The sequence below is a fragment of the Mustelus asterias genome, unplaced genomic scaffold, assembly GCF_964213995.1.
Source record: "Mustelus asterias unplaced genomic scaffold, sMusAst1.hap1.1 HAP1_SCAFFOLD_285, whole genome shotgun sequence".
NCBI lineage: Eukaryota > Metazoa > Chordata > Chondrichthyes > Carcharhiniformes > Triakidae > Mustelus > Mustelus asterias.
Genome location: NW_027590250.1, coordinates 24,167 through 312,524, shown reverse-complemented (window position 1 = coordinate 312,524; position 288,358 = coordinate 24,167). Strand labels below are relative to the sequence as shown.

At 45.8% G+C, this 288,358-nt stretch overlaps 7 protein-coding genes and 1 non-coding gene across 12 annotated transcripts; 5 read left to right on the top strand and 3 right to left on the bottom strand.

Moving 5' to 3' along the window:
* Nucleotides 1-50,981: 50,981 nt before the first annotated feature.
* trnaq-uug (transfer RNA glutamine (anticodon UUG)) lies at nucleotides 50,982-51,053 on the bottom strand. Its single transcript has one exon. It is a non-coding gene; the product is annotated as a tRNA-Gln (tRNA).
* Nucleotides 51,054-105,664: 54,611 nt separating this feature from the next.
* Nucleotides 105,665-116,762, bottom strand: LOC144486074 (uncharacterized). Of its 2 annotated transcripts, none has more exons than XM_078204182.1 (2): nucleotides 116,698-116,762; nucleotides 105,665-109,009 (listed from the first exon to the last, which is right to left on the bottom strand). In XM_078204182.1, exon 2 carries the CDS (start codon nucleotides 108,898-108,900, stop codon nucleotides 107,947-107,949), a length of 954 nt encoding a protein of 317 aa, XP_078060308.1. In that variant the 5' UTR covers nucleotides 108,901-109,009; nucleotides 116,698-116,762; the 3' UTR covers nucleotides 105,665-107,946. The 2 variants fall into 2 exon arrangements, with proteins under 2 accessions (XP_078060308.1, XP_078060309.1); XM_078204183.1 differs by lacking the exon at nucleotides 116,698-116,762 and adding an exon at nucleotides 113,685-113,751.
* A 2,975-nt stretch (nucleotides 116,763-119,737) lies between these two features.
* LOC144486079 (uncharacterized) lies at nucleotides 119,738-120,850 on the top strand. Its single transcript, XM_078204192.1, has one exon. It carries the CDS (start codon nucleotides 119,738-119,740, stop codon nucleotides 120,848-120,850), a length of 1,113 nt encoding a protein of 370 aa, XP_078060318.1.
* Nucleotides 120,851-128,674: 7,824 nt separating this feature from the next.
* Nucleotides 128,675-270,678, top strand: LOC144486078 (uncharacterized). The gene is made up of 16 exons (XM_078204191.1): nucleotides 128,675-128,796; nucleotides 132,252-133,323; nucleotides 141,960-142,680; nucleotides 155,391-155,934; nucleotides 177,007-177,093; nucleotides 180,730-180,824; nucleotides 182,488-182,619; nucleotides 184,065-184,129; nucleotides 190,070-190,143; nucleotides 212,404-212,678; nucleotides 213,099-214,115; nucleotides 232,003-232,578; nucleotides 253,790-253,883; nucleotides 260,277-260,418; nucleotides 261,966-262,243; nucleotides 269,594-270,678. Exons 2-16 carry the CDS (start codon nucleotides 132,636-132,638, stop codon nucleotides 269,831-269,833), a joined length of 5,028 nt encoding a protein of 1,675 aa, XP_078060317.1. The 5' UTR covers nucleotides 128,675-128,796; nucleotides 132,252-132,635; the 3' UTR covers nucleotides 269,834-270,678.
* Nucleotides 164,227-203,866, bottom strand: LOC144486072 (uncharacterized). The gene is given in 4 exon segments (XM_078204178.1): nucleotides 164,227-164,846; nucleotides 189,260-189,678; nucleotides 192,367-192,375; nucleotides 202,706-203,866. Coding segments are annotated over 4 exon segments (1,767 nt in total). The 5' UTR covers nucleotides 203,509-203,866; the 3' UTR covers nucleotides 164,227-164,310.
* On the top strand, nucleotides 171,038-176,032 carry LOC144486073 (uncharacterized). 2 transcript variants are annotated; one of them, XM_078204181.1, is made up of 3 exons: nucleotides 171,038-171,182; nucleotides 174,025-175,633; nucleotides 175,719-176,032. In XM_078204181.1, the coding sequence occupies exons 2-3, from the start codon at nucleotides 174,208-174,210 to the stop codon at nucleotides 175,808-175,810; spliced, it is 1,518 nt and encodes a 505-aa protein (XP_078060307.1). In that variant the 5' UTR covers nucleotides 171,038-171,182; nucleotides 174,025-174,207; the 3' UTR covers nucleotides 175,811-176,032. The 2 variants fall into 2 exon arrangements, with proteins under 2 accessions (XP_078060307.1, XP_078060306.1); XM_078204180.1 differs by having other exon boundaries at nucleotides 171,126-171,182; nucleotides 174,025-176,032.
* LOC144486075 (uncharacterized) lies at nucleotides 192,372-195,900 on the top strand. The gene is made up of 2 exons (XM_078204184.1): nucleotides 192,372-192,460; nucleotides 194,411-195,900. The coding sequence occupies exon 2, from the start codon at nucleotides 194,768-194,770 to the stop codon at nucleotides 195,518-195,520; it is 753 nt and encodes a 250-aa protein (XP_078060310.1). The 5' UTR covers nucleotides 192,372-192,460; nucleotides 194,411-194,767; the 3' UTR covers nucleotides 195,521-195,900.
* On the top strand, nucleotides 256,671-261,495 carry LOC144486077 (uncharacterized). 3 transcript variants are annotated; one of them, XM_078204189.1, is made up of 2 exons: nucleotides 256,671-256,907; nucleotides 259,747-261,495. In XM_078204189.1, exon 2 carries the CDS (start codon nucleotides 260,522-260,524, stop codon nucleotides 261,053-261,055), a length of 534 nt encoding a protein of 177 aa, XP_078060315.1. In that variant the 5' UTR covers nucleotides 256,671-256,907; nucleotides 259,747-260,521; the 3' UTR covers nucleotides 261,056-261,495. The 3 variants fall into 3 exon arrangements, with proteins under 3 accessions (XP_078060315.1, XP_078060313.1, XP_078060316.1); XM_078204187.1 differs by having other exon boundaries at nucleotides 256,680-256,927; nucleotides 259,747-261,494; XM_078204190.1 differs by lacking the exon at nucleotides 256,671-256,907 and adding an exon at nucleotides 258,851-258,968 and having other exon boundaries at nucleotides 259,747-261,472.
* Nucleotides 270,679-288,358: the final 17,680 nt, after the last annotated feature.

The window sequence follows — 288,358 nt, the reverse complement described above, 5'->3', positions numbered from 1 at the left end:
TGCCAGGGTACAGGGATAGGGTCTGGGCAAAGGTGCTCTGTTGATTTGTGGGTTCAGTATGTCACGGTACAGGGATCGGGCCCGAGTAAAGGAGCTCTGATTTGTGGGGTCAGTATATCAGGGTATAGGGATTAGGTGTGGGTAAAGGTGCTCTGTTTATTAGTGGGGTCAGTCTGTCAGGGTAGAGGGAAAAGGCCTGGATAAAGGTGCTCTGTTGATTAATGGGGTCAGCATATCAGGGCACAGGGATAGAGCCTGGGGAAAGGTCCACAGTTTATTAGTGGGATCAGTATGTTAGGGGAGAGGGGTAGAGCCTGAGGAAATGTGCTCTGTTGAATACTGTGTTTAGTATGTCAGGGTTCAGGGATAGGGCCTGGGGAAAGGTGCTCTTGTTGGTCAGTGGGGTCAGTATGTCAGGGTACAGGACTAGGGCCTGGGAAAAGATGCTCTCATTAGTGGGGTTAGTATGTCAGGGTGCAGGGATAGGGCCTGGGTAAAGGGGCTTTGTTGATCAGTGGGGTCAGTATGTCAGGGCACATGGATAGGGCATGGGTAAAAGTGGTCTTTTGAATCGTTGGGTCAGTATGTCAGAGTACAGGACAAGTGCCTGGGAAAAGATGCTCTGATTAATGGTGTCAGTATGTCAGGGTACAGTGATAGGGCCTGGGGAATGTTGCTCTGATTTGTGGGGTCAGTATGTCAGTGTACAGGGATAGGGCCTGTGTAAAGGTGCTGTGTTGATTAGTGCGGTCAGTATGTCAGGGTACAGTGATCGGGCCCGGTTATAGGTGCTCTGTTGATTAATGGTGTCAGTATGTCAGGGCACAGCGATAGGGCCTGCAGAATGGTGCTCAGTTTATTTGTGGGGTCAGTATGTCAGGGGAGAGGGGTAGGTCCTGAGGAAATGTGCTCTGTTGAATACTGTGTTTAGTATGTCAGGGTTCAGGGATAGGGCCTGGGGGAAGGTGCTCCATTTATTACTGGGGTCAGTGTTTCAGGGGACAGGGATAGGGCCTGGGGAAAGGTGTTCTTGTTGGTCAGTGGGGTCAGTATGTCAGGGTACAGGACTCGGGCCTGGGAAAAGATGCTCTGATTAGTGGGGTCAGTATGTCAGGGTGCAGGGATAGGGTCTGGGTAAAGGGGCTCTGTTGATCAGTGGGGTCAGTCTGTCAGGGTACAGGGATAGGGCATGAGTGAAGGTGTTCTGTTGATTAATGGGGTCAGTACAGGGTACAGGGATAGGGCCTGCGCAAATGTGCTCTGTTGATTTGTGGGTTGAGTACGTCACGGTACAGGGATCGGGCCTGGGTAAAGGTGCTCTGATTATTGGTGTCAGTATGTCAGTGTACAGGGATGGGGCCTGGGTAAAGGTGCTCTGTTGATTAGTGGGTTCAGTATGTCAGGGACAGGGATAGGGCCTTGTAAAGGTGCTCTCTTGATTCGTGGGGTCAGTACATCAGGGTACAGGGATAGGGCATGGGGAATGTTGCTCTGATTAGTGGGTTCGGTATGTCAGGGAACAGGGATAGGACCTGGATAAAGGTTCTCGGTTGATTAGTGGGGTCAGCATGTCAGGGTAGAGGAATAGTGCGTGGGTAAAGGTGCTCTGTTGATTTGTGGGGTCAGTATGTCAGGGTATCGGGATTGTGCCTTGGTAAAGATGCTCTGTTTATTAGTGGGGTCAGTATGTCAGGGCACAGGGATAGGGCCTGCGTAAAGATACTCTGCTGATCGGCTGTGTCAGTATGTACAGGGATAGGACCTGGGAAAAGGTGCTCTGTTGATCCGTGAGGTCAGTATGTCAGGGTACAGGCATCGGGCCTGGGTAAAGGTGCTCTTTGGATAAGTGGGGTCAGTCTGTCAGGGTCCAGGGATCGGGCCTGGGGAATGTTGCTCTGATTAGTGGGGTTAGTCTGTCAGGGTACAGGGATAGGGCCTGGGTAAATGTGCTCTCATTAGTGGGGTCAGTATGTCAGGGTCCAGGGATAGGGCATGGGTAAAGGTGCTCTGTTAATTTGTGGGGTCAGTATATCAGGGTACAGGGATAGGGCCTGGGGAAAGGTGCTCTGTTGATTTGTGGTGTCAGTACGTTAGGGGATAGGGATAGGGCCTGGGTAAAGGGCCTCTGTTGATTAGTGGGGTCAGTATGCCAGGGTACAGTGATAGGGCCTGGGGAAAGGTGGCCTGTTCATTTGTGTGGTCAGTATGTCAGGGTATAGGGATTGGGTCTGGATAAAGTTGCTCTGTTTATGAGTGGGGTCAGTCTGTCAGGGTAGAGGGATAGGACCTACGTAAAGGTACTCTGTTGATGGGTGGTGTCAGTATGTTAGGGTACAGGGATAGGACCTGGGAAAAGTTGCTCTGTTGATTAGTGAGGTCAGGAGGTTAGGGCATAGGGATAGGGCCTGGGTAATGTTGCTCTGATTAGTGGGGTCAGTATGTCAGGCCTGGTAAAGGTGCTGTGTTGATTAATGCGGTCAGTATGTCAGGGTACTGGGATCGGGCCTGGGTAAAGGTGCTCAGTTTATTAGTGGGGTCAGTATGTCAGGGGAGAGGGGTAGGGCCTGAGGAAAGGTGCTCTGTTGAATACTGTGTTTAGCAGGTCAGGGTTCAGGGATAGGGCCTGGGGAAAGGTGCTTCTTTTGTTACTGGGGTCAGTGTATCAGGGTACAGGGATAGGGCCTGGGGAAAGGTGGTCTGTTGGTTAGTGGGGTCAGTATGTCTGGGTACAGGACTAGGGCCTGGGAAAAGATGCACTGATTAGTGGGGTCAGTGTGTTAGGGTGCAGGGATAGGGCCTGGGTAAAGGTGCTCTGTTGATTAGTGGGGTCAGCATTTCAGGGGACAGGGATCCGGCTTGGCTAAAAGGATGAGATGTGAAGGAATAGGTCCTATTAAAGATGAAGACGGGAGAGTCTGTACGGAACGAATAGAAATGGAAGAGAGGCTTAATGAGTATTTTGCCTCGGTTTTCACAGAGGAAAAGGACCTGGGTGGATGTAGTGCTGGCTTGCGGTGGACTGAAAAGATTGAGTGTGTGGACTTTAAGAAAGAGGTTGTGTTGGAATCTTTGAATGGCATCAAGATAGATAAGTCGCCGGGTCCGGATGGGATGTACCCCAGGTTACTGTGGGAGGCGAGGGAAGAGATTGCAGAGCCTCTGGCGATGATCTTTGCGTCGTCAATGGAGACGGGAGAGGTGCCGGAGGATTGGAGAATTGCGGATGTGGTTCCTATTTTCAAGAAGGGGAATAGGGATAGCCCAGGAAATCACCAACTGGTGAGTCGAACCTCAGTGGTTGGTAAGCTGATTGGGAAGATCCTGAGGGACAGGATTTATGAGCATTTAGAGAGGTTTGGTCTGCTCAAGAATACTCAGCACAGCTTTGTCAAAGGCAGATCGTGCCTTTAGAGTCTGGTGGAGTTCCTCGAAAATGTGACTAAACACATTGACGAGGGGAAAGCAGTAGATGTGGTTTATATAGATTTTAGCAAGGCATTTGAGAAGGTCCCCCATGCAAGGCTTCTAGAAAAAGTGAGAGGGCATGGGATCCAAGGTGCTGCTGCCCTGTGGATCCAGAACTGGCTTGCCCAAAGGAGGCAGAGAGTGTGTATAGATGGGTCTTTTTCTAAATGGAGGTCGGTCACCAGTGGTGTGCCCCAGGGATCTGTTCTGGGACCCTTGCTGTTTGTCATTTTCATAAATGACCTGGATGAAGAAGTGGAGGGATGGGTTGGTAAGTTTGCTGACAACCCGATGGTTGGTGGGGTTGTGGATAGTCTGGAGGGATGTCAGAAGTTACAGAGGGACATAGATAGGATGCAAGACTGGGCGGAGAAGTGGCAGATGGACTTCAACCCAGATAAATGCGTAGTGGTCCATTTTAGCAGGTCAAATGGGATGAAGGAGTACAATATTAAGGGAAAGACTCCAAGTACTATAGAGGATCAGAAGGACCTTGGGGTCCGGGCCCATAGGACTTTGAAATCGGCCCTGCAGGTGGAGGAGGTGGTTCAGAAGGCGTATGGTGTGCTGGCCTTGATCAAGCGAGGGATTGAATTTAGGAGTCCGGGGATAATGATGCAGCTATATAAGACTCTCGTCAGACCCCACTTGGAGTACTGTGCTCAGTTCTGGTCGCCTCATTACAGGAAGGATGTGGAAATGATTGAAAGGGTGCAGAGGAGATTTTCAAGGATGTTGCCTGGATTGAGTGGCATGCCTTATGAGGATAGGCTGAGGGAGCTCGGTCTTTTCTCCTTGGAGAGACGTAGGATGAGAGGAGACCTAGTAGAGGTATATAAGATGTTGAGAGGCATAGATCGGGTGGACTCTCAGAGGCTTTTTCCCAGGGTGGAAATGGCTGCTATGAGAGGACACAGGTTTAAGGTGCTGGGGGATAGGTAGAGGGGAAATGTTCGGGGGCCGTTTTTCACACAGAGGGTGGTGGGCGAGTGGAATCGGCTGCTGTCAGTGGTGGTGGAGGCAACTCAATAGGGACTTTTAAGAGACTCCCGGATGAGTAGATGGGACTTAATAGGATGGAGGGTTATAGGTAGGCCTTGAAGGTAGGGATATGTTCGGCACAACTTGTGGGGCCGAAGGGCCTGTTTGTGCTGTAGTTTTTCTATGTTTCTATGTTTCTAAATGTGCTGATTTGATTAGTGCGGTCAGTATGTCAGGGTACAGGGATTTGGCCTGGGTAAAGGTGCTCTGTTGATTAATGGGGTCAATAAGTCAGGGCACAGCGATCGGGCCTGGGGAAAGGTGCTCAGTTTATTCGTGGGATCAGTATGTCAAGGGAGAGGGGTAGGGCCTGAGGAAATGTGCTCTGTTGAATACTGTGTTTTGTATGTCAGGGTTCAGGGATAGGGCCTGGGGAAAGGTGCTCCGTTTGTTACTGGGGTCAGTGTATAGGGTATAGGGATAGGGCCTGGGGAAAGGTGCTCTGTTGATTCTTGGGGTCAGTATGTCAGGGTACAGGGACAGGGCCTGGGTAAAGGTGCTCTGTTGATTAATGGGGTCAGTATGTCAGGGTACAGGGATAGGGCGTGGGTAAAGGCACTCTGTTGATTCATGGTGTCAGTATGTCAGGGGCAGTGATAAGGCCTGCGGAAAGGTGCTCTTTGGATTTGTGGTGTCAGTATGTCACGTACAGGGAAAGGACCAGGGTAAAGGTGCTCTGTTGATTAGTTGGGTCATTATGTCAGAGGACAGGACTGGGGCCTGGGGAATGTTGCTCTGATTAGTGGGGTCAGTATGTCAGGGCATAGGGACAGGGCCTGGGGAAAGGTGCTGTGTTGATTCATGCAGTCAGTATGTCAGGGTACTGGGATCGGGCCTGGGAAAGGTGCTCTGTTGATTAAAGGGGTCAGTATGTCAGGGCACAGCGATAGTGCCTGGGGAAAGGTGCTCAGATTTTTCGTGGGGTCAGTATGTTAGGGGAGAGGGGGAGGGCCTGGGGAATGGTTCTCTGTTGAATACTGTCTTTAGCATGTCAGGGTACTGGGATAGGGCCTAGGTAAAAGTGCCCTGTTGATTAGTGTGGTCAGTCTGTCAGGTTCCAGGGATCGGGCGTGGGAAATGTTGCTCCGATTAGTGGGGTCAGTATGTCAGGGTCTAGGAATAGGGAGTGGGTAATGGTGCTCTGTTGATTAGTGGTGTCAGTACGTGAGGGGACAGGGATAGGGCCTGGGTAAAGGGGCTCTCTCGATTAGTGGGGTCAGTATGCCAGGGTACAGTGATAGGGCCTGGGGAAAGGTGGCCTGTTCATTTGTGTGGTCAGTATGTCAGGGTATAGGGATTGGGTCTGGATAAAGTTGCTCTGTTTATGAGTGGGGTCAGTCTGTCAGGGTAGAGGGATAGGACCTACGTAAAGGTACTCTGTTGATGGGTGGTGTCAGTATGTTAGGGTACAGGGATAGGACCTGGGAAAAGTTGCTCTGTTGATTAGCTGAGGAGGACACTGGGTTGCAGGGGAGTAGAATAGACAGTATTACAGTTGATAAGGAGGATGTGCAGGATATTCTGGAGGGTCTGAAAATAGATAAATCCCCTGGTCCGGATGGGATTTATCCAAGGATTCTCTGGGAGGCAAGAGAAGTGATTGCAGAGCCTCTGGCTCTGATCTTCAGGTCGTCGTTGGCCTCTGGTATAGTACCAGAAGATTGGAGGTTAGCGAATGTTGTCCCATTGTTTAAGAAGGGGAACAGAGACTTCCCCGGGAATTATAGACCGGTGAGTCTCACTTCTGTTGTCGGCAAGATGTTGGAAAAAATTATAAGGGATAGGATTTATAGTTATTTGGAGAGTAATGAATTGATAGGTGATAGTCAGCATGGTTTTGTGGCAGGTAGGTCGTGCCTTACTAACCTTATTGAGTTTTTTGAGAAAGTGACCAAGGAGGTGGATGGGGGCAAGGCAGTGGACGTGGTATATATGGATTTTAGTAAGGCGTTTGATAAGGTTCACCATGGTAGGCTTCTGCAGAAAATGCAGATGTATGGGATTGGGGGTGATCTAGGAAATTGGATCAGGAATTGGCTAGCGGATAGGAAACAGAGGGTGGTGGTTGATAGTAAATATTCATCATGGAGTGCGGTTACAAGTGGTGTACCTCAGGGATCTGTTTTGGGGCCACTGCTGTTTGTAATATTTATTAATGATCTGGATGAGGGTATAGTTGGGTGGATTAGCAAATTTGCTGATGACACCAAAGTCGGTGGTGTGGTAGACAGTGAGGAAGGGTGTCGTAGTTTGCAGGAAGACTTAGACAGGTTGCAAAGTTGGGCCGAGAGGTGGCGGATGGAGTTTAATGTGGAGAAGTGTGAGGTAATTCACTTTGGTAGGAATAACAGATGTGTTGAGTATAGGGCTAACGGGAGGACTTTGAATAGTGTGGAGGAGCAGAGGGATCTAGGTGTATGTGTGCATAGATCCCTGAAAGTTGGGAATCAAGTAGATAAGGTTGTTTAGAAGGCATATGGTGTCTTGGCGTTTATTGGTAGGGGGATTGAATTTAGGAGTCGTAGTGTTATGTTGCAACTGTACACAACTCTGGTGCGGCCGCACTTGGAGTACTGTGTGCAGTTCTGCTCCCCACATTACAGGAAGGATGTGGAGGCTTTGGAGAGGGTGCAGAGGAGGTTTACCAGGATGTTGCCTGGTATGGAGGGGAGATCCTATGAGGAGAGGCTGAGGGATTTGGGATTGTTTTCGCTGGAAAGGCGGCGGCTAAGAGGGGATCTTATTGAAACATATAAGATGATTAGAGGTTTAGATAGGGTGGATAGTGATAGCCTTTTTCCTCTGATGGAGAAATCCAGCACGAGGGGGCATGGCTTTAAATTGAGGGGGGGTAGTTATAGAACCGATGTCAGGGGTAGGTTCTTGACCCAGAGGGTGGTGAGGGATTGGAATGCCCTGCCAGCATCAGTAGTAAATGCGCCTAGTTTGGGGGCGTTTAAGAGATCCGTTGATAGGTTCATGGACGAAAAGAAATTGGTTTAGGTTGGAGGGTCACAGTTTTTTTTTTAACTGGTCGGTGCAACATCGTGGGCCGAAGGGCCTGTTCTGCGCTGTAATGTTCTATGTTCTATGTTCTATGATTAGTGAGGTCAGGAGGTTAGGGCATAGGGATAGGGCCTGGGGAATGTTGCTCTGATTAGTGGGGTCAGTATGTCAGGCCTGGTAAAGGTGCTGTGTTGATTAATGCGGTCAGTATGTCAGGGTACTGGGATCGGGCCTGGGTAAAGGTGCTCAGTTTATTAGTGGGGTCAGTATGTCAGGGGAGAGGGGTAGGGCCTGAGGAAAGGTGCTCTGTTGAATACTGTGTTTAGCAGGTCAGGGTTCAGGGATAGGGCCTGGGGAAAGGTGCTTCTTTTGTTACTGGGGTCAGTGTATCAGGGTACAGGGATAGGGCCTGGGGAAAGGTGGTCTGTTGGTTAGTGGGGTCAGTATGTCTGGGTACAGGACTAGGGCCTGGGAAAAGATGCACTGATTAGTGGGGTCAGTGTGTTAGGGTGCAGGGATAGGGCCTGGGTAAAGGTGCTCTGTTGATTAGTGGGGTCAGCATTTCAGGGGACAGGGATCCGGCTTGGCTAAAAGGATGAGATGTGAAGGAATAGGTCCTATTAAAGATGAAGACGGGAGAGTCTGTACGGAACGAATAGAAATGGAAGAGAGGCTTAATGAGTATTTTGCCTCGGTTTTCACAGAGGAAAAGGACCTGGGTGGATGTAGTGCTGGCTTGCGGTGGACTGAAAAGATTGAGTGTGTGGACTTTAAGAAAGAGGTTGTGTTGGAATCTTTGAATGGCATCAAGATAGATAAGTCGCCGGGTCCGGATGGGATGTACCCCAGGTTACTGTGGGAGGCGAGGGAAGAGATTGCAGAGCCTCTGGCGATGATCTTTGCGTCGTCAATGGAGACGGGAGAGGTGCCGGAGGATTGGAGAATTGCGGATGTGGTTCCTATTTTCAAGAAGGGGAATAGGGATAGCCCAGGAAATCACCAACTGGTGAGTCGAACCTCAGTGGTTGGTAAGCTGATTGGGAAGATCCTGAGGGACAGGATTTATGAGCATTTAGAGAGGTTTGGTCTGCTCAAGAATACTCAGCACAGCTTTGTCAAAGGCAGATCGTGCCTTTAGAGTCTGGTGGAGTTCCTCGAAAATGTGACTAAACACATTGACGAGGGGAAAGCGGTAGATGTGGTTTATATAGATTTTAGCAAGGCATTTGAGAAGGTCCCCCATGCAAGGCTTCTAGAAAAAGTGAGAGGGCATGGGATCCAAGGTGCTGCTGCCCTGTGGATCCAGAACTGGCTTGCCCAAAGGAGGCAGAGAGTGTGTATAGATGGGTCTTTTTCTAAATGGAGGTCGGTCACCAGTGGTGTGCCCCAGGGATCTGTTCTGGGACCCTTGCTGTTTGTCATTTTCATAAATGACCTGGATGAAGAAGTGGAGGGATGGGTTGGTAAGTTTGCTGACAACCCGATGGTTGGTGGGGTTGTGGATAGTCTGGAGGGATGTCAGAAGTTACAGAGGGACATAGATAGGATGCAAGACTGGGCGGAGAAGTGGCAGATGGACTTCAACCCAGATAAATGCGTAGTGGTCCATTTTAGCAGGTCAAATGGGATGAAGGAGTACAATATTAAGGGAAAGACTCCAAGTACTATAGAGGATCAGAAGGACCTTGGGGTCCGGGCCCATAGGACTTTGAAATCGGCCCTGCAGGTGGAGGAGGTGGTTCAGAAGGCGTATGGTGTGCTGGCCTTGATCATGCGAGGGATTGAATTTAGGAGTCCGGGGATAATGATGCAGCTATATAAGACTCTCGTCAGACCCCACTTGGAGTACTGTGCTCAGTTCTGGTCGCCTCATTACAGGAAGGATGTGGAAATGATTGAAAGGGTGCAGAGGAGATTTTCAAGGATGTTGCCTGGATTGAGTGGCATGCCTTATGAGGATAGGCTGAGGGAGCTCGGTCTTTTCTCCTTGGAGAGACGTAGGATGAGAGGAGACCTAGTAGAGGTATATAAGATGTTGAGAGGCATAGATCGGGTGGACTCTCAGAGGCTTTTTCCCAGGGTGGAAATGGCTGCTATGAGAGGACACAGGTTTAAGGTGCTGGGGGATAGGTAGAGGGGAAATGTTCGGGGGCCGTTTTTCACACAGAGGGTGGTGGGCGAGTGGAATCGGCTGCTGTCAGTGGTGGTGGAGGCAACTCAATAGGGACTTTTAAGAGACTCCCGGATGAGTAGATGGGACTTAATAGGATGGAGGGTTATAGGTAGGCCTTGAAGGTAGGGATATGTTCGGCACAACTTGTGGGGCCGAAGGGCCTGTTTGTGCTGTAGTTTTTCTATGTTTCTATGTTTCTAAATGTGCTGATTTGATTAGTGCGGTCAGTATGTCAGGGTACAGGGATTTGGCCTGGGTAAAGGTGCTCTGTTGATTAATGGGGTCAATAAGTCAGGGCACAGCGATCGGGCCTGGGGAAAGGTGCTCAGTTTATTCGTGGGATCAGTATGTCAAGGGAGAGGGGTAGGGCCTGAGGAAATGTGCTCTGTTGAATACTGTGTTTTGTATGTCAGGGTTCAGGGATAGGGCCTGGGGAAAGGTGCTCCGTTTGTTACTGGGGTCAGTGTATAGGGTATAGGGATAGGGCCTGGGGAAAGGTGCTCTGTTGATTCTTGGGGTCAGTATGTCAGGGTACAGGGACAGGGCCTGGGTAAAGGTGCTCTGTTGATTAATGGGGTCAGTATGTCAGGGTACAGGGATAGGGCGTGGGTAAAGGCACTCTGTTGATTCATGGTGTCAGTATGTCAGGGGCAGTGATAAGGCCTGCGGAAAGGTGCTCTTTGGATTTGTGGTGTCAGTATGTCACGTACAGGGAAAGGACCAGGGTAAAGGTGCTCTGTTGATTAGTTGGGTCATTATGTCAGAGGACAGGACTGGGGCCTGGGGAATGTTGCTCTGATTAGTGGGGTCAGTATGTCAGGGCATAGGGACAGGGCCTGGGGAAAGGTGCTGTGTTGATTCATGCAGTCAGTATGTCAGGGTACTGGGATCGGGCCTGGGAAAGGTGCTCTGTTGATTAAAGGGGTCAGTATGTCAGGGCACAGCGATAGTGCCTGGGGAAAGGTGCTCAGATTTTTCGTGGGGTCAGTATGTTAGGGGAGAGGGGGAGGGCCTGGGGAATGGTTCTCTGTTGAATACTGTCTTTAGCATGTCAGGGTACTGGGATAGGGCCTAGGTAAAAGTGCCCTGTTGATTAGTGTGGTCAGTCTGTCAGGTTCCAGGGATCGGGCGTGGGAAATGTTGCTCCGATTAGTGGGGTCAGTATGTCAGGGTCTAGGAATAGGGAGTGGGTAATGGTGCTCTGTTGATTAGTGGTGTCAGTACGTGAGGGGACAGGGATAGGGCCTGGGTAAAGGGGCTCTCTCGATTAGTGGGGTCAGTATGCCAGGGTACAGTGATAGGGCCTGGGGAAAGGTGGTCTGTTCATTTGTGTGGTCAGTATGTCAGGGTATAGGGATTGGGTCTGGGTAAAGGTGCTCTGTTCATTAGTGGGGTCAGTCTGTCAGGGTAGAGGGATAGGGCCTGAGAAAAGTTGCTCTGTTGATTAGTGAGGTCAGTATATCAGGGCACAGGGATAGGGCCTGGGTAAAGGCGCGCTGTTGATTTGTTGGGTCAGTATGTCAGGGTACAGGACTAGGGCCTGGGGAATGTTGCTCTGATTAGTGAGGTCAGTATGCCAGGGCAGAGGGTTAGGGCCTGGGTAAATGTGCTGTGTTGATTCATGCGGTCAGTATGTCAGGGTACTTTTATCGGGCCTGGGTAAAGGTGCTCTGTTGATTAAAGGGGTCAGTATGTCAGGGCACAGCGATAGGGCCTGGGGAAATTTGCTCTGTTGATTAGTGGGGTCAGCATGTCAGGGAACAGGGAGAGGGCATGGGTAAAGGTGCTCTTTTGATCAGTGGGGTCAGTATGTCAGGGCACAGCGATAGGGCCTGGGGAAATTTGCTCTGTTGATTAGTGGGGTCAGCATGTCAGGGAACAGGGAGAGGGCATGGGTAAAGGTGCTCTTTTGATTAGTGGGGTCAGTATGTCAGGGGACAAGATAGGGCCTGGGTAAAGGTGCTGTGTTGTTTAGTGCAGTCAGTGTGTCAGGGTACAGGGGTCGAGCCTGGGTAAAGGAGCTCTGTTGATTAGGGGGGTCAGTATGTCAGGGCGCAGCGATAGGGCCTGAGGAAAGGTGCTCAGTTCATTAGTGGGGTTAGGATGTTAGGGGAGAGGGGTAGGGCCTGAGGAAATGCGCTCTGTTGAATGCTGTATTGAGTATGTCAGGGTTCAGGGCTAGGGCCTGGGGAAAGGTGCTCCGCTTATTAATGGGGTCAATGTATCACGGTACAGGGATAGGGCCTGGGGAAAGGTGCTCTGTTTATTAGTGGGGTCAGTATGTCAGGGTACAGGGATAGGGCCAGGGTCAAGGTGCTCTGTTGAATTGTGAGGTCAGTATGTCAGGGGACAGGACTATGGCCTGGGAAAAGATGCTCTGTTTAATGGGGTCAGTATGTTAGGGTGCAGGGAAAGGGCCTGGGTAAAGGTGCTCTGTTGATTAGTGGGGTCAGCATGTCAAGGTAAAGGGATAGTGCGTGGGTAAAGGTTCTCTGTTGACTAGTGGTTTTCAGCATGTCAGGGTACAGGGATAGGGCCTGGGGAAAGGTGTTCTGTTGATTACTGGTGTCAGTATGTCAGGGTACAGTGATCGGGCCTGGGGAAAATTGGCCTGTTCATTTGTATGGTCAGTGTGTCAGGGTATAGGAATTGGGTCTGGGTAAAGGTGCTCTGTTGATTAGTGGGGTCAGTCTGTCAGGATAGAAAGATAAGGCCTGAGGAAAGGTACTCTGCTGATGGGTGGTGTCAGTATGTCAGGGTACTTGTATCGGGCCTGGGGAAAGGTGCTCTGTTGATTAAAGGAGTCAGTATATCAGGGTACAGGGATCGGAAATGGGTCAAGGTGCTCTTTTGATTAGTGAGGTCAGTATGTCAGGGGACAAGGATAGGGCCTGGGGAATGTTGCTCTGTTGATTACTGTGGTTAGTATGTCAGGGGAGAGGGGTAGGTCCTGAGGAAAGGTGCTCTGTTGAATACTGTGTTTAGTATGTCAGGGTTCAGGGATAGGGCCTGGGGAAAGGTGCTCCGTTTATTACTGGGACCAGTGTATCAGGGTACAGGGATAGGGCCTGGGGAAAGCTGCTCCGTTTATTAGTGGGGTCAGTATGTCAGGGGACAATGATAAGGCCTGGGGAAAGGGGCTCTGTGTCCAGGGATCGGGCCTGGGGAATGTTGCTCCGATTCGTGGGTTCAGTATGTCAGGGTACAGCGATAGGGACTGGGTAAATGTGCTCTGATTACTGGGGTCAATATGTCAGGGTCTAGGGATAGGGCATGGGTAAACGTGCTCTGTTGATGAGTGGGGTCAGTACGTGAGGGGACAGGGATAGGGCCTGGGTAAAGGTAGTCTGTTCATTTGCGTGGTCAGTATGTCAGGGTAGAGGGATGCGGTCTGGGTAAAGGTGCTCTGTTTATTCGTGGGGTCAGTCTGTCAGGGTAGAAGGATAGGGCCTATGTAAAGGTACTCTGCTGATGGGTGGTGTCAGTATGTCAGGGGACAGGGATAGGGCCTGGGGAAAGGTGCTCAGTTTATGAGTGGGAACACTATGTCAGGGGAGAGGGATAGGGTCTGAGGAAAGGTGCTCTGTTGAATACTGTGTTTAGTATGTCAGGGTTCAGGGATTGGGCATGGGTAATGGTTCTCTGTTGATTAGTGGGATCAGTATATCATGGGACAAGGATAAGGCCTGGGGAAAGTTGCTTTGTTGATTTGTGGGGTCAGTATGTCAGGGTACAGGGATAGGGCCTGGGTAAAGGTGCTCTGGTTATTAGTGGGGTCAGTACGTCAGGGTACAGGGATAGGACCTGGGAAAAAGGTGCTCGGTTGATTTGGGGGGTCAGTATGTCAGGGTACAGGGATTGGGCGTGGGTAAAGATGCTCTGACTTTGGGGTCAGTTTGTCAGGATCTAGGGACAGGGCGTTGGTAAAGGTGTTCTGTTGATTAGTGGGGTCAGTATGTCAGGCTAAAGGGATAGGGCCTGGGGAAAGGTGCTCAGTTGATTCGTGGGGTCAGTATGCCAGCATACAGTGATAGGGCCTGGGTAAAGGTGCTCTGTTTATTAGTGGGGTCAGTCTGTCAGGGTGGAGGGATAGGACCTCGGAAAAGGTGCTCTGTTCATTAGTGAGGTCAGTATGTCAGGGGACAGGGATCGGGCCTGGGGAAAGGTACTCTGTTGGCCAGTGGGGTCATTATGTCAGGGTACAGGAATAGGGCTGGGAAAAGATGCTCTGATTAGTGGGGTCAGTATGTCAGGGTACAGGGATGGGGCCTGGGTTAATGTGCTCTGTTGATGAGTGGGTTCTGGAGTCAGTATGTCAGGGATTAGTGGGATCTGGAGCGAAAGTGATCTGAAATGATGCAACAGAAACAGAGAGGGTGACCAGCGAAATAAAAATCCCTGATATTATCTATTGTGGAAGTCACATTTTCGGGATTCGACGCCACGGAGTGAATAACTTCTTATCTAATTCTTCATTAAATCAAAATACGCCTCACAGTGTCTGTTCAGGGAGAAACAACGTTGATCTTTCAGCTGGTTGAACTTGTATCAGACTGGAAAAGTCAGAGATGAAACATCAGCAATGAACTCTGAAGAAGAATCACATGGCAGACACACGGCAGACATTTATCACAAAAGGAGCTGACACATGTCTAATTCTGCCTCTTTCTAGTCCTTCTCCATTCAGACATTTCCACATCCGTCAGATGCGACTCACCTGAAAATGCAGCCTGTTCCTCGTTCCGCTGATGATGATACAGTAACTCCGTGCTGAACCCAGCAATTGGCTCCATAGCTCAGTGGGTAGAGGAGATTGGGTGTAATGTTGGAAAGTGACAAGATGTTCTCTTGTCCGTAAACGAGGAAAGAGCAAAGCATGTTTGAAAATGTGAGCTGATTTATCAGTGATGATGTTCAAAATGACTTGGGTGCTTTTATAAAAGGAACGCGGGACATTAGCGTGCAGGTGCAGCCGATAATTAGAAAGGCAAATGGAAGTTTGGTCTTTCATGCAAACAGATTGGAATACAGGAATAAGAACAAAACTTGCTACAGTTTTATGGGGTTTCACTGGGACCACATGTGGCACAGTGTGTGCAATGTTGATATCCACATTTAAAAAAGAATATCATTGCACTGGAACCGGTGCACTAAAGGTTCACCAGGTTCGTCTCTGGGATGAGAGAGTTCTCCTGGCTTGAAAGAGTTCTCCTGGGATGAGAGGTGAAGTAAATTGCGCTGAAATTACCTGAAGCTAAAAAACAGTGAGAGGATATCTCATTGAATCCTGCTGAATACGGAGACATCGTTTGCACTGGTCGGGAAACCTAAAACACGGGGGCCCAGTCTCAAGATGAGCTCCCCTCGGAGAACTGACACAAGAGCACTTACAGACATGACTCTTATTAGATTCTAATTCTTAACTTTCATAACATATTTGAAATAAATATATTGATGCATGTATTATGTATGGAATTAATATTTATTACAGAAATAATGTTGGTGACACCGGTTAACAGTAGAGACCACAACACTTGAGAAATATTTTTCGTTTTGCCCAAGGTCCCAGGCACTCTGTGACAATGAGTGCTGATGGGGAAAAAATAGAAAACTCTGTCAGGGTATTGGTGTGGAACCACCGACCTATCTGTTAATAGTCGAATGCGCTGACCAATTGCGCTTAACAGACTGACATAAACTGAGCCGACACTATATTAGAGTGTCAGCGAGTGCTGGATATAATCTAAAGTAATTTTATTTTGTATAAAACCAAATCCAGAACTTTAGCATTACCACACCATTTACAATTCTATTCAGTCAATTTGACTATTTCATCCACACAGTGTTGCTGTGAGTTAGTGGTTTCCCCGTTCTCCTAACATGGGAAAGGACTGTTTGAAATGGCCGACAGGGAGAAACTGTTTCCACTGAATGGGATCAGTAGCCAGAGGACTGGCACTGAAGATTCTCAAAGGCAGACTTGCATTTATATAGCGCCATTCCCGATTATTGGACGCCAAACGCGCTCATCAGCCAATGATAGGCAGTTATAATTGAAAATGAAAACTTGCCAACCAAACATTGAAGATGGCATTGATTTATCTGCAGTCAAATGCTCAACCACTGAGTTGTACCCCTCAGTTATCAGTTAAGGCTCCGGATCCAGCATGATACTGTTTTCTGAGTGAAGTGCAAGAGTTTAGTGTTTAATTCAGCGAGACATTTTCTTTTAATTTGACCAAAATTTGGATCCAGATCTTGGAGATATCTGTGTCAGTGGAAATAATAAAATCTACCCTATTGCCACCCAGATTTCATCTTGTGTCATAATCTTTACCATCAGCTCTTTGCAGCCTATTGCTCAACTTCACTATCTGTGTTTGTTCTTGGCCTGTTGTTCATGCGACATTTCCAATACGGACACAAATCTAGAAAACTCATTCCACTGATTGTGACAGAGCTGTTTTCGATCAGGTCTGTTAAACGGATTCTCAAAAAGATTAAATCTTAGTATATCGAAGCCGTGACTCTGAGAAGTCAGAATTCTAACCACTTGACCATCAGGATCTCATCTTCCTTCTTCTTCCAGATATTCATTACAGGAATGTGCACAGTGTCAATTACCCACAGTGACAATCTCATTTCAGTCCTATGCACGCTATTAAGCTTTAAAATTATTGATATTTCCACATGAGCTTCCAGCGTGACGAACGCAGAGCTGTGATCAGCTGATGTTGTTCAACAAATTTACAGCAGTAAGGTTTATAACAGGTCGATGCTAACATTGTTCTTTGAATGTAGTGAGTTATAGTGAAATTTAATGCAGGAGAAGGTAGCTTACTCATATTGACAGGAGAAACCAGCCGGGCAATGCAAATGTGAATTGCTGTGGGCAATGGAGGGGATTGTAGAATGGGTCTGGTTATTCTCCCTGCTGTTTAAATTGGCACAAGTACCAGTAATTTGAGCTTCTCTTAATTCCAGCGCTGCACGAGAGCAAAAAACGATCATTCCCTGACAGGGAATCGATCCCTCGTCAACCTGCGATAATTATTTCACCTCAGTGTCGATTTCATGCTGCAGCTGAGACCAATCAGTGCTCTCCTTAGCTGAAGGAGGGTTGGTGTTCCAGCTCAACATGGCATTTTGTCCGACAAACATGTCTTAGGTACTTTAAACATGTTGACGTTGATATATGAGGTTGGAATCCTTGCAACTATCTTCCTTGGTAGTCTCGTGGTTCGGTTTCAGCGCTTTTACCGCCGCAGCCCGGGTTCTTTTCCAATCAGCGAATAAAAATGCATTTCTCCGGCACGGGGTATGAATTAAGAGGAGGTGAAATAACTTCCTGATAGGAAACGAGAGTTTTTCAAAAACACGGAGAAAATATCCGTCCCTGAGCACAACCAGGTCAATTTCCCGCATCAATTTATATTGACATTGCCTCTGATGGTCCCTCCTGTCAAATTGGACAACCATACATTCTATTGCATTAAGTCTGAACCCCAAAAAAGTGTTCGATCGAAAGTATTTAATGAAGTTTAAAATAAATCAAAGGTTTTAACAAACGAACCCACGTCCTCCAAAAAGCTGCCAGCTTGCATGCAGAGCCTTAGGCCAGTGATCAACCTTACTGACATAAACATTTGTTGACAGATCTGGATTGCCATTCAACAGAATCAATGGAGTAGGATTGCATCACATGCCCCATTGAGCCTCCACTACCACTGAATAAGTTCAAGGTGGGTCCATAGAATAAGTACCGATTTCCAACCCGACCCAATAGCCCTTCATTCTCTCAGAGTCTCGAGATCTCTCCATCTCATCCGTCAAATGTCTCCATCGACTGAGAATCCATAGACATCTGGTTTATGGAGTTACACGGATTCACAAGCTTTTGAGTGAAGAAATGTCCCCTCACCTCAGTCCTAAATGGCTGACATTATCCGGAGAATGCGAACCGAGTTCCAGGCGCTTCAGCCTGGAAACAAACAGCCTCCAGTATGTAGATAAAAACACATTACTCTGAGTGCTGAAATCTGAACCAAAAAAGGAAACTGCTGGATAAAGGCTGCAGGTCTGACAGCAGCGGTGGAGCGAGAAGGGAACTACCGTTTCGCGTCTGGATGTATCTAACAATGAAACTTATCATAACAAACTGGTCTATTGTGTTTGTGAGCTGAAGTGAGGCAGTGTGTAAACTCATGATAGTCAGCTCATTGCAGCAGCTAATGTCAGCTACCTTGGCGGTCTAGTGGTTATGATTAAGTGTTTTCGCCTTTGCGGCCCGGAATTGATTTTCGGCCAGTTTTATCATAGTGGTTTGCACACTATCACAGTGAGTTTGTCAGCGTCTGTGACGTGAGAGACAAAGTTAATCTTCCAACAAAATGAGCTCGAAAATCGGAGATAAAACAGGTGGAAAACAAACCCTTGGCTATGATCGCGAGTGATTCCAGAATAAATGTGTTTTTTGTCATGTTCTAACTCGGTTTTGGTAAAACTCAGGGAAATAGTTACCGCACGTTTTTAAGAGGAAGAGTGGCTGATCGCTTATCTCGCCCATGCCAATGATTCCTGCTGTTACTGAATACTCCCAGGTTACGGCGACCTCTCCAAATAACAAGACTGTGTTCAAGCCGTAAACCATGTCCCCTCCCCATGTTAACTTTTTATCTTTTAGTTCTCCGAACAGCTTCACATTGGTTTACAATCTGTGAGGATTTACATCTATGATGTTTCTGCCTGAGAACGTGCACAGTAAGAGTTTTAATAACACCAGGTTAAAGTCCAACAGGTTTATTTGGTAGCAAATGCCATTAGCTTTCGGAGAGCTGCTCCCTCGTCAGATGAAGTGGAAATCTGCTCTCAAACAGGGCACAGAGACACAAAATCAAGTTACAACTTTTGTAACCAAACACAACTTTTGTAACCAAACCAAATAAACCTGTTGGATTTTAACCTGGTGTTGTTAAAACTCTTACTGTGTTTACCCCAGTCCAACGCCGGCATCTCCACATCATGAGAACTAGCAGCCAGCTGTGTGCCCTTGAGTACTGTCTCGCAGCTAGCAGTGTACAGGACTTTTTTGCTGAACTACGTCTTTTAACACTTTTACTGCAGATTGTTATTAGTGTGGCTACTTACCCCCTTTACGCTGTATCACTGTAACCTTTTCTCTTCTTTTCTCGTCAAGCACGGGCACAATGTGTATAAAGACGGCAAAGATTTATTAAGAAAAAATAAACGCTATGCCATAATAGGTTTGTGTTTTCAATATTCATAGAATCAGAGTGAAATTTGGTCAATTGTTTTGGACAACTTAAAAAAAAATCTTTAGCATGTTCCAGTATGTAAGATTAATGTCTGGCAGAGGAATTACGGAGTGCAATAAAAGTTTACGCACTCCCATTCTAAATGGGGTTAGTGTCTGATAACTGCACCAGATGTACAAATTACAGTTTGATATAACCCCAATTTCAATCTCCATGTTGCACCCCGCGTGCTGAATGAGGAACAAAGTTCCCGTAAAGTATTTGCTAATAAAACGGGCGAATGCACCAGCTGAACTCCTGTTGCAAACTTAAAATGCTGGTAATTTTGTTCAGTCGTCACACTTCAGCAACCGGTTCCCAAGCGCAGGCATTGAGTTACTGAGACTCACGACGTCAAACGCATGCAGTAGCTGTGGGTCGCCAGCATATGGGGATATTGTATCACTTCAACAGTACGACAGTGAAACAGATCATAGAAATCATGGAAACCCTACAGTGCAGAAGGAGGCCATTTGGCCCATCGAGTCTGCACCGACCACAATCCCACCCAGGCCCTACCCCCACATATTTACCTGCTAATCCCTCTAACCTACGCATTTTAGGACTCTAAGGGGCAATTTTTAACCTGGCCAATCAACCTAACCCGCACATCTTTGGACTGTGGGAGGAAACCGGAGCACCCGGAGGAAACCCACGCAGACACGAGGAGAATGTGCAAACTTCACACAGACAGTGACCCAAGCCGGGAATCGAACCCAGGCACCTGGAGCTGTGAAGCAGCAGTGCTAACCACTGTGCTACCGTGCCGCCCTGAGGAGATCTGAGGAGATTTTTTTTAGGGGAAATGAAAGCACTAACATCCATATCTATGGAAGTGGAAATCAAAGGGAAATATTGCCAGAGGGTTGTGAATTCATCACTTTCATTGATAGTTGCATTCCTACTGATGGAATTGAATGTTTGCAAGTAATGATTTCATTACATTCCATTCTCGTTGCTTTTATGAATTCACTGTTTTTATCACCAAGACTTTGGTAAATATTATTAATCATAGTTGTACAGATATGAAACTGTCCCTCAGATTTCCACAATTCAGCCATTTTTGTTCGAGGTCCCATCTCAAATCCAGTCCAGTTCTGCCTCGATTCTGGTCGACGTATATTACAAATGTGTTTGCGTATTTGAAATGTCCACCCTCGGACATTTAGTGCCCGAACTCATTCTGACACATAGAACAAAGAAAAGAACAAAGAAAATTACAGCACTGGAACAGGCCCTCCAAGCCTGCACCGACCATGCTGCCTAACTTAACTAAAGCCCCTCACCCTTCCGGGGACCATATCCCTCTCTTCCCATTCTATTCATGTATTTGTCAAGACGCCCCTTAAAAGCAACTACCGTATCCACTTCCACTACCTCCCCGGCAGCGAGTTCCTGGCACCTACCACCCTCTGTGTGAAAAAATCTGCCTCGTACATCTCCTTTAAACCCTGCCCCTCCCAACTTAAACCTGTGCCCCCTAGTAATTGACTCTCCCACCCGGGGAAAAAGCTTCTGACTATCCATTCTCTCCATGCCTCTCATAACCTTATAGACTTCTAACAGGTCGCCCCGCAACCTCTGTCGCTCCAGTGAGAACAAACCAAGTTTCTCCCACCTCTCTTCATAGCTAATGCCCTCCATACCAGGTAAATATTTTCTGTACTCTCTCCAAAGTATCCACATTCTTCTGGTAGTGTGGCGACCAGAATTGAACACAATATTCCAAGCGTGGCCTAATTAAAGTTATATAAAGCTGCAACATGACTTGCCAATTTTTAAACTCAATGCCCGGGCCGATGAAGGCAAGCATGCCATATGCCTTCTCGACTAGCTTCTCCACCTGCGTTGCCACATTCAGTGACCTGAGCGCTTGTACACCCAGATCCGTTTGCCTGTCAATATTCTTAAGGGTTCTGCAATTTACTGTATAATGTTGGAAATTCCATGGGAGTTTTCGAATGATTTACTGGCCACGTCTTTGCATTGTCACCAAATTGTACCAAAAGCATTGCCGAATGCTCGAATTGTCGAAAGGAATAGAACAATAGAAAACTCTACCTTCAAATCGTATTTGCTGAATTATAATCGGACATAAACGTTCCATTGGAAAACCTTATCGGTATAATATTAGAGGCAGAAATATTCAACTTAAAATTTCCAAGTGTAAAGTCATCAGGAGTGTGTATTGGGATCGGGCGGTGGTGGACGGTTTGGATTGGGTGGATGGTAAAGAGTGGGATGTTGGAGTGGATGGTGGGAGGTTTGTTGTTGATTAGAATGGTGGGAGTTTGGGGAAGGAGTTGTCTGAATGGTGGGGAGATGGAGTGGATGGTGGGAGGGGCGGTGTTGAGTGGGATGGTGGGGGTTTGTGGGAGGAGTTGGAGAGGATGGTGAATGTTGGGGAGTTGGAGCGGATGGCGGAGGTGTGATTTGGGTTGAATGGTGGGTGATTCCGGGAGGTGTTAAGGTGGATAGTGAAGGGTGGGGAGATGGAATGCATGGTGGGACTTGCGGGGTTGTCGTGGATGGTGGGAGTTTCGTGGAGGAGTTGGAGTGGATCGTGATGGATGCGTTGTTCGAGTGAATGATGGGACTTGTGGGGTTGGGTTGGATGGTGGGGGTTTGCGGGAGCAGTTGGGATGGATGGTGAAGTGTGGGGATGTGGAGTGGATGTTGGCAGGTGTGGGGTCCGGTTGGATGTTGGGAGTTTTGGGGATGAGTTGGGGTGGATGGTGAATTGTGGGGAATTGGAGTGGATGGTGTGTGGTTGGGTTGGATGGTACTAGTTTGGTGACGGGTTCGGGTAGATGGTGAAGGATGTGGAGCTGGAGGGGATGGTTGAAGGTGTGGGGTTAGGTTGGATGATGGGGGTGTGGTGGAGGAGTTGGGGGGGATGCTGAATTGTGAGGATTTGGAGTGGATGGTGGAAGGAGTGGGGTTGTCTTTGATGGTGGGAGTTTGGTGTAAGCGTTGGTGTGGATGGTGAAGAGTGTGGGGTTGGAGTGGATGGCGTGAGGTGTGAGTTGTGTTGGATTGTGGCTTTTGAGTGGAGAAGGTGAGGTGGATGGGGAAGGGTGGGGAGATGGACTCGGTAGTGTGGAGGGTGTGGAGTTGGAGTGCATGGTTGGATTTGTGCAATTGGGTTGGATGATGGCTGTTGAGTGGAGGAGTTGGGGTAGATAGAGAAGGGTGGGGAGTTGGAGTGAATGGCGGGAGGCCGTGGGGTTGCATTGGATGGTGGGTGTTTGGGGATGAGTTGGGGTGGGTGATGAAGGGTGGGGAGTTGGGGTCGATGGTGGAGGGCGTGGATTTGGCATGAATGGTGGATGGTGTCTGGATGGGTTGGCTGGTAGGAGATTTTGGCAGGTGTTGGGGTGGATGGTGAAGGGTGGGGAGTTCGAGTGGATGGTAGGAGGTGTGAGGTTGGGTTGGATGGCAGGAGTTTGGGGGATGAGTTGGGGTGCATGGCGACCAGCGAGGATTTATGTGGAGTTTGGGGGGTGTGTTAGTGTTTGGATGGCAATTGTTTGGGGGAGGAGCTGGGCTGGATGATGAAGCGTTGATGGGACTGAGGCCAAAACAGAGTTCTCTTTCTTTTGGAGCATGGAGGTAGGGTGGAGCTGGAGTAAAGTGCTGCATCCAGTGTCCCCCTCCCAAACGAAGATGAGAATCGATTCTAGAAATCAATGTGTCCAGTCCGTGCTGAATGCGAGGATTTACCTGACTGAAATCTAGATTAAAATGTTTGGACATTCTTTTTCAAATTTTAAATCCGTCTCCATTGCTTAATCTGCTTGATGAACGGAAAAGTGACCTCACTGCGAGATGGTTTTGTTCAGGTAAGCGAGCTATAATGAATGACTATCAGATCACTGTTTTAATGAACTGCACAATTCCAGTAAATGGAAGTTTCACTACATTCTTCAGATCCTCTCTGAATTGTGCCTGGGTCACGGCATAAATGCATGTGTTGGTGCAGCAACTCAGGAGTTGCAGCATAAATCCCAGTTCCTGCACAAATCCGGGCAAAAATGGACTAATTAATTTGATACGCTCCAATCGGCTACAAAAAGAATATATGAGGAACACTGACCATAACAAGATAAAATTTCCCGATATTGCAAACAGTATGATCATGGATTTCCTTCTCTTTTCTATCTCTGGGTCACTTTGACTTCCCCCACTCTTGTGGCTCTGAAGTCTCCTGCGGACTTTGCTCGACACTAAAATGTGTTTAACGGTTATAACATTGAGCAGCAGAATCAACAAGAAAGGAACAAATGGAGTTAAAATATAGTGTACAGTTTCTACTGCTGCCCACACTCCTGATTCTGTAACAGCAAAATGCACATAACAAAACCAAGGATTATTTGCGAAATAATATTTATCCCCACACATGAAGTACCAGAAAGTGTTCTTTACACTTAACACCACACTCACTGTTCCGAGAACCACAGCTGCCGTTTTCTCGGTGCAGTGTTTTATTTTCAGTTTCTGACAAGTAATGGCCACGAAACGATCAAAGGTGAAAGCGACAGTGAACCAGACAGAACAATCAGTGACTGCGTAAAGCAGGACAGCATGGATATTACACACTCTAATGTGAGCCATGAACAGAAATTGACGAGGAAATCGGATAGGAATTTGTCTCAATATGAGATCCATTTTAACGACCAGTAGATCTGCCGCTGACATGGAAATTAGGTAACGTGTGACACATTTGGAAAGCCCACACCTTCCTCGTGATAGGATAAGAATCGTCAGTAAGTTCACTGTAAGGAAGAGAGGCACAATTAATTCATATTCCAGACTGAGAACAGGGGCAGCGATCTATTAGGGTTCTGTGGAACATTTGCAGCTTTTTCTTAGAGTCCAACCTCAGAATAGAATGACTTCACCTGTAACCTCTCTTTCAGCTGGAGACAGAGGTTAAAGGAGTAAAACACCGCATTAATGTAGCAAGAAATACAATTAACCAACAGATGTAATCTATTTGCTGCCTTGTGCAGAATTTCCATTTGGGAGACATAATAGTTTTGGCTGAAATGCAACACAAACGTGTTTCTGGTGCTCGATACTGCTGTGTCTGTGCTAAAAACTGTCCATTTGTACATCTTGGATAAGTTGCTTTGGACTTGCTTGTGAATCGCGAAGCTGGGCTTTTTTTAGCTGATGTTAAACTATTTTGTCACTTCTACGGGAAGTGTCAAAGTGACAGTCGGGGATGGGGGGTGGGGGGTGGGGGAGTAACTGGCTGCTTGGTGTCTGGAGAAGAGCGGGGGGGTTTTCGGGGCAGGTGCGGAGGGCGGGGGTCGGAGCTTACTGGAGCAGCTAACAGTGCTTTCATAGTGGGCGGATTAAGTGACGGAGCTGCAAAAGAGCCTGACCATTCTTGCGAGTTTGTCCATGTGTGTGTATCTGTGTGTGTGTGTGTGTGTGTGTGTGTGTGTGTGTGCGAGCGCGCGTGCGTCCGTGTGTGCCTGTGTGTATGTCATAGAGTAATAGAGTCAAAGTCTTTTGCAGCACGGCCATTTGGCCGAATTTGTCCACGCTGCTCTGTTTTTACCATTAACCTGGTGCCAACTATCCCTCGACACCACTCTGACCCATGTAACTTTCTAAATGGTTTTTCACAGACAAAATTGTACCCGCCTCTACAACTACCTCTGGCAGTTTGTTCCAGACACTCACCGCCCTCTCTGAGAAAAACCGACCCTCTGGACCCTTTTGTATCTCTCCCCTCTCATCTTAATCTTATGCCCTCTCCTTTCAGACTCCCCTACATTTGGGAAAAGATGTCCACCATCGACACCATATATGCCCCTCATTATTTTAGAGACTTCTGTTAGATCACCCCTGGGCGGGACAGTGGCACAGTGGTTGGCATTGCTGCCTCATAGCGCCATGGACCTGGGTTTGATTCCCCGCTTGTGTCATTGTCTGTGTGGAGTTTGCACCTTCTCCCCGTGCCTGCGTGTGTTTCCTCTGGGCGCTCAGGTTTCCTCACATAGTTCAAAGATATGCAGGTTAAGTTGATTGGACATAGTAAATTGCCACTTAGCGTCAGGGGAACTAGCATGGTAAATGCTTGGGGTCACGGGGATAGGGGCTGGGTAAGATTGTGTTCGGTACGGACTCGATGGGCAAAATGGCCTCCTCCTGCACTGCAGCGATACTATAATATAAGACTCCTCTGCTCCAGGGAATGAAAGTCGCAGTCTATCCACCCTCTGTTAATAACACAAATCATCATGTCCCGGTAGCAACAGCCTATATCTTCTTCGCATTCTTTCCAACTTACTAATATGTTTTGTATAATAGAGTGACTATAATTGGACATAATATTACATGTGTGGCGTTACCAATGTTTCGTGCAACTTCACTGAGACGTCCCAACTTCTGCATTCAATTTTCTGACCAAGGAAACCAAGCATGCCGAATGCCTTCTTCATCACTCTGTCCACCTGTGATCCCACTTTCAAGGAGACATATAGCATGAGATATATTTGTTCTATAACTCTCTCAACGCCATACAATTTACTGGGTACATGCTGCACAGGTTCGATCTACGAAAATGCATCACCTCACATTTATCTAAATTAAACTCAATCTGCCATTCATCATCCCATTGGCCCAACTGTCTGTTCAAGAGCACGTGGCAATCCCAAATAACCTTCTACATTGTCAACTGTACTACCAATTTTGCTGTCTTCTGCAAACGTACTAACGAGGCCTTCTAAATTCTCATCCAAATCATTAATATAAATGACATCTGCCAGTGGACCCAGCATAGATCCATGTGGCACAGCGCTGGTCACAGCCGTCCAGTTTGAAAAACAATCTTGTACAATCACCCTCTGCCTTCTGTCTTCAAGTTAGTTTTGTATCCAATTGGCTACGTCACCCTGCATCCATTGAGATTAAACTTTATGCAACATCCTACCATGTGGTACCCTGCCAATTGCCTTGTTAAAATCCATATAGACATCATCGACTGCACTGCCCTCTTTCTCTATAATATGTGCACTCCTCAAGACATCACTATTTATTTGCCCAAGTTTACTGACATCCATGCCTTTCTCAGCAGCAAATACTGATGAGAAATATTCATTTAGGATCTCACCCATCTCTTGTGGATCCGCACATAGATGACCTTGTTGATCCGTAAGAGGCCCTATTATATACCGAGTCACTCTTTTGCACCTTGTGTGTTTGTAGAAGCTCTATGGATTCCCCTTGACGTTATCTGCCAAAGCAATCTCATGTCCCTTTTTTGCCCTCCTGATTTCTCTCTTAACTTTACCCCAACACCCTCTATACAATTCAAGGGATCCAGTTGATCCCAGCTGCCTATGCCTTCTGCTTCCTGACCCGGGCTTCAATATCCCGAGTCATCCAGGGTTCCCTATTTCGACCAGCCTTGCTCTTCACCCTAAAAGGGATGTGCTTACCCTGAACATTTGTTAACACACCGTTTAAAGACTTCCACTTACCAGACGTCAATTTGCCTGCCAATAGACTCCCCCAATCTAGAGACTGATTGTGCATGTGTGGGAGACGTTGTGTGTGAATGCGAGAGTGTGTGCCAGGTTTTTTTTAAATTGTACGTGTGCGAGAGATTGTTTGTGAGAGAGAGTGATTGCTTGGGAGTATATACGTATAATGTGAGAGAAATAGAGAGGGATTGTGTGTGACAGAGAGTTGTCGTGTGTGTTTTAGTGGTGGGAAGTTCGTTCACTTCCAGCATCAGATTTCATATAGCCTCACTGCCACGCACCAATACGCTCACACTTCAGTGTTTCCTCCCACAATCCGAAAGACGTGTTGGTTAGGTGTATTGGCCATGCTAAATTCTCCCTCAGTATACACAAACAGGCACCGAGTGTAGTGACTAGGGGACTTTCACAGTAACTTCATTGGAGTGTTAATGTAAGCCTACTTGTGACACTAATAAGTGAACTGAAAACTTAAATAAACTATTCCTCCTGAGATCTCAGACATCATAGCGAACATTGTACAGCTAACCCATTTCCCTTCGCATGATGCTTAGACGAATTTGAACGAATTGGGAACAGGGAAAGTTGTTGACCCTGACAATTGGCCAGTTTGAGATCTGGCGACCTGCACAGCAGATCAAGTCGCTCCTTCAGGCTATCTGTTAAGTTGCTGTGAAATAAAAGTGATGAAAGCTCATACATAAAGTCAACCATAAACATGTAGTAAGGATAAATGGAAAATGGTATCCGTGGGACATTGAGAGAAGCCAACATTACATCTCAAATAGTAGACAGCAGTTAGAAGGTAATGCAAAAATAGAACTTTTGCATTAAAGAGCGACACTGAAATTGCGTTATCAACGATCATTAAATAAAACAGTATAAGATTTCACAGACTGATAATACCGTTTCAAAACTGTCTCCATTGAAACAGCGCTCGCAGAAATTTCCATAATAAATTCACCCTGAGAGGACATGGCGGAAATGATATTTTGTTTCATTGTTTAGCACTGGGATGGTGCATTTGATAAGAACATTACTTTGACTCTCAGAGTTTACAGACATCACGTGTTGGAACATCATAATCATAAGGGGACATCTAAATGCGCTATTCAATCAGCAGTAGGATATCTATTGAACCCCCGATGCCCTGTGAACTCACGGGTACATCAGACCGATTATCTCGTATGAACACAATGGATTGTTTACAGGCCTAGTAACAGTTCAAATTTGATCACTACTTTTAATCCACAACTAAAGTGGAATCACAATACATCTCAACAACCATAAATGCGGGATCAGAATAATACAATCATCACATCTCCATATTCGCGTTTCATTGTCCTGACATGTTACATTGTTCACTTAAGCTCTTCCAGTCCCTTTATTGCTCAACAGACGGTGGACAATACAAGCCGAAACCAACGCCTGGTGAGTTGCTGCACTAACACAATCCTCCCATTACTCACTTATGCCCTCGACCTGAGGAATCACATTCCTCTCTGCTCCCAAATAAGTGCGGAATTAACAGATAGTCTAACCATATATTGTTAAAAATATATTTCTGAGCTAATTAAAGTATTGCTGGCATGGCAGAGGGACAACAGATAATTAGAAACATAAATTCAATTCGTTCTTTCTCAACTGGACATTTAAAATAATACGAATCGGGTAATCAAGGTGAGTCAGAAAATTGCCAGGCGATTTTGACATGCAGTGCGAATGGTGAGAAGCGAATTGGCCTGAAGCTTGACCCAGACTTCAATAATTCACAAATCAAATTATGAATTTAGCAACTCGTTTTTGAGAGGTAGCAACACCATGAAGGCCCACATTGATTATGTTGTCATGGGATCAGCCGAGAAGAAGGTTAACCCAGACTCAAACCGTTTCCTCTATTCTTTCTCAACAGATGTTCGCAAACCAGACCAGTTGAATTGGTCCATCGTTTCTTGCTTTCTTCCAGACTTTCATATCTTTAATCCCGGCAAAGCAACTGAAATAATCATCCCGAACAATGGTGATGATATCAAGAAAACTGACTGCATGCATTAAGATAGATCCAAATATCCATTGAACTGCCACTTTGCATAAACGGATAATCCTGCTCGAAATCAAGTTATAAAAGGAACAAGGAACAAAATGCTTATTCGTTTGTAGGATATGATTTGTCCTCACCTCATTGAGTCTTTGGATGTATAGACTGCTCAACACTCGTAGAAGTAGTGTGCTGTTCCAGACCATCTTTACTATGACTGATTGTGCACAACACGAATTGGCCAAATGGTTCTGCGAGGAGCTACAAACAGATCTGAGCAAGTTTCCCACTAACACACTGAAGGATCCATCAACATTTCCAACACCACATAGCATCTGCATATCGATAGCAATTCTGTGTTCATGCATCGATCAATACTGTCAGCTTGTTCACAAATGTACCACTCAAGGGAGTCAAAAACATTTGCCGGAATGGTGGTCTAATGATTAACTGAATCTTCATTAATTGAAATTAAGAATGTAGCAACTTGTTTGTGTGAGGTAGGGACACAATTGAGGCTCGAATAGACGGTGTTGCCAGAGGATCATTCCAGGCTCAGCTCCTGCAAAACAACTTTGTGGTTTAAACCTCCACCCATCAGAGCCTACTTGCCAACCAATCAACTCTATCTTCTCAAATAACCTAAAATGTTGTTCTCGTGTTAGAGTTGGTCATTTCTTTAAAGGTCTCTTGCAATGAGTAAGTCTAAAAAAATGTAGAACGTCTCTTTTTCAGCAGTAATCTGGAAATGAAATAATCATTTCTCTGGAACAGTGTTGTAGTTCCAGTTCTATCTTGCTATATAGATTTCGTAATGAGGAAGCAGAGCAGGAAAATGTGAAGTGCATTGGACATTGCTGCATATATCTGAGTTTATTTACGGTCTATCTGTCAGCGCTAGTTTTCACAGATCAGCAACATTAACAACATACAGCAAGGTTCAAAAGCTTCTTAACATACATTTTCCTGGTTCCTACTGTGATTCAGTCTGGAAAGCAATCTGCGTCTTCCCATGAAAGGGAACTGAAGGTTGAATATATTTTCTGTGATTATCTTCACATTTATTCAGATCTAAATCAAAATAACTGTAGCCATTCAGGCTGGCTGCTTCAAACTATTTGTGGAGCTGCGACCATTGCGCCTGCTCGCGATCAAATATTATATACATGTTCTGAGTGCATTAGCAGATACAGGCTATTAAGGTTAAACGGAATGCTGTCCATAACTGCATCTCATGGACCGGGTGATAAATGCAGTGAAATATAACTCACCAGTGACACCAACGGCAGCGAGGAGTGGATAGTAAATTGTTTGGATATCGTAAAGTACCCAAAGAATACGAAGATCAAGTGGAATAATCCATAACATGGTGAGAGTGCCTTTGAAATTCAATGATCGCTCTTTCTACTGGTAACTGCGCTCACTGAAATATTATGACACACAATGAAATCATTCCCTATTTATAGAGCGAGGAATGTCCCCAGCGAAACAATTAAAATATGTGCTGACTGACATTAATCACAATCGCTGAATACACGAGATAATTCAGCATTTCTTGCGAAATACATGTTTATTGAAAATGCTTTGCACTCATGTTGGACGATTGCCCCAATGCCATATGAATCCAAACAATTTTTGAAATGAAGAATAATGAATCGCACAGTTACTGATCTGAAGTGAAATAAAATCATAACTAATATCCCTGTTGATAAATGTCAGCCTACAATTTCAAACTTTCAATCCGTATATAAGTGTGACTTTACTGGAGATTTTGGGAATAATGTTGATCCATTAGTTGATACATGAGACATGCCAGAAGCAGGATGGTTGCAAATATTACACTACTGATATTCAGAAAAATCGAAACATAAACTCTCTAAAACAAGGCACTGAACCTCGCATTCATCATTGTTTTCAGGAGACTTCTTCGAAAGTAAACTAAGTCACCTCTCCAACCTGCTTTGCAAACACATCTCAATATTCTTTGTATTCTTGGTAATCAGTGGGGAAGTGCCATTTATACCATACTCAGCATCAAATTTTCTAAACCATACACTTCTCCTTTCAGAGTGTGTGGAAGAAATTATATCGATCCAGAGATATGTTAAATGGTTATCATTTGACTCTCCACTGTCGACTCGTTTATTATTTAATGTTTATTGATCAGTCACAAGCCTGCTTACTTTAACACTGCAACGAAGTTACTGTGAATATCCCGGAGTCGCCACATTGTGACGCCTGTTCGGGAACAGTGTGGGAGAGTTTAGCATGGTCAATGCACCGAACCAGTACGTCTTTCGGACTGTGGGAGGAAACCAGAGAACCCAGACGAAAACATACTGGCATGGACAGAACATGCAGTCTCCGCACAGACAGTGACCCAAGCCGGGAATTGACACCGGGTCCCTGGCTCAATAAGTCATCATTGCGAAATATCAGTCAAGCCTGCTTGTCTTCTGAGTAAACAAACGTTAGCAGCTTGTTTAACCGTTATCGCAATCCTAATACGTTCTTTATGCTACTTCAGTTTTGCTGGACAGTGATGAAACCTGGGCGAATGCCAGGAATGGATGAATTGTGTCACAACAAAATATTGCACACTTTCGGCTTGCATCCACCGGAGTTTAAAAGTGAAAGGGGCAACTTGATTGAAACTTTTAAGATTCTGAGAGCTCTTAATAGTGATGTGCAGCCAATGTTTCCGTTTGTAGGAGCATGTAGAACTAAAGATTCCTGTTACATAATGAGGACTCGTTCATGTAAGAGAGAAATGGGAAATTATTATTTCTCTCAGAAATTCTTGAGTCTTTGGAACTCTTCCTCAGAAGCCGTTGGAAGCAGAGTCTTTGTTTTTTTTTAAATGCTGAGCTACATCGTTAAGTGATTAAAAAGTCGTGAAAGGTTATGTAAAGTAAGGAGGGATGTGGCGTCGAAGATATTATCAAATCAGCTGCGGCCTTATTGAATGGTGGAGCAGGCTCGAGGGGTCGAGTAGCCTATCATTTCTCCTAATACGCTATGTTCCTGTGTTCAAAATTCCACAATAACATAATGTCATTTTATCAATTCAATCAATCTGTCCTGTATAAATAAAAACAAATCAATGCTTACAAGTGACACCAGTCAAGGAAGCATTGTAAAATGTGAGGAGAACCAACACAGAGCTTCAGAACTGCAAAGACTAGTGGCTGGAATGGGCGGATAGTTGGAACAATGACTGAATAATTATTTTGTTCAGTGACAGTTCTGCAGATCCCTGTGATCCACAGTGGGGACAATCGCAGGCTAAAGGGACGATCCTTTAAAACAGAGATGAGGAGGAATTTCTGCAACCAGAATGTGGTGAATCTGTGGAAGTGTGTGCCGCACAAGGCTGTCGAGGCCAGGTCACTGAGTATTTAAGACAGATAAAAGTTCTTGATTAATAAGGGGAAAAGGCAGGAGAATAGGGATGAGAAAACAAAATCTGCCATGATTGAATGGCGGAGCAGAAGATGGGCCGAGTGGCCTAATTCTGCTCCTATATCTTATGGTCTTATGGTCGCATGGACTATCCAACTCCCCCTCTTTCTGGAAGTAATTCCAGCTGGGGGGAAATGGAGGATTGTGAATATTGAATTCTTTAGGTCATTCCTATCATATAATCCCTCTATACGTTGTTGATCTGTTCAATTCTCACAAGCAGGGCGACGATTGAAGAGTAACAGTGCTCCATAAATGATCACACAGGTATTGAAAATTCCCTGCGCTATCTGAGATTTATTGATCACATGATCACTCCGTTTGAAGTCTGAGTCAATTTGTTAAGAAAATATTTATATTGCACTTTCAATATTCTCATCCAAACATTATATCTACAGTATGCAGTGCGTTTGTTGTGAAGGTTCTGCTGTCAAACAATAATCCAAATTGTGGATAATATTCTTTGGGGACGGACATTACGACATTAACCAACACGTCCACATTTTCATCACAGCCTCTCTCTCCCTTTCTGGCCTCTTATTCTGTTCTATCCCTGCAGTGATCAATTCTCTGTCCCAATCTCCAGGCACATTCTCCACCTCATGCATGTACTTCATTCATCCTTCTGTCCGCAAACGCCATTTCACTCATTCCGCCTTCACAGCTTCATCCCACGCTTAACTGTGGATGAGCCAGAAGTGCCGTCTTCTGAAAGCATGGGTCAATTCGGCAGCGTTTGTAATATTTTGATTCGGGCGACTCTGATGTGGTTAGAACATAGAACAGTACAGCACAGAACAGGCCCTTCGGCCCACGTTGTTGTGCTGAACTTTATCTGAAACCAAGATCAAGCTATCCCACTCCCTATCATCCTGGTGTGCTCCATGTGCCGATCCAATAACCGCTTAAATGTTCCTAAAGTGTCTGATTCCGCTATCACTGCAGGAAGTCCATTCCACACCACAACCACTCTCTGAGTAAAGATCCTACCTCGGACATCCTTCCTATATCTCCCACCATGAACCCTATAGTTATGCCCCCTTGGAATAGCTCCTTCCACCCGAGGACATAGTATTTGAACGTTCACTCTATCTATCCACTTCATCATTTTATAAACCTCTATTCAGTCTCCCCTCAACCTCCTCCGCACCAGAGAGAACAGCCCTCGCTCCCTCAACCTTTCCTCATAAGACCTACCCTCCAAACCAGGCAGCATCCTGGTGAATCTCCTTTGCACTCTTTCCAGCGCTTCCACATCCTTCTCATAGTGAGGTGACCAGAACTGCACACAATATTCCAAATGTGGTCTCACCAATGTCCTGTACAATTGCAGCATAACCCCACGGCTCTTAAACTCCAACCCCTGTTAATAAAACCTAATACACTATAGGCCTTCTTCACAGCTCTATCCACTTGAGTGGCAACCTTCAGAGATCTGTGGATATGGACCCCAAGATCTCTCAGTTCCTCCACAGTCTTCGGAACCCTACCTTTGACCCTGTAATCCACATTTAAATTAATCCTATCAAAATGAGTGACCTAACATTTATTAGGGTCAAACTCCATCTGTCATTTTTCAGCCCAGCTTTGCATCCTATCTATGTCTCTTTGCAGTCGACAACAGCCCTCCACCTCATCCACAGCTCCACCAATCTTGGTGTCATCAGCAAATTTACTGATCCACCCTTCAGACCCCTCCTCTCGGTCATTGATAAAAATCACAAATCACAAAAGAAGGGGAATAGGTGTAGCCCAGGTAGTTACCGACCGGTGAGTCCAACCTCAGTGGTTGGTAAACTGATGGAGAAGATCCTGAGGGACAGCATATATGAGCATTTAGAGAGGTTTAGTCTGTTCAAGAATACTCAGCATGGCTTTGTCAAGGGCAGATCGTGCCTTACGAGCCTGGTGGAGTTCTTCGGAAATGTGACTAAACACGTTGACGAAGGCAAGGCGGTAGAGGAGGTTCATATGGGTGTTAGCAAGGCGTTCGATAAGGTCCCCCATGCAAGGCTGCTAGACAAAGTGAGAGGGCATGGGATCCAAGGGGCTGCTGCCCGGTGGATACAGAACTGGCTGGCCCAAATGAGGCAGAGAGTGGGTATAGATGGGTCTTTTTCTAAATGGAGGTCGGTCACCAGTGGTGTGCCCCAGGGATCTGTTCTGGGACCCTTGCTGTTTGTCATTTTCATACATGACCTGGATGAGGAAGCGGAGGGATGGGTTGGTAATTTTCCCGACGACACGAAGGTTGGTGGGGTTGTGAATAGTCTGGAGGGATGTCAGAAGTTACAAAGGGACATAGATAGGATGCAAGACTGGGCGGAGAAGTGGCAGATGGACTTTAACCCAGATAAATGCGTCGTGGTCCATTTTGGTAGGTCAAATGGGATGAAGGAGTACAATATAAAGGGAAAGACTCTTAGTACGGTAGAGGATCAGAAGGACCTTGGGGTCCGGGTCCATAGGACTCTAAAATCGGCCCCGCAGGTGGAGGAGGTGGTTAAGAAGGTGTGTGGTGTGCTGGCCTTTATCAATCGAGTGATTGAGTTCAGGAGTCCGGGGATAATGATGCAGCTATATAAGACCTTCGTCAGGCCCCACTTGGAGTACTGTGCTCAGTTCTGGTCGCTTCGCTATAGGAAGGACGTGGAAAAGATTGAAAGGGTGCAGAAGAGATTTACAAGGATGTTGCCTGGATTGAGTGCAATGCCTTATGAGGATAGGCTCAGGGAGTTTGGTCTTTTCTCCTTGGAGAGACGAAGGATGAGAGGAGACCTAACAAAGTTGTGTAAGATGTTGAGAGGCATAGATCGGGTGGACTCTCAGAGGCGTTTTCCCAGGGTGGAAATGTCTGCTACGAGAGGACACAGTTTTAAGGTGCTGGGGGATAGGTACAGGGGAGATGTTAGAAAATCATAGAAATCATAGAAACCCCACAGTGCAGAAACAGGCCATTCGGCCCATCAAGTCTGCACCGACCACAATCCCACCCAGGCCCTACTCCCATGTCCCTACACAGATTACCCGCTAATCCCTCTAACCTATGCATTTCAGGACACTAAGGGGCAATTTTCTAGCATGGCCAATCAACCTAACCCGCACATCTTTGGACTGTGGAGGAAACCGGAGCACCCGGAGGAAACCCACGCAGACACGAGGAGAATGTGCAAACTCCACACAGACAGTGAGCCAAGCCGGGAATCGAACCCAGGCCCCTGGAGCTGTGAAACAGCAGTGCTAACCGCTGTGCTACCGTGCCGCCCAAGGGATAGGTTTTTCACACAGAGGGTGGTGGGCGAGTGGAATCGGCTGCCGTCAGTGGTGGTGGAGGCGAACTTAATAGGGTCTTTTAAGAGACTCCTGGATGTGTACATGGAGCTTAATAGGATGGAGGGTTATAGGTAGGTCGAGAAGGTAGGGATGTGTTCGGCACAACTTGTGGGCCGGAAGACCTGTTTGTTCTGTAGTTTTTCCATGTTTCTATGTTTCTAGGGCCAAGCACTGATCCCTGTGGCACTCCGCTAGCAACCTGCCTCCAGTCCGAAGATTTTCCATCCACCACCACCCTCTGTCTTCGATCAGATAGCCAGTTACCTATCCAATCGGCCAACTTTTCCTTCATCCCACACCTCCTTACTTTCATCATAAGCCGACCATGGGGGACCTTATCAAACGCCTTACTAAAATCCATGTATATGACATCAACTGCCCTACCTTCATCAACACATTTAGCAACCTCCTCAAAAAATTCAATCAAATTTGTGAGGCACGACTTGCCCTTCACGAGTCCGTGCTGACTATCCCGGATTAATCTGCATCTTTCTAAATGGTCGTAAATCCCATCCCTAAGGACATTTTCCATCAACTTATCATCCACCGAAGTAAGACTAACCGGCCTATAATTACCATGGTCATTTCTGTTCCCTTTCATAAACAGAGGAACAACATTCGCTACTCTCCAGTCCTCTGGCACCATCCCCGTGGACAGTGAGGACCCAAAGATCGATGCCATAGGCTCTGCAATCTCATCCCTTGCCTCCCAAAGGATCCTAGGATCTATTTCATCCGGCCCAGGGGAGTTATCGACCTTCAGTTTATCCAAAACTGCTAGTACATCCTCCCTCCGAACATCTACTTCCTCCATTCTTCTCTTCCTCAAAACCTTGGCTCCTCTCCTTGGTGAACACTGAAGTAAAGCATTCACTCATCACCTCTCCTATCTCTACTGACTCCGTGCACAAGTTCCCACTACTGTCCTTGACCGGCCCTAACCTCACCCGGGTCATTCTGTTATTCCTCACATAAGAGTAAAAAGCCTTGGTGTTTTCCTTGATCCGAGCCGCCAAGGACTTCTCATGCCCCCTCCTAGCTCTCCTAAGCCCTATTTTCAGCTCATTCCTTGCTAACTTTAAACCTCAATCGAGCCATCTGAACCTTGTTTCCTCATCCCTACATAAGCTTCCCTCTTCCTTTTTGCAAGACATTCCACCTCTTTTGTGAACCATGGCTCCCGCACTCGGCCATTTCCTCCCTGCCTGACAGGGGCATACCTATCAAGGACACACAGTATTTGTTCCTTGAAAAAGTTCCACTTTTCATTTGTGCCTTTCCCTGACAGTTTCTGTTCCCATCTTATGCCCCCTAATTCTTGCCTAATCGCATCATAATTACCTCTCCCCCAATTATAAACCTTGCCCTGCCGTTCATCCTGAGGAAGGAAATGCTGTGTTGTGGCAGTGCTGTTCAGATTGCACCGGTCATCATTGAGATGCCACAGCATTTTTCATTCAGGGACACCCGCTGGTGATCTGTAGAAGTAGTTTTCAGTCAAGAACTGAAAAACTACTGGAGGAATTGTGGCTCAAGCTGCTAAATGCAACTTTGGGCATTGATGGATTAGGCAGAGTGAAGTCTGACAGTTAGTTACTCTCGGAGGAAAGGTCTAATTAGGGGGCATTGTGGGTTAGTCCTGTATAGAGGGTGGTTAGATGGGTTACTGCAACTAGGATTCGGACAGAGAGCTATGGAATGGAGCCCTGTGGTTAACCATGGGACAGAGAAGTGTTAGATGCGGTATTGCAATTTTGCCTGGGGAAGGGACATTTGGTTTGTGTCAGTATTTATTGGCCTGGGGCAGAACTGTTGAAATTGGAGTGCTTACTTTATCTCGGAACAGGGTCTCCTAAGTTGATTCAGTGTCGTGCATTCAGGGCGAGGGACTGATGATGTGAGCAAGTCTAATTGAGTCAAGGGCCGAGGCAATTCAAGGGGCTGTGTGTTATCATCTCGTATGGGGAGCGACGAGGTGGCAAAGTGTGGGTCTATATTTGACAGAAATATGTGAGACTGCATAGTAGATTTCGGTGTCAGGATGGGATTGGCGAGATGAGACAGTGTGGTCCTGTCTAGAAAAATGTATCGTATTGTGAGACAGGCTGGTTAAATCGGGGACAGCGACATATCAGGCGAAACATTATGGATCAGATTGGGAAAGGGACTGATGAGACAGGAGAATGTTTATAAAACCAGGCCAGCTTCCCATGGGGTATTTCACATTGTGAAATGAAACAGACAGGTGGAGTAATGTGATTGATTCGAGAGCATTGACTAATGAATTGGGACAGTTTGGCTTTGACCGGTGAAGTTTGACAGTGTGGTGTGTTTTGGGGCAGGGTAAGTGAAGTTCTGCTGGTGAAACTTGGACTGGGGCAAGGCCTGGTGAGGAGTTACCGTGTGATTCAGTATGAGACAGGGAAAGACACCGTCAATGAATATCACCGTGTAATCTGCGAATTGTAATGTTATTGTTCAGTCCAGGATAAGGGCTGATAAGTTGGGGCAGTGACATTCAATCTGAGGAGTAGGAGAGGTTTGCAGTGAGGGGATATTTGCAGGAGGGTAGAGCTTGACAGGGGAGAGGTTGCAGTCGGTTAGTTTTCATGCACAAGTGATTATGTTTTCTCCTGAGACGGTATATTGAAACCTTGTTTTGACAATAAGAATGTATGCACTGTAAATCATGTCATCTGAATTTTCAAAACAGGAGTGTTAACAGGTGGGGCAACTACATGAATCCTGTTGCACTGGGGAGGTGTCGAAATGTTCTCTCTCTCTCTCTCTCTAGTGTAACTGCGCTGTTGTGTATGTAAACAGGATGACTGAGTGAAGCAGTTTCCACTTTCAGCTGGTGAGCATTATTTTCACAGAGTTTTGTTTTTGTCGCTGGACTTCCTGTTTATTCTCAATCCCTGTCATGCTGGGTTCCATATTCAAACATTCTCCAGATAAATAAATGAAATACTGCAGATATTGAACATCTGAATTAATTGGAATGCTTACTTTATCTCGGAACAGGGGCTACTAAGGTGATTCAGTGTGGTGCATTCAGGGCGAGGGACCGATGATGTGAGCAAGTCTAATTGAGTCAAGGGCCGAGGCAATTCAAGGGGCTGTGTGTTATCATCTAGTTCGGGGAGCGACGAGGTGGCAAAATGTGGGTCTATAATTGACAGAAATATGTGAGGTTGGATAGTAGGTTTCGGTGTCAGGATGGGATTAGTGAGATGGGACAGTGTGGTTCTGTCTCGAAAAATGTGTCGTATTGTGAGACAGGCTGGTTAAATCGGGGACAGCGACATATCAGGTGAAACATTATGGATCAGATAGGGAAAGGGACTGATGAGACGGGACAATGTTTATAAAACCAGGCCAGCTTCCCATGGGGTATTTCACATTGTGAAATGGAACAGACAGTTGGAGTAATGTGATTGATTCTAGAGCATTTGCCAATGAATTGGGACAGTTTAGCATTGACTGGTGAAGGACTTGCAGATAGTGAGGAACATTGTCAGAGGCTACAGAAGGATATAGATAGGCTGGAAATTTGGGCAAGGAAATGGCAGATGGAGTTCAATCCTGATAAATGCGAAGTGATGCATTTTGGTGGGAATAATGTAGGGAGGAGCTACACGATAAATGGAAGAACCATAAAGGGTGTAGAGACGCAGAGGGACCTGGGTGTGCAAGTCCACAGATCTTTGAAGGTGACGTCACAGGTGGAGAAGGTGGTGAAGAAGGCATATGGCATGCTTGCCTTTATAGGACGGGGCATAGAGTATAAAAGTTGGGGTCTGATGTTGCAGATGTATAGAACGTTGGTTCGGCCGCATTTGGAATACTGCGTCCAGTTCTGGTCGCCACACTACCAGAAGGACGTGGAGGCTTTGGAGAGAGTACAGAGGAGGTTTACCAGAATGTTGCCTGGTATGGAGGGGCTTGGTTATGAGGAGAGATTGGGGAAACTGGGGTTGTTCTCCTTGGAAAGACGGAGGATGAGGGGAGACTTAATAGAGGTGTATAAAATTATGAAAGGCATAGATAGGGTGAACGGTGGGAAGCTTTTCCCCGGGTCGGTGGTGACGTTCACGAGGGGTCATAGGTTCAAGGTGAAGGGGGGGAGGTTTAACACAGATATCAGAAGGACATATTTCACACAGAGGGTCGTGGGGGCCTGGAATGGGTTGCCGGGCAAGGTGGTGGAGGCGGACACACTGGGAACGTTTAAGACTTATCTAGACAGCTATATGAACGGAGTGGGAATGGAGGGATACAAAAGAGTGGTCTAGTTTGGACCAGGGAGCGGCGCGGGCTAATTGTTCCTGGTTTCTCGTTTCAAGGCTTCATTCTATGATCATCTTGCTGGTGCCAGTACAGAGTGAGACTGCGGATAGTTGGGAACCTGTCTCGGGGGCAGGGAATTCATATGGTGTTCGTGGAAGTGGAAATGACTAGGGTTGGGAAGCATTTTGTGATCAGGGCCATTGTGATCTCCTGGACTCGTTTCGATCGCCTCAGGGGGTCGGAGAGGAATTTCCCAGATTTTTTTTCCCCATATTGGCCCTGGGGTTTTTCACTCTGGGTTTTCGCCTCTCCCTGGAGATCACATGGTCTGGAATGGGGGGGTGGGGGTAAGTTAATAGGTTGTAATGAACAAAGCATCGTAGCTGTGAGGGACAGCTCGGTGGATAGGATATTGGTATGTAGATAGGCTGGAAAATTGGGCGGGGATCCTGGATTCAGGATTCAATCCTGGACCGGGGAGCGGCTCGGGCTTGGAGGGCCGAAGGGCCTGTTCCTGTTCTGTATTGTTCTTTGTTCTTTGTTCTTTGTTTACAGTGTGGTGTATTTTGGGGCAGGGTAAGTGGAGTTCCGCTGGTGAAACTTGGACTAGTGCAAGGCCTGGTGATGAGTTACCGTGTGATTCAGTGTGAGACAGGGAAGGACACTGTGAATGAATATCACCGTGTAATCTGCGAAGTGTGACATTATTGTTCAGTCCGGGATTGGGGCTGATAAATTGGGGCAGTGACGTTCAATCTGGGAATAGGAGAGATTGGCAGTGGGTGGATATTTGCAGGAGGGTAGAGCTTTACAGGGGAGAGTTTTGCAGTCGGTTAGTTTTCATGCACAAGTGATTATGCTTTCTCCTGAGACGGTATATTGAAACCCTGTCTTGACAATAAGAATGTATTAACTGCAAATAATGTCATCTGAACTTTTAAAACAGGAGTGTTAACAGGTGGGGAAACTACATGAATCCTGTTGCACTGGGGACTGCGCTGTTGTGTATGTAAACAGGATGACTGAGTGAAGCATTTTCCACTTTCAGCTGGTGAGCATTATTTTCACAGAGTTTGTTTTTGTCGCTGAATTTCCTGCTGATCTCAATCCCTGTCGTGATGGGTTTCATATTCACAACATTCTCCAGGTAAATAAGTGAAATATTGCAGATCTTGAACATCTGAAATAACAACAACAGAAAACACTACAAATGCTCAGAAGATCTGGTAATGCCTGTGGAGTTGGAGAATAAAAAAAAAATTTCTGATGTTGATCCTCCTCCATTCATAAGTGAAAATATTTTTTTCTTATTTATCCTGTCACCCATCTGACAGGCCACAATCAGATCATGTCAGGCCCCATTCCCCAGAGAAAACACATTCGGGCTATTGAATCGTTCCTTGATGGCATAGCCTGCCACACTATAGTGGACAAGTTTTGATAATGTTTCTGCTCAGTTTTGAACCCTCTGTTGGTGCCCACGACGCTACAGATATCCCGCGACACAAAGAGACCAATTCATTTTAAAGAACGAAAAGGGAAGATCTGTGATTGAGAGCAAGGCATGATTAACTCTCACAAGGAATGGCGAAGAAAGCAACTTTGAGCTGGCGATGGCAGATCCCGGGTGGTTTCGTGTTTCAGACTCAATGTTTTCAGGACCATGGCATGGGCTTGATGGGAGGTCACAAATAGGGAACTAAACAGAACATTTTTAATGAGAAATCTGTCTGTGTGTGACGGACCAGAAGAAAGGCAATAGCTAAAGTAATGATGGTAAGTTGATTGGCGAAGTCACTGTCTGCTTCCCTGTTGATCCATTGGTTAGGATTCGGAACTTTCATCACCGTAGCTTGGATTCAATCCCTGGCCAGAGAGTACCTATTTTGTATTGCTGTGTGAACTGACAAATTTAAAGTGAATTCCTCATTCAGTTAAACGAGATCTGGCAGCATCCAAGGAATGGGAAACAGAGTGAATCTTCCAGCTGGATGATGCTTCATCAGAGCTGGAAAAGTCAGATATAAAACAGATGGGAAATAAGTCCTTGTCTGTGTTGCGAAGATATTACGAGAGAGTCGATGGGCGAGAAGTTCTATTCCTAACCTGTTGCGTATTCTAGTAGTAGCGTGGCTGAGAAGTCTAGTGCACTAGATTTAGGTTGTAGTTTCGAAAGTAAGCGTGTGTTCACATCCCACCACTGCCCCAAGTTTCTTCTCCTTTAGCTGTTCAGTGATTGGCATTGTGGTAAGAACAAAAACCGATGGTGCGTGCTGATTTTAGGGTGAACTCGTCAGGCCGAATGTTCCTCTTTGTTGCTGTAACTATTCTATGATTTCGTATGAGTGACACTAACTCATTAACTCGTTGCCGTGCTGTCCAAGTGATTTTGGTAATGGATCTGATATCCATTGTTGTTTTCCGAGGAAGATTTGAATCCACTGGGATGCTCAGCTTCCATTCTCTTCAGTACTCCAGAATTCGTTCAATTAAATCAAAACCTTCCAAATATTCAGGCCCATTTTTCCTGCTTCAAATCCGCATTCCTTCATTTCTGTTCATCAACGAGAATTTACCAAAACTCCAGCCGGAAATTGATGAAAACTGAATCCAATTTGGTGACATCCTTGATTTATGGGTGTTTGCGATTCCTCGGGCCTTTGTCACTCTCGCTGTCTGCGTGTGTCCCTCTTTGTCCATCAATATGATTCAGTTTCCCGAAAGGGTGAACACATTGTTACCATCTGCATTCACTTATTTGATGAATCTTCATGGTAAATGGGACAGAAAATCACAAGATGTTTGAAAGTTGGGAGACAGATTATCACGTTCTCTTTTACTTTCGAGTGCATATTGCTTACTGACTCAGTGCCGGTATGTTACACAATGGAGGATTGTTGAAACGTTCACTGAGCAACATTTAAGCAGTAAGAAGTTTAACAACACCAGGTTAAAGTCCAACAGGTTTATTTGGTAGCAAAAGCCACACAAGCTTTCGAGGCTCTAAGCCCCTTCTTCAGGTGAGTGGGAATTCTGTTCACAAACAGAACTTATAAAGACACAGACTCAATTTACATGAATAATGGTTGGAATGCGAATACTTACAACTAATCCAGTCTTTAAGAAACAAAACAATGGGAGTGGAGAGAGCATCAAGACAGGCTAAAAAGATGTGTATTGTCTCCAGACAAGACAGCCAGTGAAACTCTGCAGGTCCACGCAACTGTGGGAGTTACAAATAGTGTGACATAAACCCAATATCCCGGTTGAGGCCGTCCTTGTGTGTGCGGAACTTGGCTATCAGTTTCTGCTCAGTGACTCTGCGCTGTCGTGTGTCGCGAAGGCCGCCTTGGAGAACGCTTACCCGAATATCAGAGGCCGAATGCCCGTGACCGCTGAAGTGCTCCCCAACAGGAAGAGAACAGTCTTGCCTGGTGATTGTCCAGCGGTGTTCATTCATCCGTTGTCGCAGCGTCTGCATAGTTTCCCCAATGTACCATGCCTCGGGACATCCTTTCTTGCAGCGTATCAGGTAGACAACGTTGGCCGAGTTGCAAGAGTATGTACCGTGTACCTGGTGGATGGTGTTCTCACGTGAGATGATGGCATCTGTGTCGATGATCCGGCACGTCTTGCAGAGGTTGCTGTGGCAGGGTTGTGTGGTGTCTTGGTCACTGTTCTCCTGAAGGCTGGGTAGTTTGCTGCGGACAATGGTCTGTAAAAGGATGTCCCGAGGCATGGTCCATTGGGGAAACTATGCAGACGCTGCGACAACGGATGAATGAACACCGCTCGACAATCACCAGGCAAGACTATTCTCTTCCTGTTGGGGAGCACTTCAGCGGTCACGGGCATTCGGCCTCTGATATTCGGGTAAGCGTTCTCCAAGGCGGCCTTCGCGACACACGACAGCGCAGAGTCGCTGAGCAGAAACTGATAGCCAAGTTCCGCACACACAAGGACGGCCTCAACCGGGATATTGGGTTTATGTCACACTATTTGTAACTCCCACAGTTGCGTGGACCTGCAGAGTTTCACTGGCTGTCTTGTCTGGAGACAATACACATCTTTTTAGCCTGTCTTGATGCTCTCTCCACTCCCATTGTTTTGTTTCTTAAAGACTGGATTAGTTGTAAGTATTCGCATTCCAACCATTATTCATGTAAATTGAGTCTGTGTCTTTATAAGTTCTGTTTGTGAACAGAATTCCCACTCACCTGAAGAAGGGGCTTAGAGCCTCGAAAGCTTGTGTGGCTTTTGCTACCAAATAAACCTGTTGGACTTTAACCTGGTGTTGTTAAACTTCTTACTGTGTTTACCCCAGTCCAACGCCGGCATCTCCACATCATAACATTTAAGCAGACAGCGGATTCACTTGGTGTGATGCTGAGTTCCAGTTCTACATATGCAGTCATACATTCAACTTATGTCAGTTACTGTTCACCCATTTCGTCACATAGTTTGTAATTATTGGACATTAAAACTGTGTAGAATGTTCCACATGTGTTCCCCGCAAAACCTTGTACAGCTGCAGCAACAATTCGTTATTCTTGTTCTCCAGTCTACCAGCAACAAAGGCAAAAATGTAATTCCCCTTCCTAAATGTTTGCTGCAACTCAACGCTAGCTTTGTGCATTCCATCTACAAATACACCTAGGATTCTTTGAATATCAGCACCAACGTTCCCACCTTTTCAAAAATGTTCTGCTCTTTCTATTTTTACGAAAAGGTGAATGCCTATTCACTTTCCAAAATTGAACCAGCCCTTGCCTGTGCATTAAAACTTGCCATATGGCCAGTTTCGCTGCCTTGTCCCTACAGGTCAGATGTGTTTTAAGCTGAAGCTCCAGCGACAACTCACGAGCCCAGCCTTACAAAACCAACCATCTAATCACTGAGCTATGGAACCAATTGCCATTAAGAGCGCAGAGTGAGTGCCTCATTATCAGTGAAGTGAGGAACAGGCTGGATTTTCAGGTGGGTGATGTTTGATAGATGTGGAAATGTGAGATGGGGAGCAGAGTTAAAAGATGCAACTTGATAGCGGCAGAGTGTGTCCGTTACTGTAACTGAAGAATGAATGCCATTGTATCCTTCTTTAGAGCTCAACTCTGAAATTTCCAGCTCTGGTACAAGTTCATCCAGCTAAAAGATTAACCGCCTTACACCCTTCACAGACACTGTGAGGCCTGTTTTCATTTAATGAAGAAATCAACAAAAAGTTATTCACTCCATGGCTGAGAATCAAATCTGCTACATGTCACTGAAGCCATACCACTATACCCCCACGGAAGCTGATGTGAGACATTGTAAATTAGATTATCATCAACACTGTACCTAATACTTCAACTGAAATAACATTCATGAAAGCTTTGTTACACTGACATTTTAACATCTTATGAACAATTGCATCAAAATGCGTTATTTCCGCCTCTGATCACATTATTTCACTTCCCGGGACTGAGCAATTTCCATCTTCAAAATGTGTTGCTCGGTTAACCGTTTTTCATCAGTCCCGGGCCCTGGCATTGAAACCATTGACTCTCAAACACTGAACCACCCGGGCTCCACTATCACCTGCTCGATTTTGCCTTGTCTATCATTCCTTGTGTCAGTTAATCCATCCTTTCTTACTCTTTATCCTGGATCCCCCTTCTGTTCTTTTATTTTACGGTGTGGTTCCTGACACTATAATCATAAAATGCTGGAAATACTCAGCAGATCAGTTAATGTTTAGTGACAAACGAGAATAATTCTGAAATTAAAAGCATTCTGAAAAGTCCCTGCCCGGTTTCGACGCTGAAACCTTTCATAGAACATAGAACAGTACAGCACAGAACAGGCCCTTCGGCCCACGATGTTGTGCCGAGCTTTATCTGAAACCAAGATCAAGCTATCCCACTCCCTATCATCCTGGTGTGCTCCATGTGCCTATCCAATAACCGCTTAAATGTTTCTAAAGTGTCTGACTCCACTATCACTGCAGGCAGTCCATTCCACACCACAACCACTCTCTGCGTAAAGAACCTACCTCTGATATCCGTCCTGTATCTCCCACCACGAACCCTATAGTTATGCCCCCTTGTAATAGCTCCATCCACCCGAGGAAATAGTCTTTGAACGTTCACTCTATCTATCCCCTTCATCATTTTATACACCTCTATTAAGTCTCCCCTCAGCCTCCTCCGCTCCAGAGAGAACAGCCCTAGCTCCCTCAACCTTTCCTCATATGACCTACCCTCCAAACCAGGCAGCATCCTGGTAAATCTCCTCTGCACTCCTTCCAGCGCTTCCACATCCTTCCTATAGTGAGGTGACCAGAACTGCACACAATATTCCAAATTCACGTGTGATTCGAATGTGATAACCGCCACACTACAGGAAAATGACGATATGCGAAATGGAAGCAGATCTGGCTTTCTGGAGGAGCAACTAAACTGGTTCTGCAAGCCCTTGAACTCCTCACATCAATTTACATTTGCATTGCTTCTGCTGGTTCCTTCTGTCACAATGAATAATTATGCATTCCAATACATCAAATGTTTGTGATCACATGTTCGGGCAAAGGTATTTCATTACGTTTAAAGTCAGCAGCATAACTGATAGAGGTGGGATTCGATCCCATTCCTCCACAGATACCGTTTCCCTCAATTCAATAGTTTAAATTTCTCAAGATCGCTGACAGTGCCAGAGGTGGTTGTCATCTCTGGCATTGCCAGTGAAGAGAGTAAATGGAGCAGCATTTAGTCAAATGTCCAACTGAACATCCTCCACCACTTCGTAAAATGTTGGCAGATCCCCAGACTCAACATAAATTCCCCACCCTATCTCGAAAGCCCTTAATTCCCTCAGATTCCAAAATACACTCTATCTCAGCCTTCAATGTCCTAATCATTGAGGATTCACAGATCGCTGGGCCAGAGAATTTCAAAGATTCACACACCTTTGATCGAATAAGTATCTCCTTGTCTCTATCCTAAATGGCTGAGACATGAGCAGGCATTTTGTAAAGTCTCATTCAAAATTTGAAGAAGTGCAAATATCACATGGCTGTGAGATAATGTAATCCCTTAATAGTTAACAACAAACGGGAATGAGACAACTTTTCCTCACACTGAGAGTTGACTGATTTTTAATAATAATAATGTTTTGCACTTTTCGAAAAGGTGAATGCAATAACCGCCACACTTCAGAAACAAATTACAGATGAAAGCGGCAGAATTTGATGTGTGCCAGTTACTTTCAGCGATAAATATCTGTTGTGTGTTACCTTGTGAATTTCTTAGGATCAGCAGAGGTGAGATTGGTGGGTCCTGAAATTTGGAAGTTACAGATGAACAGTTTGTGGGGCTATTTCGCCTCACTATCGATTTCATGTTACACATAACAGCAATAGCTATTGTTATTAGTTGAAAAATCATTTGTGTTCTAATTAAACATGTCAAGTCACATCTGATGAGAACATAAGTAAATGAAATTAAAAGGGAATGGTTTCATGGTTACGCCAGGATAATTATGTACCTATCTGGTTAGATAGAGGATTGATGGGAAGCGGACAGGAAAGGATTTGAACTTCAGTTGAAAAATCCCAAATCATCAGTGGGCCGGTTTTCAATCTTTTGTTTGTACTGGCAGACAGTCATTCAGCCTATGTTCCTTTCTGTGCTCTTGAAAGGAAAAATCCATTCCTTCCGCACACGTTCCTTTCCCCCAATGGCTGGGACTGTCTCTCCTCGTTGTTCCTGCCAGAAACAACACCGCTCACACTCTTTCATTCAAGATGAGCTATCAGACTTTAGATGGAAGGACCAAAAACCAAGTTAATTCTGGCAGCGGTGGGATTTAAACCCATGTCTCCGCTGAGATTGGAGCCTTAGACCGCTCGGCCTCGCGGACAGACGTTGTAATCATGTAATTTACTGATATAGTTACTGAAATAATTTAGAAGGAATGGAGATGGGAAGGGCCAGCAGAAATCTCCAACCTAATTTTTCATTGAATCTGGTCATCCTGAAATGTGTAACAAACAGAAATAGAACATAGAACATAGAACAGTACAGCACAGAACAGGCCCTTCGGCCCACGATGTTGTGCCGAGCTTTATCTGAAACCAAGATCAAGCTATCCCACTCCCTATCATCCTGGCGTGCTTCATGTGCCTATCCAATAACCGCTTAAATGTTCCTAAAGTGTCTGACTCCACTATCACTGCAGGCAGTCCATTCCATACCCAAACCACTCCCTGCGTAAAGAACCTACCTCTGATATCCTTCCTGTATCTCCCACCACGAACCCTATAGTTATGCCCCCTTGTAAGAGCTCCATCCACCCGAGGAAATAGTCTTTGAACGTTCACCCTATCTATCCCCTTCATCATTTTACAAACCTCTGTTAAGTCTCCCCTCAGCCTCCTCCGCTCCAGAGAGAACAGCCCTAGCTCCCTCAACCTTTCCTCATAAGACCTACCCTCCAAACCAGGCAGCATCCTGGCAAATCTCCTCTGCACTCTTTCCAGCGCTTCCACATCCTTTTTATAGTGAGGTGACCAGAACTGCACACAATATTCCAAATGTGGTCTCACCAAGGTCCTGTACAGTTGCAGCATAACCCCATGGCTCTTAAACTCCAACCCCCTGTTAATAAAAGCTAACACACTATAGGCCTCCTTCACAGCTCTATCCACTTGAGTGGCAACCTTTAGAGATCTGTGGATATGAACCCCAAGATCTCTCTGTTCCTCCACAGTCTTCAGAACCCTACCTTTGACCCTGTAATCAACATTTAAATTAGTCCTACCAAAATGAATCACCTCACATTTATAAATCATCTCCAGTTAGAAAAACAATGAGCTGCATTTCAGGGTCGGCACCATTTAAACTGTACTCAAACTCGTCTGGTTCCCAATCTCCTGCCAGAAATAACAACAAACCTTTCTGCTGAATTTGCTCGGGGTCTTTACTTCAGAATGGACAGGGCACAAGGCGAGACTGAGATTTCTATGCATTTCCAGGAAATAACTTATTTGGTTTCACGGTTTGGACGAGAGCAGCAAATCTTCATTTTCTGATCTGCAATCAAAAGAGCAGTATCCAACTCTAACCACCAAGTAAGCGTGTTTTACAATTTGCTTCATCCACGCTCCTTTTGTTATTGTAATTTTCACTCCAGACCACTTTCACCACAAACAAGATTCTCCTGCAAAATGGCATGTTCTGATTCACTACTAATGATGTATCCAGCCAATGACAACATGCCGCAAATACTCCTCGACTGTTATCACTTTCGCTTCCGAGGTTCAAACCGCACTGAAATATTTCGAAACGTTTTTCATTGAAGAGTGAGGGATAAGTTTCATAATTCAGTGCCAGTGTACATGGCAAAATCTGGCCCATTGCCATCCAGATTTTTCCTTATATCACCAGCTCTATTGGCAGCCTTTTGCAGCCCATTACTATCCTTCTCTTTCAGTGTCTTTCCATGAACATTTGCACTTGTGATATTTCCAATGAAGTAAACTTGAAAATATCACTCGACTGAATTTAATAGATCCGCTTCCGATCAGAGAGTAAATCGGATTATTTCTAACAGTTTTGCCAGAGCAGTAATTATTTTCCTGAGAGAGAATTGAACCCAAACCTCACTAGCAGAGTGCGGAACACAAACCAGTGGACTCCAGGGCAACTAGTGAACTTAGTTTCTCAAACCGATTGACCTCATATTCCTTTGCTCATTATTTTCATCTCAGATTTGTTTTACCATCGACAAGTTGCTCCTTCAAAATGTCCTGTTTGGATGGTGCATAAGTGCCTCCTTCAGCCAATGACAAGACGGATTTTGTTCGCTGCATCATGAAATTGACAGTGAGGTGAAATAGTCCCAAAAGATGCTGAAGTTTAGAAGAATGAGAGGAGATCTGACCGAGGCAATAAAATTCTAAAAGGGATTGATCGATTAAACGTAAACCATCCTGAACAAGAGGTCACAGGTATAGATTGAGAGGCGGAGGATTTAAAAGTGAGATGAGAAGGAAGTACTTCTCGCAGAGTGTGGTGAATTGGTGGAACTCGCTGCCCCATAGCACGGTGGAGTCTGAATCGCTGGATGATTTCAATAAGAAGATAGATATATTTCCAACTTAAAAAACTAATTAAAAGGATATGGAAAACAAGCGGGGATTTAAAGAGCAGAGAAAGATGAAATAAATAAAAAACATTGCTGATGCAGGCTTCTCTCGCCAGAGACTCAAAAAAGTGCAATGTAATAGAAGTTGAACTGGCTGACAAATTCCACCCCCCCACCCACCCCTCCCTCCCCCCCCCCCCCCCCCCCCACCCCCCACCGCAATTAATGCTTTGTAAGGAATTTAAACAAAAGTTCCTTCGACAAATCAATCCTCAGCAATGGCAAATAAGAGCAAGGATCCACCAAAATTTAGACGCGGTTTGTTGGGATCAGAGTGTTCACCATTAGACCAGAGAACCTACAACATAGCAGCCGGCTGCAAATCACTCAAAGCATTTGATTCACTTGCTGTTGCTGCCACATTGAATGAAAAAGGTCACATGCTTTGAGTGACCATTTGCATCAGGTGGCTCTGTTCCTGTTTCTGTGCTGTGATGGTGAGCACCCTGGACTCCGAATGCAGTAATCGGAGTTCAGAGCATGGTAAAAGATTGCTTTTTTTTGCTGAAGGAGATAATGGGTTTGCTGAAGGGAATTTAATTTTAAATTCTCAGAAAGTGGAAATTTCAGCAAATTACACCGCAATCACATTGCAGATGTTGCAGCGAATGACTCTCTTGGCGTCATTGCATCAGCCCCAGAGAACGATTGCTCAAGAATACAAAGCGCTGAGAGGCAGGGAAGCTACAGTGGGCACTGTGTCCACCTAGCGGTGTAATTCACTCTGTTATCTGTCTCAATTTAAACAAAAGTTAGGCGGTGAGAGGCCAGAGTGCGACACGTTACCCGTGGAATCAACAGCACTCTGACGGAAGACAGTCGACTTTTATCCCAAAACACACACACACACACACACCCCTACACACTCTCTCTCTCGCTCACACACACACACACACACACACACACACACGCGCTCACACACTTGCTCAATAATTGCCAGACTCCAGTCGAATTGTTATTATGTGACACCAACTGCTTTTTTTCAACAGAGGAGTTAAAGAACAGCGAAAAGATGAAAAACACTAACGTTGCAGGGATCTGGCGCCTGAGGCTCAGCAATGTGCATTGTAATAGCAGTTGAACTGGCTGACAAATTGTCCTCTCTGTTCTTGCTTTGTGAGAAATTGAAACGAAGCGCCCTTCAGCAAATCAATCATCTGCCTTTGCAAATTAAAGCAAGGCTCCGCCGAGATTTGAACTCGGATTGCTGGATTCAAAGTCCAGAGTGCTCACCATTACACCACGAAACCCAACTCACGGCAACCATCTGAAAATCGTCGCTCAATACTTGTGCCAATTTGAACAGCAGGGAGAAATATCAGTCCCGTTGCACAATCCCGTCAATTACCCACACCAATTCATATTTACATTGCCCTTGCTGGTTGCTCCTGTAAAAATGAGTACGCTACCTTCAACTGCATTAAATTTTACTGCAGCTGATCACATTCAAAGAGCAATGTTAGCATCGAACAGATATCAACCTTACTGTGGTAACTTGACTGAACAACATCAGCTGATCAGAGCTCTGCTTTCATCACACTGGAAGCCAATGTGAAAATATGAAGAATTTCAAATCTTAACAGACAGAAAGGAGTGTGTGACTTGTGGACAATTGGCGCTGTGCATATTCCTGTAATCAGTCTCTCGGAAAATCAGGCAGATGGGATCCTGGTGGTCTCGTGGTTAGGATTTGGCGCTTTCAGGGTCGCAGGCTGCGTTCGATATATTAAGACTTAATTATTTTTATAAACAAACCAGCAATACTTCCTGGTCCAAAGCAGCTCTGCCAGAATCGGTGGAGTGAGATTTGCATTTTTGCTTCCGACTTGGAAATGTCACACGTGCAATAGGTCAAGAACAAACACAAATAGTGAAAAACAGTGATATGATGCAAAACGCTGCCTATAGAGATGGTGATACAAGGTAAAATCTGGGTGGTAATGGGTCAGATTTAACCGTTTGCATTGACAGAAATAGCACTCATTTCTGGATAACATTCTCGGGCTAAATTACAAGAAAACCTCTCCATGAATGAAATACTAAACTATTTGACTTCGACTGATTGCAAGCAGTTTTCATTCAGAAAGCAGTAATTGTGAAATTTACAAAGCGGGATGGAGAAAGGCTCAGTTTGAGCGGTGACACTGCGGGAGGAATGGAGAGCTGGAGTACACTGAGAAAAGCAGCAAAGTTTAAAAATAACCGGAACCAACCAATGTTGCCCTTGACCGTTATTCCTTGTGTCAGTTAATCCACCCTGTCTTGCTCACTGTCACAGACCTTCCCTTTTATATTCTTTACTGAGTTATTTCCGCCTGAAATGCCGTAGAAAGCTCAATAGTTCAACTAATGTTTCGTGATAAACGAGAATAACTCTGTAATCTGAACCATTTTGAAACAAAGCCATCTGGAAATGTTTCTGCCTGGCTTCGAACCGTGGACTTTCTAGATGCAAGGCGAGCGTGATAACCAATACACTGCAGGAACATACCAACGTACGTACTTGATGCAGCTCCGATTTACTGGTAGAGCAACTAAACTCGTCCGGCAAGCCCGTCAGTTGCTCACTTTAACCAAAAGAGAAAACTCTGGAAAATCACATTATGTCTGGCAGCATCTGTAGAAGAGAAAAGAGTTGACGTTTCGGTCCGGATGACCCTTTGTCAAAGTTTTCTGTGACACATTTGCTTTCAGACTCCAGCATCCACTGTAATTTGCTTGTATCCAGTTGCTCACTCTCTGCTGGTTCCTCGAATCAAAATGAATGATGATTCATTCGACTGCATTACATTTTAGTAATCACATGTTCGACCAAAGCTGTTCATAACGTGTATAGTAATTTAAGTGAAAATCGAACAGTGGGAGAATGTGATCCCCCTCCTTCATAAATATCATATCCTAAATTTAGTGTCTTCGATTTCCCATCAAGGACACCAGCAGAAGTCATTGCTGTCAGAGCTGGTATTGGCAATGAACCAAATGAATGGAATTGGATGAGATCACATGTCCCATTGAGTCTCCTCCCCCACTTTAAATCAAATCCGAGCTCAACAACTGCCTCATTTCAGGAATCAATTCAGTTAAATTTGGTTCCACACAAACAGGGAGAGAAGAGAAGGAACAAAAACAAAAAAGGGGAATGGTTAGTTAGACTGAGAGAGGGAAGGACTGAGGCAGATCTACAGAGAGAAAAGAAAAAGAGCAAGAATGGGGTAGACACTGAACAGAACAGATACACTTCACTGTTCCATACCGTTTCAAGAAAAAAAAACTTGAAGGCATTGGAAAGAGCAAATGCTACGGCCCTGAAAAATATTCTGGCAATGGTGCTGAAGAATTGCGCTTCAGAATTTGCCGCAGCTTCAGCTAAGCTGTTCCTAAACTACAACACTGGCATCAACCGCCAATGCTACAACTTGCACAAGATTGCCCGGTTTACAAACATCAGGTCAAATCCAATGCCCCACATTACTACCAGTCTACTCTTGATCATCAGTAATGTGACGGAAGGGACAATAAACAATGGTATCAAGAGGCATTCCAATGCAAACTGGAGGAACATCCCCCGATGTCACGATTCGGATCTTACTGCATTCCAGACTTAACACTGAGTTCAACAACTTCAGAGCATCTCCTTTCCTCCATCTTCACCCCATTTCCATTTATTTTGTTTTATTTAATTTTATTCTATTTATTTTTATTAATTAATATTTTCTTTTGTATCTATATTTACTTTTTGAGTTCCATGTTTTGCACTGTTTATTTAAATCTCACTTTCCATCTTGTTGTCCCCTCTCCCTCCATCCCACTCGGGCCAAATCCTACATTTCCTTTGTTCTGCCATTAACACATTCTGATCTCTAAATGCGCAGCCTGCAGCACCCTTCTCAGCCATGGTCACCACCATTTAATTTGCCTTTTTGTTTTTCTTGATTGATATGTCACACCTTTGCCACCAACCCCTCACCCATATCCCTCACCATTACAGTATAAATCTCGTCCAAGTTTCTTTGTCTTCAGCTCTGACGAAGGTCATCCTGACTTTGAACGTTAGCTCTATTCTCTCTTCACAGAGGCTTTCAGACCTGTTGAGATTTTCCAGCATCTTCTGTTCTTGTTTCAGATTCCAGCATCTGCAGTAAATTTGTTTATATCAAGAGGCTCTTGTCAGACGGACTTGACCCTGGAATACAAAAAAACCCGCTAAAATTGAAAGAAATGCACCAAGTTACCATAGATCGGCGAGATTAAAACCATTGCAGGCAGTTTCCCTGGTGGTCAATGGTTAGGATTTGTTGTTTTCACCACTGTTCGATTCCCGGTCAGAAAATGAAGATTTCTTGTTTTCTTGCAGGACATGATGTAAGTGGAGCTCGAATTACTTCTTGATCGAAAGCATGAGTGATATTGCTGCCAGTTTCAAAAGCAGAGAGAAAAATCCGCCTCATTCCACAAGCTCGTCAATTACCCACGGCAATTTATACTTGCATTGCCTCCTTTGGTTCCTACAGTCAAAATGAATAATGATACATTCTTGTAGAATCCCGACAGTACAGAAGGACCATCGAGTCCGCACTGACAACAATCCAAACCACGCCCTATTCCCGGAGACCCGCATATTTACCCTGATAATCCCGCTGACCCGAGGGTCAATTTAGCATGGCCAAGCAAGCTAACTCACACATCTTTGGAAAGGAAACCGGAGCACACGGAGGAGACCCACGCAGACAACGTGCAAACTCCGCACAGGCAGTGACTTGAGGAATTTAACCTGAGCCAATGGCGCTGTGACGCATCATTGCTAACCACTGTGCCACCATGCCGTCCTTTTCTACTACATTTAATTTTACTGCAGTGTTAGTATCAACCTGTGATAAACCGTCTTGTGGTAATTCTGCTGAACAACATTAACTTATCACCGTTAATGGACCGTGGGTTGCAACCCCAAGTTGGGCGCCACTGTTTTTAAACTTTGCTGCTTTTCTGGGTGAAATCCAGCTCTGAATTTCTCCGGCAGCGTCACCACTCAAACTGACACCAGATGACAGTACAGCCGGTAAAACTTGAGAGCTATTTTTATTGACGCCCACGGACCCATTGCCAACCCGCAACTGTTTGCTTTTGAAGGATCATGGGAAGGAAAAAGCACAAGCTCCGTCCCTGGGTGGTCTGGATCCACCAACCTTTCGGTTAACAGTCGAACGCGCTGACCAATTGCACCACAGAGACTGACACAGCAGCTGTTAACGATATTCTAATCCAGGGTGTCAATGATCACAATTCTATTTCTGCGAAACCTGTTCCAGAACTACAGCATCACCGCACCATTTACAAGTCTACACAAGTCTCTTTGTTTCTTTCGATCCCGGAGTATTGCTGTGGTGTAGCGGTTATACCCTTTCTTCTATGAACGTGCAGCTAAAATGAATCCATGTCTCTGGCCAGAGGGAGGAATTCAACGGGAGGGAAGGGAACTGACCACCAGAAGACCAAGGATCCAATACTTTCCATTCGGAGATGCTTTAGGAGGGGCGAATTATCGCTCGACCAGCTAATATTCTGGGGACCGGCCAGGACAGCTGGTGGGATTTGAATACAATAGGAAAAATCTGGAATTGAGAATCCATTGATGACCGTGAAAGCATTTTCGATTGTTGAAGGAACCCATATGATTCACCAATGTATCTTAGGAAGGAAATCTGCTCTCCTGACCTGGTCTGGCCTACATGTGACTCCAGAGCCACAGCAGTATGGTTGCATCTCAACTAGGGTTGGGCAGTGAATGATGGCTAGCGACGGCCATGTTTAAGGAATGAACAAATGAAAAAGCCCGAATGTGCAAGTTTGAGAGAAGCTTTCTGAGCAGTGAGAGCTGGAAACGGTAACCAGTTCAAGATATTCTGTCAGATTTGAGTGTGTACAGAAGTGTAGAGGGGAAGGGAAAATGCAACACTGTGTAAAATACTGTATTCAGTTTATATTCAGCAATTAACGTGAATTATTGTTCTTTTCCTCACTCTGAGGTTAAAAGTATGTATAAATGTTTCCATCCGTTTTGGAACTGGGAACCTTTCGTGTGTCAGATGACTGTGATAAACACTACACTACAAAAACTATGCTCGACAACTGACTGGAGTGTCGAACCGTGCTGTCTGATTGTACTTCAGAGTCATGTATTCTCTGTTTCTGAAGTGTGGTGTTTAATAAATTCACCTAAAATGTTAATGGTTCCCTGTGTGAAATAGGACAACAGTGTTCAAACTTCCTCATCTCTCAGTGTGAGGAAAAGTTACCTCATTTCCGTTTGTTATTAAATAGTGACAGAAAACATTGTCTCTCAGCCTAACTGCAGTTGCATTTCCAAGTGTTAAATAATATTCTGCAAAATGCTCAGTTAAAGTAAAGTTTATTTATTAGTCACAAGTAAGGTTTATACTGCATTGAAGACACTGTTAAATTCCTTAGTCGCGAGACTCCGGCGCCTGTTGGGGTTAATGCACATAACCAGCACGTCTTTCAGGCTGTGAGAAGAAACCCACGCAGACACGGGGCGAACGCGCAAGCGCCACAGAGACAGTGACTAAAGCTGGGAATTGAGCCTGGGTCTTTAGCGCTGTGAGATAGCAGTGCTGACCACTGTACCACCGTGCCGCCCGAGACATGGAAAAAGAGAAAAAAAGGCGCAAATGTAATTTTATGATTCTAATGTGAGATGAATTTCTCTGCCGCATGAAAAATGGGTTTTGAGCCGAATTGTACTTCCGCAAGTCAGGTTCTGAAGTTAAATCAGATTGCACGGTTTGACCTTCAAGACCAGTCGCTTTTATCCTGAGCGAACTTTCAGTGTTGAAGGTGTTATCACATTCTATTCATATTTGTGCAGGTCCCAGGCAATAAACAGGGCAGAAACGTTATCAAAACTCACTGCTCTGAAGGTTCCGAATTCAAGTTTATTGTTAAATGTGAACTGAATTGGGTATCAATCAAAATATTGAATATTTAGTCTTCACTATTTCTGAGAAAACGCACACAAAGCCAGAGTGGGTTGATACTGAGCGGGACAGAAACACTTTACTATTCCGTATGATTTCAAGAAAAAAGAAGCTTGAAGGCATTGGAAAGAGCAAATGCTATGGCTCTGAAAAATAATCTGGCAATGGTGCTGAAGAATTGTGCTTCAGAACTTGCCAAAGCCTTAGCTAAGCTGTTCCTAAACTGCAACACTGCCATCTAGCCGCCAAAGCTAAAATTTGCCCAAGATTGCCCGGTGTCAGGTCAAATGCAACGCCACCAAGTACCACTAGTCTACTCTTGATCATCAGTAATATGATGGAAGGGGCAAGAAACAATGCTATGAAGAGGCACTCCAATGCAAACTGGAGGAATATCGCCCCGGTCTCCCGATTCGGTACTTACGGCGTTCCGGACTTACCATTGAGTTCAACAACTTCAGGGCATCTCCTGTCTGCCATCTTCACCCCATTTCCATTTATTTTGTTTAATTTCATTTCATCTTATTTATTTATTTTTATTATCCTATATCTTTATTTATGTATATTTATTTTTTAATTTCCCTTTTTTGCATTGTTTATTTAAAATCTTACTTTCCATCTTGTTGTCTCCTCTCCCTCCATCCTACTCGGGCCATCACTTACATTTCCTTTGTCCTGCCATTTACACATTCTGATCACTTAATGGGCAGCCAGCAGCACCCTTCTCAGCCATTGATCACCACCATTTAAATTCCCTTTGTTTTTTTCTATTTACATCTGACACCTTTGTCACCCACACCACACCCATATCCCTCAGCATTGCAGTATAAATCTCGTCCAAATGTATTTGTCTTCAGATTGGACGAAGAGTCATCCAGACGTTGAACGTTAGCTCTATTCTCTCTTCACAGGTGGTTACAGACCTGTTGCGATGTTCCCCCATTTTCTGTTCTTGTTTCAGATTCCAGCATCCGCAGTAAATTTGTTTATTTCAAAAGGCACTTGATAGTCCGACTTGCCCCTCGGATGCAAAAAAAAAACTGCTGAATTAGTAACAAAGCGCCAAGTGAGCATGGATAGGTCAGATAAAAATTCTTACAAGCAGTTTCTCTCGTGGTCGAATAGTTAGGACTTGGTGCTTTCACCGCAGCGGTTCGATTCCCAGACAGAAAATGAAGATTTATTGTTTTCGTGCAGCACATGATTAAAGTGCAGTTGGAATTACTTCCAAATCGAAAACATGAATGATATTGGTGCCAGTTTCACAGCAGAGAGAAAAATCCGTCCCATTCCACCATCCCGTCAATTAGCCACAGCACTTTATATTTGCATTGCCTCTTTTGGTTCCTCCAGTCAAAATGAGTAATGATATATTCTCATAGAATCCCTACAGTGCAGAAGGAGGCCTTTTGACCCATCGAGTCCGCACAGACAATAATCCCACCCACATCCTATTCCAGTAAACCCACTTATTTATCCTGCTAATCCCGCTGACACTAGGGTCAATTAAGCATGGCCAATCAACCTAACCAACATATCTGTGTGAAGGAAACCGGAGCACGCGGAGGAAAACCACGCAGACACGGGGAGAATGTGCAGACTCCGCACAGACAGTGGCCTGAGAAATTTAACCTGAGTCCCTGGCGCTGTGAGGCATCAGTGCTAACCACTGTACCACCGTGCCGCCCTTCTACTGCATTCAATTTTACTGCAATTTACTGCACTCAAAGAGCAGTGTTAGCATGAACCTGCGATAAACCGTCTTGTGGCAATCCTGCTGAGCTGCATTAATTCATCACCGTTGATGAATCGTGAGTTTGGGCGCCATTGTTTATAAACTTTGCTGTTTTTCTGGGTGAACATCAGCTCTGGTTTCTGAGTGAAAACTGCCTCCACTTCACTGGAGGTCGTAGAATTTATTGTTTAATTCAATTAAAGGTTTTCTTGTCATTGAGCCTGAGATTTGGACACAGACCTGAGAGGTATTTGTGTCAGTGAAAACAATAGAATCTACCCCATTAACAGCCAGATTTTACCCCGCATCACCATTTCTATCGTCAGCGCTTTGCAGCCTATCGCTCTCTTTTTATTGTTCTTTACATGTGACATTTCCAATTCAGACGCAAAAGAGGAAATCTCTCTGATACTGATTCCGACGGAACTGGTGCTGATCAGAAAGTAACGCAGGGTCGTTGCTCATCAAGAAATCTATATTCCCTGACCGGGAGTCGAAGCGGGGTCACGATCGTAAGAGCGCCGAATCCGAACCAGTAGACCATCAGGAAAGTTGATGCACGTTATTTAAGAAACTAATTTAGCCATGAACCATCTGCTTTTAATTTTTATTGCAGACGTTTTATTCGCCAAAACAATTTTCTCCTTTAAATTGTCATGTCTAGATCGAACACATGAACTGCTTCAGCCAATGAAAACAGCGATTCCTGTTCGCTGGAGCATGAAATCGACATTAAGGTGAAATAGTCCCGCAAGCTGCTCATGTGGCACTTTCAGTTTCCAAAACCCACCAAACTCATCATTGTGGCTTCTGTGAAACTTACAAGGTAACACACGGTAGGCATTCATCACGGAGAGCAACTGGCACAAGTCATTTATGAAACACTATCATGTCGCTTCTCTTCCTGTTTCTGTCTCTGCCTCTCATCCATCTCCCTCTGGCCGTCCAGCACCCAGGGCCAATTAGCTGCTTGATACAGACACAGGTAGTTCGTGAACCCGAGCTTCAGCTGGAAAGCAGGGGCAGGGAATGTAAGGCACAGGGCATTGAGAGGACATGGACTTTAGAGATGACAGTATAAAGAGACACAAATATCTTATCTTCCTGGTCCTCCCAGTCACTGATTACAAGAATGTACTCAATGCCAATTATCCACTTTCACCTTCTCCTTCCAGCCTTCAGCACGCAGTTAAGTTCCCAAGTGTTTGAATTCTTGCTACAGTTAATTAGGGTACTGTTGAGACCACATCTGGAATAGTGCGCGCAGTTTGAGTCTCCACATTTAAGACAGAATAAAACCAAAATAGTGAGAATGTTGGAAACTGAACCAGAAACAGTAAATGCTGCAAAATCATAACACGTCTTACAGCATCTTTGGAGAGAGGGTAAAGTCAACGTTTTGAGTCAGGACGACCCTTCGTCAGAGTAGGCTATGCATTTATGGGAGACAGTACAGTGAAGATTTACTAGATTTTCCTCTGCGTTGAGTTACCCTGTGATGACAGGCTGACGATATTAAAGTGAAATTCTCTGGAGTTTCGCAGAATGAGAGAAGATCTCAATGAAACCTACACAAGACTGACTGAGTGCAGCACTGCTGCTTCAGAGCGTCAGAGACCCAGCTTCAATTCCGGACTCGTGAGACTTTCTGTTTGGAGCTTGCACGTTTTCTCTTTGTCTGCGAGCATTTCCTTCTGGGTGCACCGCTTTCCTGCCCAAGATGTATGGGTTCGGTGGATTGGCCATGCTAAATTGCCTCACAGTCGTGGTGTGACGGGGATATTGTGGAGGTGGGATTGTTATCGGTATAGGCATGGTGTACCGAATGGCCTCCTTCTGCACTGCAGATTCTACGAGTTTGAAGGGTGGTTGCTGAGATAACATTTTCCTTGGTCCGGGAATCTAAAACACGGAACACAATCTCAGGATAAGGCGATGATTATTGAGGTCTGAGGTGAGGAGGAATTGCTTCACTCAAAGGGTAGCTAATCTTCAGAGTTCACGCCAGAGGCTTGTAAATGCTCCATCATTGAACACATTTCAGTCTGGGTTGGACAGATTTGTGATCTATCCAGCAATGACTGGGAACATGGAATATGGAATTGGAACAAATGTTGAGCCACAAATTAATGTTTCTATTCCAATTGTTAAGTCTCTTAGTATAATGGAAGCATATATACATTACTATATGCAATATGTTTGAAATCAAAAGACATTAAATAATGTAGGGAGCACCAGATAACAGCACAGCCGGTAACACTTGAGAGCTTTTTCTTATTGACGCCCACGGAACATTGCCAACTCGCAACTGTTTGCGCTTGGATGACGATGCGGAGAAAACAGCCAAAGGTCCGTCCCTGGGTGGCCTCGAACCACGAGCCTTTCGGTTAACAACCGAACGAGCTGACAATTTGCGCCAGAGAGCCTACGACAGGAGCTACCAGAGATATTCAAAACCAGGGTGTGAATGACCACAATTATATTTCTGCTAAACCTGTTCCAGATCTCCAACGTGACGGCACCGTTTACAACCCTAAACAAGTCTGTTTGGTTATTTTGATCCCGCAGTATTGCTGTGGTAGGAAGTTATTCCGTTTCTCCTATGAACGTGCATGTAAAATGAATCCATGTCTCTTATCACAGGGAGGAACTCAACGGGAGGGAAGTTAACTGACCACCAGAAGGCCAAGGATCCAATACTTTCCACTCAATCATCAATAACACCATTCACAGATGCACCTGTTTCCAAATATTGTGATCCATTTCCATCAGGATTTGTTCCAAGATTTAATATTTTCCTTGCTTTCTCCTCATTTTCAAATGAGATTCCCTTCAATATACAACATAAATGGAATTGCAAACCTGACGGATGAACAGTGGGAAACAAGTCACTGGGTAACACAAATCCATGGTGCTCATTTTCAGATTCACAACACTCAGCTTTTCAATCAAATGGAGGAATTTATCACTGAAAAGGTTTGGAAAGTTGGTGTGAATTCTGTTTGTGACTCACTCGGGTATTGTGTAAATGCTGCTCGAAGGTTCAGTGAGCGGGGTATAATCTGCCTTTGTTTTCCTGAGCCTGTGCTCGGTGTATTGGAAGGTTTGAACCGGGTTGGGTCTTGTGTCCCAGGGGTGTGCAGTAACCCGCTGATTGAAGTTGCAGTCGGCGCTCTCTGCTGGCAGCGGATGGGTGATTGGAGAATGCGGGGTAAAGTTCTGCTGCTTGTCCTTGCCTCACTCACTGTGGAGACGTGGATGAGAGAGTGTCATTGATGGGGTTGTTTCCCCGACTAAAATGTGGCTTCGACTATCTGTTAACGGAGGTGACGCTGTTGGAGCCATTAATAGTCTGACGCAATGCAGCAGCGAGCATTGCTCCAGTGTCTCAATTGGTTAGTGCACGGTACTTATACAGCAACGCAACCAGCAGGCGATGCCGAGGTTATGAGTTCGAGCTTCACATGGAGCAGATGCTTCAGGTGGGCCGTTGGCCCAGCGGTCTTATCGCTCGATCAGCCAATATTCTGGGACAGTCACGACAGCTGGTGAAATTTGAATACAATAAAGAAGATTGGAAATAAGAATCCACTGATGACCATGAACCACTGTCCATTGACCCATGATTCACTAATGTCCTTGAGGCGGGGGAAATCTGTTATTCTTAGCTGGCCTGGCCTACACGTGATTCCAGAACCACAACAAAGTGGTTCTCTCAACACGGGATGGGCAGTAAATGCCGGTCAGTGACGCTTATGCTCAACAAACCAACGAAAGAAAGAGCCGGAATGTGCAGGTTTGAGAGAAGCTTTCTGAACCGTCAGAGCTGGAAAAGGGAGTCAGTGAAAAATATTGGGTTTCAGTGTGCACAGAACGATAGAGGTATGAGGAAATTAAAATACTGTATTGAGTTAATTTTCGACAATAAATTATTGATCCTCACTCTGAGTTTAAAACAACGTACAGATGCATCTGCAGTCGCGACGTTCTGCTGACAGTGGGTGATTAGAGACTGCGGGGTAAAATCTGCTGCTTGTTTCTGTCTCACTCACTGTGAAGCCGGAGAAGAGAGAATCATTGTTGGTTTTGTTTCCCCGTTTGAAATGTGGCTTCGAGTGACTGTTATTAACGGAGGTGGTGCTGCAGGAGCCTTTAATAATCTGACACAAATCAGCAGCAATCAGCCGGAATGTGCAGGTTTGAGGGAGGCTTTCTGAACCCTCAGAGCGAGAATCAGTGAAAAATGTTTTGCTGGGTTTGAGTGCGTCCGGAACCGTGAAGGGAAGGGTAAATTTAACACAGCGTAAGATACAGTATTCAGTTAATATTCAACCTTAAACGTGAAGCACTGTTCTTTTCCTCACTCTGCTGTTAAAAGTACTTTCAAATGTTTCCGCCCGCTTTCGAACTGGGAATCTTTCGTCAGGTGAATGTGGTAACCAGTACACTACATAAACGACACGTTCCCTCCATTCTGGAAGCCTTGGATGAACCTGTGTCTGAGGTCACCATTGCAGATGTCAGAACATCTTTCTCGAAGGTCAACCCATGGAAAGCGGCTGGCCCGGATGGGGTAAGCATACCAGCACTCAGATCCTGCACAGATCAGCTCGCCGGGGTATTCGCAAACATCTTCAAGCGCTCTTTACAGCAAAGTGAGGTCCCTATCTGCTTCAAGAAGACGACCATTATCCGAGTACCAAAGAAAAGGCAAGCAGCGTGCCTTAATTAATATCGTCTGGTGGCTCTGACAGCCATCATTATGAAGTGTTTCAAAATGTTAGTCATGGCATAAATCAATTCCAGCCTCCAGGACTGCTTGGGTCCACTGCAGTTCGCTTATTGCTGCAACACGTCCACAGCAGATGCCATCTCCCTGGCCCTGCACTCAACCCTGGAACACCTAGATAACAAAGACACTTATGTCAGACTCCTATTTATTGACTACAGCTCAGCCTTACACGCCATTATTCCTACGAAACCCATCTCCAACCTCCGTGGTGTGGGCCTCGGCTCCTCCCTCTGCAACTGAATCCTGAACTTCCTAACTCACTGACCGCAATCAGTAAGGTAGACAACAACACCTCCTCCATGGTCATCCTCAACACCGGTGCCCAACAAGGTTGTGTTCTCAGCACCTACTAACTCCTGATACACCTATGACTGTGTTGCCAAGTTCCACTCCATCTCGATTGTCAAGTTTGCAGACGACACCACCACAGTGGATCGGATCGCAAACAATTATGAGAAAGAATACAGGAATAAGATAGAGAATCTGGTGAACTGGTGCAGTGACTATAATCTCTCCCTCAATGTTAACAAAACGAAGGAGATTGTCATCGACTTCAGGAAGCGTAGAGGAGAACATATCTCTGTCGACCTCAACGAGGACAAAGGAGAAAGGGCCGAAAGCTTCAGGCTTTTAGATGTCCAGATCATCAATAAACTGTCCTGGTCCCCCCGTGCCAGCACGATAGCTAAGAAAGCCTACCAACCCCTCTACTTTCTCAGAAGACGAAGGAAATTTGGCATGTCAACTACAACTCTCACCAACGTTAACAGATGCACCACATTATTTCTGGTTGTACCACGGCTTGGTGTAGCTGCTGCTCTGCCCAAGACCGCAAGAAACCAAAAAGGTCGTGAATGTAGCCCAATCCATCACGCAAACCAGTCTCCCATCCATTGACTTTGTCTACACTTCTCGCTACCTTGGCAAAGCAGCCAGCGGTGGACTCCACGCACCCCGAACATTCTCTCTTCCACCTTCTTCCATCGTGAAGAAGATACAAAAGTCTGAGATCAAGTACCGACCGACTCAAGAACAGCTTCTTCCTTGCTACCATCAGACTTTTGAATAGACTTACCTTGCATTAAGTTGATCTTTCTCTACACCCTAGCTATGACTGTGATACTACAATCTGCACTCTCTCGTTTCCTTCTCTATGAATGGCGTGATTTTTCTGCATAGTGTGCAAGAAACAATACTATTCGCTGCATGCTAATACATTTGACAATAATAAATCAGATCAAATCAAATCAAGTAGGAGGACACGGAGGTCGTCACCACCATCTAGAACAGAATATAAATAACTGAAGTGTATTTGTACCTTTCGTAATGAACATTTTTCAATGTCGGCAATATTTCTTTGACTGTGTTGAAGCAGCTCAGAGTGCAACATGATACATGTATAGAAACTTTCCATTATTTCACTTCGTGTGATGGCCACTTTGACATGTTTGTAATCTTCCAGATATTTTAGAAATAAAGTATATTTTTGCAAAAAACAAAAGCAATTTTGGATCGGGAATGTCAGGGCCCTCAAGGACAATCCCAACAGGGACAAAGCCGAATGGTGTGCTGCTATCATTGCCTGGGAGCTCAGGCGTTTCGGCATTGACATTACTGCCATCAGTGAGGCCCTTTGGGCAGGGCAAGGGCAGCTTCAGGAGCTGATTAGTGGTTATACTTTCTTCTGGAAAGCTAATACAAGAAGAAGTTCGCTGTTTCTATGGGGTTGGCCTTGACATCAAAAACCAACTACCTGACCACCACAGAGACTCCCTTTGCGGGATAAATTAATTCCTCATGAACCTTCGCATCAATGTAGCCCACAACCAGTTTGCTTGTTCCAATGCGAAAACATTGTGTTTTGTGCTATACAGTCAAAGCATACCGTTTATAGTGTAGAGAGGGAGAAAGGAAAGGTGTGGGTGCAGATTATAGTGTCATAGTCATAGCCCGGGTGAAGGGAAAAGTCAGCTTAATATACACTGACTCTATACAAATGTTAGGGGAATTGGCAATGATAAGAGAATGCTGTTACTTCAATGGGTGTGTTAGGGACGGATCCATTATTACCTCCATGGAAGTCAGTCTTTCTGCAGTGAAATATATTTTTTCTTTGGGTTATTCCCTGTACTTTTCCAAAACAAACTTAAACGATATACGCGTTCCCCAACACTCTTCCCCAACATTCACTCTCTGGGAAAACCAGGCTGCTCAGGGCATTGAGACTCCTGGGTGGTGCGTGTGCAGGTTGGGGTGGGGCGGGGTGATGGGGCGGGGGGGGGGGGAGGGAATGGGGAGACGGGTGGAGAGGGGAGGCGAGGGTGAATTAGTTTAATACACTGTTAGTTCCGATACATGTACATCTGATAGCACAGAGAGGTACTTTATTTAATGTTTCTTCCAGAGATGACACCGCTGACGAAGCCCAGGATAAATAGTTTCCTCTTAGTCATGTTTCGACAGAAAATGGGCAATTTATTTTTGGTGGTGACGGGGAAGGGTGTCTTTATTAACTATAGTAATGCAGACATTGATTCAACAGGATTATTCCCAGTGACATGCAGCTTTCGATTTCTCCCGCATCAAACTCCAATTAGCACAAATTCTGCCCCACACAAATTCATTTCAAAATACCTCCAAACTCATCTCACGACGGTGAATGACATGACGTGTAGATCTGTCCTTTCTTCCGGCTTCAACCATTGTAAGCTTTACCAATCAGATCAGCGGCTATTCACAAAGAGAAAGAGATCAGAAATAATTCTTAAAAATATCAGCCCTGAAATGGACAACTTTTCCAACACATTGCCTCCAGTCACTATGAAGCCATCCAGTGTCTATCCCCTATTGGTGACCACGTTGTCATAGTTAAAACCGTTTTGCATGTTTATAATTTCAGGTGGAATGATCAGAACATTGTGAGAACTTATTGCTTTTGAATGATTGGAATATTTCACTTTTGGAAGCGTTCATCACTGACATCTGACAGGATCTGCTTTTGTTATAGGAACCTGTGTTTCACGAGATAATGAAAGTCATCATCAAGGTTTTTTATTCATTTGCCAAAATCAAAATAAGTGAAGTTTGGAGCTGCCCTCTGTGCCTGTAGCAATCTACATCCTGAGATATTACTGTAGCTGGTGTGTTAGAGAGTCAATTTAAAAATAGAACAAAGTAGTTTGGCGAGTGAAACTGGGATTGTTCTTCTTTGAGTAAAGGAGAAGAAGACTTAATAGAGGTGTTCAAAATGCTGAGGGATTTTGACTGGGTAAATAGGGAGAAAGTAGTTCCCCTGATGGGTGGCTTTGTAACCAGATGTCACAGATTTAAGGCTATTGGTGAAAAGTCTGAATGTCGGGAGCTCGAATCTTTTAAAGGGGAATTGGCCGGAGCCATTGAAAAAAATGTAAGAATATGATGAATAACTGGGGAGTGGGAAAAAATGGATCTTTCTGCAAATAGCTGAAACGTCTATGATGGGCTGAATGTCTCCTCTTGCTCTGCTTGATTCAATGAAAAGTGGAGGTGTCACATTACCTTCAACGGAGCCACTCTGAGATGGGAAGCAGTAAGTGTTTGGAGGAGGAGGTAAAGTTGGGGTGTCAGAGATCCCAGAACATCCGACCTCCCCATCAATTGGTGGGTGATTTTCAGACTCGCTCCATCTGCGATTCTGCCTCACTCCAACATCCCGACAGTGGCCAGGATTTACCGCCATCAAAGCTCTGATATATTCTAAAGTTCCAGCCGATGGCCCTTGCTGCTTTACTCCTGCGATTGTGCCCAGTAACCAGCTTCATTGCACTTCAGCATGATTCCATGGAGTTTGAAACCTTACGCAGTCCAGCCGTCCCCACCAAATTCTGAAAACATCCTGGATAATTCACTTGTTCAATGCAAGTATCCTTCAATGTCAACATCATACCAGCTGTTTATCACTACTGTTTTACCTGTACCAGGAACATGTGGGCAACTTTTCAACCATTAGAATAAAGACTTCTACTGGAAGGAAATTAAGTATCAGAAATCACGTCTTCCCAGAAATTACATTGAAAATGCATTATTTTTCTTTCCTTTTCCTGCCAATTGTCCAATGAAAATGCCGACTGCTTCCAATGTCTGATTCCATGTTCCCGTGTCATTAAGGATTTTATCCAAAGTGTCCATTTGTGGTTGAGACTAAATGACCGCACTGAGAGGGGAAGAATCATAAACCCATAGAGTGCGGAAGAAGGCCATTCATCCCACTGAGCCTACACCGACAACAATCCTACCCAGGCACTATCCTGTAACCTTACGTATTTACCCTGCTGGTCTCCCTGATAATGAGGGGCAATTTAGCATGGCCAGTGCACCTAACGTGCACTGGCCATGCTAAATTGCCCCTCATTATCAGGGAGACCAGCAGGGTAAATACGTAAGGTTACAGGATAGTGCCTGGGTAGGATTGTTGTCGGTGTAGGCTCAGTGGGATGAATGGCCTTCTTCCGCACTCTATGGGTTTATGATTCTTCCCCTCTGGGAAGAATCACTGTGAGATTAACCTGGAGCACCCACCGCAGGCACAGGGAGATTGTGCAAACTCTGCAGAGACAGTGATCAAAGGTTGCGTTTTGATTAAGTTGATTGTGGGAGTCATGTGCGCAAGGGCAGGAGGGAAAAGTAACCAGTTACTGTCAGGTTCTGAAGGAAGCAAGATGCATCTCTCTCTCTCTGTCTCTCGCTCGCTCACTCTCCGGAGGCAGCTGTTTGGGACCTACAAGGAGAAATTGTCTCTCACTCTCGTTTTCTCCAGAGATGTTCTGGAGACTCGAGGACTGGCAGCCGGAGTACTAAAATACAAAGGACTGTTAGCAAGTACAAACAAATATGCCTGCCTGTTGCTAATTTATTTTGATGAGGATTTTAAGTTTATAAGAAGAATAATGCTTGAATTGAAACTAATAGATCGAGGTTAGCTGTTAAATATTGTGCCTTGTCATGTTTAAGTATATTAATTGGCAAAAGTTAAGCTAATTTATTTGATATGTTAAACTGTATTGATAAATAAAATTTGCTTTGATAAAAGCTACCTCTTGTCAACAGAATCACACCTGGAATGAAAAAAGTTGTCCTCACAGTAAAGGGTTCGAGTCAGGCTTCACAACACATTCTAGGTTTTCAGATCCAAACCGAAATACAGGTAATATCTCAAGCTGAGAGTTCACAATGTCTGAGCCGGGAAAATTGACTTAGAAATGAATAACTGCCTTCAGTTCTCTGAAAAAAAAATCTTTCGATGTAAAATTAACTGAAGCATTTATTTTTTGCATTTAAATGAAGAATGGACTAACACAAGACCCACCTACTCCCATCTTCATTGCAGAGTTAAGAACTGCTTCAGCGATATAGTTCCAAATGTTCTCAAATTCGCTGAAATAAAACTTAAAAGCTGTTCCCTTGTGAGGACCCCCACTTGATAAGCAAGACCACACACCTCTGCTGGCTGCTTCATTTACTCTTCACGCCTTCATTTTCTCTGAGCACAATAGAAATTTAGTTAGAACTTAAGCAACACGACAGATACAAACACCTTTGTCCAGCATGTGTCTAGCATGAGGTGCTTTCCAGGCACAGAAACAGCAAATAAACACAAATAAATCTATGCCTTATTTCTAATGTTTACCAATACAAATATGGATCCTCGACAATTATCTTCATTTTCCGAACAGTGAATTTGCCTGCATAATCGAAACGGCTGGACGGTCCAGTAGGATCGATGGCAAAGTGGAGGCCGCGTCCAGACTCCTGATGGAATCGCTGAAAGACATCAAGCGGCATGACGTCTTCAGCAACCCTGCAGCCCGAGCACCACGTGGATACACCTGGTCTTTTCCTCAGCAATTTGTGTCCTTTTGCTGTTGGTTTTCCACTGACAGACAGAAAGGGGACTTCGCTCCATCTGTACCCTCCCCCGCCCCCACAACACACACACAAACACACACAAACACTGGGTTTCTGTGAGCTTTGTTTTGCTGCTGGTTTGTCGAAAGAAAATGAAGCTGGAACTGGCTTCGTTAAGACACACATTCTGGGTTTGTATGCCTCCTCATTTTTTCCCTGCGGGTTATGAGTGATTTGGAAGCGGGCTGGAGGAGCCCCTGAGGCTGCTCTGCAGACTGACTGGAGGAGACTGAAGGAGCGGCCACACGAGCTCAGTCTTTAAGTGGCAAAAGCGCAAGCCGCCGGAAGAAGGAGTCCAGGAAAATACCTACCGGTCTGATTGGAGGGTCAAGCACCACGTGCGTGTGGGGGAGGGGGTAGACGGAGCACTGGGAAGAAGCTCTCGCTCTGATTGGAGTGTCAGGCACCACGACGGTCCATAGGAGGAGCTGATAGAGCACGGGGAAGAAACGGTCCTGATTGGAGGGTCAGAAGCACCAAAGTGTGGGGGAGGGACTGGCTGGAGCACGGGGCAGAACGGACATGATCTTCACGGCGCGGCAACTGCAAGTGAAATGCAGGGAACAGCACCAACCCTTGCATATGGCCTACTGTCACCTCACAAAAACCTTTGACACGTTAAAATGCGAGCGATTATGGAGCGTTCTCCTCCATTGTGACTCCTCCAAACATTTATCCCCTTCCTCCCCCTGCTCAAGGATGACCTGCCAACAGATCCACTACAGGCACAATTCAATTTCGCACTGGGATCCAGCAAGGGTGTGTCATCGCACCAACACTCTTCTCGATCTTGATGCAATGCAGCATCTCATCTTCACAAGCTCCATCCTGGAGTGCAGAAATACTACAGAACAAGCTGGAATTGCTTCAACTTCTGCCGCCTTCATGCCATATACAAGGGCATTCCATCCGCTCTCATTGAAATGCAGTATTGTGGCGATATTGTACCTTTAAGCAATGTATACTAATCTTGTTTCTCTGCAGGATGTTTTGTCAGCACCATGTTGTCTGTAACCGGTACACTTTATTGTTACTGAATGCCGTGTCCTCTCCAAACTAATGACTGGAATCCCATCAGGAAAAAAACGCGCTGAAAATTCTGGATGTCCAAACAATTTAGAACCCAGCAAAGGGGAACTGGGAAAATGATTAAGAAAGGAATAGATAATATGAATGGAAATGACTGTGGAAAATAGAGTTACAATGTAAAAGCTTCTTCAGGCATCTGAAAAAGAAGAGATTAGCTCAGACAAATGTGGGCAAAAGTGGTTGTGAGAATTCCACCTCGATTGGCTTTACATCTTCCAGATGGAGAATGGCTGCCTTTTTAAAGTCCTGCTTAAAGACCCTGAGGCTTTCCAGGAAGGTCTATGGACTAACAAAGGAGTCAGGACGACGTTACCTGCTGACCAAGAAGCGACTCCGTGATTTTCTAAGATCCGCCCTGCACTATTTGCCTTCAGGCAAAAGTTGATGCGGGAATCCAAAGACTGGAATCTGAAGGGATCATCAAACCATTCCAATTTGCGAAATGGACAGCACCGGTCGTCCGAGTTTTGAATCTGGATGAATAGTCTGCCTTTGTGGATGAACTGTTTCTTGCAGCAGGATAAATATCTGATCTGCAGCTCCAGGATTTATGGGCAAATTTGTCAGGAGATCTCTCGTTTTCAAAACTTGATGATTCACGTCCACTTGCAATTGCAGCTACTCAAGATTCCCAGAGATATTCAACAATTAATACTCATACAACCTTTACGGTACACCAGATTGCCATTTCGGTATCGTCTGCCTGCTCAATCTTCCAGTGAATGATGGAAAATATTTTACAAGGTCTGCCGCAGGTTGCTATTCCTTTTTATTCATTCGTCGGACATGGTCATCACTGGCTGGCCAGCAATTATTGCCCATCCCTGCTCTTCCTTGAACTGATTGTCTCACTCAGCCATTTCAGAGGGCAGTTGAGAGTCAAACACATTGTTGTGGCTCTGAGTCACATGTAGGCAAGACGGGTTAAGGCCGGCAGATTTCCTTCCCTCAACGACATGACTGAACCAAATGGGTACTTCCGACAATCAACAGTGGTTTCATGGTCATCAATAGATTCTTCATTCCTGATATGTTTTCTTCAATTCAAATTCTACTACCTGTCATGTGGGGATACATGGGTCCCCAGAACATTTGCTGAGTTTCTGGATTTAATAGTCTAGTGATAACTCCACTAGGCCATCGCCTTGCCCTGATGTCTGGATGACGAAATCATAACGGGAAAAACACAAACCGAACAGCTAGAGAAGCTTGAGGAAGTTCTAAGTTGATTTACCGAAGAAGAGAAAAATGTGTATTCCAGGTCCTCAAGTGATCTATCTGGGCGATAGAGCAGACAAGTCTGGTGCGGTACACTTGGAGGACAAGATGCGGGTGATCAAAGGCCCCCACCTCCATCCAGGATTTAAGAGCGTTTCTGGGTTTGGTAACCTACCACGGGAAATTTATACCCAACATTGCCTCCATCCTGGCTCCAATAAAACAGATACTCTGTGACTCTTTTTCCCTCTCTATGCCTGTCTCTCATCTATCTCTCTCTTTCTTCACATGTTCTGTATCTGTCTCTTCCCCTCCATGTCTATTTCTCTTTTTCTGCCGCCAGATGCCTAAATGTCTCGCTTCTCTCCATACGTGCTCTCTCTCTCTCTCTTTCTCTCTGACTGTATCTCTCTGGTTTATTTTCTCTGTCCGTTTGTCTTGATCCCATTCTGTCTGTCTCCTTCGCCCCCCTTTCTCTGTCTCTTTCACTTTCTGTGTGTCTCTTCCCACCTATTTCTGTCTCGTTCTCCTTCTCTTCCTATCATCTCTGTCTAACTCTCTAGCTGTCTGCCTCTGTCTCTCTCTCTCGCGCTCTCTCTCTCCCCTCTCGCTCTCAGTCTGTATGTCACCGCCTCCCCTCTCTGTGCCTCTCCCCTCTCTGTTTTGTAACGACCAGCCCCAGGTGAGTTCCTCACAGGTTGCTGATCTGGACGAGACCCCTCGATTTGTCACCATCCAACTGTGTTCCCCCCTCCCTCCCACCCGCCGCCAATTGACACAGAGCCGGGTGTGGAGGGATGATTGGCTCCATGTTTTGTTTTCAACCACCCTCCGTGCTGAGCATCAATTTTTAATATATCAAGGAGCCCTTTCCCTTCAAAACCTTTTCCAGACTCGGTAGTTATGTTAAAGCGGGAATCAATTTAATCAGGCTTTCTTGACTGAAGAAAGGGTGACATTTTACGAGATTTTTTCTAAGTATCCAGCTAGTCTGAGAATGGGAGAATTCCAGGTCCGTTTTTGGGGCCAGTTTTCACGCCCAATCTTATACACACTGTCTCTGAAATGATGGGTTAGTCAATTTCTAGCGAGAGAGGCTGTGGGCAGGGCTTAACTCGCCAGACAACCTGTAGAGGAAGGTAGTGCACATGTGCAAACCTCTGATGCTGCACATGTGCATTCGCAGTAGCAGGGGTCTGACAGCCACAACTAGCTCCTCCTCCCACCAGCAATCGCGGGGACCCGCTGCCTGAGATGCAGCCCCCGCTACCCCGCCGCTGCCCGGACCGATCAGGGCTCACATCCCTCCCCCACTGACCACAGGCAAGGTGGCAGCTGGCCCCCCTCCAACATTGGCCGGCCTCCATTGGCATCACCCCGAGCACTGCTCACAGAGGCAGTACTGCCCGGTTACATTGCCCTGGTGGCACGGTGGCACAGTGCTTAGCACTGCTGCCTCACAGCGCCAGGGATGCAGGTTCGATTCCCGGCTTGGTTCTCTGTCTGTGCAGAGTCTGCACGTTGTCCCCGTGTCTGCGTGGGATTCCTCTGGGTGCCCCGGTTTTCACTCAGTCCGAAAGGCGTGCTGGTTAGGTGGATTGGCCATGCTAAATTCTCCATCGGTGTACCTCAACAGGCACCAGAGTGTAGCGACTCGGGGATTTTCACAGTAACTTCATTGCAGTGTTGATGTAAGTGTGCATGTGACTAATAGATAAATAAAATAAAAAAGGGCTGGCATTGCCTAGTTGCGAGGGTGATACTGCCAGTCTGGCACTCCCTAGGGACACCCCAACCTTGCACTTGGCCTCCTCAGAAGGCCTCAATTGCCTCCGCTTCCACCCGAAAGGGCAACACGACTGTTCACCATTCACGTTGAGCAGGTAGGTGTTTTACTCAATGCAGAGAACCTCTCACGGGTGAGACCATGAAGTCAAGCGAGCCCAGATGTTTGAGCACCGGAGTTGCTAAACACATGGAAACCAACACTTCCATAAAATGAAATAAACTAATCAACCACTCGCCCATTTCCATTGAGAGACTGACCGGGCTGGAAATCCGGGTGTTGTAATTTCGCGACAGGCGCAAAAACGGGTGCCATTCACGTTATCCTCTTTATGCCCGATTTTACGTCATTTTTCCGCTGCAAAACAGGCGTAAAGAGGTCGTAAAATTCCAACCAGAGTGTTTATTTCTTCCTAAAAGTGTAAGAAGAAATGGTAAAACACATGCCTCTACATTCATACAAATTAGAAATGACAATCGTGTTTAATAGTAAGTAAATATAAATAAAATATATGGAACTGTCCTTGGTGAGGAGTAGATGCTGAGCGCTGTGACCGATAGAGGTTGTTGCCAGTAATTGACTCTTCAGCTGAAGTGTCCTGTTGTTCAGTAGAGAGATTCCAGATACTTTTCCAGCTGCAATTGTTCTGCTGGATGATTGACTTTCACAGTCAGAGAGGGAGCTTTAGATATTCCTGCAAAAGCTGGCCATTTTGTAGGGGTATTGCTCCAGTTACTGTATCGTTTTCAATGTGGCAAATTTCCAGCTGGTTTGCTCACAGGGCACACACAGACACAACACATACAGACTGACAGACTGTGAGGCAGCAGCCCTGGACAGCTCTCTGGGCTAGTTTTTAACACTTGTCTTTGTATATTCTAAGTGGAGACACAGGATGCACATTTTTGTCTCGGAAATTAACATCTAACGTTTCTGACATAAAATAGTTGTTATGTCCCTTTGTCAATACTGGGGATGGCAATCAGTCTTTGGATAGTTTTACAATTACTTGTTCAGTAAGCGCAGGGAGGTGTTCAGTGTTCAGAGAGAGACCCTGCAGCCATTGCTCTTTGTTTGGCTGTGCATGCTCAGCTCTTTTTGTTGTCTCTGTCCATTTTTAAAAGATTAAACGTAGTTCATTTGCAAAGTTGAAATGTTATTGTATATAACTGCAGCATTATTCTACATTATTGTGACTTTCTCTCCACCTCTCTCTCACTTACGTTCGCCCCCGCCCCCAAGCCTCCCCCATCTCTCCGTCTCTCTTTCTCTTCCCTGTGTCTATTTTCCCCACTATCTCTGCGCTTCTCTCTTTATGCCCCTGCTCTCCCTGCCCCATCTTTCCGTGTGCCACTATCTCTCTACCCCCTCTCTTCTGCCACTCTCACTCGACCCCAATCTCTCTTCCACACTAACTCTGCTCCATGCTGTCTCTGCCCCACGCTTTCACTGCCCCACCATCTCTCTGTACCTCTCTCACTCCCCCACGCTGTCAGTGCACTTCTCTCTCTGCCCAGTCTCCCTCTGCCCCCTCTCTCTCTCTCTGTCTCCTCACTCTCTGCGCCCTCTTTCTCTCACTGTACCCTCTCTCTATCTACCTCCTTGTCTGCCCCCTTTCCCTCTCTCTGCAACCCTCCCTGCCCTCTCTTCCTCCTCTCTCGCACTGCTCCTCTCGCTCTTACCTCACTCTCTCCCCTTCTCTCTCTCTCTCTAGGTGTCTAATCCTGTTGCTTTATTTCTATGCGAGGCCACATTGGATTTGGTACTGGGTAATGAACCAGGCCAGGTGTTAGATTTGGACGTAGGTGAGCACTTTGGTGACAGTGATCACAATCCGATTACGTTTACCTGAGCTATGGAAAAGGATAGGTATATACCAAAGGGCAAGAGTTATGGCGGGGGGAAAGGAAATTCTGATGCGAGTAGGCGAGATTTAGCTGGCATAGGTTGGGGAACGAAACTGCTGGGGATGGGCACAATTGAAATGTGGAACTTGTTCAAGGAACAGCAGCTACGCGTCCTTGATAAATATGTACCTGTCAGGCAGGGAGGAAGCAGACGTGTGAGGGAACCGTGGTTTACTAAGGAGGTTGAATCTCTTGTGAAGAGGAAGAAGGAGACTTATGTAAAGATGAGACGTGAAGGCTCAGTTAGGGAGCTTGAGAGTTACATGTTAGCCAGGAAGGACCTAAAGAAAGAGTTAAGAAGAGCCAGGAGGGGACATGAGAAGTCTTTGGCAGGTAGGATCAAACAAAACCTAAAGCTTTCTATAGGTATGTCAGGAGTAAAAGAATGACTAGGGTACGATTAGGGCCAGTCAAGGACAGGAGTGGGAAGTTGTGCGTGGAGTCTGAAGAGATAGGAGAGGCACTGAATGAATATTTTTCGTCAGTATTCACACTGGAGAGGGACAGTGTCGAGGGGAGTACTGAGATGCAGGCTGTTGGACTGGATGGGATTGATGTTCATAAGGAGGAGCTGTTAGCAATTCTGGAAAGGGTAAAAATAGGTAAGTCCCCTGGGCCGGATGGGATTTATCCTAGGATTCTCTGGGAGGCTAGAGAGGAGATTGCAGAGCCATTGGCTTTGATCTTTGGGTCGTCATTACCTACTGGAACAGTGCCAGAAGACTGGAGGATTGCAAATGCTGTCCCCTTGTTCAATAAGGGAAGTAGGGACAACCCTGGTAATTATAGACCGGTGAGCCTTACTTCTGTTGTGGGCAAAGTATTGGAAACGATTATAAGAGATAGGATTTATAATCACCTAGAAAGGAATAATTTGATTAGGGATAGTCAGCAGGGTTTTGTGAAGGGTAGGTCGTGCCTCACAAACCTTATTGAGTTCTTTGAGAAGGTGATCAAACAGGTGGATGAGGGTAAAGCGGTCGATGTGGTGCATATGGATTTCAGCAAAGCGTTTGATAAGGTTCCCCATGGTAAGCTTTTGCAGAAAATACGGACTCATGGGATTGAGAGTGATTTAGTGGTTTGGATCAGGAATTGGCTAGCTGGAAGAAAACAGAGGGTGGTGGTTGATGGGAAATATTCATCCTGGAGTTCAGTTACTAGTGGTGTACCGCAAAGATCTGTTTTTGGGCCACTGCTGTTTGTCATTTTTATTAATGACCTGGATGAGGGCATAGAAGGATGGGTTAGTAAATTTGCGGATGACACTAAAGTCGGTGGAGTTGTAGACAGTGCGGAGGGAAGTGGCAGGTTACAGAGGGACATAGATAAGCTGCAGAGCTGGGCTGAGAGGTTGCAAATGGAGTTTAATGCGGAAAAGTGCGAAGTGATTCACTTTGGAAGGGGTAACAGGAATACAGAGTACTGGGCTAATGGTAAGATACTTGGTCGTGTGGATGAACAGAGGGATCTGGGTGTCCATGTGTATAGATCCCTGAAAGTTGGCACCCAGGTTGATAGGGTTGTTAAGAAGGCGTACGGTGTGTTAGCTTTTATTGGTAGAGGGATTGAGTTTCGTAGCCAGGAGGTCATGTTGCAACTGTACAAAACTCTGGTGCGGCTGCACTTGGAGTATTGCGTACAGTTCTGGTCGCCGCATTATAGGAAGGATGTGGAAGTGTTGGAAAGGGTGCAGACGAGATTTACCAGGATGTTGCCTGGTATGGAGGGAAAATCGTATGAGAAAAGGCTGAGGGGCTTGAGGTTGTTTTCGTTGGAGAGAAGAAGGTTGAGAGGTGACTTAATAGAGGCATACAAGATGATCAGAGGATTAGATAGGGTGGATAGTGAGAGCCTTTTTCCTCGGATGGTGATGGCTAACGCTCGGGGACATAGCTTTAAATAGAGGGGTGATAGATATCGGACAGATGTTAGAGGTAGGTTCTTTACTCAGAGAGTAGTAAGGGCGTGGAATGCCCTGACTGCAGCAGTAGTGGACTCGTCAACATTAAGAGCATTCAAATGGTTATTGGATAAACATATGGATGATATTGGAATAGTGTAGGTTAGATGGGCTTTAGATTGGTTTCACTAGTCGGCGTAACATCAAGGGCCGAAGGGCCTGTGCTGCGCTGTAATGTTCTATGTTCTACGTTCTATGTCTCCCTCCCTCCCTCCCTCTCTCTCGCTGAGACTGATTCTGGAGCCTAATGACCCTCCTGCTCCCCTTCAATCCCCTGTCCCATTTTGACTCCAAATTGACAACGCGACAATTAACTCTTAACCCCAGGTGTTCATGTAGGTGCCCCCTGTGACCTCACTTCGCTTTGTTTACCTCATGCCATCTCTGTGACCTCACTTGTTCAGGCCACCCCCACCGGTGCACTGTGGGAATTGTAGAACCACTTTCCAAGAGGGTGATGTTTGGATGATTGCGGTCCAATCAGAGTGAAGCAGTGGGATAATGGGCAGCTGGAAGGGTGAATCGGAGAGGTGATGTATCATTGTCATTGTTTTGCTGTCAAGTCAGAGCAAGGTAGTTGGATATTGGACAGTTAACCAAGCCAATGATAAGGTCCAATTAATGTTGTTTATAGGGTATTCAACAAAGCTTTTGACAAGGACCCACATGGGGGAACTGATTGACAAGGTTGACGCACATGGAATCCAGGGAAACTTTGCAATGCAGATCGGAAACTGGCTTCGCAATCGTAAACAAAGTATCATCATAGAAGGCTGCTTGAGTGGCTGAAAGCTGGTGTCTCGTGGCGTACCACAAATATCAGTGCAGGGACACGTATTGTTTGTTATCTACACAAATGATCGGATGATAATGTAGAGGAATGATGAGCAAGATTGGGAGGGTCGTTAAGAGTAAAGAAGAAGGTTGTAGTTGTCAGGAAGATATAGATGTGTTGGTCAGACGGCAGAGCAGTGGCAGATGGTATTTCATCCTGACAAGTGCGAGCTGATGCACTTTGGGAGAAGAAACAAGACAAATGAGTATTTAATGAATGGCAGGACACGAGGAGGCTCAGAGAAACAGAGGGTTCTTGGGGTTGCTGGAGAAACTTAAAGTTGAGACTGCTTAAGCCATTATTGTGACTTTAAAACTGTTTAAACCATTTATTGTGAATTCAAAACTGTGCTGACAAGAAATGATGTGTATGTGACGTTGCACTCTGTGGTTAACCACAGACACTCGAGCCCTGATTCAGTGACAAGCTAGGGTGAGCCATGTCTCATTTTCGTGTTAAAATGCAAAGCAAGCAGGAATAGTCAGACAGCAAAGGAGAAGAATAGCCAGGTACCTCACCAGCAGATGGCCTGAAAGGGGGAAGTGAAACTATGAGGTATGAGTTGTTTACAACAAAATGTGATTGGGAGTTATTGATAACTGGCTATTGTCAAGGGGGCCCAATTGGCCAGAGCATGGAACTGCCTACGGCTTTATGCAAAACTACTGATGTTTCAATGTATAAAAACGTGCTGCCACCAAGCAAAATTTAAGAAACTATCGGGTTTCTTCCGAAGCACTTCGATTTAATAAACTGCAAGTTGAATCTCAAGTCTGATCTCCGAGTGGTGACTTTTCCCACAACAGGGTAATTATTCATTGAGCCTTGAAGGCAGCAGAGCAGATGAATGCGATATTTTGGAACGCATACGGACACTTGCTTTAAACAGTTGTGGCAGAGAGTAGAAGAGCAAGGAGGTAATGTTGGAGCTATACAGAACGCCGGTGAGGCCACAGCAGACGGACTGCATACAGTTCTTGTCATCCCACTATAGGAAGGATGTAATTCCACTAGTACAGAGGATATTCACCAAGCTTTTGCCGAGAATGGAGCATTTGAGCAATAAAGGGAGACTGGATACGCTTGGATTGTTATTTTGTTCTAGAACAGAGGTGGCCGAGGAGACATGATTGAGGTATATAAGATTATGAGGGGTATGGACATACTGAATGGGAAGCAGTTATTCCCCTTGGTTGACGATCAATCACATGGGAGCGTAGTTTTTGGGCAAGGGGCAGGGGATACAGAGGGGATTTTTAAATAATACTCAGCGGATGGTGAGAATCTGGAATGCACTGCCTGCGAAGGCAATGGAGGTGGGAAACCTTGCAACCTTCAAAAAGTATTTGGATGACAACTTGAAACATCATAACATTCAAGGATATGGGACAAGTGCTAGAGCATGTAAGTATTGCGACTTGAGTGGTAGTCATTGTGAGTGCAGACTTGATGGACCGAGGAGCCCTTTCTGCACTGCACAACTGTATGAATCAATGGAGATCCTGTCGTGTTTGTACCCTCCCCTTGCAGGAAATGTAAAATAAAATTGAAAATAATCTGTAAACTCTCAGTGATTCAGTTCTTCCCTTAATGACTTTGAGTTAAGGGATATTTCATCACATTCTTCAACTGCTCCCTGAACTTAGTCTGGGTGACCGCATAAATAAACGTGTTTGTGCAGCAACTCAGGAGCTGCAGCATGAAGCCCAATTCCAGAACAAAAATCTCACTGTATGGAGATGGATACCCCAACCAGAACATCTGGAAAGATAAAGAATCAATCATTAACGTTGACCATAACACGATGAAATTGGCTGAAATAACAAACAGTAAAATGATGGAGTTCCTTCGACTTTCCATTTCTGGGTCACTGAGACTCTCCCCATTGCAGTGAGCCCGGAGTCTCTTGCGGGCCCTGCTCGTCACTAAAATGTGTCTGATGGTGAGAACATTGAGCAGCAGAATCAGAACAAATGGGATACATGGGGTTAGAATATAATGGAGAAACACAAGTGCTCCCCAGACAGGAGAAAACTTGACATCAAATGAGCACTTACAAAACCAAGGGTCGTTCATCAATGCATACTGACGTTTTACCATAAAATACCAGAAAATATTCTTTAAGAAGCTCAGCGCAGTCACTGTCCCCAGAACCACAGACACCGTTTTCTCGCTGCAATATTTATTTTTCAACTTCTGGCAACAAATGGCCACAAATCGATCAAAGGTGAAAGTGACGGTGAACCAGACAGAACAGTCGGTGGCTGCATAAAGCAGGACGGCGTGGATATTACACACGGGGATGAATTTCAGGACACAAAACTGTTCATCAAAAACAATCGGAATGTGTCTCAATATCAGGTCGAGGATAATAACCAGTAGATCCGCCAATGACATGGCCACCAGGTAACGATTGACACATCTGGAGAGACCACAGTTTTTGCGAATGAGGATCACAATGGTGACTAAGTTCACTGTAAGGAAGGGAAATAAACAATGAAATCATGCATCGTGCTGCTGGCAAAATGACCAGTTTGAATAAGGTGTTATTGAGACGTGGTACTGCATTTTGTAATGTATTAAAGTAATCAGCCCTGATAGAACAAATGGGAACGTCTGTGACACAATGGGACGAATCATAGATGAAATAAATTCAGGGTGTGCGGAAAAATGTGTGGCAGGAATGACACAGGGAACCAGAGGTGATGGAGAGAGTCTAGAGTGACAGGGGATCCTGATGATTGTGGTGGGATGCAGGGATGATGCAGAACTCAGGAGTGATGGGGCATTGGGGTGACTGGGAGGAGCCATGGGTGATGGGCCTGTTAGGGACAGAGGAGAGATGTTGACAATTTATGTGTTTTCCAAATGATTTGAAACGATATTTAAATGCTTTTGATTTGGACGTGAAAGAGACTCCAGCATGGTATCTTGCTCCCTGGCGCCACGGTCCTGGATGTCTCTGAAAGGGCAGAAAGCATTCTGAATGGAGAGGGAGAACAGCCAGTTGTTGTGGTACATATTTGTACTGACGATATAGGTCGGGAGAGTTATGAGGTCCTGTAGCAGCAGTTTAGGGTGTTTAGTAGAAAGTTGAAAAGCAGTAGCTCTCGTGTTGTAATCTCAGTATTACTCCCTTTGCCACGTCCCAATGAGGCGAGAAATAGGAAGATTGTACAGCTCAACACGTGGCTGAACAGCTGGTGCAGGAGGTAGGTTACAGGTATCTGGACCATTGGGATCGCTTCTGGGGCAGGTGTGACCTCTACAAGAAGGATGGGGTGCATCTAAACTGGAAGGGCATAAATATTCTGGCCGGGAGGTTTGCTCGTGTCACACGGGAGGATTTAAATTAGTTTGGCAGGGGAGTGGGAAACAAAGCAAAGGTGAATTAACTGAAGGGGAACCAGAGAGTAGGGCCACTAAGACTCAGAAAAAGAGCAGACAGGGTGTGGTTGCAAATGAAAGAAGGTCTGATGGACTGAAGTGCATTTGTTTCAATGCGAGAAGTGTAGCAGGTAAAGCAGACGAACTTAGGGCTTGGATTAGTACTTGGAATTATGATGTTGTTGCTATTACAGAGACTTGGTTAAGGGAAGGACAGGATTGGCAGCTTAACATTGAGCAGATAGATGTTTCAGGCTGGTTAGATGGGGACGTCAAAGGGGTGGAACAGTTAAGAATTAAGGAGAAACTCACAGCTGTACGGCGGGAGGACAGCTGGGAGGCCCATGCAGCGAGGCAATCTGTGTAGAGCTCAGGAATAAGAAGGGTGTAGTCGCAATTTTGGGGATTTAATATAGGGCGCCCAACAGCCAGCGGGAGATAGAAGAACACATATGCAGGCAGAATTTGGCAAGGGTGTAAATGTAACACGGTTGTTGTGGTGGGAGATTTTAACACACCCTATATTGACTGGGACTCACTTAGTGCTCAGGGCGTGGGTGAGGCAGGGTTTGTAAGGAGCATCCAGGAAGGCTTCTTGAAACAACATGTAGATAGTCCAACTAGGAAAGGGGCCGGACTGGACCTTGTATTGGGAAGTGAGCCCGGCCAGATAGTCGACGTTTTAGTCGGGGAGCAGTTCGGGAACAGCGGCCACAATTCAGTAAGCTTTCAGATACTGATGGATCAAGATGAGTGCAGTCCTCAAGTTAAGGTGCTAAATTGGGGGAAGGCTAATTACAACAATATTAGGCAGGAACTGAAGAATGTAGATTGGGGGCCAAATCAACACTTGGCATGTGGGAGGCTTTCAAATGTAAGTTGATCGGCATTCAGGACTGGCACATACGTGTAAGGATGAAGGATAAGAATGGTAAGTTTTGGTAACTTTGGACAATGAGAGATATTGTGAGCCCAGTCAAAGAGAAAAAGTAAGCATTTGTCAAGGCTAGGAGGCTGGGAACACACGAAGCAAGTGTGCAATACAAGGAAAGTCGAACGAAACGTAAGCAAGGAGTAAGGAGGGCTAAAACGGATCACAGAAAATCATTGGACAGCAGGATTAAGGAAAATCCCAAGGCTTTTTATACATATATAAAGAGCAAGGGGGGTTGAAATGGAATGGGTTGTCCCACTCAAGGAGTGGGGAGAGAATCTGTGCGTTTCGCCAGAGGAAATGGGCGAGGTATTAAATGAGTACTTTGCGTCAGTATTCACCAAAGAGAAGGACTTGGTGGATGATGAGTCTGGGAAAGGGTGTGCAGTTAGTTTGAGTCATTTTGAGATTAAAAAGGAGAAAGTATTCGGGTTCTTGAGGAGCACTAATGTAGACAAGTCCCCAGGGCCTGATGGGATTTACCCCTGAATAATGAGAGAGGCAAAGGAGAAAATTGCTGGGGTCTTCAGAGAAATCTTTGTATCCTCACTGGCTACCGAGGAGCTAAACACAGCAAGAGTTTTAACAACACCAGGTTAAAGTCCAACAGGTTTATTTGGTAGCAAATGCCATTAGATTTCGAAGCGCTGCTCCTTCGTCAAATGGAGTGGATATCTGCTCTCAAACAGGGCATGCAGAGACACAAAATCAAGTTACAGAATACTGATTAGAAAGCGAATCCTTACAGCGAATCAGGTTTTAAAGATACAGACAATGTGAGTGGAGGGAGCATTAGGCACAGGTTAAAGAAATGTGTATTGTCTCCAGACCGGACAGTCAGTGAGATTCGGCAAGTCCAGGAGGCAAGCTGTGGGGGTTACAGGTAGTCTGACATGAACCCATGGTCCCGCCCTAAACTGGGATCTTGGGTTCATATCACACTTTCGGTAACTTCCACAGCTTGCCACCTGGACTTGCAGAATCTCAATGGCTGTCCTGTCTGGAGACAATACACATTTCTTTAACCTGTGTCTAATGCTCCCTCCACTCACATTGTCTGTATCTTTAAGACCTGATTAGCTGTAAAGATTCGCATTCTAATCAGTATTCTGTAACTTGATTTTGTGTCTCTGTATGCCCTGTTTGAGAGCAGATGTCCACTCCATCTGACAAAGGAGCAGCGCTCAGAAAGTGAAAGACATTTGTTACCAAATAAACCTGTTGGACTTTAACCTGGTGTTGTTAAAACTCTTACTGTGTTTACCCCAGTCCAACGCCGACATCACCACATCATGACTACCGGGGAGGTCCCAGGGGATTGGAGAATAGTCAATGTTGTTCCTTTGTTTGAGAAGGGTAGCAAGAATAATCCAGGTAATTACAGGCCTGTGAGCCTTGTGTCAGTTGTCGGGAACTTATTGGAGAGGATTCTTCGAGACAGGATTTACTCCCACATGGAAATAACTTGACGTATTAGCAAGAGACACCATAGTTTTGTGGTGGGGTGGTCGGGTCTCATTAACTTGATCGAGTTTTTCGAGGAAGTGCCGAAGATGATTGATGAGGGTAGGGCAGTGGATGTTGCGTACATGGGCTTCAGTAAGGCGTTTGACAAGGTCCCTCATGGCAGACTTGTGCAGAAGGTGAAGTCGCATGGGATCAGAGGTGACCTGGCAAGGTGGATGCAGAACTGGCTCGGTCATAGATGACATAGGGTAGTAGCAGTGGAAGGGTGCATTTCTGAATAGGGGGCTGTGACAGGCGGCGTTCGTCAGGAATCAGTGCTGGGACCTTTGATGTTCATAATATATATAAATGATTTGGAGGAAAGTGCAACTGGCTTGATTGTAAGTTTGCAGACGACACAAAGGTTGGTGGATGTGCGGGTAATGATGAGGACCATCAGATGATACAGTAGGATATACATCGGTTGGAGACTTGGGCAAAGAGATCGCAGATGGGGTTTAAGCCGGACAAATGTCAGACAATGCATTTTGGCAGGTCTAATACAGATAGGAAATATACAGTAAATGGCAAAATCCTTCAGAGAATTGATAGGCAGAGGGATGTGTGTGGACAGGTACACAGGTCACTGAAAGTGGCAAGACAGGCGGAGAAAGTAGTCAAGAAGGCATACGGCATGCTTGCCTTCATCGGCTGGTGCATTGAGTTTAAAAATTGGCAAGTCGTGTTGCAGCTTTATAGAACCTTAATTAGGCCGCACTTGGAATTGAGTGTTCAATTCTGGTCGCCACACTACCAGAATGATGTGAAGGCTTTTGAGAGGGTACAGAAAAGATTTACCAGGATGTTGCCTGGTACGGAGGGAATCAGCTATGAGGTGAGGTTGGAAAAACTTGGTTTGTTCTCACTGGAACGACGGAGGTTGAGGGGTGACCTGATAAAAGTCTATAAGATTATGAGGGGCATAGACAGAGTGGATAGTCAGAAGCTTTTTCCCAGCGTGGAAATGTCAATTACTCTGGGGCATAGGGTTAAGGGTTAAAGGAGATATATGAGGCACGTTCTTGACACAGAGGGTGGTGGGTGCTTGGAACCCGCTGCCGGGGCAGGTAGTGGAAGCAGATATGATAGTGGCTTTTAAGGGGCGTCTTGAAAAATACATGAATAGGATGGGAATGGAGGGATATGGTCCCTGGAAAGGAAGGGAGTTTTCGTTCTGTCGGGCAGCATGGTCAGTGCAGGCTTGGAGGGCCAAAGGGCCTGTTCCTGTGCTGTAATTTTCTTTGTAATTTTTTCTTTGATTTATTCACTGCAACAAGATGCAATTGTGAGAAGAAGTATTTAAACCCTCCAGGGGAGTGATTTCTGAGAACTGTCAAAAAGCAGGCTTTCATAGGATAAACATTTACTTATTACAAAACGTAAAAAATGGAACAATCACTTATTCCTGAACCCCACAGACACGCACATAAGAAAAGATGGTTTCCAGAAAATTACCATGCACTTAAATTATTAGAAATGCAGAACAGAAAAGATCATGGGGGCTCTTGTTCAAAAAGATTTCTAAGTGTCAAATTCACTGAAACACTGGAGCAAATCCTCCTGGTGTTTTCAGTGGGAGTTTCAAAAGGAATCGGCCCCACTCTGTGCACTACAGAGAGCCCAAATGTGCTTCATGCTGAAATCTGTATTCCCGCCGGTGGGGCCGCCAGTATTATACTGAGTAGGCCATTGCACATGCGTCGATCTGTCAGTGCCGATATTGGCCCATGTGAAGAAGCCCGCCCTGCCGGCCTCCCAGTCGCTGTCCAGCTCGATACTTAAGAATAGCAGTGCGGGTGCTGAAAATTTGGAATGAAAACAGAAAATGCAGGAAAAGCACAGGAGCTCTTACAGCATCTGTGCAGAGTGAAACTGAGTTAACGTTCCAAATCCGTCTGACCTGGTTCTTCTAGATAGAATTGGTCGTGGGTTTGGACGGTGCTGTGAAAGGATCTTTTGGTGAATTACTGCAATGCATCTTGAAGCTAGTACACAGGGCGGCTGCTGAGTTTCATCCTCTTTTAGCCATTCTGTTACTTGTCTGCTCTTGTTTTTTTTGTATATGTGGAGGTCGCTGCGCTTACGGAACGTACTGAATGAACTGTATTGTCTTCCTCCTGTCCTTTTCCATGTTTATATCTGGGCAAATCATCAAGCTGTACTGGTTTGAGGGTGTGTTGTGTTATTCGTAAAAATGCCAAAACTTCAATGAAAATATATTTAAGGAATAACATTAGAGGGGAGGTTCCCCGTGTTGCTGAATACATGTCCGACTGAGACTGACTAACACAGGCGTTCAGTGGACAGGCACAGACCAAGTTACAAAGACATGCGTCAGAGCTGCAAAACCTCCTCTCCAATATGGATACCACACCGGGAAGTAAATGTAAGAACTTCCCACATCATTCTATTGCTTCTGAGCTTCTTTGAGCTGGCAACTTTGACCATGTGGATGTGAATATCACAGACAGGTGGGAGAACGAAATTCATTTCAAACAGGGAATTGGACAAATCCTGAAGGGGAAGGATTTGCAGGAAACTGGTGAGTGGACAGAAGAACGGGATTAGTTGCAGCAGTAAAACCAAGAATGAGAATATTAGCACGGAGATGATGATTTATTCAACGGATGGGCTGGGCTGAGGCAGAAGTGGGGATGTCTGATATTATTGACGTGGCTGAGGACAGGATTTGGGATGGAGAGAATATGGGGTTGCAAATCCAGTCAGGGTCAAAGGGAGATAGTAGGTTGTAAGCAGCCTTTGATAGCAACAAGACAGGGGCGTGGAGCCGCGGGATATGAAATGAATGAGTGACTGGAGCTGAAGAGAATGGATTCATTCTTTCCAAAAAGTAAATAGCCAGAAAAATGATGCAGTCCGACACAGTTAGGATAAATAACTGGATAGAGAAACTTACCAGGGACACCAACAATAGCCAGGACGGGATAATATCCCTCTTGAATACGTATCAGTATATCGTTGATCTTGTAACCCAATGGTCTCTGAACGTCAATGGACTCGACAAAGTTCAAGAGGAAATCGCCATCGAATGTTGGAAGATTCCAATCTATTGTTCTCAGATTCTGATCCATTGTTGTAACATTCCAATCTATTCTCAGATTCTGATCTCTCCTTCCCCTATCATTCGAGCTGTGAGTGCCAGAGTTTATGCTCCCATTGAAAGGAATCCCTTATTAACAGAAGAGGGAAACCCTCCAGTGACACAGTTGGGATCCATGGAGGCTGTCATTTGTTACACTCACTAAACAAACACGTTCAGTTAACTCCTTTCAATCCAAAACGTTTTGTATCACAATCAAGTCAAACATTTACTCAGTGTGGGTTGGATGTATGAGGTTGACTGAGGACTGGAATGGTGGAAATATCAGACATACTGACCGTAATATTTCAATCCTCCTTGGATATGGGAGTGGTGCCAGAGAACGGGAGAGCTATAAATGTTCCATGTTTAGAAAAGGAGAAAGGGATAAACCATTGAACCAACAGAGCAGTCAAGGTGAAATGAGCGGGGGAAAAAGGGGTTTTCCAGTGTAAAGTGTTGTCCCTGACCGAATGTTGCAGACTGACACATTCCAGAGTCCAGGACTCCGTGCTGAGGGATGCACTATAGCTTGGGGCGTCCATCACAGATGTGCAAAGGGGTAAGGTTGCTGTGTAAGTCCTTTCAGCCATCGTGATTTGAGGGAGGGCGGGGGGAAACGTAAAGAACATCTCGGGCCTTATGATTCAGATAGAATGTACACGGTTCATGTTACATGTGTCATAATTAACAGAAGCAATCAGAATGCAACTTGATTTTTGTAGACCACTCGAATATTCGTGCACTTTGTGCGATGGCCATTTTGTTGAGAATGTTCTTTCATATTGTAACCCCCTGCTGACAACTATATGCTCTGACCAGCTGAGTTAAGTAAAGCTGTACCTGGGATGTGCTTGATGTGATAAGGGTCGACTATGTAAATGTTTAATTAACAGGATCCTGAGTTCTTAGTGGTTGGTGTTGAGCTAGGCTAAATTTCCTATTTACCAATAAATGTCAGTACAGGCGTGAATGAAAAGGATTAGTGTATGCACTGCAATCTAGAGTAATAACTTATTAATAATAACGCGGTGCCTCCTAAAATGTACGTAAACCTTATAATAAGAAAAGGTTCGGGACAACCATGCAAAAGGAATAACAAAAATAAATTTATTTTCTTGCATTGTTGCGTCTCATAAAACAGGTAAAGAATCCCAAACTAAAGATTTTTCAATTAAACAGTTCAACCCTGAGAAATGTTCAAAATATTACCAAGCGCTTGGATTTATAAACGTTGGGGCCCATACGTTGGTGCACATATGAAGAAAACACACCCTCAACAACACACTGCTGATACCGTTCAGTGTCTGATAGTATAGCCTCCAGTTACTCACGCAACCACCACACACACAGTCCAGAAGGGTCTGCGAGCGGGAAGATGATGCAGCAGGAAAACAAAATGCAGCAAGCTGTCCGTGCAGTGACACAGGTCCAGTGCGCTGAAGTCTGTCCTCCTCGGCAGTGGTACTTACCAAGTTAGCTTCAGCTAATCCTCGTTCTCTCCGTCTTCTCAGTGAAAACTACGCCCGGCAGTTTCTAGCAGAAACGTCCACGCTTGACAGTACAAGACGATGCTTTACAGTTTTTCTCAACAGTAATGAAAATAACAAACAGGACTAAACCTTGCTGCCTTTCACTTCAAACTGGAAAAACGAGTTACTAAACTGCGACAAACACGAGCTTTAACTGCACAGTCATATTTGTGCCCATACTGTAAAGCATGTTAATCTACAAATATTATTTGCCTCGACGTTAAAACTGAGTTTTTATCGCATGGGAACTGCTCCTCTTCCCCACGGTGTGTCTCCCCACTGCAGCTTCCTCTGCCTCCCGCCATTTTTCCCTTCCCCTAAGTAATCTGATTGACTTAAAGTTCAGCTCTCTAGAAAACGGATTGGCTGAGCTTACATCACTCAGACAAACAGTATCTGTTCACGATATTTGGCCCAGTAAACAGGATATTGAAACTCACAAGAAAACAAAGAACAATGGTAAATGTCTTTTTCATTAAATTTACCCATATTTCAAGAAAACACACTCTTTTCATTTTTCTTTCATTTATCCTTTTTCCAGGCCCCTACATTCTCCCCCCACCAAAAGACATCAAGCCCCCATGCTGGGCTATATGACAGAGAACCCAGTTAACCAATTACACCATGTACTTTAAACTGGCCCTCATAGTGTGATGATTGGTATAATAGGGGGCGAAAAGAATGGTACCTTACTCATACATGACAAGCACTGAGCAAAGGAGTTACACCATCATGCATGACAACTATTGCAGTGTTCAGGAAAATGCATATTGGGTGGCGTAGCTGAGTGAACACTTGTATGTCCTACTACGACAGACTTTGCACACGGCTCTCCCAGCTTTGTATAATGTAAACGGTCTGCTGGCTTTCTCTCTCTCTGTGATCTCCTTATCTCTGTCCTGGATTTGCTATGTTGGACGTGTCTGTAGTGTAAGTGCCCTCAACAGAACTTTCTTGTTCTACTTCCCTTTGCCCAGTTACTACCTCTTCTATCACAACAGTTCGCCCTTCTAAAGATTCTGAGCTCGTTGCAACTTCGGGCACTTCTGTAGCATTTGTGGAGGGATTGGACTCCGTGGGCATGACATCCTGTTCCGTTTGTTCACAGATTTCCTCAGGATTGTCAATGATCAAGTCCTCTGGGTAATGTCCATACTCTGACTCTGAAGAGTTTTGATCTCCCAGGGGCACATCAGCTGCGGAGTCACCTTTGTGAACCTCAGGAGTTTGATTCCTTTCTTTTGCTTTTCTGTGCCTGAGGGCTCTTGAGAGGGAGTAGGCTTTGGGTCAAACTCAGTGCTCAATTGGACCTCTTGTCCCAGGGGCAAAATATGGTTGCGGTGCATGACCTGAATGGGTGCCAAACCATCTGCAGGCTTTAGACGATAAACAGGAAGATCAGACATTTGACTCTCAGCCACATAAGGATTTGCACTCCACCGATCAACAAGCTTCTGTTTCCCTTTCAAGCCAAGGTTTCGAATGAGGACTCTATCCCCAGGCTCCAAGCAATGGTTGCGCACTCTCTGGTCATACCTCTCTTTGTTACTTTGGTTCATTTTAGCGGAAGTGGCTTGGGCGAACTGATAGGCTGCTTGCAGCTCTTTCTTCATCTTAGATGCATACTGCAAGTGGGAAGTTGTTGAGGTCCGATCCGCTGACACGCCAAAGCAAACGTCCACAGGAAGTCTGTCTTCCCTCCCAAACATTACAAAGTAGGGTGAATACCCGGTAGCTTCATTTGGGGTGCAGTTGTACGCGTGGACCAGATGTGCAATGTGCTAACTCCATTTGGACTTTTGACTGGGCTCAAGAGTTCCTAGCATGTTCAACAGGGTTCTATTGAACCTCTCTGGTTAAGGGTCACCTTGTGGGTGGTATGGTGAAGTTCTTGATTTCCTCACGCCCAACATGGTCAACATCTCCTTCACCAACTGGCTTTCAAAATCCCGACCCTGGTCTGAATGTATGCGAGTTGGTCGGCCGTCGTGAATGAAGTATTTCTCCCATCGAGTTCTGGCAACCGTTATGGCTCTCTGATCCTTGGTTGGGAATGCTTGTGCATACCGAGTGAAGTGGTCAATGACTACCAACACATTGCATACGTTGCGGGGATCAGGTTCTATGGAGAGAAAGTCAATGCATACAAGATCCATAGGGCCTGAACTTTGGATGTGGGAAAGTGGTGCTGCTCTCTGTGGCAGAGTCTTTCTCTTAATGCAGCGTTCACATGTCTTGCAGTATGTCTCTCCATCTAGCTTCATGCGGGGCCAGAAGAATCTGTCACAGACGAGTGCATAGGTCTTGCCAAATCCCAGAAGTCCATTGTTGTCATGCAGTGACTTCAGAACAATACTGTGGAACTGCTTGGGGAGCACAAGCTGTTGCCGTAAGCATTGATCAGACTTTTCGACTGTTCTGTAAAGCAGGCCCTGCTCGATGGACAGCTTCTCCCACTCTCGTTTCAGAAGTGTAAGATCAGGATGGCTTGTCTGTATTTGACTTGCCGTTGCCTTCTGATTGACAGCTAGCCATACTTCTCCTATACACGGGTCACTTTTCTGAGCAGCTTGAAGCTCTGCTGGACTGAAAGTGGGCAGCTGATCAGCTACTACTGCAGCAGTATGACAGAAAGCTTTGGGAACTGCAGACACATGAGCTCCTATGTGTCCTATCACACATGGATAGGAGTGTCCTGCTCGTGCGCTACTCGACACAGTCTGACAGAGAGCCCGCACTCCTGGAACGGCGATTTCTGGCCATTCATCATCTGGCTTTTATTAACAGGGGGTTGGAGTTTAAGAGCCGTGGGGTTATGCTGCAACTGTACAGGACCTTGGTGAGACCACATTTGGAATATTGTGTGCAGTTCTGGTCACCTCACTATGAGAAGGATGTGGAAGAGCTGGAAAGAGTGCAGAGGAGATTTACCAGGATGCTGCCTGGTTTGGAGGGTAGGTCATATGAGGAAAGGTTGAGGGAGCTAGGGCTGTTCTCTCTGGAGCGGAGGAGGCTGAGGGGAGACTTAATAGAGGTGTATAAAATGATGAAGGGGATAGATAGAGTGAACGTTCAAAGACTACTTCCTCGGGTGGATGGAGCTATTACAAGGGGGCATAACTATAGGGTTCGTGGTGGGAGATACAGGACGGATATCAGAGGTAGGTTCTTTACGCAGAGAGTGGTTGGGGTGTGGAATGGACTGCCTGCAGTGATAGTGGAGTCAGACACTTTAGAAACATTTAAGCGGTTATTGGATAGGCACATGGAGCACACCAGGATGATAGGGAGTGGGATAGCTTGATCTTGGTTTCAGATAAAGCTCGGCACAACATCGTGGGCCGAAGGGCCTGTTCTGTGCTGTACTGTTCTATGTTCTATGTTCTATCTATGGTGTCATGCTGTCATGTGGACGTCGAGAGAACGAGTCTGCGTCAAGGTTATGCCGGCCTGGTCTATACTTAAGGTTAAAATTGTAGGTGGACAGTGCTGAGAGCCAGCGATGACCAGTGGCATCTAATTTAGCTGACGTTGTGACGTATTAAGAGGTTTAGCAACACCAGGTTAAAGTCCAACAGGTTTATTTGGTAGCAAAAGCCACACAAGCTTTCAGAGCCCCAAGCCCCTTCTTCAGGTGAGTGGGAATTCTGTTGTGACGTTTGTCAGGGGATTGTTGTCCGTTCTGACTTGTATGGCAGCTCCGTAAAGATAATCATGTAGTTTATCCACAATAGCCCACTTGAGAGCTGAAATCTCCAGTTTGTGCGTTGGATAGTTTATCTCAGATGGCGAGAGACTTCTGCTGATGAATGCAACTGGGCATAGACCATCATCCTGCTCTTGGTATAAGACACCACCTAGTCCATCCAGGCTAGCATCCACGTGCAGAAAGTAAGGCTTCTGTGGATCTGCGAACACCAATACAGGGGCTTTGGTGAGCCGGGTCTTGAGTCCTTGGAAAGCATGTTCACATTTCTCACTCCACCGAGAGCCAAAGGGTTCAGAAGGCTTGAAGTAAGTCTTGTCAGGTGAGTTTGCAGTCTGACTCCCCTTGGAGCGGGAGCGGGGAGGATATCCTTGAAGGAGTCCGTTGAGGAAACGGCAGAGTTTGGAGAAGTCCCTGACAAAGCGGTGATAGTAGCCACAAAATCCAAGGAAGAATCTGAGCTCTGTCACAGTTTGGGGTCTCGGCCAAGAGACAACAGCCTCTATCTTGGATGGGTCCGTCGCTATTCTGTCTTGCGACACTACATGTACGACGTAGGTGACAGAAGTCCTGCCAAACTGGCACTTGTCAAGCGACAGTTTCAGACCTTCTTCTTGTAGCCAGTCGAGCACTTTGATCAACCACTCCTCGTGTTCTTCGAGGGTTCGTCCAAACACAATGAGGTCATCCAGGTACACCAACACCTCCAGAAAGTTCATGTCGCTGACAGTACGTTCCCTGACTCTCTGAAAAGTGGCTGGTGCTCCTGAAATTCCCTGAGGCATGTGTTCGAACTGATAAAAGCCCAACAGGCAGAAAAAAGCGGTCTTCTCCTTGTCAGCCTCACTTATGGGTATTTGATAGTATCCGCTCCTCAGGTCGAGGACTGTGAACCATTTACTCGCAGACAAGCAGTGAAGAGCGTCTTCTATCCTTGGGATATTGTACTGGTCTGGTATTGTTCGAAGGTTAAGGGTTCGGTAGCTCACGCACATTCGTACCTTCCTGGACTTCTTGCATACGACTCCTATCGGCGATGCGTCGGGACTGCGCGATTCAGAGACGATGCCAAGGCTCCGTAGTTCCTGTAGGTGCTGGCGCACATCCTCGAAGTCAGCAGGTGACAAGCAACGTGACCTCTCTCGGAAGGGCCTTGCATCCTTCAGTCTTATTTCATGTGGTGCTTTTAGAACAACCTACATCCCACTCGTGCTGTGAGAAGACCTACTTCCTCTCCATCATTTTCTCACAGAGACGCCTTTTTGCCTCCTCTGGCATAGGAGACGCTCCGAAATCAAAAGATGAAGGAGTCAGTTCGATTGCAGCTTCATCTGCACACGGTGTCCTCGGCAGAGGAACAGGAGCTACTGGAAAAATGTGGGCGAGTGGCGTCCCACATTTCAAGGAGATTGCTCTGGATGACAGGTTCTTCACAGTCACAGTAATGCATCTGCTGGAAACAACTGATACAGGATGAACCTCAGGCCTCACCCACAACTCTTCAGAGGAAAAAGTGTCATTAGGCTGATCTGTCAGTGCTAGCTGGTCTGTGAAATCACCAGGAAACTTTGGGAGGCCAGTGATGATTGGCTTGTGCTGGGTCAACCACAGAGTACTATGCTTGTCTACCCCTTCTGTGGCTTCAGACTGGGTGAGTGTCTCATAGGTTTCTCGGAGGACGGGGTGTATGGTCAAAGTACCCAAGAAGCGTTCTCCTGCCTGTTCTTTACAGGACTCCACCAACTCTCTCACCAGCCGTGTATTTGTCCCCACTAGCATGGCAATGTTCTCATCTTTCACAGGGTTAGGACATACTAAGGCGACAGTGTCAACTGCCTGCGGCACTCCGGTTACAGCAGCAGGGAACTCGAGTTGCATGGACAGGTAGCCATCATATGGGTATTGGTGAGAGCTTAAAACCCATATTTCCCGGTCTTCAAGTGGCTGGAGAGGTAAATGTTTCAGGTAGGTGTCATAGAAGTTGCGATACAAAATGGTTACTTAGGAGCCACTGTCAAGCAAAGCTCTTGCATCAACTCCTTCTATTTGCACAGGTACATCAGAGATGGACCCCACTAATCCTGCAGGTAACTGTTTTGAGCCTTGCTTTGCTGGGGATGGACATTGGGTGGAACGTATTTCACATGAAACAAAGCACCATTCCTTCACCTGGCTCCTGGGAAGGTTCCCTGCTGTCAGCTTGCTTTGATCAGTTTCTGATTCACTTTCCTCAGATCCTCGGGTGCTTTGCACTCTCTCCTTGTATGCCCGTCTTGCCCACACCTGTAGCAAAGAATTCCTGCCGGCAGTGGTTTGGATATTTTCACTCGGGGCGACGCGTCCCGAACAGCAGCTTCTGGCGCTTGCTGTACGAACCCAGTCCTTGCTGTCGTACTTTCAGATGTAGGGGTAACTGGAATGGCGCTCAACAGTCTGGCCACCTGAGAAGTCAGTTCCCTTATCACATTTCGTAGGCTGTTCAACTCAGACGTAACTGAGGACTGTGGTACAGTGGTGGTGGCTGCGGTAGCAGTAGCTTTCACCCCTTCTCTGGCGCTAATCCAATTTTCTTCCTCTCTTACCTCCCGCATCAGCTGGGAGAAGGAAGGGGGTTTGTCCAGGGTGTGGCTCATCCTTACACGCAGAGCAACCATGTCTCGAGTGAGTGCACCCTTGACTAGCTGTTCCATCCGAGCTCGATTCATGTCTGCAGCCGTAATTCCTCCCATGAGAAGAGCACGATGGAGACGTTTGTCAAGTCGATATAGAAAAGCAGAGTTTTTCTCCTTCATTCTGGTATGTGTGTCTGAACTTGGCCAAGATGTCGTCTCCACTCTTTGTGGTGCCATAAGCTGTGTCCAGAGCAGATAAATAATCGATGGCCGTAGCAGTGGGAGTGCTAACTTTCAAAAATCGGACGATGTCAGCAGCAGGCCCTTTTAAACTCTCCACTCTCCGCTGTCTCTTGGCGGCGTCAGTGCATTGCCACTCACTGATCATCTGGGTAGCCTGCTCCATCCAGGCATCGTATTCTTCTTCACCTGGGGGTACAGGTTTCAGTCCTAAAAACAGTCTCAGTTTTCTGTAGCTAGGCCCATCGGTAGACACTTGGTTGCACTTGTCCACTAGTTTGCCAATAGCAGTCACTAAATCCATGTTCACATCCGCTTTGGGAGCTTGATTTTCTGATGCTATGGCCTGAAAATCCTCCATTGACTTGCCTTCCTGTTGCAGTAATGACAACAGCTTTGTATGGAAAGCGTCCTCTTCATCCTGTGTGTCCAAGCTTTCTAGCGTTTGCACAGCCCATGGCCCAGCTTCTCCTTCAATACCTACATCTGGAGATACAGTGTCTGGGGTTAAATCAATGCTAGTCTCCACTAGTATGAACAACTGTGTGCCAGTAGAATCCCCACGGCAACCACAAATCTTGGTGCGACCAAAGACTTTCACTGTGTCTAAGACTCCAGCAATGGTCTCCTCACTAGTATCTATTGGCACATTGCTCAATAATACGCCATGAGAAAGACTGATATTCTTTTGGCGGCTCCAGTCAGCAGCCTGAGAAAAATCCATTGTCTTAAGTGAGCTACGAACACTGAAAAAACCTTTTTTTTGCTGTTGTAATTACTGAGTTAACTGTTACTGACTGACGAAAAGAAGTAAGAAAAAAAATATTTGACCTGTCTGGTAAACAGGAAATATCTCAGCGGTGCCTCCAAAAATGTAACCCCCTGCTGACAACTATATGCTCTGACCAGCTGAGTTACGTAAAGCTGTACCTGGGATGTGCTTGATGTTATAAGGGGCTACTATGTAAATATTCAATTAACAGGATCCTGAGTTCTTAGCGGTTGGTGTTGAGCTAGGCTAAATTTCCTATTTACCAATAAATGTCAGTACAGGCGTGAATGAAAAGGATTAGTGTATGCAGTTGCAATCTAGAGTAATAACCTATTAATAATAGCGCGGTGCCTCCTAAACTGGTAAGTATGTAAACCTTATAATAAGAAAAGGTTCGGGACAACCATGCAAAAGGAATAACAAAAATAAATTTATTTTCTTGCATTGTTGCATCTCATAAAACAGGTAAAGAGTCCTGAACTAAAGATTTTTCAATTAAACAGTTTCAACCCTGAGAAATGTTCAAAATATTACCAAGCGCTTGGATTTATAAACGTTGGGGCCCATACGTTGGTGCACATATGAAGAAAACACGCCCTCAACAACACACTGCTGATACCGTTCAGTGTCTGATAGTATAGTCTCCAGTTACTCACGCAACCACCACACACACAGTCCAGAAGGGTCTGCGAGCGGGAAGATGATGCAGCAGGAAAACAAAATGCAGCAAGCTGTCCGTGTAGTGACGAAGGTCCAGTGCGCTGAAGTCTGTCCTCCTCGGCAGTGCTACTTACCAAGTTAGCTTCAGCTAATCCTCGTTCTCTCCTTCTTCTAAGTGAAAACTACGCCCGGCGTTTATAGCTGACTGTCCCTCACCGGCAGTTTCTGGCAGAAACGTCCACGCTTGAGAGTACAAGATGATGCGCTTTACACTTTTTCTCAACTGTAATGAAAATAACAAACAGGACTAAACCTTGCTGCCTTTCACTTCAAACTGGAAAAAAAATGAGTTACTAAACTACGACAAACACGAGCTTTAGCTGCACAGTCATATTTGTGCCCCACTGTGAAGTATGTTAGTCTACAAATATTATTTGCCTCGACGTTAAAACTGAGTTTTTACCGCATGGAAACAGCTCCTCTTCCCCACGTGTGTCTCCCCACTGCAGCTTCCTCTGCCTCCCGCCATTTTTCCCTCCCCCGAAATAATCTGATTGGCTTAAAGTGCAGCTCTGTAGCAAACGGATTGGCTTAGCTTACATCACTCAAACAAACAGTATCTGTTCACGGTATTTGGCCCAGTAAACAGGATATTGAAACTCACTCGAAAACAAAGAACAATGGAAAATGTCTTTTTCATTAAATTTACCCATATTTCAAGAAGACATACTCTTTTCATTTTTCTTTCATTTATCCTTTTTTTTCAGGCCCCTGCAATTTCATCCAGTAATACTGCAGTGTTCTGTCTGTTTCAGTGATTGTGATTGATGAACAGATATCAAACAGGACATTTCTCCTGCTCTTCTTGGAAGCAATGGCCATGTGATGCATCACGTCCACCTGAGAGGGAAGACGGTGTCCTCGATTTAACAGGTCACTGAGAGGCTGGCAGCTCTGACGGTGCAGCATTTCCTGAGCACTGCACTGTCTCCTCGGTAAGATCCCGGAGTGTTGTTCCTGACGGACTTCCTGTGTCCTGTGGAACGGAAAGAATCTCTGACCCGACTGGGGACGGAATCCTCAAAATTCCAGGAGATCGCGACCGCTCACTAACCCAATCCGGAAAAAAAAATTGAAATAAAAACAATAAAATTAAAAATAAACTTCACGGTGCCCCGTAGAAACAGGAGGACAACGAATTTAGCTTCTCGAATCAAATTTCACTTGAAAAGAGCAACTCTTTTACTTTTATTCCGGCTTTTACAGATTCCATATGCCCCAAAACGCTTTCTAACTGCCGGAAGCTCATTCCCAGTGTAGTCACTGCTGTTATGTTAGAAACTTTATTAACGCAGAGAGCAGTGGGAATGTTTAATTATCTGTCAGAAAGGACTGTCATTCTGACCCTAGAGTAAAGGAATTTCCGGGTTACTTCGATCTTGTCACAAACAGTAACCAAATGGAGACCTCTTTCTCTTTCTCTCTCTCTGTCTCTCTCTCTCTCTCTTTATGCTACACTGAGGACCGACGTTGATTAGTAGCACTGTGCTGAACGTCTTATCCATACTACCCAGTGACATTGGAATACATTGATTGATAAAATTCAATCTGAAAGACTGCTGCGCCACTCTTCACATCTTCCAGACTTTTCCATTAGATTGGTCAATGATTTTGCCTGACAAAGTACCGCAGTAGTTTCCATTACCTCTGCAGTATTACCGATCGGGAAACGCGCCAACTCTTACCACCTGTCATGAAGTGGATTGGAAGAGTTTCCAAGCTGATCATCAACCTGTGAATCGGAAAAGGATCACACTTTCTGCAGACATAAGACCCTGAAGTGGGATTGGAACCCCAAGCTTCTGGTCCAGAAGACATGGTTCTGTGTCGATGCTTCGATAATTCACATAGACGCTCTTGTCCTGAATAAAATGTGGTTTGTCGTGGAGTCCCGACGCACAGATATTCCCCGTACTCCAGCCGTCACCTGTAACAGCGGTGAAGTGGCGGATCTAAAGTTTCGTTCACAGATGTCATGGAACGCCATCTACTGGAATCTTATACCATAAGACCATAAGACCGAGGAGCAGAATTAGGCCCATCGAGTCTGCTCCGCCATTCAATCATGGCGGATATTTTTCTCATCCCCATTCTCCTGCCTTTTCCGCATAACCCCTGATCCCCTTATTAATCAATAACCTATCTTTCTCTGCCTTTAAGACCTCAATGACGTGGCCTCCACAGCCTTCTGCGGCAAAGAGTTCCGCAGATTCACGACTATCTGGCTGAAGAAATTCCTCCTCATCTCTGTTTTAAAGGATCGTCCCTTTAGCCTGATGTGCTGCCCTCTGGTTCTAGGTTTTCCTACTACAGGAATCATCCTCTCCACGTCCACTCTACCCAGGCCTCGCAGAATCTTATAAGTTTCAATAAGATCCCCCCTCATTCTTCTGAACTCCAACGAGTACAGACTCAGAGTCCTCAACCGTTACTCATACGACAAGCTCTTCATTCCAGGGATCACTCTTGTGAACCTCCTCTGGACCCTTTCCAAGGCCAGCACGTCCTGGATATAAATTGTCCCATTGGTTGGATATAAATTGTCCCATTGGTAAGACACAGCATGGGTCCATGAAGGGCAGGTCATGTTTGACTAATTTGGCGGAATACTTTGAGAACATTACATGCACAGTGGACAATGGGGAACCTGTGGATGTGGTGTATCTGGATTTTCAGAAGGCGTTTGACAAGGTGCCGCACCAATGACTGCTGCATAAGATCAAGGTGCAAGGTGTTACGGGCAATGTATTACCTTGGATAGAGGATTGGTTAATGAACAGAAAGCAAAGAGTGGGTGTAAATGGGTGTTTTTCTTTTTGGTGATCAGTGACTCGTGGTGTGCCTCAGGGATCAGTATTGGGAGAGCAATTGTTGACGATTTATATCGATGACTTGGAGTTGGGGACCAAGTGTAGTGTCAAAATTCGCAGATAATTTTAAGATGAGTGGCAGGGCAAAGTTGGCAAAGAACGCTGAAAACCTGCAAAGGGATATAGATCGTCTAAGTGAATGGGCGAGGGTCTGGCAGATGGAGTACAATGTTGGTAAATGTGAGGTGATCCATTTTGGTAGGAATAATAGCAAAATGGACTATTATTTAAATGGTAAGAAAATGCAGTGTGCTGCTCTACAAAGGGACCTGGCTGTCCTTGTGCAGGAATCTCAAGGAGTTGGTTTGCAGGTGCAGTAGGTAATTAAGAAGGCAAATTGAATTCTGTCCTTCATTGCTAGAGGGATGGATTTAAAAAGAGCGAGGTTATGTTGCAGCTGTATTGGGTGCTGGTGAGGCCACATCTGGAGTAGTGTGTAGAGTTTTGGTCTCCGTACTTGTGAAAGGATATACTGGCACTGGAAGGGGGTGCAGATGAGATTCACTAGGTGGATCCCAGAGTTGAGAGGGTTGGCTTAAGAGGAGAGACTGATAGACTGGGGCTATACTCATTGGAATTCAGAAGAATGAGGGGAGATCTTTCAGAAACATATAAGATTAATAAGGGAATACATAAGATAGAAGCAGGGAAGTTGTTTCCACTGGCGTGTGAAACTAGAACTAGGGGGCATGGCCTCAAAATAAGGGGGAGCAGATTTAGGATTGAGTTGAGGAGGAACTTCTTCACACAAAGGGTTGTGAATCTGTGGAACTCAATGAAAAAGAACCTGCATTAGATGCAAGGGTCCACCCTGATACAAATCAGTTCTTAAGTAGTTCCTCTCTATTTCTAGACTCAGAAATGTCTGCAATAAAATGAAAGCCCAATACTGATGCCGCTGGAAATCTGAATTAAAAAGAGCTAATATTGGAAATATTCAGCAGGTAAGGCAGTAGCTGGGGTGAGAAAGACAGAATGAATGATCCAGGGTGAACTATGTGGAATAAAAATGGTGCCAAATGTAATGTAACCTCAGAAATAGGAGAAGTGGATTAGAACACAGGAAAAATAATTTCTGACTATTAAAGATATTGCGGGAAGCTGGTCAGCCAGCAGCGCATCGTTACAAGTGGGAACCTTCTTTCGACACATTTGGCAGAACTAATAATGAAATACTGAACACAGGTGAAATACACCCATTATTAGAGACAGAGGAAGTTAGACAATGACAGAGAGGTGATCAGGGAGAGCAGAGGTGAAACAGAGCAATGAATGCACATGGAGTCAGATCCACAGTAAAGGAGTCAGACCAGCCCTAAAGACATGGAACCTCTCACAGATAACAAAGCTCAGCACTAACAACTCTCAATTGTAGATGAATGGTCAGAAACACTCATCTATGAAACAATTTCACTGTTTAAAATTTAAACTCTTCTGTTGGGACCTGCAGCTGGAAAGATATCAGAAACACTGGAGTCAGAGAAAAGTCTCCCAGTTGAGGAAATACCTGGGGAGTGGGGGTGATGTCACTGTGGAATTGTGGGTGTGTGATGAGATCACAAGGAGGTACACAGAACATCTGGGTCTGTGCAAACCAGTGATCACCACACATTATGGAGGATGTGAGACTCCTTGAGAGGGTGCAGAGGAGATTGACCTGAATGGTTCCAGGGATGAGGGATTATGGTTACAATGTTAGGCTCGAGAAACTGGCGTTATTCTCCTTGGAGCAAAGGAGATTGAGGGGAGATTTGACAGAGGTGTACAAATTTATGACAGGTATAGATAACGTAGATAAGGTTTAACTATTCCCATTATCCGATTACAGGACACAGATTGAGGATTTTGAAAATGATCTACCAAGGGGATATGAGGAAGAAATTTTCCACAGTGAGTGGTAATGACCTGGAACCCGATACTTCCACTCAAAGACCGATAACATCCAGATGCTGTAATCAAATGGTGCTATCAGATATTGATGTCTTTTCGACAAATCCTCTTCTAATATACTGTAAACGAAGTTTACAAATCCCAGCACTGACAGTGCAGAAATGCAATTCAGAAGAGACAAACGTTTTTCTTGGTTTTAGTTTGCTGTATGCAAATTCTCCCCTTCTAATGCCTTGTAAAAGGAGTTTCCAAAATCCATCACCGTCAGTCCGGGATGGAAATTCACCATCTTCTCTTCAAATTCACCATATTCTCTTCTGCTGACAGGGAGCACTGCCCACATGCCCTTCTGCACTTTGCCCAGTGAAAGATGGTGGTCAATAACCTGGGTCTGTGACCAGGACACGCTTCACATCTCATGCCTTGTTCACTGCTAAGGTGGGACTGGTAGCAGACCTGCAGATCTTTAGACAAATGGGGAAGGACATCCCATGAGACAGTGGGATCTGGAGAGCAGGGTTTAACATAAGAACTAGGAGCAGGAGTAGGCCATCTGGCCCCTCGAACATGCTCTGCTATTCAATAAGATCATGGCTGAGCTTTTCATGGACTCAACTCCACTTACTCGCCTGCCCACCATGAGCCTTGCTTGCTTTACTGTTCAAAAATTTATCTATCCTTGTCTTAAAAACATTCACTGAGGTAGTCTCAACTGCTTCACTGGGCAGGGAATTACGCAGATTCACAACCCTTCGTGTGAAGAAGTTCCTCCTCAACTCAATCCTAAATCTGCTCCCCCTTATTTTGAGGCTATGCCCCCCCTAGTTCTAGTTTCATCTGTCAGTGGAAACAACTTTGCTGCTTCTATGTTATCTATTCCCTTCATAATTTTATATGTTTCTATAAGATCTCCCCTCATTCTTCTGAATTCCAATGAGTATAGCCCCAGTCTACTCAGTCTCTCCTCATAAGCCAATCCTCTCAACTCTGGAATCAACCAAGTGAACCTCCTCTGTACCCCCTCCAGTGCCAGTATATCCTTTCTCAAGTAAGGAGACCAAAACTGTACACACTACTCCAGATGTGGCCTCACCAGCACCTTATACAGCTGCAACATAACCTCGCTGTTTTTAAACTCCATTCCTCTCACAATGAAGGACAAAATTCCATTTGCCGCCTTAATTACCTGCTGCATCTGCAAACCAACTTTTTGTGATTAATGCACAAGGACATCCAGGTCCCTCTGCACAGCAGCATGCTGCAATTCTTTACCATTTAAATAATAGTCCATTTTGCTGCTATTCCTACCAAAATGGATGACCTCACAATTACCAACATTGTACTCCATCTGCCAGACCCTTGCTCATTCACTTAGACTAGCTATATCCCTTTGCAGACTTTCAGTGTCCTTTGCACACTTTGCTCTGCCACCCATCTTAATGTCATCTGTGAATTTTGACACACTATACTTGGTCCCCAACTTCAAATCATCTATGTAAATTGGAAACAATTGCGGTCCCAACACTGATCCCTGAAGCACACCACTAGTCACTGATCACCAACCAGAATAACACCCATTTACCCCCACCCTTTGCTTTCTCTTAGTTAACCAATCCTCTATCCATGCTAATACATTACCTGTAACACTGTGCACCTTTATCTTATGTAGCAGTCTTTGGTGCTGCACCTTGTCAAATGCTTTCTGAAAATCCAGATACACCACATCCACAAGTTCCCCATTGTCCACTGTCCACGTAATGTTCTCAAAGAATTCCACCAAATTAGTCAAACACGACCTGCCCTTCATGAACCCATGCTGCATCTTATCGATGGTACAATTTATATCCAGATGTCTCACTATTTCTTCCTTGATGATAGATTCAAGCATTTTCCCTACTACAGAAGTTAAGTTAACTGGCCTATAGTTACCTGCCTTTTGTCTACCTGCTTTTTTAAACAGTAGCGTCACATTTGCTGTTTTCCAATCTGCGGGAACCACCCCAGAGTCCAGCAAATTTTGGTAAATTACCACTAGTGCATTTGCCATATCTTTAAGTCATTTATTTCCCTTTCTTTCCTTTTCATAGATCATAGAACCCTACAGTGCAGAAAGAGGCCATTCGGCCCATCGAGTCTGCACCGACCACAATCCCACCCAGGCCCTACCCCCATATCCCTACATATTTTACCCACTAATCCCTCTAACCTACTCATCTCAGGACACTAAGGGGCAATTTTAGCACAGCCAATCAACCTAACCCGCACATCTTTGGACTGTGGGAGGAAACCGGAGCACCCGGAGGAAACCCACGCAGACACGAGGAGAATGTGCAAACTCCACACAGACAGTGACCCGAGTGGGAATCGAACCCAGGTCCCTGGAGCTGTGAAGCCGCAGTGCTAACCACTGTGCTACCGTGCCGCCCTACCGTTTCCTTTTCTGCCACCAGAGCGCCTCATCTTTCCTTTTCTGCCACCAGAGCGCCTCATCGATAAGACACTGGGACTCAGAGGGTTGATGCAGTTTGGTGGACAAGTTGTCTCCATTCTGAACAATGGGGAACAAGCTCCTCCCACTCATTGACAACTTTGCCCCCTACAAAGATGGCAGCCATGCATAAGCCCTGTTGCACACTATCCCCGTTGCACATTGGCCCCAATAAAGATGGCCGCTAACCCGGACCGATCACTCGGAGCTGGAGACCCACTCAGTGCAGCTGGAAGACCCTGGAAGCTCTTTTTCGGGGATTACACAACATGTTTAGGAAACATCTCCGCCCGGTAGCTGGATCCATCGCTCCCTCACATCCACTATTTTCTGCTAGCGATTGTGGATCAAAATAACAATCACCTCTCCAACCGCCATTCACCACACTGCGCATGCTTCACTCCCAGCCCAGCCCCGCCCCTCATTCACTCCCATTGGTTGGAGGACCAGCCGCTCCCGCTCGGTCCTCCAGTCCCGCCCCTCTGCCTCTATTGGTCCAGAGCTGCCGTCAATCAGCCGGGCATTGTGACAGTTTAGATTGAGGGAGGGGCCACAGACTCAGGCTGACTTGAAGATTATTGGCAGCATTTTCTGTTTGGGAATTAGAGCTGGGGATGGATGGTCAGTTCCCCTCTGTCCGGGTCATTACAGTAAGAAGTCTAACAACACTAGGTTAAAGTCCAACAGGTTTATTTGGTAGCAAAAGCCACTAGCTTTCGGAACCGGCTGTTCCTTCATCAGGTGGGTTTCCCCAGGACACTCATTATCACTGCAACTTTATAGGAGAAAGTCCCCGCTTCAATCCCCACTGCAAACTTTGTGTTTAAAATTGTTACTGAGGAAGAATTAATAGAGAGTTTCATGTTGAACAGGGTGACAGTTACTGTTGCCTTATTCTTTAAAAACTCCTTTACCTTTAAACAGGTAACGGTAAGTGACAGAAAACTGATCCACAGTGACCCAAAAACTAGACCTGGGTTTGATTCCCGGCTTGGGTCATTGTGTGGAGTTTGCATGTTCTGCCCATGTTTAAATGGGTTTCCTCCGGGTGCTCCAGTTTCCTCCCACAGTCCAAAAGAGGTGCTGGTTAGGTTCATTAGGCATGCTAAATTGCCCCTCAGTGTCACAGGATGCATAGATTAGAGGGATTAGTGGGGTAGGTATGTGGGGTTATGCGGACAGAGCCTGGGTGGGATTGTTGTCGGTGTAGACTCGATGGGCCAAATGGCCTCCTTCTGCACTGCAGGGATTCTATGATTCCAGATACTGCAGAAACTGCACATACTTAGAGTGTGGGTGGAAATGGGAGCAATGGAGAAAACCCACGCAGAAATGGAGAAAACTTCAAAACAGAGTGAATCTCTTCCCAAACTCAAAGCAGGTGAATAGCCTCTCCCCAGTGTGAACTTACTGGTGCACAGTGAGTTGAGATGATCTCCTGAACCCAGTCTCACAGGAAAAGCAACTGAATGGTCTCATCAGTGTGAACATGTTGTCCAAAGCTTTTGCAACACTTCCCACAGGCTGGGCACTTTTAAGGTCTCTCCCCAGTGTGAAACGTGGGTGTTTGCAGGGTGGATCCTGTTAGGGTCCTGGACTAAAACCCCTAAATTACATTAGGAAGCCAGACCAGACCCCAACAACATTTCTATGTTGGCATAAATGTGAGGTTAGAATGTTTCATTCCAGGAGTAATTTCACTGACTTGGGGATCTTTTATAGTAAAACAAACTTTATTTAATATCACAGTTCAAAGATAACTCTAACAAATGAAGCAGTTATTAACAGTTGAACAACATTTAAAAATGAAACAACTTTAATTTCTAACCTTTCATTGTTTCAGTTCCTCTTAAGAGATGTAAATGACACTTTAAATACAGTTAGCAACCATATGTATACTTGCTAGGGTGGCATGTCAGCATTGCTCACAGTGCCAGGGAGCCAGGATCAATTGTGGCCTTGGATGAATATGTGGAGTTTGCACGTTCTCCGTGTCTGCGTGGGTTTTCTCCATTGCTCCCATTTCCACCCACACTCTAAGTATGTGCAGGTTTGGTAGATTGACCCAGTAAAGTTTTTCCTCAGTGTCACGGGGATGAGAAAGGTAAATATGTGGGGCTATGGGGATAGGGCTTGGGTGGAATTGTTGTCGGTGCAGGCTCGATGGTCTGAATGGCGTCCTTCTGCACTGTAGGGATTCTTCACTGAGTCTAGACAGTCTTGAAGCTTTTAGAGAGAAAACAAGCCTCAGATCAGTTTGTAGAAACCCTCCAACAGTTCCTTGCCAGAACTGCAAAAGCTTCTTTCTTGCTGCACAGACCCACACTATCCCATGACCCTGTAACAATACTAGTCAGAAATCCAAGGGGAGCTTCTTATATAAACAAAAGCTCATTAGCTCTATCAAAGAAACAAATTTCTAGCTAAAATGAGTTATTAACTTGCTTTCAGAACCCTTGAGCCTGTAGAATAAAGCTGAATTTTTAAACATTCTCTCTAAACATAAAAACAATGTATGTAATATATATGTATATAATAAGTATATATACATACATATCCATCGCAACATTCTCATCACACTTCCCATACTTGAAGCTTATAAATGGCGTCTCCCCGGTGTAAATTCGCTGTTGTGCAGAAAGCTGGGACGACAGTGAAGCCGTTCCCACACACACAGCAGATGAGTGCGTCAATCAGTTTCCAGCTCTGATGTGGAACTGAATATCTCCTCAGTCTCCACATTTCCCTGGTTTCTCACTGTGGTTGTGGATGGTGGTTTGCTTCCATGGACAAAATTCTCTGCTGTTCAGGTTATGATAAATTGTGCTGAGGTTTACAGCATGGAAACAGGCCCTTCGGCCCAACTTGTCCATGACACCCCTTTTTTTAACCCCCAAACTAGTCCCAATTGCCCACATCCCTCTATACTCATCTTACTCATGTAACTATCTAAACGTTTTTGAAATACAAAATTGTACCCGCCTCTACTACTACCTCTGGCAGCTTGTTCCAGACATTCACCGCCCTCTGTGAAAGAAATTGCCCCTCTGGACACTTTTGTCTCTCTCCCCTCTCCCCTTAAACCTATGTGCTCTAGTTTTAGACTCCCCTATCTTTGGGAAAATATATTGACTATCTAGCTGATCTATGCCCCTCATTATTTTATAGACCTCTATAAGGTCACCCCTCAGCCTCTACGCTCCAGAGAAAAAAGTCCCAGTCTATCCAGCCTCTCCTTATAACTCAAACCGTCAAATCCCGGTAACATCCTAATAAATTTTTTCTGCACTCTTTCTAGTTTAATAATATCCTTTCGATAATAGGGTGACCAGAATTGCACACAGTATTCCAAGTGTGGCCTTACCAATGTCTTGTACAACTTCAACAAAACATTCCAACTCCTGTATTCAATGTTCTGACCGATGAAACCAAGCATGCCGAATGCCTTCTTCACCACTCTGTCCACCTGTGACTCCACTTTCAAGGAGCTATGAACATGTATCCCGAGATCTCTTTGTTCTGTAACTCTCCCCAGTGGCCGACCATTAACTGAGTAAGTCCTGCCCTGGCTCAATCTACCAAAATGCATCACCTCGCATTTATCTAAATTAATCTCCATCTGCCACTCGTCAGCCCACTGGCCCAATTGATCAAGATCCCTTTGCAATCCTAGATAACCTTCTTCACTGTCCACTGTACCACCAATCTTGGTGTCATCTGCAAGCTTACTAAACATGCCGACTAAATTCTCATCCACAATATTAATATAAATGACAAATAACAGTGGGCCCAGCACTGATCCCTGAGGCACACCACTGGTCACAGGCCTCCAGTTTGAAAAACAACTCTCTACAACCACCCTCTGTCTTCTGTCATTAAGCCAATTTTGTATCCATTTGGCTACCTCACCCTGGATCCCATGAGATTTAATCTTATGCAACAACCTACCATGTGGTACCTTGAACTAATGTTTTGTGTGAGCTTCCTGAACCCAAATCCTCCCCTTCTAAGACCAACTATATTAACATCTGTAACAGAGCTGGAGTTATTTTTCAATTCCACCAACAGACCCAAATGAACATGGTTCAGTTTGAATATGATTAACAGCAAAATCCAATCACAATAGTTACTTGTGAGTTCGCTGGTGTCTCAGGAGATTGGATGAGGTAGTGAATCCCGTCCCACACTGGGAGCAAGTGAACTGCCTCTCCCCAGTGTGGATTCGCTGGTGTGTCCGCAGATGGGATGACTGACTGAATCTCTTCCCACATTGAGAACAAGTGAAAGGCCTCTCCCCAGTGTGAATTCGCTGATGTGCCAATAGATTGAATGACTGACTGAATCCCTTTCCACACACAGAGCAGGTGAATGGCTTCTCCCCAGTGTGAACTTGCTGGTGTATCAGCAGCTTGGCTGAACGAGTGAATCCCTTCCCACATTGGGAGCAGATAAAAGGCCTATCCCCAGTGTGAACTCGTTGGTGTATCAGCAGGTCAGATGACTGAGTGAATCCCCTCCCACATACAGAACAAGTGAACGGCCTCTCCCCAGTGTGAACTCGCTGGTGTATTAGCAGGTGAGATTGGTTAGCGAATTCCTTCCCACACTGGGAGCAGGTGAACGGCTTTTCCCCAGTGTGAATTTGCTGGTGTCTCAACAAATTGGCTGAATGAGCGAATCCCTTCCCACACTGAGAACAAGTGAATGGCTTCTCCCCAGTGTGAACTCGCTGGTGTATCCGCAGGTTGTACGAGTGAGAAAATTGCTTCCCACACTGGGAGCAGGTGAACGGTTTCTCCCCAGTGTGAACTCGCTGGTGTATTGCTAGGTTGGATGGCCAATTGAATCCCTTCCCGCACAGGGAGCAAGTGAATGGTCTCTTCCCAGCATGACTGCATCGATGGGTTTCCAGCAGGGATGGGCAATTGAATCCCTTCCCACAATCCTCACACTTCCATGCCATCTCCCTGTTGTGACGACAATTATGTTCCGAAAGACTTGATGATTGGTTAAAGTCTTGTCCACACATAGAACACGTGTACAGTTTCTCTCCACTGTGAACGGTGCTTTTTTCTTCCATGTTCAAAATACAACGATATTCAGGTTATAATAAATTGACCAACTCCATCAAGTTCTGATATCATGTTTGGTTTCAGTTTCCAAACTACAAATCCTCCTCTTCTGAAACCCTGTGAAATTGATTTAAAACAGAAAAAAGGGAGTGAGAGAGAACCCACAAAAACACAAAAGCAGGTTGTGAAATTGAGCTGAATGAATCTGGGAATTTGCGGGGTCGACACTAGGAAAATTGCTGGTTTTTCATCAAAACCCAACTGGTTCACCAATATCCTTCAGGGAAGGAAACCTGACACCCAGTCTGGATCAACACAAGACTGTGGACACTCTTGGAGGAGACAGAGAAAAATAGGAGAGATCGGGGGTGAAGGAGAGGGATTTTATACATCTATAACTCAACAGATCTTTGACAGAATCTCCCAAGACCTCAACCTCCACTACCAAAGACCAGGGTAGCAGGTAAAAGTACACCCCATCAACTCCAAGTTCCCCTCCAACTCACACATCATCCTGACTTATCTGACATCCTGTACTCAAAGAACAGAAACTTTTTTTATAAATACTGGGAAGACTGAAACCATTGTCTTCAGTCCGAACTACAAACTCCATTCCCTCGCCAACAACTTCCTGGCAACTATCTGAGGCTGAACCAGGCTGTTCGCAACTGTGGTGAAATATTTCACCCCAATTTGAGCTTCCAACCACATATCCACATCATGATTAAGACCGCCTATTTCCAAGGAGACACAGGTTCAAGGCGAGAGGGAGAAAGTTTCAGGGAGAGAGTGGTGGGTGGCTGGAATGCGCTACCAGAGGAGGTGGTGGAAATAGGCACATTAGCAACATTTAGGAGGCATCTGGATGGGTGCATGCATCGGGAGGGAATAGAGGGATAAGTACTGAGTAAGGGCAAAAGATGTTTTCTTAAATTAAGGCATCATAGAACCATAGAAAATTACAGCTCAGAAACTGGCCCTTGGCCCTTCTTGTCTGTGCCGAACCATTTTATGCCTAGTCCCACTGACCTGCACTTGGACCATATCCCTCCACACCCCTCTCATCCATGAACCCGTCCAACTTTTTCTTAAATGGTAAAAGTGACCCCGCATTTACCACTTTATCTGGCAGCTCATTCCACACTCCCACCACTCTCTGCGTGAAGAAGCCCCCCCTAATATTCCCTTTAAACTTTTCTCCTTTCACCCTTAACCCATGCCCTCTGGTTTTTTTCTCCCCTAGCCTCAGCGGAAAAAGCCTGCTTGCATTCACTCTATCTATACCCATCAAAATCTTTTACACCACTATCAAATCTCCCCTCAATCTTCTACGCTCCAGGGAATAAAGTCCCAACCTATTCAATCTCTCTCTGTAACTCAGCTTCTCAAGTCCCAGCAACATCCTTGTGAACCTTCTCTGCACTCTTTCAATCTTATTTACATCCTTCCTGTAACTAGGTGACCAAAACTGTACACAATACTCCAAATTCGGCCTCACCAATGCCTTATAGAACCATAGAAAATTACAGCTTAGAAACAGGCCTTTTGGCCCTTCTTGTCTGTGCCGAACCATTTTATGCCTAGTCCCACTGACCTGCACTTGGACCATATCCCTCCACACCCCTCTCATCCATGAACCCGTCCAACTTTTTCTTAAATGGTAAAAGTGACCCCGCATTTACCACTTTATCTCGCAGCTCATTCCACACTCCCACCACTCTCTGCGTGAAGAAGCCCCCCCTAATATTCCCTTTAAACTTTTCTCCTTTCACCCTTAACCCATGCCCTCTGGTTTTTTTCTCCCCTAGCCTCAGCGGAAAAAGCCTGCTTGCATTCACTCTATCTATACCCATCAAAATCTTATACACCTCTATCAAATCTCCCCTCAATCTTCTACACTCCAGGGAATAAAGTCCCAACCTATTCAATCTCTCTCTGTAACTCAGCTTCTCAAGTCCCGGCAACATCCTTGTGAACCTTCTCTGCACTCTTTCAATCTTATTTACATCCTTCCTGTAACTAGGTGACCAGAACTGTACACAATACTCCAAATTCGGCCTCACCAATGCCTTATATAACCTTACCATAACACTCCAACTTTTATACTCGATACTCCGATTTATAAAGGCCAATGTACCAAAGGCACTCTTTACGACCCTATCCACCTGTGACGTCACTTTTAGGGAATTCTGTACCTGTATTCCCAGATCCCTCTGTTCAACTGCACTCTTCAGAGTCCTACCATTTACCCTGTATGTTCTACTTTGATTTGTCCTTCCAAAGTGCAATATCTCACACTTGTCTGCGTTAAATTCCATTTGCCATTTTTCAGCCCATTTTTCTAGTTGGTCCAAATACCTCTGCAAGCTTTGAAAACCTTCCTCACTGTCCACTACACCTCAATCTTTGTATCATCAGCAAACTTGCTGATCCAATTGACCACATTATCATCCAGATCATTGATATAGATGACAAACAACAATGAACCCAACACCGATCCCTGCGGCACACCACTAGTCACAGGCCTCCACTCAGAGAAGCAATCCTCCACAAGCACTCTCTGGATTCTTCCATTGAGCCAGTGTCTTATCCAATTTACTACCTCCCCATGTATACCTAGCGACTGAACCTTCCTAACTAACCTTCCATGAGGGACCTTGTCAAAGGCCTTGCTGAAATCCAGGTAGACAACATCCACCGCCTTCCCTTCATCCACTTTCCTGGTAACCTCTTCGAAAAACTCTAATAGATTGGTCAAACATGACCTACCACGCACAAAGCCATGTTGACTCTCCCTAATAAGTCCCTGTCTATCCAAATATTTGTAGATCCTATCCCGTATCACACCTTCCAATAACTTGCCCACCACCGACGTCAAACTTACTGGCCGATAGTTTCCCGGATTTCTTTTGGAACCTTTTTTAAACAACGGAACAACATGAGCCACCCTCCAATCATCCGGCACCTCCCCCGTGAATACTGACATTTTAAATATGTCTGCCAGGACCCCTGCAAGTTCAACACTAGCTTCCCTCAAGGTCCGTGGGAATACCCTGTCCGGTCCTGGGGATTTATCCACTCTGATTTGCCTCAAGACAGCGAGCACCTCCTCCCTTTTAATCTGTAACGGTTCCATGGCCTCCCTACCAGTTTGCCCTATTTCCGTAGACTCCATGCCCGTTTCCTCAGTAAATACGGATGCAAAAAAACCATTTAGTATCTCCCCCATCTCTTTTGGTTCCATACACAGTGTACCACTCTGGTCTTCAAGAGGACCAATTTTATCCCTCACTATCCTTTTGCTCCTAACATACCTATAGAAGCTCTTTGGATTTTCCTTCACTCTGTCTGCCAAAGCAACCTCATGTCTTCTTTTAGCCCTCCTGATTTCCCTCTTAAGTAGCTTCTTGCACTTTTTATACTCCTCGAGCATCTGATCTGTTCCTTGCTGCCTGTACATTTCATACAACTCTCTCTTCCTCTTAATCAGTGTTACAATCTCCCTCGAGAACCAAGGTTCCTTATTCCTATTTACTTTGCCTTTAATCCTGACAGGAACATACAAACTCTGCACTCTCAAAATTTCTCCTTTGAAGGCCTCCCACTTTCCAATTACATCCTTACCAGAGAACAGCCTGTGCCAATCCACACTTCCCAGATCCCTTCTCATTTCATCAAATTTGGCCTTTTTCCAGTTCAGAACTTCAACTCGAGGACCAGATCTATCCTTATCCACGATCAGGTTGAAACTAATGGCATTATGATCACTGGATCCAAAGTATTCCCTCACACTCACATCCATCACCTGCCCTAACTCATTTCCCAATAGGAGATCCAATATCGCATCCTCTCTAGTTGGCACCTCTATATACGGATGTAGAAAATTCTCCTGAACACATTTTACAAACTCTACCCCGTCTAAACCTTTAACAGTATGCGAGTCCCAATCTATATGTGGAAAATTAAAATCCCCTACTATCACAACTTTGTGTTTCTTGCAGTTGTCAGCTATCTCTCCGCTGATTTGCTCCTCCAATTCTCGCTGACTATTGGGTGGTCTATAATACAAGCCCATTAATGTGGTCATACCTTTCCTGTTTCTCAGCTCCACCCATAGGGCCTTTGTAGACAAGCTCCCTAATCTATCCTGCCTGAGTACCGCTGTAACATTTTCCCTGACCAACAATGCCACCCCCCCACCTTTTATCCCTCTGCCTCTATCCCGCCTGAAACATTGGAACCCTGGAACATTGAGCTGCCAGTCCTGCCCCTCCTGTAGCCAAGTTTCACTGATGGCTATAATGTCATATTTCCACGTGTCTATCCACGCCTTCAGCTCATCTGCCTTCCCCACAATACTCCTGGCATTGAAATAGACACACCTCAAAAAATTATTTCCACCACACTCTACCCTTCCATTTGTGATTTTGCTTGAACTAACCTGTCTTTTTACCCCTGCTCCACTATCTGCTCTGGCACTCTGGTTCCCACCCCCTGCAAATCTAGTTTAAACACTCCCCAATAACACTAGCAAATCTCCCTGCAAGTATATTGGTCCCCTTGTAGTTTAGGTGTAACCCGTCTCTCTTGTACAGGTCCCACCTGCCCCAAAAGAGGTCCCAATGATCCAAGAATTGGAAACCCTGCCCCCTGCACCAGTTCCTCAGCCACGTGTTTATCCGCCCAAGCATCCTACTCCTGCCCTCACTGGCATGTGGCTCAGGTAGCAATCCTGAGATTACTACCCTCGGGGTCCTGCTTTTTAACTTCCTTCCAAGCTCTTTGTACTCACTCTTTAGGACCTCCTCACTCTTCCTTCCCACGTCATTAGTACCGACGTGTACCACGACATCTGGCTGATCACCTTCCCACTTTAGAATGCTGTGCACGCGATCAGAGACATCGCTGACCTTGGCACCTGGGAGGCAACAAACCATGCGGGAGTCTCTGTCCCGACCACAGAACCTCCGGTCTGTACCTCTGACCATTGAGTCCCCTATCACTACTGCTCTCCTCTTCTTCATCCCACCCTTTTGCGCTGTAGAACCAGACGCAGTATCAGAGTTCCGGCTGTCGCAGCTTGTCCCAGGTAAAGCATCTCCCACAACAGTATCCAATTCAGTATACCTGTTGTGGAGGGATATGGCCACAGGGGAACCCTGCTCTGCCTGTCCTTTCACACTGCCATTTCCTCTCCTTACAGTAACCCAATTACCTGTGCTCTGCTGCTTAGGTGTAACTATCTCCCTAAAGCTACTGTCTATAAACTTCTCATTCTCCCGAATTAGATGGAGGTCATCAAGCTCCTTCTCCAGTTCCCTAACACGCTTTGCTAGCAGCTGCAGCTGAATGCATCTTTTGCAGGTGCTGTCGTCAGGGATACCGGAGGTCTCCCTGATCTCCCACATCCTGCAAGAGGGGCATTCCAACATCCTGCCTGGCATTTTTTTTTAGTCTGGGGAAAAACAAGAATAAACTTTCTGGGAAAGAAAAAACTTACTCTCGCCTCTGCCTGTTCTCGCCGAAGCCTGTTTTGAGCCAAAGCCCTTCAGCTCTCACTCTGCCCCCTGCTCACTCCACTGCCCGCTCAAAGGTGCGGCCTACTTTTAAACCCTCCAAAACCTTCCCAGGCTGCTGCTATATAACCTTACCATAACACTCCAACTTTTATACTCGATACTCCGATTTATAAAGGCACTCTTTACGACCCTATCCACCTGTGACGTCACTTTTAGGGAATTCTGTACCTGTATTCCCAGATCCCTCTGTTCAACTGCACTCTTCAGAGTCCTACCATTTACCCTGTATGTTCTACTTTGATTTGTCCTTCCAAAGTGCAATATCTCACACTTGTCTGCGTTAAATTCCATTTGCCATTTTTCAGCCCATTTTCCTAGTCTGGTCATGGTCAGCACAGGCTTGGAGGGCCAAAGGGCCTGTTCCTGTCTGTACTTTTGTCTGTTCTTGCACCTCAGTGACATCACCTGACTCCACCCCCCCCCCACCCAATCTCAGCTGATTTTTTTAAAAATTAAGGCATCATGGTCAGCACAGGATGAAAGTGAGGAGTGTGGGATAGAGGGAAAGTTGGCCGATTGGATAGGTAACTGGCTGTTTGATCGGAGACAGAGGGTGGTAGTGGATGGAAAATTTTTGGACTGGAGGCAGGTTGCTAGTGGAGTGCCACAGGGATCAGTGCTTGGTCCTTTGCTCTTTGTGATTTTTATTAATGACTTAGAGGAGGGGGCTGAAGGGTGGATCAGTAGATTTGCTGATGACACCAAGATTGGTGGAGTAGTGGATGAGGTGGAGGGCTGTTGTAGGCTGCAAAGAGATATTGATAGGATGCAAAGCTGGGCTGAAAAATGGGAAATGGAGTTTAACCCTGATAAATGTGAGGTGATTCATTTTGGTAGGACTAATTTAAATGTGGATTACAGGGTCAAAGGTAGGGTTCTGAAGACTGTGGATGAACAGAGAGATCTTGGGGTCCAGATCCACAGATCTCTGAAGGTTGCCACTCAAGTGGATAGAGCTGTGAAGAAGGCCTATAGTGTGTTAGCTTTTATTAACAGGGGGTTGGCGTTTAAGAGCAGTGGGGTTATGCAGCAACTGTACAGGACCTTAGTGAGACCACATTTGGAATATTGTGTGCAGTTCTGGTCACCTCACTATAAGAAGGATGTGGAAGCGCTGGAAAGAGTGCAGAGGAGATTTACCAGGATGCTGCCTGTTTGGAGGGTAGGTCTTATGAGGAAAGGTTGAGGGAGCTAGGGCTGTTCTCTCTGGAGCGGAGGAGGCTGAGGGGAGACTTAATAGAGGTTTATAAAATGATGAAGGGGATAGATAGTGAACGTTCAAAGACTATTTCCTCGGGTGAATGGAGCTATTACAAGGGGGCATAACTATAGGGTTCGTGGTGGGAGATATAGGAAGGATATCAGAGGTAGGTTCTTTACACAGAGAGTGGTTGGGGTGTGGAATGGACTGCCTGCAGTGATAGTGGAGTCAGACACTTTAGGAACATTTAAGCGGTTATTGGATAGGCACATGGAGCACACCAGGATGATAGGGAGCGGGATAGCTTGATCTTGGTTTCAGATAAAGCTCGGCACAACATCGTGGGCCGATGGGCCTGTTCTGTGCTGTACTGTTCTGTGTTCCAAGTCTGAGGTCACGTACCAACCGACTCGAAAACAGCTTCTTCTCTGCTGCTGTCAGTCTTTTGAATGGACTTACCTTGCATTAAGTTGATCTTTCTCTACACTCTCGCTGTGACTCTAACACTACATTCTGCACTCTCTCATTTCCTTCTCTATGAACGGTATGTTTTGTCTGTGTAGTGCGCAAGAAACAATACTTTTCACTGTATGTTAATACATGTGACAATAAATCAAATCAAACCCTCACCCATTCCATTGTGACGTCTGGAATCTCTTAACTCTCCCTCATTGCGCATGCGCCCGGCCGCACACTGTCCCCAGTAAATACAGTAATAAGTCTCACAACATCAGGTTAAAGTCCTGGTGTTCTGAGCCAAATATTTTGCTACCAAATAACCCTGTTGGACTTTAACCTGCTGTTGTGAGACTTCTTACTGTGTTTATCTCCAGTCCAACGCCGGCATCTCCACATCAGTAAATATGGCGGCTGTTTACACGGGCCTGTCCCGGGGAAAAGCCTGAGCAGCTTCCGCCGCTACAAACGCCGCATCGGAGCTTCGGCCCGCACGGGATGTTTGTGAGGCCTCTAAACCTACCCGCCGGCTCCATCCCTCCCTCACGACCCTTCCCACGGTATCTCACCGGCTGAGAATTTCCACAACCGCCTCGATCGTGAGTTCTCATCGGCACTGCGCATGTTCTCAGTCACAACAGGAGTGTTCGCGCCTAGACCCGCCCCTCGTTCACTCCGATTGGCTGGAGGACCAGCCTCTCCTGCTCGGTCCTCCAGCCCCGCCCACTCTTTCTATTGGTCCAGAGCCGCCGTCAATCACTCCCCGGGTGAGCTGGAGCATGCGCACTGCCGATGCTAGGCTCAGGCTGCAAAGCCGCAGGAGCAAAGCCTCAGATTGAAATCAATGGGTTGTAAAACAGGAAGTCAGGGTTCCAGTCAACAACAACTTCTATTTATTTAAAATCCTTAACATCAGAAATCATCCCAGTGCACTTCACAGGAACATCCAGATACATCAGGATATATTAGCACAGATGACCAAAAGATTGGACAAGTGGTGAGTTTTAAAGAGTCTTAAGGGATTTGATTTATTATTGTCACATTTGATTGATTTGATTTATTATTGTCACAAGTATTACTATGAAGTTGAAAAGTATTGTTCTTGTGCTGGACAGACAGAAACATACCGTTCATAGAATGCATAGGGGAGAAGGAAAGGAGAGTGTACAGAATGTAGTGTTACAGTCATAGCTGGGGGTGTATAAGATAGGTCCATTCAGAAGTCTGATGACAGCAAAGAAGAAGCTGTGAAAGTAGAGGCGTTGGTGGGCTTTCTTAACTATAGCATCAGCGTGGCGGGACCAGGACAGGCTGTTGGTGATTTGGACACCTAGAAACTTGAAGCTGTCGACCATTTCCACTTCATCTCCATTGATGTAGACAGGGGCGTGTCCTCCACTCGGCTTCTTGAAGTCAACGACTATCTCCTTCCTTTTGACATTGAGGGAGAGATTATTGTCGCCGCACCAGTTCACCAGCTTCTCTCTCACTTTCCTGTACTCTGTCTCATCATTGTTTGAGATCCAATCCACTATGATGGTGTCATCAGCAAACTTGGAAATTGAGTTGGAAGGGAATTTGTCCACACAGTCGTAGGTGTATAAGGAGCATATTAAAGGGCTGAGGACACAGCCTTGTGGGGCACCTGTGTGAAGATGATTGTGGAGAAGATGTTGTTGCCTATTTTTACTGATTGTGGTCTGTGGGTTACGAAGTCTAGGATCCAGTCACAGAGGGAGGAGCTGAGCCCCAGGCCACACAGTTTGGAGATGAGTTCTGTCAGAATAATGTTAATGAATAGGAACCTGACATAAGTGTCTTTGTTATTCAGGTATTCCAGGTGTTGAGTGTAGGGCCAAGGAGATAGTTAGTGTCTGCTATGGACCTGTTGCGGCGATGGGCAGAAATGTCCTCCATTTAAATATTGACAAGACTGAGCCCATTTCCTTCAGTCCCCTCGACAAACTCCAGTCCCTAGCCATCAACTCCATCCCAGTCCCTGCCAAATGTCTGAGACTGAAACAGGAGGTTTGCAGTCATGGTGAAATATTTCACCCCAGATGATCTTCCAAACTGATCCACATCAGCACCAAAATCACCTATTTTCACCTCAGTAACATCGCCCAATTACACGTTAGCCTCAGTTTATCCACTGCAAAAACCGTAGTGGATCCAGGCAATCTGGGAGGTCGAAATTAATTTTGAGCCATGACTCACCTTTTGAAGCACTTCATACTGATGGATGTCAGAGCCACTGGGCGATAGTCATTAAGGCACGCTGCCTGGCTTTTCTTTGGTATCGGGATGATGTTTGCCTTCTTGAAGCAGATAAGGACACCAGATTGGTGTAAAAAGAGGTTAAAGATGTCTATGAATACCCCTGTGAGCTGGTCTACACAAGATCTGAGCCCTCGTCCAGATAGTCCATCCGGGTAGTCACTTGCCATGGGTTGACTTTTGAGACGGCTGTTCTGATGTCAGCAGTGGTGAGCTCGAATACAGGTTCGTCGGAGCTTCCGGGATGGAGGGCGTGCTCTCACTGACCTCTTGCTCAAAATGGGCATAGAATATGTTGAGCGCATTGGAGGCAGTGATTTTACCTGCCTGGAGGGGGTTGTTTAATGTTGAAAGCCAGCTGGGAGTGTGTTTGAATAACTTGGTCTAGAGGTAACAAAGGAATGGATGATGGTTTTTGCAGTGGATAAACTGAGGCTAACGTGTAATTGGGCGATGTTACTGAGGTGAAAATAGGTGATTTTGGTGCTGATGTGGATCAGTTTGGAAGATCATCTGGGGTGAAATATTTCACCATGACTGCAAACCTCCTGTTTCAGTCTCAGACATTTGGCAGGGACTGGGATGGAGTTGATGGCTAGGGACTGGAGTTTGTCGAGGGGACTGAAGGAAATGGGCTCAGTCTTGTCAATATTTAAATGGAGGACATTTCTGCTCATCTAATCTTGGATGTCAGACAAGTTCGGATGGTGTGAGCTCAGAGGGGAACTTACAGGTAATGGTTTTGAAATACTCCTGCTGCCCTGGACAATCCAGATGGTGGAGGTTGAGGGCTTAGGAGGTTCAGTTCTAGGTCTATAAAAATGCCTCCCATTTGCCCCCCTCTCTCCCTGTCTCTTTCTGTCTGTTTTGCTTTCTCTCACTGTCTCTCTTGTGACATAGATTTCTCTAGCCCAGAGGGTTCCATCAGTGAATATATTTAAGGCTGAGATGATGAGATGTGTGTTGAATGGCAGAGCAGCCTCGACAGGCCAAATGGCCTACTCCTGCTCCTATTTCTTGTGTAGACTCAGACCGGAGGCAGGCTTTCTTCCCTGAAGGACATTAGTGACCATTTCATTTCTGACAAAAGATCAAACAGATTTCATGGTCACTTTTTCCTGGTGCCAGCCCCACAATTTACCAGATTCATTCAGCTCAATTTCACAACCTGCCTTTGTGAGTTCTTTCTCATCCCGTTTTCTGTTTAAAATCAATTTCACAGATTATCTGAAGCGGAGGATTTCCAATCAGAAAACTCAAACCAAACATCACATCAGGATCAGATTGGAGTCACCCAATTTATTGTAAGCTGAATATTTGTGAGTTTTGAACATGGAAGGAAAAAGCACCATTCACAGTGGGGAGAAACAGTGGGAATGTGGGGAGGGATTCAGATCCCCATCGGAACTGGAAACTCATTGGCCCAGACACACTGGGGAGAGGTCATTCACTTGCTCCAAGTGTGGGAAGGGATTCTCTCACTCATCCAGCCTGCTGCAACACCAGCGAGTTCACACTGGAGAGAGACCTTTCAATTGTTCCAACTGTGGGAAGGGATTCGCTCAGTCAGGCAACCTGCTGAGACACCAGCAAGTTCACACTGGGAAGAGACCATTCACTTGCTCAGAGTGTGGGAAAGGATTTGCTCGGTCCTCTGACTTGATGGCGCACCAGCGAGTTCACACTGACGAGAGACCATTTAAATGTCCAGACTGTGGGAAGTGCTATAAAAGTTCCCGGGACCTGATACTCCATCAACGTGCTCACAGTGAGGAGAGGCCATTCAGATGCTCTCATTGTGGGACTGGGTTGAAACAATCATCTCAACTCATTGAACACCAGTGTACTCACACCGGGGAGAGGCCATTCACCTGCTCTGTGTGTGGGCATGGGTTCAGTCGGTCATCTAACCTGCGGACACACCAGCGAATTCACACTGGGGAGAGACCTTTCACCTGTTCTGAGTGTGGAAAGGGATTCACTCAATTATCCACTCTGCTGAATCACCAGAGTGTTCACAATGAGAAGAGACCATTTCAATGTCCAGACTGCAGGAAGTGCTACAAAAGTTCCCGACAACTGCTCCACCATCAACGAGTTCACACTGAGGAGAGACCTTTTAAATGCCCAGACTGTGAGAAGTGCTTTAAAAGTTCTGGGGAACAGATGCGCCATCAACGTGTTCACACTGACGAGAAACCATTCAGGTGCTCTCACTGTGACACTGGGTTCAAGACATCATCTGACCTCACTGTACATCAGCGAGTTCACACTGGGGAGAAACCATTCACCTGTTCCCAGTGTGGGAAGGGATTCACTCAGTCATCCTCCCTGCTGACACACCAGCGAGTTCACACCAGGGAAAGGCCGTTCACCTGCCCCAAGTGTGGGAAGAGATTCACTCAGTCATCCAACCTTCTGAGACACCAGCGAATTCACAAGTAATTTCAATAAATTAGCTTTGTGTTAACAGTGTTTAATCTTTTAACTCCTTTAACATATGTTATTTCCTTCTGAAGGGTTCTCACGCTCCCCTGTCTCTTCCATCCTCACCTCCAAGTGTGAGGAGCTCATGGAGCTTCTTTGTAAGATTGGGACAATCTGATCAGCTGCCTCTGCTGCTTCCCTCCCTTCCACTAGCCCACTGGGACAAACCGTGTTTAAAGTTCCATCTTGCCCAAGCCCAGAACTTACAGCTTTCTCCAGTTTCTTTCCTATCTCCCTTCATGCCCTCTGCATCTTGTCCATGGGAACCACCTTGTGCTCCATCAACCCTATTCTCACTAAACTGCTGATCATCCACCTTCCCCACATTAGGTGATATTGTTGACTGTTCTCTCTTTTCTCTCTCACTGTCCCTCTCACTTTCAAATCTACTGTCATCACCAATCCTAAAAAAACACTCAAATCCCACAGTCTTTGCCAACTACTACCCCATCTCCAACCTCTCTTTCCTCTCCAAAGCCCCTGAACTAGGTGTCCCCCAAGTGTTTATCCTTTGCCCCTCCTGTTTCTCATCTACATGCCGCCACTGGGTGACATAATACAGATAGACTGTTGTCTATCTTCTTCCTACTCAGCTTCTCTGGGCGGTGAACCGGGCAGCTGAAAGCTGATATTTATTAACCTTTTCTGGACACAGCCCCTTGTACATGATCAATGGTGTTCCTGAACTCTGGTTCACATGATCAGTCTCTGATTGATTTAATTCCATCTACAGGTCCAGACAGAGGGCGATCGAAGGGGTCTTCAACCTGACTGTCTGCCCCCTCTACCGCAGCTATATTCATGGCCAGGTGTCCCTGGAAAGGAAGCATGCAGTGTCCGAGGGCACCACTGAAGCCTTCCATGCCCACTGGGCACTGCAGGGACTGGGGTGTGTTATTGACCCCTTTAATCACATTTTAATTTGATGTTTTAAGTTTCCTTTCCGCTTTGTTTTTTGTTTCGGGCGGTTCCCCTCCTTTTAGGGAGCTGCCCCTTTTGAGTTGTCCCTAAGTTAGAAACATAGAAAAACTACAGCACAAAAACAGGCCCTTCGGCCCCACAAGTTGTGCCGAACATATCCCTACCTTTTAGGCCTACCTATAACTCTCCATCATATTAAGTCCCATGTACTCATCCAGGAGTCTCTTAAAAGACCCTATTGAGTTTGCCTCCACCACCACTGACAGCAGCCGATTCCACTCGCCCACCACCCTCTGTGTGAAAAACTTCCCCCTAACATTTCCCCTGTACCTACCCCCCAGCACCTTAAACCTGTGTCCTCTCAGAGCAGCCATAAGTTCAGCTGATTTTGTTTATTTGGTTGGACACAAGAAAGATGTCCCTGATTAGGTTCTTTACCCAGAGGGTGGTGAGGGATTGGAATGCCCTGCCAGCATCAGTAGTAAATGCGCCTAGTTTGGGGGCGTTTAAGAGATCCGTAGATAGGTTCATGGACGAAAAGAAATTGGTTTAGGTTGGAGGGTCACAGTTTTTTTTTTTAACTGGTCGGTGCAACATCGTGGGCCGAAGGGCCTGTTCTGCGCTGTAATGTTCTATGTTCTATGTTCTATGATTGATGTCGGTGGTGTTGAATCAGTTTCTGATTGGTTTCTTCATGGTGATGGTCATCTACCGATCATTTCCTGCAACCTCCCGACTGGCCCTCTAATGTATCAGTTACTTTCGGAGTTTGCCCCACGTTATAACCTTTCCTGTCATTTTATTAAATTTTATGGCTTCGTACTGAGATAATGGGGGCCTAAAGATATCTTCTTTGTCACTTATTTGAGAAAAGCAAGCTTATGGTGTCAAATCCCAATGGTTAACATTTGGGTTCATTGTCTCAAATGTCTAATTGATGTGTAGAAATCCTGTAGAGTTCTCATTGGGGCAGGTGACTATCAGTATATTTTGGTTAAAGAAAGTGCTTGCTGGTTTTTGTAGTGGTTGCCAGAGCTTGGAACACAGTTAATTAAAAGGACACAAAGTGACACACAGCCTTAAACTAATACAGAAATTACAAAGTTACTTCAGATCTGAAATCCAAAGATAGTGGGCATCAAATCAGTGTGTAAAAGGTGAGATAGCAGGAAACACAAATACAGTATGATACATTCAATTGATAAATGTTCAAAACTAATGAGTCAGAATAACTACTGTGTTATGAAAACTGGAGAACTGAAATCTTTAATTTTTCAAACCAAATATGGTGATATAGTGTGAAGGAAAGTAACTGCTTCTTTTAAGATATTACAAGTTAAAAGGATACATTAATTTACGACACAGTGCTGAAGGTTTGAAACTTCACAGCTGGTTTCTTCACACAATATGGCCTCTAATTCAAGTATAACTGTTATTGTCAATGGCTGAGGGGTTAACAGTTCCAGACCTCAGCTCATCCAGAGTTGATGGGATCCACAGGACTCTGTAATTAAAGTATAAAAGTGAAGCTTTACACCGGCCTCGGGTCATGTGATGTATTTCACTTGTCAAATAAGAATGCAGTTACAGACAAAGCCAGTAACATGATACTAATATATTACAATTCAGCAGAATATCACAGCAGATTAGAATATCATAGAAGCCCTACAGTGCAGAAAGAGGCCATTTGGCCCATCGAGTCTGCACCGACCACAATCCCACACAAGCCCTACCCCCTTATCCCTACATATTTACCCGCTAATCCCTCTAACCTACGCATCTCAGGACACTAAGGGGCAATTTTAGCATGGCCAATCAACCTAACCCGCACATCTTTAGACTCTGGGAGGAAACTGGAGCACCCGGAGGAAACCCTCGCAGACACGAGGAGAATGTGCAAACTCCACACAGACAGCGACCCAAGCTGGGAATCGAACCCAGGTCCCTGGAGCTGTGAAGCAGCAGTGCTAATCACTGTGCCATCGTGATTAATAAGCTTCAATTACTTGATTATTACACATAACTAAGCTACAAACTATTAAATATGACCATTCCTACAGTCGAACAGTCCAGTCAAGCAGCAGGCTGACACAGTCATACTTTGAATCATATCTTACTGCCAATGTCTCACAGGAACAAGGAGCAGGATTCGGCTATTTGGCCCCTTGAGTCTGCTCCACCATTTAATCAGATCAGGGCTGATCTGATAGTAACTTTAAATCTGCATCCTGCCTACCCCCAATAATCTATCGCCAACTTGCTTGCCAAGAATCTATCTACATCTGCCTTAAAAATCTTCAAAGACTCTGCTTCCACCGCCTTTTCAGAAGAGTGTTCCAGAGACTCTGAAAGAACATATTTCACCTCATCTCCGTTTTAAATGGGTGAACCCTTATTTTTAAACAGGGACCTCTAGCTCTAGATTCTCACACAAGAGGAAACATCCTTTCCACATCAACCTGTCAAGACCCTTCTTGTTTCTTCTATGTTTCGATCAAATTGATCTTACTCTTCTAAACTCCAGCAGACACAAACCTAGCCTGTCCAAGCTTTACCCATAATCCACACATTTCTGGCATTAGTCTGGTCAATCGACTGCTTCCAATGTATTTACATCCTTGCTTAAACAAGATGACCAATCCTGTACACCGTACTCCAGATGTGGTCTCACTGGTGCTCTGGATAACTGAAGCATAACCTCCATATTTATGTAATCAATTCCCCTCACAATAAATGATAGCTTTCCTAATTACTTGCTTTACCTGCTTACCAGCTTTTTGTGATTCATGCAAAGAACAAAGAACAGCACAGGAACAGGCCCTTCGGCCATCGCTAATCACACTGTCCTCTCTAGACCAACCGCTTATATCCCTCTATTCCCACCTGTTCATGTGTCTATCCAGATGAGACTTAAATGTCACTAACGTATCTGCCTCGACCACCTCACTTGGCAGTGCATTCCAGGCCCCCACCACCCTCTGTGTAAAAACCTTCCCCCGCACATCTCCACTGAACCTTTCCCCCTTATCTTGAACTTGTGCTGCCTTGTAATTGTCATTTCTTCCCTGGCAAAAAGCTCCCAAGTGTTCACCCTATCCACACCCCTCATAATTTTATAAACTTCTATCAGGTCGCGCCTCAGCCTCCGTCTTTCCAGGGAGAACAATCCCAGTTTATTCAATCTCTACAACACTCAGATCCCTCTGCATCTCAGAGCTCTACAATCTCTCACCATTTAGATAATCTGCTTCCCTTTTATTCTTCCTGCCAGAATATGCTGTCCTACCAGCAGTTCAGACCTGAGTAGAGGGAGCAGCACAGAGGTGGACAGTGCAAGTGAGTCATCCTGGGAGTCCTCAACTTGAAATTCTTTTTTATTCATTCGTGGGAAATGGGCATTGCTGGATGGCCAGCATTTATGGCCCAGTCCTTGTTGCCCTTAAACTGAGTGACTTGCGAGGCCATTTCAGAGGGAGTCACATGTAGGCCAGACCGGGTAAGGATAGCAGATTTCCTTCCCTAAAGGGCCATAGTGAGCCAGACGGGTTTTTTATGATAATCAACAATGGTTTTATGGTCATCAGTAAATTCTTAATTCCAGATTATTTTTATTGAATTCAAATTCCACCAACTGATGTGGCAGGATTCGAAACCCGGTCCCCAAATCATTAGCTGAGTTTCTGGATTAATAGTTCAGCAATAATACCACCAGTCATCACCTCCCCTAGTTCAACATGGAGTGTAGGAGAACAAGTCAGGAGCAGCACTGGGCACCCTAAACCTGAGATTCCAATCTGGTGACTCTATAATACAGGACTGTAAACACACTAAACAGCAGAAGCAGCATGTTCCAGGCAGGGCCAAGCGATCCCACAAACAACGGATCAGATCAGAGCTGCAGTCCCCCCACATCCAGTCGTGAATGGTGGGGGACAATTAAACAAATCACAGAGAGAGAAAGCTCCACAAACATCACCATCCTGAATGACTGGGGAAAGAAGTGGATCAATGCAAACAACTGTGATTTGTGTTTGGTGATCGCGGATGTGTTACTGATGCCTTCCATGGATTCCAAGGCCAGGAAAGACACTCTGGAAGGTGTGGGGAGCTGGGACTTGCCCAGGAGAGTAACTGAAGGTATAAAAACTGAAATAATCTAGAACTAGAAAGGAGAAAAGGCCACAAAAATGCAGCAATTAGTAACAAGACATTGATTAATCTTTTCTTATCCTGGAGAAATGAAGGTCCCAGCTTTGTGTCTTAAATAATATTAGTTAATTTGACATTTATCCGGAGTAATAAACTCCAGCCCAGTTATAGCGATCACACACATCAGCGAAAACACACCCCAACTGTCAGAATGAACATTGTTCAGTCGTGGATGTGATTAACAGCAGCAATAACAGCAGAATCCAATTCCTCCAGACATTTGTCAATTTGCTGGTGAGTTAGAAGATGGGTTGACTGAGTGAATCCCATCTCACACTCAGAGAAGGTGAACGGTCTCTCTCCATTGTGAGTGTGTTGGTGTCTCAGCAGGTGGGGTGAGTGAGAAAATCCCTTCCCACACTCAGAGCAAGTGAACGGTTTTTCCCTGGTGTGAATGTGCTGGTGTGTTCGCAGGTTGGATGAGCGAGTGAATCCCTTTCCACAGTCAGAGCAGGTGAATGGTCTCTCCCCGGAGTGAACTTGCTGGTGCCTCAGCAGAATACTTGAGGTCTTAAAGCTCTTCTCACATTCAGAACATTTGAAAGGTTTCTTATCTGAGTGAACAAGTTGGTGTGATCTGAGGCTGGTTAAATAAATGAATCCTTTTCCACACAAGGAGCAGGTGAATGACCTCTCCCCAGTGTGAACTCGCTGATGTTTCTGGAGGCTGGATAACTGAATGAATCCCTTCCCACACACTGTACATCTGAATGGCCTCTCCTCATTGTGAACTCGCTGGTGTATCAGCAGATCACTTGTGGTTTTATAACTCTTCTCACATTCGGAACATTTGAAAGGTCTGTTATCAGTGTGAACCAGTCGGTGTGCAGCGAGGTGGGTTGATCGTGTGAATCCCTTCCCACACACAGAGCAGGTGAACGGCCTTTCCCCAGTGTGAGTGCGTTCGTGTTCAATGAGGTTCTGTGATCGTTTAAACAGCTTCCCACAGTGACAGCAACTGAACTGTCTCGCAATGTGAACAACCTGGTGCTTGACCAGGTCCTCAGAGCTTTTAGAGTTGTTATCGCTGTCAGAGTGGTTAAAAAGCCTCTCTTCAATGTGAACTTGCTGGTGGGTCAGCAGGTGGGATGACTGAATGAATCCCTTCCCACACACGGAGCAGGTGAATGGCCTCTCCCCAGTGTGACTGCGGCGATGTATTTCCAGCAGCGATGGGTAACTGAATCCCTTCCCACAGTCCCCACATTTCCATGGTTTCTCCATGGTACAGGTGTCCTTGTGTCCGTCTAGGTTAAACAATCTGTTCAAGCCTTGCCCACACAAAGAACGTGTGTATTATTTCTCAGTAAGAGAATCAAGAGTCATGGGGATCAGGCAGGAACGTGGAGTTCAGGATTATATCAGATCAGTGAATAGTGGAGCAAACTCAATGGGCCCAATGGCCTAATTCTGCTCCAAGATCTTCTCATCCTTTGACTCTGCTGTGAATAGTGAGATTTTTTTAAAATCAGGCTGTGTAACTGGTTAAAGCTCTTTCCTAAGTCAGTTTACTGGAACACTCTCACTCGGGTGTGTGTGTAAGTCTTGGTGCTTTTCCAGTCACACTGATGTTTGAAATCTTTCCGCACCGCCAAAACAGAAAAACATTTCTCCTTCCACATTTAAAGGTCGATGATATTCAGGTTCTGATGAATTGAGTGACTCTGTCAGCTCTTGATGTGATGTTTGGTTTCAGTTTCCCATCTGCAATTCATCACCCTTGTGGACCTTGTAAAAGACATTGACAGAGTCAGTATCATTGTCAGCACAGGATAGAAAGTCAGAACAGACAATTCTCGTTTCCATGGAATATTATTTCAAATCTTGTTTCCCCAATCTTGTGGTCCAATCAAACTTCCATCTCAACTAAACCAGAACTTTGTTTCCAGTGTCTATGAGACACTCTGTACCCTGAGTTGTGGAGTTTTCGAGTGTTCCAGTCGACACTGCACGGTTCTTCTGCAGGACCACACAAGCATGGACAAGACCACGGAAGAGAGGCCAACAACCTAGTTACCCCATGCAGATCTACAAATCACTGTTTTAACCAGCCCCAAGAGCAGGTCCAGGAAAAGATCCTCTGACCTCCCAAGCCTTCTCCACATGGGCAGCCAATGATTAGGAGCGTGGGGAAGAATAGAAGTGGAACTAAAAGTGGAGAAGCAGCTCCTTCAGGGACTGCAACCTCTCACACTGAATATGTACATGGTTCATGGACCCCTGCAAACATCAGCTGCAGGCTGGGAGTGGGTGAAACTGTTTAGACACCTGTTGCCCAGTTTGGTGGGAGGCATGGTGGCACAGTGGTTAGACCTGGCTTCAGTTCCCGGATTGGGTCACTCTCTGTGTAGAGTTTGCACATCATCCCTCTGTCTGTGTGGGTTTCCTCCGGGTGCTCAGGGTTCCTCCCACAGTCCGAAAGACGTGCTGGTTAGGTGCATTGGCCATGTTAAATTCTCTCTGTGTACCTGAATAGGCGCCGGAGTGTGGCGACTAGGGGATTTTCGCAGTAATTTCATTGTAGTGTCAATGTAAACCTACTTCTGACACGAATCAATAATTGGAAGTCTGATGTGCTGGAAACTAGGATCCGGTGGGAACTGTAAAACCTAAGCCCCGCCCTCACTGTTGCGTCACGAAGACCCTGGCGCATGCGCCTCTCGTTGATCCAAGATGGCGGCCGTTAACCTGGACTTGGGCCTCGGGCAGAAAAAGATCCGGAGCTGCAAACACGGAAGCGCAGAGTCTCAATCGGGGTTTGAGGCGCCCACCAGGTGTTTAGAAACTTTCTCTATCCAGAGCCGGCTCCATCGCTCCCTCAGAGTTTCCGCTTCCTTCCCCGTGGCAAAGAGACAAAAAGAGAGACTCACCCCATCGCCATGACTGACAGTGCGCATGCTCCAGTACTGGGCGATACTGCGGCTGCGCGGTAACTTCCTCTGGTGTATATAGGGGGCATTCACCACCGCGGCGAATGCTGGGTAAACGCTCCGTCATTGAAAGTCGTTATTATTGACTGGTCATTTTTTTGTTGTGATGTGGAGATTGGAAGGAGGGTTGAAAAAGCTGTGCACAGATCCTTCATTCATCAGAAAGAACAGAAGTGGGAACTGGTGGATAATTTTGATTTATTATTGTCACATGTTATGGTTTACAATGAAAATTATTATTTCTTGCACACTGTACAGACAAAGCATTCCATTCATAGAGCAGATAGGAGAGAAGGGAAGAAAAGGGTGCAGAATGTAGTGTTACAGTCATATCTAGGGTGTAGCAAAAGATCAACTTAATATAAGGCAGCTCCATTCAAAAGTCTGATGGCAGCAGGGATTAAGCTGTTTTTGAGTCAGTTGGTACGTGATCTCAGACTTTTGTATCTTTTTCCCGATGGAAGAAGGTGGAAGAGAGGGTGTATGGGGTTCTTTTTTGATTTTATTTATTATTGTCACGTGGATTAGTATACAGTGAAAAGTATTATTTCTTGTGCACTATACATGCAAAGCATACTGTACATAGGTAAGGAAAGGAGAGAGTGCAGAATGTAGTGTTACAGTCACAGTTAGAGTGTAGAGAAAGATCAACTTAATGAGAAGTAGGTCTATTCAAAAGTCTGATGGCAGCAAGGAAGAAGGTGTTCTTAAGTCAGTTGGTAGATGATCTCAGACTTTTGTACCTTTTTCTTGATGGAAGAAGGTGGAAGAGAGTATGTCTGGGGTGTGTGGCATCCTTTATTATGTTGGCTGCTTTTCCGAGGCAGCGGGAAGTGTAGACAGAGTGAATGGATGGGAGGCTGGTTTGCGTAATGGACTGGGCAAATGCCCCAAAGTTTTCCACAAACAGCAGCAATGACAGCAAAATCCAACCCCTCCAGTCAAATGTAAACTCGGAAGCTGGTGTGACTGAGTGAAGTATTTATTTGAGTAGCTGTCAGGATTGTTTTCTCATGGATATTCCAAGTCATTTTTAAAATCATTCAATGGATTCGAGTCGTTGGCTAGACTCGCATTTATTGCCCTTGAAAAGGCGGTGGTGAGCTGTCTTCTTGAATCACTGCAATCCATGTGGTGTAGGTACATCCATAGTGCTGTTAGGGAGGGAATTCCAGGATTTTGATCCAATGACAGTGAAGGAAAAGTGACATATTTCCAAGTCAAGATGCTGAGTGGTTTGGAGGGGGACTTCTTGGTGGTGCTTTTCCCATCTGTCCACTGTCCTTGTCCTCCTAGATTGTAGCGGTCATGGGTTTTGTTTCCTTGTTTTCCTTTCATCTGTGGAATTTGCTACCCCAAAGTGCGGTGGATGCTGGGCAGTGAGTAATTTAAGGAGGAGTTGGACAGATTTTTAAATGGTTATGGGTTGAAAGGTTATGGGGAGAAGGCAGGAAAATGGGGATGAGGAGCATATCAGCCAGGATTGAATGGCAGAGCGGACTTGAGGGGCGGAATGGCCTAATTCTGCTCCTATATCTTATGAATGTATGAACTTGCAGGTTTCATACAGATTTGCAAAAAAATAAAAAATTATTTGAAAGTGGACATTACTGAGAAGACCCAGGTATCTGTCCTGAATTACTATCACAGACAGCGATATGTTACCAATCACCAATTGTCCTTTGTGATGGTGAAACTTGGCCTTCTTCTTGAACCTCTGCAGTCCATATAGTAAAGGTGCTCCCATAATGCAAGAGTATTAGAATTTTAACCCAGTCACATTGAAGGGACAGTGATATTTGTCCAAGTCAGGGAGTTGTGTGGTTTTCCCACGTCCCAGCTGCTTTGGTACTTCCAGGTGGGGAAGATTGTGGGTTGAGGAGATTCTGCCAAAATCCTGGTTGAGTTGCTGGTGTATAAAGTCTCTCTCCTGTAGCAGGATCCCTCTTTTTAACTCCACTGGGCTTATTTTAGGTTGGGTTCTCCGTCACCCAAACCCCACCAAGGCCCGAGTGATTCTCTCTCTTGCCGATGGAACAATGACCACCTTGTGTCTACTTCACTAGAGTAGCGCTCCCAAGAGAGAGAAAAGGAAACTGCTGCCTATCCACTACCTGGCAGCCTTTCCTGAGTGGGCGGTTTCGAAGCGCCCAGGGTACCCTCAGTTCTAGACTCCGGAATTATGGTAAGGAATATTTATATTGTGACTTGGTCAGAGATCATTGGTGAGAAATTGAAAAGATCAAAACGGACTCCAACGGAAGTCAAAGATATATATATACATATATATATTAAAACATCAAGGTCAAAGGTCACCAAACACCAGGAAAACAACACACACTGCCTTATGCTCTATGAGACTATAACTATGGAAGGAAATACTAAAACGGACACCTCGGAATTCTTACTTTATACAAGTTTACCAGTGTCTTAAACTATGAAAGGTGCATGCAAAAGCCCCCCCCCCACTTTCCCCAAAACCTCATCCACTATGATGATCTCGGGAACTTCGCGAATTACCAGGGGATACTCACAATCCTAGTTTAAATTGCTCAGTGGGCTTCAGGCTGCGTACTGGAGACGACCGAGTGGAGAGTGCTGTCATGCTGGTCCGAAGAGAAAAGAGAGGGAGCAGAGCTTGCTTGTCCCTTTTTAAAACCTGAAGCAGTGATTCTCTCACACAAAACAGTTTCTGATCATTGATAGTTTCGATTGACTGGGACAAAAGGCTGTAACTGTCGGGACTGCCCTTAATTGATATTGTAATGTCTCTTAAATGTTCTCTGAGTCATCCTGATTGGAATCCCATCAGCGAGATGAGTCATTGATGTTGTCTGTGGATGGAATGATCTGTTTTCATTGTCTTTGCTGTTGGGCCATTTACTCCTTGTCTGCTGGCCATGGTTTCTCCTTTGTTTCCTGTTGATTAGATTATCCCAGCCTCTTGCATATTCATGTGGCCTGACAACCAGTCGGCCATTTTCCTTATCTCTGGGTTTTTTTAATCATGGAGGATTTGCCCGAAAAACTTACACTCCGAAACCCTCCGCACGACCTTTTCCCCTTTGCGCATAAAGGCTGAATTCTTGTTGTAGGCTCTGAAGAGGTGGAGGGTTCCTTTCCCTCAGTGCATTGGTGAACAGTTTGAGGCTTTGTCACAATCCAGCAGCTTTCATATCCACTATTTCCTAGTCCCAATTCCACAGTTTACCAGATTAGTTCAGCTGAATTTCGTATTTTGTGTTTTAATGGCTTGTCTCTCATGTTTCCCTCTTTCTGTTTTCACTTCATTTTTCAAGGGATTAGAAGGTGAGGAATTACAGACAATTGTAAATCAAGAATCACATCAGAGTGTCTCAATTCATCAGGATCTGAACATCATCAGCCTTTCAACATGGAAAAAAGAAGCACCATTCACAGAGGGGAGAAACCATACACGTGTTCTGTGTGTGGACAAGACTTCAACCAATCATCTGGCCTGTAGAGTCACAAGCGCAGTCACACCAGGGAGAGACCGTATAAATGTGGAGACTGTGGGAAAGGATTCAATTATCCAGTTGACCTGGAAAATCACTAACACATTCACACTGGAGAGAGAACTTTTACCTGCTCTGAATGTGGACAGCTGGCCTGTTGATACATCAGTGCATTCACAGCAGGGAGAGGCAGTTCACCTGCTCTGAATGTGGAAAAGGATTTACTCAGTCATCGGCCCTGCTGATACAGCGACACATTCACACAGGGGAGAGGCCTTTCACTTGCTCCGTGTGAGTGAAGGGATTCACAGATTTCTCTGCCCTGCAGAGACACCAGCGAGTTCACACCGACAAGAGTTTAAATGCACTGAGTGTGGAAAGAGTTTTAAAACTCCACGCACACTGCAGGAGCACCAGTACATTCACACCGGTTCCACACCGTTCAGCTGCTCCCACTGCCAGAAGGGGTTCAGGACATCATTCCACCTTGTGGCACATGAGCGCATTCACACTGGAGAGAGGCCATTCACCTGCTCTGAATGTGGGAAGGGATTTAACCGATCATCCAACCTGCAGAAACACCAACGAGTTCACAGTGAAGAGAGACCGTTTAAATGCGCAGACTGCGGGAAAGGCTATAAAAGTTCTGAGGAACTGCGTCACCATCAACGTGTTCACTCTGACGAGAGACCATTCACATGTTCTCACTGCGGGACTGGCTTCAGGCGATCAGGCGACCTCACTGTACACCAGCGAATTCACACTGGGGAGAGGCCGTTCACCTGCCCTGTGTGTGGGAAGAGATTCACTTGTTTATCTTCTCTCACTTCACACCAACTTGTTCACACAAATGAGAGACCGTTCAGATGTTCTGACTGTGAGAAGAGCTTTAAAAGCAGAAAACTTCTGCTCGCACACCAGCGAAATCACTCTGAGGACAAACCGTTCACCTGCACTGAGTGTGGGAAAGGATTCACCCGGTCATCCATTCTGCTGAGACACCAACAAGTTCACAGTGAGGAGAAGCCGTTCACTTGTTCAATGTGTGGAAAGGGATTCACCCAGTCATACAACCTGGTGAGACACCAGCGAGTTCACCAGTGATCACAGGGGTGTGATTCTGCTGTTATTGCTGCTGTTAATTACATCCCAACTAAATAATGTTTATACTGATAGTTGGAGTTTTTCTGATGTAAATCAGCCCTGTTGGACTTGTAGAATACCCCACAGCATCTCTCATTCATGTGTCAATAAATCTTCACGCCTGCAGACCTTGTTTTAAATTTAAATCACTCAGAAACTGTATTGAACTAAAGATGAATAATAAACAGATGACAGTCCAATCCACCCCTGTGTGAATGTGCCGATGTATCAGAAGGCCGATGACTAAAGTCTGTTTTGTAACTTCAGGATAAAGATTTGAAAGCTCTGAATGTTGGTCCTCTCATATGTAGGCTGGAGCTATTTGATAGGCAGGATGTTCATAGCTGTAAACTTGTCAGATGTCGAAAGAATTACTATTGGAGTAAACTCACCCATTTATAACCTCAGACTCTGGTCCCTATTGTAATGAACAAGTAACACAGTGGAACAGCGGGATAAATATGTGGGGCTACTGGGATAGGGCCTGGGTAAGATGCTCTGTTGGAGAGTCGGTGCAGACTCGATGAGCCCTGTACCCATGTGCATTTACCCTGCTAACCTACACATCTTTGGACGCTAACGGATAATTTAACATGGCCAATCCACCTGACCTGCACATCTTTGGAATGTAGGAGGAAACGGAAGCACCCAGAGGAAACTCAGACACAGGGAGAACGTACACAGAAACCCACTGCTGTCAGGCAGCAGTGCCAACCACTGTTCCACCGTGCAGCCCTTCATCTGCTGCTGAATCCCACATCCACACATTACTGCCAGACTTGACAATTTCAACACATTCCTGACTGGTCTCCCGCATTCTGTAATTTTGAGATAATCCAAAATGTCCCCATGTCTTGCAGACGCTTCCTCCATCTCCACAACCCCCTCTTCCAATTCTGGACCTCTGTGCAGCCCCTCTGCAATTCCTGCAGCATTGCTGGCCTGCGGACTAATGTATGGTTCAATTCCCATTCCAGCTGAGGTCGGTGTCGGAGCTGTCTCCTCACCCTGCCCAAGAGTGGATGGTAACGGCAGCCTGCTACTGACACAAACTGCCAGGAAAACAGCTCTGGATGACACGTCAGCAGACATTTGGGGTTCCAAATGCTTGAAAAATGTTAACCTGTGTGAAATTGAGGTGTATTCCAGACTAATTTAAATATAGGATGAGTGTCATTGCTTATTTAGTCACTGCTATAAACAGCGGAATTCTCACTTTGTAAACCTCAGCTTGAAGGAATAAAGTGAATAAATTGGGATATTAACTTTTATCATTATCCATCTGAAGCCAATGGACTCCTTTTTCCCCGTCCTGATATGACACTGAATCTTCTTAGGTTTGAAGAAGAAACTTAACCTCAGAGCACTGGGTGGTACAGTGGCACAGTGGTTAGCACTGCTGCCTCACAGCACCAGGGATTTGGATTTGATTCCCGGCTTGGGTCACTGTGTGGAGTTTGCACATTTTCCCCGTGTCTGTGGATTTCCTCCAGGTGCTCCGGTTTCCTCCCACAGTCCAAAAGATGTGCTGGTTAGGGTGCATTGGCCAAACTGAATTCTCCCTCAGTGTACCCGAACAGGTGCCGGAGTGTGGCGACTCGGGGATTTTCACAGTAACTTCATTACAGTGTGAATGTAAACCTTATTGTGACTCATAAATAAACTTTACTACTGGCCTCAGTACCCGAGACCTGGCAGGATGGCAAGAATGGCCCGGGGCTCCAGTGAGGTGTACTGGAGGGGCTGGAGTGGGCAACAGGTGACACTGGGAGGAGCAGCAGCTGGGAGGCCTACAGCGACCTCTGGTGGACAGGAGGGGATGATGTGGAGATGCCAGCGTTGGACTGGGGTGAACACGGTAAGAGGTCTCACAGGTTAAAGTCCAACAGGTTTATTTGGTAGCAAATACCATTATGGTTAGGTGCATTGGCCATGCTGAATTCTCCCTCAGTGTACCCGAACAGGTGTACCCGACTCAGGAGAAACCTGACAGTTTAAAAATGATGTGGAGATGCCGGCGTTGGACTGGGGTAAACACAGTAAGAAGTCTCACAACACCAGGTTAAAGTCCAAGAGGTTTATTTGGTAGCAAATACCATATTGGTATTTGCTACCAAATAAACCTGTTGGACTTTAACCTGGTGTTGTGAGACTTCTTACAAGAGGGGAAACAGCAGCAGTGCAGTCTGCGCAAAAGCTTCCCCAGTTCAGCTGATCAGAGAGACTGGGAACCTCTTCAAATGTAAACTTCAGCTTCTCACATTCACCCCCATTCATCCCTCTCTCCCTCCATCCACCTCACTCTCCCTCCCTTCTCCATCCCTCCCTCTCACCATCCATCCCTTTCTCCCTCCTCCCATCCCTGTAAGTTTCAGGGCAATCCTCCATATTTTAAAAGGACTCAGGAGAAACCTGACAGTTTAAAAGTGATGTGGAGATGCCAGCATTGGACTGGGGTGAACCCAGTAAGAAGTCTCACAACACCAGGTTCAAGTCCAACAGGTTTATTTGGTAGCAAATACCATAAGCTTTTGGAGCGCTGCTCCTTCGTCAGATGGAGTGGAAATGTGCTCTCAAACAGCGCACAGAGACACAAAATCAAGTTACAGAATACTAATTAGAATGCGAATCCCTACAACCAACCAGGTCTTAAAGGTACAGACAATGTGGGTGGAGGGAGCATTAAACACAGGTTAAAGAGATGTGTATTGTCTCCAGACAGAACAGCTAGTGAGATTCTGCAAGTCCAGGGGGCAAGCTGTGGGGGTTACTGATAATGTGACATAAATCCAACATCCCGGTTTAGGCCATCCTCATGTGTGCGGAACTTGGCTATCAGTTTCTGCTCAGCGACTCTGCGCTGTCGTGTGTCGTGAGGCCGCCTTGGAGAACGCTTACCTGAAGATCCAAGACTGAATGCCCGTGACTGCTGAAGTGCTCCCCCACAGGAAGAGAACAGTCTTGCCTGATGATTGTCGAGCGGTGTTCATTCATCCGTTGTCGTAGCAGTTTAAAAGTGGCCAACTCTGGCTGCTGGCTGATAAAAACCCCCAGAAGGCTCGGCAGGACAAACATAACCTGTCGGTGGGCTGTGCGAAGAGAAAGAAAGGTGTGAGGTCCCTGAATATGCAAGTGGCCAAAAAGGCAGATCCACCAGTGATCGAATCATCAGAAGGACAAAGGACAGTAAACAGACCAGCAGGGAGTCCATGGCCACAGAAATCGGCCCATCCACAGAAGACATTGAAATAATGACCCACAGGGGGTCAAGGCAGTTCCAGCCTTTTGTGTGTGGACTTGACTAAATTAAACTGAAACTGCCGGTGATTGAAAGCCCCATTGTCCTTGAAAATCACCTACGGGGGCAGGGAAGGTGTTTTTGTTAAATTGAGCTGAGAGTCAAACAAGCAGAACCAAGCTCTCTTCCAGAATCACAAGCAGTGACACAGACAAGCAGGACCAAGCTCTCTTCCAGAATCGCAAGCAGGGACACAGACAAGCAGAACCAAGCTCTCTTCCAGAATCGCAAGCAGTGACACAGACAAGCAGGACCGAGCTCTCTTCCGTTTCGACCCTGCACTAAGACATTCGAGCCGACCACAAAGGAACCCCTTTTAGAATTGTGAGTATCCCAGCCAACCTTGTGAAGCTCCCGAGGATAGGATAGAGGTTGAGGCAAGGGGAGGGGTGGTGTATTGTAATTTTAAAGTTCAGTAATACGTTGTACCCATTAGCATTTCTCCCATAGTGTAGTATGAAGTATAAGTTTTATTCATGTGTGGTGGGGTATTGAAGAGGTTGATTTTATTGTTAAATAAATCACTGTAAGTTTTGAAACTCATTTGGAGTCCATCTTGCCTCTTGTTCTCTCATCAGTGCACTCTGACGAGGTCACAGTTTCAATATCCCTTACCATAAATCCGGAGTCTGGAACCGAGGGTGATCTGAGTGATTCGAACCCGCTCACTCAAGGGAGACTGCTGGTCAGGAGATAAAAGGGACAGAGTCTCTCTGTTCTCTCTCTTGGAGACCTACTCGAGTGGAGTGGGTGCAGGGTGGCCATTGTCCCACCAACAAGGGAGAGAATCACTCAGGCCTTGGTGGGGGTTTTGGGATGGCTGTGTGATATAAGTATCAGGTTACCGGTCAGCTATAAACGGTGAGCCTGGTTCAGCGCTCTCTCCTGTGGACTTGCCCCAGTGCAGCATTCCCCAGCCTTTGAAATTTCAAGGCCTGTAAGAGAGAGACACTCACAGCTATCGGCAGACCCTCAAACATCGGCCTGTAAGTGGAGTAACAAGGAAGATCCCGCTACATCCCTCCCTCCAATAAGAACCATTCACTGAGCACAGCAGTTTCAGCCTCATTCCCACAGTCTGTATTCCAGCCTTTATCACATCCACTCTGCTCCCAGATATTTTACACCATTAGATATTACAATTCAAACTTTATAATCTCTACAATTTACTATTTGTTCAAGGAGATGAGGGCGGCATGGTGGCACAGCGGTTAGCACTACTGCCTCACAGCGCCAGGGACCTGAGTTCAATTCCTGGCTTGGGTCACTGTCTGTGCAGAGTCTGCACATTCTCCCTGTGTCTGCGTGGGTTTCCTCTGGGTGCTCCGGTTTCCTCCCACAGTCCAAAGATGTGCTGCTTAGGTTGACTGGCCATGCAAAATTGACCCGTGTTAGGAGGATTAGCAGGTTAAATATGTGGTGTTACGGGGATAGGGCCTGGGTGGGATTGTGGTTGGTGCAGACTCGATGGGCTGAATGGCCTCCTTCTGCACTGTAAGATTCTACGATTCTATGAGTTCACAAAATTAAAGTTAAAAGTTAAATTTATTTATTAGTCACAAGTAAGGCTTACATTAACACTGCAATGAAGTTACTGTGAAATTCCCCGAGTCGCCACACTCCAGCACCTGTTTGGGTCAATGCACCTAAATAGCGCATCTTTCAGACGGTGGGAGGAAACTGGAGCACCCGGAGGGAACCCACACAGACACGGAGAGAACGTGCAGACTCCACACAGACAGTGACCCAAGCTGGGAATTGAACCCGGGTCCCTGGCACTGTGAGGCAGCAGTGCAGACAGACAGTCAAGAAATCATCAATTCCACTCCCACCCAGAGCGATGGGGATATATTTAGAGTAACAGTTTTAACAACACCAGGTTAAAGTCCAACAGGTTTATTTGATAGCAAATACCATTAGCTTTTGGAGCGCTGCTCCTTCGTCAGATGGAGTGGAAATCTGCTCTCAAACAGTGCACAGAGACACAAAATCAAGTTACAGAATACTGATTAGAATGCAAATCTCTACAGCCAACCAGTTCTTAAAGATACAGACAATGTGAGTGGAGGGAGCATTAAGCACAGGTTAAAGAGATGTGTATTGTCTCCAGACAGGACAGCCAGCAAGTCCAGGAGGCAAGTTGTGGGGGTTACTGATAGTGTGACATAAAGCCAACATCCCGGCTTAGGCCGTCCTCATGTGTGCGGAAGTTGGCTATCAGTTTCTGCTCAGCGACTCTGCGCTGTCGTGTGTCGTGAAGGCCGCCTTGGAGAACGCTTACCCGAAGATCAGAGGCTGAATGCCCATGATGCACTTCAGCGGTCACGGGCATTTGTCAGGAGAGAAAAGTGCTGACGTGTCGAGTCCAGATGACCCTTTGTCAAAGACTGACCTCTGAAGAATTGAGAGAGGGAGGTGGAAAAGGACAAAATGAAAGATCTGCAAAATGACAAAATGTTTCACGGCCCAAGACCAAAACGAGTGGTAATGGGACAAGTAAAGACACAAAAGATGTTCTGGATGAGGTGTGAATAGCTGGTGAGCGATAGTCTGAATGTAAAGTAAACAAGTGGGAAATGAGGTGAAAAAAGCAGCAACGAAACACAGAACACAATGGGGGCAGAGATTGTGGTGTAAAATTGTTGAGCTCAGTTTTGTTCTGAAGGCTGTAAAGTGTCTCTTTCAGTTGCGGGAAATAATATTATATTTCCCAGTTCCGATGACAGGTCACATTGAGTCTGTTTCTCTCTCCACAGAGGCTGCCTGACTTGTTGAGTATTCATGATGTGGAGATGCCGGCGTTGGACTGGGGTAAACACAGTAAGAAGTTTAACAACACCAGGTTAAAGTCCAACAGGTTTATTTGGTAGCAAAAGCCACACAAGCTTTCGAGGCTCTGAGCCCCTTCTTCAGGTGAGTGGGAATTCTGTTCACAAACAGAACTTATAAGACACAGACTCAATTTACATGAATAATGGTTGGGATGCGAATACTTACAACTAATCCAGTCTTTAAGAAACAAAACAATGGGAGTGGAGAGAGCATCAAGACAGAATACACAGGCTCAAACTTCCTCCTGTCTCAAACATCTGTGAGTAAAACACTTTCTTTTCAACCCCCTTTCCATTTATTTTCTCAAATTCTGGGGAAAATTGGGGAGTTGCAGCAACTGAAGGGAAAGGAAGTGAATCCAGGGAGGGTGCAGACTCTGGAAAGGTTGGCCCAGGTTTCTCTCTCTCTTAAACCAGAAAATGATCCATTTCTGCCCACTGTTTGCTGTTAGCCAATCTTCTATCCACGCCAATATGTTATCCCCGCAGCATGAATTTTTATTTGCTGCAATAACCTTTCATGTGGCACCTCATCAAATGTCTTCTGGAAATCTAAGTACAGCGCATCCACCAGTTTCCCTTTATCCAATTCCCGATGGGGAATTTTATAAAATTGAACAACACATCAACTATCTGACTCTGTTAAGACCCGAGAATGAAGCCCAGCAGGACCCGAGGACAAGTCAGGGAATTCCCTGGGAATTGTGCTTTTTCAGAGTTCATCCCACACTTCTGTTTTCTGATTTCCAGCTGTTTCTGAGTTTGAACTGTATCCTCTATTGTGAACACCGAGGCAAAATACTTGTTCAATTCATCTCCCAGCTCCTTATTTTTCATTATCAATTCCTGGACTCACTTTCTATTAGACAGTTAAGAAATGAGGTGGAGCAAGTGACTGAAGTGTCAGTCAGGGAGCACTATTGGGAGCACCAATAGTTTCAAAATAGTTCTGGAAAAAAATAGGACAGATCCACAGGTCAAGGCCCTAAACTGGAGCAGGGCCACTTTTGTGGGCATTAGGCAGGATCTAGCAGATGTCGATTAGGTGAATTTGTTTGAAGGGAAAGGAATGACTGGCAAATGGGAGGTTTTAAAAGTGTGATATCAAGAATCCAGGGGCAGTATATTCCTGTTAAGATGAAGGGAAAGAATGGTAAATTTAGGGATCTCTGGCAGACAAGGGACATTGAGGCTCTGGTGAGGTAAAAGAAGGAAGTATACATTGGGTTTAGGCAATCGGGGACAATTGAATCACTCTGACTATAAAAAGTGTAAGAAAATACTGAAGAGGGAAATCAGGAGGACAAAAAGAGGGTCTGATATGGATCTGGCAGGTAAGATTAAAGAAAATTCCAAGAGGTTCTTTTGCTGTATTAAGAGTAAAAGGGTGGCTCGAGAGAGAATAGATCCCCTTAAAAATCAGTATGGCCATCTGTGTGTGGAGCCACAGGAGATGGGTGAGATTTTTAATGAATACTTCTCCTCTGTGTTTACTGCGGAGAGCACCATGGGTGCGAAAGAAATAAGGGAACCAAGTGGTGATGTCTTGGGCACACGCATGTTACTTGGGAAGGAGGTATCTGCAGCCTTATAAAAGCAAATTACTGCGGATGCTGGAATCTGAAACCAAGAGAGAAAATGGTGTTTCTTGTCTAAATGACCCTTTGTCAAAGCTCTGAAACATCAGTTCTTTTCTCTCCATACAGGTGCTGCCAGACCTGCTGAGAATGGGGAGAGAGTGTGTGGGATGGAGACTTACAGCTTTTGGGGAATGAGAGAGGAAAGAATGTTCCATAGAAATTGTCTGTTCTGAATTTCTATCCTGTACTGACACTGATGACTTTTGGAAACTCATTTTACAGGATATTGAAAGAGGAATCACAGGCCGAAATCTCAAATGTCACGTCTCGATCTGACAGAGTCATATTCCTTGGGACCTCAATATCATCGGACTTTGAATCCAGAAGGAGAAATAATTGTCCAGTCTGTCGATTTGAAAAGAATTGAAATGTCAGTGTGAGTGAAAAAGTATCAACACTCTGACACACTTGAGTGAGAGTGTTCCAATGCACTGACTAAAGAGCTTTAACCAGTTACACAGTCTGAATAAATATCACACCATTCACAGCGGGTCGAGACTGTAATCTTGTTCTGTGTGTGGACGAAGTTTCAACTAATTGTCCACCCAAGAGAGAGGCAAGGACACCTGCATCATGGAGAAACCATGGAAATGTGTGGACTGTGGGAAGGGATACAGAGCCCCATCAGAGCTGGAAGTTCATCGGCGCAGCCACACTGGGGAGAGGCCATTCACCTGCTCTCAGTGTGAGAAGGGATTTAATCAGTTATCCAGCTTACGGACACACCAGCGAGTTCACACTGGGGAGAGGCCATTCACCTGCTCTCAGTGTGGGAAGGGATTTACTCGGTTATCCCACCTGCGGACACACCAGCGAGTTCACACTGGGGAGAGGCCATTCACCTGCTCTCAGTGTGGGAAGGGATTCACTCAGTTATCCAGTCTGCAGAGACACCAGCGAGTTCACACTGGGGAGAGGCCGTTCACCTGCTCTCAGTGTGGGAAGGGATTCATTGAGTTATCCAGCCTGCAGAGACACCAGCGAGTTCACACTGGGGAGAGGCCGTTCATCTGCTCTCAGTGTGGGAAGGGATTCACTCAGTTATCCAGCCTGCAGACACACCAGCGAGTTCACACTGGGGAGAGGCCATTCACCTGCTCTCAGTGTGGGGAGGGATTCACTTGGTCATCCAACCTGCAGTCACACCAGCGAGTTCACACTGGGGAGAGACCATTTACCTGCTCTCAATGTGGGGAGGGATTCACTCGATCATCCCACCTGCAGAGACACCAGCGAGTTCACACTGGGGAGAGACCGTTCACCTGCTCTCAGTGTGGGAAGGGATTCATTCGGTCATCCCACCTGAGGATACACCAGCGAGTTCACACTGGGGAGAGGCCGTTCACCTGCTCTCAGTGTGGGAAGGGATTCAGAGTTTCATCCCAGCTGCTGAGACATCAACAAGTTCACGAGTGATTCCCGGGGTAGGATTCTGCTGTTATTGTTTCTGCTCTCAGTTGCATCCAGGACTGTATTTTGTTCATTCTCACAGTTGGTCAATGGGAAGGGTCAGAGGGTTTCTTTGTGCTCGACTGGCTGGTCTCAGCCTCCAGTGGGCTGATGCTCTTTGAGTCTTTTTGTGAATACCTGGTTTCAAATGTCACAAGGATCACAGAGTGACAGGGTGTGAGGAAGTTTCGAGATATTTAGTCAGAAGAAAACAGAGGTTGGCAGTGCAAAGGTACATTTCTGAATGGAGGGCTGTGACAAGTGACATTCCTCAGCGATCAGTGCTGGGACTTTTGATGTTTGTAATATATATAAATGATTTGGAGGAAAATGTAACTGGTTTGATTGGTAAGTTTGTGGACGGCACAAAGGTTGGTGGAATTGCGGATAGCGATGGGGACCGGCAGAGGATACAGCAGGATATAGATCAGTTGGAGACTTGGGCGAAGAGATGGCAGATGAAGTTTAATCTGGATAAATGTGAGGTAATGCATTTTGGAAGGTCTAATACAGATGGGAAATATACAGTAAATGGCAGAACCCTTCAGAGTATTGATAGGCAGAGGGATCTGGGTGTACAGGTACACAGGTCATTGAAAGTGGCAATGCAGGTGGGGAAGATAGTCAAGAAGGCATACGGCATGCTTGCCTTCATCGGCCGGGGCATTGAGTTTAAAAATTGGCAAGTCATGTTGCAGCTTTATAGAACCTGAGTTAAACCGCACTTGGAATCTAGTGTTCAATTCTGGTCACCACACTACCAGAAGGATGTGGAGGCTTTGGAGAGGGTACGGAAAATATTTACCAGGATGTTGCCTGGTGTGGAGGGCATTAGCTATGAGGAGAAGTTGGAGAAACGTGGTTTGTTCTCACTGGAACAACGGAGGTTGAGGAGGGCAACCTGATAGAAGTCTACAAGATTATGAGGGGCATGGACAGAGTGGATAATCTGAAGCTTTTTCCCAGGGTGGAAGAGTCAATTACCAGGGGCATAGGTTTAAGGTGTGAGGGGCAAGGTTTAAAGGAGATGTACGAGGCAGGTTTTTTACACTGAGGGTGGTGGGTGCCTGGAACTCGTTGCCGGGGAAGGTAGTGGAAGCAGATACGATAGTGACTTTAAGATGTGTCTTGACATTGCTCCACCAATGACCCTCCCCCCATCATAAAGTCGAAAGCGGAGCTGTTCATTGATAACTGCAGTACTCATGGCTGAGAATGATACCAGGGATGAGGATTTTGTTTTATTCTTTCAGGGGATGTGAATGTGACTGGCAAGGCCAACATTCATTGCGCATCACTGATTGCTCTTGTAAAGAAAATGAGCCACTTTCTTGAATTGCTGCAATCCATCTGGTGTAGGTATACCCACAACGCTGTTAGGGAGTTCCAGGAATTTGATGCAGTGACAGAGAAGGAATGGTGATTGATTTTCAAGTCAGAATGGTGTGTGATGTGGAGTACAATTTACAGATGGTGGCATTCCCATACGCTGGCTGCACTTGTTTTTCAAGTGGTAGAAGTTAGGGTTTGGAACATTGAAGAAGGGAAAGGGTTAATGTTTTTTGTACTCAATGTATTTTGTGCCTAAAAGGTTGAACTTTGTACCTGGAATGTATCACAAACATAGCCCTTCCTTGTGGCGAGCCTCCTTTTTGTTTATATTGCTCCTGGTAGTAATATAAGCCATTTGTTCATGTCTTTCAGCTTTTACTTTTAGTATAAGCTATTTGTTCATGGTTCCCTTGCTTGTTTATATCATTCTGATAAAACAGACAGTTAAATATAGATGTTAGGGGATAAGTCTTTCTTTCTCGTAGGCTTGTGTATGATTTAAACAAAGGAAGCAAATGGTAGAGTGTGAGAATGGCCATTTGAAGGAGGACTCCCACTGGGACAGTTGCACTCAGTCACTCAGTCACTTCAAAGGAAACGCTGCGGGAAGAGCAGGGGACCAGAGGTGACACCTTGGCTTCGACTACCAGGAGAATTGTGCTTTATGACCCAAGGATACCAGATGGTCTCTAACCATGATCCAGAGACTATCAGAAGCTGTTAAAGGAACTATAATTTATGATCAAGGACTGTTAACTGGACTTTGCTTCATGACTTGTATTGGGAACCCTGATGTATAAATATCCATGCTTCTTGTGTTCAGAGAGAACTTTGGCTTCCGCTTTCAAGGGGTCAAGTTCTCCCATAAGCTTATGAGAATAAAGCATGACTGTATTTTGACTCATACCAGCCTATAGAGGTATATTTTCCGACTTCAAACATGCTGTGAAAACAGCCTTGGTGATTTCTTGCAGTGCATCTAATATGTGGGATGCACTGCCACCATTGTGGGCTAATGGTGGAGAGTGAATGTTTAAGGTGGTATTTGAGATGCTGATCAGGCGGGCTACTTTGTCCTGGATAGGATCTACAAAATTGTTGCAGATACACTCATCCAGGTAGGGAATATTCCACCTTACTCCTGATTTATACCTTGTGAATCATGGCAAGCCTTTGGGGAGTCATTAAGTGAGTAACCTGCCACAAAACTCCCAACCTCTGATCTGCTCTTGTAACCACAGTATTTAAATGACTGGTCAATGGTAACCCCAAAGTTATTGCTGGTGGGACATTCACTGATGGTAATGCCATTGAATATCAAGGGAAGATGGTTAGATTTTCTTGCTGGAAATAGATATTTCCTGATAATTATGTGGTGTCAGTATGAATTGACAATCAGCTCTAACCTGAATGTTGTCCTGGTCCTGCGCTGCATGCGGGCAGCTTCAGTATTCAGAGTTGTGAATGGTAATATACACTGCAATCATCAGTGAACATCCCCGTTTCCGACCCTACGGTGGGGAGACGGTAATTAATGAAGCAGCTGAAAATGATGAGGCCCAGGAGACATGAGGAACAACAAAATATATTTATATCGCGCCTTGAAATAATAAAACATCCAAGGAGCATTGTAAAATAAAGTATGATATTGAGCCACAAAGAAGATATTAGGTTAGATGACCAAAAGTTTGGTCAAAGTGGTAGATTTTAAGGGGTGTGTTAAATGAGTTAAGCGAGGTGGAGAGTTGGAGACGTGTAGGGATGGTATTCCAGAGGTTGGAGCCTAAGCAACTGAAGGTAGAGCTTGCACTGGTGAAGCAAGGTCAGGGACAAACTAAAGACCAGAATTAGAGCAGTGTAATATATTGAGGGTTGTGGGGCTTATAGGAGATTATAGATATTGGGACAGGCAAGGTCATGGAGTGATTTGAAACCAAGGATGAGAATTTTAATATTAAGTTGTTGCTTTACTGGGTGGATCATCGTGCACAAGGGTGATAGTGGAACAACACTTAATGTGAGTTTAAACATGGCCAGCAGAGTTTTAGATGAACCCTGCAGTGACCCTTGCAGTGATGACTGACCTCCAACAACCACAGCCATCCTCGTCTGTACCTGGTACATCCCCAACCGGTGGAGAGTTCCCCCCCGAATCCCACCGACTCCAACCCTTAAAAGGTGAAGGGGGAAAAGTTTGTGCGGAACCGTTAGAAATGGCGGAGCTGCTTAATGAATACTTTACCTCGGTATTCACGGTGGAAAGGGATCTGGGTGGTTGTACTGCTGGTTTGCGGTGGACAGAAAGGATCGAGCATGTGGACATAAAGAAAGAGGATGTGTTGGAACTATTGAATGGCATCAAGGTTGGTAAGTCGCCGGGACCGGATGGGATGTACCCCAGGTTACTGTGGGAGGCGAGGGAGGAGATTGCGGAGCCTTTGGCGATGATCTTTGCATCGTCGATGGAGACAGGAGAGGTTCCGGAGGATTGGAGGATTGCAGATGTGGTCCCTATATTCAAGAAAGGGAACAGGGACAGCCCGGGAAATTACCGACCGGTGAGTCTAACCTCAGTGGTTGGTAAGTTGATGGAGAGGATCCTGAGAGACAGGATTTATGATCATCTAGAGAAGTTTAGTATGATCAAAAGTAGTCAGCACGGCTTTGTCAAGGGCAGGTCGTGCCTTACGAGCCTGGTTGAGTTCTTTGAAAATGTGACCAAACACATTGACGAAGGAAGAGCGGTGGATGTGGTCTATATGGACTTCAGCAAGGCGTTCGATAAGGTCCCCCATGCAAGACTTCTTGAGAAAGTGAGAGGGCATGGGATCCAAGGGGCTGTTGCCTTGTGGATCCAGAACTGGCTTGCCTGCAGAAGGCAGAGAGTGGCTGTGGAGGGGTCTTTCTCTGCATGGAGGTCAGTGACCAGTGGAGTGCCCCAGGGATCTGTTCTGGGACCCTTGCTGTTTGTCATTTTCATAAATGACCTGGATGAGGAAGTGGAGGGATGGGTTGGTAAGTTTGCTGACGACACCAAGGTAGGTGGTGTTGTGGATAGTTTGGAGGGATGTCAGAAGTTGCAGCGAGACATAGATAGAATGCAAGACTGGGCGGAGAAGTGGCAGATGGACTTCAACCCGGATAAGTGTGTGGTGATCCATTTTGGCAGAACCAATGGGATGAAGCAGCAGTATAAAATGAAGGGTACCATTCTTAGCAGTGTAGAGGATCAGAAGGACCTTGGGGTCCGGGTCCATAGGACTCTTAAATCGGCCTCACAGGTGGAGGATGCGGTCAAGAAGGCGTACGGCGTACTGGCCTTCATTAATCGAGGGATTGAGTTTAGGAGTCGGGAGATAATGCTGCAGCTTTATAGGACCCTGGTTAGACCCCACTTGGAGTACTGCGCGCAGTTCTGGTCACCTCATTACAGGAAAGATGTTGAAGCCATTGAAAGGGTGCAGAGGAGATTTACAAGGATGTTGCCTGGATTGGGGGGCATGCCTTATGAGGATAGGTTGAGGGAGCTTGGTCTCTTCTCCCTGGAGAGACGAAGGATGAGAGGTGACCTGATAGAGGTTTACAAGATGTTGAGAGGTCTGGATAGGGTAGACTCTCAGAGGCTATTTCCAAGGGCTGAAATGGTTGCTACGAGAGGACACAGGTTTAAGGTGCTGGGGGGTAGGTACAGAGGAGATGTCAGGGGTAAGTTTTTCACTCAGAGGGTGGTGGGTGAGTGGAATTGGCTGACGTCGGTGGTGGTGGAGGCAAACTCGTTGGGGTCTTTTAAGAGACTTCTGGATGAGTACATGGGATTTAATGGGATTGAGGGCTATAGATAGGCCTAGAGGTGGGGATGTGATCGGCGCAACTTGTGGGCCGAAGGGCCTGTTTGTGCTGTGGCTTTCTATGTTCTATGTTCTATGTAACCCTGCGTCGGTCCCTTTCTGCCAAACTCAGTCAAATGATGTCTTGATGGATTTTCTTTGTTCTTTTTTTTGTTTTTTTTTGTTTTCTTTGAGAAAACAAAATTTTCTTTGTTCTTCGTTCTGTTTGGAACATCCCAAATGCCCATCCAATTTCCTTTGTAATTGTTTATTGTCTCCACTTCCTCCACCCTCGTAGGCAGCGAGTTTCAGGTCATTACCATTCGCTGCATCAGAATATTCTTCCTCACATCTCCCCTCCCCGCTTGCATCTCTGACCCGAAACAAGAAATCTGTGTCCCCCTCGTCCTTGTCCCTTCAGCTAATGGGAACAGCTTTTCTTTGTCCACCTTATCTAAACCTGTCAGAATCTTGTCCACCTCTATCAAATCTCCCCTCAACCTCCTTTGCTCCAAGGAGAACAACACCAGCCTGACATTGACAATAAAGAACAAATGAACAGAATATGTTCCTGTCTAAAATCAAATGGGAATGTTTAATTTCTGTTTTAAAGATATTGTGAATATATTGTCCTGGACAATAAAGGAATCAGCTATAACTGAGCAAGAAGAAAACAGTTTCAATGTGGAATTGAGTGGAATATTCTCTCTGGATTTAAACAATGGAGGAACTACAAACATGGAAGAAAATAAATTTCAAAATGTGAACTCTGTACAGACTGTTTTCAAAATAGAACTTGAAAATTCACAAATGAACAGCAATGAAGACTCTCCTTTTGCAGGAGGAACTTTGGACTATAATTATTGTAAGAAGAAAACCGTCAGAAAAGACTGCAAGCAGTAATTTCCATCTTCAGTGGACTGAGATTCCTGGACATGGAACCCAGCAGTGTGCTGTTACCAAGCTGGACTTGTGAATGTGAAGTAGACAATGGAGGGATTATTGTGTCTATTGCAGGTTATAAGATAGATCAACACAGGAAAACAGTGGATTTAGGAACAGGAGGAGGCCATGTGGCCCTTCGAGCCTGCTCCACCATTCAATAAGATCATGGCTGTTGTTAAGATATACAGCATGTTGTATATTGTAATATTCTAAATGGGATATTATGAAGGTGATACATTTTCATTTCTTCCTGTTTTTGTTACAAAAATCTAATTTCATAATTCCTATGTTTTAGAAATAAGAATTAGTTGCAAGAATTGCTTTTAAAAAATGGAAAACCTGTGTTGAGAATCTGACAAAAACACCCTCAGGGAATTCGCAGTCACAAAGCATGGCCCATGTTGGTTTAAGAAGTCAAAACTCGAGAAGTAAGAACTGTAAAAAGTCAGCTGGATCTTTTAGCTGGAGACATTGGGTCTGACAATTATTGTACTGTTTTTGTTAGGTTCATTCTTCATGCAAACCTCAGGAAAAAAGGTTTAGTTTTGAAGCTAAATATCTGTCAGATATTCCACCTGGTCTCTGTTACCATGGAGATATGTGATTCAGGGTGGAGCCTTGGTTAGAATTAGACCATAAAATATAGGAGCAGAATTAGGCTATTTGGCTCATCGAATCTGCTGTGTCATTCGATCATGGCTGATAAATCTCAATCCCATTCTCCTGCCTTTTCCCCGGAACCTTTGAGTCCTTTCCAATCAATGACCTGGTTCCAGCGGACAGTCTGCAGTCAGCTTGGAAGCCACCAGTTCTGGGACCAGGAGCTGTGAACCAGCTGTGGAACTAGAAGCCTAGAGGACCGTTGGAAACCAGGGGTGTTTCCAACATTTAAATGCCTCAGCAAGAATGCAGTGAAGCCCATGTTTAGACTGAGGAGTCCACAGTTTGAGAGCTTAAAGGAAAATTGGAGGCTTGTTTAGTGAAAAGATAATGGATGGACTCCCATAAACTCTTGGCCTCTTTTTAGGTCAAACCGAATAAACAAACTCAAATTAAGTCAGGACAAAGTAAAAGGGGCAGCTCCCCAAAAGGAGGGGGAACAGCCCGAACAAAAATCAAAGTACAAAGGAAACTTAAAAACATCAAATTAAAATGTGATTATCAGGGTCGATAACGCACCCCAACCCCTGCGGTGCCCAGCGGGCACGGAAGGCATCAACCGCGCCCGTGGACACCGCATGCTCCCTCTCCAGGGACACCTGGCTGTGAATGTACCCGCAGTAGAGGGGCAGACAGTCAGGATGGACGGCCTCCTCGATCGCCCGCTGCCTGGGGAGAATATCTGGTGTACTGGGGAGAATTAAAGTGAATTGTGGAGAGCTTTGACATACCTTTGGGATGGTCCTAGGACCAGAAGTGAATGAAACTTCAAGCTATCATTAAGTATAAAGAAACTCTTGGGGTGAAGTAAAAAAATAGAACTCGGTTTATATCATAAATCTTTATTGAGTGTAGTATTCAATTTGTAGTGTTGTCTTTTTAAATTTTATTTAAACATACAGTAAAGTTTGTTTTTGTTTAAAAATGTGGAATCTTGTGATGTAATTCTTTCAGTTAATCACTGGGTGTTCGAATTTCTCTGCAAACGTTAACAGTCCTGACCGGGATCGCAAAAATTCACACAAACAGTGTTTCAAAACAAATTGAAGAAAAAGATGGTTTTTCTTCAACCCAAATGTTACACATGAAGAAACCCTCTTCTGGTATCTCCAATAATTTGTTGCTTTGAGCAATTCTTTTCATGGAACAATCAGATAATTGATGACTGAAAATGGAACTAATTGTATCCCTTTAAAGCAGGAGGGCGATCGCCCGGCACAGAGGGGAATTGGGGATTTCTCCCATAGACCAATTGACAGGGACTCTACCCTCCAACCACCTGAAGTGAATTCTTTACATGAATCATCCGTGCCAGTGCAGTTATCAACTTGCAGTTTGGCTGATCAGAAAATGCTTTGTTGCTGATTTTCCTTGTGTTAGGAAGTGACAGTGCCAAGGCCAGATCTTGTTTCCTCCTTGATCGGGATGTAACCCGTGTCCACATCGCCACTTCATTCTTCCACTGGTTGTATGGTTCAGACTCCGAGAGCATCAGCAGGTAATCAGACCCTGACAATTCCCACTGCCTTTCAGTCATTTCTCACAAAAGCTGCTGGGATTGGAAGCTTCCGTCTGAAATATACTTTCTTTTAGTTTCCAACCTTCACCATTAGACAAGCATTTTCTGTTACCTTGTTATAATCCTGACAGCCTTGGGGTGGAGTCAATCTTTATTTGGGACAGATTTGTTCACAGAATCAAACATTACAGGTTCAACTCTGACTCCAAGCTATATTAGTGAGTCCCACTTTTTACCTGCTCATTATAACTATCTAATCAGTGCCCTCCATCTGAATAAACTTAACCTTAACTTATTGATATAATTAACAGCCACAGTCAGAGCATCCAAAAGATCACTAATCGGTGTGACTGCCACGGTGTGTCAGCAGTTTGGGTGAACAAGTGAATCCTTTCCCACACACTGAGCAGGTGAATGGTCTCAGTTTGGAAACGAAGGGAAAATAAAATTTCAGGCAGAAGCTTCCAATCTGGTAGGTTTTATGATAAATCGCTGAAAGTGAGTGGGAATTATCAGGGTCTCTCCCCAGTGTGAATTCCCTGATGTTTCAGTAGGTCAGATGATGTTTTGAACCTCTTTGCAGTGAGAGTGCCTGAACGGGGTCTCCTCAGTGTGAATGCGCTGGTCGACCCTGAGGCAGGCTCAGGTTTTAAAGCAGCTCCCACAGTCAGAGCATTTAACAGGTTTCTTATTGGGGGAGGTGCCTCAGTATTCCAGCAGACTGGATGATTCACTGAGTCACTTTCCACACACACATCAGATGAATGGCCTTTCCCCAGTGTGTAATCCTTTGTGTCTCAGCAGACTAGATAATTGAGTGAATCCCTTCCCACACTCGGAGCAGATGAATGGCCTCGGCCCAGTGTGAATGCGTTGGTGTGTCAGCGGGAGGGATGAGTGAGTGAATCCCTTCCCACGCTCTGAGCAGGGGAACAGTCCCTCACCCGTGTGAAATCGCTGGTGGTTCTGCAGGGTAGATGACTGAGTGAATCCCTTTCCACACACACAACAGGTGAATGGTCTCTCCCCATTGTGAACCCGCTGATGTGTCAGCAGGGCAGATGAATCGCTGAATTTCTTCCCACACTCAGAGCAGGTGAATGGCCTCTCCCTGATGTGAAGTCGCTGGTGATTCCTCAGGGTGGATGAATCACGAAATCCCCTTCCAAACTCAGAGCAGGTGAACGGTGTCTCCACAGTGTGGCTGCATCGAAGGGATTCCAGCTTCGAGGGGCAATTGAATCCCTTCCCACAGTCCCTCCACTTCCATGGTCTGAGTGTCTTTGTACATCTCCAAGTTCAGATGAAGGTTTGATCCCGTGGATAACACATACATGGTCTCTCCTCACTGTGAATCCTTCAATCTTTTCCAGGCTGTGTAACTGGTTAAAGCTCTTTCCACAGTCAGTTCACTGGAATACTCTCACTCGAGTGAATGTGTCTCAGTGATTTTCCAGTCACACTGATGTTTAAATAGTTTGAAGGAACAGACAAAAATTTCCCATTCTAGTTTCAAATGCCGATGGTATTCAGATCCTGAATAATTGTGTGACTCTGTCAGATCCTAACGTCATGTTTGTTGAGATTTGTGTCTGTAAACTCTCCCCTTCTAATAGCCTGTGAAAGAAATTCACAAAAATCATTGCTGTCAGTACAGGATAAAAACTCAGAACAGACAATTCTAGTTTCTGTGGAACATTCTTTCCTCTCATTCTTGAAAATGTGTAAATCTCCATCCCAAACACTCTCCCTCCATTCTCACTTTGCTGGACCTGAAATAGACATTGTCCTGAGGGTGCTGATTCATCCTCATCGACAGATCCGTGCTGACTGTTTCATGTACAGGACACATATTCCCGAAATCTTCACACAGGCTTGTGTCTAAACATATAAAAAATTTGCATATTTAGTGAACTAAAAATGTATGCAATATTCAGAACTCTATTACATGATTAGAGATACAGATGGGTGCGGAAGAACTTGACTTAGGGAGCAAGGAATCATGTTCTGGAACTCACTGACGATGAGAGTGGTGGAAGTGGAGACGACCAGTGATTTCAAAATAAAATTGGTCGGGCACTTGAAGGAATGAAACGTACTGGGGAACAGGGATATCGAGGAAAAATGGCACTGAGTGAATTCCCCGACAGAGACTTGGCACGGACTCAAGTTGCTGAATTGATTTATCTTGTGCTCTGATGACTCTTTGACTGGAAAATATACAGAGTAGTTACAATACTATTCTGGAATTAAACAAAATCAACTGTAATACAAATACATAAATAATAGTCTTATCATGCACCATATAGTAAGAAGTCTCACAACACCAAGTTAAAGTCCAACAGGTTTATTTGGAATCACAAGCTTTCAGAGCGCTGCCCCTTCATCAGGTGAGAAGGAGCAGCACTCTGAAAGCTCGTGATTCCAAATAAACGCGTTGGACTTTAACCAGGTGTTGTGAGACTTCTTACTGTGCCCACCCCAGTCCAACACCGGCATCTCCACATCATATGCACCATATAACAACACCAGACATATCAATGTTGTTATGATCCTCATGGTCACCTTATAATAAACACATTCCCACAAATCACAATAGAATAAACTAAAAGACAATGTTTCATTTAAAAAAAAGTTACTTTAAAAATTAATCTAAAATTAACATCACTGAATCATGCATTAAGAAACAGTATTTGAATAGACAAGATAAATTACACTTTAAAAAGCTCAGGCAATAAAAACAGGTTCCACAAAATCACAAACATTTCCCCCTCAGTATATTTGGCTCTAATTCCAGTTCCAGAGAATTTCTCTGTCTCTGTATTTCCCAGGGGGAGAAAGAAAGTGTTTTCCTCACAGATGTTGTCCAGAGGAGGAGGTTTGAGTCTGTGTGTGAAGTTTGAGTCTGTGGTGAAGCTACAAACAGAAGCTGTTCTGTTTCAGATCAAACTGCGGGACTTGGAAGAAAATGATGGGAAGAGATTTTGCAAAGTCCCCTCCCCCACTCCCTCAGCTGGCAGCCCAGCGCGCAGGCGCAGAGAGCGCTGCTGAGCCGAGCTGTCCGGAGCAGGCGCAGAGAGCGCTGCTGAGCCGAGCTGTCCGGAGCAGGCGCAGTGCGGCTGCCGCCAGCGGTCGCTCTCGATCTCTTTTTGGAGCAGCAGCCGCAGAGAGAGGGGGGAGGGGGAGATCACCGAGCGGCTTCTCGCTCTGGCCGGAGCCGTCAGCCAGTTGCCTGGAAACCTTGGCTGGATCTGGTGCAGGGGGAAGGGAACAATGGGTGGGGGCGGGGCTCCCGTGGACGCGCGCCCGGGCCTGCGCACTGGAACCACAGGACGTCACATGGGAACAGACTTATTCCTATTGGCTAATTCAGGCGATGTTCCATTGTGCCGTCACAATGCGGAAGTGGGCCAATGATTGAATCTTCCTCCTCTCGGCAACACCTGGGAGGAAATCAATGTTTCCCCCTTTCCATTTCTTTTCTCATTCTGGGGGAAATTGGGGACTTGCAGCAACTGAAGGGTAAGGAAGTGAATCCAGTCTGTATATTCCACACATTTTTAGTCCAGTTATATCAGCTCTCTGGGTCCAGGACAGGAAGCAGTGAGCATGGATCTGTCAATCAGCACCTTCAGGAGAATTGGGAGGGTGAATATTAGATACAGCAGAGTGAGAATGGAGGGAGAGTGTGTGGGATGGAGATTCACAGCTTTTGGGGATTGAGAGAGAAAGAATGTTCCATAGAAACTGGAATTGTCTGTTCTGAATTTCGATCCTGTACTGACACTGATGACTTGTGTCAACTTGTTTTGCAGGATATTGAAAGAGGAATCACAGGCTAAAATCTCAAACGTCACGTCTAGATCTGGCAGAGTCATATTCCCTGGGACCTGAATAGCATCGGCCATTGAATCTGGAAGATTTGAAAAGATTTCAAACATCAATCTGACTGAAAAAGCACCAACACACTTCCACATTCAAGTGAGAGTGTTCCAGTGCACTGACTGAAGAGCTTTAACCAGTTACACAGCCTGAATAAATACCACACCATTCACAGCGGGGAGACACTGTACACGTGTTCTGTGTGTGGACAAGGCTTCAACTGATTGGCCACCCAAGGGAGAGGCAAGGACACCTGCACCATGGAGAAACCATGGAAATGTGCGGACTGTGGGAAGAGATACAGAGCCCCCTCTCTGCTGGATGCTCATCGGCGCAACCACACTGGGGAGAGGCCATTCATCTGCTCTGAGTGTGGGGAGGGATTCATTCGGTTCCCCCACCTGCAGACACACAAGCGAGTTCACACTGGAGAGAGACCATTCACCTGCTCTCAGTGTGGAAAGGGATTCACTGTGTCATCCACTTTGCAGAGACACCAGCGAATTCACACTGGGGAGAGGCCGTTCACCTGCCCTCAGTGTGGGAAGGGATTCAACCAGTTATCCAATCTATGGACACACCAGCGAATTCACACTGGGGAGAGGCCATTCACCTGCTCTCAGTGTGGGAAGGGATTTACTCGGTCATCCGACCTGCAGGCACATCAGCGCGTTCACACTGGGGAGAGACCGTTCACCTGCTCTCAGTGTGGAAAGGGATTCTCTGTCTCATCCACTTTGCAGAGACACCAGCGAATTCACAATGGGGAGAGGCCGTTCACCTGCTCTCAGTGTGGGAAGAGATTCGCTCGGTCATCTGACCTGCGGATACACCAGCGAGTTCACACTGGGGAGAGGCCGTTCACCTGTTCTCAGTGTGGGAAGGGATTCATTCGGTCATCCGTCCTGCGGACACACGAGCGAGTTCACACTGGAGAGAGGCCATTTACCTGCTCTCAGTGTGGGAAGGGTTTCGCTCGTTCATCCAACCTGCAGAGACACCAGCGAGTTCACATGGGGAGAGGCCATTCACCTGCTCTCAGTGTGGGAAGGGATTCACTCAGTTATCCCACCTGCTGAGACATCAGCGAGGTTACACTGGGGAGAAACCGTCCACCTGCTCAGTGTATAAAAAGGGTTCAGAATTTCATCCCAGCTGCTGTGGCACCAACAAGTTCACAGAGGTTGGATTCTGCTGTTATTGTTTCTGCTCTCAATTACATCCAGGACTGCATTTTGTTCATTCTCACAGTTGGTCAATGGGGAGGGTCGGGGGGTTTCTTTCTGCTGGACTGGCCGGTCTCATGACTTTGCCTCCAGTGGGCTGATGCTCTTTGAGACTTGTTGCGAATACCTCGTTTCAAATTTCACACGGATCACAGAGTGACCGGGTGTGAGGAAATTCAGAGATACTTAGTCAGCATTTCTGTTTGAAACCTCCCCAAATGCCCATCCAATTTCCTTTGTAATTGTTTATTGTCTCCACTTCCTCCACCCTCATAGGCAGCGAGTTCCAGGTCATTACCGTTCACTGCATCAAAATATTCTTCCTCACATCCCCCGCTGCATCTCTGACCCAAAACCATAAATCTGTGTCCCCCTCGTCCTTGTTCCATCAACTAATGAGAACAGCTTTTCTTTGTCCACCTTATCTAAACCTGTCAGAATCTTGTCCACCTCTATCAAATCTCCCTTCAACCTCCTTTGCTCCAAGGAGAACAACCCCAGCTTGACATTGACAATAAAGAACAAACTAACAGAATATGTTAATACCTGAAATCAAATGGGAATGTTTAATTTCTGTTTTAAAGATATTGTGAATATATTGTCTTGGACAATAAAGAAATTGGAATAACTCAACTTGGGAGTGGTTGAATGAAATATATCAATCTGGTATCCACCTACAGTCCAGTGAAAGTCTGGAATGTGTAGCTGGAAATCCCTCCCTAACAGCACTGTGGGTGTACTTACACCTCAGGCATTGTAGCAGTTCAGGAAGGCAGCGTTGGGGTTGACCATGGCCGAGGCAGCTACATACAGCCACATGTTCTGTTATAATTGAAGGACTGCAGATTGAATGTGAGGCATTGTGGGACTGGACTATCTTGACCACATTCCTGTGACTGCTCAGTTTCTGCAATCACGGACCATTAAAGCTGCTTAGCAGGGCCCCAACAGAGGACCTGGTGAGAATATTTATTCAGAATGAGTTAGAATTAAACTTATCCCAGGACCGGCTAGTGTTCAGCGGCTGAGATTCCTGAATCTGTGAAGAGGAGGTCTGACCAATCAACAAACAGTGGCAGATAGTTGGTTAAGAAGTTAAAAAGCGTTCTCAGGCATTGTTTAAATTATTTTATCCCAAATTTGTGATAAGAACTGTGAGGGACTTGTGACCCGTTAGTCGGTGCAGTAACGGTATTCTCCAAATAGCACTGGACTGAAAAGCAGACCTCAGAGTAGATTCTAATGGTTATAAACTGACCCAAGCATGGCCAGTGAAAAAAATCAAAGCTCGAGTGAGGACTGGACAGGTCTCTTACCTGCTGTTTGGAAACTAAGAACAAGAAACTTATCGATAAAATTATTAGAGAATACAGCTAACGTTTCAAGTCTGGAAGACACTTCATAACAGCTCTTATGAAGGGTCATCCATACCTGAAACATTGGCTCCATTCTCTCTCCACAGATGCTGTCAGACCTGCTGAGCTTTTCCAGCATTTTCTGTTGTTGTTTCAGATTCCAGCATCCACAGTATTTAACTTTTATGATAAAATGATTCGGTCTGATTGGAATCCCCACCACCTTCCTGCAAAACAGAGGGAGTGGTGGCAAAAGGGGAAAAAGGATAAGGATGATAAAGTCTGGGTTCTGATTCTCTGAGCCCATGTAGAATCAACAAAATGAGTGAAGCAGTTTATAAAGAACAGAAGTTATCCATCCCTAACAAAAACTGATCAAATAAAAATAATTAGGTTGTGGAATATAACAAAAAAATTAAGAGATGACGATTACAATCTAGTTTGTTTTGATTTTTATACTTGTGTAAAGTGGTATTATTGAGGGCCAAATTTTTTCTGCTCACTCCCCATCCCTTCAGGTTCTGTAGAAAAGTTAACCCTTTCAGCAGACAGTTCATTTGTTTTCAAATCATCTGAAAACTCATGTCTATTTTAGTTTATAATTGAAGATTTATGGGAATTGGCTAAGATAGGCTTTCGGCACTTTTAAAGTATAAAAAAGTGGTCTTGGGAAGGCAATTTGGTAGAGAGAGGTGGAGGGAGAGATGTTTACAGAGAGGTGTTGAGAGCTGTTGGTTTTACAAGTTATCCACGTTTTTGGAGCGGTCACTTCATGTCCTGGTCTGAGAGGGATGGAGAGAAGTCTGTTCAATTGTTAAAGTTAAACTTTCTCTATTAACTGTTAATCGACACTCTGTTTTTTATCTTTCTGACTTGATACATTTTTAATGATTAATAAACTTTCTGAATTCACCATTTAAAGTGTTCTTTCTTGCCACATGGTCAAGACACTGGAACCTGGTGTGATTTACGATGAGGGAGGTTTTTGTAAACAAGAGAACCCCCATAAATCTTAGTTCAAATAAATCAAAGTTCTTACAAATGGAATGCAATCTTTTATTACGAGAGAAATTGACCGCAGAAGTAAAGATATTATGCTTCAGTTATACAGGGCGTTGCTGAGACTGCATCTTGAATACGTGCAGTTTTGTCTCCTATTTAAGAAATGATACAAATGCATTGAAAGTGGTTCAGAGGAGGTTTAATCGATTGCTTCCCAATTCTTGACCCTCACAGGATATATTTTGTCCGATTTTTCTTGTCTTCATCTCTGACAAAGAGTAATCCTGACTCAAAATGTTGTCTCTATTCTCTCTACAGATGCTGTCAGACTTGCTGAGATTGTCCAGCATTTTCTGTTTTTGTTTCAGATTCCAAAAACAGCAGAATTTTGCCTTTATACTGATTCTTGTTCGATAAGGGCATCAAAAGTATCAGGTATAGCACGAGAACGCAACACAAAAAGATCAGCCATGATCTAAATAAACGGTGGAGCAGACTCAAAGGGCCAAATGGCCAATTTCTGCTCCGATGTCGAATGTTGGTCACAAATTCCTGAGAATTGTGAAACAAGGCTGGAAGATTCGCCTTGCTTGTGTTAGTGGGAAAATGTCCAGGAGAACCATCACTGTGAAGGACAGTTCTGGGATTAAAGGTTGTCAGACTGGAAAAGGAAAACAATGGAAATAAACCCTTGAGGAGTGAAAAATCACTTTGGGCTGGTTTTTGGAGAAAGAGTGTCAACATTCCAAGGCAGAGTAAAATATATCCATTGAGTGGATATTTAATGGTGTTCAGAGTAAAAGGGCAAAGTTTAATTTTACAGTTTAAGGACTATGTTCCCTTCAAAAAAGTGTTTAATCATTGTTGCCTCCAGTTTGTTGGAGTAAACATCAGAAAACTTGAAGTTTTGTCATGTGAATCTTTAATTTGTTTACTGGGTTCAGAATTCATTTTTAAAAATTGTTGATCGTCAGAGATGCTAACAGTTCATTTAAAGCCACACGTTTTGACTTCCCATTTGAGCCTGTGGCACCTTTCTGTCTCTCTATTGCTCGTGTCAATGACAGCCAGGCGACGGAGCTGAGGGCTGAATTTAGCTGAGAATAATGGGGCCTGCGCCCCAGTTGGGAAACTGCCCTGGGCGTCGCACTAATGGAGAGACAGGAAAGTGTTGGAGGACTGAGTGGGAAATGGGCCTCCAACCAATTGTTATATCAGTCACTCAGAACTAAAGAGAAACCTGTCTCTTTAAATACAGATACAGGGAAGAGGCTGCACTGAAATCTGCTCTTCAAACCTGCACAAAAGCAGGAGGCTGAGATTGACAGGCTGCGGGAGGAGTCCATTCAGCCCATCGTGCCCCTGCTATCTCTTTGAAAGGACTCTGATTCATCCAACTGCTCTGTTCTTTCCTGCTCTGTGCTTTTGCTACCAAATAAACCTGTTGGACTTTAACCTGGTGTTGTTAAACTTCTTACTCTGTTCTTTCCCCACAGCCCTGCAAATTCTTCCCTTTCAAGTCTTTACCCTTTGGAAAGATTCGCTTGAATCTGCTTTCAGGCAGATCAGAACAACTCGCTGTGTCAAACAATAAAATAAAATCTCATCTCCCCCTCTGGCTCCTTTGGCAATTACCTTAGAGGGATTCACTTTCTGTTAAAGAGCCTGCCAACCCCTCTCACCCACTTTCCCTAAAGTGCATCAATTTCATCAGGAAAAATCCAGAACAGTCAAATATTTTTACTGATAAAAGTTTATCAATGAAACAGAACATGGTTAAAACAAACAGAAAATGACTTGAGGATCAAAGACAACCAGAGTAAAAGGATGTTCACAATGTTCTGGACACAAATGGTTTCTCTTTATCTGTTCCCTGACCTCTTTGTGGTAAAGGCAGAATTCTCTGGATAGTAAATTTAAAAAGAAGTTTATTGAATGAAAAAGGTTCACTGAACAACTGAACACAGTGGCATAGTGGTTACTGCTGCCTTACAGCGTCCTGGCTTGGGTCCCTGTCTGTGTGGAGTCTGCACATTCTCCCCATGTCTGCATGGGTTTCCTCCGTGTCCTCCGGTTTCCTCCCACAGCCCAATGATGTGCAGGTTAGGTGGATTGGCCATGCTAAATTCTCATTCAGTGTACCTGAACAGGCGCCAGAGTGTGGCAACTCGGGGAATTTCACAGTAACTTCATTGCAGCGTGAATGTAAGCTTCTTTGTGACTGATAAATAAACTTTAAGACATTGACTTTCACAGCTTCATGCGGGTGATCAGTCTGTAGAAGAGTAACCCTCTCTGGCTCCTTCTTTGACAGGAATTTCCTTGGAACTCAGCCTTTGGAGTCTTCAGAATTTGGTTCACAAGGAAAACCTTCAGAACCTCTACTTTTATCCCCAAAGTGACCGTTACCACACGTCAGAGTTGGGCCTGTTGGAACATGACAATTGGTCAATTTGGTCTCCAGATTAATTGAATTGGATCCTCAATTACTGACACCACTTTCTCTCATTATCTTAGACAGGAATACAAGAGAACTGGTTCATGCTATCCCTTTATCTGATTCTATACAATCCCCTTATTCGCACATTTCAAATGTTGAGGCTAATCAGAGCTTGAAGATCTCTCTCGCCAGTACACTACGCCAGCTGCGGCACAGTGGCACAGTGATTAGCATTGCTGCCTCACAGCGCCAGGGATCTGGTTTTGATTCTCAGCTTGGGTCACTGTCCATGTGGTGTCTGCATGTTCTTCCCGTGTCTGCGTGGTGTTCCTCCGGGTGCTCCGGTTTCCTCCCACAGTCTGAAAGATGTGCTGGTTAGGGTGCATTGGCCGTGCTAAATTCTCCCTCAGTGTAACCCGAACAGGCGCCGGAGTGTGGTGACGAGGGGATTTTCACAGTCACTTCATTGCAGTGTTAATGTGAGCCTACTTGTGACACAAATAAATAAACTTTAAAAATTTATCTTCATTTCACATTCGTTACATACACAGCAATTAAGCTTTTACATTTTAACAGCAAATAAAAACTCAGTCTTTTACTATAACGACTGATTCATTAATTGTAACTCAATTAAGTGTCACTGCTTATTCAATCACCATGATGCCCCCTCCGTGGCCAATTCCTGAACACCCCCCCCCGTGCACATCCATCCCCCTTGGCAGAGATTCACCCCCCCCCCAACCGATCACCCTCCCCCATGCAAAGCTCCCCCCTTGGCGTCCACCCTTCTTGCATAAGCCCCCAGTCATTATAAATACCCCTCCACTAAGCCCCACCCCCACCCATCCCCTTGGCACTGCCCATGGTACACTTATGGTGCTCAACTGGGCACTGCCAGGTTGCCAGGAGGGTACTGAATGTGGCGTTGCTCAATGGGCACTGCCCCTGACCACCATGGTGGCTTCAATGGCCTCCGATCCCACACACACAGCCCCCCCACACAACACACCCAGTGTGGCCCAAGCACCTGGTCCCTGCTGGTGAAGACCAGTAGTGATTCTCGGCGATGTGACGTCTCGCCAGCGAGGGGGGGAAGCAGCCATGCTGAACCCACCAATCACATTGTAATGTAGGCAACTCTATGCAAATAGCCTTCACTCCCTTTCTGGGAATGAAGCCGGCAAAACACAGGCCGGGAAGATAGCAATCCTTTAGTCTCGCACGCTATCTTCCTGGCTCACCGGTCTAATCGAGCGGCGAGTCGAGCCGGTAAGATCGCCCCCTGTATCTTTCTTTCACACTCAGACTGAACAATCAGCCTTATTCTTGAGGCAGATTTCACAGAATATAATGTCCTCTCGCTGATCAAAATGAAAGAAGAAACTCTTAGTTTAAACAATTCCTGCTCGCTGCACAGATTCCACAAGCATTGAGGTGAATACAGTGTGGTAACAACAAAATGACAATACAGTTCAGTAACAACAAAACAAACTTTTTTAAACGTCATCTTTTTTTGTTATACTCCTCAACCTAATTATTTTAATTTGATCAGTTTTTGTTAGGGATGGGTAACTTCTGTTCTTTATAAACTGGTTCACTCATTTTGTTAATTCTACATGGGCTCGGAGAATCAGAACCCAGACTTTATCATCCTTATCCTTTTTCTCCCTTTACCACCACTCCCTCTGTTTTGCGGGAGGGTCGTGGGGATTCCAATCAGAACTAATCATTTTATCATAAAAGTGAAATATTGCGGATGCTGGAATCTGAAACAAAAACAGAAAATGATGGAAAGTCTCAACAGGTCTGACAGCATCTGTGGAGAGAGAATAGAGCGGCTGGAAGATCTCAGCAGGTCTGGCAGCATCTTTGGAGAGAGAATAGAGCCAATGTTTTGAGTCTGGATGAGCTTCTTACAAAGTGTCATCCAGAATCGAAACGTTGGCTCTATTCTCTAATCATTTTATCTGTAAGCTTCTTGTTCTTAGTTTCCAAATGACAGGTAAGAGACCTGTCTGGTCCCCACTCAAGCTTTGATTTTTCACTGGCCATGCTTGGGTAGGATTATAACTGTTAGAATCTACTCTCAGAGATCTGGTTTTGAGTCCAGTGCTACTTGGAGTATACCGTCACTTCACCAAATATCGGGTCACAAGTCCCTCACAGTTCTTATCACAAATTGACGATAGGTTAAGCAATGGTTCAGAACGCTTTTTAACTTCTTAACCAACTACCTAGTACTGTTTGTTGATTGGTCAGACCCCCTTTTTACAGATTCAGGAATCTCAGCTGCTGAACACCAGCCGGTCCTGGAATAAGTTTAATTCTAACTCATTCTGAGTAAATATTCTCACCAGGTCCTCTGTTGGGGCCCTGCTAAGCAGCTTTAATGGTCCGTGATTGCAGAAACTGAGCAGTCACAGGAATGTGGTCAAGATAGTCCAGTCCCACAATGCCTTACATTCAATCTGCAGTCCTTCAATTATAACAGAATATGTGGCTGTATGGAGCTGCCTCGGCCATGGTCAACCCCAACACTGCCTTCTTGAACTGCTACAATGCCTGAGGTGTAAGTACACCCACAGTGCTGTTAGGGAGGGAGACTGTCGGTGGATACCAGATTGATATATTCCATTCAACCACACCCAAGGTGAGTTATTCCAATTCCTTTATTGTCCAGGACAATATATTCACAATATCTTTAAAACAGAAATTAAACATTCCCATTTGATTTCAGGTATTAACATATTCTGTTGGTTTGTTCTTTATTGTCAATGTCAGGCTGGGGTTGTTCCCCTTGGAGCAAAGGAGGTTGAGGTGAGATTTGATAGAGGTGGACAAAATTCTGACAGGTTTAGATAAGGTGGACAAAGAAAAGCTGTTCCCATTAGCTGATGGGACAAGGATGAGGGGGGTCACAGATTTATGGTTTTGGGTCAGAGAGGAAGGGGGGATGTGAGGAAGAATATTTTGATGCAGCGAATGGTAATGACCTGGAACTCGCTGCCTACGAGGGTGGAGGAAGTGGAGACAATAAACAATTACAAAGGAAATTGGATGGGCATTTGGGGCGTTTCAAACAGAAATGCTGACTAAATATCTCTGAACTTCCTCACACCCTGCCACTCTGTGATCCCTGTGAAATCTGAAACCAAGTATTCGCAACAAGACGCACAGAGCATCAGCCCACTGTAGGCAAAGCCATGAGACCGGCCAGTCCAGCAGAAAGAAACCCTCTGACCCTCCCCATTGACCAACTGTGAGAATGAATAAAATGCAGTCCTGGATGTAATTGAGAGCAGAAACAATAACAGCAGAATCCAACCCCTGGAATCACTCGTGAACTTGTTGGTGTCTCAGCAGGTGGGATGAAACTCTGAATCCCTTCCCACACTGAGAGCAGGTGAACGGCCTCTCCCCAGTGTGAACTCGCTGGTGTGTCCGCAGGCTGGATAATTGACTGAACCCCTTCTCACACTGAGAGCAGGTGAACGGTCTCTCCCCAGTGTGAACTCGCTGGTGCGTCTGCAGGTTAGATAATTGACTGAACCCCTTCCCACACTGAGGGCAGGTGAACGGCCTCTCCCCAGTGTGAACTCGCTGGTGTGTCTGCAGGGTGGATAACCGAGTGAATCCCTCCCCACACTGAGAGCAGGTGAACGGTCTCTCCCCAGTGTGAACACGCAGGTGCATCTGCAGGCTGGATAATCGACTGAAACCCTTCCCACACTGAGAGCAGGTGAACGGTCTCTCCCCAGTGTGAACTCGCTGGTGTGTCCGCAGGTTGGATAACTGAGTGAATCACTTCCCACACTGAGAGCAGGTGAACGGCCTCTCCCCAGTGTGGCTGCGCCGATGAGCTTCCAGCTCTGATGGGACTCTGTATCTCTTTCCACAATCCGCACATTTCCATGGTTTCTCCATGGTGCAGGTGTCCTTTCCTCTCTCATGGGTGGCCAATCAGTTGAAGCCTTGTCCACGCACAGAACACGAGTACCGTCTCTCCCTGCTGTGAATGGTGTGATATTTATTCAGGCTGTGTGACTGGTTAAAGCTCTTTAGTCAGTGCACTGGAACACTCTCACTCGAGTGTGGCAGTGTGTTGGTGCTTTTCCAGTCACACTGATGTTTGAAATCTTTTCAAATCGACAGACCGGACAACCATTTCTCCTTCTGGATTCAAAGTCCGATGATATTCAGCTCCCAAGGAATATGACCCTGTCAGATCTGACGTGACGTTTGAGATTTCGGGCTGTGATTCCTCTTTCAATATCCTGTAAAATGAGGTTACAAAAGTCATCAGTGTCAGTACAGGATAGAAATTCAGGGCAGGATTCTATATAAAAATGAAACTGGATGGGCACTTGAAGGAAATAAACTTTCAGGAGAATGGGGATATAGGGTGGGAATGGGACTGGAATGCAACCACATCCAAATTCCTCGTGCGCATTAAGGCCCCAAGTTCGTCTGTTTTACCTGCTACGCTCCTTGCATTGAAGTATAAGCACTCCAGACCCCCAGGCTCAGTGAGGTCGTCCTCCCCCAGAGTGCTCCTCTTCTTTGCCAGCCTTGTCCCAGCCCCAAGCTCGTCCCCAGCCACCACACTTATAGACCTAATAGTTTGATCCCCACCCCCCTGCCATACTAGTTTAAACCCCCCCGAACTGCATTAGCAAAGCTCCCAGCCAGGATATTTGTGCCCTTCCAACTTAGTTGTGACCCCTCCCTCTTGTACAGGTGCCATCCTCTCCTGAAAACCTCCCATGTCTGGAGACAATACACATCTTTTTAGCCTGTCTTGATGCTCTCTCCACTCCCATTGTTTTGTTTCTTAAAGACTGGATTAGTTGTAAGTATTCGCATTCCAACCATTATTCATGTAAATTGAGTCTGTGTCTTTATAAGTTCTGTTTGTGAACAGAATTCCCACTCACCTGAAGAAGGGGCTTAGAGCCTCGAAAGCTTGTGTGGCTTTTGCTACCAAATAAACCTGTTGGACTTTAACCTGGTGTTGTTAAACTTCTTACTGTGTTTACCCCAGTCCAACGCCGGCATCTCCACATCATGACTGGAATGTTATACAGAGAGTCAGCATGGAATCGAGTTACCGAATGGATTCCTTCTGTGCTGTAATGACTTTATGACTGGAAGTGTACAACATCGCTACAGCATTATATTACAATGCAAGAAATAATAATAAATGTATTTTATTACAGAAACATAAATAATATATCTAATCTGGGTACCATATAATAACACTAGACATATCTCTGTCCTATATTACTTTACTGTCTCCTTAAATGTCAGCCATCTCCTGGGGAAAGCTGCCCTTTAATGTGAACATGAGGAAAAAGACCATCCTTTTCGACAGACAAATAAATGTGTCAAGCTGAGGGAGCAAAGGATGTTTACCAGGCTGATTCAGGGAATCGCGGGACTGATGTGGAACCTTTGGATTGGAACCTTTGTAGGTCAAATAGTTCGGATGGGGCAGTTTTTGTGCAGTGTGTGCAGGAGGGTTTCCTGACACAATATGTGGATAGGCCGACAAGAGGTGGGGCCACATTGGATTTGGTACTGGGAAATGAACTGGGCCAAGTGTTAGATTTGGTTGTGGGAGAGCACTTCGGAGATAGTGACCACAATTTGGTGTCTTTTGTTATTGCAATGGAGAGGGATAGGGCCGTACGGCAGGGCAAGATTTACAAGTGGGGGAGAGGTAATTATGATGCGATTAGGCAAGAATTAGAGGACATAAGATGGGAACAGAAACTGTCAAGGAAAGGCACTAATGAAAAGTGGGACTTTTTCAAGGAACAAATACTGGGTGTCCTTGATAGGTATGTCCCTGTCGGGCAGGGAGGAAATGGCCGAGTGAGGGAACCATGGTTCACAAAAGAGGTGGAATGTGAAAAGGAAGAGGGAAGCTTATGTAGGGATGAGGAAACAAGGTTCAGATGGCTTGATTGAGGGTTACAAGTTAGCAAGGAATGAGCTGAAAAAGGGGCTGAGGAGAGCTAGGAGGGGACATGAGAAGTCCTTGGCGGGTCGGATCAAGGAAAACCCCAAGGCTTTTTACTCTTATGTGAGGAATAAAAGAATGACCAGGGTGAGGTTAGGGCCGGTCAAGGACAGTAGTGGGAACTTGTGTATGGAGTCAGTAGAGATAGGCGAGGTGATGAATGAATACTTTTCTTCAGTGTTCACCAAGGAGAGGGGCCATGTTTTTGAGGAAGAAAAGGTGTTACAGGCTAATAGGCTGGAGGAAATAGTTGTTCGGAGGGAGGATGTACTGGCAGTTTTGAATAAACTGAAGGTCGATAAGTCCCCTGGGCCTGATGAAATATATTCTAGGATTCTTTGGGAAGCAAGGGATGAGATTGCAGAGCCTTTGGCTTTGATCTTTGGGTCCTCACTGTCCAAGGGGATGGTGCCAGAGGACTGGAGAGTGGCGAATGTTGTTCCTCTGTTTAAGAAAGGGAATAGAAATGACCCTGGTAATTATAGACCGGTTAGTCTTACTTCGGTGGTTGGTAAATTGATGTAAAAGGTCCTTAGGGATGGGATTTACGACCATTTAGAAAGATGCGGATTAATCCGGGATAGTCAGCACGGATTCGTGAAGGGCAAGTCGTGCCTCACAAATTTGATTGAATTTTTTGAGGAGGTAACTAAGTGCGTTGATGAAGGTAGGGCAGTTGATGTCAGAAACATGGATTTTAGTAAGGCGTTTGATAAGGTCCCCCATGGTCGGCTTATGATGAAAGTAAGGAGGTGTGGGATAGAGGGAAAGTTGGCCAATTGGATAGATAACTGGCTGTCTGATAGAAGGCAGAGGGTGGTGGTGGATGGAAAATTTTCGGACTGGAGGCAGGTTGCTAGCGGAGTGCCACAGGGATCAGTCCTTGGTTCTCTGCCCTTTGTGATTTTTATTAATGACTTAGAGGAGGGGGCTGAAGGATGGATCAGTAAATTTGCTGATGACACCAAGATTGGTGGAGGAGTGGATGAGGTGGAGGGCTGTTGTAGGCTGCAAAGAGATATAGATAGGATGTAAAGCTGGGCTGAAAAATGGCAAATGGAGTTCAACCCTGATAAATGTGAGGTGATTCATTTTGGTAGGACTAATTTAAATGTGGATTACAGGGTCAAAGGTAGGGTTCTGAAGACTGTGGAGGAACAGAGAGATCTTGGGGTCCATATCCACAGATCTCTAAAGGTTGCCACTCAAGTGGATAGAGCTGTGAAGAAGGCCTATGGTGTGTTGGCTTTTATTAACAGGGGGTTGGAGTTTAGGAGCCGTGGGGTTATGCTGCAACTGTACAGGACCTTGGTGAGACCACATTTGGAATATTGTGTGCAGTTCTGGTCACAATGATGTGGAAGCACTGGAAAGAGTGCAGAGGAGATTTACCAGGATGCTGCCTGGTTTGGAGGGTAGGTCTTATGAGGAAAGGTTGAGGGAGCGAGGGCTGTTCTCTCTGGAGCGGAGGAGGCTGCGGGGAGACTTAATAGAGGTTTATAAAATGATGAAGGGGATAGATAGAGTGAACATTCAAAGACTATTTCCTCGGGTGGATGGAGCTATTACAAGGGGGCATAACTTTGGGTTCATGGTGGGAGATATAGGAAGGATATCAGAGGTAGGTTCTTTACGCAGAGAGTGGTTGGGGTGTGGAATGGAGTGCCTGCAGTGATAGTGGAGTCAGACACTTTAGGAACATTTAAGCGGTTATTGGATAGGCACATGGAGCACACCAGGATGATAGGGGGTGGGATAGCTTGATCTTGGTTTCAGATAAAGCTCGGCACAACATCGTGGGCCGAAGGGCCTGTTCTGTGCTGTACTGTTCTATGTTCTATGTAGGAGGAGAGATTGACTAGGTTAGAATTGTTTTCGTTGGAGTTCAGATGAATGAGGGGGAATCTCAAAGAGACTGATAAAATTCTAACAGGTCGAGACAGGATAGATGCAGGGAGGATATTCGCGATGGAGTCCAGAACTGGGGGTCACAGTCTGAGGATTCAGGGCAGACCATTTAGGACGGAGGTGAGGAGACATTTCTTCACCCAAAGAGTATTGACCCTGTGGAATTTATTACCACAGGAAGTAGTTGGTGCCAAAACATTGAATGTATTCAAGAGGCGGCTGGATAAAGCACTTGGAGCGAATGGGATCACAGGTTATGGGGAAAAAGCAGGATTAGGCTATTGAGTTGGATGATCAGCCATGATTGTAATGAATGGCGGAGCAGGCTCGAAGGGCCAAATGGCCTCCTCCTGCTCCTATCTTCTATGTTTCTATATCAATGTCTTTAAGAGAGAGAGAGACCTGGGCCAACCTTTCCAGAGTCTGCAGCCTCCCTGGATTCACTTCCTTTCCCTTCAGTTGCTGCAAGTCCCCAATTTCCCCCAGAATGAGAAAAGAAATGGAAAGGGGAGAAAAGAAAGTGTTTTACTCACAGATGTTGGCCTCTTTTAGGTCAAAACAAATAAACAAACTCAAGTTAAATCAGGACAAAGTAAAAGGGGCAGCTCCCCAAAAGGAGGGGGAACAGTCTGAACAGAAATCAAAGTACAAAGGAAACTGAAAAACATCAAATTAAAATGTGATTATTAGGGTCAATAATGCACCCCAACCCCTGCGGTGCCCAACGGGCACGGAAGGCGTCAACCGCGCCCGTGGGCACCACATGCTCCCTCTCCAGGGACACCCGGCCGCGAACGTAGCCGCGGTAGAGGGGCAGACAGTCAGGATGGACGGCCCCCTCGATCGCCCGCTGCCTGGACCGGTAAATGGCGCGTTTCACCAGGCCCAGGAGCAGGTTCACGAGGAGGTCGCCATTCCGACCCTCCCCTCTCCGCACCGGGTGTCCGTAGATCAGGAGCGTGGGACTGAAGTGCAAACAAAACATCAATAAAAGGTTCTTCAGGAAAACAAAAAGGGAGTGCAGCCTAAGACACAAAACATAGACATGGTCCACGGACTCCACAAGGCCACAGAAGGGGCAGTCTTCGGAGCCCGTGAACCAGTGAATCCTACGGTTGTGCGGAACTGCTGCATGCATCACCCTCCACCCCAGGTCCCCGACGTAATTGGGGGAGATCCCTCCGTAGAGAGACCTCCAGCGGGGACCTCCGCCGCCCGGCGGCAACAAGGCCCGCCAAGGTGTATCCGGGCGACAGGCGAGGCGGTGGTCGTGGAAGGTGTGCAGCAGCAGCCCGCACAGGAAACGCCTCCGCGCGGTAGAAAAAGGCACGGAGGACATTTCCGCGAGGCGGCTCAGGCTGTGGGGCACCTCACCCAGGGAGGGGGGCTGAGGTTTTGGGCCAATGTGGAATTCCGCCCGAACAGGGGAACGCTCGGGCGGGATCCCACCGCACGCCTGCGCCGCCTCGACATTGCGTGCAGTTTCGGGGCCGAGCACGACCGTCCTAAGGTCGAGGATGGCTTTGGTCGCGTGCCGGACGGATGTCCCCGCGTGCTCAGCCAGCACGCGGGGACTCATCCAGCCCGCCCCTCCGCCATCGAGCACGTCCCCGATTCTGGTCACCCCGGCGTCCACAACCCTCCTCTCCGCCAGCCACCTGAAGTTATACGGCTGGAGGAGTGGATTCCTGAGCAGCGGCTCTCGCACGAGAGCCGCTACTCCTGACGAGGGAGAGCTGCGTCGCGAGGCGACCGTGTTCCAGACAGTGAGGAGGTCCTGGTAAAAGACGGTGGCTGAGCCAGGATGGGGCCGTTAACCTGGGCCTGTTCCCGGGAGGGAGGGAGGGAGAAGCCCCGCAGCTGCAAACCAGGGAGCTGACAATGATTCTGAAGGGTTTGCAGATCCACAAAGTGTTTCCAAATCCTCCCAGCCACCGCCTAACGCTGACTCCGCTTCTCCGGGACAAACAAGCGCCAAGGACAGCAATGACACTGCGCATGCTCCACATCACAATGCCCCGGGGACTGATTGACGGCCGCTTCGGACCAATAGGAAGAGGGGGCGGGGCTGGAGGACCGAGGAAGAGAAGCTGGTCCTCCAACCAATCGGAGTGAATGAGGGGCGGGGCTGAGGTGTCCCCATAAACGCACGGGAAGAGGTTCGCATGCGCAGTTATGTTACAGTCCGGAGCATGCGCAGTAAGCAACGGCGTTTGCCGCACGCAGTGTGGGTGATAGCAATCGGAGAGAAGTTCCTCTGTCTCATCAGCAGGCGGTAAGGATGCGGAAACATAGAGGGAGCAATGGAACCGGCGGATGGACGTAGAGGGTTCCTAAATACCTGGTCAAGGCCTCAAATCTCGAAAATGAGCCCGTCGGTCTGTGTTTGCAGCTTCCGGTCTTTTTCCCGAGACGAGGCTCAGGTTAACGGCCGCCATCTTGATTCAGCAGGGAGGAGAGCGCATGCGCAGTGTCTTGGTGACGCAACAGTGAGTGGGCGGGGCTTCATGTTTCTGCTTCCCCTCCAGGTCCTCGCTCCCGGTCCTATTGCACAATGAACAACAGGTTTCTAAACAGCTTCACCCACCCTCAGGCTGCAGCTGCTGTTTGCAGCCTCGATGAGTCCATGGGCCATGTACATATTCAGTGTGAGAGTTGCAAACTCTGTATAGTTACCGAAAGCGGTTACACAGCTTTTGGTTACACTTCAGCCCCAGGCTCCTCATGTTTACATAGAAACATGATGTGGAGATGCCGGCGTTGGACTGGGGTGAACACAGTAAGAAGTCTCACAACACCAGGTTAAAGTCCAACAGGCTTATTTGGTAGCAAATACAAAATAAACCTGTTGGACTTTAACCTGGTGCTGTGAGACTTCTTACATAGAAACATACATAGAAAATAAAAGCTGGGAGTCGGCCGTTTGGCCCTTCGAGCGTGCTCCGCCATTCATTGTCATGGCTGATTATCAAATTCAATACGCTGATCCCTGTCACCCCAAGAGATTTATCTAATTGAAATCAGGCTCTACTTCCACTTTTGAAGAACGTGAATCCAAAGATTCATGACCCTCTGAGAGAAAAACATCTCATCTCTGTTTTCAATGGGCAATGCTGTTTTTTAAAACAGCGACTCCCTCGATTCTCCCCTGAGAGTAAACATCCTCTCCAGATCCAAAACAGAAAATGCTGGAAAATCTCAGCAGGTCAGGCAGCACCTTTTCTCCCCCTTTGCTTCGCCTTTCCCCTTTTTTCTCAATTTTTCCTCCCTCCAATCCACCCCCCCCCCCCCCCCCCAAACATCCATCAAAACTTCTTCAGCTTCTCTGCTGTTTGGCCATTCACACTTCTATACTCTCTATGGACTGCCATTAGCATCCTTTCCCCTGGTTCCTGTGGCTTGGACCCATCTTTCATCCCCTCACAGTGTAAACATCTCCCACTTTCTATGCCTTTTTTATGCTTTGACGAAAGGTCATCTGGACTCGAAGCTTCAGCTCTTTTCTCTCCCCCACAGATGCTACCAGACCTGCTGAGATTTTCCAGCATTTTCTCTTTTGGTTTCAGATTCCAGCATCCGCAGTAATTTGCTTTAACCCTTCTCTCCATATCCATCCTGTCAAGAGTTTTCAGAATCTTGAAGGTTTAAATTAAGTTGCCTCTTACTCTTTTGAAGTCGAGCAGAAGCTAAACTCAAGCAGAGACTGTCTCACTGCTCCTCATCAGACAATCCACCTATTCCAGGTATTAATCTACTAAACCTTCTATGAACTGCTTCTCGTAAAGCAGTTAAGGAATAATATGCACTCATATTTTTCCTGAAATAAGGAAACCAATAATGTACACACTGCTCCAGATATGTCTAACCAATGCCCTATGCAACTGAAACATAACTTCCCTGCTTTTACTCAATTCCCCTCACAATAAATAATAGTTTTCTGAATTACTTGTACCTGAGACAATATTGCGATTTTCTATCGTGATGGATTTTGGATACTTTTTCTTAAACAGGGGGTTAGAAAGGGAGGATTTACACACAATAAGCTCAAACCAAGAGAAAAATGTTGTCTCTTCTGATATGGGCTTTCTGAATGGGATAAGTAGGTAGATGGGAATGGAATGTTTCCACTTGTTGGTGTTTCCAATACTGGGAACCATGAACAGACAACAGAGACGAATAAATCAAACAGGAGGAGATATTTATTTCTTGTTAGAATATGGAACTCACTGCGACTGGAAGTGGTTGAGACAAATACTTTAGATGCTTTAAAAAGGAAACCAGATGAGAACATGAGAGAAAAAGAATTAAAAAGTTGAGCTGAAAAGCTGAGTTGAGGTGAGCAGAATGAGAGGAGATTTGTGTGGATTAGAAATTCCAGTACAGATCAGCGCAGGGGTGGGGTGGCGGCGGAGGCAGTGGCACAGTGGAACTATCACTGGACTAGCAACCCAGAGACCCAGGATAATGTTCTGGGGACCGAGGTTCGAATCCCATCACAGCAGATGGTGAAATTTAAATTCAATTAAAAGTCTGATGATGACCATGAAACCATTGTTGATTGTCGTAAAAACCCATCTGGTTCACTGATGTCCTTTAAGGATGGAAATCTGCCGTCCTTAACTGGTCTGGCCTACATGTAACCCACAGCAATGTGGTTGACTCTCAAATGCCCTGTGAAATGGAGGGCAGTTGGGGATGGGCAATAAATGCTGTCCCAGTTGGTGACGCCCACACCCCGTTAAAAATGAATTTAAAAATTAGACTGGTCTGTTTGTGTTTTGTGTATCTCATGTATTCATAGAATCTCTACAGTGCAGAACGAGGCCTTTCAGACCACCCCACCCAGGCTATTCCCGTAACCCCACATATTTACCCCGCTAATCTCCCTAACTTACATATCTTGGGACAGAAAGGGGCAACCACCTAACCTGAACATCTTTGGAGAGTGGGAGGGAACCGGAGCACCCGGAGGAAACCCACACAGACATGAGGAGAATGTGCAAACTCCATACAGACAGGTAACCAAGGCCACAATCGAACCCAGGTCCCTGGTGCTGTGAGGCAGGAGTACTAACCACTGTGCCATCCATGTAATTCTTTGTAAACTGATTTTGCAGGAAATTGAAGAGAAGGATCTGCAGTCTGGATGATCGAATCTCACGTCTGACAGAGTCAATCGGTTCATCGGGATCTGAAAATTTGTGCATCTGAAGGGATTTAATTGACCATCTCAGCAGGAAGCTGGTGAGAATCCGTTCATCTGCTCCTCCTGTGGGGAGGGATTGATACAGCTGGAAAACATGCTGACACGACAGCGAGCTCGCAATAGTGAGAGTTCATTCACCTGCTCCATGTGTGGGAAGAAATTCATGTGTTCGTCCAACCTGCTGGCTCACCAACTCGATCACATTGATGAGAAGCCTCTTCAAAGCTCTGATTCTGGGGACAGTGTCGAGACCTCTGAGGAACAGGCCCAACACCAGCTCCTTCACACTGACAAGAGACCGTTCAGCTGCTCCCACTGCGGGAAGAGGTTCAGCCAGTCCTCCCGCCTTGCAGAGCACCAGCTCCTTCACACACACGAGAGACCGTTCAGCTGCTCTCACTGTGGGGAGTCGTTCAGCGACTCAGTGCATCTCACTGAGCACCAACAAGTTCACACCAAGGACAGGCCATTCAGCTGCTCCCAGTGTGGGAAGAGATTCACTCAGTCCTCCCACTGCACCGTTCACCAACTGGTTCATTTTCAGAAGAGACATTTTAAATGCTTTAAATGTGAGAAGACCTTCAAAAGAAGGATTAGTCTGCTGAGACACCAGGGCACTCACACTGGGGAGAAGCCGTACCCCTGTTCTGTTTGTGGGAAGAGATTCGCTCATTCATCTCATCTTCTGACACACAAGCGAGTTCACACTGGGGAGAGGCCTTTCCTCTGCTCCCTGTGTGGGAAGAGATTCACTCGATTTTCACGCCTTTTGACACACAAGAGTATTCACACTGGAGGGAAACCATTCACCTCCTCAATGTGTAGAAAGGAAGAAGTTCAATCAACTGACCAGCTGACACACCAGCAAGTTCACACTGGGGAGAAGCTGTTCACCTGCTCGGTGTGTGGGAAGGAATTCACTCGGTCTTACTATCTTCTGAGGCACCGGCGAGTTCACACTGGGAAGAGGCCATTCCTCTGCTCCATGTGTGGGAAGAGGTTTCCTCGTTCATCCCAGCTTGTGATACACGAGCGTGTTCACACAGGGGAGAGGCCTTACGCTTGCCCTGTGTGCGGGAAAGCATTTGCTTCTTTACAACACCTGCTGAGACATCGGCCTGTTCACACCGGGGAGAGGGCGTTCATCTGCTCCAAGTGTGGGAAGGCTTTCACGGAGTCATCCAGCCTCCGGACACACCGCCGCACTCACACAGGGGAGAAGCCGTTCTCCTGCTCCATTTGTGGCAAGAGATTCACTCAGTCGTCTGGCCTGCTGAGACACCAATACATTCACACAGGGGAGAGGCCGTTCACCTGCTCTGTGTGTGGGAAGGGATTCATTGATTCATCCTGCCTGCAGAGACACCAGCGAGTTCACACCGGGGAGAGACCGTTCACCTGCTCTGTGTGTGGGAAGGGATACACTCAGGTATCCAGCCTGCAGAGACACCAGCGAGTTCACACTGCGACAGAACCGTTCACCGGCTCCCTGTGTGGGAAGGGATTCACTGATCCATCCCGTCTGCAGAGACACCAGCGAGTTCACACCGGGGAGAGACCGTTCACCTGCTCTGTGTGTGGGAAGGGATACACTCAGGTATCCAGCCTGCAGAGACACCAGCGAGTTCACACTGGGGCAAAACCGTTCAACTGCTCCATGTGTGGGAAGGGATTTACTCAGTATTACAGCCTGCTGAAACATAGACGACTTCATGTGTGATCGGCAACGTTGGATTCTGTTGTTTCTGCACCCTGAGATAAACAATAACAATTGGATGAATAGGGGAGGCAGCGGCACAGTGGAATTATCACTGGACTCAGGGTAAGGCTCTGGGGACCCAGGTTCAAATCCCACCACAGGCAATGGTGAAATTTGAATTCAATTAAAATCTTCAATTAAAAGTCTAATGACAAACCTTAACCATTGTTGATCGTCGTCAAAACCACTCTGGTTCAGTCATGTCCTTTAAGAAAGGAACCCTGCTGTCCTTACCTGGTCTGGCCTACATGTGACTCCAGACCCACAGCAATGTGGTTGACTCTCAAATGCCTTCTGAAATGGAGGCAGTTAGAGATGGGAAAGAAATGCTGGCCCAGCCAGTGACGCCTATATCCAGTAAAAATGAATTTTTAAAAAGATCCTCAGTATCTCGGTAACCTCCTCCAGCCCCACAACACTCTGTGTAAATACAAGTTGTTGATGATTATGCCCTGAGATAGAAAATGTGAAACCGATTCCCCTCGTCCACCAACACAGCAACTTCTTCATAAAAATTGAAGCACATGGGATTGGGGCGAATGTATTGAGATTGAAAACTTGTTGGCAGACAGGAAATAGAGTAAGATTAAACAGGTCTTTTTCCAACTGGCAGGCAGTGATTATTGGGGTAATGCAGGATCAGTGCTGAGACCCCAGCCAGTCACCTGCCATGGGTCTTCTGTTTTTTCCCCCCGTTTACAATGTATCATTTTTAAATTGTTGCTTCTTAATATTCTAATTTAAAACCATGGATAAGCTCAAACCACTTTTGGATAACCTGTGACTCCCTGATCAAGAATCTTACCGACCACTGCATGCTATTCTGGTCACCGTGTTATAAAAAAGATATCTCTGCACTGGAGAAGCGTACAGAGATGATTTTTAATGATGATATCAGAAACGTAGAAAGCAGCTCACCACCACCTTCTCAAGGTCAATCAGAGGTTAGCAATAAATGCTGGCCAAGCTCGCGATGTCCACATCCCATAAATGATTTTTAAACTGTGTGTTTGGTTATCTATCAGGAAAGGATTGACACGCTCACGCTTTCTTGAAAAATTAAGGCTGAGGGGGAACCTAATAGAGGGCTTCAAAATTATAAAAGGTTTTGAAATAATGTTTCCTCTTGTGCAGAAGGGCAAAACTGGAGACCATCAATACAAGACAGTCGCCAAGAAACCCAATAGGAAATCCAAGATAAATTTCTCCACCCAAAGAATGGTGAGAATATGGAAATCATGACCACAGGGAGTGAAATGAACAGTATCGATGTCTTTCAGGGGAAGCTCAACAAGTATTTGTGTAACTCATTCAGGATTTATTTCAAAAAAACTAAGAACAATAAGGTGACAGGAGATATTTTGAGGCATCTGAGAGTCTGTGTGTGTGTGTGAGGGTGTCTGTGAGTGTGTGTGTGTGAGGGTGTCTGTGAGTGTGTGTGTGAGGGTGTCTGTGAGTGTGTGTGAGGGTGTCTGTGAGTGTGTGTGTGAGGGTGTCTGTGAGTGTCTGTGTTACTTCTCATTGGTTTCACACCAACCTTCCTCTTTCTGAGCAGACATTCTGGCCCCTGATAAACCCATTGAGTGATTTGAATGGTACAATTCAGAGATTCTTCATCCAGGGTGAAACCACAGGCTGACTGTGTGCTGTGTAAAACCAGACATCTACACAACCTAATCCCACCTCTCCTGGAACAACGTGAAGTGACTACAATTTTCCAGATTGATTTCTTTGCTCTCAATATTCTTTCAGATAGTTCATAAATTCCATGAGTACGTTATCTTTTAACACCCCTATGGTGTCCAGTTTAAATACTTTCCTCAGTCTGACCAACATATAGCAATGGGATTGCTGCTATTACAGGGATCCATTCTGTAAATCTGATTCCTGGCTCTCTGGAGTAATGCATTGATCCAGACCTTCCCACTCAACACCAATCCATATCCCCATCTGAGTTCCAGATTTTAATATGATTTCTCAAAACACAGGCAGCAAAGTGGCACAGTGATCAGCAGTGCCAGGGACCCGAGTTCAATTCTGGCCTCAGGTGTTACAAGGAAGCTTACATTAACACTGCAATGAAGTTACTGTGAAAATCCCCTAGTCGTCACGCTTGGCGCCTGTTCAGGTGCACTGAAGGAGAATTTAGCACGGCCAATGCAGCTAAGCAGCATGTCTTTCGGACTGTGGGAGGAAACCTGAGCACCCAGAGGAAACCCATGCAGCTACAGAGAGAACGTGCAAACTCCACACAGTCACCCAAGACTGGAATTGAACCGGATCCCTGGCACTCTGAGGTAGCAGTGCTAACCACTGTGCCACAGCTCTCTGTGTGGAGTTTGCACGTTCTCCCTGTGTCTGCATGAGGTTGCTCAGAGTGCTCCAATTTCATCCCACACTCCCAAGATGTGCAGGTTAGGTGGATTGGCCATGGCAAATTGCCTCTTAGTGTATGGGTTGGGGGAATTAATGGGGTAAATACATGTCACACAAAATCCTTCTTCATCTCAAACTATAAATCTCTGTCCCCACAGACTTCCTCCTTCCTAAAGTAAAGTTTATTTATAAGTCACAAGTAAGGCTTACATTAACACTGCAATGAAGTTACTGTGAAATTCCCCTAATTGCCACCATCCGGCGCCTGTTCGGGTCAATGCACCTAATCAGCATGTCTTTCAGACTGTGGGAGGAAACTGGAGCACCTGGAGGAAACTCATGCAGGCCTATTGATACGATTCTCTGCCCACTGAGGTGGTGGAGGCTACCTCGCTGAATATGTTTAAAGCGCGGATGGATGGATTCCTGATCGGTAAGGGAATTAAGGGTTATGGGGATCAGGCGGGTAAGTGGTACTGATCCACGTCAGATCAGCCATGACCTTATTGAATGGCGGGGCAGGCTCGAGGGGCTAGATGGCCTACTCCTGCTCCTATTTCTTATGTTCTTATGTTCTTATGATTGATTGTAACACTATCCTCCACCTTCTTTTTCCCCAGTTCTCCTCCCCTGAAGGTGCTGACTCTCGGGATCAGTTTCACACTCACCTGCTGCCTTCCCCAATATCACCCAAGTGTCTAAATCTTTCCACCTGAAGTTAACAAACTGTTTTGTAAAGGGGACATCCCAATCCAATCCAGTGACTCCCCACATGTACTTTGTGTCAGGGTGGGGTCACTGCGCCCCCCACTCCCACTTTCCATCACAGTCCCAGGAGTTTAGAGACTGGGCTCCGGATGAGCAATGGCGGCCGCAGCTCCCATAATCGCCCACGATGGAGAAACCACTCTATCCACCACGCGGGCGGGCCACATTGGACTGCGCATGTCCAGAGGAGAGGGGAAGCTGCGCATGTGCAAAGAGAGCTCACCTCCTGACCTTCATGCTGAAGTGTTGACCAATGGAAAGAGTTGGAGGACCGGAAGGACTCTGGTCCTCCAGTCAATCAGAGCGCGGGCGTTTTGTGAATGAACATGGAGATGCAGTCAGACAAAATCTTCCTGCTGTCTCTAATATCTGTGAGTAAAACACTTTATTTTCTCCCCCTTTCAATTTATTTTCTCCCCCTTTCAATTTATTTTCTCATTCTGGGGAACATTGGGGACTTGCAGTAACTGAAGGGAAAGGAAGTGAATTCAGTCTGTACATTCCACACATTTTTACTCCAGTAATGTAGACATTTATCTGTCTGGCAGCCAGCATGGAGATTTTCAGCTCTCTGTGGCCGGGACAGGAAGCAGTGAGCATGGATCTGTCAATCAGCCTCAATCAGCACCTTCAGGAGAATTGGGAGGGTGAATATTAGATACAACAAGAGTGAGAATGGAGGGAGAGTGTGTGGAGATTCACAGCTTTTGGGAAATGAGGGAGGAAAGAATGTTCCACAGAAAGTAGAATTGTCTGTTCTGAATTTCTATCTTGTATTGACAGTGATGACTTTAATAAATTCCTTTTACAGAATATCAGAAGGTGAGGATTTACAGACAGTAATCTCAAAGCAAATGTCACATCAATATCTGACAGAGTCATTCAATTCATCATGTCCTGAACATCATCAGCCTTTGTACCTAGAAGGAGAAATATTTCTCTGTTCTTTTTGCTTCTGGAGATTTTAAACATCAGCGTGACTGGGAATTTACCAAGTCTCACGCACACACCTGAGTGAGAGTGTTCCAGTGCACTGACTGTGGAAAGAGCTTTAACCAGTGACACAGTCTGAAAAAAACATTGCGGCATTCACAGTGGGGAGAGACTGTACCCGTGTTCTGTGTGAGATTTAACTGATTGTTTAACCTGGAGAGTCACAAGGACACCCGAACCATAGAGAAACCGTGGAAATGTGGGGACTGTGGGAAGGGATTCAGGTTCCCATCTGAGCTGGAAATTCATCGATGCAGTCACACTGGGGAGAGACCGTTCACCTGCTGTGTGTGTGGGAAGGGATTCTATGATTCATCCAACCTGCAAACACACCAACGAATTCACACAGGGAAGAGACCATTCACCTGTTCTGATTGTGGCACCGGATTTACTCAGTTATGTCATCTGCAGACACACCAGCAAATTCACACTGCGGAGAGACCATTTACCTGTCCTGTGTGTGGGAAGGGATTCACTGACTTATCCAGCCTGCGGATACACCAGCGAGTACATTCCGGGGAGAGGCCGTTCAATTGTCTTGTGTGTGGGGAAGGATTCACTTGGTTATCCAGCATGCGCAGACACAGAGTCACTCACAGCAATGAGAGACCCTATAAATGCTCTGAATGTGGGAGCGACTTCAAAAGCTCTCAGGTTCTGATGTCCCACCAGCGCATTCACACTGAGGAGAGACCGTTCAGTTGCTCTCACTGCTCAAAGAGATTTAGAATGTCATCCTATCTGCGGGTACACCAGCGAGTTCACACTGGGGAGAAACAATTCACTTGCTCTGCCTGTGGAAAGGGATTCACTCAGTTAACCAATCTGCAGAGACACCAGCGAGTTCATACCGGGGAGAGGCCATTCACCTGCACCGTATGTGGGAACGGGTTCACTCAGTCATCCCACCTGCAGACACACCAACGAGTTCACAAGTGATCACAGGGGTTGAATTCTGCTGTTATTGCTGCTGTTAATCACATCCGGGACTGGGCTCATTGGCAGGCTCTTTAACAGAAAGTGAGTTCCTCTAAGGTAATTGGCAAAAGAGCCAGAGGGGGAGATGAGACTTTATTTTTGACACAGCGATGTTAGAAAATGGGGTTCAGGGAGTCAATTAGCCCTTTCTCCCCTTTTCCCAAACTGTGAAATGATTGCCAGTGATAACCCTTATTGGTGACAGTGGTTAGATTTTATTCAGTATCAATAAGAGCTGACACAGTCTAATGTCTGAGCAGTCGTATCAAAGTGCAGCAGCATTACCATTACACTCTGGGTAGAAGCAGCATCTCCACGGAAATGCTCCCTGCTCTGCCCCAGATGCCATGGCACCAGTCAATGCAATATGTAAAACCTCGACAAATCTCTGTGCTCGGGGAGTCCCTTCTTATACTTTTTTACATCACAAAGTCTATGGAGACTGATTTAACCCAATCATTGCCCAGCTAACATTGAACAGACCAATTACAAAACCAAATAGTGCAAAGGGACAAGAGGGACATGAGTCTCTGGAAGGTGTTGAAGATAATTTTCTGCAGCAGTGTGTTTCTGCTCCAATGAGAGGGCAGGCACTGCTGGACCTGGTTCTGGGGAATGAGTTGGCCCAAGTGGATCAAATATCAGTGGGAGAGCATTGAGGGGAGAGTGACCATTGTATCATAAGGTTCAGGTTGGCCATGGAAAAGGACAAGGAACGATCCAGAACGGGGATCATTAATCGAGGGAAAGCCTCACCTTCGATGGGATAAGAATGGATCTGAGTCGAGTGAGTTGGAATCAAATGTTGGCAGAAAAGCTGATGGCTGAACAATGGGCCACCTTTAAGGAAAATCTATTGCGGGCAATGTCAGGGTATATTCCCTTAAAGGGGAAGGTTGGAGAACTAAATCCAGGGAACCAAATCGTCAAACCTGGAGAGTTACAAGGCCGTCCATACCCTGACGATATGGTGGAAATGTGGGGATTGTAGGAAAGGATTCCATGCCCCCTGTGAACTGGAAACCCATCGACCCAGGCACAGCAGAAAGAGGCGTCCATCTGCTCTGTGTGTGGGAAGGGATTCATTGATTCATCCACTCTGCAGCAACACCAGCGAGTTCACACTGGGGAGAGGCCACTCACCTGCTCTGTGTGTGGGAAGGGATTCATTGATTCATCCACTCTGCAGCAACACCAGCGAGTTCACACTGGGGAGAGGCCATTCACCTGCTCTTGAGTGTGGGACGAGATTCAGTAATTCCTCCATTCTGCTGATATACCAACAAGTTCACACTGGGGAGAGGCCGTTCACTTGTTCTGAGTGTAGGAAGGGACTCAATGACTCATCAACCCTGCTGATACACCAGCGCATTCACACAGGAGAGAGGCCATTCCCCTACTCTGAAGGGATTCACTCAGTTATCCAATCTGCTGAGACACCAGTGCACTCCCCACCAATGAGAAAACATTTAAATGCTCTGATTGTGGGAGTTGCTTCAGAAACTTTGCCGACCTGAAGATCCACCAGTGCATTCACACTGGGGAGAGACCGTTCTGCTGCTCTCGCTGCACAAGGAGGTTTCGAACATCATCCAAGCGACTGAGCCATTGGCGAGTTCACACTGGGGAGAGGCCTTTCACCCACCCTGTGTGTGAACATATAGAACAGTACAGCACAGAACAGGCCTTTGGGCCCACGATGTTGTGCCGAGCTTTATCCGAAACCAAGATCAAGCTATCCCACTCCCTATCATCCTGGTGTGCTCCATGTGCCTATCTAATAACCACTTAAATGTTCCTAAAGTGTCTGACTCCACTATCACTGCAGGCAGTCCATTCCACACCCCAACCACTCTCTGCGTAAAGAACCTACCTCTGATATCCTTCCTGTATCTCCCACCACGAACCCTATAGTTATGCCCCCTTGTAATAGCTCCATCCACCCGAGGAAATAGTCTTTGAATGTTCACTCTATCTATCCCCTTCATCATTTTATACACCTCTATTAAGTCTCCCCCTCAGCCTCTTCCGCTCCAGAGAGAACAGCCCCACCTCCCTCAACCTTTCCTCATAAGACCTACCCTCCAAACCAGGCAGCATCCTGGTAAATTTCCTCTGCACTCTTTCCAGCGCTTCCACATCCTTCTTATAGTGAGCTGACCAGAACTGCACACAATATTCCAAATGTGGTCTCACCAAGGTCCGTGCGGCATAACCCCACGGCTCTTAAACTCCAACCCCCTGTTAATAAAAGCTAATGTGTGGATGGGATTCACTTGGTCATTGGAGCTGCTGGGACACCAGAGCAGTCACACTGATTGGAGCCTTTCTTGATGCTCTGACTGTGGGTGTTAATTGTATCGATTAAGGTGAACTACATGGAGGTTATTGATTGGATCTATAAAGGGACAGTTAGTGACGGTGCCTGGAGTTAGGAGGTATACACCTGTAATGTTTCACTCCGTGAATAAATCTACACCAAATAAAGATTGACTCCACCCTAAGGCTGTCAGGATTATCACAGTCATTGCAGCGCAGGTTTCTTTCCTCAACTCCAGTAGATGTTCCGACAGTTTCAGGATCCACTTCTTGTTGGGAAGCAGCATCTCAGTAAGTTTCCCTTTGGATCATCGATTATCCTCACCCGCTCTGTCGCGGGGTAATTTGAAATGGCCAATTATGTTTTAACTTAAACAATGTAAAACTCACAAGGCAGGTATCTCTGTATAAAGATGTAACATTTATTTTAAAACAAACAAACAAACAAACAAGCAGCTGCCCGGAGACCAACAAAGGGTTAAGTAGCTCCAGAGCGGCAAAAACCACTCCGATGGTTCTGACGTACAATCAAAAACAGATCAATAGATTTTCTTATCAATAATTCCTGCCTTATATTAGCTTAAAATCAATTACATTTAGTATACACACATCAATATAAATCTCTATCAAGTACCCCAGCCAACCACATTCTGCCAGTCAGCATAATGATATCTCGTTATCCATTCAATGCCAGATACTAACACCCATCTTGGCTGAACTCATCCCTATTGCTAAGTAACTATAACCGCTCATCATAGAGGTCAAAGTGAATGTTCCCACCAGCTCATTGCCAAACTGAATAGACACGTGTTCCTGCGTCCAGGTACATATCTATTCTATGTCCAGACAATGAATATCTCTTTTCATAAAGTTTCAATGTGTGTTCCCTCATAAGAAACTTTCTGATATAAATTCTGCTAACTAAAGGCATCCCAGGCCTTTGGCTCTGAACTTTTAGCTCATACCATCATCCTTTGCAGCATCTTTGCTTTTGGGTGATGTGAGCAATACTTAGAACATTTTCAAAATACATTTCAAAATATCAGCATATGTTTTCAAATTGTAATTGTTTAATCTTCTTACTGCATACACATAGGTATAGTCTATTCCCCTGTGAGCTATCAACTAGTTTCTTGGATTGAGTGGACGTGGAGAGGATGTTTCCAAGAGTGAGAGCGACTAGAACTCGAGGGCACAATCTCAGAGTGAAGGGACGTTCCTTTAAAACTAAGATGAGAAGGAATTTCTTCAGTCAGAGAGTGGTGAATCTGTGGAATTCATTGCCACATAGGGCTGTGGAGGCCGGGTCATTGAGTGTCTTTAAGACAGAGATAGATAGGTTCTTGATCAATAAGGAGATCAAGGGTTACAGGGAGAAGGTAGGAGAATGGGGATGAGAATCATATCAGCCATGATTGAATGGTGGAGCAGACCCGATGGGGCAAACGGCCTATTTCTGCTCCTATATCTTATGGTCTTATTTAACTCTTTATTACTATTCTGTCTGAAAATCTTATTAGCTGGTTAGGAATCCCCCCTCTACCCGCTCCCTGTGAGGAGGCCGGATGTGGATTATTACCAAAAGTCTGATTGTCGTTGGGGGATCTGGTGGGTGGAAGCAGAACCTGGAGTTGGGCAGTGGGTGTTACCGTACTGGTATTGAGGCTCCTGGGTGGTCACACTGTGTTCCCCTTCTCCATGGGATGCCACCTGCGTGGGTTCATGGTGGGCACTGGAAATTTCCAGCGTACAGTTTAGTGTGGTGTTACATCCCCCTCCCTACAGGGTGTGGGCGGACAACATTCCTCCCTTTCTCCCGACACCCCACAAACAAGATTCCCGGAGAGAGGGATCCACTCTGAGTTATAGTCAGTACATTTAATCAATGCAGTAGATTGTGTGGACATAAAAGATTCTCCAGCTCTCCATTCACCTGGATCCACCTTGTGGATAAATGTTATGAAGTATTATTTCTCCCGAGCCTTCAATTGTCCCAATCCAAAATTCCTTTAAGCTTTGGTCCATCTTCATTGTCTTAAAGTCCGTTTGTCTATGGAGGTCTGTGTCAGTGCCTTGATCATTTCAAAATGTTTTCTTACTCTTCAGGCCATGTTAACCATTGCACGCCGTGTATTCTGAGGGAGTCTGCATCAGTGTCCTGTACACCCTGTCCGACTGGTAACTACTGTGAGGAGGCTGAGGGACCACTCCCACCTCTTTCCTGTGCTATTTCTCATCTCTACCCAGTCTGATCCTTCGTGTTGCTATTTCAAGCTAAGGACATCTCTCACGACTGTACTAATATCATCCTTCATTAACAGAGCTACCCCACCTCCTTTTTTCAGCTTCCTATCTTTTCAAAGTGTCAAATACTCTGCAATATTTAGTTCCCAGCCTTGGTCAGTCTGTAACCATTGTTAGGATACCAGGCCGGAACTCCAAGTTATATTAGGAAGCCAGACGAGACACCAACATTTATCTCTTTGGGAAAAATGTGAGGAGAGGAGATTTTGCTCCAGGAGTGATGAGAAAATAGGGATTTTTTAATACTAAAATAAACTTTATTCACAACTGTTTAAATACAACACTAACGTAAATAATTAACAGCTGAACAATACTTAAAACGAAAGGAAACAATTTAATTTCTAACTTAGCAACATCCATTCAGAGGTTCAAATCCCACTTTAAATACAGTTAACAAGCACAGATCATACAGTCTTCGAGGTTTACAGCATGGAAACAGTGTCTTCTGCTCAACCTGTCCATGGCGCCCTTATTTTTTTAACCACCAAGCTAGTCCTAATTTCCCACGTTTGGCCCATATCTCTCTATACCCATCTTACGCATGTAACTGTCTACAACGTTTTTTGAAAGACAACATTGTGCCCGCCTCTACTACTACCTCTGGCAGCTTGTTCCAGACACTCACCACCCTCTGTGTGAAAAGATTGCCCCTCTGGACCCTTTTTATCTCCCCTCCCACCTTAAACCTATGCCCTCTAGTTTTAGACTCCCCTGCCTTTGGGAAAAGATGTTGACTGTCTAGCTGATCCATGCCCCTCATTATTTTATAGACTTCCATAAGATCACTGCTCAGCCTCCTACGCCCCAGAGAAAAAAGTCCCAGTCTATCCAACCTCTCCTTATAACTCAAACTACCAAGTCCTGGTAGCATCCTAGTAAATCTTTTCTGCACTCTTTCTAGTTTAATAATATCCTATCTATAATAGGTTGATCTGAACTGTACACAGCATTCAAAGTGTGGTCTTACCCAATGTCTTCTACAACTTCAGTAAGATGTCCCAACTCCTGGACTTAATGTTCTGACCAATGAAACCAAGCATTCTGAATACCTTCTTCACCACCCTGTCCACCTGTGACTCCACTTTCAAGGAGCTATGAACCTGTACCTCTAGATCTCTTTGTTCCATAACTCTCCCCAATGCCCTACCGTTAACTGAGTAAGCCCTGCCCTGGTTTGATCACCTCACATTTATCTAAATTAAACTCCATCTGCCATTCATCAGCCCACTGGCCCATTTGATCAAGATCCCATTGCAATCCTAGAAACCTTCTTCACTGTCCATTATGCTACCATAATACTGGCTACAATACATGCCGAAAATCTAGGAGCTTTCAGAGAGAAAGGGAGTTTCAGAGCAGCTTCCAGAAGTTCGCGTCTTCAACCAGAACTCCAGCTAAACTCCAAACCTCGCCTCACTCCTCCCATTAACCCCATCATCACAAGACCCAGCATTCCTAAACCCACATTCCAATCCTTTTAGCAAAACCCCAGGGCACCTCCTTTTAACATACACAAGTCCATTGAGATAAACAACTGCATGGCTGAAATGAGTAATTATCCTGCTGGTGGTCCCCTGAGAAGCATTCTTCCGCGAAATAGCACTGCTTGTAGAATAAACCAGAAGTTTTAAACATTCTCCCAGAATAGATTAAAAGAAAATATATGTCAGTATATATTGAACACATTCATTGCCCACCCCTGAAAAACAATGAACCAACAATATGAATACTCACAGAATACTGCAAGACCTGGACAGAGCAGACATGGGGAAGATGTTTCCATTAGTAAGAAAGACTGGGATCTGAGGGCACAGCCTCAGAATAAAGGGACAACCCTTTAGGACCAAGATGAGGAAGAATTTCTTCAGCCAGAGGGTGGTGAATCGATGGAATTCATTGCCACAGATGGCTGTGGAGGCCAGGTCATTGACTGGATTTAAGACGGAGATAGATAGTTCTTGATTGGTAAGGGGATCAAAGGTTACAGGGAAAAGGTGGGAGAATGGGGTTCAGATACTTATCAGCCATGATTGAATGGTGAACAGTCCTGATGGGCCAAATGGCCTAATTCTGCTCATATATCTTATGGTATAAAACTTGGCCGCGTTAGTGAAGAATGATTGAAGACAAATTGCTCGACACCCAGGTCTGTTCCAATCATCAAAATGGTCTTTATTTTACAGCGGGCGGGGAGCAAGTCGCTGGTCTCACCATGCAACCTCTACCCTGAACATAGAAAATCACACATTCTTATCCATTTATTGCAGCCCATTCTGGCTGGTTCCAAACTAATCACAATATGAATCGATTAGAGACATATCCAATCAAGCTAACAATTAGGCATCATGTGGCTGTGTGATCAGCTCATGGACAGCTCTGGACCATCTCATCATGTGGACCAGACACCTTAGAACAACTGACCTTGTGACATCACAATGACTCACTATACTCAGGACTTTCTGATCTCCACCACATCCCAGCCTATTCCGTTAGCAGTCGGTTACTCAGTGCAGCTGCCTGTGTGCTGATAAGAGGGGCCCTGCTGAGCAGCTTTAATGGTCCGTGATTGCAGAAACTGAGCAGTCACAGGAATGTGGTCAAGATAGTCCAGTCCCATAATGCCTCACATTCCATCTGCAGTCCTTCAATTATAACAGAATATGTGGCTGTCTGTAGCTGCCTCGGTCATGGTCAACCCCAACCCCAAGGGTGCCTTCTTGAACTGCTGCAATGCCTGAGGTGTACGTACACCCACAGTGCTGTTAGGGAGGGATTTCCAGCTACAATTCCAGAGTTTCACTAAACTGTAGGTGGATATCAGATTGATATATTCCATTCAACCACACCCAAGGTGAGTTATTCCAATTCCTTTATTGTCCAGGACAATATGTTCACAATATCTTTAAAACAGAAATTAAACATTCCCATTTGATTTCAGGGATTAACATATTCTGTTAGTTTGTTCTTTATTGTCAATGTCAGGCTGGGGTTGTTTCCCTTGGAGCAAAGGAGGTTGAGGGGAGATTTGATAGAGGTGGACAAGATTCTGACAGGTTTAGATAAGGTGGACAAAGAAAAGCTGTTCCCATCAGCTGATGGGACAAGGACGAGGGGGACACAGATTGAAGGTTTGGGTCAGAGATGCAGGGGGAGATGTGAGGAAGAATATTTTGATGCAGTGAATGGTAATGACCTGGAACTCGCTGCCTACGAGGGTGGAGGAAGTGGAGACAATAAACAATTACAAAGGAAATGAGATGGGCATTTGGGGGGTTTCAAACAGAAATGCTGTCTAAATATCTCTGAACTTCCTCACACCCTGTCACTCTGTGATCCTTGTGAAATTTGAAACCAGGTATTCGCAACAAGACTCAAAGAGCATCAGCCCACTGGAGGCAAAGTTGTGAGACCGGCCAGTCCAGCAGAAAGAAACCCTCCGACCCTCCCCATTGACCAACTGTGAGAATGAACAAAATGCAGTCCTGGATGTAATTGAGAGCAGAAACAATAACAGCAGAATCCAACCCCTGGAATCACTCATGAACCTGTTGGTGTCTCAGCAGCAAGAATGAAACTCTGAATCCCTTCCCACACTGAGAGCAGGTAAATGGCCTCTCCCCAGTGTGAACTCGCTGGTGTCTCCACCAGCTGGATGACCGAGCAAATCCCTTCCCACACTGAGAGCAGGTGAATGGTTTCTCTCCAGTGTGAATTCGCTGGTGTGTCTGCAGATCGGATAACTGAGTGAATCCCTTCCCACACAGGGAGCAGATGAATGGCCTCTCCCCAGTGTGAACTCGCTGGTGCCTCCGCAGGTTGGATGACTCACTAAATCCCTCCCCACACACAGAGCAGATGAATGGCTTCTCCCCAGTGTGACCTCGTTGGTGTCTCTGCAGGTTGGATGACTGAGTGAATCCCTCCCCACACTGATAGCAGATGAATGGCCTCTCCCCAGTGTGAATGCGCTGGTGTGTCTGCAGAGTAGATAACCGAGTGAATCCCTTCCCACACTGAGAGCAGGTGAACGGCCTCTCCCCACTGTGAACTCGCCGGTGTCTCTGCAGGCTGGATGACAGAGTGAATCCCTTCCCACACTGAGAGCAGATGAATGGCCTCTCCCCAGTGTGGCTGCGCCGATGAGCATCCAGCAGAGATGGGGATCTGTAACTCTTCCCACAGTCTGCACATTTCCATGGTTTCTCCATGGTACAGGTGTCCTTGCCTCTGTCTTGTTTGGACAATCAGTTAAAGCCTCGTCCACACACAATATGAGTATAGTCTCTCCCCACTGTGAATGGTGTGATATTTATTCAGGCGGTGTAACTGGTTAAAGCCCTTTAGTCAGTGCACTGGAACACTCTCACTCGAGTGTGGCAGTGTGTTGCTGCTTTTCCAGTCACACATACATTTGAAATCTATTCAAATCGACAGATCAGACAATTATTTCTCCTGCTAGATTCAAAGGCCAATGATATTCAGATCCCAAGGAACATGACTCTGTCGGATCTAGACGTGACGGCTGAGATTTCGGTCTGTGACTCCTCTTTCAATATCCTGCAAAATGAGTTTGCAAAAGTCATCAGTGTCAGTACAGGATAGAAATTCAGAACAGACAATTCTAGTTTCTATGGAACATTCTTTCCTCTCTCATTCCCCAAAAGCTGTCAATCTCCATCCCACACACTCTCCCTCCATTCTCACTCTGCTGTATCTAATATTCACCCTCCCAATTCTCCTGAAGGTGCTGATTGAGGCTGATTGACAGATCCATGCTCACTGCTTCCTGTCCTGGACACAGAGACCATAACAAATAGGAGCTGCAGTCGGCCATTTGGCCCATCGAGCCTTTTAAACCATTCAATGAGATAATTCGTTTATCTACCTCAGCATCATTCTCCCCACACTAAACGCATATCCGTTGATACTTTCAATATCTAGAAACCAATCAATCTCTCCCCTGAAAATACTTGATGACTGAGGCTCCACTGTCCTCAACAGTTGAGAATTCCAAAGCTTCACCACATCCTTGAGTGAAGAAATCCCCCCACATCTGAGCTTTTGCTCCATCTTCTTGTCTGTTCCCCATAACCATTAATGCCCGTCAGTGAAAAATCAGTCCAACTCATCCTCGAATATATTCAATGATCCTCAGCCTCCACTGGTCCCTGTGGAAGACAAATCCAAAAGACTTACAACCCTCTGAGGGAAGAAATGTCTGGAAATATATAACGTAGCTACAGTTCCATATTACAAGTCTATGGATTCTATTTAAAAATGAAACTGGATGGGCACTTGAAGGAAACAAACTTTCAGGAGAATGGGGATACAGAGTGGGAATGGGACTGGAACGTTATGCAGAATGTCAGCATGGACGTGAGTTACCGAATGGACTCCTTCTGTGCTGTAATGACTCGATGACTGGAAATGTATAAGATAGCTACAGCATTATGTTACAAGACAAGAAATAACAGTAAATGCACTTTTTTACAGAAACATAAATAATATATCTAATCTGTACCATATAACAACACTAGGCATATCTCTGTCCTGTATCAATTTACTGTCCCCTTAAATGTCAGCCATCCCCTGGGGAAAGATGCCCTTTAATTGTGAACATTAGGAAAGAGACCATCCTTTTCGCCAGACAAATAAATGTGTCAAACTGAGGGAGCAAAGAATGTTTACCAGGCTGATTCAGGGAATCGCGGGACTGATATATGAGGAGAGACTGACGAAGTTAGGATTGTTTTCATTGGAGTTCAGATGAATGAGGGGGGATCTCACAGAGACTTATAAAATTCTAACAGGTCTAGACAGGATAGATGCAGGGAGGATGTTTCTGATGGTGGGGGAGTCCAGAACCGGGGGTCACAGTCTGAGGATTCAGGGTAGACCATTTAGGACGGAGGTGAGGAGACATTGCTTCACCCAAAGAGTGGTGAGCCTCTGGAATTCATGACCGCAGGAAGAAATTGATGCCAAAACATTGAATGTATTCAAAAGCAGCTAGATATAGCACTTGGGGTGAATGGGATCAAAGGTTATGGGGAGAAAGCAGGATTAGACTATTGAGTTGGATGATCATCCATGATCTTAATGAATGGCAGAGCAGGCTCGAAGGGCCAAATGGCCTCCTGCTCCTATCTTCTATGTTTCTCTTAAATTTCTTTAAGAGAGAGAGAGTCCTGGGCCAACCTTTCCTGAGTCTGCACTCTCCCTGGATTCACTTCCTTTCCCTTCAGTTGTTGCAAGTCTCCAATTTCCCCCAGAAAGAGAAAAGAAAGTGTTTTACTCACAGATGTTGGCCTCTTTTAGGTTGCAACAGGAGGAAGTTTGAGTCTGTCTGAAGCTCAATCTTCATTCACACAAAGCCCGCGCTCTGATTGGCTGGAGGACCAGGGTCCTTCCGGTCCTCCAAGTCTTCCCATTGGCCGGAGCTGGTGAGCGGAAGTGAATCAGATGTGCGCATGTGCGGGTTCTGGGGGAATGTACGGGTGTGGGGTGGGGCCCGGGACAAAGCCGGCGCACTGACCATTGTCTGTCCGGGTCTTCCAGCCTTTCCCATTGAACAACAGCTCAGCGCGGCTGGAGGGCAAAGTGCCGCCCACCCCCACGTGGGGCTCCGCCCTTCAATGTCTGTCTGCGGGGGATTGACCAATGGGAACTCTGGAGGACCGGAAGTACTCGCGTCCTCCAGCCAATCAGAGCTTCCCCATTGTCTGAATGCGGAAGTGGACAATGAGCTTGTTCAGCTGTTCATTCCTGTTCAGCAAAGCGGCTGCTGCTCTCTCTCTGAATGAAGATTGAGCTTCAGACAGGCTCAAACTTCCTCCTGTCGTCAACATCTGTGAGTAAAACACTTTCTGTTCTCAGCCTTTCCATTTATTTTCTCATTCTGGGAGAAATTGTTGACTTGCAGCAACTGATCACGAGAAATAAAAGCAGGAGTGGCCACCAGGCCCTTGAAGCCTGTCCCGCCATTCAATCCGATCATGGCTGATTTATGCAGGTTTCAACTCCTTTCCTGTGCCATTTCCCCATAGCCCTCTATTCCCCGATCTATCAAATATTTATCCACCTCCACTTTAAATACTTCTAACGATCCAACCTCCACTACCCTTTGGGGCAGAGAATTCCAGAGCTTCATCATCCTCTGTGAGAAGAAATTTCTGCACACCTCCGTTTTAAATGACTGACCCTTTATTTTGTTTGAGACTCTCCCACTCGTGAAAATATCTCACCATCTACCCTGTCAAGCCCTCTCAGGATCTTATATGTTTCAATCACTCCTTTGTCTTCAAAACTTCAAGGAACACAGACCTTGACAATTTACTCCCTCGTGATAGGACAACCCTCCTATCCCAGGAATTAGTCTGGTGAATTTCCTTTGGACTCTGTCCAATATTAATATATCCTTGTTTAGATAAGGGGATCAAAACTGTATGCACTATTCCAGGTGAGGCATCACCAACACACTGTACAGTTGCAACAAAACCTCCTTGTTTTTAAACTCCAACCCCTTTGCAATAAAAGCCAAAATGCCATTTTCCTTCTTACCTCATGTGGGACCTGCCTGCTAGCTTTTTGTGATTCATGCACAAGAACACCAAGATCCCTCTGTACTTCACTCACCGGCAGCCTCTTTCCATTTAGACAATCTCCCTGTTGATTCCTCCTACTGAAATACATGACCTCACACTTCCCCACTTTAAACTCCATTTGCCAGCTTTAGAAGACAGAGGGGTGACTTTATTGCATCTTCCCCAACGCTCGACTTATCTTTCCCAGGCCCTATCCCTGTAGCCCTACATTTTTACCCCACTAATCCACCTAATCTACATCTATTGGGACACAAAGGGGCAATTTAGCATGGCCAATCAATCTAACCCGCACATCTTTGGACTGTGGGAAGAACCTGGAGAACTCAGAAATCCACACAGACATGGAGAGAATGTGCATACTCCACACAGACTGTCACCCAAGGCCGGGATTGAACCCGGGTCCCTGGCACTGTGAGGCAGCAGTGCTAACCACTGTGCTGCCGTGGAGCCCTTTTAAAATAAACTACAGATTTCTCTCGATCTACTTATATCTTCTTATATCCTCAAACAAATCAAGCAAATTTGTCAAACATAATTTATCTTTCATAGAACCATGTTGACGAGGTTTGATTCTATTCAGCTTTCCTCAATGATTAGCTATTTGCTCTTTGATTATTGACTCCAGCGTCTTGCCAATAATAGATATTAAATTAACTGGCCTATAGTTCCCTGCCTTCTGCCTTTCTCCCTTTTTGACCAAGGGAGTCACATTGGCTGATTGCCAATCTTCTGATCTCTCCCGGAATCTAGCAAGTTGCGAAAAATTTCAACAAAATTCTCCACTATCTCTTCAGCAACCTCCATTCAAAAGCTAGCGTGCAGTTCATTGGGTCCTGGTGACTTGTCCGCCCTTAGCCACTGAAGGGAAAGGAAGTGAGTTCAGTCTATATAATCCATACATTTTTGGTCCAGTCATATATACATATATCTGTCTGGCATCCTGCATGGAGATTTCCAGCTCTATGTGTCCAGGACAGGAAGCAGTGAGCATGGATCTGCCAATCAGCGCCTTCAGGAGAATTGGGAGGGTGAATATTAGATACAGCAGAGTGAGAATGGAGGGAGAATGTGTGGGGTGGAGATTTACAGCATTTGGGGAATGAGAGAGAAAAGAATGTTCCTTAGAAACTTGATTTGTCTGTTCGGAATTTCTATCCTGTACTGACACTGATGACTTTTGTAAACTCCTTTTACAGGATATTAGAAGGTGAGAATTTACAGACAGAAATCTCAAACCAAACATCACATCAACATCTGACAGAATCACTCAATTCATCGGGACCTCAATATCACTGACCTTTGAATCTAGAAGGGGAAATGTTTCTCTGTTCTGTCAGCTTCTGAAGATTTTAAGTATCTGTGTGACTGGAAAAGCACCAAGACACACACACACCTGAGTAAGAGTGCTCCAGTGCACTGAGTGTGGAAAGAGCTTTAACCAGTAACACAGCTTGAAAATACATCGCAGCATTCACAGCGGGGAGAGATTGTACCCGTGTTCTGTGTGAGATTTAACTGATTGTTTAAACTACAGAGTCACAAGGACCCGAACCATGGGGAAACCGTGGAAATGTGGGGACTGTGGGAAGGGGTACATGTGCCCATCTCGGCTGGAAATTCATCGACGCAGTCACACTGGGGAGAGGCCCTTCAGCTGCTGTGTGTGTGGAAAGGGATTCACTCAGTCATCTGAACTGCAGACACACCAACTAGTTCACACTGGGGAGAGGCCATTCACCTGCTCTGTGTGTGGGAAGGGATTCACTCAGTCATCCAGCCTGCAGAAACACCAGCGAGTTCACACTGGGAAGAAGCCATTCACCTGCTGCGTGTGTGGAAAGAGATTCAGTCAGTTATCCAACCAGCAGAAACACCAGCGAGTTCACACCGGAGAGAGGCCGTTCACCTGCCCTCAGTGTGAGAAAGGATTCTCCAACTCTTCCAGCCTGCAGACACACCAGCGAGTTCACACTGGGGAGAGACCATTCACCTGCCCGAAGTGTGGGAAGGGATTTACTGCCTCATCCAGTCTGCAGACACACCAGCGAGTTCACACCGGAGAGAGGCCGTTCACCTGCCCGAAGTGTGAGAAGGGATTCACTAACTCATCCACCCTGCAGATACACCAGCGAGTTCACACTGGGAAGAGGCCGTTCACCTGCTCTCAGTGTGGGAAGGCATTCACTCGGTTATCCAACCTAGGGACACACCAGCGAGTTCACACTGGGGAGAGACCGTTCACCTGCTCTGTGTGGGAAGGGATTCAAAGTTTCATCCCACCTGCTGAGACACCAACAAGTTCATGAGTGATTCCAGGGGTTGGATTCTGCTGTTATTGTTTCCGCTCTCAATTACATCCAGGACTACATTTTGTTCATTCTCACAGTTGGTCAATGGGGAGGGTCGGAGGGTTTCTTTCTGCTGGACTGGCCGGTCTCACAACTTTGCCTCCAGTGGCTGGTGCTCGGTAGTTAAGAGATATTTAGTCAGCATTTCTGTTTGAAAGCCCCCAATGCTCATCCAATTTCCTTTGTAATTGTTTATTGTCTCCAGTTCCTCCACCCTCATAGGCAGCGAGTTCCAGGTCATCACCATTCACAGCAGAAATCAAATAGGAATGTTTAATTTCTGTTTTAAAGATATTGTAAATATATTGTCCTGGCCAATAAAGAAATTGCAATAACTCACCTTGGGTGTGGTTGAATGGAATATATCAATCTGATATCCACCTACAGTCCAGTGAATGTCTGGAATGTGTAGCTGGAAATCCCTCCCTAACAGCACTGTGGGTGTACTTACACCTCAGGCATTGTAACAGTTCAGGAAGGCAGTGTTGGGGTTGACCATGGCCGAGGCAGCTACAGACAGCCACATATTCTGTTATGATTGAAGGACAGCAGATTGAATGTGAGGCTGGACTATTGATGCGCGTTATCACACACGAGGCTTGAGATGCTCAGGAAATAAAGGCTTTTATTTGCTGTAACAATGAAGCTACTAATTATATACACGATCCCAGACTGAGGGGTCCCAGACAGAGCAGAGACCTTTACACCTCTCCCAGGAGGCGGAGCCTGACTGGGATGTACCACAATAACTATAATACAAGGTGTAACAGCCCAACCCTAACCCCAACAGCAACAAGTAGAACAACCCATCCCTAACCCAACAGCAACATATATACATACTTGTAGTACTGGCCAGACCCTGGCTCAGTACTATCTAGTGGGAACCAACGATGGTTCACCATATTCACCCCTCCTTTGAAGACAAAGGCCGGCGGGGTACAAAAAACAGAATAATTTGTCATCAGTCTATAAGTTCAGACGGTCAGGGGGACCGCACCGTCGTTGTGACCTCCTCAATACCGGCGATGACACCGGAGTCGGCACTCGCGGTGACGTTCTCCCCAAGGCGATGTCCAACTGTTCCTCCACAGTCTCACGGGCCGGTTGACCCCGAGGTGATGGTAAGCCATGGAGTTCCGACACGCCCTGCAGTGGCGACCATCCTCTGGACTCAGGCAAGCTGAATGTCCATCATAGACTTGTCAAGTCTATGAGGCTTGGCCTGGTCCGGGATGATCGACGCCACCGTTGGTTCATGAGCGCCACTGCAGGCGGCTGAGATTGACGAGGATGACCACTGCTGGTCGTTCGCGGTCGGTGCCGACCAACATGGCCGCTCCCATAGGTCGCACGTGGGTGATGGCGCCAAACTCAGCGACCCCTGGTGGTCACACCTCTCCGACTCCGTCGACCGTAATGGCGTCGTCCTGGCCTCGCACGTGGACGAAACCCTCGACGATGCCGACGACGAAGAACCGGGCTCTGAGGAATCGCAGGCCGCACTGCTGTTCCGAGAAGCAGATTTAGATCGGCACACTTTCGAATAGTGCCCCTTCTTACCGCAGGCGGAGCACAACACAGCTCTAGCGGGACACCATTGCCGAGTATGCTTCGCTCCCCCACAGAAGTAACACCGCGGGCCGCCCGGAGCTGCTGCCGTCGTCTGGCCCGAGTGTGAGCACGCCATCACGCAGCTTTTTGAACCCGAGGGACGAGGAGGGATCAGCGACTGCTACTGCCACGTTGTCTCCACGTGGTCTTCAGGATACAATACTAGGCTTTTGGAGGCCGTCTCCAACATATCCGCTAGTTCTATTGCCTGGGTGAGGTCAAGATTACCTTTCTCCAGTAGTCTGAGTTGGATGTAAGATGATCCGACTCCCGCCACAAACGCATCTCGAGCGAGGTCGTTCATATTCTGATCCGCCGACACTGCTTTGCAGTTACAGCCGCTGGCTAGCTGTAGGAGCTCGTTCGCGTATTCTTCCGTCGTTTCGCCGGACTGCCGTCGTCGAGTGGCTAAGAGGTAACGAGCGTGCATTTCGTTGGGCGGTTTAATATAACGCTTCTGAAGAAGCTCGAGGGCCTTTGTGTAGTCGGTGGCCGCACGGATCGCGAGGTAGACGGTGTCGCTTACCCTCGCATGGAGGACCCGGAGTCTGTCATCATCTGTGGTGACCGCTGCGGAGGCTGCCAGGTAGTCCTCAAAACATTTCAACCAGTGGTCGAAGGTGTTAGAGGCGCCCGCCACACGTGAATCCAGTGTAAGGCGTTCAGGCTTCAGTATCTGCTCCATACTCTCTATATCGGGTTTTTTTTCGACGAGAGTTTATTTACAGCAAATAAAATTGATGCGCGTTATCACACACGAGGCTTGAGATGCTCAGGAAATAAAGGCTTTTATTTGCTGTAACAATGAAGCTACTAATTATATACACGATCCCAGACTGAGGGGTCCCAGACAGAGCAGAGACCTTTATACCTCTCCCAGGAGGCGGAGCCCGACTGGGATGTACCACAATAACTATAATACAAGGTGTAACAGCCCAACCCTAACCCCAACAGCAACAAGTAGAACAACCCATCCCTAACCCCCAACAGCAACATATATACATACTTGTAGTACTGGCCAGACCCTGGCTCAGTACTATCTAGTGGGAACAAACGATGGTTCACCACAACTATCTTGACCACATTCCTGTGACTGCTCAGTTTCTGCAATCACGGACCATTAAAGCTGCTTAGCAGGGCCCCAACAGAGGACCTGGTGAGAATATTTACTCAGAATGAGTTAGAATTAAACTTATTCCAGGACCGGCTGGTGTTCAGCGGCTGAGATACCCGAATCTGTAAAAAGGGGGTCTAACCAATCAACAAACGATGATAGGTAGTTGGTTCAAAGCGTTCTCAGGCATTATTTAAATTATTTTATCATATATTTGTGACCTGATAGTCGGTGAAGTGACGGTATTCTCCAAGTAGCACTGGATTGAAAAGCGGACCTCTGAGAGTAGATTCTAATGGTTATAATCCTACCCAAGCATGGCCAGCGAAAAACCAGAGCTCGAGTGGGGACCGGACAGGTCTCTTACCTGCCATTTGGAAACTAAGAACAAGAAACTTATCGATACAATGATAAGAGAATAGAGCCAACATTTTGCGTCTGGATTACACTTCAGAAGAGCTCTTATGAAAGGTCATCCATACTCGAAACATTGGCTCTATTCTCTCTCCACAGATGCTGTCAGACCTGCTGAGACTTTCCAGCATTTTCTGTTTTTGTTTCAGATTCCAGAATCCGCAGTATTTCACTTTGATGATAAAATGATTAGTTCTGATTGGAATCCCCACGACCCTCCCGCAAAACAGAGGGAGTGGTGGTAAAAGGAGAAAAAGGATAAGGATGATAAAGTCTGGGTTCTGATTCTCATGTAGAACTAACAAAACGAGTGAATCAGTTTATAAAGAACAGAAGTGACCCACCCCAAACAAAAACTGATCAAATTAAAATTATTCGGTTGAGGAAGAAAACAAAAAGAATAATAGATGAAGTTTAAAATTAAGATTGTTTTGTTGTTAGAGATTTTTTAAATTATGTAAAGTGATGTAATTGTGGGCCAAGTTTTTTCTGCTCACTCCCCACCCCTTTAGGTTCTGTAGAAAAGTTCACCCTTTCAGCAGACAGTTCATTTGTTTTTAAATCGCCCGGAAACATATGTCTATTTTGCTTTATGATTGAGGATTTATGGGTAACAGTTAAATGTGGAAATTTTAAGCATAGCCACCAAGACCATATTCGCTTGCGGTGTGACCCCAAGTCAGGAAGTTTCAGAGTCAACAACTGTTACTGAGAACATGGCAGAGGGTCATGCTGCTGTGGATGTTCACCAGGAAATGGTTCCAGCTTTGTCAGTTGACTCTGCTGTGGGAGTGGAAGAGGAATGTTCATGTACAGATTCTCAAACTACCTCTTCACCTCCCATTCCAGAAACACCATGACAAGATTTACCAGTGCTATTGTACAGGTCGCAATGCAACCACAAAGCTCCTGACAGACTTCCGTACTGTTAAAGACATTACTTTGTTGTATTTCTGTCCTGATGGGGGATTGAAATTTAAGGGGAGAAGAAGTGTTACAGAGTGTTCTTCTCAACCTCTCTCCCTTCTGAGCACGTGCGGGCTTTGGGCGGGCTTTCAGTCTGCAAGTCCAGGCTGGTTCCAATGCTCCTGTTTCCTTTTGTTTGCCAATGATTTTTAAACTTTGTTATTTATTTATATGAAGAACATCCTGCTTTTAACAATGCATTTGACTACCTTATTTGTGGACTGAAGTTCCCACAATTGTAAAGCAGGAGATTAGTTAAATGGACAGCCTGAATTGAGAGACAATTAAAGAATAAATGATTCATTAATACAGATGTTAGGCTGGAAATGTAAATTTGAACACAAAAGTTTATAACGTTTAGAATTATAAACATATAAAGAATGGTTAAAATGCTGTGGGGATTATAAGATGTTCCCTTTGGAGGCCAACAGAACAGAAAAAAACAGGTAACAAGATGTGTTGGGGCGACAAGGTGCCACAGTGGTTCACACTGCTGCCTCACAGCGCCAGGGACTTGGGTTCGATTCCCTGCTTGGGTGACTGTGCAGAGTCTGCAACTTCTCCCAATGTCTGCATGGGTTTCCTCCGGGTGCTCCAGTTTCTTCCCATCGTCCAAAAGACGTGCGGGTTAGGTGGATTGGCTATGCTAAATTCTCCCTCAGTGTACCCGAACAGATGTCGGAGTGTTGCGACGAGGGGGATTTTCCCAGTAACTTCATTGCAGTGTTAATGTCAGCCTACTTGTGACACTAATAAATAAACTTTAAAACATTGTTAACTTTGAGTGGAGGGAATGAATCAGCTCCTGTTCAAGATGTCTCAACATTGAATGACTGATGTTAACCAATCATTGGTCAACACTCAGGCTCCCCCAAGTTAAGAGATATTGTTTGAGAGAAAGAATGGTCTTAAAATTCAGACAATGTGCAACTCGCTAAAAACCAAACCAGTTTCATTCTTGACAAGTTATAGACCAATTGGCTAATTCCCAACAATTGGCTGAGCTGGGCTTTCTACATTTTGAAAGTATAAAAAAGGGGATTCAAGAAACCAATTTGGCAAAAGTTTTTAAAAGTTCAAGGTGTTTTTAAGTTTATTTATTAGTGTCACACATCGGCTTACATTCACACTGCAATGAAGTTACTCTGAAAATCCCCTAGTCGCCACACTGGTGCCTGTTCGGGTAAACTGAGGGAGAATTTAGCGTGCTCAATGTACCGAGCCAGCAAGTCCTTTGGACTTTGGGAGAAAACCCACACAGACAGGGGGAGAATGTGCAGACTCTGCACAGACAGTGACCCAAGGCGGAACTCAAACCCGGGTCTCTGGCACTGTGAGGCACAGTGAGAAGTCTCATAACACCAGGTTAAAGTCCAACAGGTTTATTTGGTAGCAAATACCATAAGCTTTCGGAGCACAGCTCCTTCGTCAGATGGAGTGAATATCTGTTCTCAAACAGTGCAAACAGACACAGAAATCAAATTACAGAATACTGATTAGAATGCAAATCTCTACAGCCAGCCAGGTCTTAAAGGTACAGACAATGTGGGTGGAGGGAGCATTCAACACAGGTTAAAGAGATGTGTATTGTCTCCAGACAGAACAGCTAGTGAGATTCTACAAGACCAGGGGGCAAGCTATGGGGGTTACTGATAATGTGACATAAATCCAACATCCTGGTTTAGGCCGTCCTCATGTGTGCGGAACTTGGCTATCAGTTTCTGCTCAGCGACTCTGCGCTGTCGTGTGTCGTGAAGGCGGCCTTGGAGAACGCTTACCTGAAGATCCAAGGCTGAATGCCCGTGAATGCTGAAGACTGTGAGGCAGCAGTGCTAACCACTGTGTCCTACAGAGAGGTGTTGGGAGCTGTTGATTTTACAAGTTATCCGTGTTTTCAGAGCCACCACTTCATGTCCTGGTCTGAGATGGATGGAGAGAAGTTAAAGTTAAGCTTTCTCCTTTACTGTTGATCGATACTTTGCTTTTTTATCTTTCTGACTTGTTACATTTTTAATGGTGAATAAACTTTCTGAATTCACCATTTAAAGTGTTCTTTCTTGCCATATGGTTGAGTCACTGGAACCTGGGTGAGTTATGATTAGGGAGGTTGTTGTAAACAAGTGAACCCATAAATCTTAGTTCGAACAAATCAAAATTCTTACATATGGAATGCAATCCTTTATTCTGAGAGAAATTAAACATTGAAGTAAAGACGTTATGCTTCAGTTATACAGGGCGTTGCTGAAACTGCATCTTGAATTGTGGCTGCAGTTTTTGTCTCCTATTAAACAAAGGATTGTAGAATCCCTACAGTACAGACAGAGGCCGTTCTGTCCATCGAGTCTGTACCAAACACCATCCCATCCAGGCCCTATTCCCATAACCACATGCATTTAGTCCAGCCAGTCCGCCTGACACTAAAGGTCAATTTAGCACGGCCAAATCAACCTAACCCACACATCTTTGGACGATGGGAGGAAACCGGCGCACCCGGAGGAAACCCACGCAGACACGGGGAGAATGTGCAAACTCCACACAGACAGTGACCCGGGCTGGAATTGAACCTGGGTCCCTGGCGTTGTGAGGCAGCAGTGCTAACCACTGTGCTGTCCCATTTTATAAATACCATGGAAGCAGTTCAGAGGAGATTTACCAGATTGATTCCCAATCCAGTAGTGTGAAATATTAACTCTGTTTCTCTCTCCATAAATGTTGCATTTTTGCAGTCCTGTCTGTATTTATTTCAGATCGACCTGTAGTGGTAGGAAAAACACTATTTACTATTCAGGATAAATAAATGTCCTTCATCAGCTTTTGTGGATCATTTCAGTGGAAATGTGCTCTCCCAGGTTCAAAGAGCATCAGCCCACTGGAAACAAAGTTGTGAGACCGGCCAGTCCAGCAGAAAGAAACCCTCCGACCCTCCCACTTCACCAACTGTCAGAATGAACATGGTTCAGTCCTGGATGTGATTAATAGCAGCATCCAACCCCTGTCATCATTTGTGAGCTCGCTGGTGTCTCCGCAGGCTGGATGACTGAGTGAATCCCTTCCCACACAAACAGCAGGTGAACGGTCTCTCCCCAGTGTGAACTCGCTGGTGTTCCTGAAGGTTGGATGATGTTCTAAATCTCTTTGTGCAGTGAGAGCAACTGAACGGTCTCTCCTCAGTGTGAATGCGCTGGTGGATAACCAGATCCCGAGAACTTTTGAAACCACTGCCACAGTCAGAGCATTTAAAGGGTCTCTCCTGGGTGTGAGTGAGATTGTGACTCAGCAGGCTGGATGAATGAGTGAATCCCTTCCCACACACAGAGCAGGTGAACGGTCTCTCCCTGGTGTGAATTCGCTGGTGCTCCCGCAGGTGGGATGATGTTCTAAATGTCTTTGTGCAGTGAGAGCAGCTGAACGGTCTCTCCCCAGTGTGAATCCGCTGGTGGATCATCAGTTCCCGAGAGCTTTTGAAACTACTTCCACAGTCAGAGCATTTAAAGGGTTTCTCACTGCTGTGAGTGACTTTGTGTTTCGACAGGTTGGATAACTGCATAAATCCTTTCCCACACACCAAGCAGGTGAATGGTCTCTCTCCAGTGTGAACGCGCTGGTGTCTCTGCAGATCGGGTAAATGAGCGAATCCGTTCCCACACTCAAAGCAGATGAATGCTCTTTCTCCAGTGTGAACCAGCCGATGTCGCTGCAGATGATATAACCGAGTGAATCCCTTCCCACACACACAACAGGTGTGCGGCTTCTCTCCAGTGTGAATACGTTGATGAATTTGCAGCTCAGAGGGGGTTTTGCAACCCTTCCCACAGTCCCCACATTTCCACGGTTTCTCCATGGTGCAGGTGTCCTTGTGTTGCTCCAGGTTTGACCATCAGTTGAAGTCTCACACGGAACAATATTATGGTGCCCTGCTGTGATGGTGCAATATTATTCCAGGCTGTGTAACTGGGAGGCTCTTTCCACAGTCACTGCACGGGAAAATCTCAGTTGATTTTGTGTGTGTGTGTGTGTGTGTGTGTGTGTGTGTGTGTGTGTGTGTGTCAGTCCTGTTCCAGTCACAATGATGTTTAAAGACTGCTAAAGCCGACAGAACAGAGAAACATTTTTCCTTCTGGATTCAAAGACCCAAGATATTCAGGTCCCGATGAATTGAGTGACTCTGTCAGATGTTGATGTGATGTTTGGTTTCTGTAAAATCTGTCTGTAAAATCCTCAACTTCTGATATCCTGTAAAAGGAGTTTACAAAGGTTATCACTGTCAGTACAGGATAGAAATTCAGAACAGGCAATTCTAGTTTCTATGGAACATTATTTCCTCTCTCATTCCCCAAGAGCTGCAAATCTCCATCCCACACACTCTCCCTCCATTCTCACTCTGCTGTATCTAATATTCACCCTCCCAATTCTCCTGTCGGTGCTGATTGATAGATCTATGCTCACTGCTTCCTGTCCTGGACACAGAGAGCTGGAAATCTCCATGCAGGCTGCCAGACAGATATATGTCTATCTGACTGGACTAACAATGTGTGGAACATACCGACTGGATTCACTTCCTTTCCCTTCAGTTGCTGCAACTCCCCAATTTCCCCCAGAATGAGAAAAGAAATGGAAAGGGGGAGAAAAGAAAGTGTTTTACTCACAGATGTTGGCCTCTTTTAAGGTCAAACCAAATAAACAAACTCAAGTTAAATCAGGACAAAGTAAAAGGGGCAGCTCCCCAAAAGGAGGGGGAGCAGCCCGAACAAAAATCAAAGTACAAAGGAAACTTAAAAACATCAAATCATAATGTGATTATCAGGGTCAATAATGCACCCCAACCCCTGCAGTGCCCAACGGGGGCGGAAGGCATCAAGCGCACCCATGGACATCGCATGTTCCCTCTCCAGGGACACCTGGCCGCGAACGTAGCCACGGTAGAGGGGAAGACAGTCAGGGTGGATGGCCCCCTCGATCGCCTGCTGCCTGGACCGATAAATGGCGCGCTTTGCCAGGCCCAGGAGCAGGTTCACAAGGAGGTCGCCATCCCGACCCGCCCCTCTCTGTGTGGGTTTCCTCCGGGTGCTCCAGTTTCCTCCCACAGTCCAAAGATGTGCGGGTTAGGTTGATTGGCTATGCTAAAAAAATTGCCCCTTAGTGTCCTGGGATGCGTAGATTAGAGGGATTAGCGGGTAAAATATGTAGGGATATGGGGGTAGGGCCTGGGTGGGATTGTGGTCGGTGCAGACTCGATGGGCCGAGTGGCCTCTTTCTGTGCTGTAGGGTTTCTATGATTCTATTGTCCCTCTGAAGACAGAGGTTCTGAACCAGCCCCTGAAACCACGCCCATTGTGACCCACCATCGACAGCAGCGCATGCGCTCTCCTTCCCCGCTGAAACAAGATGGCGGCCGATAACCGGGGCCTGTTCCCGAGATAAAAGCCTCGGAGCTGTAAACCCAGGACCTGCAGGGTCTATTCGGGCCGTGCGGCCTACAGCGGGTGTTTGTGAAGCCTCCGCTCGCTCCCTCCCTACCCCAACTCCCGGCTCCATTTCTCCCGCAGCCCCACCGACTCACCCGTTGAAAAAAGCATCTCCCGCATTCATGGGGCTCTGGGCAAAGTGACATTGCGCACGCTCCAGATATAGCACCGCGCCTGCGCAATAGGCTCCTGTGGAATGAATAGGACACGTTCACACCCGCAGGGGCACCTGGGAATTAATGGCGTCATTGTCAATCAAAGACAATAATAGAAAATTATCTTGTGCAATTAAGATCAGTTAATTTTTAAAAATGCATTCCTCGGAATTTGTGCGCTGCCATTCTCTATTTCTAAAAATAATTTAAACTAGTGCTCTCCTGTGGGAATACCCCGAATTTTTAAAACTTTTCCCACTGGTTTCCTCTCCGAGAACCATAGAACCATAGAAAATTACAGCTCAGAAACAGGCCTTTTGGCCCTTCTTGTCTGTGCCGAACCATTTTATGCCTAGTCCCACTGACCTGCACTTGGAAAAATACCCGAAGCAATAATCATGCTCTTCGACCAACCAGCCTTCCTCTCTCTGCTCTCCTGAAGGTGCTCATACTGGTTGGGTAAATCCCACAGAGACTGGTTTCTTGCACTTTCTTTCTCCTGATGCTGACTATTCTGTTTTATGGAATGATACATCACAGATGGAAACCACTTGGCACATCCTGCCCAGTCGGGCTGTCTTTAAGATCTGTCCAATTAATCCCACAGCCCTGCTGGCAGAGTGAGAACAACATCTATTTATACTGCAGCAATGCAGGAGGTGAATGGAAAATGTTTTCCAGTTGCATTTCTCTCAGACACACTCACCCCTAGAAAGATAAATTGGCCTGTGTGCTAAGAACAAAGAAAATTGCAGCACAGGAACAGGCCCTTCGGCCCTCCAAGCCTGCACCAACCATACTGCCCGACTGAACTAAAACCCACTACCCTTCCAGGGACCATATCCCTCTATTCCCATCTCATTCATGTACTTGTCAAGACGCCGCTTAAAAGTCAAGACCGTATCTGCTTCCATTACTTCCCCCGGCAATGAATACCAGGCACCCACCACTCTCTGTGTAAAACATCTGCCTCGTACATCTCTTTTAAACTTTACCCCACCTTAAACCTATTCCCCACAGTAATTGACTCTTCCACCTGGGAAAAAGCTTCTGACAATCCACTCTTTCCATGCCTCTCATAATCTTGTAGACTTCTATCAGGTCTCCCCTCAACCTCCATCGCTCAAGTGAGAACAAACCAAATTTCTCCAACCTCTCCTCATAGCTAATGCCATCCATACCAGGCAACATCCTGGTAAATCTTTTCTGGACCCTCTCCAAAGCCTTCCTTCTGGTAGTGTGGCGACCAGATTTGAACACTATATTCCAAGTGCGGCCTAACTAAGGTTCTATAAAGCTGCAACATGACTTGCCAATTTTTAAACTCAATCCCCCAGCCGATGAAGGTAAGCATGCCGTATACCTTCTTGACGACCTTCTCCACCTGCATTGCCACTTTCAGTAATCTGTGTACCTGTACACCCAGATCCCTCTGCCTATCAATATTGTTAAAGGTTCTGCCATTTACTGTATATTTCCTATCTGTATTAGACCTTCCAATCTGCATTACCTCACATTTGTCCGGATTAAACTCCATCTGCCATCACTCCACCCAAGTCTCCAACTGGTCTATATCCTGCTGTATCCTCTGATGGTCCTCATCGCTATCCGCAAATCCACCAACCTTTGTGTCGTCCGCAAACGTACCTATCAATCCAGTTACATTTTCCTCCAAATCATTTATATATATTATATATATCCTGTGTGAATTCGCTGTTGTGTCCAAAGACTGGATGGCCCAGCAAAATCCTTCCCACACAAGGAGCAGGTGAACAATCTCTCCCCAGTGTGAACTCGCTGATGTGCACTGAGGTTGGATGAACATGAGAACCCCTTTCCACAGGTGGAGCAGCTGAACGGCCTCTCCTCAATGTGAATTTGCTGGTGTAACAGCAGGTGGGATGAGATAGTGAATCCTTTCCCAAACACAGAACAGATGGCCTCTCTCCAGTGTGACTGAGTCTATGGTTTTCCAGCAAGTACAGATAATTGAATCCTTTATCACAATCATCACATTTCCATGGTTTCTCCATTTTCCCAGCCCCAATGTGACCGTGTCGATGGGTTTCCAATTGAATCCTTTACCACAATCCTCACATTTCCACGGTTTGTCCATGGTGCTGGTGTCCTTCTGTCTCTCCAGGTTGGATGATTAGTTGAAGCCTCATCCACATACAGACCATGGTGTGATGTTTTTCAGGCTATGTAACTGGTTAAAGCTCTAGCCACAGTCAGTTCACTGGAGCGCTCTCACTTGGGTGTGTGTGTGTCTCAGTTCTTTTTCTGTCACATTGAATTTCGAAATTTTCTTCCACTGACAAAACAGGGAATGATTTATCCCTCCACTGTCAAAAGCAATCATATTTAGGTCATGATGAATCGAATGGCTCTGTCAGACTTTGATGTGAAGTTTAGTTTGAGTTTCCTGTCTGTGAATCTTCCTCTTCTAGTTCCCTGCACAACGAGTTTTTAAAAACTGCTTCAGAACAGACAATTTCAGTTTCCACGAAACATTTCTCTGTCTCATTTATCTTGAGCTGTAATCCCCATCTCACACACTCTCTCTTGTCCCTGAGCTGAAATCAAACTCATTGCCCCATCTCCACTCTGAGCCCAGCTCCCTCTCCCTCCAGCTGGATTCAGTCCTGCAGGCCATGTGCAGATTGAGAGTACAATCAAGGAGTCAATTATTTTCCTTCCAAGTCAGGGGACGTGCAGCCCCACTGACTCTGTTGTTACCACAATGGGCACACGTGCTCTGCTCACCAATGAAACACCATAATGACCATTAACATCGGCCTGTTCCTTGGAAAAGCTCCATTTTATTTGTGCCACAACAGCAGCGGAATTACCTCCTGCACAGGAACAAAGGTATCATCAGTCACAGAAAATAATTGCAGCTGGTGTTTCAAACCTCATTTTACCATTTGCTCCCAGACATTCTCAATTCAATTTTGAAATGCAAACTGAAATCTGGCAAAGTGGGGTAAATTAAACACATTTCAATGGTCATTTTCAGAATGACTATTTCCGAGAATTAATTCCCAAGTCAGTCAATTAAAATTCTCATCAGCAATGTCGGCGGCACAGTGGTTAGCACTGCTGCCTCACAGCTCCAGGGACCTGGGTTCGATTCCCAACTTGGGTCACTGTCCGTGTGGAGTCTGCCCGTTTTCCCCATGTCTGCGTGGGTTTTGTCCAGATGCTCCGGTTTCCTCCCATCGTCCAAAGATATGCCAGTTAGGTGCATTGGCCATGCTAAATTGCCCCTTAGTGTCCTGGGATGAGTAGGTTAGAGGGATTAGCAGGTTACATATGTGGGGTTCTGGGAATACGGCCGAGGTGGGATTGTTGTCAGTGCAGACTCGACGGGCCGAATAACCTCCGTCAGCACTGTAGGGATCCTATGAAATACATTGGGAGAATTGTTGTTTCAATGGGTATTTTCACAAATGCTATAAAATGATTTTTCAAAACAAATTAATATTTTCTTCAACAGATCATTAATAAATAAAAAGTATTTAATAAAACAACCACCCAGTGTGGGGTTCAGGATTCTAACTCAGGGTTTCTGAGCTCCAGGAACCACTAACTGAACCAGCCGGGAATTGTCTCCACAAAACTTCCCCAACTCCCTCCCGGGAAAAAGCTGCAAACCCGGGAGCTGCAGCTTTTTACTGGGGGTGTTGGGGCCTCCAGCGGGTGTTTGTGAATCCTCCCCGCCCACCTCCCAGGGTTTCCTTCCTTCCCAGAGATCAGAGTCCTCATTGATTTGAGGCCAAAGTGTAACCTCTTATTTATTGTCCCCCTCCCCCATCCTCTGATGTGAACCATCCTCCAGTGGCTGAGCCAGGATGGGGCCGTTAACCTGGGCCTGTTCCCGGGAGGGAGGGAGGGAGAAGCCCCGCAGCTGCAAACCAGGGAGCTGACAATGATTCTGAAGGGTTTGCGGATCCACAAAGTGTTTCCAAATCCTCCCAGCCACCGCCTAACGCTGACTCCGCTTCTCCGGGACAAACAAGCGCCAAGGACAGCAATGACACTGCGCATGCTCCACATCACAATGCCCGGGCACTGATTGACGGCAGCTCCGGACCAATAGGAAGAGGGGGCGGGGCTGGAGGACTGCGCGGGAGCGGCTGGTCCTCCGACCAATCAGAGTGAATGAGGGGCGGGACCTGAAGCATGCGCAGTGCGGGTAATGGCGACGGACAGACGGATGGTTTTAACTTGGAAGCGAGATCAATACGAGGTAGGGGGCGGCGCGCGGGGAATGATAAATGTGGCGGGTGGAGAGGCTTTGTAAACATCTGCAAACCCATACCCCGGAAATGAACTTCCCGGTCCCCCCCTTTGTACCAAATGGAGCGGCAGCTTGTAGTGTTAGACCCGGGCTGACTGCCGCCATTGAGGCTGCATGTGGGAGGTCGGCAGGGATTGTGATCGGAGAGTGAAGCCCTGACGTCGCAATGGAATGGGTGACAGTGTGACGTCACAATGGAATGGGTGGGAGTGTGACGTCACAATGGAATGGGTGAGAGTGTGACGTCACAATGGAATGGGTGAGGGTTCCAGATGAGCTGAGACTGGGCTGGAGTCGGGCGATGGCACTGACATGTGGCCCGGTGGCACAGTGGTTAGTGCAGCTGCCTAACAGCACCAGGGACCCGGGTTCAATTCCAGCCTCGGGTCGCTGTCTGTGCAGAGTTTCTACATTCCCCCCGTGTCTGTGTGGGTTTCCTCCGGGTGTTCCCGTTTCCTTCCACAGTCCAAAGATGTGCCGGTTAGACGGATTGGCCATGATAAATTGCCACTTGGTATCAGGGGGATTAACAGGTAAATATGTGGATAGGGCCTGGATGGGATTGTTGTCAGTGCAGGGTCGATGGGCTGAATGGCCTCCTTCTACACTGTATTTTATTATTCATTATTATTAATTAATTACTATTCATGCTTCTATGAATGAAGGTGGTCTTGATGATGATGTGACATGTGGCTGGAAGCTCATCTTGGGATGAACTATTTCACCCTGGTTGTGAACAGCCTGGTTCAGCCTCAGACAGTTGCCAGGAGGAGAGATAAAGTTGTTGGTGAGGGAGTGGAGTTTGTAGTGGGGACTGAACACAATGGGTTCAGTCTTCCCAGTATTTATATGAAATAGATTTCTGTTGTTTCAGTACTGGATGTCAGACAAGTCAGGATGGTGTGTGGGTTGGAGAGGAACTTGGAGCTGATGGTGTTCACAGGGTTTGGAAATTCTGTCAAAGTTCCTGTTGAGTTGTCGATGTATAAAATCTCTCTCCTCACCTCCGGCCTCTCCTACTTGTCTCTGTTTCCACTCAGAGTGTGAAGATGCCGGCATTGGACTGGGGTAAGCACAGTAAGTAATCTCACAACACCAGGTTAAAATCCAACAGGTTAATTGAGTAGCATAAGCCACAGGCTTTCGGAGCGCTGCCCCTTCATCAGGTGAGTGGGAGTCTGTTCACAAACAGGGCATATAAAGACACAAACTCAATTTACAAGATAATGGTTGGAATGCGAATTTACAGGTAATCAAGTCTTAAAGGCACAGACAATGTGAGTGGAGAGAGGGTTAAGCACAGGTTAAAGTGATGTGTATTGTGTCCAGCCAGGACAGTTGGTGAGATTTTGCAAGCCCAGGCAAGTCGTGGGGGTTACAGATAGTGTGACATGAACCCAAGATCCCGGTTGAGGCCGTCCTCATGTGTGATTGACAGATCCATGCTCACTGCTCCTGTCCTGGACGCAGAGAGCTGAAAATTTCCATGCAGGCTGCCAGACAGATAAATGTCTACATTACTGGAGTAAAAATGTGTGGTATATACAGACCAAATTCACTTCATTCCCTTCATTTGCTGCAAGTCCCCAATTTCCCCCAGAATGAGAAAAGAAATGGAAAGGGGGAAACATTGATTTCCTCCCAGATGTTGCCCAGAGGCGGAAGTTTCACTCTGAAGCTCATTGGCCAACGTCTGCATTGTGACGTCACGATAGAGCCGTGCCTGAATCAGCCAATACGAATCTCTCTGCTCCGCGGTGATGTCTCCGGATTCCAGTGCTCAGGCCCGGGTGCGCGGACCCGGGAGCCCCGCCCCCACCCATTGTTCCCCTCCCCCTGCACCACATCGAGCCAAGGTTTCCAGGCAACCGGCTGACGGCTCCGGCTGGAGCGAGAAGCCGCTCGGTGAGCTCCCCCTCCCCCCGGCCCGGGACTGTGCATGTGCGAGGGAGAGGGGAAGCTGCGCATGTGTGGGGGAGAACCCACCCTCTGATCTTCATGCTGAGGTGTTGACCAATGGGAAGAGTTGGAGGACCGGAAGGACTCTGGTCTTCCAGCTAATCTGAGCGCGGGCTTTGTGTGAATGAAGATTGATCTTCAGACAGACTCAAACTTCCTACCCTTAAAAGAGGCCAACATTTGTGAGTGAAACACTTTCTTTTCAACCCCCTTTCCATTTCTTTTCTCATTCTGGGGGAAATTGGGGACTTGCAGCAACTGAAGGGAAAGGAAGTGAACCCAGGGAGGGTGCAGACTCTGGAAAGGTTGGCCCAGGTCTCTCTCTCTTTTCAGCTTTTCGGGAATGAGAGAGGAAAGAATGTTCCACCGAAATTGTCTGTTCTGAATTTCTGTCCTGTACTGACACTGATGACTTTTGTAAACTCATTTTACAGGACATTGAAAGAGGAATCACAGGCTGAAATCTCAAACGTCACGTCTAGATCTGATAGAGTCACATTCCTTGGGAGCTGAATATCATCGGACTTTGAATCCAGAAGGAGAAATGATTGTCCAGTCTGTCGATTTGAAAAGATTTGAAATGTCAGTGTGAGTGAAAAAGCATCAACACACTGCCACACTCGAGTGAGAGTGTTCCAATGCACTGACTAAAGAGCTTTAACCAGTTACACAGTCTGAATAAATATCACACCATTCACAGCAGGTACAGACTGTAATCTTGTTCTGTGTGTGGACGAAGTTTCAACTAATTGTCCACTCAAGAGAGCGGTAAGGACACCTGCACCATGGAGAAACCATGGAAATGTGCGGACTGTGGGAAGGGATACGGAACCCCATCAGAGCTGGAAACTCATCGGCGCAGCCACACTGGAGAGAGGCCGTTCATCTGCTCTCCGTGTGGGAAGGGATTCAGTCAGGTTTCCAACCTGCAGAGACACCAGCGAGTTCACACTGGAGAGAGGCCATTCACCTGCTCTCAGTGTGGGGAGGGATTCACTCAGTCATCTCACCTGCAGAGACACCAGCGAGTTCACACTGGAGAGAGGCCATTTACCTGCTCTCAGTGTGGGAAGGGATTCACTCGGTTATCAAGCCTGCAGATACACCAGCGAGTTCACACTGGAGAGAGGCCGTTCACCTGCTCTCAGTGTGAGAAGGAATTCACTTATTTATCCAGCCTGCAGTCACACCAGCGAGTTCACACTGGGGAGAGGCCATACACCTGCTCGCAGTGTGGGAAGGGATTCACTCAGTCATCCCACCTGCAGACACACCAGCGAATTCACACTGGAGAGAGGCCATTCACCTGCTCTCAATGTGGGAAGGGATTCACTCATTTATCCAGCCTGCTGATACACCAGCGTGTTCACACTGGGGAGAGGCCGTTCACCTGCTCTCAGTGTGGGAAGGGATTCACTCATTTATCCAGCCTGCGGACACACCAGCGAGTTCACACTGGGGAGAGGCCGTTCACCTGCCTTCAGTGTGGGGAGGGATTCACTCGGTCATCCCACCTGCAGACACACCAGCGAGTTCACACTGGGGAGAGGCCATTTACCTGCTCTCAGTGTGGGAAGGGATTCATTCAGTTATCCAGCCTACAGAGACACCAGCGAGTTCACACTGGGGAGAGGCCATTCACCTGCTCTCAGTGTGGGAAGGGATTCACTCGGGTATCCAACCTGCGGGCACACCAGCGAGTTCACACTGGGGAGAGGCCATTCACCTGCTCTCAGTGTGGGGAAGGATTCACTCAGTCATCCAGCCTGCTGACACACCAGCGAGTTCACACTGGGGAGAGGCCATTCACCTGCTCTCAATGTGGGAAGGGATTTACTCAGTTATCCAACCTGCAGACACACCAGCGAGTTCACACTGGGGAGAGGCCGTTCACCTGCTCTCAGTGTGGGAAGGGATTCACTCGGTCATCCGACCTGCAGGCACACCAGCGAGTTCACACTGGGGAGAGACCCCCATTCACCTGCTCTCAGTGCGGGAAGGGATTCACTCGGCCATCCAATCTGCAGAGACACCAGCAAGTTCACACTGGGGAGAGACCGTTCACCTGCTCTCAGTGTAGAAAGGGATTCACTCTGTCATCCCACCTGCAGACACACCAGCGAGTTCACACTGGGGAGAAACCCCCATTCACCTGCTCTCAGTGTGGGAAGGGATTCATTCGGTCATCCAATCTGCAGACACACCAGCGAGTTCACACTGGGGAGAGGCCATTCACCTGCTCTCAGTGTGGAAACGGATTCACTCAGTTATCCAGCCTGCAGTCACACCAGCGAGTTCACACTGGGGAGAGGCCGTTCACCTGCTCTCAGTGTGGGAAGGGATTCACTCGGTCATCCGACCTGCGGGCACACCAGCGAGTTCACACTGGAGAGAGGCCATTCATCTGCTCTCAGTGTGAGCAGGGATTCACTCAGTCATCCAGCCTGCGGGCACACCAGCGAGTTCACACTGGGGAGAGGCCGTTTACCTGCTGTGTGTGTGGGAAGGGATTCACTCAGCTATCCAACCTGCAAACACACAAGCGAGTTCACACAGGGGAGACGCCGTTCACCTGCTCTCAGTGTGGGCAAGAATTCACTCAGTTATCCAACCTGCAGAGACACCAGCGAGTTCACACTGGGGAGAGGCCGTTCACCTGCTCTGTATGTGGGAAGGGATTCAGAGTTTCATCCGAGCTGCTGAGACACCAGCAAGTTCACGAGTGATTCCAGGGGTTGGATTCTGCTGTTATTGTTTCTGCTCTCAGTTACATCCAGGACTGCATTTTGTTCATTCTCACAGTTGGTCAATGGGGAGGGTCAGAGGGTTTCTTTGTGCTGGACTCAGCCTCCAGTGGGCTGATGCTCTTTGAGTCTTTTTGCGAATAGCTGGTTTCAAATGTCACAAGGATCACAGAGTGACAGGGTGTTAGGAAGTTTAGAGATATTTAGTCAGAAGAAAACAGAGGTTGGCAGTGCAAAGGTACATTTCTGAATGGAGGGCTGTGACAAGTGACATTCCTCAGGGATCAGTGCTGGGACTTTTGCTGTTTGTAATATATATAAATGATTTGGAGGAAAATGTAACTGGTTTGATTGGTAAGATTGTGGACGACACAAAGGTTGGTGGAATTGCGGATAGCGATGGGGACCGGCAGAGGATACAGCAGGATATAGAGCAGTTGGAGACTTGGGCGGAGAGATGGCAGATGAAGTTTAATCCGGACAAATGTGAGGTAATGCATTTTGGAAGGCCTAATACAGATGGGAAATATACAGTAAATGGCAGAACCCTTAAGAGTATTCATAGGCAGAGGGATCTGGGTGTACAGGTACACAGGTCATTGAAAGTGGCAATGCAGGTGGAGAAGGTCGTCAAGAAGGCATACGGCATGCTTGCCTTCATTGGCCGGGACATGCACGGTAGCACAGTGGTTAGCACTGCTGCTTCACAGCTCCAGGGTTCCGGGTTCGATTCCCGGCTCGGGTCGCTGTCTGTGTGGAGTTTGCACATTCTCCTCGTGTCTGCGTGGGTTTCCTCCGGGTGCTCCGGTTTCCACCCACACTCCAAAGATGTGCGGGTTAGATTTATTGGCCAGGTTAAGAAAATTGCCCCTTAGAGTCCTGGGATGTGTAGGTTAGAGGGATTAGCGGGTAAAATATGTGGGGGTAGGGCCTGGGTGGGATTGTGGTCGGTGCAGACTCGATGGGCCGAATGGCCTCCTTCTGCACTGTAGGGTTTCTATGATTTCTATGATTGAGTTTAAAAATTGGCAAGTCATGTTGCAGCTTTATCGAACCTTAGTTAGGCCGCACTTGGAACCTCGTGTTCAATTCTGGTCACCACACTACCAGAAGGATGTGGAGGCTTTGGAGAGGGTACGGAAAATATTTACCAGGATGTTGCCTGGTGTGGAGGGCATTAGCTATGAGGAGAGGTTGGAGAAACTTGGTTTGTTCTCACTGGAGCGATGGAGGTTGAAGAGGGCGACCTGATAGAAGTCTACAAGATTATGAGGGTCATGGACAGAGTGGATAATCAGAAGCTTTTTCCCAGGGTGGAAGAGTCAATTACTAGGGAGACAGGTTTAAGGTGCGAGGGGCAAGGTTTAAAGGAGATGTACGAGGCAGGTTTTTTACACAGAGGGTGGTGGGTGCCTGGAACTTGTTGCCGGGGGAGGTAGTGGAAGCAGATACGATAGTGACTTTTAAGATGTGTCTTGACAAATATATGAATAGCATAGGAATAGAGGGATATGATCCCCGGAAGGGGAGGGGGTTTTAGTTCAGACGGGCAGCATGGTTGCTGCAGGCTTGGAGGGCCAAAGGGCTTGTTTCTGTGCTGTAATTTTCTTTGTTCTGTTTGGAACATCCCAGATGTCCATCCAATTTCCTTTTTAATTGTTTATTTTCTCCACTTCCTCCACCCTCGTAGGCAGCGAGTTTCAGGTCATTACCATTCGCTGCATCAGAATATTCTTCCTCACATCTCCCCCCCCGCCCCGTCCCTTGCATCTCTGACCCAAAACAAGAAATCTGTGTCCCCCTCGTCCTTGTCCCATCAGCTAATAGGAACAGCTTTTCTTTGTCCACCTTATCTAAACCTGTCAGAATCTTGTCTACCTCTATCAAATCTCCCCTCAACCTCCTTTGCTCCAAGGAGAACAACCCCAGCCTGACATCGACAATAAAGAACAAACTAACAGAATATGTTACTGTCTGAAATCAAATGGGAATGTTTAACTTCTGTTTTAAAGATATTGTGAATATATTGTCCTGGACAATAAAGGAATTGGAATTACTCACCTTGGGTGTGGTTGAATGAAATATATCAATCTGATATCCACCTACAGTCTAGTGAAAGTCTGGAATATGTACAAAGAACAATACAGCACAGGAACAGGCCCTTCGGCCCTCCAAGCCTGCACCGATCATGCGCTCCTAACTAGACCATCCGTTTGTATCCTCTATTCCCAGTCTGTTCATGTGGCTATCTAGATAAGTCTTAAATGATCCTAGCGTGTCTGCCTCAACCACCTTGCTTGGTAGAACATTCCAGGCCCCCACCACCCTCTGTGTAAAATACGTCCCCCTGCATATCTGTATTGAACCTTGCCCCCCTTACCTTGAACTTGTGACCCCTTGTGTTTGTCATTTCTGACCTGGGAAAAAGCTTCCAACTGTTCACCCTATCTGTGCCCTTCATAATTTTATAAACTTTTATTAGGCCGCCCCTCAACCTCTGTCTTTCCAGGGAGAACAACCCTAGTTTACTCAATCTCTCCTCATAGCTAATACCCTCCATACCAGGCAACATCCTGGTAAACCTTTTCTGCACACTCTCCAAAGCCTCCACGTCCTTCTGGTAGTGTGGCGACTGGAACTGGACGCAGTGTTCCAAATGTGGCCGAACCAATGTTCTATATAACTGCAACATCATATGCCAACTTTTATACTCTATGCCCCATCCAATAATAGCAAGCATGCCATATGCCTTCTTCACCTCCCTTTCCACCTGTGTTGCCACCTTTAAGGTTCTGTGGACTTGCACATCCAGATCCCTCTGCGTGTCTATACTCCTGATGGTTCTGCCATTTATTGTATAGCTCCCCCTGCATTAGATCTACTAAAATGCATCACTTCGCATTTATCTCGATTAAATTCCATCTGCCATTTCTCCGCCCAATTTTCCAGCCTATCTACATCCTGATGTATTCTCTGACAATGTTCATCACTATCCGCAACTCCAGCAATCTTTGTGTCGTCCGCAAACTTACTAATCAGACCAGCGACATCTTTTTCCAAATCATTTATATATATCACAAACAGCAGAGGTCCCAGTACACGGCCCTGTGGAACACCACTAGTCACAGACCTCCAATCAGAAAAAGACCCCTCCACTGCTACCCTCTGTCTTCTATGGCCAAGCCAGTTCTGTACCCATCTCGCTAGTTTGCCTTTGATCCCGTGAGATTTAACCTTTTGCACCAGCCTGCCATGAGGGACCTTGTCAAATGCTTTACTAAAATCCATGCAGACGACATCCACGGCCCTTCCCTCGTCAGTCATTTTTGTCACCTCCTCAAAAATCTCAACCGAATTTGTGAGGCATGACTTCCCTCGCACAAAACCATGTTGTCTATCGCTCATGAGATTATTCAGTTCTAAATGTGTACAGATCCTATCTCTAAGAATCTTCTCCAACAACTTCCCCATCACGGACGTCAAGCTCACTGGCCTATAATTACCCGGGTTATCCTTGCTACCCTTCTTAAATAACGGGACCCCATTTGCTATTCTCCAATCCTCTGGGACCTCACCTGTGTCCAATGAAGAAACAAAGATTTCTGTTAGAGGCCCAGCAATTTCATCTCTTGTCTCTCTCAGTAACTGGAAGTCCCTTCCTCACAGCACTGTGGGTGTACGTACACCTCAGGCATTGCAGCAGTTCAAGAAGGCACCCTTGGGGTTGACCATGGCCAAGGCAGCTACATACAGCCACATATTGTGTTATAATTGAAGGACTGCAGATTGAATGTGAGGCATTGTGGGACTGGACTATCTTGACCATATTCCTGTGACTGCCCGGAAATTCATGTGTCTATTTTAGTTTATAATTGAGGATTTCTGGGAATAAGTTAATTGTGGAAATATTAAGCATAGCCTGGAGGAATTTGGAATAACTGAGAGTTTTATCCCCAGGTAAAGAACAAAGATTTTGCTGGTGGTAATGTGTTTGGGATTTTAAATCACCAAAGACAAGATGTTGCCTCTAAAATCAGTCATTGTAGGTTAGCTTAAAAAAGGTGAAGTTATCATGAAGGATCTTGTATCTTATTTTAATCAGGGAGTTGTGAGCTTGTAGTGCTCTGTCGCTTTAAGAAGCTACAGCTGCGAGAGAGAATGCTGAGGATTCATTGTTTGAAATTTACGAGCTGTGAGAATCTGTGTTTTGTTTGTTTTATGTGGATGTTTGTAGATGTGTTTTATCATTGTTTTGGGCTACATTTGTTCAGGTTTATCTTTCTGGAGAATTAACCTTACCTTGAGTCTTTAATTAAAGGCATTTCTGGAAGTTTAAAAACAGGATCACAAGAACGCTTAAGTAATTCATCCTGCTGATTGTTGTTGTAAAGCACATGTTAAGTTTCTCTGTTTGTGTGTGGATGATATTTGTGGGATGAACGCTTCAAGCTTTGAGGTTTTCTGTCTGTGATTTAAATCAAACAGATTTTTAAAAAAGGAAGTGTGATCAATAAAACCTTTTTTTGTTCAGAAGTTATGAACCTGGAGCCATATTTACTGGCCAGAGACAGGTTTCCAGGATATTTTACTAAACATGTGGGAATTTTAATCCGGATACAATTCACCCTTGTGAGAATGAGAGTTTTAATTTGTAATGGTTATTTAAAATTTGACACATGTGAAATGATTCTGACCAATCCTGTGTTGGATTGATCTTGGGTTAAACTTCCTGTCAGGTCCAAAGATTTATTCCTAACGCAAGTAACACAAAGAAAAGGTAAATTCTGGAATTGGATACTGAAGAAAAGAGTTTAAAAAGAGAGAGTATTAAATAGAAATGTTCCCAGACCATGTGGTCATTAGATTAAAACAAAGGAAGAGTGCTGACGTCCATTTGAGAACTTTTAATCCGCCCCATTTCTAACTAAGGAAGTCTATGTACAAAGAAAGCCCAAGAAAGACCCCCCCAAGGGGGGGTCTGGAAAGCATCATGATGGGGGCACCTGTCCATGAGATGATCACAAAGCCCCATAATGCCCAGATACTAATTTTATTGAACCTATAATGTATGTAATCTATCACCATTCTGATTTGGATTGTGTCCAGCCGGGATGCGCTGAGTAGCTGTATAAGAATTGATGATATTCTTTGTTGGGTGGAGTTGCACATGGTCAGCCCCTGTGGCTTCTCCCCGCTGGCGTAACTCAATAAACTGTTTGTCGATTGAATCAGGCACAACACACTGGGTACATTCCCACTTCATCCTTGGGAGTGGCCTGATAGGCCGTGGTCCAGACTAAATGTGGCCTTTGAGGGGCCTTTCATGAATCACATGTGTTTGGTCGTTGTAAATGTGCATTCAAAATGGTTGGAAGCACAGATCATGAGTAATATTCCAGCTCCTGTGACAATAGAGAAGCTCTGTCAAATTTTCACAAGCCCTGGGTTACCAGATTGGCTTGTTTCAGATAACGACACTCTGTTAACAAGTGAGGTGTTTCAGGAATTCCTGTAAAGGAATGGTCTACGCCGTGTGCGTACTGCACGGTAGCACAGTGGTTAGCACTGCTGCTTCACAGCTCCAGGGACCTGGGTTCGATTCCTGGCTTGGGTCACTGTCTGTGTGGAGTTTGCACATTCTCCTAATGTCTGCGTGGGTTTCCTCCGGGTGTTCCGGTTTCCTCCCACAGTCCAAAGATGTGCGGGTTAGGTTGATTGGCTGTGCTAAAAATTGCCCCTTAGTGTCCTGAGATGCATAGATTAGAGGGATTAGTTGGGTAAATATGTAGGGATATGGGAGTAGGCCCTGGGTGGGATTGTGGTCAGTGCAGACTCGATGGGCCGAATGGCCTCTTTCTGTACTGTAGGGTTTCTATTTCTATTTCATTTCACTGTTTCATCTGGCTACAAATGGTCTTCATGATGTGGAGATGCCGGCGTTGGACTGGGGTAAACACAGTAAGAAGTTTAACAACACCAGGTTAAAGTCCACCAGGTTTATTTGTTCGCAAATGCATTTGTTAGCTCGTGGCATTTGCTAACAAATAAACCTGTTGGACTTTAACCTGGTGTTGTTAAACTTCTTACTGTACAAATGGTCTCACAGAAAAAGCTGTTCAAACTCTGAAGGAGGGATTGAAGAGAATGGCAGGCGATACTTTAAGAACAAGCTCTCAAGATTTTTGTTCCAGTTTCACATCACACCACAATCCACAACCGGACTCTCTCCTGTGGAATATTTAGGTAGAAGGTTGAATTCTCATCTGGATCTGCTTCATCCAGATCTCAGAGCAAAAGTGAGCAGGAAACAAGAGAAGCAGAAGGAGGGACACGACTACCGCGCCAAAGAGAGGCAGTTCAAACCGGGTGATCAGGTTTACATCAGAAACTTTGGGAGTAACTAAAGGTGGTTACCGGGAATAATTTTAAACCAAAGTGGTCCAGTATCTTGGGTGGTGAGACTGTAAAACGGAAGAGTTGTTCGCAGACACCAAGACCATATTCACTTGCGGTGTGACCCCGAGTCAGGAACAGTTTCAGAGTCAGCAACCATTACTGAGAACATGGCAGAGGGTCATGCTGCTGTGGATGTTCACCAGGAAATGGTTCCAGCTTTGCCAGTTGACTCTGCTGTGGGAGTGGAAGAGGAATGTTCATGTACAGATTCTCAAACTACCTCTTCACCTCCCATTCCAGAAACACAATTACAAGATTTACCAGTGGTATTGTACAGGTCGCAATGAAACCACAAAGCTCCTGACAGACTTCCGTATTGTTAAAGACATTACTTTGTTGTATTTCTGTCCTGATGGGGGATTGAAATTTAAGGGGAGGAGAAGTGTTACAGAGTGTTCTTCTCAACCTCTCTCCCTTCTGAGCACGTGCGGGCTTTGGGCGGGGTTTCAGTCTGCAAGTCCAGGCTGGTTCCAATGCTCCTGTTTCCTTTTGTTTGCCAATGATTTTTAAACTTTGTTATTTATTTATATAAATAACATTCTGCTTTTAACAATGCATTTGACTACCTTATTTGTGGACTGAAGTTCCCAATTTGTAAAGCAGGAGATTAGTTAAATGGACAGCCTGAATTGAGAGACAATTAAAGAATAAATGATTCATTAATACAGATGTTAGGCTGGAAATGTAAATTTGAACACAAAAGGGTGGCCCGGTGGCACACTGGTTAGCTCTGCTGCCTCAGCGCCAGGGACCTGGGTTTGATTCCCGGCTTGAGAGACTCTGTGGACTTTGCATGTTGTTCCCGTGTCTGCCTGGTTTTCTTCCGGATGCTCTGGTTTCCTCCCACAGTCCGAAAGATGTGCTGGTTAGGTGCATTGACCATGCTAATTTCTCCCTCAGTGTACCCGAACAGATGCCAGAGTGCGGTGACTCGGGGATTTTCCCAGGAACTTCATTTATTCGTGTCACAAGTCGGCTTACGTTAACATTGCAATGAAGTTACTGTGAAAATCCCCGAGTCACCACACGAAGGTGCCTGTTCGGGTACACGGAGGGAGAATTTAGCATGGCCAATGCACCTAACCAGCATGTCTTTCGGGCTGTGGGAGGAAACCGGAGCACCCGGAGGGAGCCCACGCAGACACGGGGAGAATGTGCATACTGTGATTCAAGTCGGGAGTCGAACCCAGGTCCCGGCGCTGTGAGGCAGCAGTGCAAACCACTGTGCCCTCCAGAGAGGTGTTGGGAGCTGTTGATTTAACAAGTTATCCATGTTTTCGGAGCCATCGCTTCATGTCCTGGTCTGAGAAGGATAGAGAGAAATCTGTTCATAAGACATAGGAGCAGAATTAGGCCAGTCGGCCCATCAAGTCTGCTCCGTCATTCGATCATGGCTGATATGCTCCTCATCCCCATGTTCCTGCTTCTCCCGCTAACATTTCATAAGTTCATATGTTCAATTGTTAAAGCTAAACTTTCTCCTTTTACTGTTAATTGATACGTTCCTTTTTTATCTTTGACTTGTTACATTTTTAATGGTTAATAAACTTACTGAATCACTGTTTAAAGTATTCTTTCGAGCCACATGGTTAAGTCACTGGAACCTGGTGTGATTTACAGTTATGGAGTTATTGTGAACAAGAGAACCCCATAAATCTTAGTTCAAATAAATCAAAGTTCTCACAAATGGAATGCAATCCTTTATTCTGAGAGAAATTGAACACAGAAGTAGATATTATGCTTCAGTTATACAGAAACTGCATCTTGAACACTGGGTGCAGTTTTTGTCTCCAATTAAACAAAGGATCGTAGGATCCCTGCAGTACAGACAGAGGCCATTCTGCCCATCGAGTCTGTACCAAACACCATCCCATCCAGACCCTATTCCCATAACCCCACACATTTACTCTGCTAATCCCCCTCACACAAGGGTCAATTTTAGCATCGCCAATCAACCTAACCCACACACCTTTGGACCGTGGGAGGAAACAGGAGCACCCGCAGGAAACCCACGCAGACACGGGGAGAATGTCCAAACTCCACACAGATAGTGAATCGGACCAGGGACCCAGGAATTGAACCTGGGTCCCTGGCACTGTGAGGCAGCAGTGCGAACCACTGTGCCACCGTGCTGCCCCATTTTATAAATACCATGGAAGCAGTTCAGAGGAGGTTTACTAGATTGACTCCAATCCAGTAGTGTGAAATATTAACTCTGTTTCTCTCTCCACAGATGCTGCCAGAGCTGCTGCGTTTTTCCAGTCTTTTCTGTATTTATTTCAGATCTACCTGTAGTGATAGGAAAAACACTATTTACTATCCAGGATTAAATAAATGTCCTTCATCAGCTTTTGTGGATCATTTCAGAGGAAATGTGCTCTCCCAGGCTCAAAGAGCATCAGCCCACTGGAAGCAAAGTTGTGAGACCGGCCAGTCCAGCAGAAAGAAACCCTCCGACCCTCCCACTTCACCTACTGTCAGAATGAACATGGTTCAGTCCTGGATGTGATTAATAGCAGAATCCAACCCCTGTCATCACTTGTGAACTCGCTGGTGTCTCCGCAGGCTGGATGACTGAGTGAATCCCTTCCCACACACACAGCAGGTGAACGGCCTCCCCCCAGTGTGAACTCGCTGGTGTTCCTGCAGGCTGGATGACGTTCTAAATCTCTTTGTGCAGTGAGAGCAGCTGAATGGTCTCTCCTCAGTGTGAATGCGCTGGTGGATCATCAGATCCCCAGAACGTTTGAAACTACTTCCACAGTCAGAGCATTTAAAGGGTCTCTCCTGGGTGTGAGTGAGATTGTGACTCAGCAGGCTGGATGAATGAGTGAATCCCTTCCCACACACAGAGCAGGTGAACGGTCTCTCCCTGGTGTGAACCCGCTGGTGCTCCCGCAGGTGAGATAACGTTCTAAATGTCTGTGCAGTGAGAGCAGCTGAACGGTCTCTCCCCAGTGTGAATCCGCTGGTGGATCATCAGTTCCCGAGAGCTTTTGAAACCACTTCCACAGTCAGAGCATTTAAAGGGTCTCTCATTGCTGTGAGTGACTTTGTGTTTTGACAGATTGGATAACTGCATAAATCCTTTCCCACACACCAAGCAGGTGAATGGTCTCTCCAGTGTGAACGCACTGGTGTCTCTGCAGATCGGGTAAATGAGCGAATCCGTTCCCACACTCAAAGCAGATGAACGCTCTTTCTCCAGTGTTAACCAGCCGATGTCGCTGCAGATGATATAACCGAGTGAATCCCTTCCCACACACAGAACAGGTGTGCGGCTTCTCTCCAGTGTGAATACGTCGATGGGTTTGCAGCTCAGAGGGGTTTTGCAACCCTTCCCACAGTCCCCACATTTCCACGGTTTCTCCATGGTGCAGGTGTCCTTGTGTTGCTCCAGGTTTGAAGAGCAGTTGAAGTCTCACACAGAACAATATTATGGTGCCCTGCTGTGATGGGGCAATATTGTTGACGGCTGTGTAACTGGGAAGCTCTTTCCACAGTCAATCCACGGGAAAATCTCAGTTGATTGTGTGTGTGTGTGTGTGTGTCAGTCCTGTTCCAGTCACGCTGATGTTTAAAGACTGCAAAAGCAGGCAGAACAGATAAACATTTCTCCTTCTGGGTTCAAAGGCCGATAGCATTCAGGTCCCGATGAATTGAGTGAGTTTGTCAGATGTTGACGTGATGTTTGATTCGAGATTTCTGTCTGTAAAATCCTCACCTTCTGATATCCTGTAAAAGGAGTTAACAAAATTCATCATTTCAATACAGGATAGAAATTCAGAACAGACAATTCTCGTTTCTATGGAGCATTCTTTCCTCTCCGATTCCCCAAAAGCTGTAAATCTCCATCCCACACACTCTCCCTCCATTCTCACTCTGCTGTATCTAATATTCACCCTCCCAATTCTCCTGAAGGTGCTGATTGAGGCTGATTGACAGATCCATGCTCACTGCTTCCTGTCCTGGACACACACAGCTGAAAATCTCAATGCAGGCTGCCAGACAGATAAATGTCCATATGACTGGACTAAAACTGTGTGGAATGTATGCACTGGATTCACTTCCTTTCCCTTCAGTTGCTGCAAGTCCCCAATTTCCAGCAGAATGAGAAAAGAAATGGAAAGGGGGAACATATTCTGTTAGTTTGTTCTTTATTGTCGATGTCAGGCTGGGGTTGTTTTCCTTGGAGCAAAGGAGGTTGAGGGGAGATTTGATAGAGGTGTGGACAAGATTCTGACAGGTTTAGATAAAGTGGACAAAGAAAAGCTGTTCCCATTAGCTGATGGGACAAGGACGAGGGGGGACACAGATTTCTTGTTTTGGGTCAGAGATGCAAGGGGAGGAGTGGGGGTGGGAGGGGGGGGTGGGGGGGGATAGATGTGAGGAAGAATATTCTGATGCAGCGAATGGTAATGACCTGAAACTCGCTGCCTACGAGGGTGGAGGAAGTGGAGACAATAAACAATTAAAAAGGAAATTGGATGGGCATTGGGGATGTTCCAAACAGAATGAAGAACAAAGAGAATTACAACACAGAAACAAGCCCTTTGGCCCTCCAAGCCTGCAGCAACCATGCTGCCCGTCTGAACTAAAACCCCCGACCTTTCCGGGGACCATATCCCTCTATTCCTATGCTATTCATATATTTGTCAAGACACATCTTAAAAGTCACTATCGTATCTGCTTCCACTACCTTCCCCGGCAACGAGTTCCAGGCACCCACCACCCTCTGTGTAAAAAAACCTGCCTTGTACATCTCCTTTAAACCTTGCCCCTCGCACCTTAAACCTATGCCCCTCATAATTGACTCTTCCACCCTGGGAAAAAGCTTCTGATTATCCACTCTGTCCATGCCCCTCAATCTTGTAGACTTCTATCAGGTCGCCCCCCTCAACCTCCGTCGTTCCAGTGAGAACAAACCAAGTTTCTCCAACCTCTCCTCATAGCTAATGCCCTCCACACCAGGCAACATCCTGATAAATATTTTCCGTACCCTCTCCAAAGCCTCCACATCCTTCTGGTAGTGTGGTGACCGGAATTGAACACGAGATTCCAAGTGCGGCCTAACTAAGGTTCCATAAAGCTGCAACCTGACTTGCCAATTTTTAAACTCAATGCCCCGGCCGATGAAGGCAAGCATGCCGTATGCCTTCTTGATTATCTTCTCCATCTTCATTGCCACTTTCAATGGACCTGTGTACCTGTACACCCAGATCCCTCTGCCTATGAATACTCTTAAGGGTTCTGCCGATAACTGTATATTTCCCATCTGTATTCGACCTTCCAAAATGCATTACCTCACATTTGTCTGAATTAAACTCCATCTGCCATCTCTCCGCCCAAGTCTCCAACTGATCTATATCCTGCTGTATCCTCTGCCGGTCCCCATCGCTATCCACAATTCCACCAATCTTTGTGTCGTCCACAAACTTACCAATCAAACCAGTTACATTTTCCTCCAAATCATTTATATATGTTACAAACAGCAAAAGTCCCAGCACTGATCGCTGAGGAATGTCACTTGTCACAGCCCTCCATTCAGAAATGTACCTTTGCAATGCCAACCTCTGTTTTCCTCTAAATATCTCTAAACTTCCTCACACCCTGTCACTCTGTGATCCTTGTCACATTTGAAACCAGGTATTCGCAAAAAGACTCAAAGAGCATCAGCCCACTGGAGGCTGAGACCAGCCAGTCCAGCACAAAGAAACCCTCTGACCCTTCCCATTGACCAACTGTGAGAATGAACAAAATACAGTCCTGGATGCAACTGAGAGCAGAAACAATAACAGCAGAATCCAACCCCTGGAATCACTTGTGAACTTGCTGGTGTCTCAGCAGCCGGGATGAAACGCTGAAACCCTTCCCACACTGAGAGCAGGTGTATGGCCTCTCCCCAGTGTGAACTCGCTGGTGTGCCTGCAGCTCGGATGGCTGAGTGAATCCCTTCCCACACTGAGAGCAAGTGAACGGCCTCTCCCCAGTGTGAATTCGCTGGTGTGCCCGCAGGGTGGATAACTGAGTGAATCCCTTCCCACACTGAGGGCAGGTGTATGGCCTGTCCCCAGTGTAAACTCGCTGGTGTGTCTGCAGGCTTGATAACTGAGTGAATCCCTTCCCACACTGAGAGCAGGTGAACGGCCTCTCTCCAGTGTGAACTCGCTGGTGTGTCTGCAGGCTGGATGACCGAGTGAATCCCTTCCCACACAGAGCAGGTGAACGGCCTCTCCCTAGTGTGAACTCGCTGGTGTGACTGCAGGTGGGATGACTGAGTGAATCCCTTCCCACATTGAGCGCAGGTGAATGGTCTCTCCCCAGTGTGAACTCGTTGGTGAATCCGTAAGCTGGAGAACTGATTAAATCCCTTCTCACACCGAGAGCAGATGAACACCTTCTCCCCAGTGTGGCTGCGCCGATGAGCTTCCAGCAGACATGGGGCTCTGTATCCCTTCCCACAGTCCGCACATTTCCATGGTTTCTCCATGGTGCAGGTGTCTTTGCCTCTCTCTTGGGTGGACAATTAGTTGAAACTTCATCCACACACAGAACAAGATTACAGTCTCTACCCGCTGTGAATGTTGTGATATTTGTTCAGACTGTGTAACTGGTTAAAGCTCTTTAGTCAGTGCATTGGAACACTCTCACTCGAGTGTGGCAGTGTGTTGATGCTTTTTCACTCACACTGACATTTCAAATCTTTTCAAATTGACAGACTGGACAATCATTTCTCCTTCTGGATTCAAAGTCCGATGATATTGAAGTCCCAAGGAATATGACTGTCACGTCTAGACGTGACGTTTGAGATTTCGGCCTGTGATTCCTCTTTCAATATCCTGTAAAATGAGTTTACAAAAGTCATCAGTGTCAGTACAGGATAGAAATTCAGAACAGACAATTTCTATGGAACATTCTTTCCTCTCTCATTCCCCAAAAGCTGGAAATCTCCATCCCACACACTCTCTCCCCATTCTCAGCAGGTCTGGCAGCATTTGTATGGAGAGAAAAGAACTGATGTTTCAGAGCTTTGACAAAGGGTCATCCAGACAAGAAACATCAGCTCTTTTCTCTCCTTACAGATGCTGCCAGACCTGCTGAGATTTTCCAGCATTTTCTCTCGGTTTCAGATTCCAGCATCCGCAGTAATTTGCTTTTATAAGGCTGCAGATACCTCCTCCCAAATAACATGCGTGTGCCCAAGACATCACCACTTGTTTCCCTTATTTCTTTAGCACCCATGGTGCTCTCCGCAGTAAACACAGAGGAGAAGTATTCATTAAAAATCTCACCCATCTCCTGTGGCTCCACACAGATGGCCATACTGATTTTTAAGGGGATCTATTCTCTCTCTAGCCACCCTTTTACTCTTAATATAGCTATTGAACCTCTTGGAATTTTCTTTAATCTTACCTGCCAGATCCATATCATACCCTCTTTTTGTCCTCCTGATTTCCCTCTTCAGTATTTTCTTACACTTTTTATAGTCAGAGTGATTCACTTGTCCCCGATTGCCTAAACCCAATGTCTGCTTCCTTCTTTTACCTGACCTGAGCCTCAATGTCCCTTGTCTGCCAGAGATCCCTAAATTTACCATTCTTTCCCTGCATCTTAACAGGAATATACTGCCCCTGGATTCTTGATATCACACTTTTAAAACCTCCCATTTGCCAGTCATTCCTTTCCCTTCAAACAAAACTCACCTAATCGACATCTGCTAGATCCTGCCTAATGCCCACAAAAGTGGCCCTGCTCCAGTTTAGGACCTTGACCTGTGGACCTGTCCTATCTTTTTCCAGAACTATTTTGAAACTATTGGTGCTCCCAATAGTGCTCCCTGACTGACATTTCAGTCACTTGCTCCACCTCATTTCTTGACTGTCTAATAGAAAGTGAGTCCAGGAATTGATAATGAAAAATAAGGAGCTGGGAGATGAATTGAACAAGTATTTTGCCTCGGTGTTCACAATAGAGGATACAGTTAAAACTCAGAAACAGCTGGAAATCAGAAAACAGAAGTGTGGGATGAACTCTGAAAAAGCACAATTACCAGGGAAGTGGTCCTCAGCAAACTGTTGGAGCTGTGGGCTGATGAGTCCTCGGGTCCTGCTGGGCTTCATTCTCGGGTCTTAACAGAGTGAGATAGTTGATGTGTTGTTCAATTTTCTAAAATTCCCCATCGGGAATTGGATAAAGGGAAACCGGTGGATGCGCTGTACTTAGATTTCCAGAAGACATTTGATGAGGTGCCACATCAAAGGTGATTGAACATAGAACAGTACAGCACAGAACAGGCCCTCTGGCCCACGATGTTGTGCCGAGCTTTATCTGAAACCAAGATCAAGCTATCCCACTCCCTATCATCCTGGTGTGCTCCATGTGCCTATCCAATAACCGCTTAAATGTTCCTAAAGTGTCTGACTCCACTATCACTGCAGGCAGTCCATTCCACACCCCAACCACTCTCTGTGTAAAGAACCTACCTCTGATATCCTTCCTATTTCTCCCACCATGAACCCTATAGTTATGCTCCCTTGTAATAGCTCCATCCACCCAAGGAAATAGTCTTTGAACATTCACGATATCTATCCCCTTCATCATTTTATAAACCTCTATTAAGTCTCCCCTCAGCCTCCTCCGCTCCAGAGAGAACAGGCCTAGCTCACTCAACCTTTCCTCATAAGACCTACCCTCCAAACCAGGCAGCATCCTGGTAAATCTCCTCTGCACTCTTTCCAGCGCTTCCACATCCTTCTTATAGTGAGGTGACCAGAACTGCACACAATATTCCAAATGTGGTCTCACCAAGGTCCTGTACAGTTGCAGCATAACCCCACGGCTCTTAAACTCCAACCCCTTGTTAATAAAAACTCATACACTATAGGCCTTCTTCACAGCTCTATCCACTAGAGTGGCAACCTTCAGAGATCTGTGGATATGGACCCCAAGATCTCTCTGTTCCTCCACAGTCTTCAGAACCCTACCTTTGACCCTGTAATCCACATTTAAATTAGTCCTACCAAAATGAATCACCTCACATTTATCAGGGTTAAACTCCATTTGCCATTTTTCAGCCCAGCTTTGCATCCTATCTATGTCTCTTTGCAGCCTACAACAGCCCTCCACCTCATCCACTACTCCACCAATCTTGGTGTCATCAGCAAATTTACTGATCCACCCTTCAGACCCCTCCTCTAAGTCATTAATAAAAATCACAAAGGGCAGAAGACCAAGCACTGATCCCTGTGGCACTCCGCTAGCAACCTGCCTCCAATCCGAAAATTTTCCATCCACCACCACCCTCTGTCTTCGATCAGACAGCCAGTTACATATCCAATCGGCCAACTTTCCCTCTATCCCACACCTCCTCACTTTCATCATAAGCCACCCATGGGGGACCTTATCAAACACCTTACTAAAATCCATGTATATGACATGAACTGCCCTACCTTATAAAAGGACTTTTTTCTCTGGAGCATAGGAGGCTGAGGGGTGACCTTATAGAGGTCTATAAAATAACGAGGGGCATAGATCAGCCAGATAGTCAATATCTTTTCCCAAAGGTAGAGTCTAAAACTAGAGGGCACAGGTTTAAGTTGAAGGGAGAGATTCAAAAGTGTCCAGAGGGACAATTTGTTCACACAGAGGGTGGTGAGTGTCTGGATCAAGCTGCCAGAGGTAGTAGTAGAGGCCGGTACAAATTTATCTTTTAAAAAGCATTTAGACAGTTACATGGGTACAATGGGTACAGAGGGATATGGGCCAAATACGGGCAATTGGGACTAGCTTAGGGGTTTTAAAAAGTGCAGCATGGACAAGTTGGGCCGAAGGACCTGTTTCCAGGCTGTAAACCTCTGACTCGATAAAAATCCCCATTTAAAACCCGCTCGCTCGAGCTCCTTACCGTCTGCCGCAGGCACTGCGCATGCTCCAGCTCCCAAACCAGGATGGGGCCGTTAACCTGGGCCTGTTCCCGGGAGGGAGGGAGAAGCCCCGCAGCTGCAAACCAGGGAGCTGACAATGATTCTGAAGGGTTTGCGGATCCTCCCCAATCTCCAACCGCCGGCTCCGCCGCTGCGATGTTGACTCCGCCCCCACCAGGTTTTATCTGAGTGCTGGTCCTCCAGCTCCGCCCCTCATTCACTCTGATTGGTTGGAGGACCAGCCGCTCCCGCTCGGTCCTCCAGCCCCGCCCCTTCGTCCGATTGGTCCGGAGCTGCCGTCAGTCAGTGCCCGGGCATTGTGATGTGGAGCATGCGCAGTGTCATTGCTGTCCTTGGCGCTTGTTTGTCCCGGAGAAGCGGAGTCAGCGTTAGGCGGTGGCTGGGAGGATTTGGAAACACTTTGTGGATCCGCAAACCCTTCAGAATCATTGTCAGCTCCCTGGTTTGCAGCTGCGGGGCTTCTCCCTCCCTCCCTCCCGGGAACAGGCCCAGGTTAACGGCCCCATCCTGGCTCAGCCACTGGAGGATGGTTCACATCAGAGGATGGGGGAGGGGGACAATAAATAACAGGTTACACTTTGGCCTCAAATCAATGAGGACTCTGATCTCTGGGAAGGAAGGAAACCCTGGGAGGTGGGCGGGGAGGATTCACAAACACCCTCTGGAGGCCCCAACACCCCCAATCAGACCCATTGGTTTTATTGTCAGTCTGCAGACAGGAGCTGGAGAACTGAACCCAGACAGAGGAGAGGGAGGGAGAAAACTGGGAGTGGGGGAAGAGATGGTGAGATGGGTTTGGATTTCAGCCCAGGGAGGAGGGAGAGTGTGTGGGACGGGGATTTACAGATTTGGGGGAACAAGAGAGGAAAAAATGTTCCAGAGAAATTAGAATTGTGTGTTTTGATTTTTTTTCCTATACTGACAGTGGTTTTGTAAACTTCTTTTGCAGAATATTTGAAGTGGAAGTTTTACAGACAGGAAACTCAAATCAAAATTCTTACTAATATTTCACAGTTGCTCAATTTATCAGCACACGAACACTGTCAACCTTTGAATGTGGGAGGAGAAATATTTCTCTGTTCTGTCTGTGGGAAAAGATTTCAAACATCAGTGTGACTGGAAAAGGACCGAGACACATGCACACACCTGAGTGAGAGTGTTCCATTGAACTGACTGTGGAAAGAGCTTTAACCAGTTACACAGCTTGAAAAAATATCACACCACTCAAAGTGAGGTGAAACTGCAGGTGAATCTTGAACCGATTGTCCAACCCGGAGAGACACAAGGATACTGGCACCATGGAGAAAAGATGGAAATGTGGGGACTGTGGGAAGGGATTCCGTTGCCCGTCTGACCTGGAAACTCATCAACGGGTTCACACTGGGGAGAGACCATTCACCTGTTCCACGTGTGGGCAGGGATTTAGCAAGTCATCCACACTGCAGTCACACCTGCGAGTTCACACTGGAGAGAGGCCATTCATCTGCTCTGTGTGTGGGAAAGGATTCATTCAGTCAACCAACTTGCTGACACACCATCGAGTTCACACCAGGGAGAGACCATTTACTTGCTCCAAGTGTGGGAAGGGATTCACTCAGTCATCCAACCTGCTAATACACGAGCGAGTTCACACTGGAGAGAAGTCATTCACCTGCTTTGAGTGTGGGAAGAGATTCACACAGTCATCCAACCTGCTGATACACCAGCGAATTCACACTGGAGAGACACCGTTCACCTGCTCTGCATGTGGGAAGGGATTCAGCAGATTATCTATCCTGCAGGAGCACCAGCGCATTCACACCAGGGAGAGGCCATTCACCTGCTCTGTTTGTGGGCAGAGATTTACTTGGTCCTCCCTCCTGCTGAGACACAGGCGAGTTCACAAGTGATTGCATGAGTTGGATTCTGTTGTTGTTCCTGCTGCTAATCGCATCCAGGACTGAAACATGTTTATTCATACAGGATGTTGATGGGAGGTGTGTGTCTGTAATTGTTTGGAGTGAATTGAAATTATGAGTTGAACCATCGAATCCCTATGGTGCAGAAGGAGGCCTTTTGGCCCATCAAATCTGCACTGACTCTTTGGTAAAGGAATCTGTTATTGTTCGTGTTGTTTCCAAGTTACCCATTAGTCATGTAGATTTTATACTGGGAAATGACGTAGTTCACAGTATAGCGGTTAGAAACAGAGAAAATAGAAAGAGGAGTAGGCCATTCGGCCCATCGAGCCTGCTCCACTATTCATTTTGATCATAGCTGATCATCAATTTCAATATCCTGATCCTGCCTTCCCCCCATATCCCTTGCTCCCTTTAGCCCCAAGAGCTATATCTAATTTCTTCTTGAAATCACGCAATGTTTTGGCCTCAACTACTTTCTATGGTAATGAATTCCACAGATTCACCACCCTCTGGGTGAAGATGTTTCTCTTCACCTCAGTCCAGTTCTGGACTCCCCCACCATCCGGAACATTCTTCCTGAATCTACCCTGTCTAATCCTGTTCGAATTTTATACGTTTCTATGAGATCCCCTTTCACTTTTCTAAACCCCAATGAATATCATCCTAACCGACTTAATCTCTCCTCATATGACAGACCTGCCATCCCAGGAATCAGCCTGATAAACCACAACCAGAAACAGTGTACCATTGTTCAGACGTTATCCATGAGTAAAAACTCCTCAACGATTTGTATTCCAGTTAAAGAATTGATTCAAATAAAAATGCTGATGTATCCACCCCAGTAATAGACAAAGGACTTAAGGCCTCATAGTGAATTTGAAGGGTTATTAACACTAAACATTGAATTAAATGTGCTTGTCAGTGCTGAGATAATATAGGATATAACAGCAGGAGTTCAATCAAATCAACTGTTCACAGTTGATCATTTAAAACCTCAAAATGATGTGGTTTTTAAATTGTGCAGAAGATTCAATGTATTCATAAAATAAAGATCAAAGATGAGGAAGTTGTTGATATCCCTCTAAAAGAGTTAATAAAATTCATTCTGAATGGCATGAGGAAAAACTGAAGGATTACAGAATGTTGGAATTGTGGGAAGGGATTCAAAGCCCCATCTCAACTGGAAATTCACCGACACATCCACACTGGGAAAAGACCTTTTACCTGCTTTGAGTGTGGGAAGAGATTCACTCAGTCATCACACCTGCAGACACACAAGCGAGGTCATAGTGGGGTGAGGACATTCACCTGCACTGAGTGTGAGGAGAGATTCAAAGATTCATCTACCCTGTGGACACACCAGTAAGTTCACACCAGGGAGAGACCATTCACCTGCGCTTGAACAAAGAACAAAGAACAATACAGCACAGGAACAGGCCCTTCGGCCCTCCAAGCCCGCGCCGCTCCCTGGTCCAAACTAGACCATTCTTTTGTATCCCTCCATTCCCACTCCGTTCATATGGCTGTCTAGATAAGTCTTAAACGTTCCCAGTGTGTCCGCCTCCACCACCTTGCCTGGCAGCGCATTCCAGGCCCCCACCACCCTCTGTGTAAAATATGTCCGTCTGATATCCGTGTTAAACCTCTCCCCCTTCACCTTGAACCTATGACCTAGCTGAATGTGAGAAAGGATTCATTCAGTTATCCAAGATTTCCACGGTTTCTCCATAGTGTTGCTGTCCTTGTGAATCTCCAAGATTGATGATCAACTGAAGCCTCGTCCACACACACACAACACGTATATAGGGATGTCAGGAATAAAAGAATAACTAGGGTAAGATTCGGGCCAATCAAGGACAGTAGTGGGAAGTTGTGTGTGGAGTCTGAAGAGATAGGAGAGGTGCAAAATGAATATTTTCCGTCAGTATTCACGCAGGAAAAAGACTGTTGTCGAGGAGGATACTGAGATACAGGCTATTGGACTAGACGGGATTGAGGTTAATAAGGAGGAGGTGTTAGCAATTCTGGAAAGTGTGAAAATAGATAAGTCCCCTGGGTCGGAGGGGATTTATCCTAGGATTCTCTGGGAGGCTAGGGAGGAGATTGCAGAGCCTTTGGCTTTGATCTTTATGTCGTCATTGTCTACAGGAATAGTGCCAGAAGACTGGAGGATAACAAATGTTGTCCCCTCGTTCAAGAAGGGGAGTAGAGACAAACCTGGTAATTATAGACCAGTGAGCCTTACTTCTGTTGTGGGCAAAGTTTTGGAAAGGATTAGAAGAGAAAGGATTTATAATCATCTAGAAAGGAATAATTTGATTAGGGATAGTCAATACGGTTTTATGAAGGGTAGGTCGTGCCTCACAAACCTTATTGAGTTCTTTGAGAAGGTGACCAAAGAGGTGGATGAGGGTAAAGCAGTTGATGTGGTGTATATGGATTTCAGTAAAGCGTTTGATAAGGTTCCCCACGGTAAGCGATTGCAGAAAATGCGGACGCATGGGATTGAGGGTGATTTAGCGGTTTGGATCAGGAAATGGCGAGCTGTAAGAAGACAGAGGGTGGTGGTTGATGGGAAATGTTCATCTTGGAGTTCAGTTACTAGTGGTGTACCTCAAGGATCTATTTTGGGGCCACTGCTGTTTGTCATTTCTATAAATGACCTGGATGAGGGCGTAGAAGGATGAGTTAGTAAATTTGCGGATGACACTAAAGTCAGTGGAGTTGTGGACAGTGCGGAAGGTTGTTGCAGGGTACAGAGAGATATAGATAAGCTGCAGAGCTGGGCTGAGAGGTGGCAAATGTAGTTCAATGTGGAAAAGTGTGAGGTGATTCACTTTGGAAGGAGTAACAGGATTACAGAGTACTGGGCTAATGGTAAGATACTTGGTAGTGTGGATGAACAGAGAGATCTCGGTGTCCATGTGCATAGATTCCTGAAAGTTGGCACCCAGGTTGATCGGGTTGTTAAGAAGGCGTATGGAGTGTTAGCTTTTATTAGTAGAGGGATTGAGTTTTGGAGTCAGGAGGTCATGTTGCAGCTGTACAAAACTCTGGTGCAGCCGCACTTGGAGTATTGCATACAGTTCTGGTCGCCACATTATAGGAAGGATGTGGAAGCATTGGAAAGGGTGCAGAGGAGATTTACCAGGATGTTGCCTGGTATGGTGGGAAGGTCTCATGAGGAAAGGCTGAGGGACTTGAGGTTGTTTTCATTTGAAAGAAGAAGGTTAAGAGGTGACTTAATAGAGGCATACAAGATGATCAGAGGATTAGATAGGGTGGACAGTGAGAGCCTTTTTCCTCAGATGGTGATAGCTAGCACGAGGGGACATAGCTTTAAATTGAGGGGTGATAGATATAGGAGAGATGTCAGAGGTAGGTGTGGTAAACCACTGTTATATGTTATCTGTAGTGGTTAACCACCGTAGTTAGTATTTCTCAGTACCTGTATATGTGGCACATCCTTGTTGGTTCCGCCCAAGTCTCCTCCCCCTGGTCTGGGTATAAAGGCGGTGGCTCCACCCCCCTTGCTCTCAGTTCAGACCAGATCACCGACAGGGATGGCTCCAAGTTCTTGCCAATAAAAGCCTATTTGTCTTGCTCACAACTAGTCTCGGCTCGATTGATAGTGCATCAGTAGGTTCTTCACTCAGAATAGTAAGGGCGTGGAATGCCCTGCCTGCAGCAGTAGTGGACTCGCCAACATTAAGGGCATTTAAACGGTCATTGGATAAACATATGGATGATATTGGATTGTGTAGGTTAGATGGGCTTTAGATTGGTTTCACAGGTCGGCGCAACATCGAGGGCTGAAGGGCCTGTACTGCGCTGTAATGTTCTATGTACGTGTATGGTTTCTCCTCACTGCGAATGGTGTGATGGATTTTCAGGCTGTGTAACTGGTTAAAGCTCTTTCCGCAGTCAGGTCACTGGAACACTCTCACTCGGATATGTGTGTCTCGATGCTTTTCCAGTCACACTGCTGTTTAGAACCTTCTGAAGCAGACAGAACACCATTTCTTTATACATGCTTTCTTCATACACACTCATATAATGATCCAAGCAATGTCCTCTTCAAGTACATGCTTCAACTCAATTCTAGACTGAAAGACTGATGATATTCGGGTCCTTTTGAATAGAGTGAAATGTCAGGTCTTGACGTGACATTTGGTTTTGAGATTTCTGTCTGCAAATCTTCTCCTTCTCAAAATCTGTAAAAGGAATTTACAAAAGTCATCCCTGTCAATACAGGAGAGAAATTCAGAATTCACAATTCCACTTTCAGTTAAATATTGTTTCCCCTCTTGTTTACCAAAAGCTGCAAATCTCAATCGCACACATTCCCCCTACTCTCACTCTGCCGTACCTGATATACACCCTCCCAATTCTCCTGAAGATGCTGATTCATGCTGACTGACAGACCCATGCTCACTGCTTCCTGACCTGGAGACCTGAAAACCTTGATGCAGACTGCCAGACTAAATACAAACACAGAGGTACAGATTCTGGAGGAAAACATATGTTTAATAAACACTGCTGTATTACTTGATCAGAGATTGTCAGAGAGGACTTGATCAGAGAGGTCGGGAATGTAGTCCAATCCATCACGCAACCCAGTCTCCCATTCATTAACTCTGTCTACACTTCCCGCCGCCTCAGCAAAGCAGCCAGCATAATTAAGGACCTCACGCATCCCGGACATTCCCTCTTCCAGCTTCCGTCAGGAAAAAGATACAAAAGTCTGAGGTCACGTACCAAATGATTCAAGAACAGCTTCTTCCCTGCTGTCAACAGACTTTTGAATGGACCAACCTTGCATTAAGTTGATCTTTCTCTAAACCCTAGCTATGACTGTAACACTACACTCTGCACTCTCTCCTTTCCTTCTCTATGAATGGTATGCTATGTATAGTGCGCAAGAAGCAATACTTCTCACTGTATACTAAGACATGTGACAATAATAAATCAAATCAAATCAAAAAAGATTCACGACCAGGTCATTAAGAACTTCATTGAGGTGCTGAGTGTTCACAAACACAAACTCGCTGCTTCTGAGAATGGTGGAATTAGAGATGATCCAAGATTTCAAACTGAACTGGCTGGACAATTGGAGGAAATAATCTTGTGAGATACAGGGGTACAGAGGGAGAATGGGACTGACTGGATTGCTCTACAGAGAGTCAGCACAGACTCGAATGGACATATTCTGTGCTGTAATGGATCAATGACTGGAAAGGTATGTCACGACAGTGCTGTATTACAAACTTGAAATAACAATAAATGAAATTTATCACAGAACCATAAATAATATATCTAATATGCATCTAATAGCAAAATTAGACATAACTCGGTCCTTATAAAATTACTGTCCAACAAAGAATCATAAATTTACACCAGATTACACCAAACATACCCATACCTGCCATACCTTACTATATTGTCCACTGAAATGTCAACCATCTCCTGGGGAAACCAGCCTTCAATTGTGAACATTGGGAAAGAGGTCACCGTTTTAGCCAGACAAATAAATGTGTCAAGCTGAGGGAGTTAAAGAATGTCATTATCTTTAAGAGAGAGAGACCTGGGCCAACCTTTCCAGAGTCTGCACCCTCCCTGGATTCACTTCAGTTGCTGCAAGTCCCCAATTTCCCCCAGAATGAGAAAATAAATGGAAAGGGGGTTGAAAAGAAATTGTTTTACTCACAGATGTTGGCGACAGGAGGAAGTTTCAGTCTGTCTGAAACTCAATCCTCATTGTCACAAAGCGCGCGCTCTAGTTGGCTGGATGACCACTGGCCTGTCGGTCCTCCAAGCCCTTCCATTGGTCAACACCTCAGCAAAGTTCAGAAACATTTCCGCGCGTGCGCAGATTGATCACTTGGACCTGCGCAGATTCGAGCCGCCCGGTCGATAGAGCGACTTCCCCAACGTGGGGCATTGTGGGCGATGCAGCCGCCATTACTGTACCAGACCACAGTCTCCAAACTCCTGGGATTGGGATAAAAGGTGGCGGTGACTGCACCCTGACACAAGGCACAAGTGGGTAGTCACGAGCTTATATATTGACGCCCACTTAGCAAAACAGTTCACGTTCAGGCAGATAGATTGACATTTTTGGGTAACAAACTAGGGAGGGCAAGAGATAGTCTGAAATTTAAACTGAGAATTAGCACATAAGGTGGAGAAGAATTGATTTGATTTATTATTGTCACATGTATTAGGATCGTGAAAAGTATTGTTCCTTGCGCGCTATACTGACAAAAAACACCATTCAGAGTACATAGGGGAGAAGGAAAGGAGAGGGTGCAGAATGTAATGTTACAGTCATTGCTGGGGTTTTGAGAAAGATTAATTTAATGTCTGGTAGGTCCATTCAAAAATCTGATGGCAGCAGGGAAGGGAATTGAAAAAAAAAGCAGGAGGAATAGAAAAAGATGAATTAGTGGAAGAATCAACAGAGAGGAAGGTGTGTGTGAGGGACAGAGATTTATAGTTTGGGTGGGAGAAACGTGCCGAATGATAATCAGAATTGTCAGTTCTGAATTTTTATCCTGCACTGACAGTGATGACTTGATAACTTCAACCCTGTCGCATCCATTCATAATCTCTATCAGGTCAGCACTCAGCCTTGGCTTTTCCAGAGAATAGGGCAGCATGGTGGCACAGTGGCTAGCATGGCTGCCTCACAGCACCAGGAACCCAGGCCTTGGGTGACTGTCTGTGGGATATGCACGTTTGTCTCTTGTCTGTGTGGGTTTCCTCCAGGTCTCCAATTTTCTTCCACAGTCCAAAGATGTGTAGGTTAGTTGAATTGGCCATAGTGAATTGCCCCTTAGTGTCCAAAGATGTGTAGATTAGGGGAGTAGCAGGGTGAATAAATGGGGTTACGGGGATAGGGCATGAGGTAGACGCATCATCGGACAGTCGGTGCAGACTCAATGGGACTCCTTCTGCACTGTTGGTATCGATGATTCTATGAAAACATCCCCAACCTGTTTAATCTCTCCGTTAACTTGAAAACACTCTCAGTTCTGGTATAATTCTTGTGAACTTTCTTGCATCATCTCGAGATTCTCTGTCAAGTTTAAAGGGCAGAGAATTAAAACTTAGATTCAGTTTAACTTGGTTGCATGAGCCTAATTACTCAGTTCCAGACTGACTCTAAAACACTTCAGTTCAAAAGAGAGTTTACCATCAGGCAAGACAGGACTCTAAAATGGCAAATAATAACATTGTTTATTTAAAAGAAAAAGATTTACCTGTAAAATACACGAGGAAGTTTCACCACCTCAATTGGGGGATCACCCCAGGTAAAAGTGTGAATGTTCCTGAGGTTCCTGAACTAACAGTAACTTCCCAAAATCCTGCCCTAGGGGCACTCAGTATTTCCACGAATAGAGCTCAACTTGTAAACACAAGATGGTTCTTGGATCAGACCTTTAACTCTTTAAGCAGCGTTACCTCCTTTCCAATACATTCATAGAATCTTAGAGTGCAGAAGAGGCCCTTCAGCCCATCGAGTCTGCACCAATACACAAGAAACACCTGAACTCCCATCTAATCACATCTACCATCCACCTGGCCCATAGCCAGCGATTCATATTAAGATCACTGCTACTTAGAGATGCTTTCACTGTGAAGTCATCAATTAATCCCGTCTTGTTGTATAATACCAGTGCGAGTGAAGCCTGCTTTCAAACGTACTCTTCCCAGAAACTATCCCCAAAACATTCTATGAACTCCTCATCTACATGACCTTTGTCCAGCTGACTTTCCCAGTTTATAAATAGATTAAAATCCCTCTTGATTATTGCCGTAGCTTTACCACAAACTGCCATTACCTTTTCCTTTGTACTCTGTCCTACCGTGTCGTTACAATTAGAAAGCCTGTCCATCACTCACTCCCACAAGTGAATTTTGCCTTGACCATTTCCCCATCTCAAACCAAACCACTCCATCATCCTGGTTTCTGACCTTAGGTATCCCTCTCTAATGTGCTAATACTGCCAATAATCAACAGAGACACCCTTCCACCTTTTCCCAGACTCCTGTCCCTCCTAAATGTCACATACACATATTTAGCTCACCACTGACTTCTCAAGGGCAATTACCGGTGGTCAATAAATGCTGGGTGAGCCGGCGACTCCTACATCCCATGAATGAATAGGAACAAATTCAGGCCCCACTCTATGTCTCTCTCGAATGGCGATCAACTCATAATTCTTTCCTTATATTTGTGCTGCTGTCAGTTCATCAGTTGTGTTTCAAAAGCTACGTGTGTTTAGATGCAGAGCCTTTAGTTTTGTCCCTTTAATATTTTTGTAGCGTCTAACCACACCTACTGATGTAATCTATAATTTGCTCTTTCATTATCTTCCTGTCACAGTCTGTTTATCATTTCCCAAATTCTTACCTTTCTCTCATTCCTTACTCTTTCGTTTACCACATTTTCCAAAACATCAGAAAAGAACCAACAATGGAACAGTCGGCAACAGGACATCAATCAGTCTCCTCTTACCCTCGAGAAATCAAGGACGCAAACATGTGTGATTGACACAAAGTTGATATAATCTATATCCAGAATCTTAAACTCCAGTGCAGTTACAAGGATTATTAACTTCAACCGAAACAAACTCTAACTGTCAGAATGAGCATGGTTCAGTCTTGTGATTAACAGCAGCAATAACAGCAGAAACCAACTCCTGTAATCATTTGTGAACTCGCTGGTGTTTCTGCAGGGTGTTCGCACGGGTGAATCCTTTCCCACACACTGAGCAGATGAATAACGTCTCCCTGGTGTGACTGTGCTGGTGTTTCAGCCGGAGGGAATGCTGAGTGAATCGCTTCCCACACACACAGCAGATAAACGGTCTCTCTCCAGTGTGAACTCGCTGGTGAATCAGCAGATCCATTTTGCCTTTGAAGCTCTTCTCACAGTCTGAACATTTAAAAGGTCTCGTGTCAGAGTGAACACGTTGGTGTGAAGTGAGTTGGGCAGACTGGGTGAATCCCTTCCCACACTCGGAGCAGGTGAATGGTCTCACACCAGTGTGAATGTGCTTGTGTCTCAGCAAGGTGGATGACTGAGTGAATCCCTTCCCACACACAGAGCAGGTGAATGGTCTCTCCCCAGTGTGAACTCGCTGGTGATCCAACATTTTGCATAACTGAGCGAATGCCGTCCCGCACTCAGGACAGGTGAATGGTTTCTCTCCAGTGTGAACTCGCCGGTGTGTCAGAAGGTGGGATAACTGAGTGAATCTCTTCCCACACTCAGTGCACATGAATGGTTTCTCTCCAGTGTGAATTCGCCGGTGTGCCTGCAGGCTGGATAACTGAGTGAATCCCTTCCCGCACTCAGCACAGGCGAACCATCTCTCCCCAGTGTGAACTCGATGGTGTGCCAAAAGATTGTATTTGGTTTTAAAACTCTTCTCACAGTCAGAACATTTAAAAGGTCTCATGTCAGTGTGAACAAGTTGGTGTGCAGTGAGGTGGGTTAGTCGAGTGAATCCCTTCCCACATTCAGAACAAGTGAACGGCCTCTCCCCAGTGTGACTGCGTTGATGAGTTTCCAGTTCAGAAGGGTAACTGAATCCCTTTCCACAGTCCCCACATTTCAACTGTTTCTCCATGATGCAGGTGTCCTTGTGTCTCTCCAGGTTGGATAATCAGTTGAAGCCTCGTCCACACACAGAACACGTGTATGGTTTCTCCTCGCTGTGAATGATGTGATGTTTTTTCAGGCTGTGTAAATGGTTAAAACTCTTTCCACAGTCAGTTCACTGGAACACTCTCACTCGGGTGTGTGTGTGTGTCTGGTACTTTTCCAGTCACACTGATGTTTGAAATCTTTTCCAACAAACAGAACAAACATCTCTCCTTCCACATTCAAATTCAAGTCCTGATGAATTAAGTGACTGTAAACTCAGCAGATAATTTCCTGTCTGCAAATCCTTTCCTTCTATTCCCCAGTAAAATATCTACAGTCACCCGTGATCTAACTAGTGTCTCAGATTTCACAGTAACTCCATTGCAATGTTAATGTAAGCCTTACTTGTGACTAATAGATAAACTTTAAACATGAGATGACTGAGTACACCCTTTCCCATGTACAGGGCACGTGAATGGTCTCTCACCAATGAGAACTCACTGGTTAATGAATGAATCTCTTCCCACACATTGGGCAAGTGAATGGCTTCACTCCAGCATGAGTGCGCTGGTGTTCCTGCAGAATATTATTGCTTTCAAAGCTATTCTCAGAGTTATAAAATTTAAAGATCTCACATCGGTGTGACGACGCTAGTGTCTACAGATTGGATAAATGAGAAAATCCCATCCCACACATGGTGCAGGTGAACAGTCTTTCCCCAGTGTGAGTGCGTCGATGAATTTCCACACAATGGGTAATTGAATTCTTTCCCACAGTCCCTGCACTGGAACACTCTGTGTGTGTGTGTGTGTGGCGGGGGCAGCTTGGTGCTTTTCCAGTTACACTGATGTTTGATTTTTTCCCCCACAGACAGAACACACAAACATTTCTCCTTCCACATTCAGAAGCCGATGGTATTCAGATCCTGATGAATTGAGTCATTGTCAGATCTTGAAGTGAAGCTTGATTTGAGTTTCCTGTCTGTCAATTCTCTACTTGTAACTCTGTAAATCCAGTTCATACAGGTCAGTCCAGGACACAAATTCAGAACAGATAATTCTAGTTCGTGGGGAATACTTATTTCTCTCTTATTTCCCAAAGCTGCAAATTCCAATTCCACGCACTTTCCCTCAACTCATCACAATGGCTTCACAATTACCAATACTGAGACTCGTATTGAATTCCAGATTATTAACTGAATTTAAATTCCACCAGCTATCCTGGTATGTTTTTAACCATTATCCCTGGAACATTATTCTGGTCCTCTGGATTACTGGTGTAGTGCACCCCAATGGAGAATAGGAATGACCCAGAGCTGAATGGTTCCACTCAAGGGTCCGTAATATCCAGGTTCTGATTGATCAAGTGACTCTCTCAGATCTTGATGTCTTGTTAGATTTCGGTTTTCTGAGTGTAAATCCTCCCCTTTGAACTCCCTGTCAAAGGAGGTTCCAAAATCCATCAGTGTGAGTGCAGGCTAGAAATCCCCCCCCCCCCATTCTCTCCTCCTGCTCCAGGGTCAGTAAAGTGAGTGAAAGATGATTCTCATTCACAAACCCATTGCTGCATTTCCTTCCTGAAGCCACATTTGTCCAGTGGGGCCTGGCCCCGGGAGAAAGCGCTGCAGCTGCCGTTGTGTTGGGTGTTGAGGCGGTGCCGCTAGTTCCTTATTGAGGGTGTTGAAGCCTCCACTGGGTGTGTGGAGCCTCCCCTCCCACCCACTGCCCCTAACGCTGCCTCCGCTTATCCACCTCCTTCCCGCCTGACGATCAGACAAACAAGCGCCTGTCCCTGGACATGAGCCGCACTGCGCATGCCCAACGTCACAATGCCCGGGGACTGATTGACGGCAGCTCTGGGCCAATAGGAAAAGGGGGCGGGCCTGGAGGACCGAGCAGGAGCGGCTGGTCCTCCAACCAATCGGAGTGAATGAGGGGGTGGGATCTTAAGCATGCGCAGTAGCGCAGTAATGGCGACAGACAGACAGTTTTTATTCGAATCCACAAACGGTACAAGGAAAATTGCGGAACGCGGGGACGGTGGATCTGGCGGGTGGGTGAAGTGTGTTTGTAAACATGTTGTTCAGGCCCAACTTCCAAAAAAGGACTTTCTGTTTCGCGCCGAGCGGGGCCGCAAAGTCCAGTGTTCGGCTCAGGTTAACGACCGCCATCTTTATTGGGGGCTCATGCGTTCCGCCATCTTTGTAAGGGGCAAAGGTGTCAATGAGTGGGAGGAGCTTGTTCCCCATTGTTCAGAATGGAGACAACTTGTCCATCAAACTGCATCAACCCTCTGCCCCGGGTAATCTGACCCTGGTTTACACAGAGCCAGATGTTTAATTGATCAGGCAAAGTGGCAACATAACAAGGAAAGGAAGCAAATTCTGCTCTCCGGATCCCACTAACTATTTTAAATTTTAATGCTTATCCATTAGTCACAAGCAAGGCTTATATTAACACTGCAATGAAGTTACTGTGAAATTCCCCTAGTCGCCACACTCTGACACCTGTTCAGGTCAATGCACCCTAACCAGCACGTCTTTCAGAATGTGGGAGGAAACTGGAGCACCCAGGGGAAACCTACGGAGATGCGGGGAGAACAAAGAACAAAGAACAGTACAGCACAGGAAACAGGCCCTTCGGCCCTCCAAGCCTGCGCCGCTCCTTGGTCCAACTAGACCAATCGTTTGTGTCCCTCCATTCCCAGGCTGCTCATGTGACTATCCAGGTAAGTCTTAAACGATGTCAGCGTGCCTGCCTCCACCACCCTACTTGGCAGCGCATTCCAGGCCCCCACCACCCTCTGTGTAAAAAACGTCCCTCTGATATCTGAGTTATACTTCGCCCCTCTCACCTTGAGCCTGTGACCCCTCGTGATCGTCACCTCCGACCTGGGAAAAAGCTTCCCACTGTTCACCCTATCTATACCCTTCATAATTTTGTACACCTCGTGTAATCTCCACATAGACAATGACCCAAGCCAGGAATTGAACCCGGGTCCCTGGCACTGTGCTACCGTGCTATTCAGAGGTCTTGCCCCGTATGCCCAAAGATCTGTGGTTCATTTCAGTCTCATGAAGACCCGTGGCAGAAACTCTCAACGCTGAGTAGACATCATCCTCAAATCGAGGAACAGATAACAGCAACTGGCAATGCGCAACATGGCATGATTTTGATTTAATTGGATTTATTATTGTCACATGTACTGGGATACAGTGGAAACTATTTTTTCTTGTGCTATATGAGCAAAACATACCGTTCATAGAGTACATAGGGAGAAGGAAAGAAGAGGGTGCAGAATGTAGTGTTACAGTTGTAGCAACGGTGTAGAGAAAGATCAACTTAATATCCCATTCAATATCTGATGGCAGCAGGGAAAAAGCTGTTCTTGAGTCAGTTGGTACATGATCTGACTTTTTGTATCTTTTTCCTGACAGAAGAAGATGGAAGAGAGTATGTCCAGGTACGTGGGGGCCTTGATTATGCTGGCTGCTTTTCTGAGGCAGTGGGAAATGTAGATGGAGTCAGTAGAACAAAATCTGACAGAGTCACTATATTCATCAAAACCTAAATGAACGTATGTCTGTGGAAAAGATTCAAACGTGTGTGTGACTGGAAATTGGGAAAAGCAATGTCATGGAGGGATTTGAAAAGAAAGATGAGAATTTTGAACTGAGTTGCTGCTCAAACAGGAGCCTGTGTAAGTCAGTGAGTCATTGAGATATTGCAGAGATTTGGATAAACTCAAGTTTATCACAGGTTGAATGGAGGCTGGTCAGGATGTGAATAATTGTCAAGTCTAGAGGTTATAAATGAATGAACGAGAGTTTCAGGACATGTATTTGGACCAAGTCGAGTGATGGGAATTAGATTTAAGGTGGCACAGTGGTTAGCGCTGTTGCCTCACAGCTCTAGGGACCTGGGTTCAGTTCCCGACTTGGGTGACTGTCTGTGTGGAATTTGCAAGTTCTCCCTGTGTCTGCATGGGTTTCCCCCGGGTGCTCCGGTTTCCTCCCACAGTCCAGAGGTGTGGATTAGGTTGATTTTCCATGCTAAATTGCCCTTTAGTGTCCTGGGGTGCGTAGGTTAGAGGGATCAGTGGGGTAAATATGTGGGGTTACGGGGATGGGCTGAGGTGGGATTGTTGTCAGTGCAGACTTGATGGGTGAAATGGCCTCCTTCGGCACTGTAGGGTTTCTATGAGATAGAAACTCATTCTTGGAGGTGGCAGAGATAAATGGTCAGAAACTCAGCTGGCAGCTCTGAAGAAGAGTTATAGGGACTCAGAACATTAACTCTGTTTCTTTCTCCACAGATGCTGCCAGACCTGCTGAGTTTATGCAGCATCTTCTGTTTTTATTTTAATTTTTGCTTTTATTTTAGTGAAATAATTTTCGATTGTTGCAAAGAGTCTGGTTCAGCCTCAGACTGTTGTCAGGGAGAGGGATGGAGTCAGTGGGTATGGAGTAGAGTTTGTAGTCGGGTCTTCATCTTCCCAATATTTAAATAGAGGAAATTTTTGTTAATCCAGTGCTGGATGTCAGACAAGTCAGGATGGTGTGTGACCTGAATGGGAACTTGGAGTTGATGCTGTCCACATACACTTGCCGACCTGACTCTTTGAGGTGCCAGAGGCTGAGAGTCGGGGAAATTCTCTCAAAGTTCTGGCAGAGGTTTAGATATATACAATCCATCACCTTCACTCATTCTGCTCCCAGCTCTCTGTCTCTCTTCTCTCGAGATCCAGACTATGTGAAAGGTTCACTTCCCTGAAGGATATTAGTGAATCAGTTGGTTTTTTTATAACAATTTAGCAGCTTTCATGGTCATATTTTCCTCGTGCCGGCCCCACAAGTTACCAGATTCATTCAACTCAATTTCACAATCTGCCTTTGTGTTTTTGTGGGTTCTCTCTCACTCCCTTTTTTCTGTTTTGAATCAATTTCACAGAGTATTGGAAAGTTTCGCAGGCAGGAAAGTCAAACCAATCACCACATCACAATCTGCCAGAGTCACTCGATTCATCAGGACTTGAATATCATCGGCCTTTGAAAATGGAAGCAAAAAGAACCGTTCACGCCAGGGAGAAACCATGGAAATGTGGGGAATGTGGGAGGGGATTCAGATCCCCATCTGAGCTGGAAACTCATCGACGCAGACACACCGGGGAGAGACCATTCACCTGCTCCAATTGTGGGAAGCGATTCATTCAATTAATTTGCCTTCAGAGACACCAGCGACTTCACACCGGGGAGAGGCCGTTCACCTGTTCTGTGTGTGGGAAAGGATTCACTCTCTCATCCCACCTGCTGAAACACCAGCAGGTTCACGAAGACAAGAGAGAGTTTAAATGCTCCGACTGTGAGAAGAGCTTTAAAAACCCACACGCACTGAGGGAGCACCAGCGCATTCACACTGGGTATGCACCGTTCAGCTGCTCACTGTGTGGGAAGAGGTTCAGGACATCTCCCCACCTTCAGACACACCAACGAGTTCACACTGACAAGAGACCTTTCAAATGTCCAGAGTGTGAGAAGTATTTCAAAGGTTCTGGGGATCTGCAGTACCATCAACGTGTTCACACTGATGAGAAACCATTCAGGTGCTCTCACTGTGGGACTGGGTTCAAGCAAGCATCTCATCTCACTGCACACCAGCGCACTCACACTGGGGAGAAGCCATTCATCTGCTGCAAGTGTGGGAAGGGATTCGCTCAGTCCTCCAACCTGCTGACACACCAACAAATTCACACTGAGGTGAGGCCGTTCACCTGTTCTGAGTGTGAAAAGGGATTTGCACGATCATCCCATCTGCTGACACACCAGCGCATTCACACTGGGGAGAGGCCGTTCACCTGCTCCGAGTGCGGGAAGAGATTTACCAAATCATCTGCGCTGCTGACACACCAGCGAGTTCACACTGGGGAGAAACCCTTCACTTGCTCCATGTGTCGGAAGGGATTTAATCAATCATCCAACTTGGTGAAACACCAGAGAGTTCACAATTGACTGCACTGCTCTGATTCTGCTGTTAATCAGATTCAGGACTGAACCTTGTTCATCATGACACTGGGGAAGTGTTGATGATGTTACTGCTAAGTACAGTAACTGGGCTGGAGCTGACAGAACTTGCATTCATATAGCACCTTTCACAACCTCAGGACATCTCTGTGCGCAGTCAACCTCCACAAACAGCAATGTGACAATGAGCAGTGATCTGTTTGCAGTGAGATTGGGAGAGGGGTAATATTGATCTCACCAGGGTGAGCTCCCTGCCCTCCTTCCAAATAGAAGCCATGTGATCTTTCATCTCCGCCTGACAGAGCAGATGGGGCCCTTGGTTTAACATCCTCATATTAGTGAAGTGAAGAACCTTAATTCTGAGACAATTGAAGAATAAGCAATTAAACAATAGTTGTACTTGTCAGGCTGGTAATATAACCTGGAACACAAAGGTTGTAATTTTTTATTATTATAAATAATATGATTTTAAGTACACTGGTCGTAAATCATGAGAACTGTCAAATTATGTTTTCCAGTCAATCTAGAAAGATAAGGTCGAGCTCACAAAACATTTATGACTTTGACAAGTTATTTTAAGTTGGGGAATGAATGGGACCTTACTCGAGCTGTCTCATTTATTGTACTAAGACATCAGGAGATGCTAGTAGGTGTCAGGGGCCAATCAGACAGTTAAGTTCATAGAAACCCCACAGTGCAGAAGGAGGCCATTCGGCCCATCGAGTCTGCACCGACCACAATCCCACCCAGGCCCCACCCCCACATATTTACCCGCTAATCCCTCTAACCTACGCATCTCAGGACTCTAAGGGGCAATTTTTAACCTGGCCAATCAACCTAACCCGCACATCTTTGGACTGTGGGAGGAAACCGGAGCACCCGGAGGAAACCCACGCAGACACGAGGAGAATGTGCAAACTCCACACAGACAGTGACCCGAGCCGGGAATCGAACCCAGGACCCTGGAGCTGTGAAGCAGCAGTGCTAACCGCTGTGCTACCGTGCCGCCCATTACTCAAATATAGTTCAAGTTACTCAAATATAGTTCAACACTGAGGCTAATTTGAGCAAATGAGAGTTGAAGGGGTAAAAATAAAGGTTTTGAGTCGCCACTCTGTTAACATGTTATCCACCTTGTCTGATTATCATTTTACGTCTTTGGCCTGATCAACCGAGGAAAGTTTTGAGAAGTCTGTTTCATTGTAAAGGATAAGCTTTCTCCTTTCTGCCAATTACTGTTCATTCGAACTTTGTTTTTTATCTTTCTAACTTTTTAACCTTTTAATGGTTAATAAATCTTCTGATTTTACCAATTAAAATGTTCATTCTGGCGAGATAGATAAATCTTAATTGAAAATTGGAGATTTATTGCAAACAACCTCTACCCGATAAATCAACTTCAAAGTGCAAATGCTCCCCTGGATTTGGTGTCTCGGTGTAAGTGGTCCCTGGATTTTGTGTTTCTGTGTAAATGGTCCTTGGACTTGGTGTCTCAGTACAAGTGGGCCCCGCACTGCTTTCAGTCCAACTGTCTATATTCCATCTTTCATTGATTCAATGTAATGGAAACTGGGAGTTGGAACCTGTCAGCATTTGAAAGATATTCACAAATAATTGGAGGATTTCTTACATTTTGGGATCTTTCTCTGTTCTGTCCTCTCGAGGTGTTAGATAACAGACTTCACCCTGTGAATATCCAGCTGGAGTATTGGGCCCAATGTGTTTCCTTGTTTATATTGTTGACTCTAAATATTGAATCTTGTGGTTTCAGACGTCAGATAATCAAACTCCCAACAACAGATTGTCTTTTACTGACTTTATTAACAGCACTGCAATAATAGACAGAATATGGTTACTTGTTCTGGAGAACAGAGATAATATCATAGATTCAGAGCTCTCTATCCTGAGCAAGCCATTCAGTTGTGACAAATTGCTACAGAAAAGTCAATGAAAAAACTACACAGATCAGCCCACATTGACCGAGGTTCCAGAAATGACAACAGCACACTGTTCCCAAGACAATCCTGCAAAGATTTCCTGGCTAACAGCTGGGGGCTTGTGCCAAATTTAGCAGAGATTTTCTGTAAGACCTGGATTCACCTCAACTTAAATATAAGACTTAACGTCAATTATAATTGTTGGACTCAGTTGGGAGATCTGATTTAAAAGGGACTTTCATTTTTAACTAGCTACAGGACCAAACTTAGTACAAATATTGTTCCAAGCTTTACAGAATTTACTAAGTTAATCACATAAGTACAAAATGCAAAACTTAACAAAGGCAGTGGAAGCAGTCAGTTCACTTTGTAACGCTGGCGCACAACTTCCAGCCGACTGCAGCACTGTCTCTTGTCCTGTTGATTGTTGTCTACCTTCTTCCTACTCAGCTTCTCTGAGCTGTGAACTTGGCAGCTGAAAGCTGATGGTTATTAACCCTTTCTAGACACAGCCCCTGTGCACGATCAATGGTGTTCCTGAACTCTGGTTCACCATGATCAGTCCCTGATTGATGTCGGTGGTGTGTAATCAGTTTCTGATTGGTTTCTTCATGGTGATGGTCATCTACTGACCATTTCCTGCAGCCTCCTGACTGGCCCTCTAATGTATCAGTTACTTTCGGAGTCTGCCCCACGTTATAACCTTTCCTGTCATTTCATTAAATTTTATGGCTTTGTACTGAGATAATGGGGGGCGTGAAGATATCTTCTTTGTCACTTATTTGAAATAAGTAAATTTATGGTGTCAAATCCCAATGGTTAACATTTGGACCAAAATGTCTAATTGATGTGTAGGAATCCTGTAGAGTTCTCATTGGGGCAAGTGACTCTCAGTATATTTTGGTTAAAGAAAGTGCTTGCTGGTTTTTGTAGTGGTTGCCAGAGCTTGGAACACAGTTAATTAAAAGGACACAAAGTGACACACAGCCTTAAACTAATACAGAAATTACAAAGTTACTTCAGATCTGAAATCCAAAGAAAGTGGGCATCAAATCAGTGTGTAAAAGGTGAGATAGCAGGAAACACAAATACAGTATGATACATTCAATTGATAAATGTTCAACACTAATGAGTCAGAATAACTACTGCGCTACGAAAATTAAACTGAAACCTTTAATTTTTCAAACCAATGATGGTTATATAGTGTGAAGGAAAGTGATTGCTTCTTTTAAGATATTACAAGTTAAAAGTTTAAACTATTTTACGACAGTGCTGAAGGTTTGAAACTTCACAGCTGGTTTCTTCACACAATATGGCCTCTAATTCAAGTGTAACTGTTATTATCAATGGGTGAGGAGTTAACAGTTCCAGACCTTAGCTCATCCAGAGTTGATGGGATCCACAGGACTCTGTAATTAAAGTATAAAAGTGTAGCTTTACACCGGCCTCGGGTCATGTGATGTATTTCACTTGTCAAATAAGGATGCAGTTACAGACAAAGCCAGTTATATGATACGAATATATTATAATTAAGCAGAATATCGTATCAGGTTAATTGATTAATAAGCTTCAATTACTTGATCATTACACATAACTAAGCTACAAACTATTAAACATGACCGTTCCTACAGTCAAACAGTCCAGTCAAGCAACAGGCTGACACAGTCATACTTTGAATCATATCTTACTGCCAATGTCTCACAGGAACATGGAGCAGGATTCGGCTATTTGGTCCCTTGAGTCTGCTCCACCATTTAATCAGATCAGGGCTGATCTGATAGTAACCTTAAATCTGCATCCTGCCGACCCCCAATAATCTATCACCCACTTGCTTGCCAAGAATCTATCTACATCTGCCTTAAAAATATTCAAAGATTTTGCTTCCACCGTCTTTTCAGAAGAGTGTTCCAGAGGTTCACGACCCTCTGAAAGAAAATATTTCATCTCATCTCCGTTTTAAATGGGTGAACCCTTATTTTTAAACAGGGACCCCGAGCTCTAGATTCTCACACAAGAGGAAACATCCTTTCCACATCAACCTGTCAAGACCCTTCTTGTTTCTTCTATGTTTCGATCAAATTTCTCTTACTCTTCTAAACTCCAGCAGACACAAACCGAGCCTGTCCAAGCTTTACCCATAATCCACACATTTCTGACATTAGTCTGGTCAATCGACTGCTTCCAATGTATTTACATCCTTGCTTAAACAAGATGACCAATACTGTACACCGTACTCCAGATGTGGTCTCACTGGCGCTCTGGATAACTGAAGCATAACCTCCATATTTATGTAATCAATTCCCCTCACAAATGATAGCTTTCCTAATTACTTGCTTTACCTGCTTACTAGCTTTTTGTGATTCATGCAAAAAACAAAGAACAGGAACAGGCCCTTCGGTCTACGCTGATCACATTGTCCTATCGAGACCAACCACTTATATCCCTCTATTCCCCATCTGTTCATGTGTCTATCCAGATAAATCTTAAATGTCACTAACGTATCTGCCTCAACCACTTCACTTGGCAGCGCATTCCAGGCCCCCACCACCCTCTGTGTAAAAACCTTCCCCGCACATCTCCACTGAACCTTTCCCCCTTATCTTGAACTTGTGCCGCCTTGTAATTGTCATTTCTGCCCTGGGAAAAAGCTCCCAAGTGTTCACCCTATCCATGCCCCTCATAATTTTATAAACGTCTATCAGGTCGCACCTCAGCCTCCGTCTTTCCAGGGAGAACAATCCCAGTTTATTCAATCTCTAGAACACCCAGATCCCTCTGCATCTCAGAGCTGTACAATCTCTCACCATTTAGATAATCTGCTTCCCTTTTATTCTTCCTGCCAAAATGTACTGTCCTACCAGCAGTTCAGACCTGAGTAGGGGGAGCAGCACAGAGGTGTACAGTGCAAGTGAGTCATCCTGGGAGTCCTCAACTTGAAATTCTTTTTTATTCATTCGTGGGAAATGGGTATTGCTGGATGGCCAGCATTTATGGCCCAGTCCTTGTTGCCCTTGAACTGAGTGACTTGCGAGGCCATTTCAGAGGGAGTCACATGTAGGCCAGGCCGGGTAAGGATAGCAGATTTCCTTCACTAAAGGGCATTAGTGAACCTGATGGGTTTTTTACGATAATCAACAATGGTTTTATGGTCATCAATAAATTCTTAATTCCAGATTTGTTTTATTGAATTCAAATTCCACCAACTGATGTGGCAGGATTCGAAGCCCGGTCCCCAAATCATTAGCTGAGTTTCTGGATTAATAGTTCAGCAATAATACCACCAGTCATCACCTTCCCTAGTTCAAGATGGAGTGTAGGAGAACAAGTCAGGAGCAGCACTGGGCACCCTAAAACTGAGATTCCAACCTGGTGACTCTGTAACATGGGACTATAAGCATGCTAAACAGCAGAAGCAGCAGGGCCAAGCGATCCCACAAACAACGGATCAGATCAAAGCTGCAGTCCCCCCACATCCAGTCGTGAATGGTGGTGGACAAGAGAAAGCTCCACAAACATCACCATCCTCAATGACTGGGGAAAGAAGTGGATCAGTGCAAACAACTGTGATTTGTGTTTGGTGATAGCGGATGTGTTACTGATGCCTTCCATGGATTCCAAGGCCAGGAAAATCACTCTGGAAGGTGTGGGGAGCTGGGACTTGTCCAGGAGAGTAACAAGGTATGAAAACTGAAATAATCCAGAGTTAGAAAGGAGAAAAGGCCACAAAAATGCAGCAATTAGTAACAAGACATTGATTAATGTTTTCTTGTCCTGGAGAAATGAAGGTCCCAGCTTTGTGTCTTAAACAATATTAGTTAATTTGACATTTATCCGGAGTAATAAACTCCAGCCCAGTTATAGCAATCACAAACATCAGCGAAAACACACCCCAACTGTCAGAATGAACATTGTTCAGTCCTGGATGTGAATAACAGCAGCAATAACAGCAGAATCCAATTCCTCCAGACACTTGTCAATTTGCTGGTGTGTTAGAAGATGGGTTGACTGAGTGAATCCCATCTCACACTCAGAGAAGGTGAACGGTCTCTCTCCATTGTGAGTGTGTTGATGTCTCAGCAGGTGGGATGAGTGAGAAAATCCCATTCTGCACTCAGAGCAAGTGAACGGTTTCTCCCCGGTGTGAATGTGCTGGTGTGTTCGCAGGTTGGATGAGCGAGTGAATCCCTTTCCACAGTCAGAGCAGGTGAACGGTCTCTCCCCAGTGTGAACTTGCTGGTGTTTCAGCAGAATACTTGAGGTCTTAAAGCTCTTCTCACATTCAGAACATCTGAAAGGTTTCTTATCCGAGTGAACAAGTTGGTGTGATCTGAGGCTGGTTAAATAAATGAATCCTTTTCCACACAAGGAGCAGGTGAATGACCTCTCTCCAGTGTGAACTCGCTGGTGTTTCTGGAGGCTGGATAACAGAGTGAATCCCTTCCCACACACTGTACATCTGAATGGCCTCTCCTCATTGTGAACTCGCTGGTGTATCAGCAGATCACTTGTGGTTTTATAACTCTTCTCACATTCAGTACATTTGAAAGGTCTGTTATCAGTGTGAACCAGTCGGTGTGTAGCGAGGTGGGATGATCGTGTGAATCCCTTCCCACACACACAGCAGATGAATGGCCTCTCCCCAGTGTGAGTGCGTTCGTGTTCAATGAGGTTCTGTGATCGTTTAAACAGCTTCCCACAATGAGAGCAACTGAACTGTCTCGCAATGTGAACAATCTGGTGCTTGACCAGGTCCTCAGAGCTTTTAGAGTTGTTATCACTGTCAGAGTGGCTAAAAAGCCTCTCTTCAATGTGAACTTGCTGGTGGGTCAGCAGGTGGGATGACTGAATGAATCCCTTCCCGCATACGGAGCAGGTGAATGGTCTCTCCCCAGTGTGACTGCGGCGATGTATTTCCAGCAGCGATGGGTAACTGAATCCCTTCCCACAGTCCCCACATTTCCATGGTTTCTCCATAGTGTAGGTGTCCTTGTGTCTCTCTAGGTTAAACAATCTGTTCAAGCCTTGTCCACACAAAGAACTTGTGTATTATTTCTCAGTAAGGGAATCAAGGGTCATGGGGATAAGGCTGGAAAGTGGAGTTCAGGATTATATCAGATCAGTGAATAGTGGAGCAGACTCAATGGGCCCAATGGCCTAATTCTGCTCCAAGATCTTCTCATCCTTTGGCTCTCTGCTGTGAATAATGACACTTTTTTAAAATCAGGCTGTGTAACTGGTTAAAGCTCTTTCCACAGTCAGTTCACTGGAACACTCTCACTCGGGTGTGTGTGTGTCTCGGTGCTTTTCCAGTCACACTGATGTTTGAAATCTTTCCTCACCGCCAAAACAGAAAAACATTTCTCCTTCCACATTTAAAGGTCAATGATATTCAGGTTCTGATGAATTGAGTGACTCTATCAGCTCTTGATGTGATGTTTGGTTTCAGTTTCCAATCTGCAATTCATCGCCCTCGTGGACCTTGTAAAAGACATTGGCAGAGTCAGTATCATTGTCAGCACAGGATAAAAAGTCATAACAGACAATTCTCATTTCCATGGAATATTCTTTTCTCTCTTGTTTCCGCAATCTTGTGGTCCAATCAAACTTCCATCTCAACTAAACCAGAACTTTGTTTCCAGTGTCTATGAGACACTCTGTACCCTGAGTTGTGGAAGGTATCGAGTGTTGCAGTCGACACTGCACGCTTCTTCTCCAGGACCACACGAGCATGGACAAGACCGTGGGAGAGAGGCCAACAACCTAGTTACCCCATGCTGATCTACAAATCACTGTTTTAACCAGCCCCAAGAGAGCAGGTCCAGGAAAAGGTCCTCTGACCTCCCAAGCCTCCTCCACATGGGAAGCCAATGATTAGGAGCATGGGGCAGAATAGAAGTGTAACTAAAAGTGGAGAAGCAGCTCCTTCAGGGACTGCAACCTCTCACACTGAATATGTACATGGTTCATGGACTCCTGCAAACATCAGCTGCAGGCTGGGAGCGGGTGAAACTGTTTAGACACCTGTTGCCCAGTTTGCTGGGAGGCACGGTGACACAGTGGTTAGACCTGGCTTCAGTTCCCGGATTGGGTCACTGTCTGTGTAGAGTTTGCAGATTATCCCTGTGTCTGTGTGGCTTTCCTTCAGGTGCTCAGGTTTCCTCCCACAGTCCGAAAGATGTGCTGGTTAGGTGCACTGGCCATGCTAAATTCTCTCTCAGTGGACCCGAACAGGCGCCGGAGTGTGGCGACGAGGGGATTTTCACAGTAACTTCATTGTCGTGTCAATATAAACCTACTTCTGACACGAATTGATCTTTCTCTACAGATTCATTATCCTGTCAATGTAAACCTACTTCTGACACGAAAGATCAATGTTAACTCTAATGTGCTGGAAACTAGGACCCGGTGGGAACTGTAAAATCTCAGCCCCGCCCTTACTATTGCGCAACGAAGACCCTGGCGCATGCGCCTCTCGCTGATGCAAGATAGCGGCCGTTAACCTGGACTTGGGCCTCCGGGCGGAAAAAGATCCGGAGCTGCAAACACGGAAGCACAGAGTCTCAATCGGGGTTTGAGGCGTCCACCAGGTGTTTAGAAACTCTCCTTATCCAGAGCCGGCTCCATCGCTCCCTCAGAGTTTCCGCTGCCTTCCCCGTGGCAAAGAGACAAAAAGAGAGACTCACCCCATCGCCATAACTGACGGTGCGCATGCGCCAAATCTGGTAATTCTGCGCCTGCGCGGTGCCTTCCTCAGGTGTAAATAGGGGACATTCACCACCGCGGCGAATGCTGGGTAAACCCTCCGTCATTGAAAGTCGTTATTGTTGACTGGTGATCTTTTTGCTGTGATGTGGAGATTGGGAGGAGGGTCGGAAAAGCTGTGCACAGATCCTTCATTCATCAGAAAGAACAGAAGTGGGAACTGGTGGATAATTTTGATTTATTATTGTCACATGTTATGGTTTACAGTGAAAATTATTATTTCTTGTGAACTGTACAGACAAAGCATTCCATTCATAGAGCAGATAGGAGAGAAGGAAAGAAAAGGGTGCAGAATGTAGTGTTACAGTCATATCTAGGGTGTAGCAAAAGATCAACTTAATATAAGGCAGCTCCATTCAAAATTCTGATGGCAGTAGGGATTAAGCTGTTTTTGAGTCAGTTGGTACCTGATCTCAGACTTTTGTATCCTTTTTCCCAATGGAAGAAGGTGGAAGAGAGTATGTCTGGAAACATAGAAACATAGAAACCCTACAGTGCAGAAGGAGGCCATTCGGCCCATCGAGTCTGCACCGACCACAATCCCACCCAGGCCCTACCCCCACATATTTTACCCGCTAATCCCTCTAACCTACGCATCCCAGGACTCAAAGGGACAATTTTTAACCTGGCCAATCAACCTAACCCGCACATTTGGAGTGTGTGGGGTTCTTATTTGATTTGATTTATTATTGTCACATATATTAGTGGACAGTGAAAAACATTATTCCTTGTGCACTATACAGACAAAGCATACTGTACATAGGGAAGGAAAGGAGAGAGTGCAGAATGTAGTGTTACAGTCACAGTTGGGCTGTAGAGGAAGATCAAGTTAATAAGAAGTAGGTCTATTCAAAAGTCTGATGGCAGCAGGGAAGAAGGTGTTCTTGAATCGGTTGGTACATGATCTCAGACTTTTGTACCTTTTTCTTGGCAGAAGAAGGTTGAAGAGAGTATGTCCGGGGTGTGTGACATTCTCGATTATGTTGGCTGCTTTTCCGAGGCAGCGGGAAGTGTAGATGGAGACAATGGATGGGAGGCTAGTTTGTGTAATGGACTGGGCAAATTCCCCAAAGTTTTCCACAAACAACAGCAAAATCCAACCACTTCAGTCAAATATAAACTCAGAAGCTGGTGTGACTGAGTGAAGTATTTATTTGAGTAACTGTCAGGATTGTTTTCTCATGGATATTCCAAGTCATTTTTAAAATTGTTCAATTGATTCTAGTCGTTGGCTAGACTAGCATTTATTGCCCATCCTTAATTGCCCTTGAAAAGGTGGTGGTGAGCTGCCTTCTTGAATCGCTGCAGTCTATGTGGCGTAGGTACATCCACAGTGTTATTAGGGAGGGAATTCCAGGATTTTGATCCAATGACAGTGAAGGAACAGTGACATATTTCCAAGTCAAGATGCTGAGTGGTTTGGAAGGGGACTTCCAGGTGATGGCTTTCCCATCTGTCCACTGTCCTTGTCCTCCTGGATTGCAGCGGTCATTGGTTTTGTTTCCTTGTTTTCCTTTCATCTGTGGAATTTGCTACCCCAAAGTGCGGTGGATGCTGGGCAGTGAGTAATTTAAGGAGGAGTTGGACAGATTTTTAATTGGTTATGGGTTGAAAGGTTATGGGAGAAGGCAGGAAAATGGGGATGAGAAGCATATCAGCCATGATTGAATGGCGGAGCGGACTCAAGGGGCCGAATGGCCTAATTCTGCTCCTATATCTTGTGAACGTATGAACTTGCAGGTTTCATACAGATTTGCAAATAAACAAAAAATTCTTTGAAAGTGGACATTACTGACAAGACCCAGGTATCTGTAATGAATTACTATAATTACTGTAATGAATTTTATTACTATAAAATGTCACACTATTTGTAACTCCCACAGTTGCGTGGACCTGCAGAGTTTCACTGGCTGTCTTGTCTGGAGACAATACACATCTTTTTAGCCTGTCTTGATGCTCTCTCCACTCACATTGTTTCGTCTCTTAAAGACTTGATTAGTTGTAAGTATTTGCATTCCAACCATTATTCATGTAAATTGAGTCTGTGTCTTTATAAGCTCTGTTTGTGAACAGAATTCCCACTCACCTGAAGAAGGGGCTTGGAGCTCCGAAAGCTTGTGTGGCTTTTGCTACCAAATAAACCTGTTGGACTTTAACCTGGTGTTGTTAAACTTCTTACTGTGTTTACCCCAGTCCAACGCCGGCATCTCCACATCATGAATTACTATCACAGACTATTACTATCATATGTTACCAATCACCAATTGTCCTTTGTGATGGTGATAGTTGGCCTTCTTCTTGAACCTCTGCAGTCCATAGGTGCTCCCACAATGCAAGAGTATTAGAATTTTAACCCAGTCACGTTGAAGGGACAGTGATATTTGTCCAAGTCAGGGAGTTGCGTGGTTTTCCCATGTCCCAGCTGCTCTGGTACTTCCAGGTGGGGAAGATTGTGGGTTTAGGAGATTCTGCCAAAATCCTGGTTGAGTTGCTGATGTATAAAGTCTCTCTCCGTCACCCTCCTCCCGACCTCTCCCTCTTCACGCATAAAGGCTGGATTCTTGTTGTTGGCTCTGAAGAGGTGGAGGGTTCCTTTCCCTCAGTGCATTGGTGAACAGTTTGAGGCTTTGTCACAATCCAGCAGCTTTCATATCCACTATGTCCTAGTCCCAATCCCACAATTTACCAGATTAGTTCAACTCAATTTCACATTTTGTCTTTGTATATTTATGGCTTGTCTCTCATGTTTCCCTCTTTCTGTTTTCAATTCATTTTTCAGGGGATTAGAAGGTGAGGAATTACAGAAAACTGTAAATCAAGGATCACATCAAGATCAGTCAGAGCTTTGATTCATCAGGATCTGAACATCATCGGCCTTTCAACATGGAAGGAAAAAGCACCATTCACAGAGAGGAGAAACCGTACATGTGTTCTGTGTGTGGACAAGGCTTCAACCAATCATCTGGCCTGTAGAGTCACAGGCGCAGTCACACCAGGGAGAGACCGTATAAATGTGGAGACTGTGGGGAAGGATTCAATTATCCAGTTGACCTGGAAAATCACCAACGCACTCACACTGGAGAGAGACCTTTTACCTGCTCTGTGTGTGGGAAGGGATTCACTCAGACAGCTGGCCTGTTGATTCACCAGCGCATTCACAGCAGGGAGAGACAGTTCACCTGCTCCGAATGTGGAAAAGGATTTACTCAGTCATCGGCCCTGCTGATACAGCGACACATTCACACAGGGGAGAGGCCATTCACCTGCCCCGTGTGTGGGAAAGGATTTACAGATTTCTCTGCCCTGCAGAGACACCAGCGAGTTCACACCGACAGGAGAGAGTTTAAATGCACTGAGTGTGGAAAGAGTTTTAAAACTCCACGCACACTGCGGGAGCACCAGTACATTCACACCGGTTCCACACCGTTCAGCTGCTTCCACTGCCAGAGGGGTTCAGGACATCATTTCACCTTGTGGCACATGAGCGCATTCCCGCTGGAGAGAGGCCATTCACCTGCTCTGACTGTGGGAAGGGATTTAACCGATCATCCAACATGCAGAAACACCAACGAGTTCACAGTGAAGAGAGACCGTTTAAATGTCCAGACTGTGGGAAGGGCTATAAAAGTTCTGAGGAACTGCGTCACCATCAACGTATTCACTCTGACGAGAGACCATTCACATGTTCTCACTGCGGGACTGGCTTCAGGCGATCAGGCGACCTCACTGTACACCAGCGAATTCACACTGGGGAGAGGCCGTTCACCTGCCCTGTGTGTGGGAAGAGATTCACTTGTTTATCTTCTCTCACTTCACACCAACTTGTTCACACAAATGAGAGACCGTTCAGATGTTCTGACTGTGGGAAGGGCTTTAAAAGCAGAAAACATCTGCTCGCACACCAGCGAAATGACTCTGAGGAGAGATCGTTCACTTGCACTGAGTGTGGGAAAGGATTCACCCGGTCATCCATTCTGCTGAGACACCAACAAGTTCACAGTGAGGAGAAGCTGTTCACTTGTTCAATGTGTGGAAAGAGATTCACCCAGTCATACAACCTGGTGAGACACCAGCGAGTTCACCAGTGATCACAGGGGTGTGATTCTGCTGTTATTGCTGCTGTTAATTGCATCCCAGACTGAATTATGTTTATACTGATAGTTGGAGTTTTTCTGATGTAAATCAACCCTGTTGGACTCGTAGAATACCCCACAGCATCTCTCATTCATGTGTCAATAAATCTTCACGCCTGCAGACCTTGTTTTAAATTTAAATCACTCAGAAACTGTATTGAACTAAAGATGAACAATAAACAGATCACAGTCCAATCCACCCCTGTGTGAATGTGCCGATGTATCAGCAGGCCGATGACTAAAGTCTGTTTTGTAACTTCAGGATAAGGATGTGAAAGCTCTGAATGTTGGTCCTCTCATCTGTCGGCTGGAGCTATTTGATAGGCAGGATGTTAATAGCTGTAAACTTGTCAGATGTCGAAAGAATTACTATTGGAGTAAACTCACCCATTTATAACCTCAGACTCTGGTCCCTATTGTAATGAACAAGTAACACAGTGGAATAGCGGGATAAATATGTGGGGCTACGAGGATAGGGCCTGGGTAAGATGCTATATTGGAGAGTCGGTGCAGACTCGATGGGCCCTGTACCCTTGTGCATTTACCCTGCTAACCCCCCCTAACCTACACATCTTTGGACGCTAACGGATTATTTGACCTGGCCAATCCACCTAACCTGCACATCTTTGGAATGTAGGAGGAAACGGAAGCACCCAGGGGAAACTCAGACACACGGAGAACGTACACAGAAACCCACTGCTGTCAGGCAGCAGTGCCAACCACTGTTCCACCGTGCAGCCCTTCATCTGCTGCTGAATCCCACATCCACACATTACCGCCAGACTTGACAATTTCAACACATTCCTGACTGGTCTCCCGCATTCTGTAATTTTGAGATAATCCAAAATGTCCCCATGTCTTGCAGACGCTTCCTCCATCTTCACAACCCCCTCTTCCAATTCTGGACCTCTGTGCAGCCCCTTTGCAATTCCTGCAGCATTGCTGGCCTGCGGACTAATGTATGGTTCAATACCCATTCCAGCTGAGGTCGGTGTCGGAGCTGCCTCCTCACCCTGCCCAAGAGTGGATGGTAACGACAGCCTGCTACTGACACAAACTGCCAGGGAAACAGCTCTGGGTGACACATCAGCAGACATTTGGGGTTCCAAATGCTTGAAAAATGTTAACCTGTGTGAAATTGAGGTGTATTCCAGACTAATTTAAATATAGGATGAGTATCATTGCTTATTTAGTCACTGCTATAAACAGCGGAATTTTCACTTTGTAAACCTCAGCTTGAAGGAATAAAGTGAATAAATTGGGATATTAACTTTTACCCTTATCCATCTGAAGCCAATGGACTCCTCTTTCCCCGCCCTGATGTGATACTGAATCTTCTTAGGTTTGAAGAAGAAACTCAACCTCAGAGCACTGGGTGGTACAGTGACACAGTGGTTAGCACTGCTGCCTCACAGCACCAGGGATTTGGATTTGATTCCCAGCTTGGGTCACTGTGTGGAGTTTGCACATTTTCCCCATTCTGTGTGGATTTCCTCCGGGTGCTCCGGTTTCCTCCCACAGTCCAAAGATGTGCTGCTTAGGTTGGCTGGCTTTGCAAAATTGACCCTAGTGTCGGGAGGATTAGCAGGTTAAATATGTTGAGTTACCGGGGTAGGGCCTGGTTGGGATTGTGGTTGGTGCAGACTCGATGGGCTGAATGGCCTTCTTCTGCTCTGTAAGATTCTATGATTCTATGAGTTCACAAAATTAAAGTTAAAAGTTAAATTTATTTATTAGTCGCAAGTAAGGCTTACATTAACACTGCAATGAAGTTACTGTGAAATTCCCCGAGTCGCCACAGTCCGGCACCTGTTCAGGTAAATGCACCTAAACAGCGCATCTTTCAGACTGTGGGAGGAAACCAGAGCACCCGGAGGAAACCCACACAGACACGGGGAGAACGTGCAGACTCCACACAGACAGTGACCCAAGCCAGGAATTGAACCGAGTTCCTGGCACTGTGAGGCAGCAGTGCAGACAGACAGTCAAGAAATCATCAATTCCACTCCCACCCGGAGCTATGGGGATATATTTATACATTATCTCATTTCACAATAAAACACACACACTGAGTTTCTGATTTGCTTCTGTTATTATTTTGGTGCCCAGCAGGTGGTCTCAGTGTGTGTGTGTGCGTGCGCGCGTGAGTGCAGAAAGATAGAAACAAGAAGCAGGAGTAGGCCATTCGGCCCTCCGAGCCTGCCCCACCATTCATTTTGATCATGGCTGATCATCGAATTCAATATCCTGACCCCCCCTTCCTCCCATATCCCTTGATCCCTTTAATCCCATGATCTATATCTAATTACTTCTTGAAATCATATATGCGTGTCTGTGAATGTATTTATGCATCTGTGAGTTTGTCTGTATCTAGAATCATAGACGATTGACTCACCTGATGAAGGAGCAGCGCTCCAAAAGCTCATGATACCAAATAAACCTGTTGGATTTTAACCTGGTGATGTGAGATTTCTAACTAGAATCATAGAATCCAACAGTGGAGAAGGTGGCCATTCGGCCCATCGAGTCTGCATGACCACAATCCTATCCAGGCCCTATCCCCTTAACGCCATGCATTTACCCTAGCTCGTTCCTCTGACAGTAAGGGGCAATTTAGCATAGCCAATCCACATAATCCACCCATCTTTGGACTGTGGGAGGAAACTGGAGCATCCAGAGGGAACCCACGCAGACACGAGGAGAATGTGCAAACTCAACAAATAAACTCAACAGTGACCCAAAACTTGAATCGAACCCGGGTCCCTGGTGCTGTGGGGCAGCGGTGCTAACCACTATGCCACAATGCAGTAATCCAGGGGAACGGGATTAATTGTTGGATTACACAGTGATATGTTACAGAGCAGAAATCCAGGAGAACTGGATTAATTGTTCGATTACACAGTGATATGTTACAGAGTCTTAAAATCTGAAATAAAACAGTCAATACCACAAATAGTCAACAGGCCCAGCAGCTTCTATGGAGGTAAAAACAGAGTGAAACATCCATATGAATGAGGAGCAGCAGTGGACCATTGGGCCCCTCTACTCCAGCATTTGACAAGATCCCGACTGATCTGATTGTGGCCAGAACTCCATTTTTCTGTCTCCCCCCTCTCCCCCCCGCCCCTCCGAATGCCCCCCCCCCCGCCCCCCGCACCCCCCCCCCCCACCCCCAAATCCTCTGACTCTTGTCAATCAATAATCCATTTATTCAGCCTTAAAAATATTCAATGACTCTGTTTCCACTGCTCTCTGGGGAAGAGAATTCCACAGACCAAAGACCCTCTGAGAGAGAGTGAAAAATCTCGTTTTCTCTGTCATTAACGTTTCAAGCGCTCTCCAGAGCCACACAGGGAAAATCAGGATAAAAGCAAATTACAGTGAATGGTGGAATCTGAAACCAAAAGAGAAAATGCTGGAAAATCTCAGCAGGTCTGGCAGCATCTGTGAGGGGAGAAAAGTGCTGACGTTTCGAGTCCAGATGACCCTTTGTCAAAGACTGACCTCTGAAGAATTGAGAGAGGGAGGTGGAGGAGACAAAATGAAAGATCTGCAAACTGACAAAATGTTTCACGGCCCAAGACCAAAGCGAGTGGTAATGGGACAAGTAAAGACACAAAAGATGTTCTGGATGAGGTGTGAATAGCCGGTGAGCGATAGTCTGAATGTAAAGTAAACAAGAGGGAAATGAGGTGAAAAAAGCAGCAACGAAACACAGATCACAATGGGGGCAGAGATTGAGGTGTAAAATTGTTGAGCTCAGTTTTGTTCTGAAGGCTGTAAAGTGTCTCTTTCAGGTGCGAGAAATAATAATATATTTCCCAGTTCCGATAACAGGTCACATTCAGTCTGTTTCTCTCTCCACAGAGGCTGCCTGACTTGTTGAGTATTTCCAGCCAAAAGAGAAAACGCTGGAAAATCTCAGCAGGTCTGGCAGCATCTGTAAGGAGACAAAAAGAGCTGAGGTTTCGAGTCCAGGTGACCCTTTTGACAAAAGCAGCAATTTGCTTTCATTCATGAGTATTTCCAGCGTTTTCCGTTTGATGTCAACCAGAGAATGTGTAAGAATTGTCACACCTGGAACAGATGTCTCTTACTCAGGACACCCCAGCTCGGGTCTGGGGGGGGGGGGGGGAGGGGGGGTCGGGGTGGGTGGGTAACGTTCACAATTTTATATTTGTGTCTGGTGTGAATAATACCTTAGATTAAACGGAGAAGTTTTTTAAACTGAGGAGAGTAACTGCATTTGGGCGCTGACTTTAAACAACGTTAACAAGCCAGGGCTGCTGGAGAAACATTTTGGGATTTGTGAGCAGTCAGTTCCGGCTGGTTTGAAGTGAAATCCTGTCGGTGCTGCGGCAAATCTGAACTCAAACCAGACAAACTGGAACCGCTGGGTTAGAGATTCCGGGTGTTGGGATGTGGAGGCTGGGGGAGGGGGAGATGGCGCTAAAACTCTGAGCCTGAGTTTCGAGCGGGATGTGAGCGGGATAAAGGGAAGGAATGACAGTTAATGTGGGAGTCAGGGACAATAGCAGAAGGTGGGAAGCTCTGGAAAGGAGCACGGAGGGTAAAGGCCATCAAAGAATGCTTGTTTAAACGAAGATAAAAGCAAAATACTGCGGATGCTGGAATCTGAAACAGAAAATGCTGGAAAATCTCAGCAGGTCTGACAGCATCTGTGATCACAGATGCGATCAGACCTGCTGAGGTTTTCCAGCACTTTCTGTTTTTGATTAACTGAAGGTTCAGCAGGGAAAGAAGCAGCGAACTGAACACACTGAACCCAGGGGGAGGGGGTGACCCAGGATAAGCTCAGTGAGGCTCTGCAATGTCCATCAACACATCAAGAAGTTTAACAACACCAGGTTAAAGTCCAACAGGTTTATTTGGTAGCAAAAGCCATACAAGCTTTCGAAGCTCTAAGCCCCTTCTTCACTCACCTGTGTTTACCCCAGTCCAACGCCGGCATCTCCACATCATCAACACATCCACATTGAGAGCTGAGAGCGCCAAGGGGGAGGGGAAGGAGAAACTATTTGGGACACAGCAGGAGGTCACCCCTCCTCCCACTCTGTCGTTCGACATCCCTCCCACACCTGGGCAGGGTTGGCTCAAGGTGCAGGAAGCTGCAAGCTGAGAGGCTGAGCTGTGAACTGGGCAGGGTTGGGGGTTTGAGTGACAGTCCTGGGGCTATATCAGGACAGGAACTGCCACAGATTCCCTCTTTTTCCTGGGACGTTTCACTGGAGCTGTGTTGGTGAGTGTTTGTAATCTCTGTCTCACTGTCTCGGTAATGGGGGTGGGTTGTAGATTGCTGTGAGTGTTAGACTAAATAACCTCTCCTCATGCTGCCAGTTCCAGTCTGCAGACTCCATTTCTCAGTCCAGTCTGCTGCTCTGTCTCTGTCTCTCTGTACTTTGCTGCAGAGCTCCACATTCTGAGCAACATCCAGCCCATTGTTATCACCCGAAATTTGCGGCAAACTCCCTTCACTGTGGCACAGCGGTTAGCACTGCTGCCTCATTGAGTCTGGGTTCGATTCCAGCGGTGGGTGACTGTCTCTGTGGAGTTTGCACAGTAAGAAGTCTCAGAACACCAGGTTAAAGTCCAATAAGTTTATTTGGAATCAAAGCAAATTACTGCGGATGCTGGAATTTGAAACTATGTTCTGTGGAACATCGTTTCCTCACTTGTTCCTGTGCAGCAGTAAATCCTCATCCTGAACACTTTCCCTCCTCCCTGTCCTGCAACCAACTCCCACACTGACCAACCAGCTCATATTTCAATGGATTGTCCCGTGTTTGACTCCACTGTGCCAGGCTGCATGGCGTATGGGCGCTGTTTCACCCATAAGATGGGTGTGTGCAGCACCCTCTTCCAACTGTTCTGGCTGCCAACCAGCCCGTGCCCACCCTCGCAGTTCCAGCAGCACCGCACACAATACTGCTCACCTGCTCCGACAGACTCATGAAGGATGTCCTTTCATTTTCTCTGAGAGAGTTGGTCAGCCTGGCAAACCCAGTGTGAAATATCTTCACAAATCTTTTCTCCCACCCTCTATTCTGGCTGGGTTCAGTTCTCTTTTGTACAGAGTGAAAATAAAATCAATTATTTTCTCTCCTGGTCACTGCAGGGAGCTGCAGCTTCTTATTGGGAGTGTTGGGGTCTCCAGCGGGTGTTTGTGAATCCTCCCCGCCCACCTCCCAGGGTTTCCTTCCTTCCCAGAGATCAGAGTCCTCATTGATTTGAGGCCAAAGTGTAACCTGTTATTTATTGTCCCCCTCCCCCATCCTCTGATGTGAACCATCCTCCAGTGGCTGAGCCAGGATGGGGCCGTTAACCTGGGCCTGTTCCCGGGAGGGAGGGAGGGAGAAGCCCCGCAGCTGCAAACCAGGGAGCTGACAATGATTCTGAAGGGTTTGCGGATCCACAAAGTGTTTCCAAATCCTCCCAGCCACCGCCTAACGCTGACTCCGCTTCTCCGGGACAAACAAGCGCCAAGGACAGCAATGACACTGCGCATGCTCCACATCACAATGCCCCGGGACTGATTGACGGCAGCTCCGGACTAATAGGAAGAGGGGGCGGGGCTGGAGGACCGAGCGGGAGCGGCTGGTCCTCCAACCAATCGGAGTGAATGAGGGGCGGGACCTGAAGCATGCGCAGTGCGGGTAATGGCGACGGACGGTTTAGAAAATTGAACACCAACGATCTCCCTCTGTTAAGACCCGGGAATGAAGCCCAGCAGGACCCGAGAATGGAGCCCAGCAGGACCCGAGGACCCATCAGCCCACAGCTCCAACAGTTTGCTGAGGACCACTTCCCTGGGAATTGTGCTTTTTCAGAGTTCATCCCACACTTCTGTTTTCTGATTTCCAGCTGTTTCTGAGTTTTAACTGTATCTCTATTGTGAACACCGAGGCAAAATACTTGTTCAATTCATCTCCCAGCTCCTTATTTTTCATCATCAATTCCTGGACTCACTTTCTATTAGACAGTTAAGAAATGAGGTGGAGCAAGTGACTGAAGTGTCAGTCAGGGAGCACGATTGGGAGCACCAATAGTTTCAAAATAGTTCTGGAAAAAGATAGGACAGGTCCACAGGTCAAGGCCCTAAACTGGAGCAGGGCCACTTTTGTGGGCATTAGGCAGGATCGAGCAGATGTCGATTGGGTGAGTTTGTTTGAAGGGAAAGGAATGACTGGCAAATGGGAGGTTTTAAAAGTGTGATATCAAGAATCCAGGGGCAGTATATTCCTGTTAAGATGCAGGGAAAGAATGGCAAATTTAAGGATCTCTGGCAGACAAGGGACATTGAGGCTCTGGTCAGGTAAAAGAAGGAAGCATACATTGGGTTTAGGAAATCGGGGACAAGTGAATCACTCTGACTATAAAAAGTGTAAGAAAATACTGAGGAGGGAAATCAGGAGGACAAAAAGAGGGTATGATATGGATCTGGCAGGTAAGATTAAAGAAAATTCCAAGAGGTTCTATAGATATATTAAGAGTAAAAGGGTGGCTAGAGAGAGAATAGATCCCCTTAAAAATCAGTATGGCCATCTGTGTGTGGAGCCACAGGAGATGGGTGAGATTTTTAATGAATACTTCTCCTCTGTGTTTACTGCGGAGAGCACCATGGGTGCGAAAGAAATAAGGGAAACAAGTGGTGATGTCTTGGGCACACGCATGTTACTTGGGAGGAGGTATCTGCAGCCTTATAAAAGCAAATTACTGCGGATGCTGGAATCTGAAACCAAGAGAGAAAATGCTGGAAAATGTCAGCAGGTCTGGCAGCATCTGTAAGGAGAGAAAAGAGCTGATGTTTCTTGTCTAGACGACCCTTTGTCAAAGCTCTGAAACATCAGTTCTTTTCTCTCCATACAGATGCTGCCAGACCTGCTGAGAATGGGGAGAGAGTGTGTGGGATGGAGATTTCCAGCTTTTGGGGAATGAGAGAGGAAAGAATGTTCCATAGAAATTGTCTGTTCTGAATTTCTATCCTGTACTGACACTGATGACTTTTGTAAACTCATTTTACAGGATATTGAAAGAGGAATCACAGGCTGAAATCTCAAACGTCACGTCTAGACGCGACAGAATCATATTCCTTGGGACCTCAATATCATCAGACTTTGAATCCAGAAGGAGAAATGATTGTCCAGTCTGTCAATTTGAAAAGATTTGAAATGTCAGTGTGAGTGAAAAAGCATCGACACACTGCCACACTCGAGTGAGTGTGTTCCAATGCACTGACTAAAGAGCTTAAACCAATTACACAGTCTGAATAAATATCACACCATTCACAGCGGGTAGAGACTGTAATCTTGTTCTGTGTGTGGACGAAGTTTCAACTAATTGTCCACCCAAGAGAGAGGTAAGGACACCTGCACCATGGAGAAACCATGGAAATGTGTGGACTGTGGGAAGGGATACAGATACCCATGTCTGCTGGCAGCTCATTGGCGCAGCCACACTGGGGAGAGGCCATTCACCTGCTCCCAGTGTGGGAAGGGATTCACTCAGTTATCCAGCCTGCAGACACACCAGCGAATTCACACTGGGGAGAGGCCGTTCACCTGCTCCCAGTGTGGGAAGGGATTCACTCAGTCATCCGACCTGCGGGCACACCAGCGAGTTCACACTGGGGAGAAACCATTCACCTGCTCTCAGTGTGGGAAGGGATTCAGAGTTTCATCCCACCTGCTGAGACACCAGCAAGTTCACGAGTGATTCCAGGGGTTGGATTCTGCTGTTCTTGTTTCTGCTCTCAGTTGCATCCAGGACTGCATTTTGTTCATTCTCACAGTTGGTCAATGGGGAGGGTCAGAGGGTTTCTTTCTGCTGGACTGGCCGGTCTCAGCCTCCAGTGGGCTGATGCTCTTTCAGTCTTGTTGCGAATACCTGGTTTCAAATTTCACAAGGATCACAGAGTGACAGGATGTGAGGAAGGTCAGAGATATTTAGTCAGCATTTCTGTTTGAAACCCCCCAATGCCCGTCCAATTTCCTTTGTAATTGTTTGTTGTCTCCACTTCCTCCTCCCTCATAGGCAGCGAGTTCCAGGTCATTACCATTCACTGCTTCAAAATATTCTTCCTCACATCCGCCCCCCCTCCCCTCCACGCCTCTGATCCAGAACCTTAAATCTGTGTCCCCCTCGTCCTTGTCTCATCAACTAATGGGAACAGCTTTTCTTTGTCCACCTTATCTAAACCTGTCAGAAGCTTGTCCACCTCTATCAAATCTCCCCTCAACCTCCTTTGCTCCAAGGAGAACAACCCCAGCCTGACATCGACAATAAAGAACAAACTAACAGAATGTGTTAATACCTGAAATCAAATGGGAATGTTTAATTTCTGTTTTAAAGATATTGTGAATATATTGTCCTGGACAATAAAGAAATTGGAATAACTCACCTTGCGAGTGGTTGAATGGAATATATCAATCTGGTATCCACCTACAGTCTAGTGAAAGTCTGGAATGGGATGGGATGAATAAGTTGATCACTTTCTCTGGGAGATATTTACAACTTTGTCCATGAACTTTGTTTGAAAGCCCGGCCACTACATGAAATATCAGCACCATAACAGGGGGAGATAAGAAAGACAGACACTCACTTTGATCTTTTCATCAGCACATCTGAAAGTTAAGAATGTGTGACATGATTTTGGGATACCGGAGTGAGTGTGCAGATGTGATGTGTTACATGTGAAAAATAGCAAGCCTAAATCCATGGTGAGATGGAGTGAAGAGCGGGTCCCAAACACACACAGCTACTTGAGACACAGCAGGAGATGAAATGGTTCATGTGGCCAGGGCATTGAGACAACATTGTGACATCATCAAGGCACTGACACATACTCCAGAGAAACTGAGTTCAAAACAATCAGGATCCAATTAAACACACTGCACATGGACACACAGTGAAGAAAGTTAAAGTAAAATGGATAATATTATAGATTGGGACAATTAAGGGCTTGGGGGAAATAACACAGTAAGAACTGTCCACAACTTAGATAGGGGTAAAGAGAGAGCTGGAGAATCTTTTACATCCATGCTTGATCTGTTGCTTGAAGCATCTGTCCTTATGTACAAGTAACCTAGAACTCACGGTGCTCCTTCAGGAGTAGGAAAGATCAAGTAGATGTTACCCCAGGCGGGGCCAGAACTGGACAATAACGGATTGAAATTGAGTGAGGGGTCAGAGAGAGAGTTCTCCCCCCTCAAGGTGTGGACTGTAAGAATCCTGGGGGACCCCCTACTTTGGGTTTTCTTGCTAATTAGTGAATATTAAATTAAATTCTATGACTGGCTGTGCATTGATTTTGAATTTGATTGTGACACTTCTCCTGTTTTTATTCCTGTTGTGATTACGCTCTGGGTAAGGATGGTTGACAGGTGACAGGATGGGAAATTGTGGTTTGGATCTTCATTAACCAAATGTTTTATTGATCCGAAAGGTGTAAAAGGGGTCAAACTTCAGCAGAAATCCAGCAGAGCTGAGAACAGACGACTTGCTGTGTGGGAACAGGGAGATAAACAGCTCCCAGAGGACAGAGAAAACAGGAGTGCCTTGAATCCTGGATGACACCTGGGTGTCACGAACACCATGTTTTCACTGCTTGGCATGGGAATGCTGACTCCCTGTACCAGGGACGGAGCGTGGGAAGACAATTGTTTGAGAGTTTGACATGGCTTGGGCAGGTACAGATGGTTCAATGACAGGTTTTGTAATTGATCCGTTCACGTGTTAGCTGAGCAATGATTGGGTTAAATCAGTCTCCATAGACTTTGTGATGTAAAAAAGTATAAGAAGGGATTCCCCGAGCACAGAGATTTGTCGAGGTTTTACATATTGCATTGACTGGTGCCATGGCATCTGGGGCAGAGCAGGGAGCATTTCCGTGGAGATGCTGCTTCTACCCAGAGTGTAATGGTAATGCTGCTGCACTTTGATACGACTGCTCAGACATTAGCCTGTGTCGGCTCTTATTGATACTGAATAAAATCTAACCACTGTCACCAATAAGGGTTATCACTGGGAATCATTTCAGAGTTTGGGAAAAGGGGAGAAAGGGTTAATTGACTCCCTGAACTCCATTTTCTAACATCGCTGAGTCAAAAATAAAATCCCATCTCCCCCTCTGGTTCCTTTGCCAATTACCTTAGAGGGACTCACTTTCTGTTAAAGAGCCTGCCAACCCCTCCCACCCACTTTCCCTAAAGTGCATCAATCTCATCAGGAAATGTCCAGAAAAATCAAATATTTTTACTGATAAAAGTTTATTAATGAAACAGAACATGGTTAAAACAAACAGAAAATGACTTGAGGATCAAAGACAACCAGAGTAAAGGATGTTCACAATGTTCTGGACACAAATGGTTTCTCTTCAGCTCCTCTGTACCCTGTTCCCGCGACTCCCCGCTTTGGATACAGGGACACTGAACCCCGGGGGTCACATCACCATCAGCCCCGGTCACCTCCTCCGGTGCCCTGATTGGTTGGAGGCCCATTTCCCAGTCAGTCCTCCAGCAGCTTCCTGTCTCTCTATAAGTGCAATGCCCAGGGCAGTTTCCCAACTGGGGCGCAGGCCCTGTTAATCTCAGCTAAATTCAGCCCTCAGCTCCGTCGCCTGGCTGTCATTGACATGAGCAATAGAGAGACAGAAAGGTGTCCCAGGCTCAAATGGGAAGTCAAAACTTGTGTCTCTGAATCAACACTTCAACATTTGCCAGTCAAATCCATGTTATTTACACTGGGGGTTTTTATGATGAGATTAATTGATGTGTTCGGCTCTTCAGCAAGCTCGAGAAGCACTGATTCCAGATTGTTCAATACTTCTGTCTTGAATCACAAAAGCTTCTCACTTTATCCCCTTCCTGAACTGAATTCCATCATCCTGAGCAGCTGTGGATGTCACCTCTCTGTGTAAACTCCTGCCCCTTTTTATAAGGCTCTCTCATTCCTTATTGTGGGTCAATTCTTTAATGGTTGAGGATCGCTCTGTGATGTAGTGAGTGTTTATCCGGTCAATCAATGTTTCTGATGTCAGTCACAACGTCCATCGTTACTTTTCACCTGTTTCTTACTCTGTGTTTTATAAAAATAAAGTTTATAAACTTTTACAGAATGGTCAGCTGTAAGGTTTCTGTAGTTGGTGATGAGGTCATCCAAAGGTCAAAGCCTTTCTCTTTTCTACTTCCTGTTTAACTAAGGGGTTGTGTGGAATATTCCATTCAGTGGGAGGTGGTGGGATAGTGGGAATGTCTCTGGCCGAGTAATGCAGAGACCCAGCAAAGGATCTGGGGACAGGCAGCTGGTGGGATTTCAATTCAGTGAATCAATCTGGAATTATATAAAGTTAGTCTCAGAAACGGTAACCATGATACTATCGACTGTTGTAAAAACCCTTCCAGTTCACCCTCTTCATGCTCCCTATTAGGGAGGGAAATCTGCCATCCTCACCCGGTCTGGCCGACATGTGAATCCAGACCCACACAGCGATGTGGGTGAATCTTAACTGTCCCTCTGAAATGGCCGAGCAAGTCACTCCGTTCAAGGGCAATTAGGAGATGAGCAACGTGTGCTGGGGCTTTGCCAGCAGTGTCCACATCCCAGGAAAGAATAAAGAATATTCCACGGAAAGTGATGGGTGATTTGAAATGAATTGAAAGTAGGTCAGGAGGTGCTCATATCGCCCAGAGCTGCTTTTCAATGGATCCTCCTGTTTAAAATAAAAACACATCAGTGTGCCCCTTTCCCAGACACAGTTGACCTTGGAATATCACAATGCTGTTTTTAAACATTCCTTTGTTAAAGAATCAGTCATTTAGAATTGTGAAACACAGAAATTAAATGTTCCGTTTTTCCTGGGATCCTCCTGTGCCTGGCACCGGTGTCCTGAACAAGGTTATTAACATTCTCTGTGTTAAAGGTTCCTCCTGGTTCTTGCTGTCTGTTGTGTCCTTTGTCACAGTCTGTACCAGGACATTTCTATTGAAAGGTTGTTAAGAAATTCCAGTGAATTCCAGTCCCTTGTGTAACGTTCCATTTGGTGTGCGTCAGATTCAGAGATGTCCACGTGTGTGTGAAAAGGGTTCTGGGTAAGGGGTTTAACCCTTCTTTCCCCGTTAGTAACAATGAGCCCTGTATTCAATTCTGAAGTCTAAAGTCCTCATTAGATATCAATTCTACCTGTTATCTACATTTCACCAACCAGTCTATATTTTCATCACAGGACTGCAGTGGGAGCACCGTCAACATCTTACTGACGTGATCGATTTTATCGAGGAGATGATGAAGGTGATCGATGAGGGTAGAGCAGTAGATGTTGTGAACATGGATTTTAGTCAGGCTTTCGACAAGGTCCCTCATGGTCGGCTCATCCAGAAGATTAAGATGCATGGGATTCACGGTCACTTGGCCACTTGGATTCAGAATTGACTTGCCCATAGAAGTCAGGGAGTAGTGGTGGAGGGTGTTTTTCTGACTGGAGGTCCATGACTAGTGGTGTTCTGCAGGGATCCGTACTGGGACGTGCGCTATTTGTGATATATATAAATAACTTGGATGAAAACGTGGATGGGTGGGTTAGTAAGCTTGCAGATGACACAAAACTAGATGGAGTTGTAGATAATGTCAAAGGTTGTCAAAGGATACAGTGGGATGTAGATCAGCTGTAGATATGAGCGGAGAAATGGCAGATGGATTTTAATCCGGGCAAGTGTGAGGTACTGCACTTTGGGAGATCAAATATTAAGGATAAGTATACAGTTCATGTACAGAGGTCTTGGGGTTCAAGTCCAGAGCTCCCTGAAATTAGCCACACAAATATTTATCGGTAAAGAAGGCATATGGCATGCTGGCCTTTATTGAGTACAAGAGTCAGCGTGTCATGTTGCAGCTTTATAAAACTTTGTTTGGGCCGCACTTAGAATATTGTGTTCAATTCTGGTCGCCACATTACAGAAAGGATGCAGAGGTTTTGATGAGGGTGCAGAAGAGGTTTCCCAGGATGCTGCCTGGATTGGAGGGTGTGAGCGACTGACAAACGAGGGTTGTTTTCTCGAGAGCGGTGGAGGGTGAGGGGAGATCTGATAGCAGTCTATAAAATGAGAGACAGAGAATCTTTTCCCCCAGAGTTGATATGTCTAATACCAGGGAGCATGCACTTAAGGTGAGATGGGGAAAGTTCAAAGGAGATGTGAGAGGTAAGGTTTTTACACAGAGAGTGGTAGGTGTCTGGAATGCGCTGCTCGGAGTGGTGGTGGAGGCAGATACGATAGGGGCGTTTAAGGGGGTTTTAAATAAGCACATGAATATGCAAGGAATAGAGGAATATGGACCAAGGGCAGGCAGAAAGGAAGAGTTTAATTTGACATCATGTTCGACACAACATGGTGGGCTGAAGGGTCTGTTCCTGTGCTGTACTGTTCTATGTTCTATTTGTGATCTCCATTTAGAAAAAGGAAACAGAGGCACTGGAGAAGGGGCAAGAAAGATTCACAAGAATAATCCCAGAACTGTCATCACTTCTGAACTCACTGGTGTTTCACCAAGTTTGCTGACTGAGTGAATCCCTTCCCAGTCAGAGCAGGTGACCAGCCTCTGCCTGGTGTGAACTCACTGGTGGGACATTAGTTCCCGAGAGCTTTTGAAGCCGCGCCCACATTTAAAGGGTCTCTCCTGGGTGTGATGATGTTGTGTCTGGGCAGGCTGGATAACTGAGTAAATCCTTTCGCACACACCGAGCAGGTGAATGGTTTCTCCCCGGTGTGAACTCACTGGTGTTTCAGCAGTGTTGGTGATATTCTAAACCTCCTTGAACAGTGAGAGCAGCTGAACGGCCTCTCCCCGGTGTGAATGTGCTCGGGGATCATCAGTTCCTGAGAGCTTCTGAAGCCGGCCTCTCGGGCAGAGCATTAAAGGGGCTCTCCTTGGAGTGAGTGGCTTTGTGTTTCAGCAGGCTGGATGAAGCAGTGAATCCCTTCCCACACACACAGCAGGGGAATGGTCTCTCCCCAGTGTGAACTCGCTGGTGTACCCGCAGGCTGGATGACCATTTAAACCTCTTTGTGCAGTGAGAGCAGCTGAATGGTCTTTCCTCAGTGTGAATGCGCTGGTGGGACACCAGATCCTGAGAGCTTCTGAATCCGCTCCCACAGTCAGAGCATTTAAACGGTCTCTCATTGCTGTGAGTGAGATTGTGTCTGCACAGGTAGAATGACTGAGTGAATCCCTTCCCACACACCGAGCAGGTGAATGGATTCTCCCCAGTGTGAACTCGCTGGTGTACCCGCAGGGCGGATGACCATTTAAACCTCTTTGAGCAGTGAGAGCAGCTGAACGGTCTCTCCTCAGTGTGAGTGCGCTGGTGGGACACCAGATCCTGAGAGCTTCTGAATCCGCTCCCACAGTCAGTGCATTTAAACGGTCTCTCATTGGTGTGAGTGAGATTGTGTCTGCGCAGGTGGGATGAATGAGTGAATCCCTTCCCACACACAGAGCAGGTGAACGGCCTCTCCCCAGTGTGACTGCGTTTATGAATTTCCAGTACAGATGGGTATCTGAATCCCTTTCCACAGTCCCCACATTTCCACGGTTTCTCCATGGTGCGGGTGTCCTTGTGACTCTCCAGGTTAAACAATCAGTTAAATCTCACACAGAACACGGGTACAGTCTCTCCCGCTGTGAATGCTGCGATGTATTTTCAGGCAGTGTAACTGGTTAAAGCTCTTTCCACACTCAGTGCACTGGAACACACTCACTCGGGTGTGTGTATCTCAGTGCATTCCTAGTCACAGTGATGTTTACAATCTTTTGAAGCCAAGAGGCTAAACAAACATTTCTCCTGCTAGATTCAAAGGCCAATGATATTCAGTTCCCAAGAAGTCGAGTCACTCTGTCAGATCTCGATGTGATGTTGGAGATTTCTGTCTGATTTCTCCTTGTCTAATATCCTGTAAGTCAATTTAGAAAAAACATCGTAATTCAGAATACGATCGAAATTCAAATCGACATTTCTAGTTTCTATGGAGCATTCATTAAAGACACAGTCATGGAGCATTAAACTTGCCGAGCAGGGCCTCCCGTATCAGCACACAGGCAGCTGCTTTGTGAGACTGCCGGCAGTACAGACAAGTCAGAGATAAGGGTGTCCTCAGAAGTGGGATTCATTGTGAAAGCTCAGGGACGGTTGATAAGATGCAGCAATTCTGTGATTCTAATGAACATTCTTTCCTCTCTCATTCCCCAAAAGCCGTAAATCTCCATCCCACACACTCTCCCTCCATTCTCACTCTTCTGTATCTAATATTCACCCTCCCAATTCTCCTGAAGGTGCTGATTGAGGCTGATTGACAGATCCATGCTCACTGCTTCCTGTCCAGCACAGAAATCATAACAAATAGGAGCTGCAGTCAGCATTCGGCCCATCGAGTCTGCTCAACCATTCATTCAGATTATTGGTTGATCAACCTCTGCATTATTTTCCCCACACTGTCCCCCATATCCATCGATATCTTCAATATCCAGAAACCTATCAATCCCTCTCTTGAAAATTCTTGATGACTGAGGCTCTGTAGTCCTCTGGGGTAGAGAATCCAAAACATCACCACGTCCTTGAGTGAAGAAATCCTTCCTCATCTGAGCTTTCTCTCCATTTTCCAGCCTGTTCCCAATAATTATTGACTCCCTTGTCATTCAAAAACTGTCTAACTCATCCTTGAATATATTCAATCCCTCCACTGGTCCCTATGGAAGAGAAATCTAGACACTAAACAATTCTCTGAGGGAAGAGATTGTTGGAAATATATAATATAACTGCAGTCCAAAATTACACAGCCAGATATAATAAGTGTATTTTATTACAGAGCTATAAATAATATATCGAATCTGTACCATATAACAACAGGGGAGCTGATAGCCTCGTGGTATTATCGCTAGACTATTAATCCAGAAACTCAGCTGATGTTCTGGGGACCCAGGTTTGAACCCTGCCACAGCAGATGGTGGAATTTGAATTTAAATACAAAATCTAGAATTAAGAATCTACTGATGACCATGAAACCATTGTCGATTGACCAAAAAACCCATCTGGTTCATTAATGTGCTTTAGGGAAGGAAATCTGCCATCCTCACCCAGTCTGGCCTACATGTGACTCCAGAGCCACAGCAATGTGGTTGACTCTCAAACAGCTTCTGAAATGGCCGAGCGAGTGTAAGGGAAATTGTACTGGATATTGTATGAGTTTAGTATGGAATTCAGATTCATAGGTCTTAGTGAAATGATAAAGTAGATTTAGGTGAGTAGTGAGATGGGTATGTAACCAATGTAACCTAAAGTAACTTCGTGTGACCTAATGTGATCAAGTATAGATGACATGCTCAAGGCAGAGGAAACAGGGAAGTAAATGGCAGTCACTGATTAGCAAAAGCAGACAATAGTCACTTAAGAAAACAATGAATACTGCTCAGTGGTCTAACTTAATGTTGGACCATAAAAGTCAGCAAAGAGGATGTCTTTTCTAACACATTCGGCCTAAGTCAGCAAAGAGGATGTTTTTTTCTAACACATTCGGCCTAAGTCAGCAAAAACTACGATTATTGTGCAAGCAGACAGTTGAGGTAAGGGCAGAGATATAACCACCATGGTTTAAGAAACAAAGAAATGTAACAGGGAGCGACAAATCGCGAATAAAACGGATAAAGGGTCAACTAAAAACAATGGTGGCCAAAGAAACAAGGTCAGGCTGTAAAGTAAGATAAGAAACAAGGACAGGATGTAAAAGTGAGATAAGAATCCTGAGATATGAAGCTGAAATGTATTTAAAGACTGAAAGCCTGAGGGCTCTTTGGATTGCTCCGGAGATCCCGACTTTATTCTGCTTGTGCTGCGAAATAAAGTCTATTGCTTGAAAGATCACTGCTCAGACTCTCTGTTTTAATCGATGTGAATAAATTGTCGTCCTGGGGAACCACGACAAAATTGGCGCTGCGAGCAGGGTTGGTGAGAGATCGCCCAGAAAAGCATCTGGAAGGAGTGGCGGAGACGGTGGTCCGACCGGAACCGAGAAGTCCCCAGCCGGCCTTCTGTCAACAAGGTAAGCAGACTTGCATGCATGTAAATCCTTGTTGTCAGAAAGGGGTTTTCTCGAGGCCCAGTGCGCCCGGCTCTCTGCTGGTCCTGGATCTCCCCAACCCAAAAAGATATCCTGCACAGGTAAAACCAAATTGTGTAAAAATTTTGAGAGACTGAGTCTGATCCGAAGAGCAGAATTTTTGCATGCAAAAGCGCGCTGCGAATACTGTATTGTCTGTGAATGGGTAAAAAGTGAGACGGGAAAAAGGCTGAAAGCTAAAGTAATGCAATTAGGTTAAGTCGAGCGGTTTGGAGCGGGTTTTTCAGGTCACGACTTGCCCAGAAGAGAGTAAGTGTGGGAAAATCTGCCAGCCCAAACCTACCCAGGACCTCGGGTAAGGGACGTCAACCGAGAGGGAGAGAGATCAGTGAGAGATCACTCTCTGACCTAATACAGTAGTCAAAAGCACAGGAGTGAATTTTAACCCCAGGAAAGGGGAGTAGCAGCTAGAATAGAGGAAGTAAAAGACCAATTTGAACAAACTGGTCTGAGGTAACAGCGTGGAGAACAGAAATAAGAGGAGAGTCGGAACATAGGTAGGGTAATAACTAACAACTTGGAAAAATTACCCTGACAAAACTGCCTGGTGACAAGATTGAAAATAACTAATCTTTGAATAATAACAAAAACGGAAGCAACACTGGATTGGAAAAAGATTACACACATAATTAACTTAGAGGAGATAAAGAATGAGTGGCCGTATGTAAATTGGGAAAGAGTAGTCGATAGGAATTGGATAGACGAAATAAAATTGGAAACCCTAGAGAAATTAATAAAGGGATCTGACCAATACAGGATTTTTATACACATAGACGAGCAAGTGAAAACCTACTACCCTCTGGCCCGGGAAAGGAAGATAGTGCCGGGACAGGGGACTACGGGGAAGTGGATATCAGGACCCCGGTTAGAATTACAGATATTGGCAAAAGAAATCCAAAGAAAAGGTAAACAGGAGAATGAGCACGGAAAAACAATACAGCAAGTAATAATCACTGTGATACCTAACTCTGACAGATTAAGTGATAAAAATTGCGACAGTGATCCAAAAAGACGAGTAATGGCGCACCAAGTTAAGACACCAGTGGAGATATTAGGGGACAAGTTCCCAGCCCTTAGGGGAGATATAGAACACGACTCTAAAAAATGGGCCAAAAGAACAAATAAGACCAATACACAGTGGCCGGAGGAAGGCACATGGTCCATAGAGAGGTGTGAGGACCAGAAGGGAATGATAAAGAACTATAAGATTAAGGATAAATCGAGCAAAAGAAGGGAAAAGCGAGAAAAGGAGTTAGAGATATTAGCCCTATTCCAACAAGAAGGGAAAGAGAGAAGAGGGGTATGGAGGGGAGGTAGGATGCAGATGCCAGTACAACTTGAGGAAAAAGCAAAATTGGAAGATCCAAACGTAGCCCCACCCCCCTACTTAGAGAAACAGAGCTCCACGGGACTGTACCCAGTTATATCAGGCAAAATGAATTTTGAGGGAGAATATGACATAGAACAGATGACGAAGGAGGAATGGGCACAAAGGGAGAGAGAAAAGAGACAAGATATAGAGGAAGCGGCTAGGAAAACAGAAGAGGATTTGGATGGGCTGAACCAAAGGAGAAAGGAGTTGGAGGACGAAGTAAAGGTGGTAGAACTTTTGGAATGGGCAAAGAAGGTAATGAAAAAGGAAAATGAACGAGAAGAGGGAGGAAAGAATGTTAGAAAAGAATATGAGGGGAAAACAGGAGATGATCCTCACGAGTGTGGAAGTGAGACATCACAGGGAAAAATAGAAGGAAAGAGAGTCGGAGTGAGCAGAGAAGAAAAAGAAAGAGAAAGGAGCGGAGAGGGAATGCGCTGGGATGTGCACAAAGGGGCAGACAGACGAAAATGGGGGAAAGCATGGAGGTGGAAGCACCCAGAGGAAAGTAGAATGGCGAGAGAGACGGAAGGAGAAACAGAAGAAAGTAGTGAAGACGAAGAGAGCCAATCAATGTTAGGGGTGCAAAGAAAATCAAGGCGGGAAAGGCGCCCACCTGTAAAGTTTCCAGATGTGGATAGGAGAGGGAAAAGGATATTCCCGGTGATTCTGAAGGGTGACAGACCGCAGTATATCCCTTGGTCAGGTCAGGATTTGCCCAATTTAATTAATGAATTACCCAATATTTTGGATGGAGCTGGAAGGTGGATTGGACAGTTGGAGGCAGGAATGGTGGGAAAAAGGATGGCACTGGGCGACATCAAAGCTCTCCTGACAAAGGTGATAGGAATGGACCAAATGGCGGAAGTAATGAGACGTGCTGGCATCCCGACCGCACCTTATGACCCGGAGGTGGATGGGACACTAATGGACCAGTACCGCCAAGTCATCTGGCAGGCACTGCGGGATATGTACCCCAATCGAATGGATGTAAAAGCCCTAAAGGGAGAGCCATTGGGTGAGGAGGAGAATGCAGCGGTGTATGTGGAGAATCAATTAAAAAGGTGGAGAAGGGACACGGAGAGGGACATTCTAATAGACCCACTGACCAACTCCATGTTCCGGGCTGCAATCCTAGAGGGCTTGCCAGTCTCAGCTAAGACAAGGCTGGAGGAAGTGGTGGGCTTGGACTCAAAAAATTACCGAGAGTTTGTGGATTATGTTGCCCATGCAGTAGAGAGACATCGTAAAGGTGAGAAGAATGCAGACAAACAGCTGAAGGAGATACAACGTAAACTCCTTCAGGCACAGTTGGAGGAGATCAAAAGCAAGGATAAACTGAAGGCTAAAGAGGATCTCGCACCCAGAAAAATAGCACCAATGATGGTGGAGCAAAAGCCAGAGGAAATACCTGCACTAATCAAAGGGGGGAGCGGAGATGGAGGCCAGCCCGTCATAACCTATAACATTTCTGCCTTCCCACTGTCCATGAACCCAGGAGCCTATGGCCTAAATTATCAAAACCCATACGCCCTGCAAAGTCAGACTGACTGGAATAGAAATGGGAAAGGACAGGGAGGTGGTAGGCCACCCTATCAGAATCAGAGAGGACAGGGACAGGTTAATCATCAGACTCCGAGACAGGGACCACTGCCTGGCCCTTCAGGTGGGTGTTGGGGGTGCGGGGAGGCAGGGCACATAAAAAGGAATTGCCCGCGAAATTTTCCCAGACAGGGAGAAAACCAGCAGCAGACAGGCCAACAACTGATCCAAGGGTCGCCAAACAGCATCCCGATGTTTCAGGGGCCGGTAAACCATCAGAATTCCCCATAGGGAGGCCCAGAGAACCCCGAAATGGTAGGACAGTACGTACAGATAACAGAAACTGCAGAGCAGGAACCTATAGTTAACGTTAGAGTAGGAGGGATCGAGGTCCCCATGATGATAGACACCGGCGCCACATGTACGTGCATACAAACGAAATATGCGGATCACTTACCATTGTCAAACCAGTTTGTAAAAACTGTGGGGTTCTCGGGGAAAGTAACATTAGCTCGAATGACGACGCCGGTGCCTGTTACCATTGGAAATAAGACAACCCATGTACCTATTTTAGTATGTGATAAAACTCCTTTAAATCTATTGGGAAGGGATGCAATCCTAGGTTTAGGACTGAAATTAGAATGCACTGAACAAGGAATTGATTTGATGGGAATGTATCCACTTGAAATACCAGGAAAGGAAGGGGTTAATGTATATTGGTTGGGAGATATAGAGGAACAAGTTAAAAAACAGATATGGGAAGTTTGGGGAAAGCTTATAAACACTTGGGTTCCACAAGCCAAATGGCCAAGAACAGAATTACACAGTACAATGATATTTGATGAAGGGCAGGAACCTGAGATACAGGAGAAATGGGAAAGGGAGGCAGGACGAGAACAGGAAATAAAGTCAGGAAGTATTTTAATCGGACTAGAGGGAGTAGCCCTCACCATTGTTAGGAATGAATGGGTTAACAAATGGTTCTCTGTATCTGGGGCGGAGCCACATGTCACATTGAAAGTGAATCCGGGATACAGATCAAAAGACCTAGGACCAATGGTGTTGAGAGCACAAGATGTAGAATTTGTCCAGACAGACAATGTAGATACTTGGACGTCCAGCAATGGACAAATGACGAAAATAATTTTGGATGTTAAAATGCTTGGGAAACCGAAGCAGATAACAATAGGAGTGCAAATCGAGAAACAGGAACTGGAGTGGAGAGAGAGGTTAGAGCAGGATTTGAACTCCCTCCCGCAGGAGTTGTGGTCCAGACAGGACACGGATGTAGGGAGGGTCAAAAACGCTAATCCAGTTGAAGTCAGATTAAAGATAGGACGTCAGGGGCCGTATAGGCCGCAATACCCAATCAAGACAGAAGCAATTGAAGGAATTAGAGGGACAATTAAGGGATTGATAGAAGCAGGGGTATTAAAAGAAACCCGGAGCAGGTGTAATACACCGCTACTACCAGTGAAAAAGGCGGACGGAGAAAAATGGAGATTGGTGCATGACCTAAGGGCAATTAATGAGGTAGTGGAAGATATGCCAGCAGAGGTTCCAAACCCTTATACCTTGATGACAAATATACCACCTGAAAGTAGATGGTTTACTGTAATAGACCTATGTTCGGCACTTTTTAGTGTGCCACTAGCTCAAGAAAGTCAGTATCTCTTTGCATTTACGTACGAGGGGAAACAATACACATACAATAGGATGCCCCAAGGATTTAAACATTCCCCACATGTATTCAATCAGGTGTTGAGAGCAGATTTAGAAGGAATACAGTTGGAAGGAACACTAATACAATATGTGGATGATTTATTATTATGCACAGGAACACAAGAACAATGCAGGAAGGATAGTTTAAAACTATTGAAAAGACTAGCAGAAGGGGGTCATAAAGTATCAAGGAAAAAGCTGCAGCTGTGCCAGAAAAAGGTAGAATACTTGGGGAGAGAAATATCAGCAGGACAGAAGGAGATAGCTTCACAGCAAATAGAAGCAGTACTAAAAGTTCCGAAACCACAGACGGTGGGACAAATGATGACATTTTTGGGAATGACAGGATTCAGTTCAGAATGGGTGGAAAGCTATGCCGAAAAAACGCAGGCACTACGAAAGATAATGAAGGAGGCAGGGTGTGACGAATTAAAAGCCAAACTAAAATGGGATAAAGATGCTTCAGACGCATTTGAAAACGTGAAAAGAGAAATGGCACAGGCACCAGCATTGGCTTTACCGACCTATGACAAGCCCTTTGACTTATTTGTGAGTAACAGAGAAGCCGGATTTGCTACAGCAGTGTTAACGCAGGAAAATTGCAAGGGTAGACGAAGGCAGGCTGTAGCATATTACAGTACCAAGCTAGACGACGTAGCGATGGGATACCCTCCGTGCTATCAAGGCCTGGCAGCAGCTTGGTGGGCGTGCGAAAAGGCAGCCACGGTCACAATGGGATATCCGATAAACATACATGTATACCATAAGGTAGCTGAATTGATTGAGCAAGGAAAATTTGTGCTGACACCTGCTAGGATCCATCATTATCGAATGCTAACCACATTTCCAGATATCACGATAATAAAGTGCAACAGAGTAAATCCAGCTGATTACATGCCATTACCTCATGAAGGAGAAGAACATGAATGCTTAAGAGAAGCAAAAACATTTATGAAACTGAGAAAAGATTTAAGAGCAGAGGGACTAGTGACAGAAGGGAAAAGGATACTGTATGTAGATGGCTCATGTTACAGGAATCACTTAGGAAACCACGCAGGCTATGCCATAGTTGAACAGAAAGGGGAAACACTTGAAGTCATAGAAGCAGAGAAATGTGAACAGCCCTGTTCGGCCCAATTAGCAGAGCTTAAAGCATTGACCAGAGCATGTGAGCTAGCAAACGGGGAAGCAGTGGAAATTTATACTGATTCGGCCTATGCCCATCTGTTCGGGGCAATATGGAAGCAAAGGGGATTTAGGAAAAGCGGAGGAGGACCAATACAACACGAAGGTCAAATCAGGGCTTTAATAAGGGCCATGATGGGTCCAAGGGAATTAGCCATAATTAAGTGTCAGGCGCATAAAAAGGGAGCAGACAGCATCACACAGGGAAACACCAAAGCCGACAAGGCAGCTAAAGAAGCGTCAGGATGCATTGAGGCTACGATAGCCCCAGTAGAAATAGCAAGGCCGCACCCAGGGCCAGGTACGGGGGATATCGAACCTCATATCACATTAGAGGATGTAGCACAGTTACAGGAGGAAACCTCTGTAGCTGAAAAGGCAATGTGGAAAGATAGAGGAGCACTACAGGGACAACAGGACAGGATATGGAGAAATGGGGAGGGATTAGTCATAGCACCCACATCATTACTAACCGTACTAATTAGCGAAGCGCATGGAGTGGACCACTGTGCAAGAGGAGAAGTGGCTAGAAAGATCAAGAAGGAAGGATTCTGGTCACCATACCTGCAAAACTCGATTGACTACATACTAAGTCAGTGTGAGGTGTGTGCTCAGAATAACATCAGGAAGGGCATTACTGCCCCAATAGGGCATATACCCATTCCTGAAGGACCATTTAAACATCTATGCATGGACTATGTGGATATGGGAAAGGTGGTGAGGGGGAAAAGATACATGCTAGTGATTATTGATAGATTCAGCAGATGGATAGAAGCAACGCCATCCAAAGATCAAGGATCTGGAACGGTGATTAACTTCCTGTCAAAAGAAATTATCCCAAGATTTGGCATACCCACGCAATTAAGTTCAGACAATGGATCTGCTTTTATAGGAAGGGCACTGAGAGAGACACTCTCGGCACTCCGAATAAAGCAGAAGTTTGGATGCGTATATCACCCTCAATCCCAAGGAATGGTGGAGAGAGCAAACGGGACCCTTAAGGCTAAAATAAGCAAATTTTGCAATGAAACAGGGAAAAACTGGATAGATGCTCTGCCATTGGCTCTAATGCAATGCAGGAGTCAGGAAAACAGAATCACACATTTGAGCCCATATGAAATGATGACAGGAAGAGTAATGCCGGTACCTAAGATCAGGGGATCAGGAGGTCCTACGCTAGAATGTTTAGATCAAAGCACAAAAGAATATATACAACAATTAACTGTTATACATAGAACTATATTTGAACAGGAAAAAGCCAAGGAGGAGGAGAATCCGGTAACAGAACATCAGATCAAACCTGGAGATCGAGTATACATCAGAAAGTTCCGGAGACGTTGGAACGAACCGAGACGAGAAGGACCGTTTGAAGTCACCAAAGTGTCTCCCACGGCGTTGCAAGTAGAAGGCAGTACACTGTGGTATCACTTGAACCATTGTACCAGAACGGTACCAGGGGTGGGGGAGAGAAGGGAAATTGAAGAAGTACACAGAGTGGATAGAGGTGATAGCGAGGAAGAAATAGAAATACACGGGGAGAATCGTGGGGAGGAGGAACAGAGCCAAGGAAGAACAAAAAGAATAGAGGATGATGAAAGTAGTTCTGTACATGAGCTGGCTGATGATACAAATGCCCAGCCTGAGCCTATTAGTCAAGGTGCCGAGGGAGGTGAGGACAGGGAAGGGGCCCCATTCCCCACCTGGGACTTGGAAACTATTTCCCTTAGGGACTTCCGTGACCCATAGAAAAGGAGAATGGGATACAGAAGACATAAGGGTGCAGAATCAGGAAGATAGAGTATTAAGACGAACAAAACGTGAGCGACTAGTGAGCACAAATACTATTTGGGAGAAAGCGCAGAAAAACAAATGGTGGAAATGGGCTGAGTATACAGGTCAGAGAAACAGTGATGGGAAAGAGTGTGTAGTATGTGCATCAGAGAAACCTAACACCCAAGTAACTGATATACCATGGGGATCAGGAGACTGTGGAACCAGGCAACAAAGCTGGAGAAAGGAAAATTGCCGTCCATATAACACATATATACGGAATCATATGATAGGGAATCGGAACTACTCGTATGAGAAGATAAACTGTTCCGGATCCGCATGTGATAACCTTTGTAAAGGTGAGCCGCCGTTGTGTCAATACCACTGCATCCTGTTTGCTGGGGTAAAAAAGGGCATCTACAACTTGGCCCACAGATGTCCAAAGTGGCCAAAAACGGCAGTGGACGCGGTCCCAAAGGAATGGAGTGGAGAGCCCAACTTACAAATCCAAGATTGCTATTGGAAGGAAAGTAGCACAGGAAGTAGTGTGGGAAATTACACAGGAGAGTGTGAAAGGATTTGGAATATAACCGATGCTCTTAATCTGATCATCTCAGGAGGGGGATGGGCACCCCCTCCTTATGTGTTAGACTATCAAGAAAATCAACTGGCCGATCTCTGGTGGCTTTGTGGCCCGGAGAAAGGGCTATTGGCAAAATTACCACAGAATTGGAAGGGACTATGTGCCCGAGTTATGCTTGCCCAGAGCATTGTGATACTACTGGTGGAAAGAGAAATTAAATCACAAAAAGTTAAGAGGGCATATACCCCTGACCCTACGATAAAATTGGACGCAATCGGACAGCCCCGCGGCATCCCGAATGAGTTCAAAGCTAGGAACGAAATAGCTGCAGGGTTTGAATCCCTCTTTGTTTGGATCACACCCAGCAAGAATACTGAGTGGATCAATTACATCTATTATAATCAGCAGAGGTTTATTAATTATACGAATGATGCCCTGGAGGCCTTAGGAGAGCAGTTGGATGCGACCAGCAAAATGGCGTGGCAAAATCGACAGGCGTTAGATTGGCTCCTGGCAGAGAAAGGAGGGGTGTGTGTTATGTTTGGGGATCAGTGCTGCACATTTATCCCTAATAACACTAATCCAGAGGGGTCATTTACACAAGCCATGAATAAGTTAAGAAATCTTAAGAAAGAAGTGAAAGAAAATGCTGGGTTTGGGCATGAGGTATGGAGTTGGCTGGACAGAATATTAGGAAGATGGGGGGCGTGGTTTGCCAAAGCTGGAGCTGTAGCAATCGCAACAATAATCATTCTGGGATTGATATTTTGTTGTTTTTTACCCGCCCTGAGATCCTTCCTTACCAGAGTGGCAGCGCGGCAGATGGTGACGCGGGTGCTAAGCAGCTCACGCTCGAGAGAAAAAACAGAGGAATGGGAAAATCTTGAGCCGCCCCCGCTGAG

Excerpts from the sequence above, each read along its gene's own strand:
- LOC144486074 (XM_078204182.1), bottom strand. The coding sequence starts at position 108,900 with ATGGAAGAAAAAAGCACCGTTCACAGTGGAGAGAAACTGTACACGTGT.
- LOC144486079 (XM_078204192.1), top strand. The coding sequence starts at position 119,738 with ATGGAAGGAAAAAGCACCATTCACAGTGGGGAGAAACAGTGGGAATGT.
- LOC144486078 (XM_078204191.1), top strand. The coding sequence starts at position 132,636 with ATGTGGAAAAGGATTTACTCAGTCATCGGCCCTGCTGATACAGCGACA. Across the intron at positions 155,935-177,006 it reads GTGGGAAGGGTTTCGCTCGT|AAGGGCAAAACTGGAGACCA; the intron begins TCATCCAACCTG and ends CCTCTTGTGCAG. Across the intron at positions 212,679-213,098 it reads CGAGTTCACACTGGAGAGAG|GCCATTTACCTGCTCTCAGT; the intron begins GCCGTTCACCTG and ends CACTGGGGAGAG.
- LOC144486073 (XM_078204180.1), top strand. The coding sequence starts at position 174,208 with ATGCTGACACGACAGCGAGCTCGCAATAGTGAGAGTTCATTCACCTGC.
- LOC144486075 (XM_078204184.1), top strand. The coding sequence starts at position 194,768 with ATGGGGAAACCGTGGAAATGTGGGGACTGTGGGAAGGGGTACATGTGC.
- LOC144486077 (XM_078204189.1), top strand. The coding sequence starts at position 260,522 with ATGCAGAAACACCAACGAGTTCACAGTGAAGAGAGACCGTTTAAATGT.